We start from the raw sequence: 288358 nt of genomic DNA, 5'->3' as shown, positions 1-288358 counted from the left end.
CAAACAACATCAGCTCAAGATACTTTTCTCTCCACCGTGGGACGAGACAGGGATGTCCTATGTCCCCCCTGCTGTTTGCAGTTGCGATTGAGCCGTTGGCCATCGCATTAAGAAGTTCGGGAGCATGGAAAGGAATAGTGTGGGGAGGGATAGAGCATAGGGTGTCCTTATATGCCGATGACTTCCTGCTGTATGTGTCGGAACTGAGTGTGTCGATAGGGAGAATATTGGAGCTACTGCGAGTATTTGGGTCTTTCTCGGGGTACAAGCTGAACCTGGTCAAGAGTGAGTATTTTGTGGTGTCTCGGCCGGGGGTGGGGCAGGGGTGGGGGGCTGCCATTCCGTAGGGCAGGGACTCACTTTAGGTATCTGGAGGTGCAGGTTGCCCGGGAGTGCGGAAGGCTTCGCAGGTACAATATCACTAGTTTGGTGGGGAGTGAAAGCCGATCTGGCAAGGTGGGATGGTCTCCCTCTGTCACTGTCGGGTCGGGTACAGGCGGTTAAAATGAATGTGTTGCCGAGATTTCTGTTTATTTTTCAATGCCTACCGATTTTCCTGCCAAAGGCTTTTTTCAGGGAGATTGAGGGAAGGATTACCTCGTTCATATGGGGAGGGAAGGTGGCTAGACTGAGGAAGGTGCTGCTACAGAGGGGAAGGCAGGCAGGGGGTTTGGGTCTCCCGAACGTGATGTACTACTACTGGGTGGCGAATGTGGAGAAGGTGCAGGGCTGGGTCAGAGGGGTTGATTCCCAGTGGGTCAGAATGGAGGAGAGTTTGTGCAGGGGGTCGGGACTGAAAGCACTAGCAACAGCGCCGCTCCCGATAGCTCCGGGAAAATACTCAGGGATTCCGGTATTAATAGCTTCATTGAAAATCTGGAGGCAGTTTCGCCAACACTTCGGGTTGGGGGCAGGGTCAAGAGAAATGCCGATTTGGGGGATGCACAGATTTGAACCAGGCAGGTGGGATGGAAGTTTTCGGAAATGGGAAGAGAAGGGGATTAAGACGCTAAAAGATTTGTTTCTCAAGGGTCGGTTTGCAGGATTGAGGGAGCTGGAAGCGAAGTATGGGTTGGAGCAAGAAGAAATGTTTAGATACATACAGGTTCGGGATTTTGCCAGGAAGGAGGCACAGAGCTTCCCGGAGGAACTGGCCTCCACATTGCTGGAGGAGGTGCTGGCGGCAAGTGGACTGGAGAAGGGGACACTGTCAGCGGTGTACGGAGCTATTTTGGACCAGGATAAGGCACCACTGGAAGGGATCAAAGCAAAGTGGGAGGAAGAGTTGGGAGAGGTTATAGAGGAGGGGTCTGGTGTGAGGTGCTCCGGAGAGTAAATGCCTCTACCTCATGTGTGAGGTTGGGGCTGATACAGCTGAAGGTGGTATGCAGAGCACACCTCACAAGGGCGAGGATGAGCCGATTGTTTGAAGGAGTAGAAGATGTACGTGAGCGTTGCGGGGGAGGGGGGGGGGGGCGCTAATCACGTTCATATGTTTTGGTCCTGTCCAAAGCTTGGGGAGTACTGGAAGGAGGTTTTTCGAGTAATTTCCAAGGTGGTGCACATGAATCTGGACCCGGGTCTCCGGGAGGCCATATTCGGGGTGTCGGACCAGCCAGGGTTGGAAACAGGTGCGGAGGCAGATATCGTAGCATTCGCCTCGTTGATCGCCCGAAGGCGGATCCTGTTGGGAGGGAGAGCAGCCTCTCCACCCTGTGCCCTGGCATGGCAGGGGGACATGTTGGAATACTTGACCTTTGAGAAGGTTATGTTCGAACTGAGGGGAAGGATGGAAGGGTTCTACAAGTCATGGGCATTATTCATTATGCACTTTCAAGAACTGGATAACATCGAACATTAGTTGGGGGGCATGGGTGAGAGGGTTGGGGGGGAGGGGGGGTTGTGTGTATTGAGGGTGACTGTGAGTAATCCCTGATTCCTTTTTGTCATTTGTTTATGTAAACATGCGGGCTGATGTTTGGGGGTTTGTGGGAGGATGGGAACGTTGTTATTGTTATGGGGATTGACATATTTGTTGCTGATTATTGTTTAAGAAACTGTGAAAAGGGAGGAGAATAAAAATATATTTTTTTAAAAGATTGGCCAAGTGGTGGATAGTGTCTGCGTGGGTTTCCTCTGGGTGCTCTGGTTTCCTCCCACAAGTTATCTTCCCAGCATATTCCTAGCAAACATCCAAGCAAACGAAAACAAGCTGGATGAACTTAACGCCAGACTTACCTCTCAGAGGGAAGTAAGAGACTGCTGTGTGCTCAGTTTCACAGAGACATAGTCACCCCCGCCTCACCAGGCTGTGCTATACAACCTGAAGGCTTCTCAATTGACTGGGCGGACAGCACCGTGTCATCAGGCAAAGCGAAGGGTGGAGGGGTTTGTCTCCTCATCAACTCCTTCTGGTGCTTAGATGTGGCAACCGTGGCGAACTTCTGCTCCCCGGACCTGGAATACCTGACCCTGAAGTGCTGCCCATACTAACATCCACGTGAGTTCACTTCCGCCATTATCACAGTGGTGTACATCCCACCCCAGGCAGAAGTGAGGAAGGCGCTCAACGAACTGTACAGTTATAAACAACTATGAAACAGAACACCCGGAGGCCTTGCTCATCGTGGCCGGAGACTTCAACAAGGCCAACCTCAAAAGTGTACTGCCAAAGTTCCACCAGCACATCTCCTGTCCCACCAGGGGCGACAACACTCTTGACCACTGCTACTCAAAAATCAAGGGCGCCCACTGTTTCATCTCCCGATCGCACTTTGGGAAATCAGACCATAAGACAGAGCTCCTTCTCCCGGCATACGAGCAGAAACTAAAGCGGGAGAATCCAGTTAAGAAGGTCTTGCAGTGCTGGTCCGAGGAAACAGAAGAGCTCTTACGTGACTGCTTAGAGACAGTGGATTGGTCCATATTTAAGAACTCAGCGGCCAACTTAAATGAGTATGCCACCATCGTCACAGACTTCATCAGCAAATGTGTGGACAGCTGCGTGCCAAAGAAAGCAGTATGTATGTTCCCCAACCGGAAACCATGGCTCAATCGCGAGATTGACTCCCTACTGAAGGACAGGTCTGAGGCGTTCAAGTCAGATGTCCTTGATCTATACAAGAGCATACTTGTGAAACTAATATCACTTCATGGCTGATCCACCTCCACTCCATCTTCATGCACTATTCTGACTACCCCCACCACCCAAATACCGACCTGACTACCCCCCCCCAAGCTGATTTGCCGACCCCTCTGGACCATATCTGATTAGCCCCGATTCCTCCTCCACAACATGACCAGACCATCCCTCTTGACATAACCTGACTACCACCTACCCACTCTCCAACCTGCCGATCTATCCGCCCGACCCACCCCCGACTGCTCTACCCACCCCCGACGGCTCTACTCATCTCCAACCGCTCTACCCATTCATTCATTAATTCTCTCATCTATTCACCCACATTCAGACTGGACATTTAATCTCACCATAAGGCAGCTAGTGCCGTAGAAAAGGAAGCTTGTCCTGCCTCCCACCACCCGACTAGAGCACATTGAAGGAGCTCTCTGAGGGATGCTGCATTTCACACTTCTGGTAAAGCCGTGTTCAGAAGTCGTGGATAGAAGTGGGGAGTAGCATTGAGACGGGGGGAAATTCCATGCGGAGCAACAATCCAGTGATGATTGACGCTCTTTTGGAAGATTTGCGCCCATGTATTAATTCTATAAATGTTGTCCATTGCTTGTCTACCATTGTATTTTTAATGTACTTTCCCAATCTGCCTTGGCCAGCTTGCCCTCATATCTACATAGCTTGCTTTGATTAGTGATGAGGGTAGATAAACCTTTTGGTTCACAAAGTGGCAATTTACTGGGTAGCTGTCGAATATATATTTATAGGTGAATTAAATTTCAAGTTATTGATTGGAGTAGGGAGTTGTACGCAAGGGCCAAATAAGGAAGGATCATAACATTTCTCCATGTAAGACTTGGGGAAAGTGTATTCACTTTAGGACTTCATTACAGGATCTGGCAGTTGCAGTTTACCATTCCATCCAAGTAAATTATTTTGCGGCTGAAAACTGTTTATGATTATTGTCACTGTCCTGTCCATTAATAAATAATCCTTCTATTGCCTATTACATTTCTTGGCAGATGGTATCTATCCATAACACTAACATTACAGAGTTCCAGTCCATTTGTCAGGATAAGTTTAAATTTAAAAAAAAATTTAGAGTACCCAATTATTTTTTCCAATTAAGGGGCAATTTAGCGTGGCCAATCCACCTAGCCTGCACATCTTTTTTTGGGTTGTGGGGGTGAAATCCACGCAGACACGGGGAGAATGTGTAAACTCCTCACGGACAGTGACCCAGGGCCGGTATTCAAACCCGGGTCCTCAGCGCCATAGGCAGCAATGCTAACCACTGTGCCACCGTGCTGCCCAATAAGTTTCAATTTGACCATCCATATTAAGGGAATGCATAAAAAGAGAAATGTGTCTGAAAGTCTACAAGCAGGTGAAGAATCTGGGGCCTTTAGTAAGCCAGAAGTATTGGGAATGAAAAATTAACCGTTTGACAGCAATAAAAGCTCTCAAACCAAGTGGAATAGATGCTGACAGTGAATCTGAGAGGTGGGAAATAAAATAAAAGAGCCATCAAGTGGCCATCATGTGCAAATGCACTGTTGCAATAAAAGAGGAAGAGTAAGTGGGAAATGTAGTGGTAGGAATTTATACTGGCAAAAGTTGAAGAGAAAGTTTAGCAAAAAAAGTGGCAAGACAAGAGGAATTTAGGTGGTGCACTTCCAACTAGCGGCTGGTTTAGCACAGGGCTAAATAGCTGGCTTTTAAAGCAGGCCAGCAGCACGGGTTCAATTCCCGTACCAGCCTCCCCAAACAGGCGCCTGAATGTGGCGACTAAGGGCTTTTCACAGTAACTTCATTTGAAGCCTACTCTGTTTGGCTGATTATAATATGTGATTTTGTCACTTTCTGTAGAGCTCCAACAGGCTACAAGCAAACTTGAGACAAATTTAAAAACAAATTATTAGTTCCAGTAAACCTAAGACAGTTCAAACATTTCAAACACTGATTTTTGCAGTTAGTGTTATTTATGCCTTCTACCTAACAACAGCAACTTGCATTTATATCGCATCCTTAAAGTAGCAAAATATCCTTGGGTGCTTCACAGGAGTATGATCAAACTAAATTTGTCCCCAATCCACATTTGGAGATATTAGGGCAGCTTTGTTACTGAGGTAGTTGTTAAGCAGTATCTTAATGATGGAACGACTAGTGACGAGGCGTAAAGACATAGGGAGTGATTTTCCGGCCCTTGTCTCCAGCGGGATCTTCTGGTCAACCCCCCGTGGTGTGTTCCCCAGCAGTAGGGTGGGTAAGCCACATAAATGCCCATGGACTAGGGTGGGACCAGAAGATCCCACTGGCAGCCAATTGTTCGCTGCATCCGCCACCAGGGGAACCCGCCACAGGAGGGCCAGAAAGTCCCAGCGGTAGGGAAGGAATTCTAGAACACAAGCCCGAGGCAGCTGAAGGTGCAGCCACCTTTGGTGGAGTTTTTTAAATCAGGGATGCACAACAGGTCAGAATCAGAGCAGCACAGACATCTTGGAGGGTTTTCAGGCTTGAGGAGATTACACAGGTACGGAGGGGCAAGGTAACTGAAAACAAAGATAAGGGGCTGGATTCTCCCCTACCCGGCGGGGCGGGGGTTCCCGGCTGGATGGAGTGGCGTGAACCACTCCGGCGTCGGGCCGCCCCAAAGGTGCGGATCTCCGCACCTTTAGGGGCCATGCCCTCACCTTGAGGGGCTAGGCCCGCGCCGGAGTGGTTCCCGTCCCGCCGGCTGGCGTGGAAAGCCTTTGGCGCCATGCCAGCCTGGGCCGAAGGGACTTTGCCGGCCGGCGGGGGGTCGGAGAATCCAGTCCAAGAATTTTAAAATTGAGGGATTGCTTCAGTGAGAGTCAGTCCATTTGAAATGAAAATCGCTTATTGTCACGAGTAGGCTTCAATGAAGTTACTGTGAAAAGTCCCTAGTCGCCACATTCCGGCGCCTGTTCAGGGAGGCTGGTACGGGAATCGAACCGTGCTGCTGGCCTGCTTGGTCTGCTTTAAAAGCCAGCGATTTAGCTGAGTGAGCTAAACCAGCCCCTTTATGTCACTTTATTGAATGCACATTATCTTAAATAACCTATTTCAACATCTTCTGTTCCAAGAAAATACCAGTCCTGTTGTTCAAATAGACGCAGGGTTCCGATCTGCAGCCAGACCTCTAAATGGCTCAAGTACCCATTTAATATACACTGAGCACATACGTTCTATTTTATACAACATATAGATTTTTATTTGATATGTAAATAACATTTGATGATGCTGCCTGAACCAATATATAATCCTATACAAATTAACATGAAATCATAAATGAAAACCTATACATAAAGAATAAATAAAAAATATAAATAAATATGAGCTCCAAAATAGAAAAACAGATTTTCTGCCAGGTTGTTTTTTGAATAATAATACCATTGTAATAAAACAAACTTGAATAATTAAATTTGTGTTTAAAACCAAATTGAGTACAGGAGTTGGGATGTATTGTTGAAGTTGTACAAGACATTGACAAGACCACACATGGAATACTGTGTACAGTTCTGGTGATCCTATTATATGAAGGATATTGTTAAACTAGAAAGAGTGCAGAAGAGATTTCCAAGGTTGCTACTAGGACTTGATGGTTTGAGTTATAAGGAGAAGCTGGATAGGCTGGGACGTTTTTCCCTGGAGTGTAGGAGACTTAGATGTGATCTTATGCAGGTCTTTAAAATAATGAGGAACATAGATAAGGTAGATAAGATAAGGTAGATAGTCAACATCTTTTCTCAAAGGTAGAGGAGTCAAGAACTAGAGGGCATGGGTTTAAGGTAAGAGGAGAGAGGTACAAAAGAGACAAGTGGGAAATTTCTTCGCATAGAGGGTGGTAAGCATCTGGAACGGGCTGCCAGAGGCTGTGGTAGAGGCGGGTACAATTTTGTCCTTTAAAAAGCAGTTAGACAGTTACATGGGCAGGGTGGGTAAAGAGGGATATGGGCCAAATGCGGGCAAGTGGGACTAGCTTAGTGATAGAAGCTGGGCGGCAGGGACAAGCTGGGCCGAAAGGCCTGTTTCCATGCTGTAAACATCTATGACATAGAACAGTACAGCACAGAACAGGCCCTTCGGCCCTCGATGTTGTGCCGACTCTATGAAACCAAGATTCATAGGCAGCACGGTGGCACAGTGGTCAGCGTAGCTGTCTCAGGGCACGAAGGACCAGGTTTGATCCCAGCCCCGGATCACTGTCCATGTGGAGTTTGCATATTCTCCTCGTGTCTGCGTGGTCTCACTCCCACAACGCAAAGATGTGCAGGGTAAGTGGATTAGCCACGCTAAATTGCCCCTTAATTGGAAAAATAATAATTGGGTACTCTAAATTTATTTTTAAAAGACCAAGATTCACAGGGATTAAGGCCTGGATTTTCATGGAGTTAGGCTGACTCTTGACGAATTTCAAAACAATAACTAGGACCCGATTCAACCCTTCCCACTTTCAAGGGAGCAATAATTTACGTCAGCTCTGTGAGTTCACACCCTGAACTCCCAAGCTGGCAGGTTTCATTGTAAGGGCTGGCATCTCACGCAGATCCCACCACCAAATGTTCTTAGAGACAGGTCAAATTCTTCATAACCTGTGGCGCATGGGTCCTCTGAGGAGTTATGAGTCTGGATTCTGGAACCTTTTGGAAAGTAGGTTTAACGGATCTTACTCGTGTCCCTTCCATACCTGTCATGCCACCTTCTTCCTCCTTCCATGGCCTTTGTATTCCATCTCCATGTCCACCCACCCAGCCCTCATTGGTTTGGTGCATCATGCATACTGGATAAGTAGACGTGGAAGGGGCATGTAAGGGCTGTGAGAGGGGCATGAGAGAAATGAGGTGTGGGTGAGGGAGTGTTGGGTTGTGAGGGGTGGAATTTGGAGAACCTAACAGCTTTTAGAACAACTGGGTGATACCCCAAAAGACTGAGGCGAGCCTTGGCACTAGCCAACCCGTGGCTGTCTATGATGTGCTTCTGGCGTTGGTGGGGCTAACTCAACCCTGCCCCCACTTTCCTGGAGTGAAAATTGATGAAACTCTTTATATCACGGTGATTCTACTGAGTTGGCAAATCTGGTCCTAATTGTTTTAATTGTATGTGTAACATTTTCATTGCCAGATGAGCCTAATACGTGTATATCCGTACACTAAAAACAATAAGATTCAGTTTTGATTAAATTATCTTTTTATGGGTGGCATGGTAGCACAGTGGTTAGCACTGCTGCCTCATGCACTGAGGACCAGTGATCCCTGCCCCGGGTCGCTGTCTGTGTGGAGTTTGCACATTCTCCCCGTGTCTGCGTGGGTCTCACCCCCACAACGCAAAGATATGCAGGGTAAGTGGATTGACCACACTAAATTTCCGCTTAATTGGAAAAAGATAATTGGGTACTCTCAATTTATTTAGTTTTTAAATACCTTTTAATACAGTGGTCATGGTGCAAAATTATGGCTTGATAGTAAACCATTGCATAAAAAATGTGATTCACCAGTGGGCACTTAAGTAATTGATCTTAAGTCCTGTAAAATTGTGGAATAAATGTCCGATGACTATTGCCAGGTTTAACGGGATGAGAATTCCTAGCTCAGGCGATCATAGCCATTTATCTGACATTTTTAATTTTGCTATGTTTTCAAATTTCACAACACGTTCACGAAACAGTTCCCAGGACCTAATTTTAATTATATTCATATTTTTCAAAACACAGACATTTTGGTGGAGTTCTCCTGCTCTGTCCCCTTCAGCACAGATTCAGTAGAAAGCCCAGTTACACACGTCAATAGACTCTCTGTTGATCGTCTGCCAAAGTCGAGGCTGGAGAGAGAAGCACTGAGGAAATTCCTGGCAATTATTGGAACATAACAAATCATTGTACACTAATATACTTAATTGAAATGCTTTTTCATGATAAATATGTAATTTGAATACATTATGTATTCTTTTACATGATTTAATTCAGTGAAATAATGATTCTTCTGATTTAGGCAATTAACCTGATCACCAAGAGGGAGCTATTGACCATGGATCCTGACACTGAAGACAAGCAGCTGATTTATGAGATTACCACAGAACCAAAACATGGGCACCTGGAAACCAAACTGAGACCTGGAGTCCCCCTGAAGACTTTCACACAAGGTGAGCTCTTGAGCATTATCTTTGCTGATTCTCATATGCTGAGTTAGCTTTTGAAGATCAGAGTGGTACACTGTAGCACACAAAACAGGGCGGCACAAGTGACTCCGCTATTTACAGGAGGGTAGAGAATATGCATCATAGTCAATTGTGTATCATAGTCAATACCGGGTTGCTGCTGGAACGACTAGGAAGGAGCCGATGAGGGCCGGGGGGGAAGAGGAGAGGCGCTATCGCCATGGGGAACGAGTCGAGCGGGGTATGCTGGCCTGGGGCGAACATCTGCCAAGCTATGGCTAGTCGGCAGGGGAGGGGGGCGGGTTGCCCTCTGATCCGGCTGATTACCTGGAACGTGAGGGGGCTGAACGGGCCGGTTAAGAGAACCAGGGTGGTCTCCCATCTAAGGGGGTTGAAGGCGGACGTGGCTATGCTCCAGGAGACCCACCTGAAGGTGGCGGACCAGGTCCGTCTGAGGAAGGGGTGGGTGGGGCAGGTTTATCATTCAGGATTGGACGCAAAGAACCGGGGGGTGGCGATTCTAGTGGGGAAGAGGGTGGCGTTGAGGCGGCTGAGGTGGTGTCGGACAAGGAGGGCAGATATATCATGGTGAGGGGTAGGCTGCAGGGAGAGAAGGTGGTGCTGGTGAACGTATATGCCCCGAATTGGGATGATGCTGGCTTCATGAGGCGCTTGTTGGGCCGCATCCCGGACCTGGAGGCAGGGGGCCTGATCATGGGGGGAGACTTTAACACAGTGCTGGATCCCACACTGGACCGGTCCAGTTCAAGGACGGGTAGGAAACCGGCGGCGGCCAAAGTGCTGAGGGGATACATGGACCAGATGGGAGGGGTGGATCCCTGGAGGTTTGGGAGACCGAGAGCGCGGGAGTATTCCTTTTTCTCTCACGTCCATAGGGTTTATTCCCGGATAGACTTTTTTGTCCTGAGCAGGGGGTTGATCCCGAGGGTGCAGGATGCCGAGTATTCGGCCATAGCGATTTCGGACCATGCCTCGCACTGGATTGATCTGGAGATGGGGGAGGCACGGGACCAGCGCCCGCTCTGGCGCCTGGATGTGGGGATGCTGGCAGAGGAGGAGGTGTGTAAGAGGGTTCGGAGAAGCATTGAGGGGTATCTGGATACCAATGATACGGGGGAGGTCCAGGTGGGGATGGTCTGGGAGGCTCTGAAAGCAGTGATCCGGGGGGAGCTGATCTCCATCCGGGCCCACAGGGAAAGGAGGGAGAGGAAGGAGAGGGAGAGACTGGTGGGAGAGCTTCTGGCGGTGGACAGGAGATATGCGGAGGCACCGGAGGAAGGGTTGCTGGGAGAACGGCGCAGGTTGCAGGCCAATTTTGACTTGTTGACCACCAGAAAGGCGGAGACACAGTGGAGGAGGGCGCAGGGTGCGGTATATGAGTATGGAGAGAAGGCGAGCAGGATGTTGGCGCATCAGCTCCGTAGGCGAGATGCGGCTAGGGAAATTGGGGGAGTGAAGGATGGGGGTGGAAATGTAGTGCAGAAGGGGACAGAAGTAAACGGGGTCTTTAGGGACTTTTACGAGGGATTGTACCGGTCGGAACCTCCGAGGGGGAGAGAGGGGATGGAGAGCTTCATGAACAGGCTATGTTTCCCAAGGGTTCAAGAGAGGCTGGTTGAGGGGCTGGGGGCGCCGATAGAGTTGGAGGAGCTAGTCAGGGGGATCGGGCAAATGCAGTCAGGTAAGGCCCCGGGGCCGGACGGGTTCCCGGCAGAATTTTACAAAAAATATGCGGACCTGGTGGGTCCCCTGCTGGTGCGAACTTTCAATAAGGCGTGGGAGGGGGGTGCTTTGCCCCCTACGATGTCGCGGGCACTGATCTCTTTGATCCTAAAACGGGATAAGGACCCCTTGCAGTGCGGATCATATAGGCCTATTTCACTCCTTAACGTAGACGCTAAGTTGCTGGCGAAGATCCTGGCTACCAGGATAGAGGATTGTGTGCCAGAGGTAATTCATGAAGATCAGACAGGGTTTGTCAAGGGGCGGCAGCTCAACACGAATGTGCGGAGACTGCTCAGTGTTATCATGATGCCGGCAGTGGAGGGGGAGGCGGAGATAGTGGTGGCGCTGGATGCAGAGAAGGCGTTTGATAGAGTTGAGTGGGGGTACCTATGGGAGGTGCTGGAGAGGTTTGGATTTGGGGAGGGATTCATCAAATAGGTGAGGCTGCTTTACGCGGCGCCGATGGCGAGTGTAGTCACAAATGGAAGGAGATCGGAGTATTTTAGGCTTTATCGTGGGACCAGGCAGGGGTGTCCCCTGTCCCCCCTGCTCTTTGCACTGGCGATTGAACCGCTGGCCATGGCGTTGAGGGAGTCAGGGAAGTGGAGGGGTCTGGTGCGGGGGGGGGGGGGAGGAGCACCGGGTATCGCTGTATGCGGACGACCTGCTGTGTATCATAGTCAATGTACTTCTTTCTGTATTGTACTGTTATTCTAGGTGTTACTGAGTTAGCTTTGAAGATGTAACTAGTCAGGTAGATTGCACCTCCTCAAATACTGAAACAGTCCAGGTCCATGCTTGGGCTGATAAGTGGCAAGTAATATTTGTGCCACACAAGTGGCAGGCAATGACCATCTCAAACAAGCGAGAATCTAACAATCTCCCTGTGAAATTCAATGGCGTTACCATCTCTGAATCCTGCACTGTCAACATCCTGAATAGGGTTCTCCATTGAGCAGAAGCTGATCTGGACCGCACCCCTAGCCAAGCTGTTCCAGGACAGCTACATCATTGGCATTTACCCAGCAGTGTGGAAAATTGTCCAGGTATGTCCTGTACATGTAAAAGCAGAACAAATTCAACCTGGCCAATTACCACTTCATTAGTCTACACAGTCCAAATGCAGCAAGACCTGGACAATACCCAGGCTGAAAATTGACAAGTAACATTTGCATCAGACAAGTGCCAGACAATGAGCATCTCCAACAGGAGAGAATCTAACCATTGCCCCATGACATTCAATGACACTACCATTGTTGAATCTCCCACTATCAACATCCTGAGGTTTACCATTGACCAGAAAATTAACTGGACTAGCTATATAAATATTGTGGCTCAAGAGCAGGCCACAGGCTAGGAATCCGGCAGTGAGTAACTTACCTCGTGACTCCGCAAAGCCTGTCCACCACCGACAAGGCACAAGTCAGGAGTGTGATGGAATAATCCCTACTTGCCTGAATAAGTGCAACTCCATCAACAGTCAAGAAATTTGATGCCATCCAAGACAAAGCCACCCGCTTGATTGGCATCCCAGCCATAAACTTTCACTCCCTCCACCCCCGACGCACAGTAGCAGTAGTGTGTACCATCTATAAGATGCACTGCAGGAACTCGCTATGGTTCCTTAGACAGCATCTCCAAACCTATGACTGCTACCGTCTAGAAGGACAAGGAGAGAAGAGCACAGTGGTTGGCAATGTTGCTTCACAGCGGCAGGGTCCCAGGTTTGATTCCTGCTTGGGACACTGTCTCTGTGGAGCCTGCACGTTCTCCCTGTGTCTGTGTGGGTTTCCTGCGGGTGCTCCGGTTTCCTCCCACAAGTCCCAAAAGACGTGCTGTTAGGTCATTTGGACATTCTGAATTCTCCCTCTGTGCACCCGCACAGGTGCCGGAATGTGGTGACTAGGGACTTTTCAAAGTAACTTCATTGCAGTGTTAATGTAAACCTACTTGTAACAATAAAGATTATTTTTTTAAAAAGAAGACGTATGGGAACACATCACCTAGAGTTTTCCTTCCAAGCCACTCACCATACTGATTTTGAAATATATCACCATTCCTCCACTGTTGCTGGTTCAAAATCCTGGAACTCCCTTCCTAACAGCACTCTGGGTAAACATGCACCACATTTACTCCAGCAGTTCAAGAAGGCAGCTCACCACCACCACACCGAGCAATTAGAGATGGTTAATAAATGCTGGTCTAGCCAGCGAGGCCCACATACCATAAATTAATTTTAAAAGAGCCATGGGCGTGATCGAACAGCCTTGTCATGTCTGACCTTGTGACGCAACAAGGCTGTTGCGTCACAAAATTACACTATTGGATCCCACCCTCGCTGGGCAGGATCAAGATTTACATATTTAAGTGAGCAGTTATGCTCACTTAAATATGTCTGCACTGGATTCTCCCAAGGCCCAGGAACTAATGCCCATGCACGGAAGACCTGGGCATGGCGCTGTTTAGTACTGGACCACACAAACATGGACCAGGCTTAAAGACACCTTGCGGGGGGGGGGGGGCTCCAGGTCATCGGAGGTCCCAGGTGGTCAGGCTCTGGCTAGGGTGGTACCCAAGCACCTTGGCACTGCCACCTGGGTATCCTGACAGTGCCACCCTGGCTGGAAGGAGCATTGACAGGTTGGCCTTAAACATTTGCTTCCTCCACCACCAGCGTACGTACCAGCAGTCTATACTCTGCAGCATTATGCCACAGACAGCATCCTCCAAACCTGGGACCTCTGCCACCTAAAAAGCAAGTGCATCAAATGCATGGAATATCAACACTTGCAGGCTCCTGTCCAAATCTCACACCATCCTGACTTGAACTATATCACCACTCCTTCACTGCCAATGGATCAAAATCCTGGATCTTCCTCTCTCACATCACTGTGAGTGTACCTAAATCAGCTGGACTGCAGCATTTCAGAAAGGCATTTCACCACCAACTTCTTGATGGTAATTAGAAATGAACAACGAATGCTGCCCTTTTCATTGATATAGATTATAAATAGCTGAGGCCCAATTACTAATTTTTGTGTTATCCTGCTAGTTACAAAGCCTGTCAATCTAAAAATGGTCCATGTATTAGTGTTCCCTTGCTGTCCTTGTACATGAATCACCAAAAGGCGAGCGTGAAGGTACAACACGATACTCGGAAGGCAAATGATAGATTAGTTTTTGTTACAAAGGGAGTGGAGTATAAGAGGAAAGAATTCTTATTACAATTAACAAGAGCATTAGTGAAGCCACACCTGAACACCGTGTCAGTGTTGGTCTCCTCACCTGAGGAAGAATGTACTTGCCGCATGGGAGTACAACAAGGGTTCACCAGACTGGTTCCAGGGATGAAGGGATTGTCCTGCATCGAGAAGTTGAGTAGGCAATGCTGAAATTCCTGGAGTTTTGAAAAATGGGAAGCGATTGATTGGGTAAATGCTGAAAAAGTATTTCGCCTGGCTGGGGAATCTAGAACAGTCACACTCTCAGAATTAGGGGTTGACCATTTAGAATTGACACGAGGAGACATTTCTTTGTTCAAAGGGTTGGGAACCTTTGGAGAGCTACTGTATTAATCTTCAGGCATTGAGTATATTGAAGGCAGGTCAATTGATTGTTGGATGCTAAGTGAATTGAGGGATAATGGGGATACTTAGTAAAGAGCTCTTGAATCTGTGCACCCAATGGTCTTCAGCCACCTTTGGGAGACCTTTTTGATAACCTGCTGTTTGACTTAGCATTGTGCAAATCTGATGACTTTCAACAGTATTTCAGAAAACATTTTTGAGGATAAGACATTTAGAATTATGTATATTTTATGTGTAACATGCTTTTTAATTTTATTTTCTTGCAGAGGATATTAACTTGGGTTTGGTCTGCTACATTTTGAATGAAGATAAGATTCAAAAGACTATGGACACATTCAAGTTTTTGGTGAAAGACAGCAAGCCTAATATTGTTAGTGATAATGTGTTCCACATCCAATGGTCTCTAATCAGCTTTGAATACACCAGGTTGGCACCCTTTATATATTGTTTTATTGCTATTTTCTTCCAACATCACAAGAGTAACCACACTACAAAAGTGCCTCATTAGTTATGAAGTGCTTTGGGTTTTTCTGAAAGGCATTACATAAATGTAGCCAAATGCACAAACATTGAAATATGTTGAGGCTGCACCTGTTTTACAGAAATGTCCATGACTCACATTATCTTGATTAATTTCCTTGTGTCAAGGTATTCAGGGTCACAGCAAGTGAGACACCGTGAGGTGATATTGTAATTCAATCTGTATTGCAGCAAGTGAAGAGCCGGAAAGGAGTTAATGGGTGGGGAAACCCTGAAGACTTCCAGGGCCCTCAAAGATAATTGGTTAAGGTCTTTGTGGAGGGATAAAAGAACAAGTAGCCCACCTCTTTTCCCAGGGAAGAGGGGTCAATTACTAGGAGGCACAGGTTTAAGGTGCGAGTGGCAAAGTTTAGAGGAGATGTACGAGACAAGATTTTTGTACAGAGGGTAGTGAGTGCCTGCAACACGTTGCCGGAGGAGGCGGTGGAAGCAGGGACGATAGTGACGTTTAAGGGGCATACATGAATAGGATGGGAATAGAGGGATACGGACTCCGGAAGTGTAGAAGATTTTAGTTTAGATGGACGGCATGGTCGGCGCAGGCTTGGAGGGCCGAAGGGCCTGTTCCTGTGCTGTACTTCTCTTTGTTCTTTGTTCTCTCTCTATTCAATGACTTTGAGATTTTACCACCACTGGTGCAGGGACAAGCACCATCCTTGTACTGGAGAGACGGCAGTGATGAGAAGGAAAGTCTGATGGCTTCCCAAGACCTGCCTCTTAACCAGCATTTGCATGTGGCCAGTGATGAAGGGAAGGACATTATCTGTTCTGATGAATTGCAGTCGCTATCCTGCACATTTTTGCAAGGATGCAAAAAGCAAATCCAACTAAAAACCCCTTATAACAAGGTAGTTCTTCCAATGCAAGTGAATCTTCAAGAACCAAGATCCTTAACTGGATACCAAAGAAGCAGATGCAACTGGTTTCACCGCAATGCGGATGAGAAGCTGAGAAATAGCACATTTCAGAAGCTATTTACAGAGAGTTCAGCAGGTGAGGGAGTGAGTAACTCCAGGCAAAGTAAGAGGAACAAGCAGGCGCTGAAGGAATTCCCTGTGAGTGTGGTATTCACAAACCAGTATTCCATGTTTATTAACTGCGAGGACAATGATACCTTGTGGAAGTATGCTCAGAAGCAAATCTTATGTGGCTGTGAGAGGAGATATATAATCAATGTCAGGGACAGAATACAATAGAAAACTAATAAAAACTCAGAATTTGCCAATGGTAACTTAAAAGGAGTTCAAAGAGAGAATATGGGAAAAGATTAGCAGATAGCAGAAAAGGGGCCCCCAAAATCTTTTATCAACATATAAAAAGTGAAAGAACTGTTAATTGAATGTGAGGATTGATTAAGGACAAAGAAGGAAATCTTGTGGAGGCAGAGGGTATGGCTGAGGTGGAAAATGAATACTTTGCACATGTTTCATAAAAGAAGAAGAGCTGTGAAGTAAACCTAAATATAAATGGAGCAAGAAAAGAGCATGGGGCAGACCAAATTATGGAAGGATGTAAATTGACAGTAAACAAGTCATATTATAGAGCAAGAGGGTTAAAGATTATCAAAAATAAGGTGAGAGGGACTGCCCATAAAAATAAGTTAAACTGTCCATTCAGCAATACACACAGTGTATGTAATAAAAAAGGAAACGGGAGGCAATAAAATATTGCTGGACATCAGACCTAGTGGAAATTATTGTTATAGAAAAATTAGAACAGGGAATTAAATATATATAACCTTTCTGGAAAAGAATGGGAGGGAGAAAGTGGAGATGGAGTAGCTGTATTTATTATAGGAAATAGTAAGAAGTAACATAGCTATCATAAGACAGAAATGGAACCCTTGTAGATCGAGCTAAAATATAATAAAGGATCATTCGCACTAATAGAGGGTTTATAGACCTCCTTGTAGTGGAAAAGAGGTGGAGGAGGAAATCTGCAAAAAATGATAGAAAAATGAATTTAAAGTCAAAGAAACAATTAAGAAGGCAAAGAGAAACTATAAAATTAAATTATCAAGGAATATAAAGTGAAGAGTGAAATATTCTATAGCACATAAATTAAAAAAAAACGAAAATTGAGGTGTGAATAGGACGTTATGTCATCCTTGGATCGAATACTGCTTAGACCACACCTGGAATCCTGTCTACGTTTCTAGTTGCTTCTAGGCACTAGAGACGATGCAAAGGAGATTTTCAAGAATGATATCAGAAAAACAAGGTTATTTCTATCAGTAAAGAAAGCACAGCTTTCGACTCTTTTCCTTTGAAAAGAAAAACTGAGGGTTGACCTAATCGAGATCTTTAAAACGGAAAGTTTTGAAAGAGTAGACTCCGAGAGACTATCTCAAGAGCAAAAATAAGGGCCATCAATATAAGATAGTCACCAAGAAAGCCAAGAAGGATTTCTGAGGAAATATTTTTACCCAGACAGCGGTAAGAACATGGAACTTGCTACGGTGGTTAGCATTGCACTGTAACCTCTATGATAAAGCGCTAGGGACTCGGGTTCAATTCTGGCCTTGGGTAACTGTTGAGGCAAATGGCATGACTGCTTTTAAGGGGATGTTAGATAAGAGAGAAGAAAATAAAGGGTTATGTTAACAGATTTAGGTGAGGGATAAGAGAGTTGTTGATGGAGGCAAGGGTAAAAATAGCAGATGCTCCTCTCATAATATTTTAATTCTCTTTGGAAATGGGGGTATTGTCAAAGAACTGGAGGATTGCCAACATCCCAACACTATTCAGAAAAGGGCAGAGCAATAAAGCAATAAGGCCAGTCTTGACGACAGTGATAGGAAAACCACAAGTGTCCATTATCCAAAATAAAATTAATTCTCACTAGGAGAAGCTTGGGTTAATAAGGGGCAACTACCATGAATTTGAAGGCAAATCTAACAAATTTGGGGCGGGATTCTGTGACCCCCCGGGGGGTCGGAGAATCGCCCGGGGCCGACGTCAATCCCGCCACCGCCGTGTGCCGAATTCTCCGCTCCCCGAGATTCGGCGGGGGCAGGAATCGTGCCCCGCCAGTCGGCGGGCCCCCCGTGGCGATTCACCGGCCCGCGATGGGCCGAAGTCCCGCCGCTGACAGGCCTCTCCCGCCGGCGTGGATTAAACCACCTACTTGACCGGCGGGATTTGCGGTGTGGGTGGGCTCCGGGGTCCTTGGGGGGGGGGGCGATCTGACCCCGGGCGGCGCCCCCACGGTGGCCTGGCCCGCGATCGGGGCCCACCGATCAGCGGGCGGGCCTGTGCCGTGGGGGCCCTCTTTTTCTTCCGCCTTCGCCATGGTCTTCACCATGGCGGAGGCGGAAGAGACCCCCTCCCCTGCGCATGCGCCGGTATGACATCAGCTGACGCTCCGGCGCATGCGCGGACTTACGCCGGCCAGCGAAGTCCTTTCGGCCCTGGCTGGCGTGGTGCCAAAGGCCGTTCACGCCAGCCGGCGGAGTGTGAACCACTCCGGCACGGGCCTAGCCCCTCAATGTGAGGGCTTGGCCCCTAAAGGTGCGGAGACTTCCGCACCTATGGGGCGGCCCGACGCCGGAGTGGTTCACGCCACGCCGGGATCCCCCGCCCCGCCGGGTAGGGGAGAATCCTGACCCTGATTACGTTATTTAATGAAGGAACTGAGAAAAGCTGATGAATGTAATGTAATAAAGCACCATAGTAACATTCAGTATGTAATTACTAAAGTCTGCATATTACAGATAAATAAATAATTCATCACAGAAATATAAAAATCTGTTTTTAAACTACTTTGTAAAAATGTTTATGTACTCATGTAGGTGTCAGCCAAACTCTCCATAATTGCTGGTGACAGAAAATTCAGCATAGCCCCTCTCCCCTCCACACCGGCATTATATAAGCCCATAGCTAACTATAAGTAATTAATCCCTTCATTATTAGATGCCACATTATTATCTTTCTGACTATTTCTTGCACTATATTGTTGATTGTTCCTTTGAGTTCATTTAATGGCATAAGAACAATAAGTGTGTTGTCTTAAAATAAAATCTGATTTCTGCCATTTGTCCTGTTTGCAGCTACAATGTGAGTGAAAAGGCAGGCTCTGTGAGTGTTACAGTGAAGAGGACTGGGAACCTCAATCAGTATGCCATTGTACTGTGCCGTACTGAACAGGGGTCAGCAACTTCTACTTCTGGAGCTGGCTCAAAGCTGGGCCAACAAGATTACGTAGAGTATGCAGGGCAGGTATGTGTTAGATTGATATGTACAGTGTACTGGATATGTATTAGGTGTCAACAGAATAAGTAAGGGATGAAATAATATCTGACGATTACCGGTTTGAACTTGTTGCTTTAAATGTTTCAAAATGTGTATTTTGCATTGACAGCTAAGTCCTTCTTTCAAATGCAAAGCTGGATGGGTGCCAGGTATGCACTTAAGGTGGATTCAGAAAGATAAAAAAATTCAAAAGGAAGGTTTGCTGGGGATATCCTCCGAGCTGTTACTGAAACTTCACACTGAGTTTCAAACACATTTCTGACAAGTGGAGCAGGAGCAATCATTATATTTTCCTGCTTTAGGTTTTCACAAAAAAGTAAACCTGGGGAACAATACTTGATATTTTCATGTACCCTTTTACTAAAACTTTCAAATAGCAGAAATTATACATCTAAGAAAGAAATTCGACCAAGCAGCTGTAGGCTAATCTTGCAATCTAGCTTCTCCATTCCAGGTGTTGTTTAGACCTGAACGTTGGTGGCTTTTGCTCATTTTAACTACTGATGGTGGTTAAAGCAAACAATATTACATTGACTGTAATATTTTAACATAAAGGACAATTTGTCAGGACATACCTCAGACAGCCAATTTGATATCACCTGTTTTGGTCCACCACTACAAGTTTAAATTACCCTCAATCAAATTGAACATAAGAACTAGGAGTAGGCCATCTGGCCCTTCGAATCTGCTCTGCCATTCAATGAGATCATGGCCGATCTTTTGTGGACTCAGCTCCACTTTCAGGCCCGAACACCATAACCCTTTATTCTTCAAAAAAACTATCTATCTTTATCTTAGAAGGAGCCTCAACTGCTTCACTGGGCAGGGAATTCCATAGATTCACAAAGCTTTGGGTGAAGAAGTTCCTCCTAAGCTTAGTCCTAAATCTACTTCCCCTTATTTTGAGGCTATGCCCCCTAGTTCTGCTTTCACCCGCCAGTGGAAACACCCTGCCTGCATCTATCGTGCTATTGAAGTATGCTATTTGTACCCAATTTCCAATATCAGCCTAATTGCGTAGCTTCATGTGCAATTTTAGATGGGTGTAAGGAATACTGTAGCAGTGGGGGGAGAAATATTGTGCATAAAATTTTAAAAGAAGGACCAGAATGAGAAACTATCTCAATCTAGTATCAACCTTTACCAAGGCTGAAGTGGGAGGGGACTACAACGTGGCTGGTGAAAATGAAGGAAGAGGAAGCCACGATGCAATCATCAATTTGCAGGGGGAGTAACAGAGAAACTCAATACCCAACCAATTGTCTGATGGCTGCTGATATGAATGTGAAGCTGTTTGCGAGCGCAGGAAGTTGTAGTCCCATCACATCACAGTCTCCATTATTGCATTCCAGCATTGAGGTGGAACCATAGGGGCTGGTTTAGCACAGTGGGCTAAACAACTGGCTTGTAATGCAGAACAATGCCAGCAGCGCGGGTTCAATTCCCATACCGGCCTCCCCGAACAAGCGCCAGAACGTGGCGACAAGGGGCTTTTCACAGTAACTTAATTGAAGCCTACTTGTGACAATAAGCGATTATCATTTCCAGGCACAGCATTACTTTCGCCAAATATGCCAGCTTTATGCTGCATATTTGCTGACGACGTACTCGCAGCAGAGCGCAGAGCTCTGTATCTGGTTCTCTGCTGATCTTGACTTTTACCAAAGTTATTGGAGTTGGGTGTAATCACGCATGTAGCTATGTTAGGTGAAACCTTGGCACATGCAATCCATCAGGCTACCATTCCTCTTGATCATGCTTGCTATCTTCCGTGAAGTGTCACTGAAAACTTGACATACGATACATAGGGAGATTCTTATTTGAAACCGACTGGAGTCAATGATGATGCCATGATTGGCATCAAGGCTTATAAGAACCTAGTGTTCGTAAAGAAAAATCATGCGAATAAAGGTTAAGGCTGAAATGTACCTTCATTAATGTATTATGTCCTTGCTTTGAATTTCCATTTACTCACCGCTGCCTAGTAATCATTTCAAATTGGTGTAATTTACATGCTACATAGCAGAAAAATGGGAGCTGGCATTTAATCCAACTCTATCCCTAAATTAATCGTCAAATAAAACACCTTTCCATGCCAGTGGTTGCCAGCCTCAAATGCGACATCACAAAGTGGATGTAATTCCAGCAAAAAGGAACACTTAAAATTTTCCCCGTTGCCCAATTTATTCTTCCACAATTGGTAACCAGCAGCTTTAAATCCAGATTTATAAATAATTCTGAGATACAGCTTTGTCCGTAGTTTTGTTAATAGGATTATAAGATTCCGTAAACAATGAAGTTTCACTTTTTACAAGCTGTGATATGTTCACTTGTAAATGACTATGCATGTCTAGGTGGCACCTAATGCTACAATTGGAATGCTTAATCCTTGGATGATAACCAACATTGACATATCTATTATATACCCTTTTGCAACCTGGTAATTATGAGGTCTGTGAGCAGGGTGATTGATGACTGTCTTATCAGTTAGAGGTTCCAATGTGGCACTGATTGGTCACATGCTACAAAAAGGGTATTAAAATGTTACTTTCCTTTCCTGATAACATAGTTAGAAATGCATCATCAAATTTGTGACTGATACTTAGTGATCTCACGGGATCTAGTGTATAATGAATTCACCGATTTAAGCAGGGTTAGTAATTTTGTAATTAAGAATAACTATATGAAAATGTTCTGTGTCTATTATCTTTTAATTAACTTCTGCTGAAAAGGTATTTACATTGGGCGAGGAGAGGATCAGCCCTCACGTGATGTCTCATATAACTAAAAACCCTGTCAGCACTTGTTTAGGCTCTTTCATGAAGAATGGTCACTTGGGAAAGGTACAAGTGGACTGTATCTATGGGGCCTCCAGAACTACCAATTTGTGTCAACTCTTTCAACAGATGAAGAAAACTGGGGCTGGGGTAGAATATATTTGAAGAGAAAGTTAATATTCTTTGGTGGAGAAGTAACATTTTAAGAGTGCCATGAGAATTGACAAGAACCAATGAACTGGGTTTCCGTATTACAGTATTAAAGACATTAAGCAATCTTCATATGCTTGCTTCTTTAATAGGTTCAATTTGATGAGAGAGAGGATACCAAGGCTTGCACTATTGTTATAAATGATGACCAGGTGTTTGAAAACATTGAAAGCTTCAATGTGGAATTGAGCATGCCTGCGTATGCCTTGCTTGGGAAGATTACCAGAGCTGCAGTGAATATCAATGACACAGAAGATGAGCCCACGCTGCAGTTTGACAAGAAACTATATCGAGTTAATGAAAGTGCTGGATTCTTGTTTGCCCCGGTGGAAAGGAAGGGTCTGTATTTTTTTTTGGTCCTGTTTTAACTAAAGAGCAATGATGAAGTGCTTAATTTTTGAAGCACAATTTAAAGAAAAGGAAAATGCAAAATCTGGTTCTGTTTAGTAGTAAAACACTATCAACTTGCACCTTAAGCGTGCAGGCCAGATTTTCAGTTTGCTCCTAAATTCCAACCATCAATGTGAACTATAGTAAGTTGATTGTTGACTGGAGCTCTGAAACCAACACTAGGTTGGATAATCCAAGTCACTGCCACAGTCCATTGGTGGAGTTCACGCTCTTGGAATGATGAATAAATTTTGGATATTTCCTCCTCCACGTAAACTTTAATCCAGTTTGCACAAGTGTGCCCTACAGTGTGCTAGATTTTGTTTCTTTGGATAGTTTTAGGAAGATGAGAGAGGGAAACGAGGAAATTATAGACCAATTCACCTAAAATCTGTTGTCAGAAAATTACTAAATTCCATGATTGACGTAAGGATGATGGAATACCTTTTTGTCTGGTGCCCAGAGAGAGCAGCATGGATTTGTAAGATCTAGGTCGTGCCTGAAGGACCTGATTAAATATTTTAACGGTGACTAAAGTAGTGAACAGGGGGATCTCTATGGATGCTATATATAAGGGCTTCCAGGAGGCATTGACAAAGTCCATCATGAGAAACTGGCAGCTAAAATTGGAAGCTCATGGAATTGAAAGCAAATTATTGATTGTTTGGGGAATTGGCTGGGCAGCAAGAGACAGAGAGTAGGCACAATGGCGGAATACTATTGGATTGGATTGGATTTGTTTTGTTGTCACGTGCACCGAGATACAGGGAAAAGTAATCCAGAGAGATCATTCCATACATGAAAAAACAATCATACATAAATACGCAAGTACAACAGTCCAAAGATGTGCAGGTTGGGTGGATTGGTCATGCTAAATTGCCCTTAGTGTCAAAAAAGGTTAGGTGGGGTTACTGAGTTACGGGGATAGGGTGAGGTATGGGCTTAAGTAGAGTGCTTTTTCCAAGGGCCGCTGCAGACTCGATGGGCCGAATTGTCTTCTTCTGCACTGTAAATTCCATGATACTGGCATCCTACAAGTATCTATGTTGGTCGCAACTATTCACCGTATTTATTAATGACCTAGATGATAAGATAAAAAGCCATATATTCAAAATCTATCAATCTGAGTTTTGCATTTAACAATTGATCTAGCATCAATTACCATTTACCAAAAAAAGTTCCAAACCCTACCACCCCTGGAAGGCAGAGGTGTTTCCTAATTTGGCCCATCGAAGGACTGGCTCCAATATTTAGTCTATGTCACTAGTTTTAGACTCCCCAAGCAGCTTATAGGATTTCTCTCTATCTTCCTTATATCTGGAAAAATTCAATCAAAATTCCCGTAATCTTTTAAATTCCAGGGTTTAAATTCTAGTTTCTGTAATCACTCCTTGAAATTTAACCCTCAGAGTTCAGATACCACTTAAGTTTTGCTGAAAAAGAGATATTCTGTTGAAGCTCTTCATCTTGCAATCATCAGGACTGACAGAAGAATACCAAATTTCAAAGGGAACAACAATTTATACTGAATGAGAAAAGGGTGCTAATTGGTCAAGATGTTGCCATAAAAAATGCATCAGAGAACAATTATCTCCCAAGTCTTTGCTTAAATTCTAAAAAAGCGAGTTGACTCTGATAGGTTGAGTCATTGCCATGCACCAGGGTACAGCTGACCCCATACTTCTGTTTAAGTGAAAAATACATAACATCTGGGCATATTCTGCTTGTAGAGGACATGGCCCTGCAATCAGTTGAATCATACAAGATTCTGAATGGGCTTAAGGATAGGCACAGCGGTTGTTTCCCATAGCTGGGGAATCTAGACCACCGCAGGTTTAGGATTAAGGGCTGATCATTTAAAACTGAGATGAATGGAAACTCGTTTACTTAGAGAGCTGTGAATCTTTGGAATTCCCTACCCCAGGGGGCATGCTCTATTGTTGAACATATTAAAGGCTGATAAAGGGGCTTTTCACAGTAACTTCATTTGAAGCCTACTTGTGACAATAAGCGATTTTCATTTTTCATTGACAGATTTTTGTCCTCTAAGATAATTGAGAGAATTGGGGAGGGGGCGGAAAAGTGGAGTTGAAAATCAGCCATGATCATATTGGGTGAGAGTGTGGTCTCAACAGGCATATGGTCTATTCTTGCTCCTATTTCTTTTTTTTTTTTTAGAACAGTACAGCACAGAACAGGCCCTTCGGCCCTCGATGTTGTGCCGAGCAATGATCACCCTACTCAAACCCACGTATCCACCCTATACCGTAACCCAACAACTCCCCCCCTTAACCTTACTATTAGGACACTACGGGCAATTTAGCATGGCCAATCCACCTAACCCGCACATCTTTGGACTGTGGGAGGAAACCGGAGCACCCGGAGGAAACCCACGCACACACGGGGAGGACGTGCAGACTCCACACAGACAGTGACCCAGCCGGGAATCGAACCTGGGACCCTGGAGCTGTGAAGCATTTATGCTAACCACCATGCTACTGTGCTGCCCCTTATATTAGCTCTGAGGTTCTACTGTATTTGTCTTTTTGGGATGAAGGTAAGAGAAAGTAGGAAGATGTTCCTGCCTTCAAATCTGACTGCATTCTTGTAGATATTTGTATCAATACCAGATATCCTATTCTCTGGCTCATTAGCCTCAGCATGTCAATAAGTAGGATCTTTAGACTGGACTGCATCTTCCAAATCAGCTCTGTAAATTTACTCACTAGTACCACAGATTTCATTGTGAAAAAAGATGTAATACCCTAGTCTCAGCTTTAAAAGCATAGACAACTATACCCATTGACTGAGCATGGGTAGTTGTTCATATTTACCATCTGGGTGTTGAGCATTGCCTGGATAGACCGTATCGGGGTAGTTATACACACTTTCACAATCAGCCAGATTCAACACGAAATATTGGCAATCACAGCAGCTCTGACAGCATCTGTGGAGAGAGAAGAGAACTAAAGTTTCAAGTCTGGATAACTCTTTGTCAAAGCTTTGTCATAGAGCCATCGAGACTTGAAACGTTAATTCCCTTCTCGCCACAGATACTGTCAGACCTGCTGAGGTTGTCCGGTATTTTTTGTCTTTTTGTGCCAGATTTTCCATTCATTTCACCTTTTGCTGTCTGTCCTGAAATAAGCAAAATGAAGAGCTGGGCATGCAATCTTCTGGTCTTGAGACTTAGTACCAAACCATGAGGCTCATTTATTTACTGAGCCATCAGATTAGCTTTTGTTATTCTCCCTCAGGTAGTCCTGCCAAGGATCACTTGTGACAAATAGCGATCAGCCATTTTGATTTACAGACCACACTTAAAATTGTAATACAGCTTCACATGTTTAAATGAGTTTGCAATTTGTCTCTCTCTGACTGATTAGAACTCCTCTAGTTACATAGTGACATATTGCTTTATCTTAATTACTTTCTGAAAGATGACTCCTCTGACAATAATCAAATAGAATGTGGCGACGAGGGGCTTTTCACAGTAACTTCATTTGAAGCCTACTTGTGACAATAAGCGATTTTCATTAACCAAAGTTCAGGATGTCAGATGCTATCCCATGTGTTTATAGGTTGGTCTGTATTTTGCAACTAAGAACCTTCTGAATATGCCTATCTCAAACCATTTTTAGTATAAAATATGGCCACCAAGCAATGTTACGCATCACAATGTAATTTGTAGAAATACTTTAATAATGAACAACAATAAAGTCAGAAAAGAGAACACCAGAATAAGAATTGCATGCGTGTTTCCAATTCCTGGGTATGTTTTAATGCATTTGTGCCATTTTTTTCTTTTGTGCTATCTAAAAATTAATTGGGTTAATTTTGTTAAAATAACGTGCAGAAGGATTTGATGTGATTTTACACAAAATATTGGACTTAAATAGTGCACAGAAAACTTATGGAGAAAATATGAATCAGTAACCCTCCAAGTGCTGGGTTTAACACTCATCCCCTGCTGGCAGGATTGAAAGCAGGGGGCCACCTTCCTACTCGCCTCTTGCCCATCAGCATTCGACCAGTGATGGGGCTGGTGTCAGGCAGCCCACCTGCCAGTGGGCCAATTAAGACCCTTGAGTGGGCAATTGAAGGACCTCATCCCCCCCGTGCCTGTTAGGCCCACACCAAGCAGTCAGCCCGACAAGCTGATGTTGGATGGGAGGGTCCCACAGGCCCATCAGAGGGGCCTCACCAATTCACCCTTCCCCCATGGCCTTTCAAGCCCCTACCCTCACACACCCCCTCGCTGACCCCAAAACATTTACGCAGTTCCGATCTGCTGCAGCTCACCTCCTCGTTACCCGAGAGCAGTACCGTTGGTGGCCATCATACCCACTCGACCTACCAGTATGTTGAGAGCTGCTAGCCTCTGATGGCTGGAGATTCCTGTCGCTGAGGGGGCAGACATCTCTCCTCCAGTCTATTAACAACCAGTTGCCAGATAAATGACCACAGGTGTTGCTCCTCTGGATGGGTTCCCTGCCTGATCTTTTAGCTGGGAGGGGGGTGGGGGGGGGGGGGGGGGGGGGAGGGACCGGGACACCCTATGTAATCTAGCCCCAAGAGTTTTGCTACATTTTGGATGACACTCTTTACTATTGCTTCCACAGGCAAAAGTTACTTTCTCATGTATGACAGATGCTGTTTTCTTGTCCCTGCTTGACTGAATACTGGATGCAGCATGATACTGAGGTGTTATGAAGCGTAGAATTACAAAAAAAAATTAAAGCTAAACGACAATTGCTCCTAACTCTAACTCTGGTTATACATGACCCTGATGTGATTTGAAAAATACATATCCATCTATCTCTTTGGAACTTTTATCATTCCACAGGGGACACCAGTAGTACAGTTTCAGCCATCTGCTATACTGTACCAAAAACAGCCAAAGGCAGCAGCCTGTATGCATTGGAATCCGGCTCAGATTTCAAAACCAGAGGAATGACACATGAGAATCACGTGGTCTTTGGCCCTGGTGTAAGCATGTCAACATGCGATGTCAAGCTGATTGATGACAGTGAGTATGAGGAGGAGGAGGACTTTGAGATCGCCCTGGCTGATGCGTCTGACAATGCACGGATTGGGGAAGTTGCAGCTGCCAAAGTGATTATAAATGGTCCCAATGATGCCTCATTGGTGTTTCTTGCAAACTCTTCCTTCACTGTTAGTGAAGATGCAGGTATGTGCATGATTATTCCTGTTATCATGAATCAGCTGGTGTGTCTGATAGCAGCATCACAAACTGTAAAGTTATAGAAAGCGTGATGGATTTAAAATATATTCTGCATTATTTTTCTATTTATTTTGATAATACATAGACATTGGATACAATTTTGGTCAAGTAACTGCGACGACCCAAGTGTCTGCCTTAATGTAATGAAATATGTGATTGTAATTTAAAGATTTAAATTTATAAAATATAGTACTTCAGGAGTAGTACAAGAGCTGCAGTTTCTCACCAGACTGGCATTATAATGTCATCCTGAAATGTATTTATTTATAGGTTCCATTGAAATACCAGTTATCAGACATGGCAGTGATTTGTCCACCCCCACTTCAGTGTGGTGTGCAACACGCCCTTCAGACCCTCCTTCTGCAACTCCAGGCATTGACTATATCCCCAGTTCGAAGAAGATTCACTTTGCACCTGGTAAAACAGAAGAGGTAAATGCCCTTCATCTAAAATAGTATCACAATTTGCACAGAGCTGTGTTTAAACCAAGGCATTGATTCAGTGTACGGTGACAATATATACAAAATGAAAATTCATTTGCAAATGGTTTTACACCTCTGATTCTTCGCATATCGGCTGGATTCTCCATTTTGCGACGCCAGAAGTGAGAATCGTGATCGTGCAGAGAATCCCATAAAATCGAACAAATCTGTTTTGCGCCTGATTCCGACACCATGCTCTGGTCCCAAGCTGGCAACGATATCAATGTTTGCATCCCGCGCTGGCAGATCCATGCAAAGCTATCATTTGCATGTATCTTAATATCATTGAAGGCTTGGATACTTCATACTCCACCCCTCCATCTCTCTTAGGCTGAACCCACGTAGGCACAAATTAGTGCAAGCATTTACAAGCGGGGTCTGGGCGCCATGGTTGCCGAGGAGCAGCGGAAGGCTAAAAAGCTTCAAATTGTCGGGTTTGTTGGAGGGTGGCTGCCCAGTCGGGTTACGATAGTAGTGAACAACTTACTGCCAAGTCCGTGGACTCGGGGTGTCTCCTTCAGGATCGGGATGGACTGGCTTAGACCGCCATTGTTGCAGTATTACGTTTAAACACACCGCTTTGGTGCTACTTGCAGGCTCCTGGCTGCTCACACTGCTGACTGCTCCTGTGAATACATCGAGAACCTCTGGTCATCTGGGAGCCCACCCAGGCAGCCCCTCTGGACACCCTCATATCCCAGCTATATCATCAAGGGGATGGGCATGGTCAAGCGCAATAAGGACCAACAAGGCGTTGGCACTCCCCAGAAGCACTGTCCCACTTCGGAGGAAGCAGGGGATCAACAGAGAGCCAAAGGACACCTGCGCTGTAGCCTTGAAACCATCCTTGGTTCTCTATCCCTCTCAGGGCAGAGACCTCAAATCCTCAGGATCACTAGCTGCCTCCTCCTGGTGAGGCTGGCAGCGCTGATTGTGTTTGCCACCATCTCCCAGGCATTGTTCAGGAAGGCAGGCTCGAGCCTGTGGCCCACCCTGGGGAAGAGAGTGTCCGTCCTCACTGTCATGAAGCTGTGAGTGCACCTCGGACTCCTGACCTCGGGGGAGGGAGGGGAGTGGGGGGGCAGGGGTTTGCGGGGCAGGTCTTCTGTGTACCATCTTTGAGGCTGCAGTGAATGTGTGATACATGGAGTGCTTAAAAACAGCTCCAGTGTGCACCAGATGTTCGGGGAGTCCTGCGAACCACGCCCATATGTTCTGGGCATGCCCAGCACTGGAAGAATTCTGGAAGGGGGTGGCGGGGACGGTGTCGAGGGTGGTTGGATCCAGGGTCAAACCAGGGTGGGGACTCGCGATTTTTGGGGTTGGGGTGGAGCCGGGAGTGCAGGAGGCGAAAGAGGCCGGTGTCCTGGCCTTTGCGTCCCTAGTAGCCCGTCGAAGGATTCTGTTACAATGGAAGGATGCAAGGCCCCCAAGCGTGGAGACCTGGATCAGTGACATGGCGGGATTTATAAAATTGGAAAAGGTCAAATTTGCCCTGAGAGGATCAATACAAGGGTTCTATAAAAGATGGCAGCCTTTTCTGGACTTCCTGTCTCAGAGATAGGTGACTTGGTCAATAGCAGCAGCAACCCGGGGTGGGGGGGGCGCATTATTGTAGTGTTTATTCTGTAACTTTATCGTGTGTTAATTTGCGTTGTTGTTAAAATGCTGGATTGTTCATGGGGATGGGGCGAATGTATATGATTGTTAATATTATTGTTACTTTCGGTATTTTACTAAGGTGCGTCAATGTTGTATAAAATCAAAATTTTTCAATAAAATTGTTTTTAAAAAAAAAACAGCTCCAGCTGGCAGGGTCTTTGACACTAGTTCCGGTGCAGGTGGTTAAAAGGCCGCTGAGTCAGGAACTGCTCTCAATTTGTGCCGGCAGAGTGCTGGCCCATTTGCGTGTCCTGACTTGCTTACCGAATAGCGGCCCCAACTGAAGTGCGAATCGCACGCTATTGAGTTCCAGCAGCAACACTTAAGGCGCGATTTAACAGAAAAGTTTCTAAGTGTCATTTGCGGCAGGTTTTGCTGGGGGTTTCCCCAATGAGTTCCCCACCGCTATCTAAAAACACTTGGTCACTTTTTTGGGACCTTTGAGTTTCCCATCGGTTTAGCCCACACTTAGAATCATTTTCATCACTAAGGAGCTGAATGCGGGGATTGGGCTGCCATTTCGAAAGGGTGTCCCGATCTCTATATTTTTAATGTATTTTATTCCAAACTTATATAAAAGGTGACAAAACATAAACAATTTGGGAAGCGAACTCCCCAACGCACAATTATATAGTTTATACAAATTTTACTAGCAGTCTTTTCACTCAGTCTGTTTAACCCCTAAATTACCTGTTATATCTTGGACCCCATTTCTGGACCCAAGTTCCGAATATCTCCCTATCATGACACCGGACTCTTCAGATCCTTCCATCACTTGAACAGTTTCCAATTTCCTAGCTCGCCATCTCCTTTCACCATGGATGTCCAAGCCATTGACACCCCCATCACACACCAGGACATTTTGAGTGTTCTCTGCTTCCTCCTTGAACAGAGACGCAGCCAGTCCCCATCCACCACTACCATTCTCCACCTGGCTGAAGTTATTCTCACATTGAACAACTCCTGCTTCGTCTTCACACACTTGCTGCAAATAAAAAGTGCTTCTTTCCGTACTTGTTTGGGTCATGTCACATCTGCCTCTTCACAGGATATGTGGAACATTCTTTGTTCCAGTCCTACTCCCACCCTCACCTCTTCTCCAGTATTGTATTGTATTGATTGTATTGATGCTGTTTCCTGCTCTTAATTCTTTTACTTTGCTTTCAGATGACAGCTATTCGGGATCCTACCATTCGCACCTGTCCCATTACCACTCCCTTTAGCCTTACCCATGAAATCTTTTATGATTTTATGTCTCCTGCACTCTACCTTCTCATGGGCTTTCCCATCTCTTCTTCTTTCCACCCTCCCCAATTTACATGTTCAAAACGTATTACATTTCTAAAGCTTTCTGGTGAAAGGAGACAGACCTGAAATGTCAACGCTGGGTGGAATTTAATGCCTTCCCCATGGCAGGTTTGGCGGTGAGGTGCATTTAATCTGGTGGTTTGGAGGGGGGGTGGGGGGCTGCCTCCTTCCTATTTCTGTTCTGTTGATGTTTGTGGCAGGAAGATCCATGGACAGCCTTCAGCCCTGTCACCAATTGAAGCCCTTAACTGGACAATTAATACCCAATAGATGTCTTCATCCTGCCACCACTGGGTTTCATCCAACAGTGAGTGGGAGACTCACCATGCACGAAACCCTGGCCTGTTTGCTTGCCGGCTTTCAGGAGGGAAAGGTGGATGTCCCTCATTGGTGCCTGGTTGAGGGACCTAACATCAGGAAGGGGGCATGTGCTTGCTGAGAGCAATCCTCTACCCTTGTTGCTGACACCAATTCATGACCACCCTCCCACAATTACTCACTGGGTCTGCGTCTTTGGCAATCATCGGCCTCAGATGGGTGCATTACTAGCAGCAGCCACAACCTTCCCTGTGATGGTTGCTGAAGAGCTGCCAGCCTGTGATTGGCAGGCAGTGCTTGGCATGCAGTTCTTCTGCCCCCAAGGCCCTTGATCCTGGGAAGGCTCGCCGCTGCCCAGTTAAATGTCTGATTGGCACTTAATATGGTGCACCTTCATGAAAATAGGCGATGCGGGTATGTCACTGGCACTCCAGCCAGTGGGCAAGACCCCATCAACTTCATTGAATACCACCTTCTGTTTCTCTCTCCATAGACACTGGCAGATCTGCTGAGTCCAGCACTTCCAGCACTATCTGTTTTAATTCCTAGCAATAGAGCCATTTGTTGACTGAGGTTACTTAAAAATCCTCCTTTTATCCTTACAGACCTGCACTTTAACAATTCTGGATGATGTACAGAATCCAATCATTGAAGGGAATGAAACTTTCATTGTATTCCTGAGCTCAGCACAAGGAGCAGAGCTAACTAAACCCTACCAGGCTACCGTTTCTATCAATGACACCTATCAGGACGGTAGGTTGCTTGAGTAACAGTTTAAGCAGAAAGTCTGAAATGTATCTTTGTAAATTTAATATCCAAACCTGATACTCTTGCAGGAAAGTTAGTGAATTTGAATGGATGTCTGCTGTAAATTTGTTAATAATTTGCTAATAATTATTTTGCAATAATTATTAACATGGTAAATTGCTGCTAAATTATGCAGTTTTTCAATTCCTTAATCAGAAATGCTGTAACGGAAGTTAACTGCATACTAAGCTGTTTCTCACTAAGTGTTGAAAGGAAGATTGCATGGGAATTTCACCAGTGAATGTGACGTACTTTGTGTTCCTGTTACCCTTAAATAGTACATTATGATCAAATTCGTGATTTAGAATGGAAATAAACAGTAGATTTATTTACATGCTGGGTTGGGTTACTAACCTGTTTATGTTTAGATGTTTTCATGAAACCTGGTTTCATAATTCTCTGTTACGCAGCACCTTGATTTTCAACCTTTTAACCTTATTTGTGAATCACTCCATGCAACCCCCACCCCCCAGCTCTGTAATCTATTCCGAGTTTTCTGCGCTCCTCTCATTCTGGCGTTTTGAGCATCCCTGATGTTAATTGCTCCAACATTGGTAATGGACCTTCAGCTGCCAACACCCTGAGCTCTGATACCATCTGTGTGTTTGTGTTTTCTATGGGTGGAGGACACCTAAAATAGTTCAGGTGCCACACCCATAATACACTAGGTGGGCAGGTGCTGCAATCGGCAGCCCGCCCACCATATGTAAATAAATAATTAACAGTTATTTAGGCATGAGATGGTGAGCAGGAATGGAGGCATTTTTAAAGGCCTTCATGAGAAAGGACAGGAAGGGAGGCACAACATTCAGGGTTGTCCTACATGAATCTATGTACTGCCACCAGTCTGATAGAACCTGGCTCCCCACCACCGTCTGCCCAATCAGTGGGCTCTGGATTTCCTTCCTGCCCTAAAACCACAGGACTTACCTTCTCGGTGCAGCCATGATATTCTCCAGGCCTACTTCCTGGCAACACCCACTACTGAGCTTGAGTGCTCGCGGGACAGATGGAGCTGCCAGTCAATCAGATTGGCAAGCAGCTCCTAAGGACAGAGCTTCCATCCTGAGTGAGAATCATAGAATCCCTACAGTGCAGAAGGAGGCCATTCGGCCCATCGAGACTGCACCGACCCTCCGAAAGAGCATCCTACCCATGCCCAAACCCGACATTATCCCCATAAACCCACCCAGGGCCAATTTAGCATTGCCAATCCAGCTAATCGCATATCTTGGAGGGGCAGAAGTTTCCTTGCTCACCAATTTAGTCTACCTGCAACATGTTGTGGGCTACCACACAGTGTGTTGGCTTCTAATTTACTTTATTTCCCAGAGTTGAGCATACCTTCCCCTCCATGCAAAATGCAGCCCCTCCTGGTCGGCGCCTTCTCGTCCTCCTCCTCAGACGTGGCCACATGTTCCTCCTCCTCCTCCACCTTGTCGCATTGCTGCTGTGCCAGGTTGTGGAGGGCACAGCAGACCACAACTCAGGCAACCCTCCGGGGTATGTACTGTAGTTCATCATCAGGGTGTTGAGGCATCGCAACCGAATTTTCAGGAGTCTGATGCACAGCTCAGTGACAGCCCAGATGGCTGCATGGGCCTTGTTATATCAGGTCTCCACATTGGTCACCAGCCTCCATAATGGCATCATTAGCAAGGTCCTCAGCGGGTACCCCTTATCACCCAAGAGCTAACCGGCATTCCTGGGTTGGTCCTCGAAGAGGCCAGGGATGTCCGATTGCCCAGGTTGTAGCTGTCGTGCACACTCCTTGGGAGAGTGCACATGCAAGCATGATCCTCATGTGGTGGTCACACACGAGCTGGACGATCAGGAAGTGGAACCCTTTCCTGATGATGTAAGGCACTTCCAGGTGGCCCGGTGAGTGCAAGTCAACATGCGTGCTGTCTATATGGTGGAGAATCCTGCTGCCCGGGCATCTTATTGGGCTTGGTCCATGTCAAAGTTTATGTAGCTCACTGCGCAGGCAAAGAGGGCATCCGTGACCTCACGGATGCACTTGTGGGTTGCAGCTTGTGAGATGGCGCACAACTCTCCACTCGAGCCCCAGACTGATCCTGAGGTTCAGTGCTGCGGTGCCCTTGATGGCCACCGGGAGCAGGTATCCTCCTCCTCCACGTGGCACCAAGTCTGCGAGGACATGGCACAGGTGCCGTACTGTCCCCTTGTTGAGGCGGAGCCTCCTGCGGCACATGCTGTCCATCATCTGTTCAAAAGACCAACTACACCTGTACACCTTGGGCCATCGCATCGAGCCTCTATTGACGCTGCTGCCACCCCCTTCTCTGGCTTCTGGCCACCTGGCCTGCCAGCAGCAACACAAGGGCATCTTCTACGGGGACCAAGATATCATCCATTCCATGTAATATCTGTCAGGATTTGGTGAGGGTATGAGACTGACAACCAGTGGTGACTTCCATCCCGGCACCCTACATTCCCCATTGCTGCCTCCACCAACCACACACCCCCTGCCATCCGACATGCTCGGCCCACGTACTACAGCCACAGCCACAGCAGAGGCCCCTGACCTCTAGATCCCAAAGCCTGGACCTCCAGACACCTGCACGTATGGATGCTAGTCTCCTCCCCGGTGCACACACCCACCCTCTCGTCACTGAAATGTGCCCTGGATGTTCGGATGTTAGGTGTTACATCCCGTGCTATTGCCTCTCACACTGTTCAGGTACAGTGTTCAGGCATCACGGTCTGTTTGGGATGCTAGGCAATAACTCCCACATGCTATATGGCACACCTACCAACAGGAATCCACTTGGGAGCTGTGAAGTGGTCACTTAACTACGATTGCCTATTCCCAATTAACAATCGCCTTCAGCCGCATGGCCGGAGGCCTCCGCGGTCAGTGGGAGTTATGGGTGGTCGGTGAGGGGCTGGGGTTGCCCCCCGGAACAGGAACACATGATCCAGGGGTGGCATGGTGGACCCGCGCGTGCTGGGACACCCATCTCCCCGCCCCCCCCTCCAGGTCCGCACCCTCCCAACCACCGATGGTGGGCCACCTTAACTGAGACCGGCCCTCGGTGCTCCCCCACCTCACCCTCTGAGCACTGGGGCAGCAACCCGAGTGCCTCCGGGCTCATTGCCCGGAAGCAAAGATGGCCAATAATCTCCTTGGTTCCCCACAGCCGCACTTCCACTAGCTTCACAGTTTTGAAAAAGTGTACCAATTGATGCCCTCATGACCACTCGCTTGGGAGGCAGTTAGATCACGGGAGACCATTAGATAGGGGGTCGCTCCTTTGGCCGTACGTGGTTATTATTGTTGTCTCGCCACACCATGGCATGTTTCTGATTTCGCTAATGGGAGCGGGCCAGTTAGATCACAAATCGATCGGCGCCCGCGCGGTTCTCATTTTTGGCCTCTCCTGAGATCTAACGGCCTTGTTGCATTCTCGCTTAAGTGCAACGTGGCCATTAAATCGTGCCCTCTTTCTCTCTCTGTCTCTCTCTCTCCTCCCTCTCTTTCTCTGTCTCTGTGTCTCTCTCTTTCTCTCTCTCTCCTCTCCCCCCCCCCCCCCCCTCTCTCTGTGTCTCTGTCTCGTACATCTGCATTGGTCAGGGGCTGGAAATCAAAAGGCATTCTTCCTTCTACATCCTTCATGGATTGGAAGAGATTGGATTTGGTTTAGTAGGTGTTGGGGAGAACACAAACGTGACTATGTTGTCATGATAATCCAAGATAGGTGATCTCCTACTCCAAAGTGATATAAACTTGGTGTATGTGCTGCTATCAATTAGTATATCAAATCAAGGTTAAAAATGTATTAATAGAAAGCAAAAGAAGGGATTTCAGATGCTGGAAATGTTGATAACATTCAGGTTAGTCAGCATCTATGGAGTTCATATTTCTGGTGTGGACACATCATTAAAACAAAGGGCAGTATTAAAACTACAGTTACCATTCTCTTCACAAAATTAAGAGCACAGTTGCAATGTACAAAAATGTATTGTAACATGTAAATGAGGTTATGCTTGATAAACCTCAAATTAGACAGAATTACTTTATTGCTATTGTAATTAAAAGAGAATTGTAAGCCTTACTTGATATTTCAGTTCCTAGTATGCAGTTTGGTAAGGACATCTACAGAGTGAAGGAGAAGGAAGATGAATTACATGTTCCCATTATCCGAACTGGTGATCTGAGCTATGAGTCTTCTGTGAGATGCTATACTCGACAGCTGACTGCAGAGGTGATGGAAGATTTTGATGAAAGGAGGAATTCCGATGACTCGCGCCTTACATTCCAGAAGGGAGAAAAGGTAAACCTCTCTTGAACTTGTCCAGGCATATATTTGCTTACTCGTGATTTCCTTCGAATTGGAGAGGAATGTCAGCGTCATAGTAGTTATGCCATTCTGCACTTCATAGAGGCAGCTTGATGCCAATAAACATATCTTATATTCATCCACGGGTTAGGATCAGCATTGATTGGACATGCACCATGCCCTTGAGAAGATGGTGGTGAGCCATGTTCCCGCTAAGCTGTGCAGTCACATGGCAATGCAACAAACCGTAGGTTACCATGCAGACCAAGCACAAGACGTCTGCTTTAGATTGTTCCATACTTAAGAAAATTGACAACATGCTAAAAAGAAATACTGAGGAACATTGGTGAGCTGCCTTCTTGAGACATTGCAGTCCAGTTTGTGAAAGTACTCCCACAGTGCAGTTAGGGAGGGAGTTCTAGTGAGGAATGGCAATATATATCTAAGTCAATTTGGTACATGGCTTGGACAGAAACTTGCAGATGGTAGTGTTTTGCGTGCTCCTGCTGGCCTTGTCCTTCGAGGTGGTGAGACTATGAGTTTGAAAGATGCTGTCGAAGGAGCCTTGGTAAGTTGTTGCAGTGCATCTTGTAGAGGGAACACACAGCTGCCACATTGCACTGATAGTAAAGAAGTTTAAGTAATGGATAGGATGCCGTTCAATCTGGTTGCTTTGACCTGGATCCTGTCAAATTCCTCGATTGTTGTTTAGGTTGCCGTCATCTAGTCAAGTGGAGAGAATTCCATTAAACTCCTGACCTGTGCCTTGTAAATGGTGGACAAGCTTTGTGGAGTAAGGGGGTGGGTGACTTACCACACGATACCCAGCCTCAGACCTGTTCTTATAATTACAGAACTTATATGGCTGGTCCAGTTATGCCTGGCCTTGGCTGACCAACTCTCGGGGGGGGGGGGGATTAAGGGGTACTTTGGTGTGGGGGACCATACGAGTGAGCAGGGTTGCTGGCAAACCCGTCAGATTAGGAAGCTGGAAGTAGTGCAAATGTGCATACAGCAGTTAGGAGGGTAGGAAAGGTTGGCCATTGGAGCTTTGGGGAGATGGAGGGTGAAATTGACAAAGGGGAGGGATAAGACTTCTTTGAGGATCCAAGTGGGGCATTCTAGCTCCTCCTGGCCCATAACAATTTTGAAACAAGGACCTGCCTTGGGAAGCCCACAATCTTCATTTTCCTTTCTGCCAACAACTGTAAACTTTTAAATGGCACTCTCAATTGGAATGGGAGACTGACTTGAATGTTCCACCTTTCTGGAGCAGGAGAGTTGGATGCCAAGAAACCCACTGCTACAAAAATAACAATGGCATGTTCTCGGCGGATTGAAGTCCTGTTCACTGGCTTTGAATTTTTAATTCACCCCCACCGATCTTGGTGGGTTACGACTGAAGCCTGGGTCTCTGCCACCACTTTACCAAACGCTGCCATGAACCTCAAATTGTGGTCTTTCTATTGGCTGAGGCAATCAGTAAGACATTCTCTTCTATGATTTCTGGGATTGTTGGGAACTCAAATTCATATGGATATGACGGCTGTTTCTTATCATAAGACAATATATATTTTGAAATCACTAAACTACATCTAAACTATGCAGGATGTAAAGTCTCAACTTGGACAGAAACAATTTTCTTTTCTCCTATGAAACAAACAGGTGAAGAACTGCACGGTGTTGATAAATGACGATACAATCTTTGAGCCTGAGGAAAGGTTCCAGCTCCACCTGGGCAACCCCTTGGGCAATCATTGGAGTGGAGCCAAAGTTGGAAAAAATGATGTAGCCACTGTAACTATATCAAATGATGAAGATGGTAAGATACTTTATTCTTTCAGAACCTTTTAAATCACTATTGAAGGCTGTATATTATGCCGTATCATTATAGCTACCAGTAGTTTATAGTTTACATTATATATGGGAGCATTGGCTGGGATTCTCCCCTACCCGGCGGGGCGGGGGGTCCCGGCGTTACCGGAGTGGCGAGAACCACTCTGGCGTCGGGCCTCCCCAAAGGTGCAGAATTCTTCGCACCTTTAGGGGCTAGGCCTGCACCGGAGTGGTTGCCGCCCCGCCGACTGACGCAAATGGCCTTTGGCGCAATGCCAACTGCTGCCACGGCTGGCCGAAAGGCCTTCGCCGGTTGGCGAGAGTCTGCACATGTGCCGGAGCGTCAGCGGCCGCTGACGTCACCCCGGTGCATGCGCGGTGGAGGGATCTCTTCCGCCTCCGCCATGGTGGAGGCCGTGGCGACGGTGGAAGAAAAAGAGTGTCCCCACGGCACAGGCCCGCCCGCCGATCGGTGGGCCCCGATCGCGGGCCAGGCCACTGTGGGGGCACCCCCCGGGGCCCGCTCGCGCCGCCTGCTCCCGCCAGCACCAGAGGTCGGCGGGAGAGGCCTGACAGCGGCTGGACTTCGGCCCATTGCGGGCCGGAGAATCGCCGCGGGGGGGGGGGGGGGGGGGGGGTCGCCAACTGGCGCGGTGCGATTCCCGCCCCCGGGGGGGTCGGAGAATTCTGCCCAAGGTGCTATTTTGCTCTTTTCAAAGGAAAAAGTGGTCCAAGACAGACAGTAAGACCCAATATTTGAGGTCCAGAGGCATTAATTTAGTGAGCAGGATAGTGATTAATTGGTGAGTGTAACAAGTTATTTCCCCCTTTAAATTGGGCACTGAAGGGCTAGAAGCTTCAGGTATAGGTCCCAAAAGGTATACTCATTGTATTAAATTTATAGTTTACCTAGTTAATATAACTACATATAATTATTGAATCATATTTCAAAAAATTAAAAGCCTTATTAGTTAAACAGAATAAAAAGAGATGGCAGGGCAGGTGTTATATTGCAGCAGTAGAACGTGGGAGCTGGTGTACAACAATATGATCCACGGCAACCACATCCGTGTAAGTGTCTGCAGCTCAGAAAACATGGAGTCAGAGTTGATGACCTACATCCTGAAAGTCAACTCTGTGATGCATCACAGAGAAGAAAATATTTACCTGGACACTGAATTCCAGGAGGCAGTCACATCCATAAGATTCAAATTGGTCCATGGTCAGGAACAAAAGGGGTAGCACAGTGATTAGCACAGTTGCTTCACAGCTCCAGGGTCCCAGGTTCAATTCCCGGCTTGAGTCAATGTGTGTGCGGAGTCTGCATGTTCTCCCTATGTCTGCATGGTTTCCTCCCACAGTCCAAAGCTGTACAGGTTAGGTGGACTGGCCATGCTAAATTGCCCTTGGTGTCCAAAAAGTTTAGGTGGGGTTACTGAGGTAGGTTCGAAGTGTGGGCTTAAGTGGGGTGCTCTTTCCAAGGGCTGGTGCAGACTCGATGGGCCGAATGGCCTCCTTCTGCACTGTAAATTCTATGATCTATGAAAAGGCTTTAACGAGACTGAGGCAGGAATGGGGATCCAGAAGGTAGCACTGAGGGTACCTAAGCCCCTGCACTTGTGAAACAGGAACGAGGTTCTTGCAGACTGGGTGGACAATTGCATGGAAGATGGGCAAAATGATCTCAACACTTTGGTATAGAGCGCCATCCAAGTAGGGAAATAAAAAGGAGTTTAATAGTTGTAGGACACAGGATAGTTAGGGGGATAGATACTGTTCACTGCAGTCACGAACACGAGTCCTGAAGGCTGTGTTGTTTGCCTGGGTGACAGACATCTCCTCAGGCTGGAAAGGGAAATGGGAGGGGAAAGATCAGTTCCAATGGTCCACATAATGAACAGCTTAGGGTGGCATTAAAATGCAGAATCCCCAAGGTAATAAATAATCTCTGGAATACAAGCCGAGTGTCCAGCAAATAAGGATAAATAAGATTAGACAGTAAATGTGAGGCTTAAAGATTGGTATGGATGAAATAGGTTATATAGAGGGGTTGCAGCGAAGGTTTATCAGACTGATTCCTGGGATAGCAGAACTGACTTATGAGGAAAGGTTGAGTCAGTTAGGATTATGTTCGCTGAAGTTGAGAAGAATGAGGGATAAATCTCCTTGGGACCTATAAAATTCCAAAGGACTAGATTGGGTAGATGCAGGAAGGATGTTCAAGATGATGGGGGTGCCCAGTCCAGGGGTCATACTCTAAGGATATGTGGCAAATCATTTTGGACTGAGATGAGGAGAAATTGCTTCATGCAATGAGTGGTGAGCCTGTGGTTTTCACGACCACAAAAAATATTTACAGCCAAAAAATTATATGTTTTCAAGAAGGATTTAGATAGAGTTCTTGAGGCTTAAAGGATCAAAGGATATGAGGAGAAAGCAGGAACAGGTTATTGAGTTGGATGATAATGAATGGCAGAGCAGGCTCGAATTTTGGATATGGTCCCAGTAACTATCACTATCTTCGACTATTCCTGCTCCTGTTTTCTATGTTTCTATGTCTTGATTCATGGGACACTATCATCAGTCCTGAGAAAAGAGGGAGCTGTTCTGTTGGGACAGCTTCATCTGAACCAGGTTGAGATTAGTTTTCTGGCAAATCAAATAACTACAGCTGTAAAGAGGGTTTTAAACAAAATACTGTGGGGAAGGGGCCTAATTTATAAATTTAATAGGAAAAAACAAGGCAATAGTGCAAGGTATCACTGCACCAGATGATAACCAGAGTGTGACGGGAAGGGGCTGAAAATATAAACATAAGAGGGCACAACAAATAGGGTCGGAGTAGAAAAATAAGGAAAAAGACAGTATTAAACCCTCTTTATCTGTACACCTACACCATTTTTAACAAGATAAATAAATTGACAACATAACCACCAAGGGAACAGGCTATTTTAGCCTGGTAATCAGACATTATTAATTCATGACCTCAGTGAGAAATTAGGGTCTGAAACTAGTGTCTCAAACATAAACAAAGGTGTAAAGATAAAGTTGGTTGATGAAGACTGGAGAAAGAGCACAACTAAAGAAACAGTACTAGGAAAACTAATGGGATGAAAGGCTGATAAGTCCCCTGACGTGATAGCCTACATTCTAAGATGTTAAAAGAAGTGATTGCCACATCAATCGGTTCATTGGCTGTAATCTTCCAAAATTCCCTAAATTCTAGAAGGTCCCAGCTGGTTGGAAATCTAAATGTAGCACATCAATTCAAGAAAAGTAGCCACAATGTGGAGATATCGGCATTGGACTGGGGTGGGCACAGTGGGCACTCACCTGAGGAAGGAGCCGTGTTCCGAAAGCTAGTGATTCCAAACACATGTTGGAATTTAACCTGGTGTTGTAAGACTTCTTACTGTATTCAGGAAAAGAGGAAGACAGAAAATGGGGAACTATAGGCCACTCAGCCTAACACCCGTCATTGGGAAAAGGCTGGAATCCGTTTTAAGGAAACATAGCAGGATATTTAGAAATTCGTAATATAGTTAGGGAGTCAACATGATTTTATAAAAAGTAAATCACGTTTGACAAATCTATGGCCTGCTCCTGGTTTAATGAAATATTGTTTCTCTGTAAAACCTTCTTTTGTGTGCAATGAGGTAAACTGTGAGCAGATTTCAGGTCGGTGGGGGCAGGGTAAATGTCAGACCCTGCCCCAAAGGCATCATTTGAGGCCTGGCTTCAGTTAGAACATCTTTGCACTCTCTCCAGTGTATGTTTTGTGATGCACTAACAAGAAATAAATGCAGTGCTTCAAGTGTAATTTAGCTGGTGCTTGTAAAGGCTTTATATAATCACTGTGGCCCTACACTTTGGCCTTTATATACTTGAACTCTAATATGCAGAGCAATACCAAAGGCAGGGTCATTTACTGACTACTAGTTCTCTATTATATGGTGTAAATAAGATAGCAAAAAGACCACAAGTAATGCCTTCCCATTTTCACAGTGGGTCAATGTATGCAAACATTATATGTTGGTATAATTCTTTCAAAGAACAAAGAAATGTACAACCCAGGAACAGGCTCTTGGTCCTCCAAGCCTGCGCCGACCATGCTGTCTGTCTAAGCTAAAACCTTTTACACTTTTGGAGTCCGTATCCCTCTATTCCCATCCTATTCATGTATTTTTAAAGATGCTCCTCAAATGGCACTATCATCCCTGCTTCCACCACCCCCTCCGACAGCGAGTTCTAGGCACCCACTACCCTCTGTATAAAAAAACTACCTTGCACATCTCCTCTAAACTTTGCCACTCACACCTTAAACCTATGTCCCCTAGTAATAGACTCTTCCACTCTGGGAAAAACCTTCTGACTATCCACTCTGACCATGCCCCTCATAATAATTTAATTAATAATTTTGATGAATATTCAATAGGAAAACCAGCTTGCAAAATTCTAACAAACAGAAAGATTGATCAGTAAGGGATTAATCAGATATAAACTGGAAGGGTTCCTCAATATTACAAGTAGTAAGAAAATTATCACAACTTAATGTACGTGCTGTCTAAATCAGATGCTTTGTTCTAACTTGCAGTATATAGTTCACATTGATCTGTTATTTATTTTAATTCTGTTCTAATGCATTCTTTTTTTTGATGTTTCCTTTTCAAGCCCCAACAATTGAATTTGAGGAGTCAACATACCAGGTGCATGAGCCTCCAGGCCCTGATGGCATTGCTATACTGAATGTCAAAGTGATCAGGAAGGGAGACCAAGACAGGACTTCAAAGATTCGCTGCAGCACTCGGGATGGATCAGCCCAGTCAGGCATAGACTACAACCCCAAGAGCAGGGTCCTTAAATTTAGCCCCAGTGAGTAATGAACAACATTTTAAAAGATTTGTCCAGACTGTACTTTCTGTGTCGGATTAAATGGGTGAACTGGTTATTTGATTGCACTCTGCCAATTAATTTACCTGTTTGAGAAACAAATTGAAGTGCATGTGGTATCACATGGCTGAAGTCAGACCACTGCAACTATGTGATAACACTCAGATACTGCAAATATAGGCTGTTACCAGGTTCATATTCTTCCACAACACACTACACCAGCATGGTGGAGCAAATTAAGGGCATTAAATATCAGGTCCAAATAAAGCAAAATAAACTAAAGGGTGCTCAATCAGGACAGCAAGGAAACAGTGAGATGGTCCAAGTCATTTCAAGAGTGATATAAGAAAATGCAATTAAAGCAGAACATGCTGGAAAACCTCTGCAGCATCTGTAGGGGCACATATGGAGGGAGAAACAACATTAATGTTTCAAGTCCAATATGACTTCTTCAGAACCAAAAAAATGCAATTATACGTTATTAAGAATGAGAAATTCCACCATTTGGTTTGGTAGGTTTCCAACAATGGCATTTCAAGAATCTGCTATTTTGAATAAATGTTGGGACCCTCGCAGCTGATATGGAGCTTAAAATATCTGCTGTCAATCAGTGAAAGTGGGAAGGTCTACAGAGCTGTGATTGGAGGAGCACCTCTGTTTCTCCCACCCTCGCTGCTGCAGCTCCTCCCTCACAGGTTCCCTCCTCCCACTCTTGCTATTCTTCCAGAGGCAAAATCTATGATTGGAGAAGCAGCAAGGACAGGAGCAAGAGATCCTGTGATTGGAGGATCTGGAGCAGTTATTCTGGGGCTGATCCCATGACTGCCGTGCAAAGACACTTTCAGTTATGTCATCATCATTCATTTGGCAAAGAGTATGAGGAGAAGAATCAGAAAATGAGAAAGAGGAGGGAACATCCGCCAGTAACGATGTTGGAGCAGGTTTGGGGTAACAGCACTCAGCCTCACACTAGGCTAAGCCCAGCTTTCATCTGGTCTACAGCTTGGGAACTGGAGGGTATTAATTAGGTTCCTTTTGCTTCTAGTGATTCTGCATTAAACTACCAGTGAGTTATGTGTTTACCAGGTGTGAGGATGTTGAGTGAGGTGGGTGCTATATCAGTCAGCTCCGATACAGTGTAGGTCACACCAAATTTGCCAGTGGGGGAGGTGGTGTTGCAGGTGTGATTAGTGTGGGGGGGGAAGATAGAGAGAGAGTCCACTCTGTACACACTCCCAAAATCCCAAACTTGCCTTGTCCTCCCACATTGGACTGGAAACAACACTCACCTGGAGATGTGACATGGTGCTCACACTGCTTAATGCACAGAAACCACAGGAAACTCCCATGCTCATGCTTTCCTCTTTCCCCACCCCTAACATCCCAGGTGACTGTTAGATCTGGTTTAAGAATGAGCCCAACTGCATTCACCTCAAGGTACTTTTACACTTCCATCTATTTGAAATGGCCTGGATGCATTTGCATTTCACCACAAAAGATAACACTGGCTATAATTTTCTGGCTCACGCAAACTGCAGTGACTTTTCTGCCTTGTGCTATAATGTCCACAAGATCCCTCGTCACAAAAATATTTTAGACCATTTTGTCTTTGGCCACTCTGAGCTCTGTATTAGTTTTGAAGTTATATTGGAATAAACCTATAATAATGCTCTGGCTTTCAATGAGATTTAAGTATTTGACTTATCATCAGATGCTGTCCTTGCAGAACCTGTGCCCATATTGTGAAAGTATTCCGAGTTGCAGCTGCTCTTCTCCCGTGGGCTATGAGTTTTGTATTGCAGCTGAATCGTACTTTTTTTTACAATCCAATGAATATTCTGAACATTGCAGCCACCGGTGAGGTCAATGGAAGGAAAATCAAGCTGAGCATATTCTGCTACTATTCTGCCTCTCCCAAAAGTTGGAAATTATCCCCAGTGTGTTTTGTGAGGAAACTAATTGCAAAAACAATAATAAGGAGCTAGTAGAGCAACACTGCAAAAGTATGTTATGATATTAAGGAAGAGAGGGTGCTGCACTAGTCTTTACTCTGCATTACTGAAGCCTCCCCCACGCTCCCATAATCTTTGGTAACTGCATCACCTTTGTGTATGTGCTACTTTTGATTCAACAAGAAATAAACATTGTAGCTTCATGACTGTTATTGATTTCATTTTTTTTCTACAGGCATTGACCACATTCTATTTAAAGTGGAAATCCTGTCCAATGATGATAGAGAGTGGCATGAATCCTTTTCTCTGGTGCTGGGCCCAGATGACCCAGTTGAGGCGATTCTTGGTGACATCACCATGGCCACAGTGACCATTCTTGACCAGGAAGCAGCAGGAAGTCTTATTTTGCCAGCACCACCTATTGTAAGTGGGCATGTCACTTGCTGACACATACTGAATGCTATCGATTTAATCTGGGTTGTGTCAAATAATACACAAAATCAACATTTCTAATTCTTGGCCGAGCAACAGCTGAACATTTAAATGTGCTCGTGCGCGTCAAAGATTGGAGACTATTTTCTCATCAGGTTTGCTTTGACTTTTGTTTGGAAAACTGACTAATTTGGTCAATAAATGTGCCAAGTGTTCCACTCAGGCTTCGACAACAGGGCCCAGGGTGAGTGGTGATTCTTATAAGCAAGCGGGTTTGATTCCACGTAGAGACGGTGATGGCAAATTGGGGTGGGGGGGGGGGGAAATGTGATAGTGGTAGGAGTCTTGGAAGGGAAACCAGTGGTACTTGTGAACTATATGCCCCAAATTGGAACAATGTGGCATTCGTGAAACAGTTTGTAGGGGCGGTGCTGGATCCGGACACTCACCAGCTAATTATTGGGGGGGGGGGGGTGATACAAATCGTGTGCTGGACGTGAAGGCGGCGGATCGATCCAGACCGAGATTGCTGGCCCGGGTCGGGACGGCAAGAATATTGTCCACATTCATGGAAGAGGTGGGGGGGAGAACCCGTGGAGGCTCACCTACCCAGGGGAAAGTGAGTTCTTATTTTTCTCCATGATACACAAAGTCTACTCGCAGATTGATTACTTCCTTAAAAGTAGAAGTCTATTGGTAGGGATTAGGGTGGCCGAATATTTGGCAGTAGTGATTTCAAATCGCGCCCCACATTAGGTGGACCTGGCGATAGCAGTGGGTCAGGAGCGCTGCAGCGGTTGACAGATAGATGGTGGGTTGTTGTCAGATTTGGGGGTCTGTGGGAGGATATCATAGGCCATCTCGGAATACATTACATATAAAAACAATGGTCTCACCCTCGACTCTGTGGGAGACACTGAAAGTGATGATCAGAGGAGAAAGTCTAGCAATTCAGTCACATGCGGATGCTGAAGCTAGGGAGGAGCTACAGAAATTGGTGGATAAGATTTTAAATGTGGATGGTAGATATGCAAGGGATCCGACCCCTGAATTGTTGATGTGCATGAAAGAACTGCAAATGCAGTTCGACTTAATGTCAGTGGACAAAACGGTGCGGCAGTTGAGGTGAGCAAAAGGTGCAGTGTATGAGTATGGGGAGAAGGCAAGTCGGCTTTTGGCGGGAGGTGGATAGGGAGATTGTTCACGTTGGGGGAATATGAAGTTGATCTCTGATCCAGAGAAGGTGAATGGTATGTTTAAGGTTTTTTATGAGCAGTTATAATGGTTGGATCCACCAAAAGATGGATGCGGGATGGTGGAGTTTTTGGGGAGTCTGGAATGTCCCACTGTGGGGAAGGAGCTACGGGAGGAGTTGATGGCCTGCTTTGTTTGAAGGACATCCAGGGAGCATCGAAGCAGATGCAATCAGGCAAGGCACCTGATTAGAGGAAGGGATGTGGTGTGAGGCCGTACTAGAGGAAGGGATGTGGTGTGAGGCATTGAGGGGGGTGAATGCGATATGGTCTTGCCTCATTCAGTTAAAGGTAGTTTCAGTGTGCACCTCACTGGAGCGAGGATGAGCAGCTTTTTTGAAGGGACTGGAGATAGGTGCGAGCGTGTTCAAAGGAACCCACCTGCACATGTTTTGCTCATGCCCCAGGCTGGTGGAGTTTTGGGGGTTCTTTTTTGGCACCCATATTGGCGATCCTGAATGTGAGGGTACAGCCCTGCCTATTGGTTGCGATTTTTGGGGTCACCGATGTGCTGGAAATGCGGATGGGAGCAGGGGCCGATATGCTTGCCTTCCCTTTGGTGGTGGCATGGAGACGTATCCTATTGGGCTGCAGGATAGCGGCACCACCAAAGGCTCAGTGTGGATGAGTGAATTGATGGGTTGGTGTGCCTCGAGAAGGTCAACTATGCCTTGAGAGGTCGATTGAGGGGTTCTGTCAAAGATGGCAGACATTTATAGTGTATTTCAAAAAATTTGTCAGTGCTAGAGTGTAAAGTTGGGGAGGGGGTTTGTTTGTTTATAGGCGGGGTAGGTGGAGGGCGGATGGGTGCGAGTAGGGGTGAGAGTCTTTGTAAAAAGTGCTTATTTGTGGAATTTTGTTAAAAACGTTTGTTATGATACTCATCTTTAATATTCTTTTGTGTGAAATGTTAAAAATGTGATTAAAATAATTTCCAAAAAAAGAATTTGGTCAGTGAAGGGGGCAGAATGTTTTACTCCGAATCAACATCTATTTTACGTCACTCACAAATTTCCAGCTGCTGAAATCAGAAACAGCAGTAGGTGTCCACCTGAAACAGACAGGAATTTAATATATGTTCCATGTGTAACCCGCACAATTCATTGTTACAGCCCAGGGACGTTGGCATGCTGGGTTATCAACTATTACAATAATAATAATCTTTATCATCACAAGTAGGCTTACATTAACACTGCAATGAAGTTACTGTGAAAAGCCCCTAACTAATGAAAGTATATGGAAATTCATATACTTCAGAGACATTATTCTGCTGTTTAGCCACAAGTTCAGTTTTGCCACCAGTGTCATTGCTGCCATTTCTGATGGAATGGAAATCTCCCCAATTCAAATTTTTGGAGGATAAAGAGGTTCAATAGTGTACTACCAGAGCAATTAAGCTACAGCTAAGATATTCTGTGTTGTCCTCCTCCCTCCCCAGTCAGTAATCGTTTAGTGCGTCTTGTTTTGGCAGCTTCTGGGTGCCATTTGGACACAGCAACACCTAGGTTCAATGCCTGACCAGAGGTCCACAGAAATGTTCCACTCTGGTGTCGGGAATTTATGCTGCAGGGACATATCTGATTTCTGCCTGTAGATAACTTTCTCGCTCCACTATGGTTTCAGTGGAGCAGTGGCCCTCATTGAGTTTTTGGGGATTATTACATACAGTTGAAGTTCAATCACAAGATTGGTTTCCTATGCGTCAGGACAAAATCTGAATATCGAAATAATTAAGTTTTTAACCGTTCAGAAGGAAAGTCTCAACTACATGGGGGTAGAAATTGGAATGTGTTGTGCCTTTTTTTTCTGTGTAAGATATGTACAAAGTATGTCAGTTTACCTGTGATGCATCCCAGTACAAGTGTGTTGTAAAATGCAACTCTAATATAAGCACATTAGGTGCTTTAAACACTGAAATACATTTGGGTTCATCTCAAAATTTTATTGGTGTCTATATTGCTCCAGGTTGTCTCTTTGGTTGATTATGATCACGTTGAAGAAGTGACAAAGGAAGGAATAAAAAAGAACCCATCCCCTGGCTACCCGCTGGTATGTGTGACACCATGTGATGCACATTTTCCCAAGTATTCTGTTATGAAAGAACGCTGCGACGAAGCAGGAATTAACCAGTCTACTGTCCGCTTCAGCTGGGAAGTAGCCACACCCACAGATACAAGTGGAGCCAGATCTCCCTTTGAGACTGTAACAGATAACACCCCCTTCACCAGCATCAACCATATGGTAAGTGTAGAAAACAATGCACCTTTCGGGGAACTCACAACGGCCAAAAGGTCAGACAAAAGCAATGTTGGATTTTATTGGCCTTTCAGCAATACAAAACTGAAAGTGATTGTAATGGATGTTTTGGCAGTGGTAATTGTGTTAGTTTCCTGAGAAGGAATGAAATAGCCAGGTTGATGGGATTGAGGTTAACTACAACATGATAGGCTTGTTCAAACTGAAGCTCTGCTCCTGCTCTTAGATGTTGACATCAGTACTAAAGTGTCACCATCATTACTGATTTTTCTAAATAAAATTGAGGTTCATGAGCTGCTATTTCTCCTACCTCCATACTAACATCACAGTAATTTATTTTTTAAATATATATTAATTCTCTGGATGTGAATGTTGCTGGCAGACCAGCATTCATAGTCCATCCTTCGTTGCCCTGGGAATCTTGCGCTGAACCCCCTTTTTTGAAATGGTGTAGTCCATATGACGAATGTGCACGCTCAATATTGTACGGTAAAGAATTATATATATATCGATGAAAAATATATTCCCAAATCGGCCTGGGGTGTAATGTGGAAGAGAACATCAAGTGGTGATTTTCAGATACGCCTCTGCCTTTGTCCTTCTAGGTAGTGCAAATTTCAGGTTTGGTTTTCCCCACTTTTTTCTTCCCTCTTATCCTGAAGGCACTAATTCTTAATTGGGTAAAGAAACATGGTGCCCCTGCATTAATTAATTAATTGAATTAATCGAAAATTATCAATGACTTTTTTTGGAATAGACTTTGAATTCAAATTTAATGAAATTCAGCATTTCAATGGGAAGCAGCTTGAACTCGGAATTGTTAACTCTGTTATGCTCCTGGTCCTTTGAAATCATTAAATAACACTGTACTGTTGCATGCTGTCTCCATTTCTTCCAAAGGATGGCACTGTAACCTCTTAAAAACTAACCATTACAACAATTTGCATTTGTATTGCATCCATTATGTGGCGACATGCTTCAGTGAAGCACAATTAGACAATATCACCACTGAGGCAAAGCGAAGCTATTCAAAGGATGACTGAAAGCTTGGTCAAAGAGTTGCATTTAAATGAATGTTGTAAAGGAAAGAAGGTGGAGAGAGGGAAAATATTAGCGAGAGAAGATATTAAAGGTTGATTTTACATTTATACAGCATCTTTCATGACCTTACGATGACCCAAAGTGTTTCATAACCAGTGAAGTACTTATAAAGTGTAGTTGCTGTTGAGGACTGAAGGAGTCAGCTAGGGAATCCATTGTTGAAGATCCTCTGGCAATGGTTTGATAAATAAGAGTTGAACTGATCAATCCTACCAATCCAGATATGGTGGGGAGACATTTGTTGGAGGATAGTGTGATTTACCTTGTCACAGACTGCAAGGAGATTGAATAAAAGAAATAGGAAGTGTATCCAATGGTCACAATCACAGTAGACCTCACTTTGATGTTGCTTAGGACTGTTTCAGTGCGGTCGTGGAGTAGGAGATGGATCCAGGCTGAAGAGATTCAAACATGGAGTTATGGGAAAGATGGACTTAGATCTCGCAAGTGACATGTTTAATGCGGTCAGGAATTGTAGGGAAATGGTGATAAGAGAACAGGAACTTGGGCCAGACTTTTACAGTACACAAATCCCTCCCCCATCCCCCTGCCCACGCAGGTTCTTTTCCCTCTTGGCTGAATGGCCTCTTATTCCTTTTTTAAAAAAATGTATTTTATTACAAGCATACATCAAAACAGGTTACAGCGAATCAACACCCCGGGAAATATGTTTCCCAGCAATCAACTATACAGTCTGTACAGAATTTTCCCCTTTTTCACCTCCCACCCCTGTGATGAGCAGCCCCTCAAACACGGTCACAAACATCCATCACCTTTCCTCAAACCCCACTGAAGAGCCCCTTAGCTCATACTTTACCTTCTCTAATCTCAGCAAGTCGTACAGGTAATCCAACCAAGCCGCTAACCCTGGTGGCGATGTCGACCGCCACTCCAGCAAACTTTGCCGCCGTGCAATCAGAGAGGCAAAGGCCATGACATCGGCCTTCCTCCTCTCCCTGAGCTCCAGCTTCTCTGAAACCACAAATATTGCGACCAAAGTGTCCGCGTCCACCTTCTCCTCCACTATCCTGGCTAAGACCGCAAACACTCCTGCCCAGAACCTTCCCAATTGTCTGCAACCCCAAAATATGTGTGTGTGATTTGCAGGCCCCGCCCACACCTCATTCGCTTATCTGCTAGCCCCTGAAAGAACTCACTCATTCTCGCCCGAGTCATATGCACCCTGTGCACCACCTTAAACAGCATCAGGCTCATCCTTGCACAAGAGGGGGTCACGTTTACACTTCATACTTCCCAATTAATCTCCCCTCCCAACTCTGCTTCCCATTTCTCCTTGATCTTCACCACCAGCTTGCCTCCCTGCTCCCCCAGCCACTTGTATATATCCCCATTTCTTCCCTCCCCTTCATGACCTCTCATTCCTGATCTTCCTTATTCCTTTCCGAAAACAGCTTTTATAAAGCAAACTTTTTAGGAACTGAAAATAGCTTTAAAACATGTGAAACGGGTGGTCATGACAAAAGCAACCACATGTTGGTGTAAGGATTTTTTTAACTCCATTTGCACTGCATCACTTCCATTAATGGTCTTGCTTTAATATTTATGTAATATTTTCCAGTGAGCTAAACCGTGAGGGCAAACATTTCAAATAGCAATATATTAAGCTGTTATTACATTGTCAGACCCGGTTTTGCTCTGTCAAGTTTAATTAATTCCTCTGATTTACTTAAATCCATCAAAATCACCCTTCAGTCTCGGACATTCTTACTATAGTCCCACGGTAACAATTCTGCATTGTACACACACAATGGTCTTTGAAAAGTTTTCATCACAACACACGAATGTCATCAAACATAACAGCCATTCTGCAAAAAACAATCTGCCATTGGTTTTATGCATCGATCCTGACTATTTATTGAATTACCATTGAAATAGTAGGTGTGGAGAATCATCAAGAATACATTTAAATATTTAAATACCTGTACTTGGGAACTATTTCAAATCCTCTCACTTCAAATCAAAGTTACATATGCCAGTTTTTTGGAAGTAAGGTTTTCATGAACTGACGATCCATGAGAAAAACCTGGTCTGTTGCAGTCAAGTGGCAGATGGCCAAGGTTAAAAACTTGTAGTTCTGAATGGACCAAGGCTTCAAGTCACATTCATGACCGTGGAGGAGTGTGATGTTGGTTCTTATTATGTAAAATTGGTTTGATTAGAAAGTCACGGGTTTAGTTTCTGCTAATAGCCTAGTCTGGGTGCAGTCGGTTAAACTAGCACAAACGAACGGGGAATTTTATATGTGGGAAACACCTCAAACCACTTATTGGAAATTATCAAATACCTTTCAGAAGTCCAGATATACAACATATACAGGATCCCCATTATCCACTTTGCATGTTACGTCTTCGAAGAACTCTAGCAAATGAGTCAAACATGATTTGCCCTTCATAAAACCATGCTGACTCTGATGGATAGCGCTTTGGCTTTCCAAATGTCTAGATATCACTTCCTTGATAATTGATTCTAACAATTTCCCAACAACAGATGTTAGACTAACTGGTCTGTAATTTCCCCCATTCTGCCTCCCTCCCTTTTTGAATAAGGGCGTTACGTTCGCATTTTTCCAATCCAATGGAACCTTTCCTGAGTCCAGGGAATTTGGGAATATTGTAACCAATGGATCCACTATCTCTACCGCCACTTCCTTTAACACCCTAGGATGTAGGCCATCAGGCCCTGAGGACTTGTCTGCCTTCAATCCCAATAGTTTGTTGAGTACAGTTTCGTTATTGATGTTGATTGTTCCAAGTTCCTCCTTTTCTATTACCTCTGAATTGCCCGTTCCTGGAGGAATGGTAATAGTGTTCTCCACCGTGAAAACTGAGGCAAAGTATTGCTTTAGCATCTTTGTTATTTCTGTGTTCCCCACTATTAACTCTCTGGTTTCATCTTCGAAGGGACCAACATTCACTTTAGTGACTCTCTTCCCTTTAAGAAGCTTTATGATATTTTGCACTAGTTTTCTTTCATAATTTACCTTAGCTCTTTTTATTACTTTCTTAGTATCTCTTTGTTTATGTTTGAAAATTTCAAACTTTTATTTTATTTTTATTTTTATTTGCTTAATAATCTTTATTGTCACAGTAGGCTTACATTAACATTGCAATGAAGTAGGGAAGCACGGTGGCACAATGGTTAGCATTGCTGCCTACGGCGCTGAGGACCTGGGTTCGAATCCCGGCCCTGGGTCACTGTCTGTGAGGAGTTTGCACATTCTCCCCGTGTCTGCGTGGGTTTCGCCCCCACAACCCAAAGATGTGCAGGTTAGGTGGATTGGCCACATTAAATTGCCCCTTAATTGGAAAAAATAATTGGGTACTCTAAAATTTAAAAAAAAACATTGCAATGAAGTTACTGTGAAAAGCCCTAGTCGTCACATTCCGGCGCCTGTTCGGGTACACAGAGGGAGAATTCAGAATGTCCAAATTACCTAACAGCACGTCTTTCGGGACTTGTGGGAGGAATCCCGAGCGCTCGGAGGAAACCCACACAGACCCAGGGAGAATGTGCAGACTCAGCACAGACAGAGACCCAGCCGGGAATTGAACCTGGGACCCTGGCGCTGTGAAGCCACTGTGTTACAGTGCCTTACAGACTGCCACTGGCCGTTTTTGTCTTTATATTGTCCTTGACCTCCTTGTTTAGCCATGAATGTTTTTTTTACCCCTCTTGCCATCTTTCTTCCTCACTGGGATACATTTTATTTGGGAGAAATTAAGGGCGCGATTATCCGCTCCCGTGCGGCATCGGTAAGGCCGTTGTGAACTCGGCCGAATTTCACGACGGCGTCGGAGGCCGCTCCTCGCACCCTATTCACCCCCCCCCCCCCCAGGGGGCTAGGAGCGGCGTTGTGAGAAACACGGCCACCGGGCCTTGACGCTTGTGTCAAAGCGGTGCACCGAGAATTACGCGACGGCGCGCCTAAGTGACGTCAGCCGCGCGTGCGCAGGTTGGCCGGCTCCAACCCGCGCATGCGCGGTTGCCGTCTTCCCCTCGGCTGCCCCACAAGACGTGGCAGCTTGATCTTGCAGGGTGGTGGAGGGGAAAGAGTCCGTCTCTTGGTGGGCACCGATCGCAGGCCAGCCCCCTCCCGAGCACGGGCGTGGTGCTCAATCCCCTCTCCGCGCCCCACAGGCCCCAAACTTACCTTTCGCGCTATGTTCACGCTGGCTGCCGGCGTGAACAGGTCGGGAATGTCAGGCCGCTCGGCCCATCCGGGCTGGAGAATCACCGGTCGCCATGAAAAACGGTGAGCGGCGATTCTCCGAGCGGGGGGTGGGAGAATCGCGGGGGGTGCCAGGGCGGCGTGTCGTGATTCGTCCGGCCCTCCCGCGATTCTCCCACCCGGCGTGGGGAGCGGAGAATCGCGCCCTAAGTATCTGCTTAAACTACTGCCACTGCTCATCGATTGTCCTACCTTTTAGTCTTCCCGCCAACTGTACTCAGGCTAAATTTGTCCTCATGCGTACGTAATTTCCTTTGTTTAATTCCAGAACGCAAGTGTGGAACTCCACTTTCTCCCCACAAACTGAATTTTGAATTCAACAATACCATGGTCACGGCTCTCTAGAAGACTATTAACTATGAGGTCATTAATTAAACCCTCCTCACTACAATACCAAGTCCAGAATAACCTGCTCCTTTCTTCCCCAACATACTGTTCCAAGAAACAATCTCTCTACATTCAATGAACTCTCCCTCAAGGCTACCATTGCCAATTTGATTCTTCCAGTCTATGTGCATATTAAAATCACCCATGATTATTGTTGTACCTTTCTTACAAGCCCCCAGTATTTCCTGGTTAATACTGTACCCCACTGTGGAACTACTGTTTGAGGACCTAAAGATTACTCCTACCAAGCACTTATTCCCTTCGCTACTTCTTATTTTTACCCAGACTGATTCTTGATCTCCAGTGCTATGTCATTTCTCATTACAGTGTTTGATCCCTTGCTTCACCAGCAGGGATACACCACCTCCTTTTCCTTTCAGTCTATCTTTCCAAAATACTGTATACCCTAGGATATTCAATTCTCAGACCTGGGCCGGGATTCTCCCCTACCCGGTGGGGCGGGGTTCCCGGCGGGACGGAGTGGCGTGTACCACTCCGGCGTCAGGCCTCCCCAAAGGTGCGGAATTCTCCGCACCTTTAGGGGCTAGGCCCGCGCCGGAGTGGTTCCCGCTCCGCCGGCTGGCACGACCGGCCTTTGGTGCCCCGCCAGCCGGGGCCGAAAAGCCTCCGCCGACCGGCGGAAGTCCGCGCATGCGCCGGTGCGTCAGCGGCTGCTGACATCATACCAGCGCATGCACAGGGGAGGGGGTCTCTTCCGCCCCCGCCATGGTGAAGGCCATGTCGGGGGCAGAAGAAAAAGAGTGCCCCCCCACGGCACAGTCCCGCCCGCCGATCGGTGGGCCCCGATCGCGGGCCAGGCCTCCGTGGGGGCATCCCCCCGGGTCAGATCGCCCCCCAGGAGCCCGCCCACGCCGCCGGTACCAGAGGTGGTTTAAATCACGCCAGCGGGAAAGGCCTGTCAGCGGCAGGGCTTCGGCCCATCGCGGGCCGGAGAATCGCCGCGGGGGCCTGCTGACCGGCGTAGCGCAATTCCCGCCCCCGCCGAATTTCGGGGGGCGTAGAATTCGGAACACGGCGGGGGCGGGATTGACGCCGGCCCTGGGCGATTAGGGTTCCGCCCCTGGTCTCCCTGTAACCATGTTTCAGTAATTGGCACCAAATCATTCCCTTTTGTTTCTATTTGCAGTTTTAATTAAGTTCGTTACAAATGCTTTGTGTATTAAATACAAGCTTTTAATTTTGTCCAGTGTTAAACTTTCTTACCCATCCAGAACTCCTTGGTGCACAAAGACATTCAACCGGTCTGTCCATCGCCTTCATTTTCTGGTAACCATCCGCCACGTCGCTAACCTGTACTTTTACCTCCTCCTTTAATTTGGGTTTTCTAATTTCCCCTCCAACTGAACCCCCCCCCTCCATTTACTTTAAAGCGCTATCTACAGCCCTAGTTGCACGATTCACTTGGACTCTGGTCCCAGCATGATTCAGATGAAGACCGTCCCATCTGAACAGTTCCCTCCTTCCCCAGTACGGATGCCAATGTCCCATGAATTCAAACCCATTTCTCACACACCAATCTTTGAGCCAGGCATTTACCTCCTTAATCTTATTGACCCTGTGCCAATTAGCTTGTGGCTCAGGTAGTAATTCAGAGATTATTACCTTTTTGGTTCTGCTTTTTAATTTAGCTCCTAGCTGTTCATACTCCCTTAGCAGAACTTCTATCCTTGTTGTACCTTTGTCGTTGAAAAAAAATGCAGAAACTACCAAGCAACGTATAGGTCAAGTAAACAGAGTAAAGTGAATTATGCTGTTTCACCCAGACTGCATTATGTTCGCATAAGTGGATGTTTAAAATAATTCCTTACAAATGTATTCACATTTTTATTTAATTTTTATGGACCTCTAAAGTATAGAGAACACTTTAATACATTCCATTGTGTTACGTGAACAGCACCTTATCTCTTTACAGCCATCAATACTAACAGTTTTAAATATCTTCTGATTCATGAATAAACATTAAAAGCACAACTATCATCATTCCCAAATTCGGAATACCCTTTCCTCTCTGAAAACACGGAGAGAATGTGCAAACTTCACATGGATAGCGACCCAGAGCCGGGATCGAACCTGAGACCTCGGCACTGTGAGGCAGCAGTGTTATCCACTGCGCCACCGTGCTGCCCGCACTCTTTCAGTTCGCAGTATTTTAATGGTGGAAAACATGCCCCTCCTCAACCTTTTTAAAAAATGATTAACAGTAGTAACAGTGGGCACCAAAATTCACACTGCTGCAGCTGGGGTGGTTCTTTTCTGAATTTGGGATGAAGGCACATGTTTTGATCAGGGGTGGAGAGAGCTTTCGTATACTATATGCAATAGAGCAGTTGCGAGTTCCAATTCCTCATTGACGCCAACAACTGAGTACAAAAAAAAATCAATACCATTTAGTACAATGAAGTGGCTTTGATGTAGCTTGCGCTCTGCCTTCCTGGACTGGGGCTGATCAGAATACAAAGAGCTGCCACCTTAGAGGGAAGAAATTGAAAAAGGAAGCAAAGCACTGAAAGTTACAGATAATGTAGTTATAAGAAAGTCATTTAACTTTAAAACCTAGTCACAGATTAAAGGAAATGATTGTAAAATTAGCAAACGCAGACATTAGAAGACTGTTTCCCTCATTCTAGTGGATAGGTAGAATAGTCTATCATCAAAGATAATTAATGCAATGCTAATTAAAGCTTAAAATCAGCTTTAAAATTAAAGCTTGAACGGATGTCTGATTATGAAAAGGATTGAAGTCTAAAAGTACTGTATAGGGATAGATGATCAAATACTCTTTGAACAACTCTAGCTCCAGGCCTTTTGGCACCATCAGTACACCATCTATAGCATGTACTCATGCAGCTGAATGATACAGGCGAACACTTGATTGGCACTGTGGAGTTTTACTAATTTCTCTGGGGCTAGGGAAGGGAGGGAAAAGAAATTCTAGAATTTTGTTTCCTCGGATTTTGTGAGATGAAACAAATTCGAGAGACTTGTTCAAACAATAATTTATATTTATATGGCATCTTTAAGTACTGCAATAAAATGCCCAAGGTGCTTCACATGAGTATTCGGTAAAAAGATATGAAATCAAGCCACATAACATATTGCGGCAAAGGATTAGCCTAAGAGGTAGGTTTTAAGGAGCGTCTGAATGGCTCATTTAAATGTGCTGAACTGGATCACACCCAGCGAGGGCATGATCCAGATTGCGCCGGTGGAGCGAGTCATCTGACTCGTGATCGGTCCGGCACAGAGCCTGATTTGGGCTCTTGTGGGATTCATCCATTGCGCTTGCGGAGGTTGAACCGCGCCTTTGTGCTTTGAAATGATTTTGCTGAGGGGCAGCAGGTAGATAGCAAATAGTGCAGATCAAGCATAGCTCTTTGAGGGACAATACATTGTTTACATTGGTCACAGTCACATATGATGTAATTTGTGGCATTTTGTCTTGAACAAAATGTGATGGGGTTTTCCTATTGTATTAAAATTTATTTGATGTTACTAAAAACATTAAGTACCTTTCTAGAAAACTAACACCTCTTCCTATAATTCTGTCCTCTTCCCCAGGTCCTAGATAGTATCTACTTCAGCCGTCGATTCCATGTCCGTTGTGTTGCCAAAGCAGTTGACAAGTCTGGTCATGTTGGGACGCCATTGAGGAGCAATATAGTCACCATAGGAACAGATAGTTCTATATGTCATACACCTGTAGTGGCAGGGACAGCACGGGGATTCCAGGCCCAATCCTTCATTGCAACTCTGAAGTACTTGGATGTGAAACACAAGGAGCATCCCAACAGGTACTGTAAAGAAAGTAGATGATTGTAATGATATCAGGGTGTCCATAACAAAGAACATATTAATGTGAATACGTAAATATTATGACAAAATTCATTCATAAAATATTGTTAGCAGTATTTTCTGTTTCAACTGAGCAATTCGGTGCTGCATTTGTTTCATCGTCCAATCATTTACCTGAAACCATTTACAACTCCTCTGTGATTCCAATCTCCTTACACTCAACCTTACAGATCAAGAAATTTTCAACTTGGTCTTTGCTACAATAGCTGACCTCAACTGTATGGATGATACAGTGAGACTCAAGTCTCTAGTCTGGGAAACCCTCAGCAGTGATCCTTTTAGAGTGAGTGTGAATAGCTGCTGGCTAGGTTCTAGAGGTCTCCTATCCTGCTTGCTGAAACCTAATCTCAGCATGAGCTAGAAGATTGAGAAGAGAAAAATACAGAAAAAAATTAGGATAGGAGAAAAAAACAGTGTTGAATTGTGGAAGTACCCTTACTGGGGATTTCCAGTAATACTCATTTTGTGTTATTGAGTATCAGTACTATGCTACGAAGCTATAATATAATCAATGCATCCATGACAGTGAAATTTGAAATTACCTTACTCTTGGGGTTCATGTCCATAGATCTCTGAAGGTTGCCACTCAAGTGGAGAAGGCTTATAGTGTGTTAGCGTTTATTAACAGGGGGCTTGAGTTTAAGAGCCGCGGGGTTATGCTGCAACTATACATGACACTGGTGAGACCACATTTGGAGTATTCTGTGCAGTTCTGGTCACCTCATTATAGGAAGGATGTGGAAGCATTGTAAAGGGTGCAAAGGAGATTTACCAGGATGTTGCCTGGTTTGCATGATATGTCTTATGAGGAAAGGTTGAGGGAGCTAGGGCTTTTCTCTTTGGAGCGGAGGAGGATGAGAGGCGACTTAATAGAGGTTTATAAGACGATGAGGGGGATAGATAGAGTGGACGTTCAGAGACAATTTCCTCGGGTGGATGTAGCTGTTACAAGGGGGCATAACTATAAGATTCAGGGTGGGAGATATAGGAGGGATATCCGAGGTAGGTTCTTTACTCCGAGAGTGGTTAGGCTGTGGAATGGACTGCCTGCTGTGATAGTGGAGTCGGACACTTTAGGAACTTTCAAGCGGTTATTGGATAGGCACATGGAGCACAGTAGAATGACATGGAGTGGGATAGCTTGATCTTGGCTTCGGACAATGCTCGGCACAACGTTGAGGGCCGAAGGGCCTGTTCTGTGCTGTACTGTTCTATGTACTCCGGAAGATAGAGTTATTGGCTATAATCAGTAGGTTATTCAATAGGTTTTTTTGTTTTATTTAATGCAAGTGGATCTTCCATTGTATTGCTCATAGTTTTATCTGGACAAGACAGAGGTCTAACAGACTGGTTATTTGGTTATTACACTATAAGGGTGACTCCATTTCATAATACTCCCTGTTTGAAGTAACATTTTGCAGGGAATGCATTCTGATTATCCATTCATTGGGATTGAGTCCATGATATCTCAAGATGTATTTCCTTTGAGTACAACCCCTTCCTAGAAGTATAAGATCAATGATTAGACCTGTATACAAATTGGTAAAATGCAAGTTTCAACAATTTTACATTGTTTTTTCATTCCGAGTTTAATTATTAAATATATATTTTACAGATTCTTGCTCCTGGCGCAGAGCCTTGCACCCTGGCAATGTATATCGTTTCAGTTTTTAAGTTAAGCTAATCTTTGATGTTGGAGGAAAATGTGAAAGGGACTGAGGAAGGTAGTTGGAGGATGTAATTTAAAATGGAAAGAGGAGCCTGAGATTATATGTAATCTTCCAGATAATCTTGTAGTACTAGAGCGATTTGGACCTGGAGCATGAAACACAGTATTGTTTTGTGTGAGTGATCCAAATTCAGAGCTTTCCAGCAGGTGCACTAGGAATTAAGGGAAGAGAATTGGAAATTGCACCAGAAATGTGGGGGTGGGAGACTTCGTGAAAGCAGAAGTAGAGCTGCTTTTGAGCAGGGCAAGTTCAACACCTGTGCAGAGACAGTTGGGTGACTAAAGGAAAGAAATTTGAACAATTTGAGAAAGTATTGGAAAGGGGGTTGGAGCTAACATTTCCCAGGGATGCATGGATGATATCAGTGTGGATTTATATAGGAAGAATAATGGAATTGATTAGTAAAATCATTAACTGGTCAAGATAGAAACCTTGGATGTCGCAAGACTAGGATACTGCTGTGAGTGGAAGAATTCATTGGAGAATGTGATTCAGTGAGGAGAGAAATTAAAGCTGAGTAGGCTCTGAATTTTGGTGAAAACTACAATCACCAAGGATGAGGATTCATTCACTGAGGAAGGCGGAGATTGTAGCTAAGTCATCAGGCCACTTGGAATGACGATAGATGAGAAGATACACTTTGAAGGAAAAGTGGAGTAGTGGTAGAATATCAGGTGATCAAAGGAGGAGAAGATACAGAGGAGTAAGGAGATAAGTTGAGGGTATTAGTACAAGGCAAGTGTGCATAATATGGTGAAATGTGTTGTCAAGCTCAGAAGATCAAAGTCTTCTAAGAACAAGAAAAGGGGAAACCTATGGATCTAGGACAGCATCTAAAATTAGAGATGTAGGGTGGCACAGTGATTAGCACAGCAGCCTCACTGCCAAGGACCTAGTTTTGATCCCGATCCCGGGACATGTGTGGAGTTTGCACATTCTCCTCCTGTCTGCGTGGATCTCATCCCCACAACACAAAGATGTGCAGGGTAGGTGGAGTGGCTATGCTAAATAGCCCCTTAATTGAAATTTTTTAAAAAGTCTTCGAAGTCTGATATCATCCATGCATCCCTGGGAAATGTTAGCTCCAACCCCCTTTAAATTTAAAGAAATAAAAGAGAGAAGTGACTCCTCAAATGAGGAAGATCTTAGATTATAATAGTTGCAAACTTTATAGATAATTAAGCAATGGTGCCCACGCATCTGTCCTTCATCCTTCAAAGACATCAGAGCCTCTTTAGCGAAGCCATTCTTTAATTAGATCACTCACTGTCCTTTCCTTTTCATTACAGTGAATGTTTTTCAACTTTAATGTTAATTAGAGTGAAAAGGGAACCAAATGAGTCCACTCCCGAACCAGAATTTTTTTGTTCTGATGGTCATACCATATTTTTGTAGGAAGGAAAAGGAATCGCATTCTTGCAGGTATCTGGGTATAAATAGGTGTTTTCGGAAAACGTCCACATACTGTTTGACAATGTAGAGGTGCATCCAGAGGTGCAATGTAGAAATGCACCCAACCCCAAAAAGAGCTGAAGGAAGTGCTTAATATTGGAGATTAGCAATAATAGAGATGTATTGTAATTGAAACAACATCCTGGTTTCACTGGGACAGTCTCATTTTTCATTGGTCCTGGTATCCCAATAGTTTACTCCAAATTGCTCACACTTCTGAGTTTTCAGCTCTGTTAAGGATTCTCCCCTTTTCCCGCTCCTCATTTCATTTACTTACACAAGGTTTGCCTTTCAGTGCCCTGATTGACCAACCAGGAATTCCATGGAGATAACTCAGGTGGAGTAGCTTACGGGCAAGTGGGAAAACGAGCTAGGAGGAGAGATAGAGGCGGGTCTGTGGGCAGATGCCCTAAGCAGGGTCAATACATCTTCATCATGTGCCAGGCTTAGCCTGATACAATTTAAGGTAGTCCACTCATGGCGGTGGCCCGGATGAGCAAGTTTTTTGGGGTAGAGGACAGGTGTGTGAGGTGCGCGGGAAGCCCAGCAAATCATGTCTACATGTTTTGGGCATGCTCGAAGTTGGAGGGTTTTGGCAGGGTTTTGCTACGGCAATGTCCACGGTACTCAAATCACGGGTGGTGCCGAGTCCGGAGGTGTCGATCTTTGGAGATTCAGAAGAGCTGGGAATTCAGGGGGCGAAAGAGGCCGACATCTTGGCCTTTGCCTCCCTGGTAGCCCGGAGACGGATCTTATTGATCTGGAGGGACTCAAAGCCCCCGAGTGTAGAGAACTGGGTTAATGACATGGCTGGGTTTCTGAGTCTCGAGAAAATAAAGTTAGCCTTTAGAGGGTCAATGGTCGGGTTCACCCGGAGGTGACATCCGTTCGTCGACTTTCTCGGGGAAAATTAAAATGTCAGCAGAAGCAGAATTCCAAAGGGGCGGGTGGGGGGTGGGGGTCTGCGGACTGTTGTTTTGTGGTTGGGGTGTGTGAAGATTGTGATCGGGGTGGAAATTTTATTGTACCAGGAGGCAGGTGAGGGGAGGGCAGCAGAAGAGCAGCAGGCTGGGGGGTGGGGAGGAGGCCTGATTGGGGCTCGGGTAGAGAGACGGAGGCAGCAAGGGGAAAAGATGGCAGGGCTGCAGCGGCTGGGAGAAGGGGAGAGGGCAGCATGAGGATGAGAGGGTAGTGGGGTAAAAAGCGTGAGGGCAGCAGGGGGAGAGAGCAGAAGGGCAGTGTGTGTAAAGTAAGCTAATGTGAGTTCATGGCATAAAATTGCTCAAAAGGTGATGCTAATTGACTAACTTTTGAGGCCAATAGAATGGCTTGTGGGAAGTGAAAATGCTACATTGATGTCGCATAGGCTCCCTTCATAGACTGGAATAAATTGTTGGGTCATACAAGGCAACTTGTTCTTCATTTAACCTTGACCTTGACCTGAACCTTTGTGTACAGTTCAGTTAATGTACATCAGAAAGGCTTAGTATTGTCGCTGGTTTGAAGGCCGCAAGTGAGTGATGGAAGGCTGTGAGTTGAAGGCGGGTTAACAGGTGGGGGAGGGGATCAGCAGCAAGAGCAGGTGGTGGCTGTCAGCAGCAGACCCCCTCTTCTGATGGCAGTTCTCTCCATCAGGCACTGAGTGCATTTGAGTGAGCGCATCCATTTGATGTCCACAAGTGACACTGCACAGATTTGCCTGTTTTGCTCCCTCCATGATGAGACCTTTCCCAACGCGGTTATGGGACTAGGCACTTAAGGGCCTCAATTGGCAATGGGGCCGAACAGCTGTCCACAGGCTTAATAGGGGTGAAGGCAGTTGCATCCTTGTCTGCTATCTTATTAAATGCGCTATCCATCACCAAATGTGCCACAGGGCATGGGGCTTTATATCCTGCGCCTTGTCTTTTACGTATTGGAATAAACAGATAATATATCATGCACTTCGTATTTGCACTGTAGAAAACCTCAAGTTTGAAGAAGGAGGAAAGAAAGAGTAATCCAGAAACAGTGGTTATGTGAAGCCATGATTGACAGTCAGAATGGAAGAGCACCCTATTGCCTTAATTGAATAAAGCTCTTTTCATTATTATGAAATGTTTTTGTCAATCAGATCATAATTAGTGGAATTCACGTGTTTATAGATTTATTTTCCTTTTGTTTTGTTCAGAATCCACATTTCTGTACAGATCCCTCACCAAGATGGGATGCTGCCTCTAGTATCCACTATGCCGCTGCATAACCTACACTTCCTCTTGTCAGAATCCATTTACCGGCACCAGCACATCTGTTCCAACCTGGTTACACTCAAGGACCTCAGGAGTATCACAGGTAGAACCATGCATGAATTCAAAGCTCCAGCACCAGCAAACTTTCTGCTATCTACTTAAGACATACTTCAAAGACGAAAACTGCACACAACTTGAGGTTTTATTATGTTTAAAATTTGGGCCTAGATTTCACTCCTAGGTTAGGTGTGCAGTCAGGACATTTCCAACCTGTGAAAAGGAGGTCTGAAATTTGGGATTTTGATTCCAGGGACAGAATGTGGGGTGGGGGAGGGGGTGAGCTGGATAGATGTGGACCTACCACCTGCTGCTGGAATTAGTGCAGGAGCTATCGGGTGCAGAAGCGGCTGGGTAGAAGGCCCACCTTTGTGCTCCATCACTGTTTGAACGATAGAGGGGGAAAAAATCGAAAACATCCATCTATCCCTCACCTCCCCCACGCATTCCCCATCTATAATTACCCATGTGCCCCATCCACATCTATGACCTTTCATATCCACTATGCCAACCCATATCTCCCACTTATCCCCATGGCCCTTTCCAGCCCTATGGCGCCTTAGTGCCAATACATGCCAACCCACCAGCCACCTTACTCCCTTCATGGCAACTCACCTTGTATATACCTTGGGCAAACCTCAGGAACTACGCTGACAAAGGTATGTGCCTATTGATGATGTCACGATTAAAACAAAACATTCAATACATTGAAATTCATTCAACTGATCTCTTAAAACAATAAATGTTTCACTTAAGCACTTAATTTCTTATGAAAACAAATATCTCTATCCTATAATCATTTGGAGCTCTCAAACTGCTCACTTAACAGGCATCACGCTGTGATAGTACGACGTTGTAAAATTAGTCATACAGCACAAATCCTACAATGAAACCCCTCAGGCTTATGCCAACAGACAGAGTGAAAGCACTGTTTTTTAAACTCTGCATATTTTTTAAAGTTAATGCCCAGCAGAGTAAAATCCTTTGACCGTTTTGACACTTCCAATAGGATTTGACAGTTCTTTGACAGCGTGACAGTTGCAATAGGGTTACGCGCTTTTACGCACATTCTTCTCTCATTTACTAACCCCAGAAAGCTCCTGCCCTTTTCCATCAGAGGGCACCCGACCTTTACCAATGGTCTCCCAGGATCGTATCCAAAGTGTACTTACCTCTCCAAACGGTACCCGTTGAAACAAATGCACAAGGTTCAGATCTTCTCCACCAGGTCTAATCTACACATGAAAATCACATGATTGGTGGCAGTTCCTGACTCTGCTGAGGCAAAATATGCCCCCACTAACGCCGCCGCCCCCCCCCCCCCCCCCCCGTCCTCCCCACCATGAAAATTGTGCAGATGGGGTTTGAGGGTGGGACCTGTAAGAGTCATGCCTCCGCTAGCATTTTTCCTGCACAAAAATTCAGGCTTTGTTGTGTTGTATTTCCAGAGTCAATGGAAAATAAACATATCCACATGTCAATTCTGAGGAGTAAAATACTCCTCAGTAATTTCGAGAAAGCAGTCCGCATGAATCCAGAACAGGAATACTCATGCTAATTTTTTTCAGTAGAATTAGAATTATTATTCACAGGAGCAACTGCAGGCACACACATGATCAGACTACTGTATACAACTGACTGTCTCTATTTATCTTCTATCCTTCATTAAATTTTTAAAATCTAGTTTCAATCTACCTGTGGTAAAACAAAATTAAAAAAGAACAGGATTTTATTTGTGATAATTTTCTAATTAAACTTCCCCAAATGTTCAGATTTTCATTGTTTGGGCATGAGTACTATCTGGATTCTGTCCCATAACCGTTGGTGCAACGGCAACCACAGACTGCCACGGCTGGCTGTTTATAAGGTCATTTGATAACTTTTTGACCTGTTTATAATAAAAAAAAGTAAGGCTGTCTGGGACTCACCCCTCACATCTCACCCCTCCCCAAACACATCTTGCCCCATCCATGCCAAAGCATGCTCCTCACACACCACCAATGGCTCCTCATTATCCCTATGCCAACTTAGAGAAAACTCATGCCTAACCATACCACCACTCATGTCCTTATGCACTCCATAGCAACTGACTCAGTATCAACCATGGGCAGGGTCGAACCCAGGTCCTCGGCGCTGTGAGGCAGCAGTGCTAACCACTGTGCCACCGTGCTATCCCTTGAGCTTTTCTGTCTTTGCAAAAAATTCGACCCCCTGTTATTGACCAAAGACTACCACTTCCATTACAGGTTCCATCCACTGACTGTTCTAATTTGCTCATACCTAGTTACTTTTCCAGTGGCTGTCTCACACATGTGTTTAATGCCCCAGTTTTTATATCCTCATCCACTTATATACACACCCTGTACAGGGGAGAAATATCTAGAACTATCAATAGAAATGTTGTCATTCGTGAAGCTTTGTAATAGATGATTCTCAGCTAAGAGGTCAATACTTCTGGTCTCTTCCCTTTCTGACCTCTTTTTTTTGATCATTCTTACCTTCGTATATAAATAAGCTTTTCTATAAAATATAAGAGTTCTGTGAATGGGAGAAGTGCAATTTTAGAAAAATATGAAACATTTTACCTTCTGTGTCCTTTGAATTGTATCCATAATTTGTGCAGGGATTGCCTTAAATCATTCTCATTCTAAGACTAATCACACCTTAGAGGTCAGAGAATTAAAAAAACAGTCTCTTTTTTATGCTTTCTGTTTATTCATTTAAAATAAATATTCCTGCTATGTTAGCACAGAGATGGAATATTTATATTGTCAGTTTAGCAAGTTATTATAACCAAAGCATTAACAAAAGATGTGTCTGCAGATTCTGGATTTCTAGATGATGTGAACTATGATAGCATCACTCTTGGCCCTGGGTATGATCGGCCATTCCAGTTTGACCCAAATGTAAGAGAACCCAAGACCATCCAGCTGTATAAGCACCTCAACCTGAAGAGCTGTATCTGGACATTCGATGCTTACTATGATATGACAGAACTGATTGATGTCTGTGGTGGCTCAGTAACAGCTGACTTCCAGGTGATTATTTTCACAAACATTTGCATGCTCAGCCTTATGTAAACATAGTTTACAATTATTTGACTGACAATGGTCCAAATTATAAGTAACTTCACTTTGCATCTCTGCCAGTTAAATGAAAGACTGCTATCTCAGTTAAAGTAATGCTCTGCTTTGGTATTTTCTATTATTTTGACCGGAGAAAAAGTTGATATTCAGATTTTTAATTTTTAAAACTATCAAAAACAGAGGTTCAAACGACACTAAATGACATCTTGAAGCGCTTCATGATCAGTTGAGGCTGTTTAGCACAGGGCTAAATCGCTGGCTTTGAAAGCAGACCAAGACAGGCCAGCAGCACGGTTCAATTCCCGTACCAGCCTCCCCGAACAGGCACCGGAATGTGGCGACTAGGGGATTTTCACAGTAACTTCATTTGAAGCCTACTTGTGACAATAAGCGATTTTCATTTCATTTCATTCATTCAGTTGATTACTTTTGACATGCTGCCACGAAGGTTAACACAGAGGCCTCACAAACATCAAGTCACATGAATAGTATGTTTGATTTTGACGGTGATGGTTGAGGGAAGAATATTGGCCTGCATTGCCTGTGACATTTGCATCTCCATAAACAAGTTGATGAAACTTTAGTTGAATATCTTATGTGAAAGGTACAACTTCAACAATGAAACATACTCTTGTTACTGCCCTGAAGTATGTATCTAAATACTGTGCTCAAGACATGGCACAAGCATTGAACTCCTAGTGGGTTATTTTAATATTGGACAATGGTGTGATGGATGATATACGGTCAGTCACCTTTCACACCTCTCACAATGTTTGTTTCTATTAACTTTAAAGATTACTGAGCTGACCATCATTCATTTTACAGTCACCCAAAGTCATAATTGCTCCCACGGTCTTCTAACTCAGAATGGGAATGCTAACAAATGAGACAAACCTACATCAGGGTTAAAGTATTTCAAAAAGTGATTATTTAAGTTGAAGTATTGCTTATTATGTTTGGGCTATCTTCTCACATAAGGCCATTACTAATTAGACTAACTATTCAGTTTATATACACTCTCTTATCAATCAAGGTTTAGATTTTGTGTAGTGATTGTGTGCCATTAGTCAGAGTCTACATCTTGCGGGTGAGATCAGAGACTTTGCAGAACAATTCCTTGGCAGGCCAATGGATTGTGATGGGTTCATTGTGAACTGGATCATTTTCATAAACTGTGGAGCAAAGGGTTTAATGGGCCCTAAAGGTTTTCTCCCCTGTCACATTTTCTTATGTTCTGTTAATTGGCAGGTACGAGATTCTGCCCAGTCGTTCCTGACAGTGTCAGTGCCATTGTACGTCTCTTACATTTATGTAACAGCACCAAGAGGCTGGGCTTCACTCGAGCATCACACCGAGATGGAGTTCTCATTCTTTTATGACACAGTTCTTTGGAGAACAGGTAAAAAAGATGGTTGCAAATAGTTCTTTTTATTTACTTTTTTTTTCATTTATCTGATGTAACGTTTTTCATTTTGTCTTGTTACTTAATGCAGGCATACAAACTGACAGTGTATTGTCAGCACGACTTCAGATAATACGGATTTATATCAGGGACGATGGTCGTCTTGTCATTGAATTCAAGACCCATGCAAAATTTAGAGGCAAGTAATTTATTTATAGATTGATGGATGTTGAAAAAGAGAAAAGCGAGTGTTCACTGAAGGATTAGGTGTTGGTTAGAATTCATAATTTAGAAAAGAAAATCATGTGTTCTAAAAATCACTTTTATCAGAATAACATAATTCATATTCAACAATTTGTTGGTATAGTCTATTGAATGTAAAATGTAACATTACCTTTTGATATAGTGATAGAAAGAAATAATGAATACATAGAGAATTAATGTAACGAGATCTTCAAACACATCAGGACACAAATTCTAGCAAAGCTATTCCCAAACCATATTCCAGACCCAATTCCAGTGACTCTGGCCACACGACAGAAAATTTACAGTCAAAATATTGCTAACCAGAATTCTGTTCCAAGAGGAGCAGGATTTCTGAACTTTCCTAAACTATAAGAGCAACAGATATCACTATCTGTTTTTAATAACATATAACTATTTTTACCTCTGTAACTGGTTTCATTTAGTTATTGATTCATTTTGCACCAACAGCACTGCCAGTTTAGCCATGGTATTGCAATGTAATTATAGTTATACTGTAGGTCTAATGATGGGTTGATACTGCAAATTTGTGAAGAAATAATGTTCCCCTTTTATATGAGGTTCTGGGTGGAGTTATTTCAGGAAAGCCTTCAGTTTCTGGGCGGTCCAATGTCGGGGGTTGAGGGGTAGATTATTTTCCAGTAACTGCCCTTAAAAATGGCCACAATTTCTTTCTGCTCATTTTAGAGCATAAGACATAGGAGCAGAATTAGGCTACTTGGCCCATCGAGTCTGCTCCGCCATTCAATCATGGCTGATATTTATCTTCTCCCCATAACCCCTGATCCCCTAATTAATCAAGAACCTATCTATCTCTGTCTTAAAACCATTCAGTAATTTGGCCTCCACAGCCTTCTGCAGCAAAGAGTTCCACAGATCCACCACCCTCTGACTGAAGAAATTCTTCCTCATCTCTGTTTTAAAGGATCTTCCCTTTAGTCTGAGATTGTGTCCTCTGGTTCTAGTTTTTCCTACAACTGGAAACATCCTCTCCACGTCGACTCTATCCAGGCCTTGCAGTATTCTGTAAGTTTCAATAAGATCCCTCCCTCATCCTTCTAAACTTCAACGAGCACAGGCCCAAAGCCCTCCATCGTTCCTCATACGACAAGCTCATCATTCCAGGGATCATTCTTGTGAACCTCCTCTGGACCTTTCCAAGGCCAACACCTCCTTCCTTAGATATGGGGCCGAAAACTGCTCACAATACTCCAAATGGAGTCTGACCAGAGCCTTATACAGCCTCAAGAGTAGATCCCTGCTCTTGTATTCTAGCCCTCTCGACATGAGTGCAAACTTTGCATTTGCCTTCCAAACTGCCAACTGAACCTGCACATTAACCTTAACAGAATCATGGACAAGGGCTTCCAAGTCCTTTATGCTTCTGATTTTCTAAGCATTTCCCCATTTAGAAAATAGTCTATGCCTCCATTCCTCCTTCCAAAGTGCATAACCTCACAAATTTTCCACATTGTATTTCATCTGCCACTTTATTGCCCACTCTCCTAGCTTGTCCAAATCCTTCTGCAGCCCCCTTGCTTCCTCAATACTACCTGTCCCCCGACAGATCTTTGTATCATCCGCAAACTTAGCAACAGTGTCTTCAGTTCCTTGTTCCAAATCATTAATGTATATTGTGAAAAGTTGTGGTCCCAGAACAGACCCCTGAGGCACACCACTAGTCACCGGCTGCCATCCTGAAAAAGACCCTTTAGCTCTGCCATCTGCCAGTCAGCCAATCCTCTATCCATGCCAGGATCTTACCCTTAACACCATGGGCTCTTAACGCATTGAACAGTCTCCTATGCGGCACCTTGTCAAAAGCCTTCTGGAAATCTAAATAAATCATGTCCACTGGTTCTCCTTTGTCCAACTTCCTTGTTACCTCCTCAAAGAACTCTAATAGATTTGTCAGACATGACCTCCCTTTCACAAAGCCGTGCTGACTCAGTCCTATTTTATCATGCCCTTCCTTTTTAAAAATAAATTTAGAGTATCCAATTCATTTTTCCAATTAAGGGGCAATTTAGCGTGGCCAATCCACCTACCCTGCACACCTTTGAGTTGTGGGGGCGAAACCCACGCAAACATGGGGAGAATGTGTTTCTCACGTTTGTTTCCACAGACAGTGACCCAGATCCGGGATCGAACCTGGGACCTTAGCGCCATGAGGCTGCAGTGCTACCCACTGCTCCACCGTGCTGCCCTTGTCATGCACTTCCAAGTACTCCACAATCTCATCTTTAATAATGGACTCTAAAATCTTACCAATGACAGCGGTGTTACATTAGCCACTTTCCAGTCCTATGGGACCCTTCCTGCCTCCAGTGATTCCTGAAAGATCACCACCAATGCCTCCACAATCGCCTCAGCTACCTCTTTTATAACCCTGGGATGTAGTCCATCCAGTCCAGGTGAATTATCCACCTTCAGACCTTTTAGTTTCCCCAGAACTTTCTCCTTAGTAATGGCCACTGCACTCTCCTCTGCCTCCTGATTTCCTGGAGCTCTGGCATCCCACTGGCATCTTCCACCGTGAAGACTGATGCAAAGTAACTATTCAGTTCCTCTGCCATTTCTTTGTTTCCCGTTATTACTTCTCCAGCCACATTTTCTAGTGGTCCAATGTATATTTTTGCCTTTCTCTTACCTTTTATATATTGAAAAAACTCTTCTTATCCTCTTTTATATTACTAGCTAGCTTGCACTCATATTTCTTCTTCGCCCCCCTTATTGCTCTTTTAGTTGTCCTCTGCTCACTTTTAAAGAATTCCCAATCCTCTGGCTTCCCACTAATCCTAGCCATTTTGAAAGCTTTTTCTTTTGCTTTTATGCTGTCCTTGACTTCCCTCGTCAGCCATGGCTGCCTTGTCCTCCCCTTAGCATGTTTCCTCCTCCTTGGGATGAATTTATGTTGTGCCTCCTATTAACTTCCCAAAACCCCTGCCTTTGCTGTTCCACTGTCTTTACTGCTAGGCTCCTTTTCTAATCAAATCTGGCCAACTCCTCCCTCATGTCTTTGTAGTTACCCTTATTTAATTGGAATACCGTTACATCTGATTCCAGCTTCTCCCTCTCAAACTGCAGAATAAATTGTATCATATTGTGGTCACTGCTCCCTAAGGGTTCCTTCATCTTAAGTTCCCTAATCAAGTCTGCCTGATTACATATCACCAAATCCAAAATTGCCTGTTCCCTCTTAGTTTGGGTACATCACATCTGCTCACCACATCTAAATAATAGTAAGTAGGCATTGCTTATGTATCTGCTGTGATTTTCTTTTCTCCACTGCCTCCAATAATAATAATAATATTTGTTAGTGTCACAAGTCGACTTACATTAACACTGCTATGAAGTTACAGTGAAAAGCCCCTAGTTGCCATGCTCCGGCACCTGTTCGGGTACACAGGGAGAATTCAGAATGTCTAATTCACGTAACAGCACGTCTTTTCAAGATTTGTGGGAGGAAACCGGAGTACCCGGAGCAAACCCACGCAGGCACGGGGAGAACGTGCAGACTCAGCACAGACAGTGACCCAAGCCGGGAATGGAACCTGGGACCCTGGTGTTGTGAAGCAACGGTGCTAAACACTGTGCTACTGTGCTGCCCCAAAGCAGCTACTTCTCCAGTCCATGCATTGTCTTACTGTTCCTTTGTTTCTTCCCATAATTTTCTGTACTGACTTTGGACTATGTCTACTTCCCAACCCTCCACAGAACAGCTATTTACCAAGAACCCTACTCATTCATTTGTTTCTGTCATTGCCATGAATCTGCTGCAATTAGTGCACCACTAAACGAGCACAGAATATCCACTCCCATAGAGATTTTGTGTACTGCTGTCATTTATAATTCCAGTCACATAGAGTTGGACTCAGATTGAAAAGTAACATTAGCACTGGAAACCTGCCAATAAGTTAATCAGTTGATCCAAGTGCAGAAAAATAAGACTGAGTCACAGCAGGTTCAGACCAATGGGCAGATGTCTTGCTTCAACCAGTTCCAGCATCATCCTGCCATGAATAAAGTTCACCTTCCTATGTTATGTATAATAAAAGTAAGGATTGATTGTTTACAGTAAATAGTTCATTTGTGTCACATCAGCCTTCATTGCTAGAGGGATGGAGTTTAAGACTAAGGAGGTTATGCTCCAACTGTATACGGTGTTAGTGAGGCCACACCTGGAGTATTGTATTGTTTTAGTCTCCTTACCTGAGAAAGGACGTACTGGCGCTGAGGGTGTGCAGAGGAGATTCACTAGGTTAATCCCAGAGTTGAGGGGGTTGGATTACGAGGAGAGGTTGAGTAGACTGGGACTGTACTCATTGGAATTTAGAAGGATGCGGGGGGGGGGATCTTATGGAAACATATAAAATTATGAAGTGAATAGATAGGATAGATGCGGGGAGGTTGTTTCCACTGGTGGGTGAAAGCAGAACAAGGGGCATAGCCTCAAAATAAGGGGAAGTAGATTTAGGACTGACTTTAGGAGGAACCTTTTCACTCAAAGGGTTGTGAATCTGTGGAATTCCTTGCCCAGTGAAGCAGTTGAAGCTCCTTCATTAAATGTTTTCGAAATAAAGATAGTCTTTGGAAGAATAAAGGAATAAAAGGTTATGGTGTTCGGGGCGGGAAAGTGGAGCTGAGTCCACAAAAGATCAGCCATGATCTCATTGAATGGTGGAGCAGTCTCAAAGGGCCAGATGACCTTTTCCTGCTCCTAGTTTTTATGTTCCTATGTTTAAGTACTCTGAGAACTGCACCCACAGCATTTCCTCATTTGGATCGAGCAAACATTGAAATCATGTCAGTATTCTGAATCTTGACTTTCATCTTGACTTCAAAGCTGTCCCATTCTCATTATAATCAGTGACATCTCTTCTTAAAAGGAGGAGTTCCCGCCTCCAAAGTGTAAAGTAGGCAGCCAAACGGAGAAAGGCAAGTTGACTGTTGATTGCCACAGGTAGAGCAGGATTTTAATGATGGAAGAGTAAAGCTGAAGTTAAAATTGAAAATATACTCCCAGATGTTGTTGAGTTAGCAAATATCAGATAATCCCCATCACTATGTACTGACCGTATTAGAAATGTGCACGTGAGGATAGAGAACAAAATAAAGTGCATCCAAATACTGGCATAAAAGTGCTGTTGAGAGCAGAGAGAGACAAAGCCCTAACCTGGTACATGTGTTACTTTCCAGGTCACTTTGTGATGGATCACCACACGTTGCCAGGGCAGAAGTCTCAAATTGTAGCTCCTGATCATTTAGGGGGTATTGAATTTGACCTGCAGTTGCTCTGGAGTGCTCAGACATTTGATTCCCCATATCAGCTATGGCGAGCAACTAGTTCTTACAACAGGTAAAGTAAAAAGCCAGCTTCCTTGCTGGCCTGGCGCTTTTTAAGGTGTGGCGCAAATTAAAAGTAGATTTTAAACAAGCTAGTCTTTTACATATGAAAGCAGAATGGGGTTTTATTCTGAACTGTCAACTGCCATGTTTTGGAACAACGTAGATGCTAATCTAACTTTTTCACTTATGGTAATGAAATGCTTTGTTTCTTCATACTGTTTGTTCTGAGAAGGATGATAGTCGTGTTTCTTTTTCCTTGGATCAATTTCTGTAACTACAATGAGCTAAATGTAAAACTTCTCATTGAACTGCGATTCACACAAAAAATAAATACCCGTTTTGCTTCTGAGATTAAATCTTCCCCACCCCCCCCCACCCAAGTTAGTTCGTATAGCCACAGAGGTCACTTTATCTACCAAGAATACATGTACTAAGAATACATGTACAGAGGAAAGACAACCAACATTAATTTCCAGTCAGGTTCCCTCAATCATTCATTGTAACTTGAGAAGAGGATCAGCAGAAATCTGGTGGGGGGAAGCATTAAATCCATTTTTCCCCCCCGAAGCTTCCCCTGGATTCTCCCTCAAACTGACAGTGGGCAATACATAGAATCCCTGTGGAATTCAACCCTAATGTTGTCCCAGTTATGGTGTACAGTAGCCTTCATAAAAGCTGTAATTCTCTACCAAACAGCGGCATCAATATTCAACAATTATCATTTGTCATTTTACAAAAATAAAATAAAATTCTCTTTTGATAGTGTGTTCCTTGGGTTCATCAATTTACTTTGAAAATTAAATTATTCCTGGGGTATGGGGGTGAAGCATAGTATTTGTATTTTGAGACACATTCCAGGGAATAATTAACCCATGTGTCAAAACCAGAAATTGTAGGCAGAAATATTCTTCCAGTATCCTCCCAACATCTGGGAAGTGTTAAATGAGAGCATGGGCGTGATCTAATGGAAAAGTTTCTCAGCGTCATCTGTGATGGGTTTTGCTGGGTGTTGTCCGTCTCCCCCCCCCCCCCCCCCCCCCGGCGGCTCTGTGGACGAGTTCCCCACCGCTGTTAGTCATTTTATTGGGTCATAGGGAGTTTCTGCCCGGACAGGCCCACACTTCAAATTTTCTTCCATCACTGGGGAGCTGAACTTGCTGGCGAGACTGGCTCCTCAGAGATCAGGCTATCGTTTCACCAGGGTGCCCCGGTCTCTAAGTGAGCTTTAGGGACCCTCATATCCCCACCCATGGACAATTGCCAGGATTCTCCGAACTCCCTGCCAAGCGTTGACAGCGGTGTCAAAATCGGGGTGAGCGACACCGGCGTCAATGGACCTCCAGGCCCAGGCATTCACCCCTTCCTAAGGGGGCGAGAACGGCGCCAGAGTGCTGTGCGCTGCTCCGGCGCCGAAAGGCGGCCCGCCACGACTGGCGAGGGTCCGCGCATGCACTCGCCACGTCCGGCGCGGATCCGTGCCTGCACACCACGACCTTCTTCACACCGGCCCACGGGCAACATGTCGGAGCCATACAGAGGCCCGGCACGGAGGAACAGAGGCCCTCTCCAGAATGATTCCACCCGCCAATCGGTTGCTCCCAATCGAGGGCGGGCCTGGCCATTGTGGAGCCCCCCCCCAACGGAGTAGGCTCCCCCCCCCCCCCCCCCCACCAGGACGGTCCCCGCAGCCAGAACTCCGAGGTCCCGCTGGGTAGGACCATGCGTAAACGACGCCGGTGGGCACTCGGCCCGTTGAGCACAGAGAATCGCTAGGGGGCTGCTTTCAACGGCCTCCAACCGCCGATGGAACCGGCGGCATGGCGGGATTCGCACAGCCCCCCGGAGATTCTCCGACCTGGCGCGGGATCAGAGAATCCCGGCCAATGTCACCCCACACACATGGCCCACACCTTCCGCTCCAAATGATGACACCCTGGTGGGGGGTCACTGAGGGCTCCACTTTTAAGGCTCTCCCCTCTCCCTTTCCAGGACCCCTACCCTTCACCCCTCCCAAAAGAAAATTCCAGAGGCCCCTTCATACCTGCTCTTCACTACCCCATCCTGCATACCCCCTCCCCCTCCCCACTCTCAGTTCCTGGGCGTGACCTCCCCACAGGTCCTGACCCTTCGCAGTGTCACTTGGCACTTCACCCTGGCGTGCTCCTGCCAACCTGACTGTGCCACCTGGGCAGCTTGGCAGTTCCAGCCTGGCAGTGCCAAGGTGCCTGGGTGCAGAGTGAGAGCCAGGATGCCACCCTGCCCTTTCCATGACCACACAGGGGTCTCCAATGGCCTTGCCTGTGACACCTGGTCCACATTTGTGTGGACCAGTAACTAATCGACACTCGCGAGATCGATGGAGGGTCCTTCTCGTTAACGATATGGAGATTGGCCTTAATTGGTTTCTCATCACGTCGCAGTGGGATCTGGATCCCGCCAGCAGGAGTCGGCTGGTTAGATTTGAAACTGATTGGCACCTGACCCGATTTCAGACTCTCCCACGACTAACCGTCTGGCTCGGATTCATGGCCAGTGTGTGCGGCCGTTAGATTGCGCCCCATGTGATTAGCGAACACAAAATGTTTCCCTTAATCTTTGTTGATGTAGCTTAACTGTAGAATTTGGCAGATTCATTGATGGATTCTGATTTTTGAAACCATTTCTGATAAGGCAATCTATGAGATCAATGAGATAATAATACTTACATTCACATAAGAGCAACTAGGGATCGGCAATAAATGTTGGCCTATCCAGTGATGCCCACATCCTGTAAATGAATATTGAAAAAATTCAATTTTTCAAGCAGAGACATTTCTGTCAGCTGTACTAATGTACCAATGTTTAATGCGTTTATAATTGTTCATTAAATTGGGGAGGTGGCAACGTTATACAAATGCAACATTCTTCTGATAGTATCAGCACAAGTCATTTTAAAACTTATCCTAAATCACACTGGACAATCTCAAAATGCCCCACACAATGAAGTGTAGTGACTGGAATTCTGTTGGGAAAATTGAGTGGGTAGTAAAAACTAGGCAATATAATAGGCAATAAAAATTGGACAACTCATGCAATTTATGTTAAAGAAATTCAGCCAGACCAGCACCTCCAAGAATCTAGGACTAATAAGAGTATTCAGCTCTTCCAAGCAACAAGATCTTGTATGGTTAAGATTCCAAATTAATGTCCAAAAAATGAGTCTATTTTGTCTAGCTAAGTCCAGAATGTGAATGGCATTGAATTCTATGGAACACATTTCGAAAGCTAACAGCTTGGGATTTAGAGCTTTCCAAAAGAACAAACATGTTGAACTTTTCTGCCTTTCCTTTTGTAGAATCGTTAAAAATTATCTTTAATTGACATGGTTCTTTGTCATTACTTACTATTTCTATGTGATTTTTTAGCCTGTCAGAATTTGAAACTGAGTAAGTATACTTCTCAGCAAACTATCATTTGTGACATTCCATTTTTAAAATCTTTTGAATCCACAAAAATAGTTGCAGCTATTGGAATGGAGGTTTCATCAAGCAAATATTAATTCAATGCATTTTTGTTAATTGTACTAGATTAAATAGGATATCTGTCAGCTCGTCAATCAGCTCATTTTGAGATATATGATATGCCAGCAACCTTTTAAAGAATTTGCATGATGATTTTTTTTTCTTCTCTACAGAAAAGATTATTCGGGCGAGTACACAATCTTTCTGATCCCCTGCACTGTACAACCCACACAACCTTGGATCGACCCTGGAGATAAGCCACTGGCCTGTACAGCACATGCTTCTGAAAAGTACGGGCATATTACAATTCCGCTACTCAAATATTTCTTCAACTTCCGCACAAAATGTGTAAAATCCAGTCATTTCCCATTTTTTCTGTCAAGGGAAATTACTTTGTGCTGTTTTATCATTAAACCTACATAAAATTAGAGATGTAAGCTCTAATTTATCTGAAGAGTTCAGATTACTCAGTAGTTTACAGAAGTAAAACGGGAGATAAATTTACAACACACTGCACCTTTTCCAATCTCGTAATCACTGAACCACCTGTAATATACCAGTGATAATGAAAAGCTAAAATTACGGGATTTATGACTGAAAGAGACAATTATGTTGTCACCACTGTAAAATATTATGCTGTCCCATGTTTTACAGGAGAGAAAGAAAATCACATGTGTAACTTATTATCTGAAGGGTCCTCAAAATTCATGCGAAGGGGTACAACTTGGGGTCCTGCAATATCACCAGTTACATTTACCATATAAGTAGAGCCTTATTTAGTTAAGAAACCCAGATCTGAGTTTTGCAAAGCCAGCTTATGTGCAAAAAGGCATGGAATAAAACTAACCAAAGCAAGTTGCATTAATCAAATGGCCAGAAAAAATGAAGTAACTGGCTTTTTTTGACAACGCTATTATTCACATATTGTTAGGTGTCTTATACCTAATATGTCCTGAATTTACTGAGCTTTTCTGGCAAGATATGAGCTTGGAGCAGCCCACCAGCAATTTTATGGATGAATTCTGAGATGGGACCTGTTTCCACCATGTTTTAGTCCAGTAAAGGTAAGTTTCCCCTCCTAGTTTGGGTTTTCCATGTGTGTATTTGTCAATGCTACACAGAGTACGGAGTTGACATCATTCTGATTGGCAGTGAACAGAGTCAGAGTTGGGCAATTCTTCTGGACCTCAGCCCCTGGGGGACCAAACCTCTTTAGGCCCTGCTCTTCAAATTCCTACCTGGAATTAAAATTGACTTATCAAAAAATAATTGCAATATAATTTCCAGTAAATTTGTCTTTGTAGCTGTGGTTGCTGCTTATATTTTAGCAGAGAGTATACAATATGTGAACATACAAAACTTTGTTAAGTAACTGCCTTCTGGGATAGTGTCAGTACATTGACTTTGTTTTTTTTCCCTGTAAAGGTTCCTTGTCCCTATTGCGTTTCAACAGACAAATCGCCCAGTTCCAGTTGTCTACTCTCTCAATACAGAGTTTCATCTTTGCAATAACGAGAAGGTTTTTATGATGGATCCATCTGAAACGGAGATGTCCCTGGCTGAAATGGATTATAAAGGAGCTTTCTCAATGGGTATGCAGATTTTTAAACTCACTATGAAATACTGTCCAGCCTTTTAAAATAGGTTTGATTATTAAATATCTCTTATTTCTAATTGTTTATGTGGCCTGGCTGAAGCACCAATTGATTGTTCTACAAACCACATTTGTTGTCTAAAAAGTGCATCTAGTATTATTCACCCAAGACGTTTTGGCAGGGATGGTGGTGGGATTTTGGCTTTATGTGATGGTGTAAAACCTGCAAAAGCATATTGGTTGCCGGTTTTACATCTATCCTGATCTTTGTTTCCATTTGCTTCTACACCGATTTGCGAGCCACCTGCATTGGACAAATCAAAATCACCTTCCCCAACTCCCTGCGTGGAAAGCCCAGTGCAGTATGTCTCTTTCAATGCTTTATTTTGAATGGCATTGGCTACCTATGTCTGTCAATCAGTTACTCTGTCAATGCACTGTCATCATCTCACCATCCTGACAAACCTACAAATAACTCCTGCTGATCTTGTTTCTAACTTTATTAAACTTAATGTGCGTAACTTAATTTATTTGACATCGGAAAAGATGCATAATGAGTGGTAATGTCCAAATACTGCAGTGGGATATGTTTATAAAATTCTCAGTAATGTTCAAATAAAATCTGCCATAAACACAATAATATATCTTGAGCGCTGCCCTTCCCCTGTAAGCTTTCTTTCTTTCTAATTTTGGACTTTTATTATTCAAAAGTACTTGCATTTTGTGATCACAGGCGTGCCCAAAACACATTTTTGCCTGAAGCCACTGTTGCCATGTTCAAAACGCAGCAAGCCAATGACTGCACAGTAAGATTCCATAAACAGCAATGTGATAATGACAAGATAATCTGTTTTTAGTTGTTAGTTGAATAAATACTAGCGAGTGTGCCCTTCTGCTCGTTTTCAAAATAGTGTTTTGGAATCTTTTATGCCCAGTTGTGAGGGCAATAGGATTTCAGTTTAACATTTCATCTGAAAGACAGCACCACCAAAAATGCTGCGCTCTCTCAAAACTGCACTGGAGTATTAGTCTGGATTATGTGCTCAAGTGTCTGGAGCGGGACTCTTGACCTGAGTTTTTCAAATGGCGTGTCTCGCTTCCCGCCATCTGAAGAGATTCTGAGTGCCCTGCAACATTTCCAGGCTTGAATGACTTCCGCCCCTCACTCAGGACAAAGTCACGCCTTAAACAGCTGCCAGCCAATCTGAGAGGCCAAGGGGGGTTGTGAGCTCTGGAGACCACGGACCTTAAGGGCGGGTGCCCAACTTCAGGAGGGGGCTTCTGATGGAGGCCCTATTTGCACCCGAGAACTAACTTCTTTTTCAGACTTCCCCCATGGAAGTTCAGTACTCCTGCCAGAAGTGGGATGGGAAATGTCCCTGTAAGTGGGCCTCAGTTGGGGCAAGAGAAGACCTCCCAAGCAAGCCTTTGCCTGTCTCAGTGTAAAATTGCTGTGAGGTCATGGCAGGTGGAAAAGCCTAAAAACCAGCCAGTGGGGCAGTGTAAAATTCTGGCCCATGATCCTCTGGCTCAAAGGCATGAAGGCTACACACTGATATATAGCTGACAACAATCGTGCTTGCAGAGCTATCATTCCAGCAAAAAGGTCTCTACAGATCCATTCCAACAAGACATAATTCTCCAACATGGAGCTGCTGTAATATGCACTCGGCCCACGATAAATTCCAAAAAATAGAATGCATACAAAATAAACCTTTTTTTAAGAAAATTAAAGTTTTCTGATAACTTAGTAGAAGAACAGCCTTCCACCTCCAAAAGTAACTTTCCCAAAGAAGAACATTATGCCCGTTTGAATCTGAGTTGTGTGTCTGGAACATTTGGATCCAAAGCACTGTTGGAGATGATTCTGTGGAAACCAAAGGCCCTCCCAAGTGGGACCCACTGTGTCTCCTTCATGCCGGCCTGGCTGTAGTTATTCATGTTTGGTGACTCACCACATACAGTTCCAACTTTACACCAGCCTTCAAGGTATATGCAGTGTCTCAGTTGGTGGCTGCAAATGTCTGATCAAGTGATAGGACTTCTTCATTAGTGCTATGCTGTTGCTCTCTCTCCTCCTTTTGGGTGGGTTATGACTGTGCAGACAATCCTTGGGTATCTGAAAGTAAGAACTGAAAAGATACGGTTGGGGTCAGGGAAGTTAATTGTCTGGGTGGGAAACATGTGGCTCATGGTCACACTATCTGTAGCTTACCCACCATGCCAGATATTAGGACACGAATGAGCTGGGAGTTGACAAGGGCATAAGGCAAGAAAATACCCTTGTTTTCAGCAATACCAGATGTCACAGATTTTGTTGAGTCCCATGATGCAGACAACCATCTTCTCCATTGGGCTCAGGGGATGCTGACATACATGTAGTTCACCAGTTCTACTTTTCTCCTTTCAATTGTGTGCCACTTTGACCTGCAAGCAAGAGGACAAAAGGTCAATGATTGTGTTATACACTGTTTGAGTGATGTGCCTGCCATAGCTAAATATCTGGTGGTATATAAAATTGCAGGAGTGAGGTTGGAATCATTGGTACGTGTGTGAGGATGAGGTGAGGTATCTGGATGTTAAGCATGAGTGCTGGGCACCAGGGAGTGTTGATGGGCGAGGGATGGGAGTGTGGTGAGCATATTCAAGACCGAGGTCAATAGATTTTTGGGTACTAAGGGAAATGAGGGATATGGGACTATCTGGGAGAGTGGCATTGAGGTAGAAGATCAGCCATGATCTATTTGAATGGCAGAGCAGACACAAGGGGTCAATTGGCATAATCAAGTTCCTATTTCTTATGCTGTTTTGATACATTGGCGCAACATGAGAGGTTAGTGTTACAGTGGGTAGGAAATGTCATGAGATGATGCGTTCACTGACCTTGATCAAGCATCTAAGGTCATTCGACTTCTTGTGGCCACATTAGTCTCAATGAAACAATGGACATAGTTTGATGTCCTCTTCCTCAGAGGCAAGTTTGGAGATGGATTTAATTGGATGAAAGGGAGTTGGATCTTGCCACCTACCTGCCTCCATACGCTACCCCCCCGCCCCCCCCCCCCCCCCCCCCCCCCCCCCCCATGCAACCAAATCTTCCCACCGCTTTTTGTGCACACTCAACCTTTGTCCCTTTGGATCTTGGAGTTCTAGTGGATGCATTGCTGGCAGCTGCCACCACTTCCCAGAGGTATTGAAGGCAATGAAGAGCTGCCAGCCTCTGATTGGGCAACAGCTCTCGAGGGACATGGTCCTTAATCCTGGGGAAGACTTAACATTGGCCACAAAAGGGCCCTTCACACCGGCTACCCTTCTCCATTGGAGATGCAGGACTCCAGCCAGCAGGCAAGACCTGCGTCACAAACATTAATTCTGTCTGTTTTCAAAGCCAGGTCTCAGTAACATGGACAGTGGGCCATGAACAGCAATCCAGGAATTCATAACATTTCCCGACTCCACAAACCCAATCTGGGAGAAAGTAGTTCAGAAGGTCCAATTTTTATTCCAGGGTGACGGGGTTCCCTGGGAATTTGGTCGGGCAACACTGGAATGAATGTGGAGAATGCAAGATGCGGAGGCAGGCTAGGTGAAGGCCTGTATGAAGTTTGAAAAAATCACCAAAAAATGGAAAACGACCCTCACACCTACTCATCTCTCACAACCACCCTCTCACACACAGCGTCCATGCTCCATCTGTGCCAACCTATGTCATCTCATGCTCCCCACCCACCTGCATGACAGCCCATACCCTCTATGCCAATCTGTGACTCTACCCACCCCGTGGCCCTTTATAGCACCATGCTAACTTAGTGCTCCCACACACACCACCCTTTGCCCTTACACCTATCATGGCAATGCACCTTGTATCCACAATGGATAGACACCAGGATTGAAGCTGAGATAAAATAAATCCACATGCATCTATTGCAGATTTTTTTTAAACTCTCATTCAAAAAAACATTTACTACATTTACATTCCTTCAGCTACATCATCCTTTAAAAAAACAAGCCTTTCGTTCAATTACATATTCAATTACATATTACAGTTAGGGATCCTCTCGGAAGGAGCGATCACAATATGGTGGAATTTAAAATACAGATGGAGGGTGAGAAAGTAAAATCAAATACTAGTGTTTTGTGTTTAAACAAAGGAGATTACAAGGGGATGAGAGAAGAACTAGCTAAGGTAGACTGGGAGCTAAGACTTTATGGTGGAACAGTTGAGGAGCAGTGGAGAACGTTCCAAGTGATTTTTCACAGTGCTCAGCAAAGGCTTATACCAACAAAAAGGAAGGACGGTAGAAAGAGGGAAAATCGACCGTGGATATCTAAGGAAATAAGGGAGAGTATCAAATTGAAGGAAAAAGCATATAAAGTGGCAAAGATTGCTGGGAGATTAGAGGACTGGGAAATCTTTAGGGGACAACAGAAAGCTACTAAAAAAGCTATAAAGAAGAGTAAGATAGAGTATGAGAGTAAACTTGCTCAGAATATAAAAACAGACAGTAAAAGTTTTTACAAATATATAAAACAAAAAAGAGTGGCTAAGGTAAATATTGGTCCTTTAGAGGATGAGAAGGGAGTTTTAATAATGGGAAATGAGGAAATGGCTGAGGAACTGAACAGGTTTTTTGGGTCGGTATTCACAGTGGAAGACACAAATAACATGCCAGCGACTGATAGAAATGAGGCTATGACAGGTGGGGAGGCTATGACAGGTGAGGACCTCGAGAGGATTGTTATCACTAAGGAGGTAGTGATGGGCAAGCTAATGGGGCTAAAGGTAGACAAGTCTCCTGGCCCTGATGGAATGCATCCCAGAGTGCTAAAAGAGATGGCTAGGGAAATTGCAGATGCACTAGTGATAATTTACCGAAATTCACTAGACTCTGGGGTGGTCCCGGTGGATTGGAAATTAGCAAACGTGACACCACTGTTTTAAAAAGGAGGTAGGCAGAAAGCAGGAAATTATAGGCCAGTGAGCTTAACTTCGGTAGTAGGGAAGATGCTGGAATCTATCATCAAGGAAGAAATAGCGAGGCATCTGGATAGAAATTGTCCCATTGGGCAGACGCAGCATGGGTTCATAAAGGGCAGGTCATGCCTAACTAATTTAGTGGAATTTTTTGAGGACATTACCAGTGCAGTAGATAATGGGGAGCCGATGGATGTGGTATATCTGGATTTCCAGAAAGCCTTTGACAAGGTGCCACACAAAAGGTTGCTGCATAAGATAAAGATGCATGGCATTACGGGTAAAGTAGTAGCATGGATAGAGGATTGGTTAATTAATAGAAAGCAAAGAGTGGGGATTAATGGGTGTTTCTCTGGTTGGCAATCAGTAGCTAGTGGTGTCCCTCAGGGATCCGTGTTGGGCCCACAATTGTTCACAATTTACATAGATGATTTGGAGTTGGGGACCAAGGGCAATGTGTCCAAGTTTGCAGATGACACTAAGATGAGTGGTAAAGCGAAAAGTGCAGAGGATACTAGAAGTCTGCAAAGGGATTTGGAAAGGTTAAGTGAATGGGCTAGGGTCTGGCAGATGGAATACAATGTTGACAAATGTGAGGTTATCCATTTTGGTAGGAATAACAGCAAACGGGATTATTATTTAAACGATAAAATATTAAAGCATGCCGCTGTGCAGAGAGACTTGGGTGTGCTAGTGCATGAGTCACAGAAGGTTGGTTTACAGGTGCAACAGGTGATTAAGAAGGCAAATGGAATTTTGTCCTTCATTGCTAGAGGGATGGAGTTTAAGACTAGGGAGGTTATGTTGCAATTGTATAAGGTGTTAGTGAGGCCACACCTGGAGTATTGTGTTCAGTTTTGGTCTCCTTACTTGAGAAAGGACGTACTGGCACTGGAGGGTGTGCAGAGGAGATTCACTAGGTTAATCCCAGAGCTGAAGGGGTTGGATTATGAGGAGAGGTTGAGTAGACTGGGACTGTACTCATTGGAATTTAGAAGGATGAGGGGGGATCTTATAGAAACATTTAAAATTATGAAGGGAATAGATAGGATAGATGCGGGCAGGTTGTTTCCACTGGCGGGTGAAAGCAGAACTCGGGGACATAGCCTCAAAATAAGGGGAAGTAGATTTAGGACTGAGTTTAGGAGGAACTTCTTCACCCAAAGGGTTGTGAATCTATGGAATTCCTTGCCCAGTGAAGCAGTTGAGGCTCCTTCATTACATGTTTTTAAGGTAAAGGTAGATAGTTTTTTGAAGAATAAAGGGATTAAGGGTTATGGTGTTCGGGCCGGAAAGTGGATCTGAGTCCACAAAAGATCAGCCATGATCTCATTGAATGGCGGAGCAGGCTCGAGGGGCCAGATGGCCTACTCCTGCTCCTAGTTCTTATGATCTTATATTCCATTATAAAAACAAGCATTGATATCCATCGTACCACTTTATCAAGTCCATAATCACTTGAATCTGGTAATCAAACTGTGAAATGGCAGGTATCCTACCACAATGACGAGCAGTTGTGAAATCAGGCATGCAGCACAAATTCAGTAATAAAAACCTGAAGGTTTATGTCATTAGGCAGAGTGAAATAGCAAGCAGTCATTTGTTTTTAACATACCAGACAGTTTTTTCAAAGATTTAAAGGTCAAAAGTTTTTGATGCCTTGAGAACTTTGATTGCTCCTCTTGACTGTTCATCTTGACACTTTGGAACTGAGAAGCTCATTGGAACTGTCAATGAGTTATCCAAAAGGTGGCACAGTGGTTAGCACTGGTTCGATCCCGACCCTGGGTCACTGTCGATGTAGAGTTTGCACATTCTCCCCGTGTCTGTGTGGGTTTCACTCCCACAACCCAGTGATGTGCAGGTTAGGTGAATTGGCCATGCTAAATTTCCCCTTAATTTGAAACAAAAATAATTGGGTACTCCAAATTTATAAGAAAAAAAATGAGTTATCCAAAAGATTACCCTAGCTATCCACATGGCTCCACAAAGTTCAGATTTGTGCCTACCAGGTATAGCCTGCAATGTCAGGTTTCAGGCACCACTCACACCAAAATCACACAAGTGGAAGCAGCTGCAGATTTCTATGAGCAGTTACCTCCTCAAAATACACATGAGCGAATCCTGACCAGACCCATTCCCACTCCCGCAAAATTAGTAGGTGCTGTGTTCAGGGACAGGACTTCCAGATTCTGGCTTCTTGTGACATTTTTTGCACCAATGTCGTTGGGAAAATCCAGGCCACTGTTTTCTCGTTTTTTTTCTACATTTCACTTTTCCACATTTTCTCCCCCCACTGAAGCGGTTGGAGTCTCTGAACTGTTGGCTAATCCATTGTCCCTGACCACATTCAAGGCAGGGAATTCCGTTCTGACCAGCCAGCAGGACCCTTTAGCTTGAAAAGAATATTTTGTATCCAGCATGGTTATATCCAGTTGCCCAGCTGAAAACTCCACAACTTTTCTCAAGATTCCAAATGAAAGCATGCAGACTTTGAGATAAACCTTTGATTACATTTGAAAACAAATAAATCGCCACGGTTTTATTTTTAGAAGCCATTCAACTCACTGCAGTCTTTCATTATTTTTTTCTTCATCTGACTCCCAACATAGCAGAATTTGAGAAGCAGCTCTGAACATACTGTTTAAAAATTCTGTTTAAGATTACACAGCAGTGCCCATAATTACAGCTCTTTCCTTTCCACTGTCTTGGCACAAGGGTTAAAAAACACTAATTCCTGTTCAGCCCGTTTTCAGATTGTCCTCTTTTAACTTTGTGCTTGACATGTTTGTCAAAATGGTACAGAGGGAAGAATAATTAGAAATAATTGTTTTTCAGAGAGACCATAAGACGTTGGAGCAGAATTTGACCATTTGGCCCATTGAGTGTGCTTCACCATTCAATGAGATCATGACTGATTTTTTTTTTAGAATTAGAACAGTACAGCACAGAACAGGCCCTTCGGCCCTCGATGTTGTGCCGAGCAATGATCACCCTACTCTAGCCCACGTATCCACCCTATACCAGTAACCCAACAACCCCCATTAACCTTATTTTTTAGGACACTAAGGGCAATTTAGCCTGGCCAATCCACCTAACCCGCACATCTTTGGACTGTGGGAGGAAACCGGAGCACCCGGAGGAAACCCACGCACACACGGGGAGGACGTGCAGACTCCGCACAGACAGTGACCCAGCCGGGAATCGAACCTGGGACCCTGGAGCTGTGAAGCATTGATGCTAACCACCATGCTACCGTGCTGCCCTAGTGTGATAATCATGAGCTATGCATTATCAAATAATTTCTACCCTTGAAGAGATATGAACACATGGTGATCTTAGTGTGTGCTTGTAGATAGCAAGATGTGGACAATTATCATCGGACATGTGTCACAACCACATGATAAAACATTGCCCAGGAGATGATGACTCACATGCCTTCTTGTTTTAATAGGTCAGAGACTGTATGGACGTGTGCTTTGGAATCCTGAACAAAATCTCAACTCTGCCTACAGGCTGCAATTAGAGAAGGTGTATCTCTGCACCGGGAAAGATGGTTATGTCCCTTTTTTTGATCCCACTGGAACTATCTATAATGAGGGCCCACAGTATGGCTGCATCCAACCCAACAAACACTTGAAACATAGATTCCTCCTTTTGGTACGTTTAAAAAAAAATTACTTATCAAAATTGTATGGAGAAATTTCTTCCCTTTTGACGTTAGCTGTCAAGACATATATAAAATGATCAGCTTTTATCTGTGCCCTGGTTGGGTTAGGGTTAGGTTTTGGAGACAATAAACAGGCCAAAGTTAATTAGACTTAGCCTCCGAGGGGCTGTGATTACTGAGAATCTTGCCCGTCTCTTCTGGGCACCAGAACACGTGGGAGGAAATCCAAGGCCTGCAGTTGCACTCTTGGTTACTGCCATCTCTGACTTCAAAACCTCAAAACGTTTTGGTCATCTTGTGTGGGGACTATATAATCTTCAGTCTGTCTCTGGGGCCCCTTATTGATTTTCTATATACCTGGAATGCTGCTTGCGCAGGCGTATGAAAATGGAATATCTTCCCAGTAAGTCCATATTCTACTTTTTGGCCTTCCACTCAGTCTGCCGCATTTGTTCATTTCTAATTATGTTGTTCTATTATAGACTGGCTCCTGAAAATTATATTTGACTTAATAATGATTATACAGCTCTATTATGAGTTTGGAAAACCCCTATAATTCATGCAATCCTGTTATAAGATTCTTCCTGAATACTACCAATGATTTGCTAATGATTACACAGTCTGATTACAGACTGCAATTGCCTATTATAGATTGCCTCCTGAATTCTGGTTTTGTGAAATATTAATATTTTCTCTTTTTAAAGGATCGGAACCAACCAGAAGTAACTGACCAGTATTTTCATGATGTACCATTCGATGCTCAGTTTGCATCTGATGCACCGGAGTTTCACACAATGAGGGATGTACCAGGAGTGGATGGCTTCACAATGAAAGTTGATGCTCTTTATAAGGTTTGTTTGTTTAATTAATTTACATTTTTAGAATAATAGAAGAATTATAGAATTGCTACACTGCAGAAGGAAGCCATTCGGCCCATTAAATCTGCACTGACCCTCTGAAAGAGCACACTACCTAGGCCCACGCCCCACCCTATCCCTTGAACCCAGTAACCCCACCTAATCTTTTTCGACATCAAGAGGCAATTTAGCATGGCTAATCCACCTAACCTGCACATCTTTGGACTGTGGGAGAAAACAGGAGCAACCGGAGGAAATCCACACAGACACAGGGAGAAAGTGCAAACTCCACACAGTCTGTCACCCGAGGCCGGAATCGAACCTGGGTCAAAGGCGCTGTGAGGCAGCAGTGCTAACCACTGTGCCACCGTGCCACCCTTGTTAGGGGCATTACAATGGCAGTTTTCCTGTTGCATATACATGGGTGCATTTCCTGCCCAATTCCTCATCTATGGGACATCCCTGAAGTGGCTGTATGACCCATTCGTGCAGTAGTTACTGTAACAATAAGATTCAAACAAAAGCATTGAAGAATCTAATAATCACATTTTACATTTTGTGTCAAGTGCATTAATACCTTTAACAATATATATCGCTGATGTGGCACATAAGGCTTCCTGGTCCCCAAGAGGCGAACTTGAAAATGGGACCGGGAGGAGATTCTAAAATTAGTGTGTTCCTGTTTCCTTGTGATATTGCTGCCGGTGGGTCACCACTGGCAATGGCTACCCATTTGGCAGTGGCAGGTGGTCAGTTAGACCATGAGATATAGGATAGAATTAAGCCAATCTGCCCATCAAGTCTTCTCTGCCATTCAATCATGGCTGATATGTTGCAGTTGGAATAATTAAGCACCCAGTGTTGGGCAGATTACGGTTGCCTCCAGGACAGGGCTCCCAGCTGAGACCAAATCCCGGCAGTTGCCTGGAAGCAGCAGGCTGGGGGGCCTCCATGGCCTCGTGTGTGTGTACTCCCACAAGAGAGGCCCCGGCAACTATGGCCACATAGTGAGACCACTTCAGAACGTGCCTCAAGATGGTGTCCTACAATGTCAGCACCCCCCCCCCCCCCCCCAACTTTCTGCAAACGGCCCTGCAGCTTACAGCATTTAAGATGCAGATCCAGCTACTTTTTTAAAGTGTTTAGGGTCTTTGCCTGCACCACCAACTCAGGCAGTAAATTCCAGACACCCACCACCCTCTGTGTAAAAAGTTTTTCCTCATGTCCCCCCTAATCCTTCTGCCACTTAGCTTGAATCTATGGCCCCTAGCTAGTTTTTGAACTCTCTGCCAAGGGAAACGGGTTCCTCCTGTATCTGTACCTCTCACAATTTTGTATACCTCGATTATGTTACTCCTCAGCCTTCTGTGTTCCAAGGAAAGCAACCTCAACTTCTCCAGTCTCTCCTCGTAGATACAATTCTCCAGCCCTGGCAACAGTCTAGTAACTTCTCTGCACTCTCCATAGTGATCATGTCCTTCCTGCAATGTGGTGACCAGAACTGCGCACAATACTCCAGCTGTGGCCTCACCAGTGTCTTATATAGTTCCATCACTATATCCCTTCTTTTGTATTCCAAACCTCTGCCAATGAAGGAGTGAATTCCATTTGCCTTATTTACAACCTTATCTACCTGTACTGCTACCTTTACGGACCTGTACACTTGCACGTCAAGATATTTCACTTGATCTACTCCTCTCAGTATATTCCCATTTATTGCGTGTTCCCTTTTGCTCTTTGAACTACCTAAATGTATTACCTCGCGCTTATCCGAGCTGGACTCCATCCGCCACTTTCCTGCCCACTCCACCAACTCATCTTCATAATTTTGCAGTTTTCAGCTATCCTCTACACCAGTGCTTCTCAAAGTGTGGTACGCGTACCGGTGCCAGTACGCGAGCCATCGTCTGCCGGTACTTGGAGTGTTTCCAGAAAAGAAAGAAACAGTAATCCTGGATTGGCTTGTTTCGCTCACCGGTCCCTGGCACATTGAAAAAAAAAACTGCCAGTCCGCCGCATCAGATAGTTTGAGATGCACTGCTCTACACTATTCACTACATGGGCATTTCTTGTGTCGTCTGCAAATTTCCCAAACATGCCTCCCCCCCCCCCCCACCCCATTCAAATCCAAATTGTTACTTTATAAAACAAACTGCAGGGAGTCCTGTGGAACACCACTTGGGACAGCTTTCCATTCGCAAGGGCAACCATCAACCATTATCCTTTAGTTTCCTGTTACTGAGCCAACTTTGGGCCCAATTTACCACATTACCCTGTATCCCATGGGTTTTAACTTTTTTGACCAGTCTGCTACGTGGGACCTTGTTAAATGCCCTATTAAAATCCATGTAGACAACATCCACTGCATTACCCTCACCGATCCTCCTTGTCACTTCCTCAAATAATTCAATCAATTTTGTAAAAATGTGACCTCCGCTTAACAAAGCCATGCTACTATCCCTGACTAGTCCATGCCTTTCTAAGTAACAGTTTATCCAATCTTTCAGGATTGATGCTAACAATTTTTCCACTACTGAAGTAAGACTAATCGGCCAATAATTGTTTGGCCTTTGCTCTGTCCCCTTTTTAAACAACAAAACCACATTTGCATTTCTCCAGTCCTCAGGCACCTCCACTGTGTCAAGTAAAGATTGGAAAATAATCCTCAGAGCATCTGCTATTTCCTTCCTGAACTCCTTCAGCATCCGAGGAAGTAATCCATCGAGGCCTGGTGACTTATCCACTTTCAAGGATTCCAACTCCTCGAACACTTCCTCTCTCGTTATGATTAATTTATCCAATATCTCACACTGCTGCTCGTGGCCTATTATATCCACATCATGCTTTTCTTTTCTGAGTTTAAAACTCTTCCCATATACTCTGCATCTTCGTACAAGCTCCCTTCTTCATCTCAAAACTATCCTTTTGTTCTTTATATACTAGTTTCTTATTATAATAATAATCTTTATTAGTGTCACAAGTAGACTTACATTAACACTGCAATGAAGTTACTATGAAAATGCCCTAGTCACCACACTCTGGGACCTGTTCAGTTACACTGAGGGAGAATTCAGAATGTCTAATTAACCTAACAAGCGTGTTTTTATTATTATTACGTTGGCAGGGCATAGGGCACGGGCAGGCACAGGAGGTCGCACGACATGTGCCCTGGGCCGCTATGCACGGGTCAACCTATTCTTCTCCAGGTTTGTTGATTAGGTGGCCTGGCCACCGGCAGCTGAAGTGTCCTGACTCACTCCGACATACCACGCCCACCCCGCCATGGCTACTCACCCCATCTCCTGCCTCCCCTTCCTGCACACCATCCTCCCTCATCACCCCAGCACCTGTACCCCTCCCCAAAACTACCCACCAGCTTCACCACAGGGTGTTGGCCGCAGTATCCACATCTTTTGACAGAGTCTGACTCCTACCCTGATCTCTCATTCCACTGTCTGCCCCGGTGTTCCCTGCATACATGCTGGCCATTCCATTACACAGGCCTCCAAGCCTTCAGGGGAGGTGGGTATGGGGCCTGGGGGGGGGGGGGGGAGGGCTGCGGTGATTATGGGGTGGTGAGCAGTGACGCCCTACCACATGGCACCCACATGTCTCTGCCACAATCCTCTGGCGACTCCGGGAGGAATGTCGGACTGTCCTGGGGTCCCTTCCCCATGCATTTCTCCAACACCCACACCACCGACCCCCCGCCCCCCCACACACACACACACACCACTGCCCCCTCACCATGCCCCACCCACTGCACCCAGCCCAGCCCATCCCTCACACCCTTCGGACAGAGGACCGAGGCAGTTTAGAACATTGGTGAACAGGTGTTAATTGTGATACATACAAGTGTTGTGCCCTAGCTCCTAACACTAACCTGTGTGCCACACCCGTGCCAACTTAACTGGTGTCTATCTTTCTAATCTTATGTATCTTAATGCTTCCATCTAGGTGGGTCCCCAGGAGGTACATCAGATGTTGAGGTGGTCTGCTGTGTAACCTGCCCTGTGGCTGGGTCCCCTTTGGCGGCTGTCCTCTGGAGCGAGCAGGCCTGGATGGGCCTGATAGTCTTCCTGGTGGCACGGTGCCACCCGATTCTGCCAGCTGCCCATCCGACGTGCCGGGGCAAGTGGGGAAATTCAGAGGCACTGCAGTGTTCCAGCACCTCCCTGTGCGAGTTACCGGCATGAACCCCATCATCTCCTCCTCCATCGGGGTGCCTGATGACCCCCAGGCTGCTCCTTGTGATGGGGGTGTGGCCAGAAAGAGCTCCTAGGGCTCCGTCGTCACCTAGCGCTGCCAGTCCTGGAGGTCCACTCTCGCGTCGACCAGGATCTCCATGCTTGAGTCCACGGAGTACAGGGAATGTGCCACATTCCTCTGGGACTGTGTCACTTCCCTCTGGAACTGTGCAACATCTCTTTGGGACTGTGGCATGTCCCGCTGTGACTAGCTCATATCAGCCAGCGCCAGACCAGTGCTCTTGATGCCCACAGCCATGGCCTGTTGTGACTGACTCACGCTCTGGAGCGCTGTATCATTTTCCATGTGGCCCTAGTATATGGCTGCCTGTGACATGACTGCCCTGACCTGTGCCTCAGCCATCGCCCGCACAGAGTGCCCCAGGCCTTGGAAATCCTGATCCATAGCCGTGACCCTCGCACCCAAAGCTTCCACCGTGCGAGTCAACTGTGCAGCGTCGGCCTGGGTGACACACATTGTCAGCAGCACCTCCTGCTCCTACAGAAGGGCCCTCCTTCCGAAGGCCCTGTTCCTGTGCCCGAAGGGCCTGTTCCTGTGCTGTAATTTTCTTTGTTCTTTTAGAAGATTTTAGTTTTATTGGGCAGCATGGTCGGCACGGCCTTGGAGGGCCGAAAGGCCTGTTCCTGTACTGTACTTTTCTTTGTTCTTTGTACAGCTGGTTGGACTCCTCCAATTGCACCTGCAGGCACTGGATGGTTGCTGACACTCCCTTCTGTAGTCCCCCAGCACACCATCTGCATCTACAGCATTGATGGAATCGTCCTTTCCAGAAGCCTGGCCTCTGTCTGGATGGCAGCTAGTACCTGTGGTCGGGTTGCCCTTCAACTGCCGTCCCTTCAGGAATTTCCACCTCCACCTGATGTACTGCAGCATGTGTGTTGTGTGCACCAGTGTCCCAGGAACCTTTTCATTAAGGTGACCCACCGAGGTGAGAGTCTCTGGGATGGTGGGGGTGCTGGTGACAGCTGTGACAAAAAGTTGGTGTGGGCTCAAAAGTGACAGTTGCTCCGGGGTGTTGTGTGGTTGCGGCTGGGGGCGAGGGACCCTGGGTGTTCCCACCTCGTCGTAAGGTGACCTGCAAGACAGAAGACAAGGCGCATGGTGAGATCACGGGTAGGCGTGTTGTGGGAGGTGGTGACTCACGTGCCATAGGACATCGCAGTTCATTGGTGGCTCACTTGTTTGCCCTATGCCGACCTCTGCCTCAGCGACTGCCTGCTCTCCCACCCCACCAACCGGGTCCATCGCCCTCTGTTCCGCAGCGGTGAAGACCCACCGGTCTGGTGGGCCGCTCCAGTCTTCCCGCGTTCCAGATGGTTGTGGGCAGCCTTCTCCTGGTGGGACAGATAATGCACAAGTGTCAGATACTTGGATGCGGGCAGGACCGGAGTTAGTGGCCCAATGTGCATGCCACCCGACCATGGTGGACAGTATGGGTGTTGGCATCTGGTGCAGGGTGGGCTGCGGTGGGTGGGGTTCAATCGCCCCCGAGGGGTCGGGGGTGGTGGTGCCAGGAGCACAGAAGCGGAGAGCCACCCCGGCTGGCCTGGGGGGCGGACCTTCCTCAAGCAGCACTACTTACCTGTCTGCCTGGTTGGGGCCACATAGGGGTAGGGGTGTGTGGAACTAGGGTGGTGCCAGGAGCACGCTGCTGGTTACTCATTGGGCCATCCTGAGGAGGTTGTACAGCTTCTTCCGGCACTGTTGGTTGATCCTCATGATGCGACTCACGGTGCTCACCGCCTCTTCCACTCTGCCCATGCCCAGTTGACGCCGGCAAATGGCAGCCTCCTTCCCATCCCGGGGAAGAGGGTGTCCCGCCTCTCCTCCACAGCATCCAGCAGTATCTCCAGCTCCGCGTCTGTGAACCTCGGGGCCGATTTCCATAATGCCATTGTCTTGGCTGGAATGAGAGTTTGTCGGGAGTGGAGTGCTTATATGCAGCTCCAGCTTCCCAGGCTCTTCAGTGCCAATCCCGACCCCAGAAAATCCGATGCCGTCATTATTTGGAATTACACTAGTTTCACATGGATCGATTGCTGGCCCATTAGCATGTCCAGAATGGTTCCCTCACATCGGGAACACCCCCCCATTCAGTTTAGATGTCAGCACTTAGGGTGGGATTCTCCGCTCGATAGACAACGGGCGCGATTCTCCGCACTCACGCCGGTTCGGAGAATAGCGGGCCGTGCAAATTTTCACGGCGACGTAGGTCCAACGCCCTCCCGCTATTCTCCGAACCCCGCACAAACTACACGTTGGGATTCCCGGCAAAGGCCTCGAAAGCCCCCCCGACACGACCAGAATCGCTACTTATTGGCCCCCCGCTATTCTCCGGCCCAGATGGGCCGAAGTCCCGACGTCATCACGCACTGTTTTCACGGCGGCCAACACACCTGCTTTTCAAGTTCATCAACCAGTCGTGCTGGCTGATGAGAGCTTCAAGGAGGTGAGCGCACCGCTCAGCGCACTGCTGGAGTCTGGCCACAACGGGGAAGGCATCCCCAAGAACGGGAGGGGGGTCCAGAGCAGGGGGGAGTGGGGGAGACGGAGGGGGGAGTGTGGGAGACGGAGGGGGGAGTGGGGTAGATGGAGGGAGGAGTGTGGGAGACTGAGGGGGGAGTGGGGGAGATGGAGGGGGGAGTGGGGGAGATGGAGGGGGGAGTGGGGGACTGAGGGGGGGAGTGTGGGAGACGGAGGGGGGAGTGTGGGAGACGGAGGGGGGAGTGTGGGAGACGGAGGGGAGAGTGTGGGAGACGGAGGGGAGAGTGTGGGAGACGGAGGGGAGAGTGTGGGAGACGGAGGGGGGAGTGTGGGAGACGGAGGGGGGAGTGTGGGAGATGGAGGGGGGAGTGGGGGAGACTGAGGGGGGAGTGTGGGAGACGGAGGGGGGAGTGTGGGAGACGGAGGGGGGGAGTGGGGGAGAAGGAGGGGGGAGTGGGGGAGACAGGGGGGAGTGGGGGAGACGGAGGGGGGAGTGGGGGAGATGGAGGGGGGAGTGGGGGAGACGGAAGGGGGGGTGTGGGGGAGACTGAGGGGGGAGTGGGGGAGACTGAGGGGGGAGTGGGGGAGGACTGAGGGGGGAGTGGGGGAGATGGAGGGGGAGTGGGCGAGATGGAGGGGGGAGTGTGGGAGACGGGTGGGGGAGACTGAGGGGGGAGTGGGGGAGACGGAGGGGGGAGTGGGGGAGACTGAGGGGGGAGTGGGGGAGACGGAGGTGGGTAGGGAGAGAGTGAGCGAGTGACCCGTCCAACCCCGGTTACAAAATGTCTGCCACCATGCCATGGCGTGCCGGTCACAAGGACACGGCCGCTGGTTGCCCTGTGGCTTATGGCCACAGGCCACTGACGCACCGGTGAAGAGGACGTAGTTAACTGCCCATTGGATGCAGAAAGTGATCAGGTGTTAGGCTGCCCGTGTGTCAGCAGCGCGACCAGGCCACCGGAACACACAGGTATCCCGAGGCAGGCGGCTGCCGAGGTGTAGACTAACCTCCGTCTAACATGTCCCGTTTCTCTGCCCCCACCACCCTTCTGTAGGTTAGCACAATGTCTGTGAACAGAACGGCTATGTTCTGCGCAGTGGTTGGGGCCGCTGCACTGCATTTGGAGATGGAGCAGCATCCACAGCCACAACCCGCAGTGGATGCAGGGCCAGCTGCAGCAGCAGAGGGAAGGGCCGAGGAGTTGCCAGTCGTCGAGCAGCATGGGGGGGAGGAGGAGGAAGAGGAGAGAGTGAGGGTGCAGCCACGGCACCAGAGGCAACGACCAAGGCCGAGGGTGTACCGTGTCCGGATCTCTTCCCTAACAATGACGGACATCACCTGCAGGAGGAGACTCCGGCTGCGTAGGCGGACGGTGATACATATCTGTCACCTTGTGGCGCACCTCGCCCCACGTGGAACGGGGGGAGGACACGCGATCCCGGTTGCCATCAAGGTGACGGTCGCTCTTAACTTCTATGCGACCAGCTCCTTCCAGCCTCCGAGCGGGGACCTCTCCGGGATCTCCCAGTCATCGGTCCACAGGTGTATCCGGGATGTGACCGACGCCCTCTATGCCATCGCTGATCGCTACATCACCTTTCCCGAGGACCGAGCAACTCAAGACTCACGAGCTTGTGGATTTGCCAGCGTGGACGGGATACCGATGGTGCAGGGGGCAATCGATTGTGTTCACGTCCCCATGCGCCCACCTGCAGGGGACAGGGAGGTGTTCACAAACAGGAGGGGGACATACTCCATGAATATCCAGGTGGTATGCGACCCCCACATGAGGATCATGGACGTCTGTGCAAGGTTCCCAGGGAGTGTGCATGACTCCTACATACTGGCGCAGTCGTACATCCCTATGATGTTTGAGGGGCGTCCCCCCCGGCTGAGGGCTGGTTGCTAGGCGACAGGGGTTATCCGCTGAGGTCTTGGCTGATGACGCCTATACGGAGGCCTCAGACCAATGCGGAAACACGATACAACGAGGCCCATGCAGCAACCAGGGGTGTGGTGGAGCACTGCCTTGGCCTCCTGAAGATGAGATTCAGGTGCCTGGACCGCTTCGGAGGGGCCCTGCAGTGCCTGCCCGACAGAGTCGCTCGCATTGTTGTGGTCTGCTGTGCGCTGCACAACATCGCGATGCAGAGGGGAGATTACCTGCTGCAGGAGGCGGAGGGAGAAGCCAGTGGCAGTGGTGCCAGCACGGAGGAGGAGGAGAGGGAGGAGGAGGAGGAGGCTGGCGGAGTGGCGGGTGCAGCACGCAGACACGACCCAGGTGCTGGTGATGTCCAGGAGGCGGCACAACGGACCCGGCGAGGACGGCGGGCACGTGACGCCTTGGTGGCAGCACGGTTCACGCGTCGTATGCGACGTCCCTGCTGAACACCAAACCACCACCTGCATCGCTAGTCGTGCAGAGGGTCAACACACAACTGCCACCACCACAGCCCCCCACCCCCTCTCAGTGTACACTGCTCCACTTAGACAGCACCCTTATCACTGGGTCCAGACGGTATGGTACAACATCGATGGCTGTGTCAGCGGGTGTGATCAGTGCCATGTGGAATGATGACAGCCCGCTCTGCGAAGAGCTGTGAGCTCAGAATCGTTAGAGAGAGTCTGACCCATGGCAATAGCTGAACCATCCACCTGGTGGCCGCTGAGATCGTCACGGACACTCTATCATGTGCCCGCGTGGGCTAGCTGTGGGAGGGGGTAGGAGGGAAGGGACTGCACACCCGGCACCGAAGTTTCACCGCTCGTCAACCCCAGCGACACGATTCCTGTGGCTGTGGAACAATCACACGGTATTACAAGTAAGGTGGAACAGTGCGTTTAATGTGAACAAACATTTACAGGTGCCCTAGCCCCTACAACTAAACTGTGCCCTTCACCCGTGCCAACCTACTAAGTGTCTCTCTTTGTTGCCTTACGGGCCCTAACACTACGTCTAAGTGATTCCCCAGATGATACAGCAGGAGTGGAGGAGGACTGCTGCGAATCGCCTCCTTCGACTAGTTTCTCCTTCGGCAAGCGTTTCCTGGGGAGACTCGGCCTTGATGGGCCAGACTGCTCTGCGGGCGTCTCGGGTGACGTTGTGCCACCCTGCTCTGCCTGCTGCCCACCCGATGCACCAGGGATGGGACGGGGGGAGGCCGAGAATTCCGGGACATCCCGTGATGGAGTTGATGGGACGGGCCCCGAAACCTCCTCCTCCCTCTGGGAGCCCAGTGGCCCCCGGGCCTTACTTTGGGACAGAGGTGCGAGCGGGGAGGTTCCCCGTCGCACCACCGACACCTGGTGCTGCCAGTCCTGGAGGCCTGCAACGGTATCCACCAGGATTCAAAGGTTTTCAGAGACGGAGTCCAAGGAGTTAGACATTCCCGCCAGGGACTGTGCAAGCTCAACCTGTGAGTGCACGACACCATCCAGCACATGTGTCAGGCGGTTGATGTTCTCCGCGACTGACTGCTGGGACTGTGCCACGGCGTGCTGCGACTGGGCCATGACCTGCTGAGACTCGGCCAAGGCCCGCAGCCGCCGGCAATGTCGATTTGGCTCTGGCGCATTGCTGCCTGTGAGAGGGAAACCCTGTCCAGGGCCGAGGATGACGCGTGCACATTAAGCCCAACGCCTTGCATAACCTGACCCATTGCCTCCACCGCGGATGCCACCCGTGCGGTGTCGGCCTGGGTTGCTGCCATGAGCGGCACCACTCCCTGCTCGTGGACGCGGTTCGACTCCTCTAACAGCGTCTGCAGAGTCTGGAAGACAGCCCTCATCCCGTCATTGTGTCCCTGGGTTTCTTGATGCATCGGCTGTGCGGGTGGGTTGAAAAGTCCAGGAACTCGGAAAACGTCTGGGAGCCAGCTGCATGCTGGGCCTGGCCTGGCCTCCGCCAGTCCGGGCCCTCGGCTGCTCCGACCTCCACCTGCTGTACCTGCTCAGCTGTGATGTGCGACCCAGACTGTGACCCAGGAGCCTCATCACTAAATAGGCCAGCCGGGGTGAGTGTCTCTGGGATGGTGGATGGTGTGGGAGATAGCTGTGCCGCAAGCTCGAGGTCGTCTTGGTTTGACGCCTCCTCTATGTCATCTGCCCGCTGAGAGGCCGCAGGGCGTTCGCGGGTCATTTCTCTCTCTGGCTGTGTCGCCGCCCTCTGGGCGTCCTGCTCCACAGATTCGGTTGGAGAGGATGGGACTCCCCGCTGATCGGGCACCCTCTGTCGTGCGGCCCCGGGTGAGGTGGGGGCCTGTGTCCGCCTGGAGGCAGACGGCCCTGGTCGTTCGGCATCACGTCCTAGGGAAGAGAATGAAACGAGTTATTTAGATTCGCTCGGCCGGGCGCTGGACGGTCCCAGTGGGCAGGGTGTGTGAAGGGACAGAGGATGGGGGAGGTGTCCCAGTCGGCAGGGTGTGTGAAGGGACAGAGGATGGGGGAGGGGGGATGTTTGTCATGCAGGGTTGTCTCACTTGTTGCAGCTCCGCCAAACTCGCATTGCGCGATCTCCCGGGTGGCAGATCCCCCAACAAGGTCCAGTGCCCTCTGCTCAAACGTGGTGAGGGACCGCAGGATGGGCGAACCCCCTCCAGTCTTGTTCCGCTCACGGGTGTTGTGAGCGGTCTTGTCCTGTTGGGGGAGTGGGCATAGGTAGATCATTACAATACGGCAGGTATCAGCAGGTATCATCTCTCCACGGGGGCCAGAGCGCTGGGTCTGTGACAACTTTGTGAACCACCCTCAACTCACTCTGCCCCAATCCCCCTCCACCCCCCGTGCCAGGGAGGGAGGTGGGTGATTAAGTAAAGGGGGGGAGGTTTGGTTGTGACCCGGGGGCACCCTCTTGGCACTTACCCTGGCAGCCCTGGTGAGGTCATGCATCTTCTTCCGACATTGGTCAGCAGAGCGAGGGGTCTGCCCCACAGCACTGACGGCAGCAGCCACCTCACGCCAGGCCTGGCGCACCTTGCTGGCAGGGTGGCGATGCCCTCTACGCGGGCAGATGATGCCCCTCCTCTGCTCGATTGATTCGAGCAGCATCTCCACATCAGCCTCCACGAATCGAGGAGCTGCTCTCCTGGGCTCCGACATCCTGGCCTAGTTTCTGTGCTCGCCCGCGCCTTTTTACGGTGTCGGGCGGCGTCACATGGGCGTGTTCGTCTCGTCGCCGTGTTCCGGCGTCATCGCGCACGTGATTGACGCGGCCCCGTTCCTAGCCCATTTTCCGGACGTGAATACCTCGGGAAATGGGCCGTGTTGGGCCGTCGCAAAATTCGGCCGTTTTCACGGCCAACGTCGCGATTTTCCGCGAGTGCGGAGAATCGCGCCCAAAGTGTCTGATGTTCACATATTTCTTCTCCGAGGTTAATTGCAATAACTTCAAACTCTATATTCTGCCAAATCTGCTGAACCATGTATCTTGAGAAATACAGCTTGTACCATTACACCTGCCAAACAAGACAATCTCCCTTGATCCAGTATATTCCAGACTGTCTTTGTAAGTAAACTATTAAATTATCTCCTCATCAAGGTTGTGCTCTCCTTGGCACAGCTCTGGTTCATTTATTCTGTATTTCTGGAACCTTGGACTGGTGCAGTAGATCAGACTAAAGAACGCATGTTAAATCAGAGAGGGACCATTACCCTAATTTGACCTGCACAACACACTGCCTTTCCCAAATAAATAATGGCAACATGGAAAAGACTTGAACAATGATATTCTTGCGTGGCACGGTGGCACAGTCGTTAGCACTGCTGCCTCACGCCGCTGAGGACCCGGGTTCGATCCCGGCTCTGGGTCACTGTCCGTGTGGAGTTTGTACATTCTCCCCATATCTTCGTGGGTCTCACCCCTACAATCCAAACATGTGCAGGGTAGGTGGATTGGCCATGCTAAATTGCCCCTTAATTGGGGAAAAAAATAATTGGGTACTCTAAATTTATTATTAAAAAAGATCAATGATATTCTTTTTCAAATCATACTTGCTTCAGAGAGTGGGGAGGATAATTAATATACATATTTGTTCAAATATTCATGGTGATCAGAATATCACAGGCCAACCTCAAATTATGTGCACTCGATGAGGGAGCACTGGAGTTCAATGAGCAGCTGAACCAAACTAACAGGAAAAATACACATTGGATCTCTGTTAGGATAGCTACATTTTCCTCGCTATACCTCCATTGGGAGACAAAAACAGCCCATTCCTAATCCCAATTCATTGAAGAGGACAGCAGTGCATTTGGGTGCGATGCCTTTCAAAGTCAACTCATTTCCAAAGCTCACACATCAATAACGTAAACTTCTGTGAAGTACCAGAAGGTGGTCTGTGCTACAGAACTCTCCTCCTACATTGAATGGAAACAAAAGTCACAAATTATTTATCATTTGTAATATTTTTAACTACAAGTAGAATATTTCAAAGTGGATTCTGATCAAATTTAAACTTTTTTAAAAATCTATTCCTTCTTGGGATGTGAGCATCACTGTCAAGACCAGCATTTAATGTTCAGCCCAAATTTCCTTTGTGATGGTGAGTTGCCTTCATGAATTGCTGCAGTCTATGGTTCAGATGCACCCATAGTGCTGTTAGGAAGGGAATCCGAGGTTTTTGACACATCAATATTGAAGGAACAGCACTCCGGTTCCACGTAGGCATGGTGTGTGGTTTGGAGGAGAGCTTGCAAGTGCTGGTATTTCCATGTGTCTGCTGCCCTTGTCCTTCTAAGTGGTCGAGGTCACAGGATTGGAAGATGCTGTCGAATGAACAGTGCATCTTGCAGATGGTTTACGCCACTGCCATTGTGCAATGCTGGTGGAGGGAGGGAATGTTTAAGGTGATGGATAGGGTGTCAATCAAGCAGACTGCTTTGTTCTGGGTGGTGTCAAGTTTCTTGTGTTGTTGGAACTGCACTCATCTAGGCAACTGAAGAGTATTCCATCATACTCCTGACTGTACCTTTACATAGGTGGACAGGCTTCGGGAAGTCATGAGGTGAGTTACTTACTGCAGATTTCCGAGCCTCTGACCTGTTCTTGTCACCATTGTATTGATATGGCTTTTCCAGTTACATAACTCCCATTATTGATGGTGTGGGATTCAACGATGATAATGCCAGTGGAGATGGTTAGATTCTCTCTTGTTGAAGTGGCCATTGCCAGGCCTTACTTTGTCTTGCCTCTACATTTTAAAATGCCATTGACAAAACTCTATTGCTATAGCTTCATTATTTCTTAACAGGTGGAAGCTGGTCACCAATGGTACTTGCAAGTCATCTATATTATTGGTCCAGAATCCCTTTCTGGACCACGGGTTCAACGTTCGTTAAGCTATCGCCTCAGGCGTCAAAAGCGAGACCTGGTGGACAAGAATGGCAAGCTAACACTTGATGACTCTTTGATTTATGACAATGAGAATGATCAGGTCAAGAATGGCACCAACATGAAGAACTTAAGGCTGGAGTCTGAAGCTATGACATTGACCTCACACAAAGAGGCATCAATAGGCGGTGCTGTTGCTGCTATAATGCTGCTACTCCTGTTCCTCACTGCTGCTTGCTTTTTAGCAAGAAAATGTAAACATAAGAAGAAGTTGCCCAAGGAGATGCCAGAGGAATATCCATTGAACACAAAAGTTGAAATTCGCAACAAGGCATTGAATAGGCTGGAGAAGAATTTAAATAGCAAGTATTGCACAGAGAAGAACATCAATATATTAAATAAAAATGATGATATAATTCGGGTAAAAGGTGTCAAGGTTAAGCAGGTAAACCTCAACGTTAAGCTTCAAAATAACTTACAGGATGGTACAGAAGTTTGATGATTGACAAATCTTATTACAAAATATGTAATTTTTTTGTGGCAGGGTTTGGGGGGCAAGAGAACAGTCTTTTTAAAAATTGTAATAAAAGGGAAAATGGTTTGAGTGGTAGTTATTGTGCAGTGTGACCCATTTTGCAATTGAGCTACCTCATTCTATGCAAGCATGTACGGCATTAATACAGTACTTATTCAACCAGGTGCATATCTGTTCATAAGCTCTATTGAAAATGACATGCTTTTGGTGAAGTCTTTTCTGTCTGCCCATAATCTCTGTTAATATTTTTCTACTGGTAGCTCAATCATTGTGCATGCTTTTACATATTCAAGATTTTTCTTTTTATTTTATAGCTGGGTTGAATGATTATTTGAATTGTATAAAATACCTGCAAAAGATCAAACCACTAAAATTACACTCGAGTATTATTGCCTTGTTTCCAGCCATGAACTCATATGTGTTTCACGTAAAAGTTTGTTTATAACTGGATGATCTGTGTAAATATCCTTCTTTAAGTGCAATTCTGATTGAGGCAAAGTTCATCCAGGTTAACGTGTACAACGACAGCTTGTGTGTTTCTGAATGATTGTCGTTCTCATTGGCTTTATTTCAACTTGAAAAGTGTTTTTTTCAAATGATCATTTTTATACATGTGGTAAATAGAACTAAACAAACCAAAATAAGAAAGGTATTGTTAAATATTTGGACACCGTTAATAACCCCAGTCTAATCTCAGTTTGTATTTTATTTTAGACGAATACCAATTTGCTATGAATTATATTATATACTGTCACTTTTTTATATCCTGTGTAGTGGAGTAGGACAAGCACATTTCAGGGTCTATGTTAAACTGTTTCATGGAGCTGTGTGACAAATCATATTTGAATTGTTATATTACTGTATCTACAAGAGGACCCCAGCAGGCCCTGCTGGTGGGATCCAATAGCACAACATTGTCTTCAATTATTCTATTATATATCAGTGAGAAACAAAACACTGTTGACATTTACTTTTCAGTATGGATCAGCCCTTTGTGAGCACTTGTCTGTGTTGTTAACTGAGTGATCCAATTGTGGTGCTGTAGTTTTATCATTACATCAGTATATTGAGCTAATGACATGAATAAACCGACTACTACGTTATCTATCATGAGGTTTTTAACTAATAAAGGACATTCTATTTAATGTGAATGAATCCTGTCTGTATTTTATAGTTCTTTTACATATTTTCACTAACGCATTTTTCAACTAAAATTTATGTATGAACACAAAATATGAAATGTTATTTTGACACCGATGCTCATTGGGCCATCATTAAAGGGGCTGTATAAGCTCACTTCACTAGACAGCTGGTTAGTGATGGAGAGAAAAGCCAGCAGCGCACGTTCAGATCCCATACCGGCTGAGGTTATTCATGAATCACAGACTTTACAGTGCAGAAGGAGGCCATTTGGCCCTCAGAGTCTGCACCGGCCCTTGGAAAGAGCACCCTACCTAAGCCCATAACTCTACCCTAAATCCACACCACCCCCTTTCCCCGTAACCCCACCTAACCTTTTTTTGGATACGAAGGGCAATTTAGCATAGCCAATACACCTAACCTGCACATCTTTGGACCGTGGGAGGAAATCGGAGCACCCAGAGGAAACCTACTGCCGGGAATCGAACCTGGGACTCTGGAGCTGTGAAGCAACTGTGCTATCGTGCTGCCCTGCCTTTTCAACATTGTCCCTCAGCTGAGGTGTGATCTTCAAGTTAAATCACCACCAGTCAGCTCTCCTTGAAGGGGAAAGCAGCCTATGGTCATCTGGGACTGTGGTGACTTTACCTAATCAATATAGGTTTGTTCTTTTTGTGGCACAGAAAGAAGCTAATTAAAAGTTTTATAATGGATATAAAATCCATGCAGTAAGGAAAACTAGGGTGGATTTTAGCTTTCAGCATCAGACAATAACCTCAACGCAGTCTGCTTTTAATCACAGTTATGAATTTTCTTTTCTTTTAACCTAATTTGAAGTGGGAATTTTGTCGGACATGTAACGGGCAGTGCCCAGTGCTGAGTTTACATCAGATGGTGAAAGTTCACACCTACCTAAAATGTGAAGTCTGATCTGCTGTTCTCAAAATAAAACCTTTTTTTTTGTAATTTATATAAAAAAAGCAAAAAGTTAAATACCTTTTAAGGGACATTGGTAGATTAAATGAGTGGGAAAAACTAGCAGATGGAGTTTACATGGGGAAGTGTGAGGTTATCCACTTTGGATGCAAGAAAAGTAGAACAGTGATGGGCAACTGAAGATACCTTCATCTCGGTGGGCCACAAAATTGAAATTAAGCTTGTTCACGAACTGTTGCCCAATGAATAAGATTATATTCATTTAAGACACACTGAATATTTCATAAAATGCACATATATAAATAGAACTGTTGCCAACTTCAAATGGTAAAAGCAAAAGAAATGTTGATTGGATGCAGAGGGAACGCACTCCTCTCACAGTCAATGTTGTATGCAATCAGCATGCACCTCACTTTGTTTGCCCTTATTCTGCATATGTATCACTTCAGTCATACCGGTAGGAAAAAAAAACTATGTGGGTGGAAATGAGTGGAATGTGGAACCTCTGCGCATGGGCAACGGTCAACAAAATGTCTCATAGGCCCCACTCAGAATCCTGATGGCCCGCAGGTTGCTCAACACTGAATCAGAACATTGGAGGAGGTAAAGGGGCAGGTGTTACACCTGCGATTGCATGGAAAGAGGTGTTGGGGTTGATGGAGGAGTGGGCAAGATATCTCAGAAGAAACAGTCCCTGTGGAATGCTGTCAGGGGGGTGAGGGGAGGATTTGTTTGGTGGTGGAATCATGCTGAAGGATGACCCTTTGAATGCGGGGGCTAATGGGTGGGGGGGCCTATGCTGGTTCTGGGAGGGGGAGAATGAGAGGTGTGGGAGATGGGTCGAACACTGGAGAGCCCAGTCAATCACAGTGCGTGTGAAACCACGATCAAGAATGAAGACATGTTAGCAGCACCGTTTTGGAAAGTAGCATCATCGGAAGGGAGATGAAGGAACTGAGAGAATGGGATACAGACCTTGTAGGATGTGGAGTGTGAAGAGCTGTGGTCAATGTAGCTGTGGGAGTCGATGGGTTTGTAATGGATACTGGTGGACAGTCCCCAGAAATGGAGATAGAGAGCTCAATGAAGAAAGGTGTCAGAGATGGACCATGTGAGGTTGAGGGTTGGAAATTGGAAGCAAAATTGAGACTTTTTCCAGGTGCAGACGAGAACATGAACTGGCATCAAAACATTCACTGATGTATTGATAAAAGAATTGTTGGAAGGGGCCAGAGTAGGACTGGAACAGGAATATCCCAAATACCCCATAAAGAGACGGGCAAAATTGGGACCCATACTGGTACCCATAGCCACTCCTTTTGTTTGGAAAAGATGATTCGCCAAAGGGTGGCCTAGGTGGCACAATAACAAAGGCCACTAACTGAGGGGAAGGGACATGAAGAAAGTAACCAGGGCTGCCTTTATCACTGAAGAGCTTTGCCACATCAATGTGTGTTCAGAACATGCATCAATACCTCCAGATAAATGAGAGGAAATGCCAGAGATGGCTAAGGCTTTTCCGAAATGTGTCATTGACCGGTGAGCACTCATTCAAAATCACTTGCAGCCTCTTGGCCCTGGAAGGAACCCATACTGTTGCCCTCAAAGTCACTGTGGCTTCAAATTAGCAGCTTACTCCCCAATCAGGAGAGAAGTTGATAAACACGTCTTCACACTAAAGATGGTAGAAGGGTGGAATTCTCTCCCATGAAAACATAAGATGCTGGAGGGGCCCATGGGTGAACCAGTGGCATTTCCCAGACTGCAACACATAGATGCATGCAGGAGGTAACCGATGCCCTGCTCAGAAGGGCCAACAAATTCATTCAATTCAAACAGATGCTGATAGGATAGTTAGCTGAAGGGCCATCACACACTTCCCAGAATTACATGGTGTAATTGACAGCATTTTCAGAGCCAATTGAGTTCCCTGGAATTAGCTGATTTGTCAATGGGAAGCAGGTTTCACCCCCTTAACATTCAACGAGCTTGTAACCTCCAGAAAATAATTATGCTGGTTCGTGCTCATTTCCTAAGGAACACTCAAGATTTGTATGTTTTATGGAACTCTCAGCTGCCACAGTTATTCAAGACCCTTGCCTAAATTGGATCCTGGGCTATTCCCTGAAGACATGACTCATGACACCAGTATGTCATCCCCATGGTCTGATGGTGGAGCATTACAATACAGCACATGGACTGACCAGGGTAATCATAGAGCAAGCCAAACAATTGCTGAAAATGCACTTCTGCCACCTTGACCAGATTGGCACAGCATTGCTACACATGCCAAAGAGTGTCTCCAGGGTTTTCGTAGTCTGCACAATGCTGCATTGCAAAGGGGGAGAAATTGACATGCAAGGAAATGGAGGAGCTGCTAATCTTGTCAATGATGATGATGGAGGGGAATATGAAGAGGAGGACAGAGGTATTGTGGCACCTCTAAGCTGCCAAGGGCATGGAGAGGCGTACTGGAGCTGTGTAAGACAACCTCACCTTTTATTTAGTCCAGGTATCGAGTACAATAAACACTGGGCTGTATTCTCCGCACCCGACGCTGAAATCGTGACCGGCGCAGGGGCGGAGAATCTATTTTCCCGCAAGGAATCGGGTCCGGCACCGGTTTCCCGATTCTACGGACCCCGAAAAGCGGCATACTCGGGGAGTACGCCGCGCCACCTAGGACCTACCTGGGGCCATTGCCAGAGGCCCGCTCCGTCATTCTCCACTCCCGACCGGCATGGAACTAATGTTGTCCAGCCGGTCAGGATACTCGCGTAGCAGCTGCGGACTCAGTCTGCTGCCGCCCTGGTTGGGGCGGGCCGATCAAAGGGCAGGAGGGTGACCTTAAAGGTGGCCAGGCAGTGTCGGGAGCATGGGGTTTATTTCTCGGGTCCAGCTCCGTGGTCCGATTCCGCCATGGAGCATAGCGAGGCCATCGCCATGCGCATGCGCAGCCTCTGGCCCGGCAGTGCGGGTGCCCGTATCTGCAGCAAAAGCTGCTAGATCTACACCGGGACCCTGCTGGGATAGAGTAATCCTTTCATGCCAGATTTTCTGGCATGAAACTCCACCGTTTTGACGCCGGTGTGGAGACATAGTCCCAATAATGGAGAATCCAGTCCACTATTTTCTTTTCCTTTTAAAAATTTACAACGAAACCTGTTAGTGTCTCTTTTATAGTCACAACATGTAAACAATTAAATACTCACTGACTTGGCAATCATATCTGTGGTAGTGTGGACAAGGGACTCTGGCTGAGAAAGAAACTTGCCCAGCCTTTAAGGGGGTGAGCTCCACAGACCATGTGACTGGCTCAGAGCCAATCGCACAGGAGCATGTAAACCCCAGCCAGTGGGGAGTTTGTACAGGCCGCTGGGAGCAGAACCCTGAGTAGTGTAGATTAGGGAGCTGAAGTGTAAAGACCTGGGGTGGAATTCTCCATCGGCTGATGCCAGAATCAGGAAAGGCGATTGGGTGGCGTATTGGTCGTAAGGCCAAAATCATAGCCGGCACCCGCCAGAATGCCATGCTCCGGTGCCTCGATAGCAGTGTCAATGCATTCTACTCTGCAAGTACAGTAAACGGCATCTGCATATCATTAGTAGGCCTGACCTGGTTTTCTCCGGGGACTCCGCGATGCTCCGCTTCTGCCGGGAAGAATTACCGACAGTGTGTTTCACTTGTGGTTTGAAAGATTAGGAAACGTGCCGTGGCCGCTGAGGGAGAGAGAGAGAGAGAGAGGGGGGGGGGGGGGGGGGGGTTACGAAAGTGTCCAACATCACTATAGTGTGCCGACAGTTGTGCCGTTGGCCGGGGGGAGTAGCGGGAGGCGGCCAGGTGGTGGGCCATCGGGTGGGGTAAACTGATACGGAACAACATTGCTGCAGCCTGCAAGGCAGCCATACTGACTGCCCACTGTGAACTTAGTGCCACCGGTCGTATAGGTGAACCCCCCCCCAGGTATCCTCTAGCCCCAGCCGACCCATCAACGGGATGGACCTGCTCCAGTGTAACCAGTGCCATCTTGTTGGTTGGGATGAGTGTGTTTGGGGAGTGGAGTGCTAATATGTGTCTGCACCTTGTCAGCCTCTCGAGGAACCCCAGCGATTGCAACACCTGTTTTCATTGGAATTGATCATGTTCTATGTGGCGCCGGTGCTAGCCCATTAATGGTTGATTAATTGCTCCGGGAGCGGCGCCAATTTTCTGTTGTAGAAGTCCACCGATTCTGTCCCGGCGTCAACATTTAGGGCTGGTTTCCCCAGTTTGAGGCTACGTCCGGAGCATGTGTCTAGTCTTATGACCAAAAAGATGGCGGTGTCCCCGCACCGATGCTCCGCCCAGTGGGGGGCTAGCAGCCATGCCACATAAAGCCCCCGGCTTTACCTGCAGGTACGGAAGGGGAAACTGCGGGTCCATGGCTGCGCATGCGCACGGCAGCAACCTGCAGTGGTCACGCGGTACAACATGGCGCCGGCCGCATGCGGACCGACTGCGTGCGGACTGACTGCCAGATAGTGCCCCCCTGTAACCCCCCTCGCCACCCCCCACCAGTCCCCCCAACCCTCGGCCAGCTGAACGGCTCCCCCCCCGACGGTGCTGGCAGTCCATAGCCGCCATGCGAGGTCCCCGAAAACTGTGAGCACACACGCCCCACGCCGTCAGGAAGTCAGCCCATCGGGGGTGGAGCATCGGGGGAGGGCCTCAGGTGACGTCGGCAATCGGAGAATCCAGCCCTTAGTCTCTGAAACGGAGAATCCCGCCTCTGTTGTGTAGTGTTCTGTCCCTGTTATCTAACTGCCTTTGCCTTTCATAAATAAACCTATTTGTTTATTACTCAAAGCCTCCAAAATATATCTCAAGCCACCACAGTGTACTTTTGAAAAAATCCTGTTGTGGTCAGACATGGGGTGGCAAAGGAGGGGAACCAGCCTACCCCTCATGGTTTTAATAATTTGAAGATGTTATTCATATTCATGTTGGCCTTCATTGCGAGAGGTTTTGAGTATAGAAGCAGGGATGTGTTGCTGCAGTTGTACACGGCCTTGGTGAGGCCACACTTGGAGTATTGTGTGCAGTTTTGGTCTTCTCTGAGGAAGGATGTTCTTGCTCTCGAGGGAATGCAGCGAAGGTTTACCAGACTGATTCCAGGGATGGCGGGACTGTCATATGACGGGAGAATGACTAGGTTGGGATTGTTCCCGCTGGAGTTAAGAAGAATGAGGGGGGATCTCATAGAGACTTATAAAATTTTAACAGGTCTAGACAGGGTAGATGCAGGGAAGATGTTACCAATGATAGGTGTGTCCAGAACTAGGGGTCACAGTCTGAGGATTCAGGGAAAACCATTTTGGACAGCTACAAGGAGACATTTCTTCACACAAAGAGTGGTGAGCCTGTGTAATTCATTACCACAGGAAGTAGTTGATCCTAAAACTTTGAATATATTCAAGAGTCGGCTAGATATACCACTTGGGGAGAATGGGATCAAAGGCTATGGGGAGAAAGCAGGATTAGGCTATTGAGTTGGATGATCAGCCATGATCGTGATGAATGGCGAAGCAGGCTCAAAAGGCCTCCTCCTGCTCCTATCTTCTATGTATCTATTGTAATGGACAATTTTAATACTTAATATTGAATAACTGCTTAATAGTGTGATTAACTAAAGCTGCAGGCATTTGTGTGTGTGCAAGGTTACAGAGAGAGAGAGAGAGAGAGAAACTGATATGCCAGCTGTATGAAGGACGAGATAGTAAAGCCAGGAGAAAAACAACTCCTTATATGGAATGGAGAAATACTAGTAAGAAGAGAAAGCCAGCCATTGTCTACATGAATGCCTGTGTTTAACCTGCTTATCTTTTGAATGTATAAAGACTGAAGATTGCGGCGCTCGGCGCGCTTTCCTCTCTCTCTTGTGGTTAGAGGAACGTGTCCTCTGCAGAGTCAAGAAAGAAATAAACGGACTTGCTCTTATTCATGACTGATTGTTTCTGAGTTTTCCTTTTTCCCACCACACTATATAGTCTATTAACATACTTATGATGTGACTTTGCTGATGTGCTCCAAAGGATGCAAATTTAGTGGTTAGAATTTCACGTCATCTATTAATAATAATAAAAATTGGTATTCCAACACTGCTCAAAATACTGGCAACCAATATAAACATTTTATTAAGTATGACTATTGTTAAAAGGTGCCATTATGCACAAAGTCGTTCACCAAACAAGTTTGCATTAAAACTGAAAGTTTTTTTTTTTTTAAATTTAGATTAGCCAATTATTTTTTCCAATTAAGGGGCAATTTAGCGTGGCCAATCCACCTACTCTGCACATTTTTGGGTTGTGGGGGCGAAACCCACGCAGACACGGGGAGAACGTGCAAACTCCACACGGACAGTGACCCAGAGCCGGGATCGAACCTGGGACCTCAGCGCCGTGAGGCGGTTGTGCTAACCACTAGGCCACCGTGCTGCCCTTTAAAACTGAAAGTTAACCTGAACTGTTAGATAATGAAGTTGAGGTCGCATGACATCTGCCTGTGCCGTTGTATCCATTACTTTATTTGAATATGCAATAAATTACCACAAGCAGAATATTCTCATGTACCTGATATTGGAAACTATAACACAACAGACTGAGGTTGTTTCACTGCCAGTTCCATTCTCCATTTATGATAGTTTGAAAATTACAAGAAATTTGATATTTTTTTTTAGTGAAAATCATTGCCACATTGTTTTATTGCAAGGACTTGCATAACTGTTCTGTCTTTCTACAGTTTCACAGCAGTTCCTGTTAGTGAGCCTGGTTCTTAGTAACCTAGAAGCTGTCCTTTTTCTATATCCTGTTCCGGAAGAATGTATGACCTGTGGATTAACATCACTCTATTTGGGTTTGGGAGGAGGTCTTGCAGCACAATGGGTAGCGTCCCTATCCCTGAACGAAATTCTCCAAGTTCAATCCCACTCCAGCACTTGATGGCCATGGAAGGCCTGTTCATGACACCATCAAGCAGACTGAGTATCAACTTGTAAATCTTTCCAACATATAGAGCATAGAACATACAGTGCAGAAGGAGGCCCATCAAGTCTGCACCGACCCACTTAAGCCCTCACTTCCACCGTAGATCGGTAAGCCAATAACCCCTCCTAAACGTTTTGGACACGAAGGGCAATTTAGCATGGCCACTTTGGACTGTGGGAGGAAACTGGAGCACCCAGAGCAAACCCACGGAAACACAGGGAAAACATGCACACTCCGCACAGACAGATATTAATGAAAAGTGATGAGCTCGGTGTGGTCCCCGATACAGGGGAACCACCGGTTTGTCCCAGGGAGAATAGACGGTGGGTTCCTGAGTTGGCACAGGTCAGGTATTAGGAGGATGGGGGACCTGTTTGTGGATGGGAAGTTCACGAGCCTGAGTGAGCTGGAGGAGAAGTTTGGGCTTCCCCCGGGGAACACCTTCAGGTATATGTAGGTAAGGGCGTTTGGCAGGCGGCAAGTGGTGGAGTTCCCACTGTTGCCGCCACGCAGGGTCCAGGACAGGGTGCTCTCGGGGGTGTGGTTGGAGAGGGGAGGATCTCGGCAACGTACCAGGTGATGCAGGAGGAGGAGGCCTCGGTGGAGGAGCTGAAGGGTAAGTGGGAGGAGGAGCTGGGTGAGGAGATCAAGGAGGGGACGTGGGCGGATGCCCTAGGGAGGGTAAACACCTCTTCTTGCGCGAGACTCAGCCTCATACAATTTAAGGTGCTGCATAGGGCACACATGACTGGGACAAGAATGAGACGGTTTTTTGGGAGTGAGGACAGGTGTGTTAGATGCTCAGGAAGCCCAGCAAATCACACCCATATGTTCTGGGCATGCCCAGCGTTGGAGGACTTTTGGAAGAGGGTAGCGAGGACAGTGTCGAGGGTGGTGGGATCCAGGGTCAGGCTGGGCTGGGGCCTCGCAATATTTGGGGTTGCAGAGGAGCCGGGAGTGCAAGAGGCGCCTTTGCGTCCCTGGTAGCCCGGCGGAGGATTCTTCTTCAGTGGAAGGATGCGAGGCCCCCAAGCGTGGAGTCCTGGATCAACGATATGGCGGGGTTTATTAAATTGGAGAGGGTGAAATTTGCCCTAAGGGGATCGGTGCAGGGGTTCTTCAGGCGGTGGCAACCGTTCCTAGATTTCGTGGCAGAACGATAGAAAAGGGCCAGCAGCAGCATCAACGTTGGGGGGGGGGGGGGGGGTGGGGGGGGGGGGTTGGTTTGTCTCTTACTTTGAAGGGGCGTGTATTTGTTCAATGTTGATGATGGGTGTTAATTTATTTCTTTTTTGTATATATGGGGGGGAGGGGGGGTTGTTTCTCTTTTTGTATTTTGTTATTGATATTTTGTGAAAATTTGAATGAAAATTATTTTTTTTTAAATGAAAGGTGGTGAGAGCAGGTGAAACTTAAAGTCATCCATGATGATGCTTGATGCGCGATGACACTTCTTCAGCTATAGCCTGTGACTTCAGGCTAGCGACTGTTATATTACCTTGTGTAATATAGTACGTTACTCTTTTGAACCAGCTGAGTTGTTGAAATGAGCAGTAGTCTTCTTGTAAAGATAAACTAATTTATTGAGTAATATAAATAAATATTGTGAGTACTTTTTACTTAATACTCACCTAGTAAAACAAAGAAACAATTGTAAAGATAACTAACTAAATTATACAATACAATGCTTTCATAATTAATAACTTCTTCTCTCTCTAGCTTTCCTATGTCTGTTCTCTCTGCACTCCTGGTGCACACTCCTTCAGAAAGAGCAGGAAAACCATTAACATAGGTCCTGATACTGAGATCTCTAATGTTCAATATTATATTGATCATGTATATTGATATACAGAGATCACTGCAGTGGCCTGGTGCAGGTAAAACTAACTATGGAAAACAGACACATGCAGCTGGATTCTCCGTTCCTGAGACTACGGGTTGGATACTCCGATTTTGCGGCTATGTCCGGAGGGAGCGTCTGGTCTCATGACCAAAACATCAGCGCCGCCCCCGCACCAATGTTCCCGCCGAAGCCTCTCCTGCCAGCGGAATGCCCCCCCAATTGTGGCGGCGCCGGACACAGTCCGCAGCTGCCACGCGAGGTCCCCGAACATTGAGAGGACACGCGACCGACGCCGTCGGGAAGTCGACCTATCAGGGGCAGAACACCGGGGGAGGATCTCAAATGACGTCCTGAGGCCGTTCCAATGGCATGCGGCATACTCCTTGATTCAGCCGTTTTTGAGGGGGCGGAGCATCTGAAAAAGGCACCGGCCCTGATTTTGGCATCAAAACGAATTCTACGGCCAATCACCAAACACAATTTCGGCAATCGGAGAATCCCACCCTAGGTGTTGACGCTGGGGCAGGATTCATGGACTTTCATGACAGCAAAACTGGCGCCTCACCTGGATCGATTCAGCGACTCCTTTGGGGCTAGAACCGGCACCACGTGGAACACAATCGATATCAATCAGAAATAATGCACGATTCCCCGGTTTTGCAATTGACACTGAGGAGGCTGACAAGCTGCAGCCACATTTACACACTTCACTCCCCACACACACCAGCTCGGCCAACAAGATTGCAACAAGACGCACAGCGCCAAAGTTCACAGACGCCAAGCTTGAGACCCTCCTGGATGATGTGGAGGAGAGGTGGGCGACCCTGTGCCCCAACCCAGGAAGGAAGCTGCCTGCCTCCGCCATTCATCGTACCTGGGCGCAGGTGGCAGAGGTGATCAGCGTCACTAGCAACACGGCCCTAGGAAGAAAGTGCACGACCTCCTGAGTTAGCAGCACTGTGCCCCTACCATGCACCACTGTCCCACATACCTGTAACCTCCCACCAGGAGAGTGGCTGCATCACATGCCGGCACACATACCACCGCCATGATTGGGTGCCCTGGCCACTGAGGCCAACAGGTACACAGCACCTGGACTGCATGCGTCGGACTGTCGAACACTGTCATTTTCCGTCCGTTCATCCTCTTCTCCTCTCCACCACCGCCCCCCCCCCCCCCCCCCCCCCCCACCAACCACCCTCACCACCTTCCCCAGGAGAAGGACGGCGATAACCGCTGGGAGCAAAAGAAAACTGGAGGGGTTCTGACGGACCTGCGGCCCCCACACCATGGCTGAGCAGAAGGCCCTGGACATGGTCAGTGACCCAGAGGTAAATGAAATTGCCAGGCTGGAGATCGCAAGTGAGACCCCGCTTAGTTGTGGTTCCCTGTGCCACGTGTGCACGTCAACCCTTCCAACACAACCCCTACACCATTCCCATCCCCAAAACACCCTCACCCCCACAACACCCTCACACCACACTCGCTCCCACACCATCCTCTCCCTCCCCACCTCCCCGGTCTAATCATGCATCTTGTCTTGCAGGACCTGCTGGTGATGGGGCGGGTCCAGCTACCATCCCCTCCCCCAGCAAGTGCCACAGCCAGAACCCCCCCCCCCATGATCTGAGCAGCGATGAGGACAGCAGTGATGAGAGGAGCCCTCGACCCGAAACCCAGGACACCCTGCAACCTGAGTCCGGAGATGACACAGATTTGTCGTCATAGCTGTCTCCCACACCCTCCACCATCCCAGAGACACTTAACTCGGTTGAGCACTTTTGCTCCTGGAACACCCTTTGGTGCGCAGCACACAGCTGGTCTGGTACATCAGGTGGAGGTCTGAACACCCGAGGGGGTGGACTGTCGGAGGGGGCCGTCCCCAGGGACTAGCTGCCGTTCAGATGGGATTCAGGTTCCATGAACAGACAGTCCCATCAATTGTGGAGATGCAGTCTCAGAGCCAGGGACTACATGGTGGGTTGTCAGCGAGCATCCAGCACCTGCAGGTGCAGTTGGAGAAGTCCAACTGTTATGGGAAAGGTGTTTTCAGAACCCCAAAATGTATCATGGAATTCAACCAACCCCCACCTTTAATGGATTGTTGCTTTTGAAGCACACGGCTTGTTCCCCAGATGTAGTATTACAATTATGGATACATGGTTTTTGAAACAAAACAATGTTTATTCCATGGACTCAAATTAACCTTTTAAATAAACATTGGATGTCTTAACACCCTTACTTCAAAGATAACCCCGAAAATAATACAACACTACTCAATCCTGCACACTTTTCCTTTACACATCCAAAAGACTCAACAAATCCTTCAAACAGAAGCACATTAGATTTATATTCAATACTGAGACCTTTTTACAATTCCGATTTCACCAAAGGATTAAGGGATAGTCCTTCACGGCAGAGATCACCAGCAATGCAGCTCACAGCCACACCCAAGCTTTCTTCAAACTGAAACTAAAACTCCCAAAAAGCAGAAGTGAGCTCAGCCCCCCCCCACCCTGTGACATCACTTCAGTAAGCAGAAGGTGGTGCTGACAATGCGTGCCAGCCAGGCCAACACTGCACAGGTGGTGTCCGCAATAGAGGCATTGGGGGGGCGATAGCTTTGGCTATGGATCAGCTTGTCCAAGGCCTGGGGTATTCTGTGCAGACGATGCTGAGGACCAGGACAGGGCTGCCCTCTCACTGGCAGCCATGTTCCAGAGCCACATGAACATTGCAGTGGTGCTTCTGAGCATGGCCCAGTCACAGCAGGCCATGGCTGAGAACGTTGACGGCATTTCCCAGGTGCAGGCTGACGTTGTGCAGACACAGAGGGAGATGGTCCAGTCCCAGAAGGAGATGGCACAGCCACGGGCTGTTGTGACACAAACCCAGAAGGTGTTGGCACAGTCACAGTGTCATAAGTGGCGCAGTCCCAAATTGAGATAGACCACTCAGATGGATGGAGATAGAGCGGGCCTCCAGGTCTGTCAGCGCTAGGTGGTGAGGAAGCCTCACAGGTTAGCACCACTTGAACCCCCATCCTATGGAGTAGCCACGGGGCCATTGCGAACCGCAAGGAAGGAGGAGGTGATGGGGCCTGTGCCGGTGACTCCCGCAGGGGAGGTGCCGGAACACAGCAGCACCTAGGACACCCCCCTCTCTTGTCCCTCGTGCATCTGGTGTGCAGCAGGCAGAAAAGGGCGGCACCACGTCACCTGGGAATCCGAGCAGCAGCCGGGTCCATCCAGTCCCGGCCGCCCCAGAAGGCAGGGCGGGAACCGCAGATGGCCGCGCCTGCACTCCTGATGTACCATCTGGGGATCCATCTGGACGTAGCGTTATGGCTCGGAAGGCCAGAAAGTTAGACACCAGTTAATTTGGCATAGGTGCAGGTACAGTTTAGTTATAGGGGCTAGGGCACATTTATGTATACATTAAACATCTGTTCACACTTTTACCATCTGCCTCGGTGGCCTATCAGATGGGTGTGAGGGATGGGCTATTCTCAGCCAAAGACGGGCCCAGGGCAGGGGGCACAGGGTGGGGATGAGCGGACATGATGGATGGGCTGGGCTCCCCACATTCCACCCGTCCCCTGACCAACCCCACTGTTGCCGCCCCAGGCATCCGATGGCATGATGTAATGGAATGTCCAGTTTGCATGCAGGGATCACCCAAGTTGACAGTAGGAAGTGCTACCATGGTCAGGAGTCACACGTTGACCAGAGATGCGGATCACCACAGCTCATTGCAGAGCGGGTAGTCATTGGGGCAGCACGGTAGCATGGTGGTTAGCATAAATGCTTCACAGCTCCAGGGTCCCAGGTTCGATTCCCGGCTGGGTCACTGTCTGTGCGGAGTCTGCACGTCCTCCCCGTGTGTGTGTGGGTTTCCTCCGGGTGCTCCGGTTTCCCCTCACAGTCCAAAGATGTGCGGGTTAGATGGATTGGCCATGCTAAATTGCCCGCAGTGTCCTAAAAAATAAGGTTAAGGGGGGGTTGTTTGGGTTACGGGGGTAGGGTGGATACGTGGGTTTGAGTAGGGTGATCATTGCTCGGCACAACATCGAGGGCCGGAGGGCCTGTTCTGTGCTGTACTGTTCTATGTTCTATCCTCCATCCCATGGACCAGACTTGTTGTTACTGCTAATCCAGGGCCCACACCCCTGTAGTGTAGCATGTATCACAGAGGGGGTTGCAGGGGGGGGAGGGGGTTGCAGGGGGGGGGGGTTGAGATGCGGTCTCTGTGCCCCGACCAGTCCCCACCCTTCTGGTCGGTGAGCCTGGAGCCGATCAGAGCGTCCCATGCGCGTTGGCCCTGGTGCATACGTCATGCCTTCCGTGCCTGCCTGGGCCCTATGTTCTGCCCATCATCGCCCTCCCCCGCATCATCTTTGTCGGATGAGGACTGGCATTCATCCTCCTCCTCCAGCACGTCGCCTCTCTGCTGTGTGATGTTGTGGAGGACCCAGCTGGCCACCACAATGCAGGTAACCCTCTCAGCATCATACTGGAGGGCCCCTCCAGATTGGTCCAGGAACCTGAACCCCATCTTCTGGATGCCGAAGAACTGCTTGAGCACACCCAGATCGCTGTGTGGGTGTCATTTTAGCGGGTCTCTGCGTTGGCCTGTGGCCTCCGTATTGGCGTCATCAGCCACGACTGCAGAGGATAACCTCTGTCACCCAGGAACCAGTCTCCACATGGGGGGGGGGGGGGGGGGGGGAGGGGCGTGCATGACGCGCAACTGATGGTCACAGATCAGCTGCACGTTCGAGTGGAACCCCTTTCGGTTTGTGTAGAGTGGGTTGTGTTATGCTGCTCCGGATAACACTGGCTGCTATTTGATGCAGTCTTAACTAAAGGACGCTCCAGACTCTGAAATGAGTTCAACGTGTTTATTGAACTATCAACACAGTTCTCAAATGAGTTTGACTCTCTGCTAATTTAACCGTAGTAACTCAGTCTAACTGTACCAGCTTGCTCTAAGCCATGTGCTGGGGTGTGATGCTGCTGATCAACGCTGTCTAACTCTCTTGATGTCTGTCTGTGGAAAGAGACAGGGTGTGAGTGCCTCATCCCTTTTATTGTGTTTTGTCATGCCCCCTTGTGGTGATGACACCTCTGAGTGTCCTGACTGCCCATTGGTTGTGTCTTATTCTGAGTGTTCATTGGTTGCATAAATGCATACCATGACAGAGTGGCCTGTCATCTGCAGCTGCTCGTACAGCAACGTGCATCCCGTTGATCAGCCCCTGGACCAGGGGCATCTCGGCGATGCCGGTAAACCCTGCTGCCCGGGCATCCTGGTGGGCTCGGTCCATATTGAAATGGATGTATTGTATTGACCGGCCATATAGGGCTCTGTGAGATCCAGGACAGGTCTCCACTTGATGCCTGGAAGGAGCCCATGTCGTAAAAGTAAAGGGCGACCGTCACTTTGGCCGCCACCAGGGGCGGTGAACCCCCCCCATTCCCCCACTGTCGAGGTGCGCATGATCTGGCAGATATGTCGCACTGTCTCCCTGCTCAGCCGGAATCTTTGACGGCATGCCCAGCCCGGCAGGTCCTTGAATGACAGGCATGGCCGGTACACGCAAAGCCTCACGCGGCGCCTGCTTTGCACCTCCTCTTCCTCGGCCTATTGGGCGGCCGGTTCTCCATCCTGAGCGGCTGCCTCCTGATCCTATGGTGCAGGCTCTGCTGCCACACACTCCACTGCTTCATGCTCCGCTGCTGCAGCTTCCTCCTCCTATAGCTGCAGGGCATCCCCCAGGGCTGCGGTTGATATGTTGGGTATGCTGGGTCTGTGAGGACTGCATTTACCAGAGCAGTAAGATAGACAGGCTACCAACACTTGTAGAAGTACAACTCTATTTTGTTTAACTATGAGCTGTTAAACATACTTGCACTGTGGGTCGACACTATGTTAGGTTGACTGAAGACCTATGGCTAACCTGACCAGACTATACTGCTAGCACATGGTAGATGTTCGTGCTACTGACTGCGGGCTCTGTCTGTCTCAGAGGCTGCATCCCGAATGAGCGGTAAAACTGGTGCCCTCTGGCTTTTTAGTGACCGTGCCCTGTCTGGTGATTGGCTGTGTTCTGTGTGTTGATTGGTCTTTCAGTGTGTCAGTCAGTGTGTGTCTATGCACCATCATATACTTGTGTGTATATTATGACAGCGGTGACAAGGAGGAAGACCACCATTGCTGGTTGAATTACAATATCCATTGTCTGAAGCAGGCGAAAGGCCGACATGTTAGCATGGTGCATACCCCCATGCCCTACCGGTCCAACGGGCTACATGGTGGCACCAGTTAGCACGGCAGATCCTGCTCCCGCATGTTCCCCCCTCCCTTCCTTCTCCACACCCCTGACCCCACCGGCGCCTGGAACCGTGGGGCCTCTGGCCCTGGTGCCTGTCCCTTCTGCCAGAGGTACCAACGGCTGGCACTGCCCTTGCCAGTGGTACACTCTGCGGCACCCGCCTAGTGCCCCCATAGAGGCTACTGTAGGCGTTGCTCTTAGGTGTGCTGCATGATGGCCCCCCAGCGGGTGGTGGCCGGTGAGTGTGGTATGGCAGAGGGTGGGGTGGAGGATGGGGGCACCCATGCAGCTGGTGTCACTCTGCAGAACCAGGGGTCAAAGTATGTGGTTAGTGGGGTGTGCAGCAGGATGGTTGCCTTGCAGGCCACGGCAATGGCAGTCCATGCCTGGGTACCACCCCAGTCCCGTTGGGGGACACACACCAACTAACCAGCCAACCCCACGGTCCCATCACCAACCCCTTCCCTCCCCCCCCCCACCCACCTCCCACCCCAGCCAGCCCGTCCAGTATCCAGCCCAACAGCCCACAGTCTCCGTGTTCTTTCTCCTTTCTCTCCCTCGCCAGCCATAACGCAGATTTCATGACTTTTAAAAGCACAAGTGAACCTCGCCGTCGGGAATTCAGCCCATTGGAAGCGAAGAATCGCGGAGGCCCCGGAGAATACTAGCTTGAGCCCTCTAATGATATGCCAACAGTATTTACTGTACGTGTGTTCTGGAATGCATTGACGCTGTTGTCGAGACAACAGAGAATTGTGATTTGGCATGAAATCTGCGCCCGCCACGATTTCGGCATCAGAACCGATTCTGCGGCCAATCCCATTTCCCGACTCCGGTGTCAACCGATGGAGAATCCTGTCCAGGTTCTTCATGGGTCTGTCGATGTGGGAATTCTTCTATTATTCGGGGTAATCTGCTGGTTGAATTGAACATGAACTCAGATTATATTTCCACATTCGTGGGTGGCACGATGGCACAGTGGTTAGCACTGCTGTCTCACAGCACCAGGGACCCAGATGGTGATTTGGACATTCTGAATTCTCCCTCCATGTTCCTGAACAGGTGCCGGAGTGTGGCAACTGGGGGGGTTTTCACAGTAACTTCATTGACACCAATAAAGATTATATGTATTATAAATGTGCGGGTTAGGTGGATTGGCCATGCTAAATTGCCCTTGATGTGCATGATGGGCTATGGGGTTACGAAGATAGGCCAGGGTGGATGGGGGAGTGTAAATGTGTAGCTCATTCAATAGGGTCGGTGCAGACTCAATGGGTCGAATAGCCTCCTTCCGCACTATAGGGATTCTGTTTCAATTGGATTTGTTAACATCATACAAAGATCAGAGGATTTGCTTTGCAACCAAAGTACTATTCTATAAATAAAGAGAAATATTGGCAAATAGGAGGGAAATTACTAAAATGATAATACAAACCCCAGCTCATTGGGCTAGACGGCAAGAGGCTGCAGAGAGACGCCAAAGTGTGAGTTAATCTCTGTACTGGCTGTGGTTGTTCAGAGGCCTGCCTCCTTAACCTGTCTTGCAGAGTGGCTTCCCTCAAGCTATACGGTAGCACAAGTGGCTAGCACTGTGGCTTCACAGCACCAGGGTCCCAGTTTCGATTCCTCGCTGGGTCACTGTCTGTGCAGAGTCTGCACGTTCTCCCCGTGTCTGCCTGGGTTTCCTCCGGGAGCTCCGGTTTCCTCCCACAGTCCAAATACGTGCAGGTTAGGTGGATTGGCCATGATAAATTGCCCTTAGTGACCAAAAAGGTTAAGAGGGGTTATTGGGGTTACGGGGATAGGGTGGAAGTGAGGGCTTAAGTGTGTCGGTGCAGACTCGATGGGCCGAATGGCCTCCTTCTGCACTGTATGCTCTATTTTCTATATATAAGGGGCTGTTTAGCACACTGGGCTAAATCGCTGGCTTAGAAAGCAGACCAAGGCAGGCCAGCAGCATGGTTCGATTCCCGTAACAGCCTCCCCGAACAGGCGCCGGAATGTGGCGACTAGGGGCTTTTCACAGTAACTTCATTGAAGCCTACTCGTGCCAATAAGCCATTTTCATTTAGTATCTTTCTAATGGAGAGAGCTGGCTCTGGCAAATATGTTACTCATATGCAAAATACCATTAATTATGAATTACTATTCACAACAATCTCTTCAGATATACTGAACAAATAAATTTTCCGTTGAAATTGTGTATGAACATACTTGTCTTAAAGCATAGCATTCCATCTAATATATCACCAGACGTTTCAAGAACTGCTTAACTGAAACAAACTTTTATAACATGTATTTTATTTCTGAAGCTGGTTTTTAAACATATTTAGCAATAGTACATTGAAATATTACAACAGTTCCGTTTACCCACAAGACATGAATCAGAATATATTATGCAACTGTAGAACTCAATGGAAATCTCTCAGTTTAATCAGCCAGGGACTAATTTTTGTATCTTAAGATGCAAATTCCATTTACAAGTTTCCAGTTAAACAAGTCTGCCAGTTCAGAGAACGCACAATTCATTCATTCAGATTACAGGAACACCTGTTTTCAGTATTAATTTATATCAATTGAATAATTTTATCTAGATTCAAATGAGGAGACAAAATTTCAGACATATGATACATGTCACACGTTTATGCTATGGTAGTTATAGTTATATTGTACTACATCATGAGACCAGCCATCTACAACAATGTATCAGGTCAGGGCTCTGCAGTTCTGCGACATCCAATGGTGGTGGACAATTAAACTACTAACCTCAAATGATAGGAAGCCCAACACATCAGTGCAAAAGGCAAAGGGGACACATGTGCAACCATCTCAGTCAATGATCCATTTGAACCTCCTCCTGGGGTCTCCACCATGAGAGATGCCAGTCTTCAACCAATTTGATTCACTCCCGTGTGATATCAAGAATGGCTGAATGCACTGGTTATAGCAAAGATTATGCCCTTGACAATAATCAGGCAATAATGTTGAAGACTTGTGCTCCAGTGCAGGGTTTTTCAAAGTGAGGGCCGCGACATGCTGGTGGATCATGGGCGGCTATCCAGTGGTGATAGGAAGCCCAACACATCAGTGCAAAAGGCAAAGGGGACACATGTGCAACCATCTCAGTCAATGATCCATTTGAACCTCCTCCTGGGGTCTCCACCATGAGAGATGCCAGTCTTCAACCAATTTGATTCACTCCCGTGTGATATCAAGAATGGCTGAATGCACTGGTTATAGCAAAGATTATGCCCTTGACAATAATCAGGCAATAATGTTGAAGACTTGTGCTCCAGTGCAGGGTTTTTCAAAGTGAGGGCCGCGACATGCTGGTGGATCATGGGCGGCTATCCAGTGGTCACAGAGTAATTGGTTGAGGCGTTCCTATAGTGGTCCCGAATGCGGGAGAAGCACCAACAGCCACTATCAGCTTTTAACTTGAGAATGGTGACTGCTTCGGACTTTTAAATGTGAACACAATGCGATTGTATGTAGTCTTCCAACCATAAGCAGTTCCCGTGAGCAGGTCATGCACCCTGCACATACACTTGACATCAAGTGTCCTGAAGTATGTGCTTTTGGTGCCAAATTACAGAGTGGAGCTTCGTCCATTTTCTAGCTGTAAGCAAGCCAGGAAAGAGGACTGTGAGGATGAATCATTTTGTGACAGGAAAGAGATGGCCAGAGACACAAATAGGATCTCACATCTAAAGCTGCTGGAGAGAGCTACTCAGGAGAGTCCACAACACAACGGGACAGAGCAGTACTCCTGTTAGCTCTGTACAGAGCTCCAGGGCTTCTGGTGAACAGCCTCCCAACAAGAAAATTAACTCGGGAACAAAGCAGGAGAAAGATGATTTCTTGAGGTATGGTTTTGTCAATTGTGCCAATGCAAGTGGCAATAACCAAGTACCGATAACCACTCACCCATGTTCAGTTGGGATCTGCCAACAAGTGAGTGCCAGGCCTCATTAAAGCCTTGGTCCAAACGTGGATAAAATAGCTGAATTCCAGAAGTGAGGTGAGTGTGACTTGTCTTGACATCAAGGCAGGATTTGACCTAAAACTGGTGGACATTGGGTGGAAGGTGTTGCTGTTGGGTGGGTGGTGAGGAAAGAGTGAATCTCTCCATTGGCTTCAGTCCTAGCTAGCACAAGGCATGAAGGTTAGAGACCAATATCCTTCACTTAAGCACTTAGATTAATTAAGGAAAGCAGCATGAATTTATTAAAGGCAAATTGTGTTTAACCTAATTTGATTGTATTCGCATTTAACTGCTTTGAATGAGCTTTTGCCGAGCTGACAGGGAGGGTTGATATGGTGTGTATGGTCTTCAAATTGTATTTCATAAAAATACCCTTCCCTTTGAATAGAAGGGACAGTGGCAGCATAGGTACAAAGTTAGCTACGTGACAAAAAGCAGAGAGTACAGGTAAACAGTTGTTTTTTGAGCTGGAGGAAGGCATATAGTTGGTATTGGGACCACTTTTTAAAAAATGTATATTAATGGACCATACTTGGCTGCTGTTGTTGCTTCTCTTCCCACACCAAATAAGTCCTTGAAGGGAAAAAAACTTTGCATGACTATGGAGAAAGTGCATATTTGATAGGCCAAGTGGCTTGATTTTGTGATGTAACCATTCTATCCTCTATCTTGTCACCAGGGTATTGCTACAGAAGTTCCTCAGGGAATCTAGGTCCAACCATCTTCAGTTGCTTCATCAATGACCTTTCCTGCATTACAAAGTCAGAAGTAGAGATGTTTGCTGCCGATTGCATTGTGTTTAATTCTGTTTGCAATTCCTCAGTTAATTAAATAGTCCATACCTACATTAGCAAGACCTGGGAAACAATCCGATTTGGGATGATGGATGGCAAGTAATCTTTGTACCACATTAGTGCTACAGTGACCAGCAGTGACCATCTCTAACAAAAGAAAATCTAACCATTTCTCCTTGACATTACCATATTGAAAACCAGCATGTTGGGTGTCACCACTGACAGAGATTTAACTGGACCAGCCACATTAATACTGTGGTTACAAGAACTGGTCTGAGTATTCCACGATGAGCAACTCACTTCCTAACTCTCCAACGTTTGTCTACCACCTCAATACTCAAGTCAGGAGTGTGCTGGAGTATTCTCCGTTCATCTGGATGAGTTCAGTTTCAATAACACTCAAGAGGCTTGCCATCCTCCCCATGTCTGCGTCGATTTCACCTCCACAACCCAAAGTTGTGCTGGTTAGGTGGATTGGCCATGCTGAATTGCTCCTTAATTGGAAAAGAAAAATAATTGGCTACTCTAAATATATTTTTTAAAAAGCTTGCCATCCAAAGCGAAGGAACGCACTTGATTTGCACCCCATCCACATAAACATTCATTTCCTCCACCACTGGTGAACTGTGGCATCAGGGTGTATGACCAACATGATGCACTACAGCAACAACTACATCAACAACTGGCCAAAAGAAGTCAGCGAGTGATAGTGGATGGAAAGTATTCTGCCTGGAGGTCAGTGACCAGTGGTGTCCCGCAAGGATCTGTTCTGGGACCTCTGCTCTCTGTGGTTTTTATAAGTGACTTGGATGAGGAAGTGGAAGGGTGGGTTAGTAAGTTTGCTGATGACACAAAGGGTGGGAGAGCTGTAGATAGTGTTGAGGGTTGTTGCAGGTTACAACAGGACATTGACAGGATGCAGAGCTGGGCTGAGAAGTGGCAGATGAAGTTCAACCTTGATAAATGTGAAGTGATTTATTTTGGAAGGTCGAATTTGAATGCTGAATACAGAGTTAAAGGCAGGATTCTTGGAAGTGTGCAGGAACAGAGGGATCTTGGAGTCCATGTACATAGATCTCTCAAAATTACCACCCAGGTTGAGCGGATTGTTAAGAAGGCGTATGGTGTGTTGGCTTTCATTAACAGGGGGATTAGGTTTAAGGGCCGTGAGATTTTGCTGCAGCTTTATAAACCCTAGTTAGACCACACTTGGAACGTAGAAAATACAGCACAGAACAGGCCCTTTGGCCCATGATGTTGTGCAGAACTTTGGTCCCAGATCAAGAACAAATTAATCTGCACCCCATCATTCTACCATAATCCATGTACCTATCCAATAGCCGCTTGAAGGTCCCTAATGTTTCCGACTCAACTACTTCCATCGGCAGTGCATTCCATGCCCCCACTACTCTCTGGGTAAAGAACCTACCTCTGACATCCCCCCCTATATCTTCCAGGGGCTGGTTTAGCACACTGGGCTAAATTGCTGGCTATTAAAGCAGACCAAGGCAGGCCAGCAGCACGGTTCAATTCCCATACCAGCCTCCCCGAACAGGCGCCGGAATGTGGCGACCAGGGGCTTTTCACAGTAACTTCATTGAAGCCTACTTGTGACAATAAGCGATTTTCATTTCATTTCATTTTTCATTTCACCATTCACCTTAAATTTATGTCCCCTTGTAATGGTTTGTTCTACCCGGCGAAAACTCTATCTATTCCCCTGATCATCTTATAAACCCCTATCAATACTCCCCTCATCCTTCTCCGTTCTAATGAGAAAAGGCCTAGCACCTCAACCTTTCCTCGTAAGACCTACTCTCCATTCCAGGCAACATCCTGGTAAATCTCCTTTGCCTCTTTTCCAAAGCTTCCACATCCTTCCTAAAATGAGGCGACCAGAACTGCACACAGTACTCCAAATGTGGCCTTACCAAGGTTTTGTACCAGCTGCATCATCACCTCACGGCTCTTAAATTCAATCCCTCTGCTAATGAACGCTAGCACAGCATAGGCCTTCTTCACAGCTCCATCCACTTGAGTGGCAACTTTCAAAGAGCTATGAACATAGACCCCAAGCTCTCTCTGCTCCTCCACATTGCCAAGAACCCTACCGTTAACCCTGTATTCCGCATTCATATTTGTCCTTCCAAAATGGACAACCTCACACTTTTCAGGGTTAAACTCCATCTGCCACTTCCCAGCTCAGCTCTGCGTCCTATCTATGTCTCTTTGCAGCTGACAACAGCCCTCCTCACTATCCACAACTTCACCAATCTTCGTATTGTCTGCAAATTTATTGACTCACCCTTCAACTCCCTCATCCAAGTCATTAATGAAAATCACAAACAGCAGAGGACCCAGAACTGGAATATTGTGTCCAGTTCTGGTCACCTCATTTTGGAAGGATGTGGATGCTTTGGAGAGGATACAGAGGAGATTTACCAGGATGCTGTCTGGACTGGAGGGCATGTCTTCTGCAGAAAGGTTGAAGGAGCTATGGCTTTTCTCACCGGAGTGAAGAAGGAATAGAGATGACTTGATCGAGGTGTACAAGGTGATGAGAGGCATGGATAGAGTGGATAGCCAGATACCTTTCCCCAGGGTGGAAATGGCTGTCATGAGGGGACATAATTTTAAGGTGATTGGAGGAAGGTATAGGGGAGATGTCAGAGGTAAGTTCTTTACACAGGGAATGGTGGGTGTGTGGAATGCACTGCCAGCAGAGGTGGTGGATGGAATCTGAGTCATTAGGGACATTTAAGCGACTCTTAGACAGGCACATGGAGAGCAGTAAATTGAAGGGGTGTAGGTTAGGTTGATCTTAGATTAGGGTAAATGGTTGGCACAACATTGTGGGCTGAAGGGCCTGTACTGTGCTGCACAGCTCTATGTTCTATGTTCTAATTCGCAATGCTCCTTCAACGACACCTTCCAAACAATCTCCATCACCTGGAAGAACAAGAACAGTAAGGCGAATAGGTACATCAGCACCCCCATATTTCCCACCAAGTCACACACCATCTTGACTTGTAAAAATATTGCCATTTCATTGCTGCTGGGTTGAAATCCTAGAACTCCCTCTCTGACAGTAATGTGGGTATATTTACACCACATAAACTTTAGCCATTAAAACAAAGCCTTCTCAAGGGTAATTAGGGATGGGCAATAAATGCTGGCCACATTCAGTGAATAAATGAAAAAAAATATGGTGTTGTCACTGTTTGTTATTTATTTTGTATATATTTTGTTATTTTCATTTTCTTCTTGCTGTTGTTAGTAGCTATATGAAATGGAACAATCCTTTTAAAAACTCTCAAGTTTTCAGATGATTAGTTCTGTGTTCTTTTCCAGTGAAAAGCTTTAACATTTGTTTAGAGTCCTGTACAAGGTGTACCGCTGAATACTATTCATGACTAATGCAGTCTCACTCCTATGCATTTTGTGGGGGTGGGGAGCTCCTGTCAATTAATGAAACTCAAAAAAATTAATGATTGTAATTAGTTACATATTTTTAACTTCCTGTCTCCTCAGTTAACACCACCATTATATATTTTGTGGGTTAAATTGACCGCAATTGTGTGACACTGGTCCTTCTCAAAAGCTGATTTGATAACAAGGCAGGCTCAGTGGACTTAGTATCTCATATGTTCCTCCAGTTACTGTAACAACTTAAATCCATAAATACAGAAATGCCTAAACAGAAATGCATAACCTAATTTTTACAATTGATGTGGAGATGCCGATGTTGGACTGGGGTGGGCACAGTAAGAAGTCTGACAACACCAGGTTAAAGTCCAACAGGTTTATTTGGAATCACTAGCTTTCGGAGCGTAGCTCCTTCATCAGTTGACTCACCTGATGAAGGAGCTATGCTCCGAAAGCTAGTGACTCCAAATAAACCTTTGGACTTTAACCTGGTGTTGTAATTTTACAAGGATGTATATGAAGAACAGTGGGCGAGATTCTCCGGACTCACGACGGGTCGGAGAATAGCGGGCGTCGGAAATTTTTACGGCGACGCTGTTCCGACGCCCTCCCGCTATTCTCCGAACCCCGCAAATTGTCGGAGTCGCGTTTCCCGACAAACGCCTCCTTCCCGCCCCTGACACGACCAGAATCGCCACTGTGAGCCCCCCCGCTATTCACCGGCCCGGATGGGCCGAAGTCCCGACGTCATGGCGCCCTGTTTGGACGTCGTGAAACACACCTGCTTTTTAAATTCGTCAACCAGTCGGCCTGGCTGACGACTGCTTGGAGGAGGTCAGGGCACCACTCTGCGCACCGCTCAGCGCACCGCTCAGCGCACCGCTCGAGTCTGGCCACAACGGGGAAGGCATCCCTGGGAACGGGAGGGGGTCCAGAACGGGGGCGGTGGGGGGGACGGAGGGGGCAGTGGGGGAGACAGAGGGGGCAGTGGGGGAGACGGAGGGGGCAGTGGGGGAGACGGAGGGGGCAGTGGGGGAGACGGAGGGGGCAGTGGGGGAGACGGAGGGGCAGTGGGGGAGACGGAGGGGGCAGTGGGGGAGACGGAGGGGGCAGTGGGGGAGACGGAGGATGCAGTGGGGGAGATGGAGGGGGCAGTGGGGGAGACGGAGGAGGCAGTGGGGGAGACGGAGGGGGCAGTGGGGGAGACGGGGGAGGCAGTGGGGGGCGACGGAGGGGGGGGGTTTAGGTAGAGAGTGAGCCGTCCAACCCCGTAACAAAATGTCTGCCACCATGCCATGGTGTGCAGGTGACGGGGACACGGCCGCTGGTTCCCCTGTGGCTTCCGGCCACAGGCCACTGACGCACCCGTGAGGAGGACATAGTTTACTGGCCGTTGGATGCAGGAAGTGACCAGGGGTTAGGCTGACCGCGTGTCAGCAGCGCGACCAGGCCACCGGGACACACAGGTATCCCGTGGCAGGAGGCTGCCGAGGTGTCGACTAACGTCCGTCTAACATGTCCCGTTTCTCTGCCTCCCACCACCCTTCTGTAGGTTAGCACGATGTATGGGAACAGAACGGCGATGTTCTGCGCAGTGGTTGGGGCCGCTCTACTGGATTTGGAGATGCAGCAGCATCCACACCCACAACCCGCAGTGGCTGCAGGGCCAGCTGCAGCAGCAGAGGGAAGGGCCGAGGAGTTGCCAGTCGTCGAGCAGCATGGGGGGGGGGAGGAGGAGGAGGAGGAGGAAGAGGAAGAGGAGAGAGTGAGGGTGCAGCCACGGCGTCAGAGGCGACGACCAAAGCCGAGGGTGTACCGTGTCCGGGTCTCTTTCCTAACAATGCCGGACATCACCTGCAGGAGAAGACTCCGGCTGAGTAGGCAGACGGTGATACATATCTGCGAACTCCTGTCGCACCTCGCCCCACGTGGAACGGGGGGAGGACACGCGATCCCGGTAGCCATCAAGGTGACGGTCGCTCTGAACTTCTATGCTACCGGCTCCTTCCAGTCTCCGAGCGGGGACGTCTCTGGGATCTCCCAGTCATCGGTGCACAGGTGCATCCGGGATGTGACCGACGCCCTCTATGCCATCGCCGATCGCTACATCACCTTTCCCGAGGACCGAGCAAGTCAAGACTCACGAGCCCGTGGATTTGCCAGTGTGGCCGGGATACCGAGGGTTCAGGGGTCAATCGACTGTGTTCACGTCCCCATGCGCCCGCCTGCTGTGGACAGGGACGTGTTCACAAACAGGAGGGGGACATACTCCATTAATGTCCAGGTGGTATGCGACCCCCACATGAGGTTCATGAACGTCTGTGCAAGGTTCCCAGGGAGTGTGCATGACTCCTACATACTAGCGCAGTCGTTCATCCCTGCGATGTTTGAGGGACGTCCCCCCCGGCTGAGGGGCTGGTTGCTAGGTGACAGGGGTTATCCGCTGAGGTCTTGGCTGATGACGCCGATACGGAGGCCTCAGACCAATGCGGAAACACGATACAACGAGGCCCATGCAGCAACCAGGGGTGTGGTGGAGCGCTGCCTTGGCCTCCTGAAGATGAGATTCAGGTGCCTGGACCGCTCCGGAGGGGCCCTGCAGTACCAGGCCGACAGGGTCGCTCGCATTGTAGTGGTCTGCTGTGCGCTGCACAACATCGCGATGCAGAGGGGAGATGACCTGTTGCAGGAGGCGGAGGGAGAAGCTAGTGGCAGTGGTGCCAGCACAGAGGAGGAGGAGGAGGAGGAGGAGGAGGAGGAGGAGGAGGACGCTGGCGGAGTGGCGGGCGCAGCACGCAGACACGACCCAGGTGCTGGTGATGTCCAGGAGGCGGCACGACGGACCCGGCAAGGACGGCGGGCACGCGATGCCATGGTGGCAGCACGGTTCACGCATCGCATGTGACGTCCCCGATGAACACCAAACCACCACCTGCATCGCTAGTCATGCAGAGGGTCACCACACAACTGCCACCACCAAACCCCCCCACCCCCTCAGTGTACACTGCTCCACTTCGACATGACGCTTATCACTGGGTCCAGACGGAATGGCACAACATTGATGGCTGTGTCAGCGGGTGTGATCAGTGCCATGTGGAATGATGACAGCCCGCTCTGCGAAGAGCTGTGAGCTCAGAATCGTTAGAGAGAGTCTGACCCATGGCAATAGCTGAACCATCCACCTTGGTGGCCGCTGAGTTCGTCACTGACACTCCATCACGTGCCCGCGTGGGCTAGCTGTGGGAGGGGGGTAGGGGCAGGGACTGCACACCCGGCACCGAGGTTTCACCACCCGCCACCCCCAGCGACACTCGGTCACCATCACGATTCCTGTGGCTGTGGAACAATCACACGGTATTACAAGTAAGGTGGAACAGTGTGTTTAATATTAACAATTATTTACAGGTGCCCTACCCCTACAACTAAACTGGGCCCTTCACCCGTGCCAACTTACTCAGTGTCTATCTTAGTTGCCTTACGGGCCCTACCACTACGTCTAAGTGAATCCCCAGATGATACAGCAGGAGTGGAGGAGGATTGCTGCGAATCGCCCCCCTCGACTCGTTTCTCCTTGGCCAAGCGTTTCCTGGGGCGACCCGGCCTTGATGGGCCAGGCTGCTCTGCGGGCGTCTCGGGTGACATTGTGCCACCCTGCTCTGCCTGCTGCCCACCCGATGCACCAGGGATGGGACGGGGGGAGGCCGAGAATTCCGGGACGTCCCGTGATGGAGTTAATGGGACGGGCCCCGAAACCTCCTCCTCCCTCGGGGAGCCCGGTGGCCCCCGGGCCTCACTTTGGGACAGAGGTGCGAGCGGGGAGGTTCCCCGTCGCACCACCGACACCTGGCGCTGCCAGTCCTGGAGGCCTGCAACGGTATCCACCAGGATCCGAAGGTTTGCAGAGACGGAGTCCAGGGAGTTAGACATTCCCGCCAGGGACTGTGCGATCTCAACCTGATTGTGCACGACGCCATCCAGCACATGTGTCAGGCGGTTGATGCTCTCGGCGACTGACTGCTGCGACTGGCCAATGACCTGCTGAGACTCGGCCATGGCCCGCAGGGCGCCGGCAATGTCGGTTTGGCTCTGGCACATTGCTGCCTGTGAGAGGGCAACCCTGTCCAGGGCCGAGGATGACGCGTGCACATTAATCCCAACGTCTTGCATAACCTGACCCATTGCCTCCACCGCGGATGCCACCCGTGCGGTGTCGGACTGGGTCTCTGCCATGAGCGGCACCACTCCCTGCTCTTGGACGCGGATCGACTCCTCTAACAGCGTCTGCAGAGTCTGGAAGGAAGCCCTCATCCCGTCATTGTTTCCCTGGGTTTCCTGAGGCATCGGCTGTGCGGGTGGGTTGAGAAACTCCAGGAACTCCGAAAACGTCTGGGAGCCAGCTGCATCCTGGGCCTGGTCTGGCCTCCGCGAGTCCGGGCCCTCTGTTGCTCCGACCTCCACCTGCTGTACCTGCTCATCTGTGATGTGCCAACCAGACTGTGCCCCAGGAGACTCATCACTAAATAGGCCCGCCGGGGTGTGTATCTCTGGGATGATGGAAGTGGTGGGAGAAAGCAGTGCCGCAAGCCCGACGCTCTCAATGGTTAGGTCCTCGTCCAGGGTGTGGGGCCGCTCAGCGACAGGAGGGTTGTCCCTGGCCATTTCTGGTGGTGGTGGTGGACCTCGAACCCTCTGTGCGTCCTGGTCCGCAGATTGGGTTGGGGCAGATAGGGCTGCCCGCTGATCGGGCACCCTCTGTTGTGAGGCCCCGGGTGAGGTGGCGGCAGATTCGTGTCTCCGTCTGCAGCCAGACGGCCCTGGTCGTTCGGCATCACGTCCTAGGGAAGAGAATGAGACGGGTTATTTCGATTTGCTCGGCAGGCCGCTGGACGGTCCCAGTGGGCAGGGTGTGTGAAGGGACAGAGGATGGGGAGGTGTCCCAGTGGGCAGGGTGTGTGAAGGGACAGAGGATGGGGGGGGGGGGGGGGGAGGGTGTTTGTCAGGGAGGGTTGTCTCACTTGCTGCAGTTCCGCCAACCTCGCATTGCGCGATATCGCGGGTGGCAGACCCCCCAACAAGGTCCAGTGCCCTCTGTTCAAAGGTGCTGAGGGGGTGCATGTTGGGCGAACCCCCTCCAGTCTTGTGCCGCTCACGGTGGTTATGACCGGCCTTGGCCTGTTGGGGGAGGAAACATAGGTAGATCATTACAAAACGGTAGGTCTCAGAAGTCCGTTCTGATACTGGCACAGTTTGGGGGGGGGGCAAGTTGTCATCAGATGATTGCATCTCTCCTCGGGGCCAGAGCGCTGGGTCTGTGACAACTTTGTGAACCACCCTCAAATAACTCTGCCCCAATCCCTCTCCCCCCCCCCCCCCCCGGCAGTTAAGGGGGAGGGATGGTTGTGACTAGGGGGCACCCTCATGGCACTTACCCTGGCAGACCTGGTGAGGTCATGTAGCTTCTTTCGGCACTGCTCTGCTGAGCGAGGGGTCTGCCCCACAGCACTGACGGCAGCAGCCACGTCACGCCAGGCCTGGCGTACCGTGCTGGCAGGTTGGCGATGCCCTCTCCGCGGGCGGATGATGCCCCTCCTCTGCTCCACGGCATCGAGCAGCGCCTCGACGTCTGCATCAATAAAGCGAGGTGCAGCTCGCCTAGGCTCCGACATCCTGCCCGACAGATTCTGTGGTCGCCCGCGCCTTTTTACGGCGTCGGGCGGCGTCACATGGGCGGGTTCGTGTCGTCGTCGCGTTCCGTCGTCATCACGCACGTAATTGACGCGGCCGCGCTGCTAGCCCATTTCCAGGAAGTGAATCGGTCGGGAAATGAAGCCTTCGCGACCGTCGTAAAACGGTCCCGATTTTTACGACCGTTTGCCGACTTTCCGCGGGTGCGGAGAATTTCGCCCAGTATTCTTGTAAAGATAATCCAGTCCACTGATGTATGCAAAATTAGAGCATATTTTATGTTGGATTATCCTTTCTGATTTAGTTACCTTTAGCCAACCTCCCCATGTAGGGACATGTTTGAATGATTGGCAGACTGATGTGTGACCCTGAACAAGGTACTTCCAAAATTTTATATTTTCATTTTTCAGTTTTATGGTTATGCTTTATTACTGAGTGAATGCCTTTTATCTCCAGCATTTGTAATGAAGTTTTTGTTATGTCTGTGCCTCGCCTTCACACTTGCAATTTTCCTTTTCCATCAGGATATAATACTTGTTAATGGCTGGCTGTCAGCGTATATACTAATATCCTCTCGGTGGTACTTTTCATTCATTAACAAATCCCTTGTGTGCCTGACATAATGCACACAGAAGTGTAATATTCAAAGTTTAAAATCCTTATTAAGAGATAAAACTGCTAATATATCTGGGGCTGTTTAGCTCACAGGGCTAATCGCTGGCTTTGAAAGCAGACCAAGGCAAGCCAGCAGCACGGTTCAATTCCCGTAACAGCCTCCCCGAACAGGCGCCGGAATGTGGCGACTAGGGGCTTTTCACAGTAACTTCATTTGAAGCCTACTCGTGACAATAAGCAATTTTATTATTTATTATTTTATTTATTATATCTCCAATAAACAGAATAGATGTGTTAAGAATATGTGGCACGATCATAATACATACCAAGGGATTTAGATGATGTTATAAACTGCTTCCTAAATTTTAACATTCTTATCCTCCTTATCCTTGTCTTTCAATTTCCATCAGCCCTACAACACTTCAGTTTCGATATGCTCCTCCTGTACTAAGGACCTGGAAATCCCAGGTTTTAATCCACCAAAGCTGGCCATGTCTTCAGTCATCCAGACCCCCAAAATCCTGGATATCCCTCCTTAAAACTCCCTGCCTTTCTACCTCTTTCTCCATCTTTAAGGATCTCTTTCTAATTAGTGATCACAAAACTCAGTGTCATAATGTTGGTAGCTCTTGTTCCATCTTTGCTGGTTGTGGTGAAAATGGAAGGGGGAGGCAGGCACTCCTACCACTTTTGGAGTGGCCCATGCTAATGATCATGTTTGAGAGTGATAGTGCTGACATTACATGGATGTGTCAGAAGTAGGCAGATCATGGCGTCAGTTGGCATCTAAAGAAGATTCGATGCCCAACCTGCCATTTCAACATTGCTGCTCCAGTTAACCTGCTGTCTTAATTAGCACAGTTAAACATGCATCAGGTTGCACTAGGGACACCAGTGCTATTTAAAGGAATCTCTCCAATTTGCAGGTTAATTGCATTTACTGGCAGTTTCAGAGTTTGTAGGAGTAGTGTGTTCTTGAAAGAGTTCTCCAAAATTGGTAAAGTCTGCAGGAAGTGACGCTCGAAGTTACTGCAAAAACTTTGTGTACATCATTTACTCACAGTCAATGGAGTTTTAGCTGCAGTACTCGCTTAGGCTTCAGCACAAAAGGAGATGGAGAGGCAGAAAAGAAAACAAGATGCTTACAGAGGGAGAGGGGGCACTCTGAGCAAAAGGCTGTATCCATCCAGAGTCTTCAGGTAAGATTTTCCTCTGGTGGCTTCAACTCATAGAAAATAGAGAAACATACATAGAAAACGCAAGGCTCAGCCTGACGCAACTAAAAGTGGTACATAGAGCCCACTTAACAAGAAACCGTATGAGTAGGTTCTTCACGGAGGTGGAGGACAGATGTGAACGGTGCCAAAGAGGCCTGGCCAACCACGCCCACATGTTCTGGTCTTGCCCCAGACTTGTGGAGTACTGGACAGCCTTCTTCGAGGCTATGTCCAAAGTGGTGGGGGTGAGGGTGGAGCCATGCCCGATAGTGGCGGTCTTCGGGGTTTCAGACCAGCCAGATCTATTCCTGGGGAGGAGGGAGGACGCCCTTGCCTTTGCCTCCCTGATCGCCCGCCGTAGAATCCTGTTTGGCTGGCGGTCAGCAGCACCGCCCAGAGCTGCAGACTGGCTGTCCAACCTCTCGGAATCTCTCCAAATGAAGAAAATCAAATTCGCCATCCGAGGGTCAGATGACGGCTTCCACAGAACGTGGGAGCCATTCATGCAATTGTTCCGGGACACCTGTTTGTGGCCAACGTACAAGAGGAAGAATAGCCGGGTGGCCAAGAATCAGGGGAAAATGGACGGGAATCGGGGTAAGGTAGCCGGGGCGGGGGGGGGGGGGGGGGGGTACGAGTTAGTTATGGGGGGTTGATGGCTAGCTAAGGCCCAAAACCAAACTGTAAATAAATGCCTATAAACATGTGCCTCGGCCATATTGGGGAATGTAAAATATGTATGCCGGCTAAAGGGGGCGGCCACAGTTGTTACTATGAAGATGCTTACCTGTAAATATACATGTTAATTTTTGCGTATTTTATTTATTTATTTATTTTTTCTCTAATAATTTGTAATCTGTTGGATATAAAATATGAAAACTCAATAAAAAACATTTATAAAAAAAAAATACATAGAAAATAGAAACAGGAAGAGGCCATTCGGCCCTTCGAGCCTGCTCCGCCATTCATTATGATCATGACTGCTCATCAAGTTCAATACCCTGATCCAGCCTTTCCCCCATATCCCTTAATCCTATCGAAATTCAGCACAAGAGGTGGTCACGGAACTGTGTCACTGCTTGGAATCAGATCGGCAGCCTCAGAGCAGGGCGAGGATGGCACTGCCAGTGACCATCAAGGTGACTATTACCCTGAATTTCTTTGCCAGGGGATCTTTCCAGACTGGAACCAATGATATAACAAACATCTAACAATTTGCTGCCGAACATTGCATCATGGAGGTGACAGAGGTTCTGGGCACCAAGAGAGAGGACTTCACAGTCCTCTCTTTAAACAGATGGAAGTGGGAGGACCATGCATGTGGCTTTTCTATGCTAGTGGGCTTTCCCATGGTGCAGAGTGCTATTGAATTCACATATGTGGCTTTGAGGGCACTGTACCTCAATGGTGAGATCTTCAACTTGTCATGATATGACAAGACACACAGACAGGCAGCTAATGAAGAGAACAGGACATGACCAATGACAGGCAGGCCACTGAGGGGTGGTATCTCACGAAAAAAGGCACGAGGCACTCACACTCCGCCTCTTTCCACTGATGAACATCTACAGAGTGAGTCAGGGTGTATGTACAGTATCACACCTCCAGCACGTGGCTAAGAGCTCGTCTGCTTCAGTCAGACAGAGTAACCACATTTAGGTTAGCAGAGAGTCGAACTCATAGAGAACTGTGCTAACTGTGCTACTTGTTCAATAAATCAGATTGAACTAACTTCAAGGTCTGGAGTATCTTTTGATTAAAGCTGCATCCAGTTGCAGCCTGTGTTATCCCAGAGTACATAACACATCACAACTCATTCAATGTGCAGCAAGTGTGCAACCACAAGGCGTGCCCACTTTCTTGGCAGCAGTCACAACACATTAATCCTGTTGTAGTCCACCTTTCGGCCACCATATCAAACCTGAAGGGGGGGGTGCACAGCAACAGAAGCTATCCACTCTATGCCTGTCTGATGACCACACTCCACAACCCAACCACAGTGATCAACACTTAGCAAACGATTGGCATGCTGGAGCAACAGATCCATTTGCCTTGACCACTCTGAAGGAGTCATGCAATATCAATATTATTCCAAAGATCTGCTGCATCCTACATGATCTGGTAATAATGAGAATACAGCCCTTACAACCACCTAATCAGTGACCCCGCTGGAGGAGGAGGGAACGAGGTAGCCAGAACATTCATATTACAGATGGATGATCTGTGAATGCACCATTTGACCCTGGTTCCCATGAATGAAATCTAGATCTCCATTGTTCAACAGTTCTACCCTTTACCACCGCTCTGTTATAGACCATCTTGGTCACAATCCTGAAATAAACTCACCACAAAGCAACCATTTCATACAAACCTTGTGCACCAACACATCCATCACTCCACACAATGCTCAACTATTCAGTCTTCTGTACTTCCAAAATGCTCACCTTGTGGGGCTTTTGTCTGTCCTATTGCTCCAATGCAGCAATACCCTAGTAGCTGCAGCATGGCTGGTGGAGGAGACTGCAAATCGCCTTGCAGGTCGATCTCAAGCAGCTTTGGGACTTGTAGGCCCAGGTTTGGACTACACTGCCTTGGCCTGGGCTGCAGCAGCGTGCTTTGATAGGCAAGCGTGTTGGCCATTGCCAGCCTACCAGGGAGGACAGATTGCTGTGAGATGCGGCAAGGCCCTTTGAGCACTGGTAGACATAGCTACAATGGCAACAATCTGAACCTGCATGGTACCGGCAGAGATTTCATATCTTTAGCGGGAGATTCCACTACTGCACTCAGAGGTTGAATGGTTTCAGTTTGTGCTCGAATTGAAACTGAGATGTTAGTCACCAGACACTGCATCATGGCTGGGCCTACAACCACCACTTCTCACACTGAAAAGGATGGTCTCAAGCTGTAATGAACTCCAATTGGCTTTATTAGTTGGCCAATTGGAGTATGAGCTCCCTCAATGATAGCTCATTGAGGGGGCCCATATAATCACCTGTGTAGGCTTTGTGAGCAGTCTTAAGTTGACGGGACTGCTAGCAGCACTGTTTGTAGCTGCTCCTGTAATATCGTTATTGTAAATAAATATTGGTGTGGTGACGGAACTCCTGCCTCCCGTGGATTACTACACAAGCTCTGTGTGAAGACATGTGCCAAGTTAGAGCCCAGCTCTTCAATGCTTATTCACAGTGACAACAGCTTCCAGGCATCTGTGTCATTGTCCATCAATCTTACTGTGTACATCAATCATCCAAGACTTCATCCAAGTCTTCTGCAATAGAACTATGTGGAAACCCAACTTCCCAAAAGCTATACCGGCACTAACCTTGTCCTCTTCCCTGTCTTTAGCCCACTCCTTTCTGCTGACTCACCAAATGTAGATCCCACCTCCATACTCCCCTTTAAAGTATACGGCACACCAGTTTCAGAGCTTGTGGCTGTCGGTATCAGTTCAAATTGTGATCTTTCTCCCTCCTCACTCTGCTCTGCCACTGGACTTTCATCATCAGCCAACAGTTGACCAAGTGGCAGCTCTTAGATATCTTAAAGCATAAATGCACAAGGGGGTGGTTAAGGTTGTGGCGATATGCATCACTGTAAATACACAAGGGGTTAATGTAAATACACGTAGACTAGCTAGACACTAGAGGGAGCACCAGAGACATGACACACAGACATTCAACCAATAGGTCAGTAAGATAGGACACGACCAATGGGCATTCACGACACACACAGAGGTAACACTACCACAGGGGGGCATTACACCAACCCATATAAAAAGGACACAGCACACATGATCTTCCTCTTTCCAGTGGAGACACTCAGTGAGTACACAGGGTTGATTCAACACATCATACCCATCACCTGGATTGTAGCAGACTGGTTCGTCAGTCTGAGTGGCTATAGCAGGATAAACGGGAGAGTCGAATCCAAGTAGGAGAATTGTTAATAGTTTAAATAAACATGTTAAAGCGATCTCCAAGTCTGAACCTTCCTTTGTCAGAGTGTACATCAAGGAAGCAGCTTATGCTACGTCAAGAGCATAACAAAACATGGTACCTACGGAGTGACCTGTTAATCCATATAGTTATAACTCAGCAAACAGTGACAACCAGCAATGGCACCCAGGCAAGGTGATGTTCAAGATTCCGGTTCCACAGCAGCTCAGGTACCAAGGCAATCTCAGTGAAAACTGGCATTGGTTCAGCCACAAATTCGAGATCTACCTGGTAGCGTCCGACCTAGATGGCATGGCGGATGCAGAGAAAATAAAGCTTCTATTTACCATCGCTTGTCCAGAAGCAGCTGAAATCTTCCAGACCTTCAAATACTCAAAGGGGCAATTTCCCCTTTGAGCGATTTCCAGGCAGTCCTGGACAACTTCCAAGAATTCTGCAAGGAAAATACTGAAAAAAACAGTAAAGGAGGCACCAAAACTCACCACGAGGTAGGCTTCCAGCAGAAATCTGCAGTTTTGAATTGCAGCCATCTTGGTAAAGGTGCTGCACATGCACAGTGGAGAAAAAAGCCCCAAGTAAAGGAACATCGATCTGAGCATATCTAATCGCTTCCAACGTCCTATGTCACATGCTTCATGATGTCAGAGGCCCCAGACCACGCCAACTTAAAGGGGAAATGTCCCAAAACACACGAAAAAAATTTTAAAGCCAGAAAATATGATTCTTTCACCTGGAACGACAGCACAATGCCTGAAATTCGACCAGTAGCTGAAAGTAACCTCCACAGAACCCTGCAACAAGCAGTTAGCACCGCCCAAAGAGATGATACAGTCCTTGAAGACCATGACTCAGGCCTTAAATTCTTCTTTGGACATCGCGAGCCTAATGCCAGCTCCGACACAACAAGTGATGATATGGTCCTAGAAGAATACGACTCAGACAAAGGTTTAATCATTCGAGATGGCGACCCCAGTACCAAATCCGAATCGCAACGAGATGTGTTCTACAGTGAAGAATCCGACACAGACACAGATGTGTTCTTCGGATTTGAGGATCTCCAGCCGAGCATATATGACATCCCGACTCGTGAGTGCAGGATTATGCTACGGCCTGACACCAAGAGACAGAGAGCGGTACAGCCCACAGAGAGCGGCCTACTGCCACACAGAGAGTGGTCCACGCACCACAAAGGGTCCCAGCCTTTACACAGAAAGCGATGAAAGACTCCACAGCGAGACAACTGCACGTCTCCACACAAGAAGTGACTCCAGTGACACAAGCCTCCACAGCGAGCTCGCAAACAGACACCACGATAGAAGAAACGCAAGACTCCACACTCCAGTCCTTGCAGGAACAAGAAGTGACTCGAGTGACACAAGCCTCCACAGCGAGCTCATGGACAGCCTCCACGATAGAAGCAGCGCAAGACTCCAAAGCGCAGTCCTTGCATGAACAAGACCATGAGGGTCTAGCAATCTCCTCTGAGCAACCAGCAGCAGACTATGACAGTCTACCACGCTCCAATGAACAACAAAGTGACTATGACAGTCCACCCACATTGTTTGAGCCACCAGAAGAAGACTCTGACAGTCTACCCAGCTCAAGTGAACAACAAGAAGCTACTGAGGCTCTAGCACTGTATCCTGCTTCCCATACAAGATGTGGAATGTGACAGACCTGAGCTGGAATATACAGAGGCACTCGACGATCACAGTGAGACTACTGGTGACTCCGGTGACACCACATTACTTCAAACCTCATTTGCTCGAGCCTATCCACAAGCAAATACATTCCTGAATGTTTTGACTCCAGGCGTGGAGCATCAAGAAACCTCAGCTGACTCCAATGAACCTGCAATGACTCCAGATGGGGAGCGCCGCGAACTCAGTGACGGCACGCTCAAGAAAACAGCAGATGCCACAAAGGACGCTGACACGAGTAACTGTGTGAAGGACTCGTATTCTCCAGAGTGTGGTCCTTTAGCGCAGCAAACATGACAACAAAACCAACCAACACAACAACAATAACAAGAAGCGTACCAAAGGCAACAACGTCGACAACAAGCGTGACAAACACAACGCCACTGGAACTAAGACTGGTACGACATGGTACAACTCTGCCCATGAGGGACACTGTTACTGCTCAGCTCAGTACAATGACATACCATGGCAGGATGATGCACCTTCCCAATTCACGTTTGCTGCACTACCAACAGGCAATCTGGCTTTCAGGACAGATGCCATCCAACATCGCTACCGCAAGCATCGGAAGAAAAAGACTCCAAATCAGACAACAAAGTGATTTGACCACTTCTTGGTTCCTTACGCACAGGGACACTGACGGCGTTTACAAAGCAATGCCGCCATCAACATCACCACCTCACCAACCAAACAAGAAAGACACTCGACCATAATAATTAATGAATTTTGGACTCAGACATATGATTTGAACTTATTGTTTAATGATCACTGTTATCAAAACTTGTACATAGCATCACTTATCTACCTGTTTTTGTTCAATTTTCTTTAACACTACTGAAAATATGTAACACGGAAAAAAGGGGGATGTGGTGATATGCATCACTGTAAATACACAAGGGGTTAATGTAAATACACATGGACAAGTTAGACACTAGAGGGAGCATCAGAGACATGACACACAGACATTCAACCAATAGGTCAGTAAGATAGGACACGACCAATGGGCATTCACGATACACACAGAGGTGACACTACCACAGGGGGGCATTACACCAACCCATATAAAAGGACACAGCACACATGATCTTCCTCTTTCCAGTGGAGACACTCAGTGAATACACAGGGTTGATTCAACACATCATACCCATCACCTGGATTGTAGCAGACTGGTTCGTCAGTCTGAGTGGCTATAGCAGGATTAACAGGAGAGTCAAATCCAAGTAGGAGAATAAATAAACGTGTTAAAGCTATCTCCAAGTCTGAACCTTCCTTTGTCAGAGTGCACATCAAGGAAGCAGCTTATGCTACGCCAAGAACATAACAAAACAGAGGAAAGTGTCATATTCAATTGTTCTGTATTTGATTATGTATGTCTGTTTACTATTGATGCTCACCATGTTGATTGGTTAAGCCTGGGTGTGGATTCCAGCAACAAATTGTAGAAAGAGCTGGAAGACAGCTGTAGCATGGAGTATATATATTAAAGCCCTTGAATAAAACAATCATAGAATCTATACAGTGCAGGAGACCATTCAGCCCATCGGGTCTGAACCTGTGAAAGAGCACACTATCTCAGCCCACTCATCCGCCCATCCCCCTAACCCCACTCAATCTTTGGACACCAAGGGACAATTTAGCATGGCCCATTCACCTAAACTGCACATCTTGGACTGTGGGAGGAAACCGGAGCAGTCGGAGGAAATCCATGCAGACACGGAGAGAAAGTGCAAACTCCATACAGTCACCCAACGCTGGAATTGAACCCAGGTCGCTGGAGCTGTGAGGCAGCAGTGCTAACCACTGTGCCACCATGCCGAGTTGTGTAGCAGTGAGAATGTGTGAGGATGAAGTGAAGCATATGATATGAATACTAGGTATGAGTCATGGTTGTTATTAATCATTGGTAGGTGTGTGAAGTTAATGTGTGAGAAATGTGATACAGTTGGAAGGAGTTGGCATGTCAGGATGCATTCGCGGACCTTGACCATTCATGTAAGGTTAATGAACTGCTTGCAATATTACATTTAGTTCCTTCTACATCAGACTGGTGGCGCTGACTGTCAGAGATACTTGCTTCCATTGCCATCAGAGCACTTGTCTGGAGCACTTGAACACCCGAGAGAAGAGAACTTGTCTCTTCTGGCTGACCTCCTGCACCAACAAATCCAGCATGGCATCTAAATATCTGGGAGCACTCTCTCTTGTCATTTTTTTGAAACATTTTGGTACCTTTTGGAAAGACTTCAAATGTTGCATAAGCAGCTCCAGACCCTGCTGCAACCAGCATGCACATTGCCTTTAAGAAATGCAGGTTGGTTTTCAGTAGTGTAGGCTAGCTTTAAATCAGGCTGACCAACACAACGGTTGCATCACCTAAATCATAGAAATCGGCAGACAGCACAATATTTGCATTGCTGGCATCAAATGGAATTCTGTATCCAATTTTGGAAGCTCCCAATTTAGCTCATTGCCTCTTTGACCATACCTCAGGTCATCAGTTCTAATTTGTCCTTTTGTGGCCCAATCTCAAATTTTCTCTGATAATGCTGTGGGAGAGCACCTTGGAAAAGGTGCTATATAAATACAACTATTTATTGTTCAGTAGTTTTAAAGTTATGCATGCCCAAAGTGTATTATAACCTCTCCATGAAAAGACCTGTATAATAATGTGTAATGCTTTCACTGTATCAATCGGAAAGAACTGCAAACCGGAACCTGTATTGCAGTGTGCATCTTGCATCTATCTACGTCCTGAGGAAGCAGGGGCAATTTTGCAACTCCATTCTGTTAGTGGTCCATCTAGCCTCTGGAGGTTACATTTGAAAGCGATGTACACTTGTGCTGGGAGTTGGTTAGCTCAGTTGGCTGGTTAATGATGTGGAACGAGGCCTATAGCGCAGGTTCAATTACTAATACCAGCTGAGGTTATTCATTAAGGCTCTGCCTTCTCAATCTTGCCCCTCGCCTGAGGTGTGGTGACCCCCTGGTTAAATCACACCAGTCAGCTCTCTCTCTCGCTCTTTCTCACTCTCAAAAAGAGGCGAGTAGTCTACGGTCCGCAGGGACTGTGGCAACATTTGTATTATACTTGTGTCTGAGTTTGCAATATCAGGTGAAATGTTAACCCCCAGATGAGGGTGTGTGGCCAAATAATAGATTTTTTTGAACATAACCCACTTCCAGGTTTAACAGAGATGCATTTGGGTGACTGCGAGTAATTCACGTGCTACACTCTAATTAGTGCAGGCACATGGGTACGGATTACAATACTTAATGTCCTCATGAGGAGCTAATTAGATCTTTTCAAATTGAATTTTACTGATCTTCAAATGTATTGCACAGTTTTCCTGTGGATCAGGAAGCTAACCAGTGAAAGAAAGGCATGATTGTGCTGCGGTTCGTGTGAGTATTTAAAGTAGTAATTGCACAATCTGAATTAAAGCATAGTTCCCTCCGGCAGAGTTCTCATCTGAATACAGCTTTTTCCAAAACTTTGGACTCTTTCAAACTAGTAAGACCAGAATGGCCAATAGCATAGCAGAAGATGAAGACCATTCGCATCCACAGCAGCAATGACCTGCAATGGTGGGATCAGCTGGTGGGCAGGAAGGACGTGCATTGAACAGGAGCTGAGGTAGCAGAGGGCACTGTCTACGTCACAGGTTTTACAACCGGAGGCTCAGCTTCCTTGTTCTCTCAAAAGGGGAGTGCAGCCAAAGTCTGAGGTTGTCCGATCAGGTGGTTACAGACAACTGCAGCCTCCTTGAGATGCAAAAATAAAACAGGAAAGGTGACCAAACCATGGCATACAAGGAACATTAGAGTTGGTATGAGATCCGAGGAAAAAGCATACAAATTGTCCAGAAAAAACAGCAGGTCTGAGGATTGGGAGCAGTTTAGAATGCAGTAAATGAGGACAATGTGATTTGGATGTGTGAGTGGACCAGACCAATGCATGGCACATGCAGTATAATGTGGATAAATGTGATGTTATCCACTTTGGTAGCAAAAACAGGAAGGCAGATTTTTATATGAATGAAAAAAGGAAATCTGCAACGAGACCTGGATGTCCTTGTACACCAGTCGCTGAAAACAAGAATGAAGTGCAGCAGGCAGTAAAGGTGGCAAAAGGTTCCTGCCCTTCACAGCGAGAGGATTCAAGTACAGGGGCAGGGATATCTTGCTGCAATTATATGATGAGGCAACACCTGGAATATCGGGTGCAGTTTTTGTCTCCTTATTAGAAGATGTTCCTGCTATAGACTGAGTGCAGCAAAGGTTTACCAGACTGATTCCTGGGATGGCGGGACTGATGTATGAGGAGAGATGGAGTTGGTTAAGATTATATTCGCTTGAGTTTAGAAGAATGGGAGGTCTCATAGAAACCTATAAAATCCTGGCTGGACGTGATACAGAAGTTGGAGGAAGAATGTTCCCGGTGGCGGGGGTATCCAGAACCAGGGTTGGCAATCTAAGGATATGGGGTTGCCCATTTAAGACTGAGATAAGGAGAAATTTGTTCACCCAGAGTGGTGAATCTGTGGAATTCGTTACCACAGAAAGGAATTGAAGTTAAAACATTTTGGCGGGATTCTCCATTTCAGAGAACACGATCAATTCCAATGAAAACAGGTGTTGGATTTGCTGGGATCGGGATTGACAAGCTGCAGCCGCATATTAGCACTCCACTCCCCACACACATATCCCAGCTGACAATATGGCTCTAGTGGCGCTGGAGTGCGCCCATCCTGTTGATGGGCTGGCTGGGACCAGAGGGTGGCCTGTGGGACACGCATATGACCCGTGATGCTAGGTTCACAGTGGGCAGGCAGTGGTGTGTGCAGCCACATGGCTGTCTTGCAGGTTGTGTTAAAGGTGTTCAATGCCTGTCCACTCCAACCCACTGCCCACCTCTTGGCTGTGCCCCCGCTACTTCCCCCAGCCCTGGTAGAAACTTCCCAGCCAGCGGTACAACTGTCAGCTCATCATGGCGATGTTCGATACTTTCCGTGCCTTTTCTCTCTCTCGCTCGGCAGCCACGGTGCCTGTTTCCCAATTTTTGAAACCACAAGTGAACCTCACCGTTGGTAATTCCTCATGGCAGAAGCGAAGCATCACGGGAGCCCTGGAAATACCGGGCCAAGCCCACTAATAATATGCCAATGGCGTTTACTGTATGTGGGGAGTAGAATGCATTGAAGGTGCTGTGGAGGCACCAGAGAATGGTATTCTGTCAGGTGCCAGAGGCCGGCCACTTATAGAACAGTACATCACAGAACAGGCCCTTCGGCCCTCAATGTTGTGCCGAGCAATGATCACCCCACTCAAGCCAACGTATCCACCCTATACCAGTAACCCCCCCCCCCCTATTTTTTAGGACACTAAGGGCAATTTAGCATGGCCAATCCACCTAACCCGCACATCTTTGGACTGTGGGAGGAAACCGGAGCACCCAGAGGAAACCCACGCACACACGGGGAGGACGTGCAGACTCCACACAGACAGTGACCCAGCTGGGAATCGAACCTGGGACCCTGGAGCTGTGAAGCATTTATGCTAACCACCATGCTACCGTGCTGCCCCAACTGTTTTCCCCTCTTGCGCCATTCTCCACTCGCAATGGGCTTGCCTTCTTACTCTGGGAGAGCAGCAGCAGTGGGGCGAGAGGAGCAGTACAATCACGGGCAGAAGGAGCAGCAGTGGGGCGAGAGGAGCAGAACAATCATGGGCAAGAGGAGCAGCAGTGGGGCAAAAGGAGCAGTACAATCACGGGCAGAAGGAGCAGCAGTGGGGCGAGAGGAGCAGTGCAATCACGGGCAGGAGGAGCAGCAGTGGGGCGAGAGGAGCAGTGCAATCAGGGGCAGGAGGAGCAGCAGTGGGGCGAGAGGAGCAGTACAATCAGGGGCAGGAGGAGCAGCAGTGGGGCGAAGGGAGCAGTGCAATCAGGGGCAGGAGGAGCAGCAGTGGGGCGAGAGGAGCAGTGCAATCAGAGGCAGGAGGAGCAGCAGTGGGGCGAAAGGAGCAGTGCAATCACGGGCAGGAGGAGCAGCAGTGGGGCGAAAGGAGCAGTGCAATCAGGGGCAGGAGGAGCAGCAGTGGGGCGAGAGGAGCAGTGCAATCAGAGGCAGGAGGAGCAGCAGTGGGGCGAAAGGAGCAGTGCAATCAGGGGCCGGAGGAGCAGCAGTGGGGCGAAAGGAGCAGTGCAATCAGGGGCAGGAGGAGCAGCAGTGGGGCGAGAGGAGCAGTACAATCACGGGCAGAAGGAGCAGCAGTGGGGCGAGAGGAGCAGAACAATCATGGGCAAGAGGAGCAGCAGTGGGGCAAAAGGAGCAGTGCAATCAGGGACAGGAGGAGCAGCAGTGGGGCGAGAGGAGCAGTACAATCACGGGCAGGAGGAGCAGCAGTGGGGCAAAAGGAGCAGTGCAATCAGGAGCAGGAGGAGCAGCAGTGGGGCGAGAGGAGCAGTGCAATCAGGGACAGGAGGAGCAGCAGTGGGGCGAGAGGAGCAGTGCAATCAGGGGCAGGAGGAGCAGCAGTGGGGCAAAAGGAGCAGTGCAATCAGAGGCAGGAGGAGCAGCAGTGGGGCGAAAGGAGCAGTGCAATCAGGGGCAGGAGGAGCAGGAGGAGCAGCAGTGGGGCGAGAGGAGCAGTGCAATCAGAGGCAGGAGGAGCAGCAGTGGGGCGAAAGGAGCAGTGCAATCAGGGGCAGGAGGACCAGCAACGGGGCGAAAGGAGCAGTGCAATCAGGGGCAGGAGGAGCAGCAGTGGGGCGAGAGGAGCAGTGCAATCAGGGGCAGGAGGAGCAGCAGTGGGGCGAGAGGAGCAGTGCAATCAGGGACAGGAGGAGCAGCAGTGGGGCGAAAGGAGCAGTGCAATCCGGGGCAGGAGGACCAGCAACGGGGCGAAAGGAGCAGTGCAATCAGGGACAGGAGGACCAGCAACGGGGCGAAAGGAGCAGTACAATCACGGGCAGAAGGAGCAGCAGTGGGGCGAGAGGAGCAGAACAATCATGGGCAAGAGGAGCAGCAGTGGGGCAAAAGGAGCAGTGCAATCAGGGACAGGAGGAGCAGCAGTGGGGCGAAAGGAGCAGTGCAATCAGGGGCAGGAGGAGCAGCAGTGGGGCAAAAGGAGCAGTGCAATCAGAGGCAGGAGGAGCAGGAGTGGGGCGAAAGGAGCAGTGCAATCAGGGGCAGGAGGAGCAGCAGTGGGGCAAAAGGAGCAGTGCAATCAGAGGCAGGAGGAGCAGCAGTGGGGCGAAAGGAGCAGTGCAATCAGGGGCAGGAGGAGCAGGAGGAGCAGCAGTGGGGCGAGAGGAGCAGTGCAATCAGGGGCCGGAGGAGCAGCAGTGGGGCGAGAGGAGCAGTGCAATCAGGAGCAGGAGGAGCAGCAGCGGGGCGAAAGGAGCAGTGCAATCAGAGGCAGGAGGAGCAGCAGTGGGGCGAAAGGAGCAATGCAATCAGAGGCAGGAGGAGCAGCAGTGGGGCGAAAGGAGCAGTGCAATCACGGGCAGGAGGAGCAGCAGTGGGGCAAAAGGAGCAGTGCAATCAGGGGCAGGAGGAGCAGCAGTGGGGCGAAGGGAGCAGTGCAATCAGAGGCAGGAGGAGCAGCAGTGGGGCGAAAGGAGCAGTGCAATCAGGAGCAGGAGGAGCAGCAGTGGGGCGAAAGGAGCAGTGCAATCATGGGCAGGAGGAGCAGCAGTGGGGTGAGAGGAGCAGTACAATCAGGGGCAGGAGGAGCAGCAGTGGGGCGAGAGGAGCAGTACAATCATGGGCAGGAGGAGCAGCAGTGGGGCGAAAGGAGCAGTGCAATCAGGGGCAGGAGGAGCGGCAGTGGGGCAAAAGGAGCATTGCAATCAGGGGCAGGAGGAGCAGCAGTGGGGTGAGAGGAGCAGTACAATCATGGGCAGGAGGAGCAACAGTGGGGCGAAAGGAGCAGTGCAATCAGGGGCAGGAGGAGCAGCAGTGGGGCGAAAGGAGCAGTGCAATCACGGGCAGGAGGAGCAGCAATGGGGCGAAAGGAGCAGTGCAATCATGGGCAGGAGGAGCAGCAGTGGGGTGAGAGGAGCAGTACAATCATGGGCAGGAGGAGCAGCAGTGGGGCGAAAGGAGCAGTGCAATCAGGGGCAGGAGGAGCAGCAGTGGGGCGAAAGGAGCAGTGCAATCAGGGGCCGGAGGAGGAGCAGCAGTGGGGCAAAAGGAGCAGTGCAATCACGGGCAGAAGGAGCAGCAATGGGGCGAAAGGAGCAGTACAATCACGGGCAGGAGGAGCAGCAGTGGGGCGAGAGGAGCAGTGCAATCAGGGGCAGGAGGAGCAGCAATGGGGCGAAAGGAGCAGTGCAATCAGGGGCAGGAGGAGCAGCAGTGGGGCGAAAGGAGCAGTGCAATCAGAGGCAGGAGGAGCAGCAGTGGGGCGAAAGGAGCAGTGCAATCACGGGCAGGAGGAACAGCAATGGGGCGAAAGGAGCAGTGCAATCAGGGGCAGGAGGAGGAGCAGCAGTGGGGCAAAAGGAGCAGTGCAATCACGGGCAGAAGGAGCAGCAATGGGGCGAAAGGAGCAGTGCAATCACGGGCAGGAGGAGCAGCAGTGGGGCGAGAGGAGCAGTGCAATCAGGGGCAGGAGGAGCAGCAGTGGGGCGAAAGGAGCAGTGCAATCAGGGGCAGGAGGAGCAGCAGTGGGGCGAAAGGAGCAGTGCAATCAGGGGCAGGAGGAGCAGCAGTGGGGCGAGAGGAGCAGTGCAATCAGGGGCAGGAGGAGCAGCAGTGGGGCGAAAGGAGCAGTGCAATCAGAGGCAGGAGGAGCAGCAGTGGGGCAAAAGGAGCAGTGCAATCAGGGGCAGGAGGAGCAGCAGTGGGGCGAAAGGAGCAGTGCAATCAGGGGCAGGAGGAGCAGCAGTGGGGCGAAAGGAGCAGTGCAATCAGGGGCAGAAGGAGCAGCAGTGGGGCGAGAGGAGCAGTGCAATCAGGGGCAGGAGGAGCAGCAGTGGGGCGAGAGGAGCAGTGCAATCAGGGGCAGGAGGAGCAGCAGTGGGGCGAGAGGAGCAGTGCAATCAGGGGCAGGAGGAGCAGCAGTGGGGCGAAGGGAGCAGTGCAATCAGAGGCAGTAGGAGCAGCAGTGGGGCGAAAGGAGCAGTGCAATCAGGGGCAGGAGGACCAGCAACGGGGCGAAAGGAGCAGTGCAATCGGGCAGGAGGAGCAGCAGTGGGGCGAAAGGAGCAGTGCAATCAGGGGCAGGAGGAGCAGGAGGAGCAGCAATGGGGCGAAAGGAGCAGTGCAATCAGGGGCAGGAGGAGCAGCAGTGGGGCGAAAGGAGCAGTGCAATCAGGGGCAGGAGGAGCAGCAGTGGGGCGAAAGGAGCAGTGCAATCAGAGACAACGACACTAGAGTGCAGAGGAAATGCTCCAAGGACACTTTGAAAGCCTCCCTAAATAAATGCAATATCTTCATTGACAGGTGGGAATTGCTTGTACCCAGATCTATTTTGCATTACTGGTGTTGTATATACTCTCTTTGTTAAAAAAAAACAGATGAAAAGAAAGGGACGGTTTCCCCCCCCTCCACCCCCCCTCCCCCCAGACATGTATACAGCAATTGTCTCTCCAGTCTCTCGATGTATATGCACTTCCCCAGTTTTTACTTCCCCACCCCTTGGGTTTTTTAGTTTTTATTTACATGATTTTTCTAATTATATAGTGTTATTGTGTTTATCTTGTGTGTATTATCTTCTTTTTCCTTCTTCTTCTTTGTGCACACTTATAAATATACTATGTGCAAAAACCCAATAAAAAACATTTTATAGAAAAACACGTGTCGGGTTGCACAGAAAATCCAGCCCACGGAAGAAAATCAGCTTTTACCAAAAAGATAGAAAGCACTGATTTCAAAGGCCCCTAAATACTTTTCTCTCAACCAATATGTAGTGACATAGAAATAACTGGCTGCATTCTCACACTAATTAGCACAAAACTGTCAAACTGAGTTCATTGGTTTGCTCCTCACCTGCTGTACGTTTCTCACAGTTTCTGATTTTATTTCAGGTTTCCAACATGTGCAATGTTTTCGCTTGATCCTCACCTAAAATAAAGCTGCTTTAACATTCAATGACGTGAATTGCCAATTAATCCCTATAAATGCCGTAATTTTCATTCAGGCAACTGCACAGGAGACTAGTAAAGCTTTTCAATTACAAAGACAAAATTACAAGGCAAGATTCAAAGACCATGTTATAGATATTCTTGCCCTTTGATGCAAAGAAGGAACAAACTTTGGTATTGTAGGAAAGTCCACTGTTGTCACTCATTGACAAAAAAAACCTGGGAAGACATCCAAGGACAATGAACCTCGGGCCATAAACAATGAAATAATGCAGAAAGTCTGTAAAAAGAAGATAAACTACAAAGTTATCCGGGCAAATCATTTCGATATATAAATGTAGAATTGCCTTGTTCTTTCAGATTGTGATATATAAATTAATTCAAAGTTCATCCTGCCTTAATCCAGTGCCAGCAGCCACGGAAAATCACTGCAAATACAAATATATAGATCCAGACATGTACTGCACATAATGAAGCGTTGTGCATTATTTAGGAGGTAATGTTTTACTTTTAAGGCACTATATAAATGTAAGTTGTTTATATGGTTGATCAAACACTGAGTGAAACACAGAGGATATCGGTGATGAAATGACAGAACAAGCATGAAATGATTACAGACGAGTAGCTGCAGACCACGGGCCTTGTGGACTACATTCATTATCACAGGATGCAGGCCTTTACAGACATCAGAACTTGCTTCCATACAATTGGGTTCAAGCCAGGAGGATATTGTACTGATAGTTAACATCCAGTAATCCTGATTGAATTTGTGTGAAGAATGCACAGTAGCAACAATGAGGGTGGGGTTAAGACAGCGTGCAATTGGCAATATGATTATGGGCTTCATGTGGAGAGTTTACATGTGTGTAGAAACACAGGAGCAGGTATTTATCTCATGTAAATGTGGTGAAACTTGTGCCAGGGTGCAGCCATTCACAAGTGATTACAGGTACAGAACCCAAGACCAATTGACCTCTCAGCAATTCCATCAAGTGGTCTCGAGTAGGTACTTCAGAGGCAGTCACAGTTGGAGGTAGCATGACTGATATATCCCATGCAGCTGGTGAGTTACCTCAGAAGACACAAACTATTGCCGCTCTTATAGCTAAAGTAGGCTTTACAATTAGACTACATACAAGTCAACAAAATACATGTGTCAGAAATAGGAAATGTATTTTCAATCATCACACTTACACAACAGCAAATGAACTTTGATGTCACATTTACAGCACATACACTCCCAGTACCAAATATGCTGATGGACAATAAGTTCAGTTGCATTGAAAATATGTTGTAATTCCTGACATTCTTTCATTATCAGAAAACAATGATTTCCTTTTTTCACTATGCAATTAAAAAACATCTAAGGCTGGGTTCTCCGTGTCAGGATTCTCCGTGGTACCAGCAGCCCATTATCCCGGCCAAGTGTTGACGCCGGTGTCAACGCGCCTCCAGGCCCACTCATTCTCCCCTTCCTCGGGGGCTAGAATGGCGCCGGAGTGCTGTGCGCTGCTCTGGCGCCGAAAGCTGGCCCTATATGGCCGGCTCGGGTCCGCGCATGTGCGCCACAGCCGGCACCCCTGGAATGAGCATGCCCGCCGATCGGTAGCCCCCGATCGCTGGCCTGGCCACCGTGGTGACCCCCCCCCCAGAGTCAGATCCCCCTGCCCCCTCCCACCAGGACAGCCCCCGCAGCCAGAAAGCCGAAGTCCCGCCATGTGGGACCATATGTAAACCACATTGGCGGGACTCGGCGGGCACCTGGCCCATCAAGCACGGAGAATCTCCGTGCGGGCCGCTTTCAATGGCCCCCCAACCGGCGGTGTGGCGACCACGAGGGCGTGATTGCCGGTAATTCTCTGGCAGCCTGGTGGCGAAGCGGCGTGGCGGGATTCTCGCGCCCCCCACCAATTCTCCGACCCAACGGCGTGGAGCTGCCAACAATGGGAAACCCCATTGGCCGGCTGGCAAGACGGAAATTCTCGTGGGCACGCTGCACCAGAAATCTGGTGCAACGGGATGGAGAAACCCGCCCCCAGTTTTTACAATATTGTTACGCACAATACACAGAGGGAATTTTCGTACACAGAGTTCTTCTGCTCAACTGAAGCAAAATTATTTTTGTTCTGAAAAAGAACACAAGAGCATTTAAGCAGAAATTGCTGGCACTGAGAGACGGACACAAGTTAAATGTTCCACACGTTGTCTCAATCGTGCATTGCTTCAATTATATTTCCGAATTATATTTCAGTGATTGCATAGTGAAGGAGGGCTTAACTGTTCCTGTTTGTTTTCAAAAAATTTTTCATGAGAGTTAACCTTATGTTAAGATGTTGGGTGCAATTTTCCACTTCCGCCAATGGCAGGTATCATGGCAGATGGGGGCACTTAATTTGGGGATATGGAGAAATGTCAATTTCCTGCGGCAAGAAATTAGTTTGGAATTTTGTTCTCCCAATTTTGATGACAGATTAAAGGCGGGTCAAGTTTCCTGCTGATTTATGTTGGGAACCACATTTACATTCACTTGCATCTCATGAAACCTCATTTAAAGGACAACTGACTGGAATTACATTACCCGTCTAAATTAATAACCGCCAGTGGAAATTTAGAAAGGTTTGTTTAAATGTATATTAGTGACACATACCTAGCGAGTTTCATTTCATCATCAACTTCAAGGGCAGTTGACTCTGCTTTTGCCTATCTTTAAGAGTATTGCTCTGACATTTTGAGTGCTTGTATCACTGCCTGTGCCAAAGCTGGGCATGGATGACAAAACTAGTGGGGTTGGGAGAGACGGAGGCAGTACTGGGGGCAGGAGAGGAGTGTGCAACATGGGGGGGGCAGGGAGGAGACTAAGGCAGGACTGGAAACTGGTCAAAGAACAGAGTGGAGTAGAGAAAGACTGTCCCGGGCAAGAGTTGTAAGGAGGAGCCAAGACTGTCTTGGGGCTGAGGCCACGCTGTCAGGGGCATATTTTAGAAACTGTTCTGGGGCTAAGGCATACTGTTGGGGGCATATTAAAGAGACTGTCCTGGGTTTTAGGCATGCTGTTTGGTGCATATTGTAGAGACTGTCCTGGGGTGGTGTGGGCCATGTTAGTGTGCTCTACGGGCCCACATATCTTGGTCCTGACCTTGGGCTCCCTTTTTGGGAAGTTACAGTCATGCATAGTATGGTCATGATGGATATGTTCAATCACGTAAAGAATTTGATCCTGGGGGTCGAGTCATCATAGTGAGAGGCAAAGGGCACGGTACTGTTCCGGGATGGCACCTGTATACTGCAAGTTGGTAGCTAAATAGTTAAGGAGGGATATTGGATGCTGTCATGAGGGGGATGTCCCAAAAAGTCCTCTGGTCCTGCCCGCCGAAGTTGACCCCTGATGCAGGTTCCCCGGCAGTGGGACAGGTGAGCCATGCAAATTTACATTGGCTTTGGTGGGTTCAGAAGATCTCTCTGGTGGCTAATGATGTGCCATATGGCCTCGAGGAGGGGTGGGGTCAGGTCGACAAAGGGTATTGGGTCATCAACATTGAAGGGTTCAGTGGGGAGAACAGAAGTAACCACATGGATAATGATGGGGAGTGAGGGGTAACAGGGAGAGGCTGGATAATGGTGGGAGGAAGTAGGATTAGGAGGCGGAGAGGAGGGGGGAGGGGGCGAGGATGGAAGGGACTTGGTAGGCGAAAGATGAAAGTTGGAAACTGGTCTCCCAGTCAAAGGTCAGCAGTACCATTTTCGAGGCCCACATTACAAATACACAGTTGGAAAAACGAGCTAGACTCGGAGCATGAGAGGAGTTCAGCACTGTAACATTTGGCCGGTTGGAGGGGTACCCTATAAAATCCCTGCGCAGATCATGGAGAGTATGGCTCAGCTGAGTGCTGTACTCAAGGGTCTAAAGCATAACGAATTATCTTGGCTCTTTCGCATGGTGTGCGAAAATCCATTAAGTTTAGATGCTGCAGTGCATATGGTCTTAACTGGCATCTGATCCTTGCAAAGATATATCAGAATGTATGTAGAGCCAAACAATCAAGGACCACATATGATGCCCTGAAGCAGTGTGGACCCTGCAAGCCTCCATGTCCCAGTGTACTGGTCACAGCATTTAAGGCACCATGCTTACAGTCAGGACATAAGTACAAGGATTGGGAATCGATAGTTATTGTCAAGGCTACTGGAGGGCAACAGGCACAAGGTTAACTGTGATTCCTCGGACTGGATCCTTTGACCATAATTAAGACCCTCACTGTGAATGTGCAGTCACGTCTGAAGGGAAAGCGCAGCGATGCATTGTCCTCTAGGCTGACATCATCTTTTTTGGGTGGCCTTAGAATGCAATGGCAGTTTGAGGGTAAATCAAGGGCTAGAGACTGCATTCCTGCCTTGTATATGGAGTGAGACTCTTCCACGAGAACTATAATTGATTGCTCAACTGTATCTGTTTATAGATACAAGGGGGAGTGGTGAATGCAGGCTGCAGACAACATTGCTTTCTTGATCGTTTTGATTAGAATGAGAAAGGCTGTTGCTGATTGGCACAGCTTCAGGAAGACCATTGCCTTGAGGGATAAGAGCCAGCGGAGCCCCAGGAACTTCCAGATGCCGATGAGGAGGGGACAAATTCATTAAAATGTTTGGTGCGACTAAGGGCATACAGAAATCACAGCTTACAAATGGAGATGAGCATAAGTGAGTGGCGCAGGTGCCTTTGCTTGATCAGAGATTTGGTAGCTCATATTTGCCACATTCTCCGTCAGGAATTCAAGCGGACATGGAGGGCATCCGATGCCAGTTGCTCTGAAAGTTACCACTGCTGCACTGAAATTTTTGGCAAGTGGATCCTTCCAGGACTCCACTGGGGACCTTTGAGGAATCTCACAGTCAGTGACACACAAATGCACACAGGAGATGATCGATGCTCTTTCCAGTAAAGCTCACCATCACGTGTCATTCTGCGTGGATGAAGCAAACCACGCTGCCAGAGCTGTGGGATTCGCTGCATGTACAGGGCACCATCAACTACACACACGTGACAATGAGAGGCCCCTGACAGCAGCCTGTGAGATTCATGAACAGAAAAGGATTCAGCTGTCTGAACGTCTAGCTAATTTGTGACCTCGTAATGATGTATTTCAGATGTTTGGACTGATCAGCTACACTCTAAAATACTCACCACAGAGAGTGTCCCGCATCATCATTGTTCACTGTGACCTGCACAACCTCGCACTGCAAATTGGGTGGAGGGGGGGGGGGGGGGGGGGGGGGGGGGGGGGGGGGGGGGGCGGGGTTCATGAGGGAGACATTGAGAAGCTAGATGTCTCTTCAGATGAGGAGGATTTGGAAGGGAATTAATTTGACAAGGGCGAGGAATCAGACAAGCCATATGAAGATGATATTGCACGAGTGCTGACCTCCCTGGTGACATCACCCAAGGCCGACCTGGTCAGCTGGGAGGACTTCTGCTCCCATCCCTCGGATAGGGAACCTCCTGCCTTTCCTGGACAGCATGGATGAGAATCCTCAGGGAGGGCTTAATGAACCATGGAGTCGAGGGTTAGGTGGATTGGCCATGCTAAATTGCCCGTAGCGTCCTAATAAAAGTAAGGTTAAGGGGGGGGTTGTTGGGTTACGGGTATAGGGTGGATACGTGGGTTGAGTAGGGTGATCATGGCTCGGCACAACATTGAGGGCCGAAGGGCCTGTTCTGTGCTGTACTGTTCTATGTTCTATGTTCTATGTTCTATGTCTGTTTGCCACCTCATAAACCATCAACCGACCCCCAGACTTGGTTTTCATCAAGTAAGAATTCCATTAGGTCACCCAACCATACCAAGGCGTTGGAGTAGGAGACCTCCACCCCAACAGAACTCTCACCGGGCACTCAATGAGGCAAAGGTGAGGACGTTGCCTTCACTGCCATTTGCAACCCCAGTGAGTCCAACAACCCAAAAATGATGACTAAAGGACAAGGCTCCAGACCTATATTCGGAATAGCTGATATGTGCTGATCCGGTGCCGAAAGGCGGTCCTGCATGGCTGGCGCAGGTCCGCGCATGCGCCGACGGCCGTCTTCGCATCTGAGCATTCACACGACGGCTCTCTCTGACGGCTGGGCCCGCGCAGAAGCAGGTAGGCCTCTCCAGATCGCGGGCGCCCGCCGATCGGAAGCCCCTGCCTGGACCCTGTGGAGGACCCCCCAGAGTCAGATCGTGCACCCCCACCAGGACGTCCACCGCGGCTGCAAGACGCAGCTCTCGCCAGGTTGGAACCACGCTGACGGGACTCGGCGAACCCGGCGAGAGTACGGCTGGTTGACTGCGAAGAATCGGCATGTGGGCCTCTTTCAGCGGCCCCTGACGGACACCATGGCAACCGGGCACGATTGCCACAGATTCTCCGGTCGCCGGAGAATCGCGTGCCGGCGCAGGAGCGGCATGGCGCGAATTCCCCGCGTACCCGCGATTCTCCGACACAGCGCAGGCTCGGATAATTCCGCCCGTGGTGTTCAGTTTTGATGGCTCAGATAAATGATTAACACAAATAGGGGCAAACCTTAATATGGATCCAATCTTAAAGCGCTGCCTCAATTGTCTCTATATCCTACGAGGCGACACAACCATTGGGTTCGAAGAGTACCACGCCAGAGAAAACGGAAGCAGCGCCCCCAAACTAGATCTCCTACACCATCTCACCTCCACCTGTCCCCATACGGAACCCAGATGAAGGCACCACCCCTGCACCTTCTCAACATTGGCTGCCCAATAAATACAAAGCAAATTGGGAAACGCGAGGCCCCCAACTGGCTATCCCTTTGAAGAACTGCCCTGCGGATCCTCGGGGCTCTGCCCGCCCATATAAAGGGAAATATCAGCCTATCAACCTTGTGAAAAAATGTTATCGAGAAAAACAGGAAGACATTGAAAAACAAACAAAAACCTAGGGAGAATATTAATTTTAATAGACTGGACACTCCATGCTAAGGACTCCGGAAGCTTTTGCAAATTGTACTTAACCTTACTCACCAGACTCATGTAGTTCAATTTATGGAGTTGTGCCTAATCGTGGGCCACCCAGACACCTGAAGCAAGATCTGGCAAGCTGAAAAGGCAGCACCCCCAAGTTGGCTCCCCTCCCCAGTGGTTTAACCGGAAAATACTCGCTTTTTTGCAGATTCAACTTGAATCCCAAAAAGGAACCAAAGCTCCTCAGTATCTTTACTATTTCATCCACAGTGGGGACCGGATGCGTAACATAAAGCAGCAGATCATCAACATACAAGAACACCCTGTACTCCATCCCTTCCCGCTTTATCCCCTTCCACATACCCAAAACTCTCAAAGTAATGGCTAAGGGTTCAATTGCTAAAACAAATAGGAGAGGGACATCAGACACCCGTGTCTTGTCCCCCTATTCAATAAGAGGTACACCAAACTCAAGGCATTGGTACAAACAGTAGCTGTGGTGGTTGAATACAATAATCGTACCTATACTGCCTCACGGAGCCGAGGACCTGGGTTCAGCCCCGGGTCACTGTCCGTGTCCTATCCCCATATCTGTATGGGTCTCACCCCCACAGCCCAAAGATGTGCAGGATAGGCGAATTGGCCACGCTAAATTGCCCCTTAATTGCAAAAATTCAAAAAAAAAATAATCGTACCCATGAAATAAACTTTGGCCCCAGATGAACCTCTCAAGGATTTCAAAAAGGTACCTCCACTCCATCCTATCAAATGCTTTCTTGGCATCCAAACGCACAATCACCTCTGGCTCAGGCCCAGTAGAAGGGGAGAGGAAAATATTCAACAGCTGATGAACATCGGCTGACGGTTGCCGACGCTCAACAAAGCCTGATTGATCCTCTGCAATTACCCCAGGGAGACAGGGCTCCAGCCTCAACAACAGCACCTTGGGCAGTATTTTGGCATCAATATTCAATAGTGAGATAGACCTGTATGACCAATACTCCATGGGGTCCTTATCCTTCTTCAACAGAAGAGGAATAGAGACCTGCAAAAGTGTAGCGGGTAAAGAATCCCGGGACAAAGAATCATTTAACGTCCACCAGTAACAGGATCAATTGATCCACAAACATCTTGTAAAATTCGACAGGAAACCCATCATGGTCCAGGCGCTTTACCTGTCTGCATCTACCCAATACCCATCAAAATCTCCTCGGGCCTAATGGGGCCTCCAAGTCTTCCCGTCTCTCACCCCCCGTCACTGGAAAAGACAATCTATCTAAAAATGTTGACATGTCCAATCCGGCCCACCAGGGTTTTCCCCATTTACAGTTGTAGTAATCCAGGAAACAAGAAGAAGGCAGCTAAACAGGTTTATTTTAACTCAAAAGATAAAATCGCTGCCTCAGAGTACAACACAAATGTCCCAGCCCAGGATTATAGGAACTTCCGGTCTGGGCCTGAGAGCAGCTTTTAAAGGGCTCACTAACGAATCCCAGCTGGGCGGGTGGCTGCCCACTACTACTCTGGAACTCGTACTCTCTGAGCCCCACAGGGGAATCAGTTATTGACCGCCATGGTCCTCGTGAGTGTTATCACAACATGCTAAGGTGCCTCCCTTAACCATGACCATCCCATCTGCAGTCCAATACTGTACCAAGCCAGACACCCTGCACACCAAGCTGCACCTAATCCCCATTGAGTGCACATGCTTTGTCCCTCCCTTGAGCAAGGACATGACATGCATCCCACAGAGCTCCAGGACTGCCTTTAATCTCTCACCATAAACTATTGGCATCAGTCCAGGGACTATGATTGTCTTTCACTCAGCTTTCCGGCTCCTTAGTGAATGACCACAAACCGTTTCCCTTCCCCCACCCCCTCCATGGGTCTTGTGCAACCCTTCCCTCTTGTACGACACAAATCAGTTTCCCCTTTCATAATCTAGAGTCTGTATGCATTCCCTCCCCTTCAGGCAAATTGAATTCCATCAACCCCCGTCTGTGTTTTGCTGTACCATGCCGGGTTCCAACCTTCCCTCTTCGTGCCATCTTCCTCCCACCCCACTTTCAACTCTACCAAACCCCCTTCACCCTCATGTCTCCGCCATCTTCCCACCACCGACCCAGTCGCCATGTGAGTTTCTGCCCTGCTGCAGTCGCGTGGCAGCCACGGTGAGCAAACCAGGTCAACACTCGAGGCAGCCACGTGAGCAGACCAGCTCAACACTTGAGGCAACCGATGTGAGCAGCCCCAGCAGTGAAGGCTCACACTAGCATTGCTGAGAAACCTGGAGCAGTGCTGTAGCAGGTACGCGGTGAATGTTGCACTCACCTAAAAGTCACAAGTGAAGTGCGGGTAGACGACTACACGCCACTTATATCTGATCGTGATTGAGACGGGGTCTAATTTCCCGCTGGCATGGTACGTAATTGGTTGGGGGTATGTGATTCTGGCTAGTTGTGATGCTAATGTGTATTCATTATATGCTGATAGCATTCTCAACATGGATCAGCAGCAAAGCTGATCCACCATCACAGTGATGAGAGGAAAATTCTGATTGTTTGTCCCCCAGCGGGAATCTGACTTTTGGCCTCACTCCAAATTTTCCGCTCCTGCCCGCCATCAAACCCGCCGCTGGTGAGACTGTCCAAATCTTTAGGGATCAACCAGCCAATCTCAGGCTTCCTGTCAAAGCTGAGCATCATTCTGTATGTACTGGGTCTCCATCTTGCCCAAATAATTAACTCTGACACAGTGTATTCACTTCCTATAGGGTTCTTTATATTACAACTGGTGTGCCGTCAATCTCTGTACAACCTAGACCTATACAACCTAGACCTGCCCTCTTACTGCAGTTGCTGTTGCACCATGGTACAGCAAACAGAAATCACTTGACCCAAAATGTGCAGATGAAAACTTTAAGCCCAATTAATTTGTGCCAATCCAGTGCTGAACGATTTAATCCCCTTAAATCTTTTTTGGTGCTTTTTCCGAAACTAAATAGGGGCAAATAACTATTTTCTTTGATATACCTCAAAGAACAAAATTACACATCTTGCTTTATTTAAAAACTATTTTATTACACCCATGTCAGGATACAAGGAAATCTGGAGCTAATCATATAGGAGGAATTCTCTGCACCTTTTCAAATTATGTTCTACACGTATATCACCAAAGTCTGTATTTTAAAAAAATATTTTAATAAATGTGCAGTTTATTTGAGGAAATTCTCCACACTTGATACATACGTACTTGCAAGTGTTTATGGTGAACATTAAAAGCAAAAACAATGAAATATTCAGTGGTTGACAGGAAAAATCTGATGATGATCTTGAAACACTAGTGATGAGACAGGGATAATAATCATCCATTGTAGAACGCATTCTTAGAATATGGATTTAAGGTCATCACTACACCGACATGCATGTTTGACAAGCATGGATAAGGCGTATGCTGAATGTGGTTTTATTCCATTTTTAGTTTTATCGCAGTAGGGGGAATTTCACCAAAGGAGACCATTCCTACTTTACTTCGTGGCTGAGCCACAGTAAAGAGTGTGATTTTGTGCAAACCCTCGATTTGCAGCTAGTGGTGAATAGTCCTCCTCTTTGGTGTGGCTACGATATAAATCTGTAATTGAAGGCAAAAGCAGGCAGTTCTGTGGCTCTTAGTCGAAAACCACAAAAACGTACTGTAATGCCCAAACGGCATCACTTCCTCCCACTTATTGTGTATATAAAGAGAACACAGAGCAAACGGGTCGATTTGAGTTCCAGAACACTTCTGCTAGCTGTTGTGACTAAGGGTGAAGGGTCACACAAAGAGGAAGGTAAATCGTTGGGGTCTCTCGCTTTCTTTCCATATTTATATGTATTTGTAAAATGTACAAAATTGTTGCACTTTTTAATGTTTTTCTTTGTTGACACATGGAAAGAGAATATTGAAAACTCACATGTTATTAAATCATAATTTATTTACATTAAATAAGCCCTAGAATTTTGCTGTAAATACAAAAACGTTTGTCAGTGAAATTGTTACCAACAACTGCCATCCCTCTTCTGAATCTACAGCAAGTTCTGAAGTCCCCACATGTGTTGAGTAAACACAGAAATCATGAAGTTGCTGTCATTGATTCTAATTGCTCCAAAGAACATGGTAGTTAAGTCCGCCTAATTAATTAGAAAGCATTGAATTGGTGAGAATGTTACTCTAACGCGATCAGCCTTGCTGCAAAGACCATTGAGAAAGTTGCACCTTGTTGAATGAGATGTAGCTGGGTTTTTAACCATGCCCTCATTTCATTGTTACTACTAACCAGCCTCCTTGGCCTTTAAAGAGCAATTTTATAGTTGGTGAATGTTAGATTTCACCATTATGATAAGAAGAATTCTACAAATATTGAATTTTTAAAGAAAGTTTGTTTACAATATTTTAGCTTCTAACTTAATCCCACCTGTATGTCCAAATCACTTATTTCAGTATCTATAAAATTTAAGGTTACAAGTGAAGGAAGTCAGTGGTTTACATTCCCTGGTTTTCTGTCTGTGCAAATTCTTCAATATGATTAGCTGGTTATTCTGCTTGATGACATCACTGAAGACACCTGAAGATCCCCTTGACAGGAGTGAGGCAATTTGCACCATAGGCATCAATATATCTTTGTTGACAGCTTTCTTTTAAGGTCAGCAGCAAATATTATTCCTTCACCACTGACGGCAAAGTCTAGATCATTATATACTTTCCCAGTTCAGGACAACAGATTGGCTGACAGGGACAGATGTTTTTGAGCAAGTTTATAAATTGGTCATTATAATGATTTATGTTTAAATGCACTTTTATTAAATATTAATAATTAGACAAGCGTAAAAAAATATAACTTGTATGCTACAAATTATATACAATACTTTTTGAGACTATTTATTACTTTACTAAGTGCATTGCCTCAGTACTGTAAGCCATCCCCTGGAGGAGTGGAATCGTAGTGTTGTTAAAGATTTCTGTCTTTGCATTAGAAAGGAAGGATGCTCTAGGATGCTGTGTCAAGTCAAAATCCATATGATGAGCGAGAAATGCAAAAGGAAATGGTGCAACTCTCTGCATTACAGTCCACTGAGCAATTGGGTTAAACTTTCATGAAGTTTGGAGAGATTTGCAGAAACAAGGAGGAATAAAATTGGTTGATTACAACCTTTGCAAGACAAACTAGTGCTAATTTAATGCGTGTGATCATATTTTGTGGAATGTATTCATGACAGCTTCCTAACTCATGTTCATGTAGCAATGACAAAAGCAGAATTGCTTGATTTTACTTCTGTGAAATGAATTGAGCAAGCATTGATGTGAAGGCAGACGTAGAAGGCGAATGCAATATGTTCCACATGAGGATGGAAATGCATAATAACAGGACTAGGATTCGCATGATGGACTGGACAAAGGTAAACGTTTAAAGAGACAGAGAGGGATCTAGGTCAAATTGACTGGAGTGGCCAGGAAGGTTAAAAATTAGATGCATAGAAAGTAAATAGGGCAGCATGGTAGCACAGTTGCTTCACAGCTCCAGGGTCCCAGGTTTGATTCCCGGCTTGGGTCACTGTCTGCACATTCTCCCCGTGTCTGCGTGGGTTTCCTCCGGGTGCTCCGGTTTTCTCCCACAGTCCAAAGATGTGCAAGTTAGGTGGATTTGCCATGCTAAATTGCCCTTAGTGTCCAAAAAGGTTAAGTGGGGTTACTGGCTTACAGGGATAGGGTGAAGGTGTGGGCTTGAGTAGGTTATTCTTTCCAAGGGCCAGTGTAGACTTGATGGGCCGAACAGCCTCCTTCTGCACAGTAAATTCTATCATTCTATGAAATCCCTTCCAAAAGACTGAAATAGGGTGCACCAAAAAGCAAACGTTCTGTGGGTAGAAAATGAGATTCAAAAGAACCTGAAATTTTTAGAGGAAGATTTGCATTTATACAGCACTTCTCACTATCTCAGCACATCATAGATGTCGTGTCGTGTCAGAGCAGCCGCTCGGAGAATCCAGGCTGGAGAATCGCCACTCGCCGTTTGCAGCGATTCTCCAAGTGGCCCGCACGAATTGCGCCACGCCGCTTCGACCCCCGCACGCAATTCTCCCACCCCCCTGAAACCAGCGCCGGGCTACTTGGAGAATCGCTGCAAACGGCGAGTGGTGATTCTCCGGCCTGGATTCTCCGAGCAGCTGCTCCGACACGACAGGTTCCCGCCGGCGCTGTCCACCTCCGGTTGCTGCCGGGAATTGTGCGGCAACGCTGGGGGGTGGAGGGGGGCTTCTTCACTGGGGGGGCCTCCAATGGGGTCTGGCCCGGGATTGGGGCCCACCGATCGGTGGGCCAGCCTCCCTCCCGGGCCTACCTCCTTCCGCGGTCGGCCCCAGAACACCGGCGCCATGTTGGTGAGGGGCCGGCGCGCGTAAGAAGTTTCCCGCGCATACACAGGATGGCGTGGCCCAACTGCGCATGCGCGGGAATGAGCTGCCCCAACTGCGCATGCGCGGGTTGGCGCGGCGCCAGTGGTGTGAACCACTCCAGTGCCATGTTGGCCCCCTATTGCAGCCAGAACAGGTCGTGCCCGGGACCTGTTCACGCCGTCATGAAACGTAACGGCGTTCACGATGGCATGGGCACTTAGTCTCGGCAGCGGAGAATATCGCCCAGTAGATATAGTTTGTCTGGATTTTCAGAATGTGAATTTTAAGGCAGCTTGGATAGAAAGTTTATTGATCAGTAAGAAAGAACAAGTCAGGATATATGCTTTTTGGGTAAAGATGGGGGTTAAAATAAAAAAAAGTTTGGGAGCGGGTGTGGAGCCTACTCCCAGAGGCAGGTGCATGATTTAAATATTTTAATGATGTCATTCCAATCCCTATTCCCCGCCTCCTCGCCAGTATTTCCAACCCCTCCCAGACCTTTAACCTCTCTCCCCCCCCAACCGTTCTGAGCTGCTTTCCACCCTTTCCCCATTTTTATGGTCTATACAATCACCCCTCCACCACTCTGCTAGCCTTCATGATTGCCCCAAAGCCCAAACAGTCTTTACAATCTCTTTCCCAGCTTTACAAGCTCCATAACCAACCTCCCTTCCTGGTTTTATGATTTACCCCCAATCTTTATAATATCCGGCACTACCTAGCTTTGAAGATCTCTCAATCATTACTGGGTTACGCAGCCTTCACAGTCCCTCCACCCAGCCCCCACTCCCTCCCACTTTCCCATAAATATCGGACCAAGGATGGAATCCTTTATTCAATGGAACGACACTGACGGGTATTGATGAACAGAGTAATCTAAGAGTTCAAATTAATATTTCCCGCGACACAGGAAAAGATGGCGGAGGGTGTGAGGTGTCGTTACATACGAACATACGAATGGTGAAGCCATAAAATAACATTGAATTTCTTCACAACTGCCTATCGAATTAAATTATATTCTGGCGAATCCCAGTATAATTATTAAACTAAGTCCTTTGACTGTTAGATTGAAAATTGTAAAGCATTCTTATTTTATACATTGCAATTCTTTTGTGTACCAGGCTATATAATGTACTGAAATTATAACAGAAAATGGTGGAAGTACTCAGCTACTCAGCAGGTCAAGCTGCAACTGTGGAGAGCAAAACAAAGTTAAGAGATCTCTGACCTTTCATCAGAATATTGAATATTCTGTTTTTTTTGAGAAAGGAAGCGATATGAATAGTGTGGTATACATATAACTTAAGAACTATTAGTTATGGGAGATTGGGCTTCTATACTTATATTTGACATGTTTGAAATTGCTTATATGGTTGGACTTAATTGTGAGATACTGATAGCAAGAAATTTTCCACTCTGGAGTCTAAGTCAAGCAGCAGGTGGACAAGTTGGCCTAATTGCTATAGTGTGATGGGATGACTGAACACACACAACCTTCTGCTGGCATCTGTGAGGAGCTCAGTGAATCTTGTTGCGGGGTGGGTTGGAAATTGCCCGCCATGCCGTCACCACATGGGGCCGAAGGTCCTGCCGTCATATTTTAATATCTCAGATAAACATTCGTTCAACGCAGACCAGGCGCTGGATTCTCCATCCCGCCGGCTGGTCAATGGGTTTCCCATTGTGGGGCAGCCCCACGCCATCGGGAAACCCGCGGGCTGCCGACAAAATGGAGCATCCCGACGGCAGAGAATCCAGCCCCAAGAGTTTCATATTACTCCTCTAGCTCGTACTGAAGAAGCTTGTAGATGGGAGCAACCACATTCAAGGATGTACGAGAGCACCTCCAGCACTGCCTTTTGCTTATCCCTCAATACGAATGCCGGCGGCAATATATGCATGATTGGGCCAGTGCTCACCGTTGCAGTGGTACATGTTCACCGCCATCTTGATATTTCTGGAGGCCCTGGTGCCCCTTACTGCCCAGGCTCATGTTCTGCTGATACTGTGCCAATTGGTGATGGGTCCCCCTTCTCAGCTGGGTGAGAGACAGGAGCAAAGCAGGGCTGCCTGTGCCATGCATCACGATGCCTCAGTCAGTGTGTGAACAAATTGAAAGAGATATATTTAGTGAGCATGTTGTTTATAGGTTTTCCTCCATCTCAAAGCCAGCAGGCCAGTGCTAAGCCCTTCGCCTGGTCTCCATCTAGATATGGTAGTCCCACCCCTTCCAGATAAAGGACATCCTGGAGGTCCAGAGATGACTGTTCCTCCCATCATATATGACTGCACAGGGGAATCACTCTCTGACTAGTGTGTTGTCAGCTATGTGTGCAAGAAGTCTCCTTCTGCCACTATTTCACTTGTCGCCACTACCCTTAATACTCTATGGAGAGACCATTGCCTTTGCAGCAGCATACAAAGATTAACTGTATGATCCCTCGTGAGCCAAGACCATTCAGCCAAGAGAATGGAGATTTGGAGTTGTGAGTTGGCTGGCGTCCATTTTCTGACTGTGCCCCTTGGAGGAATCTGCATCCTTCTTATCTGCCTCAGCTGCATCAATTGGCATGTGGCACAGAATGAACGACAGCTACAAAACTTGCTGGGATTTCAATGTTATGAGATCCATGAGTCTAAAGCAAACCTGCTGCAATGCCGGCATCACCCGAGAGAGGAGAACACAACTGAGCACCTGTGACATCCAGTTGCCTCCTAATTATTAGGGTGTTCTTTTGGTTGGCGATTGTGCTGACTTTGAACTTCACCTAAAAAGACCATCCTCCCACTTCGAGGGCTGCGACACAGGAAAAGATGGCGGAGGGTGGTGAGGTGTCATTGCCCATTCAGTGGACTACTGAACAGTTTGTGGACTTTTTGAATGTAAAGTTCCAGCAACAGAGGCATGTGCCCTCAGAGGACCGGGCAAAGGCGGTAGAGCTGCTTAGGGCGGCTATTGAGAGAGTGGAGCAGAGGCTGGAGGTGCAGGGTCTTCCATTTCAGGAGGTGGAGGAATCGGTGGGGGGGCATGAGGGCCTGCTTGCCTCACTAGAAGCGGAGGTGGTGCTCATGGCGGACAGCCATAAGAAGTTGAGGGAGAAGGCGGAGGACCAGAAGAACGTTCCAGGAGACAGAATCTCTGGATCATGGGGTTGCCTGAGGGATTCGAGGGAACGCAGGCTGCAAAGTATGTGGCAGGTATGTGTTGGAGAAGTTGGTTGTGGAGGGGGTCTTTGCCTATCGCCCCGAGATCCCAGCACGTTTCCTTCTCATAGAAACTTACAAGATAGGGTAGATTCAGAAAGAGTGTTCCCGATGTTTTGGGGGGGGGGGGGGGGGGGGGGGGGGGAAAGAGTCCAGAACTAGTGGTGATTGTTTGAAGATAAGGGGTAAGCCTTTTAGGGCTGGGTGCGGAGAAATATCTTCACCAATAGAATGGTGAATCTGTAATTTGCTATCACAGAAAGTAGTTGAGGCCAAAACGTTGTGAAATTTCAAGAAAGAATGTGGGGGGGGGGGGGGGGTGAGGGCAGACTAGGCTGTGGAAAGACTGAGTGGGGCAGGTGTTCCACTTGCAGCTGGATATGAAGACAAGGTGGAGTGGCAGTGCTGGTCAACAGGAGGGTGGCCTTTGAGGTCGGTAGTATTGTAACTGATCCTGGGGGTAGGTTTGTGATGGTTAGCGGTAACCTAGAGGGGGCGCCTGTGGTCCTAGTGAATCTATATGCCCCAAATTGGGATGATATGGATTTTTTGACGCGGGTTCTAGCAAAGATTCCGGACCTGGAAACACATCAGCTGATTATGGGGAGAGATATTAACACAGTTCTGGATCCTAGGGTGTACCGCTTGTGTCCTCGGTCCCTGAAGGTTTTGGCTATGGCGAGGGAGTTGATGGGGTTTATGGAGCCTATGCGGGCGTGGGCGGACCCATGGCGGTTTGAGAGGCTGAGGGCGAAGGAGCTTTCGGACTTCTCACATATACACCGGGTGTACTCCCGGATTGATTTATTCGTGTTAGACAAACTGGTTTTGGCAGGGGTGGTTGAATTGGAGTATTCGGCGATTGTGGTCTCTGACCATGCGCCACACTGGGTGGAGTGCGGGTGGTACAGTGGGAGGCTCAGCAACTGAAGTGGAAGTTGAATGTGGGGTTGCAGGCAGACAAAGGGGCCTGTGAGAGAATGAGAGTGACCATTTGAAATTATGTGGAGCAGAATAATACAGGGGAGGTTTCTGCTGCCATGTTGTGGGAGGCGCTGAAAGCGGTGGTAAGGGGGAAATTTATATCGTTTCTGGTGCACTGAAAGAGTGGAATGGGCTGAGACGCTGAGGTTGGGGGAAGACATCTTGAGGATTGACCGGAGATATTTGGTGGCACCTGAGGTAGCGTTACTAAAGGAGAGGCAGAGACTCCAGATGGAGTTTGGGATGGTGTCCACTGGAAAAGCAGTGGGACAGTTGCATAGAGCCAGAGGGGGGTTTATGAGTATGGGGAGAAAGCAAATGGGATGCTTGCACATCATTTGAGGAAGCAGGTGGCCAGAGAGATTGGGGGTGGAGGTGAGGGCGTGGCAAGGTGGTATCGGAGCCGAAGGGGCGAATTGTGTTTTTGGGGCCTTCTATCGGAGGTTGTACGATTCAGAGCCTGTAGTGGGGGTTTAAGGGATGAGGCGGTTTTTGGATGGGTTGGAATTCCTGAGGGTTGAGGAGTTGAAGGTGCAGGGACTGGGGCCCCCGATTAGGCTGAGTGAGGTGATGAGTTGAATGGGATTGATGCAGGTGGGGAAGGCCCGGATGTTTGTTGGGATGTACAACGAGTCAAAGGTAAGGGGGGAGCTCCCTCTATATCGCTCATTTTAAAGAAGGACAAAGACACCAGAGCAGTGCAGATTGTCCTGATTTCGCTACTGAATGTTGTTGTCAAAGGTACTGGCGTCGTGGATAGAGGAGTTCATGCCGAGGTGATAGAAGATCAGACGGGGTTCATGAAGGGGTGGCAGCTATCGAAAAATGTACGGAAGCTGTTTAATGTTATTATGATGCCCTCGGAGGGACAAGAAGTGGAAGTGGTAGTCGGAATGGATGCGGAGAAGGCGTTCGATCGGGTTGAATGGGCGTATTTGATTGAGGCGTTGGGTTCATTTGGGTAGGGTTTTGTGGATTGGGCTTGGCTCCTCTACATGGCGCCTAAGGCACCAAAGCCCTAAGGGGGAGTGTTCAGACAAACAAGGTTAGTTTGGCTTTCTTTGGGCAGGGGTGCTCGTTCTCGCTGCTGTTCTTTGCCCTAGCGAAAGGACTGTTGGCAATGGAGCTTAGGGGGTCGAGGAGGTGGAGGGGAATTGAGCAAGGAAGGTTGTTGAGCACTGAGTTTCTTTGTACACAGATGACCTCGTGTTGTATATTTCAGATCCAGTTGGGAGCTTGATAGGATCATGGGGATTCTGGGTGAGTTTGGCCACTTTTCAGTTGAATATGGGGAAAAGCGAGGTGTTCCCAATTGATGCACAGGGATAGGATAGGAGGCTGGGGGAAATTGCCATTTTGGGTGGTGGGGGTTAGTTTTCAATATCACAGGTGGTGAGGAGTTAGGCTCAGCTGCACAAGCTACCTGGCGTGACTGGTGGAGGGGATGAAGGCAGACTTCAGGAGGTGGGATGTGCTACCATTGTCTTTGGTGGGGCACGTGCAGACGGTGAAGATGACGGTGCTGCCAAAGGTTTTGTTTGCATTTCAGAACCTCACGATTTTTGCTCCTTTAGGAAGGTGAATGGGTTGATTTTGAGGTATGTGTGGGCGGGGAAGGCTGCACTGGTGCGTGTGTCGGGGGTGGGGGGGGGGGGGGTGGCATTGCCGAGCTTGTTGAATAACTATTGGGAAGCAAACATTGCAATAGCTAGAAAATGTGCAGTGGAGGAGCGATCTGTTTGGGTGCGGATGGAGGGGATTCAGTTTGAGGGTACTGCTGTTGGTGCCCCTTCCAGTCTCAGTACTCCACGAGTCTGGTGGTGATATCAACATTGAGGGTTTGGACCCAATGTAGACAGCTCTTGGGGTTGGAAGGAATGTTGCTGTGGGTGCTGATTTGCGACAATCATAGGTTTGCACCGGCGGTATTGGATGCGAAGTTCCAAGGGTGGCGGTAGGTGGGAATAGAGTACTTCAGGGATTTGTTTGCAGACTTTAAGAACTCGAGGGTATGTACCAGTTAACCAAAGGTGAATAGGTTCAGGTATCTGCAGGTTAGGGACTTTGTTAGGAAGGAGGTGCCGTCCTTTCCGTTGCTGCTGCCCCCGGTGCTGCAGGATAAGCTCTTGTCCGAGGATGACGTGGGCGGGGGTGGGGGGTGGGGGGAGGTTGCGGACATGTATGAGGAACTGATGAAGAGGGAGTGTAAAGTGCCATCTCGCCAGATTTCAATTCATCCTCCGAATTAAATTAATCCCCAACAAGAATTTAAATTGTGAAGAGGGGATGTATTCCCATGGAGGAGGTCAAGTACAAGACGTTGGGGTTGGAGTGTGGAGGGAAGCTTTGCAGAGGGTGAAGGTGTCCTCATCATATGCTTGGTTGAATCTTATTAAATTTAAGGTAGTAAATAGAGCCCGATGATGGCGTCCAGGATGAGTCGGTTCTTTGTGGGGGTGGAAGGGGGGTGGAAGGGGGGTGGGGCATATGTTTTGGGCATGTCCGAGGTTCAGGGAGTTTTGGAAGGGATTTTCAGACGTTATGTCAAAGATATTGGGGGTGGAGGTTGCTCTGAGTTCCGCATTTGTCAAAAATGAAGTTCCCCATTCAAGAGGTGGAGGTGGGATTCACCTTCAGGTGGAAGCTGTTTATCGACTTCTTTAAGGAGTATTGATTCATCAACAAGGGAAGGGGGGCATGGGAGTTAACTTTCTGTTTGGAGAGGGGATAGGTTGAAAAAGGGAGGCACTACCAGGGTATCAGTGGCTGAGTTGGGGCTGTGGTTGGGGGTTTGGGGGGGGTGGGGGGGTGGAGGGAGGAGAGGTTTTGTTATCTGTTGCCATGGTTGGCTTTTGTATATATGTATGTATTATGGATACCTCAATAAAAAATGTTCCCAAAAAAGGTGCACATTCTAAATTCTTGTTGTAGGTGAATTTAATTCGGAGGATGAATTTCAATCCGGCAAGTTGGCCCTTTAATTAGCTTTATTGAGATGCCAAAGAATGTAAATGAGGTTCCTGAAATTGTGCTTCGGGAAACTCAGCCTGCCTTGAACCTGCCATCAATGTCGGGAGAACAAACTTCTATACTAATTTTCCACTGGCGGAAAACTGACTTATTCCAGTCATGCCAAAATAAGTGCCCCCCCCCCCCCCCCCCCCCCCCCCCCCCCCGCCACAATTCCTGCCATTGGCAAGAGCAGAAAACTCTGCCCGATATTAAATGCAGATCTTTAAATATACAGAAGATAATTTAGTAATTCACCAGTAATATCGGGCAAGATTCTCCGTTTGGGAGACTGTTCTCCCGCCAGAGCACAATTGCTACTGATTTACATTCCCCCTGGGAGGGAAAATCAGGAAGCAATTCAGTATTCCTTGCCATTCAAACTAATGCATGGCATGGAATACAAGGGTTTCCTGAGGGAATCCCACTATCGGGCCACCATTTTGAACAGGGAGCCTGATAGCGAAGTCCCGTGGCACCCCCGCCCCGCACTGCAAATCAGCCCGCCATCCACAGATTGCCTCGGTGCCCCCCCTTTCCGCCAAGTACTGGGGTGACTCATCCCACCCCCCCACCCCCAGGGACTCCCTAACTAGGGAGACATAGGGGCCCTGGAGGGAGTCTCCCTATTAAGGGGGTCCCGGGGGTCTCCCTATTAAGAGGGTCTCTTCCTTTGGAGGTCTCTGGGGGGGGCTTGTCGGTGGAGGGGGGAAGTCTGGTAGAGGAGGTGTGGGCAGGTAGTGCATTGTTGGGGGGGGGGGGAAGGTGGACTTTGGAGCAACTCCCTTAAGGGGTTACCCCCTTGGTCCACTGCGGGATTCACCACGTCAGGCTCACTTTTGGTGAGACCTGTAATAAACCCCACCCATATGATTCGCAGCCCAGAAGACCGGAGAATCACGGTGGGCCAGAGAATAGTGTGCCAGGCCTGCTAAATGGATACAAATGGGTCATTGAGACCCATTTGCAATCATTTACATTCTCTCGCTGGTGCGTGGGGGCGAACCTCAATCCTGCCGCCAGATTTGGGGGGGGGGGGGGGGGGGGGGGGGGCAGAGCATTGCGACCAGACCGGCGGCCACCACGCCCAATGCCAATCCCGGTTTTTCAATTCTCCGCCACATCGGGGACCCCGCTGCTGGGGACGGACAGCAGAGAATTCAGGCTATCATGTCAAATCACATTGAAAGCGTGTCAGATTTTTTTTGCTGTAAATATGCCTGATACTTCAAAGGCAAATTCATCAAATGTAAGTAAGTAAGATCATGGGATATTTTGTAGTAGACATTCTTCTAATTAAGCTTTATTTCTTTAAGTTTACTCCTACTGATGTTAACATGCTGGATGAAGTTAATGTGACTAAAAGGATATCATCACTGATAAAGTGTACTATTGTGCTATATTAAGAAGGATAGGATCTCATCTTTATATCTGTGTTTCTACATATGGTAATGTCTCCACTAGCTGATCAGAAAGAAAGTAGAATTCAAGATTAAATCAAGCATCATCATGCACATCATTTATGAACATTTAAAAAAATACAATTTTATCTACTCTCCGCTTTCTGAAAAATCCTTCCTCTAATGCTTTTAATTTAATATTTGCAAACTTATTGCTGCAATTTTCTTTAATTTAATTTGTAGAAATGTTGCGGTGAACTTTAACTTTATCGTTGACGGGCAGCACGGTGGCCTAGTGGTTAGCACAACCGCCTCACGGCGCTGAGGTCCCAGGTTCGATCCCAGCTCTGGGTCACTGTCAGTGTGGAGTTTGCACGTTCTCCCTGTGTCTGCGTGGGTTTCGCCCCCACAACCCAAAAATGTGCAGAGTAGGTGGATTGGCCACTCTAAATTGCCCCTTAATTGGAAAAAATAATTGGTAATCTAACATTTTTTTTAAAAACTTTATCGTTGACTGCAAATGGACGATGATGGGTCAAACTCCCATTTATAATAAAAAGCGGATAATCAATCAGCTGGAACTGGTTTCACTCCCAGCACTGCAAGTTGAAATGAACCTTTATTTTTTGTACTTTTCTACCCTACTCTTAGGCCCCTTCATAATACTTGGGTGAATGTCCACATTTGTCCAAAGATGCGCCGGTTAGGTGGATTGGCCATCTAAATTTCTCCTTTGTTTCCAAAGGTTAGGTGGGGTTATGGGCCTAGGGCAGGGGAGTGGGCCGAGTAGGGTGCTCTTTCGGAAGGTCAGTGCAGACTTGATGGGCTGAATGGCCTCCTTCTGCACTGTATGATTCTATAATTTTCTGCACTTCTTGCCCTCGAAGGGAGTTCTGCACTGTGATTTGCCATGCATTCCACATGAGTCCTTGCTATTTGTTCTTTCAGTTGGAAAGTGCCTCACATTTTTCCTGTGAATCTGAGAGTTGTGAACCTGTGACTTTCCTTGCTTCACATGGTGCAAGAAAATACCAACATGTTGTGCCCACGTGTTGCCTCTGAGAACTATATAATGATACACAGGACCACAATTGCAATTTTGAAGTACAAATCAGTGGACATACAGCCCATTTGTAGTGATGTTAAACAGCCTGAGCAATGGTCTTTAAAGGGGCTGCTCAAAGAAAAGAAAGACTTGCTTTTATATAACACTTTTCACAACTACTGGATGTCTCCAAGAGTTTTATAGCCAATGAAGGACGTTTGAAGTGTAATCACTGTTGTAATGTAGGAAGCGAGATAGCCAATTTGCTCACAGCAAACCTCAACCATATGACCAGGTAATGTTATTTGTGATATTGATTAAGGGATAAATAATTTCCAGGACACTATGGGTCCTCTTCGAAATTGTGTTATAGGATCTTTTACATCTATCCAAACAGGCAGATGGGGCTTTAGTTTCATGTCTCATCTGAAAGGTGGCATCTCTAACAGTGCAGAACTCCCTTCACACCTCACTATAGTGTTAGCCTTGATTTTTATCAAGCCTGGGGTGGGATTTGGAAACCCAAAATCTTATGACTGAGGGGCAAGAGTGCAACCAAATGTGTCATGTCTACAGAGGCTAAATTATTTTTTATCTTATATTTTTGTGAGGGCAGAATGTTTCTCCTGTGCGCAAAGCCACCCTCCTCCCGGTCACCTTAGACTGTTGGCTGGCTTCACATAGGTGATCCCCACCTGTCAAGCTGCATCATATTGCAAGCTTGGCCATCAGCACCAATAATTCTCGATAAGGTTTGGGAAGTTTGGAATCACTTCAAATGAGCATATGACAGTGTTCATGGCCTTCTAATCTCCCAATCATTACTGAGTGGCTGTGTGCAACAGTGAAAGGGTGAGGCAATCTCGGAGGTGCCACTCTTCAGACAAGGTGATACTATGATGTCTAATTTATCTTTTCTATGATTTAAAAATATGTTTTAAAAAACCCATGACATGAATTGAAGAACAGAAAGGCAGGTAACCTGGTCAATATTCTTTCCTCAATCAACAGCACCAAATAAAAAGGTGATTGCTGATTGATAACACCAGCAGCAACTGCACTTGAAAGCAATTCGTTCTCTGTGAAGTACTTTGGGATATTCTGTAATATGGTATTATATCAAGGCAAGCTCTTTATTTCCGAGGGTCAGAAATATGAAGCACTTTGAGTATGTTCACTCACTTTGTAACCATACTTACAGAAGACAAGATTTTTGTGTATTATTGTGACGTGCCGAATGGAATGAATGCATCAAAATATGAAGAATTCCACAACAAAGATCCAGTTGCCTCACACCGAGTGCATTATAATATACTTAAAATGTATGTTTCCACTGTTTTACGAGTCCTACTTTTGAAAATGAGAGATGGAGTTATTTTTTTAAAATTCAGGCAACCTTGTGTCTGGGCTGCAGTTAATTATACTGTTGGAGTTGTCCCTTCTGACTTGTTTGTCTGTGATTGACTGCATTATGTGCTCTGTTATAATTATATCAAGCGCAGGATGGTATCATGTCAAAACTTTGAGTAGTACTTTGGTTGAAAGAATGTCCTGACCATGGAATGACATGTCTCAGTAGTAACTAGAACATAATGATCCTTTGACTAAAGAAAAAGAAGCTAGTCTAACAACTAGCTGAAGAAATTTGTACTTTTATTCAAATGTTAGTCAGATACACTGTGCCATAAATCAGTCTAATTGTAAGAATGCTCCGGGTGTAACCCTCTTGCAAATACAGGCCTATATTTAAATGTTATTAAAATCCTCCAAGCTCTCTGGTGCAGTGGGTATACATAATTATAATCAAGTTCTGAGAGAAAAATGGTGCCAATGATAATCCTTGGCCTGTATTAAGTCAGATTGGAAGTAGAATTGCAATAGTTGGACATCAACATAAAGAAAGGAAGAAAATGCATGCTGTAGGAGAAGAGGGGAGTGGGACTAATTGGATCATTCCTTCAAAGAGACAGAATTGGTTCAATCAGTTGAATTACCTCTGTCTGTGCTGTATAATCTATGACTCTAGTTTAATCCTGTATCCTAAGCCTGGAGAAGGTAAGAGTTGCCCAGGTGTTCTTTCTGCTTTCTGCCTTTTTCCACCTCAATCTGTGACCACTGAGGTCACTTGTAGAACCCCCATTGCAAAGAGTCAACTCATTCTACATAGGCCTGTGATCTGCCTAATACTGTACGCATCATCTCAAAACTGGAACGCGCTTAAGCATACCTTTTTTAATTTCTCCAAAGTTGGAGAATAGACTGGCAGTTAAAAGCTCCAGCAATTATTCAGAAACACAACAATTGTAATTTAGGACTATTTTTGCAACAAACAAAAGCACCAAACGTGTATTTTTTTTGCTGCAAAAACCTCAAAACTATAGTCCTTCTAATGCACTCCCACCACATCTCTGGCAGGAGTGCAGCGAAGGGATTGGAAAACTGGCACTGAATCTTCCTGGTACCAGACTGCATTACCAGTATTAGTGAAGTGCAAGGAGCAGATTCACCTTTGTTCCTTAAAAAGATAGGAGAACAGGGATACTTTATGTGGGGAGTTCTTCTGTCTTCAACCTCTGAAGGAAAAAAAGGAAATGAACAAGCTGTTTCAGTGGAGCAAGGGAATCCAGGCCAGGAAGGTGTCCTCTACTGCAGAAATTCTATTGCTTGATAGATTATTTTACAAAGGGAGTTGTTTAGAATCAATTTTACATGTTTCTGGAGCAAAGGTCCAATAATCATCCAATGATACCGGGATCTCCCAACTGCGTTGGAAGATAGGACGTGCCCCAAGATACGCCCTCTGCTAAATTGGTACCTGCCAGTCCATTACCAGTTAGGTGCCCTCTCCCTGCACACTGCAGGGTCACTATTGGTTGGCATGATCGCAGTGAAAGTTACAGGATTGTAATCTGTAGGACTGTGAGCCTATAGTTATTGTATGCATTCATTACAGTTAATTTTAGATTATCTGCTGTAGCCTGTAACTCATTCATTTTACATTTCCTTTTTTCTTTTATAGAGCTCGCATCCATAACATTCTCAATTGAAGAAGAACATGTCATCAACATGGGTAAATTACAAGTAACATTCGATATGAAGTCTATCCAAAGAGAAAGAGCAAACAGTTTTAATTAGAGTTGAAAAAAGCCATGCCCCCAGGATGTAGGGGTGTGTCTAGTTGTCTAAAGAGAGATCTCTGAATTACAGCTGTATGATTTAAATGGGTATCTTTGTCACAGAAAATGCTTTGCACATTTTTTTTCTGAAGAAACAACATCTTTCTTAAAATGTAGCCTACCTCTAGAATTATTATGAAATACTTTAATAGAATTAGCATGAACTTGCAAAATCTGCATTATTGAAGTCCTTGCTGCAAACAATATTAAATTTCCTATTGTGATGATGTCTTTTGGCCAATACTGGTCCCAATAACAATTAATTTTTCATCTGCCTGTTCTTGACCTTTCCAGGATAAGAAGCAGCCTAAGTAGTCGATGATTCTTTAAAATTTGTTATTGATGCTGCTTCATATCAATTTGTTATTCCTGGCAGGATTAACCTTATGTATTCATTAGAGATGGAAGTCAAAGAGCGGGATTTGTTTAGAAAATTTGTGGAGACAACTTTTCAATTTACAAAAGCTGAGGTAACGCTAAACCTATACAATCATTGGTTCGAATATTGTGTCCAGGAAAATTGTTAAAGCCATGGAGAAGGTTGAAAGGATGATAAAAGGAAATAAAACATTTTAATTATGAGTAGAGACCAGGAAAAATTAGACTCCTTTCATAAGAAGTTAAGGAGTGATATCGAAATAGAGATTTTCAAAATTATAAGGTAAATTAGAGAAAAACTATTTTTATTGGTCAGCGACTAAAATACATCACCTAAAGATTGAAAGGAGGGACTAGAAGACTCTTTTTTACATCATGGTCTAAGGACCAAAGACTGTGGTAGAGGCAAAATAAAAGGTTGAAAAGGAAACTTGAAATTAAAAATAAGGAGGGTATAAGAAAAGGACATGGATTAGATTAAATACATTAGCTCTTTTCAAGAAAGCTGGCAAAAGGGTGACTGGGCGAATCCTTCTGTGCTGCAAAAATATTATGATTCAATTTAATCATAAATAAATAGCAATTATCTGGTTTTAAGTATTGGTTGAACTATATTTAGGAGAATTTTTTGACATCTCTGAAATTGTAGGAGTACAGATGTACTTAGGCGAAGTGGGTTATTATGTGGCATTCAAACACTCAATGTGGGAGAGCGCACTGCTCTCAGATCAGATACATCTAAGTATTTAATAGTATGGCTGTGTTTTGAAGGGCTCAGTCTTTTCTGAGAGAATATGGAACCAAATTTTCAGAACTCCCCATTTCTAACATTAAGAGAGAATCATTAATATAAATCATGAGTTACTTGTTCTTTACTAAGTAAAGAACTGTTTAAAGTAACGGACCATATATTTCACATTGTATGTTTCTTGTCTTTCTAGTTCAGGAGCGTTTTCTTGTTTTGTTCTCTCCATACAAATAATTATACCTGAATGTAATATTTGTACAAGCAGTTTGTCAGCGGTTTATTCTTTGTGCTATGCACTGTTTAGCATTGTAACAACATTCATATTGTAGCAATGCTACCAAAGTCAGGGGTGCAAGGCCAGCAGTGTAAAGTTATTGGCTGTTCGAAGTAGACTATACAGGAACAGAGGTATAGTGGTAAAGTTCCTCAAATAATAATCCAGAGGACTGGACCAATGCTCTGCCATTTAAATCCCACCGGGGAACTTAAAGTAAAATTCTCAATTAAATCTGTAACAACTGGATTGGAGGAAAATGCCCTTTATGGAAGAATAACTGCTATCCTGACACAGTCTGGTCCACATGGTATTCCAGACCCACAGCAATAAGATTGACCCTTAACTCAATTGTACCCAAACACCACAGAAAATTGATAAAAATAAAAGTCTCACTAAAGTAATATTCACTAACATCTGGGCAATTGAACTAGTCACACAATAGCTTGACAGAGTCAAACTTGCATAATCATAACTTATAGGCAATGTCCAAGACTCCTCCAACACCATCTTTGGATATGTCCTATCCCATTGGCAGGATACTTCCACGATAGGTGGTGGCACAGTGTTGTACACTGGGAACCTTCATTATAGAGGGCACAAAATGCATTCTGGGCAGGGGTCTTTAATGTCCATCACCAAGAATAGCTTTACAGCAACTGGTGGTTGGGCTGGCTGAGTCCTGAAGGTTGTATCTGCCAGAATGGGCCTGCAGCTAGTGGTGAAAGAACCAATCACAGAAAAACCTATGTGAGCTTGTTCTCACCAATCTACCGGTCACAGATGCATCTGTCCATGACAGTATTGGTAGGAGTACCCAATGTACAATCCTTGTAGAGACAAAGCACACGATTCACCAGAACCATGACTAAGCACTCCTGCCAATGGGAAAGTCAGAGTGATTCGTGCTGCTGTTTTGAATGACCATGGCACTTGGAATTTTTCTTTGCTGAGTCGGCTTAGGTACCATTCCTTGGCACACTGGGATCCATTCTGCAACTGAGGGAGGAAGGGTGAACCAATCTCAAGAAGCTGCTGCAGTACCCCCCCCCCCCCCCCCCACCCCCCCTTTCCTGGATCACTGGCAGTGCAACCCTCCCAATCCTCATTGCTGGCAAGATCCTCCAAATCCTCCTCAAACAAAGAGGCAGACTCATAAAAAGAACTATGGTTAAGAAAATACCTACTACCTTGAGTTAATGGACCCCTGCAGAGCTATAATCATAAACAATCTGAATCTCCCCTTTGAAACTGTCTCAACCTTTCAATCAGAAGGTTTATAGCAGGCAATGGGCGTGAAATTGAATGTAAACAATGTAGATCAAGCTTCCAGCCTTTAGGTATATGCACAGACTTCTATACTTTAAAGGGCAATGAAATTGAATGTGTGGAAACCACTTCAAAAGTTTCCACCACTTTAAAGGCATTACTTTCACCTTCATCTCACAGACCTTTCTTGTCATACTGACAGACATTTAAAGGATTTAGAGTTACAGAGGGGATCACTTTCACTTTATGATGAAGGGTCTGTATTTTTGAGGTACTGAGTGACTGTTTAAATGGTATAAAAGTGGTATGGAACACTTTCACTTTATTATGAGAAAACATAGATTTTTTTCAGCATGACTGACTGTGTAAAAGGTTTAAAGGGTGCATATGTGGAGGCAACCTACCGAGCCAGTAAAGACCTCTGACCTGAGCCCAGACCACCACAAGTACCCCTGACCCCACCTCCCTCCCATGAAGAACCCCCGGCATGGCACCCTGGAGGCAATTGCTAAGGAGGGTATGTACCCCTTGCCACCCCTCGGACTGCAAGCTGCCAGGTCCACGTTCCTCAATACTTGCATCAAATCATGCCCGCATGACTCCCAGCTGGGTGGGGGTGGAACATCAAAGGTGAATCGGGATTCCCATTAATCACATTCAAATTAATGCCTATTAGTGCTTTGCATGTTCCCGCTGGCGTGGGGAAGGAATCCCATTATGGCTGGTGAAGTGGGCCCATAGACTCACGATGAGTCTGACGCCCGGCGCAAATCCCAATTTTGGCCTGACGGGCTATTCTGCAGCCGATTACGAATTCTGCTTCTATTGGGCAGACCTTGAGAATCCCGGCCAAAGTCCCACTATCAAACTGGAGACACTCTCCATGTTGTTTAACACTCCCACTGTGCTGATTGGATAGATTCAGAACAGATCCAGCAGCTCAAAGCTGGGCATACATGAGGTTCTGTGGACCATCAGCAGCAGCAGAATTGAATTCAACCACAATCCTTGTACATCTTTTATTCAACAACTAACATAAAGTTGTGGGATCAAACCTGGTTCAATGGCGAGTGCAAGAGAGCATGCAAAGAGCAGCAGCAGGCATACCTAAAAATGAGGTGTCAGCCTGGTGAAACAACAACACAGAATTACATGTACACTAAACAGCAGAAGCAGCACATGTTAAACAGAACTAAGAGATCTCACAAATAATACATCATGTAAAAACTCTGCAGGCCTGCCACCCAATTGTAATGCCAGCGGACAATTGGCCAATAAATTGGAGGAGGAAGCTCCACAAACTTTCCCCTCTCAATAATGGGGGAAGCACAGCCCATCAGTGCCAAAGACAAATTTGAAGCATTTGTAAACATCTTCAACCAGAAGTGCTGAGTTGATGATCCACCGAGGCCTCCTCCTGAGGTCTTCAGCAACACAGATGTCAGTCATCAGACAACTTAATTCAATGTATGAGATAGCAAGAAATGGCTGAATACATTGGGTACATCAAATCCTCGGGGCTCTAACGACATCCTGGTTTTAGCTCTGAAGGCTTATGCTCCAGATATTGCAGCGTTCCTAGCCAAGATGCTCCAGTGCAGCCACAATGCTGTCCATAAAAAGCAAGACAAATCCAATCTCGCTAATTACCATCCCAACAGTGTACTCACAACCATCGGCAAAGTGATGGAAGTTGCCGACAACATTGTTTTCAAGCAGCACTTGTTCAGCAACAATCTGGTCACTGATGTAGTTTGGGTTCCACCGTGTTACTTAGTTTCAGACCTCTAAACAGGCTTGGTCCAGACATGGACAACAGAGTTGAACTCAAGAGGAGAGATGAGCATGACAGCCCTGACATCAAGATAACATTTGTTGCCAAGTGTGGCATCCAGGAGTCCTAAAAGAAATTAAAGCAATGGGAATCAGTGAAAAATTTGCCACTGGTTGGACTCATAGCTAGCACAGAGAAAGATAATTGTGATTGTTTGAGATTTATTTACTCAGCCCAGGACATCGTACAGTGTATGATGCTCAAACCTCTTTAGCTGCTTCATCAATAACCTTTCATCCATCATGAGGTCAGAAGTGGGGATGTTCACTGATGATTGCACAATGCTCAATTCAATTTGCAACCCCTCAAAGAATGTAGTTAATGCCCACATGCAGCGGGACCAAGACAATCTGCCTTGGGCTAATAACTGGCAAGTAACGTTCACACCACGCCCACATCTCCAAGCCACACACCATCTTGACTTGAAACTCCATCATTGTTTGTTTCTTCGCTGTTGCTGGATCAAAAGCCTTGAAATCCCTTCCAAACAGCACTGTTGGTGTACCTGCACTACATGGACTGCAGTCATTCAAGGAGGTGGCTCACCACCACCTTCCCAAGGGCAATCAAGGATGGGAAATAAATGTTGGCCTGGCCAATGATGCTCACATCCCATGAATAAATCATTAAAAAAACATTTTTTCCCATCCCATATGTTGAACAGCAGCCACCAGAAGTGCCCTCCTTGAGCCAGTGGCAAAGACATGCCACATTATTTTCTGAAGTCGGGTGTGGGCGTTGATTGGGGGCATGGAAGGAGGAATCTGCTGATCCTTCATCGGATGTATATTTTTGTTTAGTACTGAATCTGCAAATTATCCTTTATATTTCTTCTTACTTACAGTCTACTGGTGGGGCATGTGATTCCTGGTGGCCTAATGGTGGATACGCTCCTGTGGGCTGCGGTGGTGTTATGGAGCAACTTACCACAGGAGGAGACCTGACTCCAGTTCCCAATGGCACTTTTGTGAGTGTGATTCTCTTTTCCCTAGTGGTGTCATTTTGTAATGCTGAAATTGCACAGTAAGTTCACCAGCATATGAAAGAAAAATATGTTCCTGTTTCAGGAAAAGACCTTCCATCAAAACATACAAATGAACAAAGAAAAAAAAAATAAGAATACAACGCCATAATTATCCAAGCAAAACATAACTGATGGGCAGCACGGTGGCACAGTGGTTAGCACTGTTGCCTCACGGTGCCAAGGTCCCAGTTTTGATCCCGGCTCTGGGTCACTGCCCATGTGGAGTTTGCACATTCTCCCCGTGTTTGCGTGGGTTTCGCCCCCACAAACCAAAGGTGTGCAAGGTTTCCACTAGGTTGTGCCATTGAATTGGCCACGCTAAATTGCCCCTTAATTGGAAGAAATGAATTGGGTACTCTAATTTTTAAAAAAAAGTAAAACACAACATAAATAACAGCCGAAACACAACCTATTTCACTTCTCAGAAATGCTGTCTATTATATTGGTACAGCTCTGGCAGTAAGGTAAAGTCACCATAGTCCCAGATGACCAGAGGCTGCTTTCCCCTTTGAGGGGGAGAGCTGACTGGTGGTGATTTAACCTGAGGATCACCACATCTCAGGCGAGGGACAAGGTTGAAAAGGTGGGCCTTCATGAACTCTGACAGTGACATCTATTCAACAGTGCCCAGAAGGAAAATACAATTCAGGACAGTATTCTTATTTCCCTGTTTTACTGTTTCTTCCTTCAGGTGTGGAAGGTGGCACAATTATATGATGACAACAACAATATATATCTACATAGTTTATATTTATATAGCACTATTAGCATAATAGCCCAAATTATCCACACTTACCTTCCTCTATTTTTTCTGGGCAATATTCCGATAGAGAATCTTGTGGAACTCCCTCAGCGAGGGGAATCCATGCAGAAACCTCCACCCCATGCCCCCATTTTTTAACAGCACTACCCGAGGGCTTACAAATAGGTACAATTAGCAGAATCTCCCAGTGGCGATTGGTTTGATCTGGGGGCATGGCCAGTGTTGAGCCCGGGGGCAGCTTCTAGCAAAATGTTTTTAAAATAGTGTAAAGGGTTTCAGAAATTGATTTACGCAGGATATAATTTGCACTTGGAAATTCTGGAACCTTCTGCATTGGATTTACACCGCATTGTGCTGAGAAAAATGGCACAACCTAGTGCAAACCCCAAGCCATACTTTAGTTGGAATGCTTATTGCCTATATTACAAGTGAATAAAAGTGTAATGACCTCCATTCAACAGGCAATTTATGCAGTTTTCCTGTTTTGCATTGTAATTACAAACCTCTCCCCTACTCCTATTACACACAAGAAGAAGTCTTACACACCAGGTTAAAGTCCAACAGGTTTGTTTCGAATCACTAGCTTTCGGTTCACCTGAGGAAGGAGCAGTGATTCGAAACAAACCTGTTGGACTTTAACCTGGTGTTGTAAGACTTCTTCTTGTGCTCATCCCAGTCCAACGCCGGCATCTCCACATCATGGCTTCCATTACACACCATTATCTATAGAGTAGAATATTTCAACTTTGATCAATATCAAATCTGGGTTTATTGCAAAGTTTGTCATAGAATTATCAATAGTAATCACCTTTAATGAATGCCATTAAGGTAACTGAAAATGTTATTCAAATGTCATTTGTAATATACTCTTCTAATAATTTCATTTAAATAGATTGGGAGCCGTGGGTCCGTGAAAGATTGTACCTGTTTCAATGTCGGTAGGGATGTTGATAATCTTCGCAAGGCAATAGTAGGATTAGGTAGGAATATATTAAATCATTTTTGTACATAACTTCCAACTGTAATTATTTGCCACTATTATTTTGGAAGGGATCGTATTAAATATGCTTACTAATTTTTTTACTTTACAAAGCTTGCTTTGTTATAAACGTTTTGATATTAACAGTGAGGTATTTATTCAGTACCAATACAGAATCTTGTAAAATCACATTTGTTTCAATAAATCTTCATGAAAGGTGATCTTAAATCGTTACTTTCTTGTAGAGTGGTGACCATCTGGAATCCTGCGCTGCATGGCATGGTTAAGGTGAAAGCATAGCTGCATTAAAAGGAAAGCTAGAGACGCACATCAGAGAGAAAATAATGGAATGTTAATAGGGTGAGATGAAGTAAGGAGGAAAGAGGTTCAAGTGGGACATAAACACCAGCGTAGGCCTCTTGGAGCAGATCACCTGATTCTTTGCTACAATTATAGCCCATATGTCGATATAGTGGCAACGGGTGTTAATCCATGTCCTCCTACCCACCATCACAGTGCAGAAGGAGGCCATTTGGTCCATCAAGTCTGCACCGAACATTCAAAAGACCACCCTGCCTAGACCCAATTCCTCGCTCTATTCCTGCAACCCCACCCTCAGGGGCAATTTAACATGGCCAATCGACCCAACCTGCATATCTTTCGACTGTGGGAGTAAACTGGAGGACCCGGAGGAAACCGACGCAGACAAGGGCAGAATGTGCAAACTCCACACAGACAGTTTCCCGAGGTCGGAATTGAGCCTGGGTCCCTGGCACTATGAGGCAGCAGTGCTAAGCACTGTGCAACTGTGCCGCCCATTTTATGCAACTCAAAACTATTGCAGAAAAGACTGGAGTCATCATTTTTCTGCTTTCGTGACTCAGTAGAATATCAGCATAAGTACACAGCCTGCAGCAGATCTACAGAAACAGTAAAGGCATAGGACGAAATTCTCCAGCCCCCCCGCAGGGTCGGAGAATCGCCCGGGGCCGGCGAAAATCCCGCCCCCGCCATGGCAGAAATGATCCGCCACCCGGTAATTGGCGGGTGCAGGAATCACGCCCCGCCGACCGGCATGCCATCCGCGCCGTTCGGCGAGCCCCCTGCGGCGATTCTCCGGCCCGCGATGGGCCGAAGTCCCGCCGCTGAGAGGCCAATTTTGGCCAGAACCGGCGCCGGGTGGCGGGCGTCAAAGGCCATTGGCGCCGGTTTTGGCGCCAGTCAGCGTGGTGCCACCCACTCCGGCGTGGGCCTAGCCCCTCAATGTGAGGGCTTGGTCCCTAAAGGCGGGGAGAATTCCGCACCTTTGGGGAGGCCAGACATCGGAGCGGTTGTCGCCACTCCGCTACGCCGGGACCCCCCGCCCCGCCAGGTCGGGGAGAATCCCGCCCATAGTGAAGTTTTTGTGAACAGGAAGAGTCATTAGGCCCAACATATTATGGGCGCGATCTAGGGTACCATTAGCTGCAGGCACAAATTCCACAATGGCTGTTAAATCTTGTGAGCTGCCAAGAATGGGATTTACGCTGGTGAGATTTTTTTAAAAATAATATTTTATTAAGGTATCTGAAAATTTTTATAACAGTAACAAAAGCAATGACATCAACATCATAAAATAAACATTTCTCCCCCGCCCAGCCCAATCTTCACACACCTCAACCATACAACAACAAACTCCCCCCCCCTCCCCCCCCCCCCTTGGAATACTGTATCTGCTGACATTTTTAATTTTCCCCGAGAAAGTCGACGAACAGCTGCCACCTCCGGGAGAACCCTAACATTGACCCTCTTAAGGAAAACTTTATTTTCTCAAGACTGAGAAACCCAGCCATGTCACTAACCCAGATCTCTACACTCAGGAGCTTCGAATCCCGCCACATTAATAAGATCCGGCTCTGGGCTACCAGGGAGGCAAAGGCCAGGACGTCGGCCCTTTTCGCCCCCTGAACCCTCAGATCTTCCGACACTCCAAAGATCGTTACCTCCGGACTCAGCACCACCCGTGTTTTTAGCACCATGGACTTTGCCTTTACCAAATCCTGCCAAAACCCTCTAAGCTTCGGGCATGCCCAAAAGATGTGGACACGATTTGCTGGGCTTCCTGTGCACCTCGCACACCTATTCTCTACCCCGAAGAACTTACTCATCCTAGCCCCTGTCATGTGTGCCCGGTGGGCTACCTTAAATTGTATTTGGGGCCTCACGGTAGCATGGTGGTTAGCATCAATGCTTCACAGCTCCAGGGTCCCAGGTTCGATTCCCGGCTGGGTCACTGTCTGTGTGGAGTCTGCACGTCCTCCCCGTGTGTGCGTGGGTTTCCTCCGGGTGCTCCGGTTTCCTCCCACAGTCCAAAGATGTGCAGGTTAGGTGATTGGCCATGCTAAATTGCCCGTAGTGTAAGGTTAATGGGGGGATTGTTGGGTTACTGGTATACGGGTTACGTGGGTTTAAGTAGGGTGATCATTGCTCGGCACAACATCGAGGGCCGAAGGGCCTGTTCTGTGCTGTACTGTTCTATGTCTATGTATCAGGCTAAGCCTGGTGCACGATGAGGAGGTATTCACCCTGCTTAGGGCATCCGCCCATAACCCCGCCTCTATCTCTCCTAGCTCGTCCTCCCACTTACCCTTAAGCTCCTCCACTGGAGTTTCCTCCGCCTCCGAAAGCTCCTGGTAAATATCCGATACCTTCCCCTCTCCCATCCAGGTACTGGAGACAACTCTATCCTGTATCCCCCGTGGCAGCAGCAGCAGAAAGGCCGGCACCTGTTTTCTCAGGAAGTCTCGCACCTGCAATTACCTAAAACCATTCCCTGCTGGCAATTTAAATTTATCCTCCAAATCTTTCAAGCTGGGAAAGCTCCCATCTATAAATAGATCCCCCATCCTTCCAATTCCTGGCCTCTGCCAACTCCGGAACCCGGCATCTAGCCTACCCGGTACAAACCGATGATTATTATAAATCGGAGTCCAAATCGATGCTCCCTCCACTCTCTTATATCTCCTCCATTGCCCCAGATCCTCAGAGCCGCCACTACCACCGGACTTGTGGAGTATCGGGCCGGCGAGAACGGCAGAGGTGCCGTTACCAATGTTCCAAGACTGGTGTCTTTACATGACGCTGCCTCCATCCGCTCCCATGCCGACCCCTTCCCCACTAACCAATTCCTGATCATGGCTATATTAGCCACCCAGTAGTAATTGCAGAAATTCGGCAGCGCCAACCCACCCTCCCTCGACTGCCCTCCAGCAACGCTTTCTTCACTCACGGGGTTTTACTCGTCCACACGAAGCCCAAAATAATCTTATTCACCCGCTTGAAAAAGGCCTTAGGGATGAAGATGGGGAGGCTACCATTCTAAGCGGCAACTCTCCCAGTCTCTTCTCCTGTCCTCTTGCCTGGAACGCAAACATCTCGTTTTTCCCCATGTTCAATTTATACCTCGCAAAATTGCCAAATTCCCCCAAGATTCGCATTACTTTCCCCATCCCCTCCAATGGGCCTGAAATGTACAAGAGCAGGTCACCTGCGTTGAGCGAGACCGGGTGCTCCACCCCCCACCCCCCGAACCAGCCCTTTCCAGTTCCTAGAGGCTCCTAACGCCATGGCTAATGGCTCTATGGCCAGAGCAAAGAATAACAGGGAGAGGGGGCACTCTTGCCTCATCCCTCGGTGTAGTTCAAAATACTCCGACCTCAGCCAGTTCGTACGCACACTCGCTACTGGTGCCTGATAGAGCAACTGCACCCAGTCAATAAAGCCCTCACCAAACCCAAACCTTCCCAGCGCCTCCCACAGGTAATTCCACTCCACCCGATCAAAAGCCTTCTCCACATCCATCGCTACCACCACCTCCGCCTCCTCTCCTTCTGAGGGCATCATAACAACATTTAGAAGCCTTCGAACATTGACCCTGAGTTGCCTGCCCTTAACAAATCCCATCTGGTCTTCCCCTATCACCCCCGGGACACAATCCTCTATCCTTGTGGCCAGTATCTTAGCCAGCAGTTTGGCATCCACATTCAGTAGAGAAATCGGCCTGTATGACCCGCATTGCTCCGGATCCTTCTCCCGTTTCAAGATCAATGAAATCGAGGCCTGCGATATTGTTGGGGGCATGACTCCCTTCTCTCTTGCTTCATTAAATGTCCTCACCAGCAGTGGGCTCAGGCCCCGGGGCCTTGCCCGACTGCATGCCCTCCAGCCCCTTGATTATTTCCTCAATCTCAATTGGGGCTCCCAACCCCTTCATCAGGTCCTCCTCCAGCCTCAGGAACCTCAACTGATCCAGAAATTGCCTCATCCCCTCCACCCCAGAGCTGGGGGTTCTGACTCATATAATTTACTATAAAAGTCCTTAAACATCTCATTCACCCCCACTGGGTCCAGGACAGTATTACCGGCTCTACTCTTTACTTTACTTATTTCCCTGGCCGCCTCTCTTTCTTGAGCTGGTGCGCCAACATTCTGCTTGCCTTTTCCCCGTACTTATAGATCGCCTCCCCCCTTGCCTTCCTCAACTGTTCCACTGCTTTCCTTGTGGTCAACAGCCCAAACCCCAGCTGTAACCTCCGCCGCTCCCTCAGTAGCCCTGCGTCCAGGCCCTCGGAGTATCTCTTGTCCACCTGGAGTATCTCCTCCACTAATCTATCCCTCTCAGCCCGCTCTACCTTTTCTTTATGGGCCCGTATTGAGATTAATTCCCCTCTGACTATTGCCTTCAAAGCTTCCCAGACCGTCGCTGCAGAGACCTCCCATGTATCATTTGTTTCCAAGTAGTTCTGGATGGACTTGTTAACCCGCCCACAGACCGCCTCGTCCGCTAACAACCCAACATCCAGTCTCCACAGCGGGCGTTGCCCTCTCTCCACACTAACCCGTAGATCCACCCAGTGCGGGGCATGATCCGACAGTGTAACTGCCGAGTACTCAGTATCCACCACCTTCGGTATTAGTGCCCTGCTCAAAACAAAAAAGTCGATGCGAGAGTACACCTTGTGGACATGTGAAAAAAAGGAAAACTCCTTCGTCCTCAGCTGTGCAAACCTCCATGGGTCTACTCCCCCCATCTGTTCCATAAACCCCTTCAATTCCTTTGCCGCAGCCGGCCTCCTCCCTGTCCTGGATTTTGACCGGTCCAATTCCGGATCAATGACTGTGTTCAAGTCCCCTCCCATGATCAGGATGTGACTCTAAGTCTGGGATCATACCTAACACACATCTTATAAATTCGACATCATCCCAATTTGGAGCATAAATGTTCACAAGTGCCACTCACACCCCCTCCAACTTCCCACTCACCATTATGTACCTAACCCCCTTGTCTGACACGATTCTCCCTGCCTCGAATGCCACTCGTTTGCTGATCAAGATCGCTACCCCCTCTGGTCTTTGAGTCCAGTCCTGAGTGGAACACTTGGCTAACCCACCCCTTCCTCAATCTCGCCTGGTCTGTAACCTTTAGGTGTACCTCTTGTAGCATTGCCACGTCGCCTTCAGTTCCCTCAAATGCGAGCCCATGCGAGCCCTCTTGACCGGCCCATTCAGTCTCTCACGTTCCATGTGATCAGCCTGGACGGAAGGGCTTTCACACACCCCCCCCCCCCCCCCCCCGCGGACTAGTCATCACCCTTTTTAGGCCAGCCTCGAACTCGCGCCCTCCGCTTCCTTCAGTCCCCACTCGGGCTGTCGCCGTTCCCGACCTCCCATTTGTCCCCTAGTAACAGTTCCTCCCCTGTCAGCAACGCAGCTCCCCCTTCCCTCCCCCCCCCCCCCCCCCCCCCCCCCAGCAACAACACTAAAAAACCAATCCCCCAAGTCACGCTCCAGCTTAACAGCTGTCCACCACCCACTGCGCTTCCGAGAGTCAGTTGACCCATGCTGACTCGATAGCTCCCGCCCCTGGCACCAAGCAGTCTGTCTCCCTGTTGTACTCTCCTCTCTCCCCCCCCCCCCACATGAATAAACATTTTAAAAGCATCACATTTCCCAGTAAACAAACAATAGAAAAAAAAGTGAAGAAACAATCACTTTAGAAAAAATAGTCACCCAAAAAGCAGAACTAAATTCAAAGCCCATCTCCCCCTCTAACAAGGTCCCTGCAAGGCAGATCAACCTTTAACCATCTACACAGCCCATTATTTCACAAAGAGCTACTTAAATTTTTACAATCCAGCATCACAAATCGCTGCCGCAGTACTTCTCCAAGGTTTAAGTGTCTTTTAATTCGCTGGTGAGATCTTAATTTGAGATCTTCCCCGCCCCCTGCCTCCATGCGGCCCAACGAGGGTGTGAACCATAGATTGAAATATATTTTAACATAATTAATGGACTTATGCCATAGAATCTACCATGATTTATTCAAAATCCTCCCCCCACCCTACTCCAGAGTCAGGAGAGCAAAGTCTGTAAAATCCCAACTCATGGCCCCTCATAACCTCCATACCAACTTACGGCCTTCTACCCACCCACATGCCCCTTTATAGCCCATTTGTCGACATAGTGCCAACTCATGCCAACCCTTGCCCCCCACACTCGTCCTCTTGGCCCTTTAGAGCCAATATGCCAATTTAGCGGCAACTCATGCTAATCCATGTCCTCCTACCCATCACCCTTTACCCTCACATCCTTCATGTCACCTCACCCAATATCTAACATGGATGAACCTGAAGAGCCATGGTGAGAGGAAAAAAGAACATTTCTAACTGTCGATTACAGACTATAAAACTAAAGGCGCCATAATCCCAACTGAGAGTCACAGCAAGCTGATTTTAAAAAGTATCCTTATTGAAACATTTTTTCATTATGGCAAAATAATGTACTTGGCTGCTTTCCCCTTTGAGGGGGAAAACTGACTGGTGGTTAGTTAATCTGAGGATCACCACACCTCTGGCGAGGGCAAGTTTAAGAGGAAGGCCCTCTCAAGTTTAACCCTGATAAGTGCGAGGTGATTCATTTTGGTATAAAAAATTTGAATGTGGATTACAGGGTGAACGGCAGGGTTCTGAGGAATGTGAAGGAACAGAGAGATCTTGGGGTTCATGTCCACAGATCTCTGAACGTTGCCACTCAAGTGGATAGAGCCGTGAAGAAGGCTTATAGTGTGCTAGCGTTTATTAACAGGGGGCTTGAGTTGAAGAGCCGTGGGGTTATGCTGCAACTTTACATGACCCTGGTGAGACCACATTTGGAGTATTGTGTGCAGTTCTGGTCACCTTATTTTAGGAAGGATGTGGAAGCATTGGCAAGGGTGCAAAGGAGATTTACCAGGATGCTGCCTGGTTTGCAGGATAGGTCTTATGAGGAAAGGTTGAGGGAGCTAGGGCTTTTCTCTTTAGAGTAGAGGAGGATGAGAGGCAACTTAATAGAGGTTTATAAGATGATGAGGGGGATAGATTGAGTGGACATTCAGAGACTATTTCCTTGGATGGATGTAGCTGTTACAAGGGGGCATAACTATAAGGTTCAGGGTGGGAGATATAGGAGGGATGTCCGAGGTAGGTTCTTTACTCAGAGAGTGGTTAGGGTGTGGAATGGACTGCCTGCTGCAATAGTGGAGTCGGACACTTCAGGAATTTTCAAGCGGTTATTGGATAGGCACATGGAGCACACCAGAATGACAGGGAGTTGGATAGCTTGATCTTGGTTTCGGACAATGCTCGGCACAACATCGAGGGCCGAAGGGCCTGTTCTGTGCTGTACTGTTCTGTGTTCTATGTTAATAACCTCAGCCAGACTTTACTATATGAAGAAAACACTCATTGATATAAGTCCATTCAATACATTTATGTCCATTCAAGTACTTAATCCCATATAAAACAAACATTTGTATTCATAACCTGACAACAAAACCAGCTAATCTCTATAACTACTTGAAGCTGTCAATCAGACAGTGAATTTATAGCTTCTACAATCCCCCCCCCCCCCCAATTGTGATAATAATAGGTTGTGGAAGCAATCAAGCAACATTAATTTTGTAATAATTTCCAGGCTTATGCCAACAAATATTTCTTGAAATAGCAAGCATCAATTTTTTAAACTGAGTCACAGCAAGCTGATTTAAAAACAATATATTCTTATTGAAAACATTTTTCATTATGGCAAAATAATGTTCTATACCACCAGCACATAAAGGTAGCATGCAAAAATAGCACAATCAACAACCCCACTAAACCCAACCCTTCAAACATATAACTAAACCTCCCTCCCTACAGCTGATGGTGACTAACACTTTGAATAATAGCTGTCATCTTGAGTAGATTCCTTCTACCGACCCCTGAATGATGTACTTGACCTTCTCCAGATATAAGAATTCCATTAGGTTACCCAACCAGGCACTGGGTGGAGTAAGAGATCTCCACCCAAGCAGAACTCGCTTCCAGGCTATCAATCAGGCAAAGGCGAGGACATCCACCTTCACCCCTGTCTGCAGCACACCGGAGACCCGGGTTCGATTCTGACTTTGGGTAACTGTCTGTGTGGAGTCTGCACATCCTCCCCATGTCTGCTTGGGTTTCCTCTGGGTGCTCCGGTTTCCTCCCATACTCCAAAGATGTGCAAGTTAGGTGGATTAGCCAACAAGAGGAAATCTAGCATTTTGTATTATTTTACAATTTCTTCCTAAAACACAATTTTTTTTTTAAAACTGAGAATAATTGACTTAGCTGCTTGTTGACTGGGAATTTTATTTGGCTTTGTTACTGATTTTTAATGCAATATATAAATAAATGCTTTCAGAATATGTGTCTAAAATGTGTTCTTTATCTCTTGCCCAAACTGACAATGTTACAAGCACCCTTACTGAGAAACTGATTGCCATTTTTAAATCTAATTTTAGGAACTAATGAGCAAGCCATTATTGAAATTCTGACACACCGAAGCAACTGGCAACGTCAATTGATCTGTAAAGAATATAAGGCGACCTGTGGACGTGTGCGTACTAAGATTCAAGCTGTTAAGATGTTCAGTCAAGGAAGATAACTTTTGTCTTTACAGAATGAATTTTTGCCTTGAATTAAATGCACGTAGATAGAACTGTAGCTGTACTCATTGCTCAAATTATTTTATGTTACCCAAATAGACAAAGCTTCGTTTTGAGAAGCATTGCTCTCCCCCCCCGCCAACCCCACTTTACATATATCACCTATATCAATCCACTGTACCAATTAACATTAGGATTCCCCACCTTTTTCTCATATTATAATCAATAATGTTCTGACTACCACTCAATACTTGGTTATGAGGTATAGCTAAGAAAAAGAACTCACCATAATCGTGAATTGGGGATTTGAACCCAAATTCCATGCTGATTGCAAAATACTGTAACTTCATATTGATTTAACTATGCAACCCCCTTATGGATCTGGTTTATTCACTGAAGACGTAATTATATTGCTAACGAAAATACATACATTTTTCAAGTTCCTTCACATCATTTTCCATGCTTTACAGATACATTTTCTTCTAATTACCAACAATTTGGGCAGCGCGGTAGCATTGTGGATAGCACAATTGCTTCACAGCTCCAGGGTCCCAGGTTCGATTTCGGCTTGGGTCACTGTCTGTGTGGAGTCTGCACATCCTCCCCGTGTGTGCGTGGGTTTCCTCCGGGTGCTCCGGTTTTCTCCCACAGTCCAAAGATGTGTAGGTTGGGTGGATTGGCCATGATAAATTGCCCTTAGTGTCCAAAATTCTATGATCTATGATTAACCTAGGACAAAAGTTCAGCACAACATCGTGGGCCAAAGGGCCTGTTCTGTGCTGTATTTCTCTATCTATCTATATTATCATTCACATTAGCTAATGGAGGGAGACTTCTACACTTAACTTCAGTTCTCTGGGAAATTGCCAATTATAAGACGGTGACCTTTATTGTCAGGAAGCATGAAAATAATTAGTGGCATACATCTTACTGCCTACATACAGAACACAATTGCCTGGGTACACTTTTTCTGCCCAAAATCTCCTTCCAAAGAATCCCGGAAAATGTAAAAGTAGCAAAAAACACTAAATAATGGGACTTAAAGGAAATACAGTCCCATCAGAATGAACAGTGTGCAATTACTAGTTACCAAAGGACTTAGAAAGACAAGTATATGTTAGAATAGATTAGAATAGAATAGAATAGAATCACTATAGTGCAGAAGGAGGCCATTTGGCCCATTGAGTCTGCACCGACCTGCTGAAAGGAAATCCTAGCTAGGGTCAGGCCCCCACCCTATCCCCTTAACCCAGTAACCCAATGTAACCGAACCTCTAACTTTTTGGACACTAAGGGACAATTGATCAAGGCCAAACCACCTAACCTGCAGATCTTTGGACTGTGGGAGGAAACCAGAGCACCTGGAGGAAACAAACGCAGACACGGGGATAAAGTGCAAAGTTCACACCAACAGTCACCCGAGGCTGGAATTGAACTCAGGTCCCTGGAGCTGTGAGGTAGTAGTGCTAACCACAGTGCCACTATTCGGCTCTTATTTTTATCTTGCTATTCAACAATAGCTATACAAAAGAAAGAGTGTTATTGAGATTTTTGTTAAATAAGTCTTGTGTTAACAGGTGGAACCAATCAATTCTAACAAAATTCATAAATTGAACTTTTGATTCAAATTAGGGCGGCAAGGTGGTTCAGTGGTTAGAACTACTGCCTCACAGCTCCAGGGACCCGGATTTAATTCCGGACTCGGTTGACTGTGTGGAATTTGCACTTTCTCCAGGTTTCTGTGTGGGTTTCCTCCGGGTGCTCCAGTTTTCTCCCACAGTCCAAAGATGTGCAGGTTGGGTGGATTGGCCATGCTAAATTGCCCCTTAGTGTCTAACAGGCTAGGTGAGGTTATTGGGTTATGGGGATAGGGCGGAGGTGTTGGCGACAGGAGACTTGGCTCTTTCCAAGGGACAATACAGACTCAATGAGCCGAATGGCTCCTTCTGCACTGAATGGATTCTATGGGCGGGATTCTCCGGCCGCGCCCACCCGGTGACCGGGGAATCCCGCCTAAGGTCAATGGACTTTTTCATTGCCCGAGTCCCGCCCATGGCGATCTTGTGGCGGTCAGGGCAGAAGAATCCAGCCCTATTAATCTAAATCTAAATTTTCTGATTAGTCTCAAAAGCAGTAAATGCTCAAATGGCACTTCATAACTTCCTCGATTGCTATTCAATTGCACAAAGCCATCATGACTGATACAAACCTGTACCAACAGTGTGGTAGAGAATGAACCTGCCAGTAGTGACAGCCACAATATACTTACATTTTTTTTCGAAAAGATCAGGTAGTAATAGAGATTAAATTAAAATGAGCGTTTTTCTACCCTTATCATGTTATAACCAGACACTTTCGTAAAAAAGTTGTCAGAGGATTTTTTTTTTTTTATGAAGAGGCAAATTTCAAGATGATATGAATAACTAATATTCCAGTTATTTAAATACTTATGTCCGGTTAACACGTTGTAGTATAAGAGCAGGCAGCATAAGGTTTTTCTATCAGGCACAGAGAAAAGCTAACCTCATTAAAATGCCAGTTTGGTAAGTGATGGCACTTTTGCCTGAGAGCCAAAAGGGTATATTTTCAAGATCCTCTCTACAACTAGAGCTACCAAACATACTTTTAATGCATTCTCCATGAGTATTTTTGCCTCAATATAAAACCGGCAATGTGAATTGACAACATGTTATAGGAGTGGTCTGGTTTTCATTTCCATTAATTTGCCTTTCAGATTAACTTTTATCTGCGACACTGTCTGTCTGGCCAAGTAGATGTGAAAGGTCCCTGTAGAATAGGGGTGTCTTCCTGATGTTCTATCAAACCTTCCTTTCCCCAAACTACACCCACCACTAGAGCTTCTTAACTAGTTCTTATTTCATTACTGTCTACGGGGCCTTGTGTGAAAATTGGCTGTTGTAATTTCTGACATTGCAAGACTGGTTCCACAACAAACTTTAGGATATGTTGAAGATGTGACTAGTGCTCATATAAATGTCAGGTGGAGCATCAGACACTTCAGAGGTTATTGTGCAAGGAACCAGAATAAGTAAGCTGAATAATTTTGTGGAAAATGACCGAAGAATTTTGTTTACTTTGTTATTACATTTTAATCTGTTTCAGGAGCTAATCGATGATTTAAAAGGTGACCTTTCTGGTGACTTTAAAAAAGTGATAATTTCTCTGGTGTTGCCGCCAGCACTATTTGATGCAAAGGAGCTGGAAAGAGCAATGCGGGTGAGCTTGTTTTTCTGTTATTTTCGAGGGAATTCTTTTATACCAGTTGGGAAGTGGATTATCAGTTTGTTGAAAATAGTGAAAAACATTTTGAACTAAATTCTCTACATCACAAGAATATGGGTATACTGAAGTATAAAGTTCATAGTGTAGGCTTAAAAAAGCATGAAATGCAAAAATTCCTGAAATTTGCGAATATCTAGTTTGTGTGGTTCTCCCAGTATGAGTTTTTATTCATAGATGATAGGTGAAATAAGCAAAGATTTTGCTTGTAAGCAGCATATTGTTCTTTAAATGCTTAATTTCCTAGCATTCAATATATTAAAGCCATGAACCTTGGTTTGATATTTATGTGACTATGAGACTTCTAATAAGGGTTAATGTAGTTTGGAGGTCTGACGAGAGGAGACAGCACAAATTCCGAGATTGCCTCCCTGGTAGCCGATGATTAGCAAAGATAGAACTTTTTGAACATGGCTACTAACTAGCACTGTCTGTATGACCTCGGGTCGAGAAGGTCTGCTGAGCCCTGGTCTGATGGAGGCACACTTGTCCCCGCCCATAGTAATCTTTCTCATCTTCAAAACTCCTAAGGGCAAGAGAATCCCCAAAGGAATGTTTTGCAGTGAGGACTGTTTACATTCACAGACCAACTTGCCTGACTAACAGCAAAAAAAAGCTTTGAAAAGGCAACAAAAACTGGCTTAAAAGTTTGACAAATTAAACTTCAAATAATGTGCAATAACATGAGATATTACAGGTTAGGAACTTAAATTCTTGGACAGGATTCTCCGATAATCGGCGCGATGGCCGGGACCCGGCGCCAAAAACATGCGGATCACTCTGGCGTCGGGGCCCCCCCCAAACGGTGCAAATTCTCCAGGCCCGGAATGGGATAGTAACGGCATGACGCCATTTGCGACGGCACCATCCGCTGCGGACGCACGGCGCCATTGACGCCAGGCGGCATCACAGCACAAAAGACGCCCCCCCCCCGGACATCCAACAGGGGATGACGGCTGGCCTGTGGCGGCTGCAGACGCAGGTGGAGGAGTCCACCCGCATCCAGGAGCTGGGAGTGGTGCCGGTCATGCGTGCCACCCAGGCTGAAACTGTACGGGTGGCATCCGCGATGGGGGCAATGGGTGTGCTGGTGTCAGTCACGGGGAGCAGTATGCAAGGCCTGAGGCTTTCCGTGCAGGCACGTCTGTGGCCCAGGACATGGTTACCCTCTCACAGGAAGCCATGAGCCAGAGACAGCGGCAGATGCAGAGGCGCTGAATGCCATGGCCCTGTCTCAGCAGGCCATGGCCCAGTCTCAGCAGGCCATCACTGAGGGCATTGGCGCCATTGCCCAGGTGCTGTCCGGCATCATCCCGACACAGACAGGGATGGCCAACTCCTTGAGCTCCATGGCTGCAAACTAGCAGACCCATGTCGATACCAGGGTAGCCTCCAGGACTGGCAGCGCCAGATGTCGGGGGGGCATTGGATGGCCCCCCCCCCGACCCATGTAGAGGCCCGGGGGCCATCGGGCACCCCGAAGGAGGAGGAGATGCTGAGGCCAGGAACCTAAAATGCATTTTTAGCAGGCCAAAGCACACCCCTGGTCGCTGCATGGGCATCGTTGTAGCTGTTCTCCGCGTAAGTCTGTGGCCTCCGTATAGGCATCTTCAGCCACGACCGCAACGGGTAACCCCAGTGGCCCAGCAACCAGCCACTCAGCCAGGGTTGGCGTCCCTCGAACATGCCGGGGATGTAAGACTGCGCCAATACGTATGGGTCGTGTACACTTCCCGGGTACCGGCGCAGACGTGCAGGATCATCATGCGGTGGCCGCAGACCATCTGAATGTTCATGGAATAGGTCCCCCTCCTATCCACTGTTATCTGCAGGTTGCCGCATGGCGGCATGCATCCCATCGATCGCCCCCGAACCATGGGGTACCCGGTCACGGCAGCGAAGCTCGCTGCTCGGGCACCCTGGATGGCCCGGCCCGTAGGGAATTGGATGTAGTGGTCTGCAATGGCATATGGGGCGTCTGTCACTGCACGGATGCACTGGTGTACCGATGCCTGCGAGATGCCGGACATATCCCCACTCAGCGCCTGGAATGACCCAGTGGCATAAAAGTGCAAGGCCACCATAACCTTGATGGACACGGGGAGAGGTTGTCCTCCCCCAGTGCCCCACGGTGCCAATGTGCCATCAGGTGGCAGATGTGTGCCATGGTTCCCCGGCTCATCTGGAGTCGCCTCCTGCATGCCCGGTCCGTGAGGTCCTGGTATGACGAGCGGAGCCGGTATACACGGGGCCTCCTCGGGCGTTTCCGTCACCGTGGCGCAACCACCTCCTCCTCCTCCTGTCGGGTGGGCAGTCCTGCAGCATGGGCAGCTGCCACCTGCCCCTCTGAGGCACGCTCCTCTACGGCAGCCTGCGCCACCTCCCTGGCACGCTCCTCCTCGTCCTTCACCAGGGCAACATGTAGACGTGCAGCTGCCGCCATGGCGGCCAACATCGCTGGCTGATCAGCAAACATAACGGCCTGCAAAGGGGGGGGGGGGGGGACGACATGCCATCAGTGCCCATACCACCCCCCACCGCAGCCAGGTACCATGGGCTGCATGGGTGCGACTGTTGGAGGCTGGCACCTGGCCAGGCGGACAACCTCCCTCGTCCTCTTCCCCCCTCCCCGGCACTCACCCTCTCCCCTCACTCCGGCACTCGTCCCCCCTCCCCGGCACTCGCCCTCTCTACTCCCCCCCCCCATCCTCCCCCCTCTCCCCCCCTCCTCCCCCCTCTCCCCACACAGACCATCAGCACTGTTTGACGCCATTATATAAGGTGGTTTAATTTACGCCAGCGTGATCCGTGGTCGGAGAATCCCGCCCCTTAAAATCTGAGATCCTTTTCAAATTCTACATGTTTTATAAAATCATTTTTGCACAGGAGGAGCTGGTTCCCAAATCAATGGGAATACAGTCATGGGGAGGGCTATCCAAATTTGCTTAGTATCTTGGTCCTTTAACAAAGTGACTGCATTTAGCAGCCTCAGTTCTGTCAAAAAATATCAGCAGCACCATTCCAGCAAACAAATCCAGTGCTTAGTGTTCCATGCCCCTCTCATCCAGCCATTTGTGCAAGAGAATGTGAAAAATCTCCCAGTGCATCAGTCATCATGCGCTGACTTCTAAACTTTCCACCCTCGCACAGCGGGGCAGACTGATAGTGCTTTGTGAACACAGAGGTTTGTGCAACGGTTTTGGCATGAGCTCTTTAGCTCAGCCATCTCATTCGCACCTGGCTTCCGGGTTTCTCGATCAATTATAGTGGACGAGTGTGATGACGACCCACAACTGGCTGTTGCAGCTTCACTATTTAAAGAAACCCTGAGAGGGTCAGAATTGAAGCATTCAGAGCCAGACACTTGACCAATGGAGGGTCAACAAAGGAAGGTTGCACTACAGTTCTCAGACGCAAACCAACGCTGATTTTTTTTCATTCATCACTCTTGTGCTCATGTGGCTTCAGTTATGTCTTTCTTGTGCGTCAGTGGTAGAACTTCTGTCATTAGTCACATCCTTAGAAGTTGGCCTTGGTCTCCATGGAGTCATCCAGTGACTTTGCGGGGAGGTATGAGAAGACATGCTCCCGTAGGTTTAAGATTGCTTCATTGGCTACATGCTTTGAGCCAAGTCCATTGTGCACTATTTTAACTAGGAAAACCCCTGCTCTTAGAGAGATTCTCTGCACTAGGTCTTGATTGTCTATTCAAACCATCTAACCCTTACTCAGTAAGACTAGTCTTAAAGTGGCAATCACCACAAGGTGCAAGCAGAGACTTGACTGATCCAGGATTAAGACACCATGGCAACTTCCTGGGTATCTGGCATACATCAGCTGAACATCCATGGAATGGAATTCCTTTTGCTTGCTGAATCCTTTTGGTTGATTTGAAGGTGCCTTGATTCTCTGTACCTGCGGGAATCCAGTCAGATGAGAAAATCCAAGGCTCTCTTATTCTGATTGGCTTCATCAGTAGAAAAGTGGACATAATCCTGAATTAGAAATGGGGCTCTTGAGGGGAGCACTTACCTCATTCCCATTCAAAGCTGAAGGATGATGACCTGCCAGTGGAAAACTACCCCGCCTCCACCTCTGAACTCCTCTTGTCACCAATAATTGACCGCTTATGGGCCTCAAGGGCGGCAAAGATAGACCACCCTAGGTCTCACCTGTCCTGTAAAGTTGTGGGTGATAGGTGGGTGATGGGAAGGCTAGTCGGGGAATTTTACCCTCCGCATAATCAAATCTACCAGAGAGGAACCATAAATTTTAGCCCTATGTTGGGAGTATTAGCTCCTGCGAGCTAGAGCTTTGTGCTCATCCTCTCCATCCAGTGGAACGGATGGAGAAGTCAAATGTTATTCATGTTGCTCCTTTTGTCCTTCATTGCTCTAATGTAAGCTGCATAAGAGGATCTCATGCTGCTGAGAAAGTTGGGAAGTGCAGATCAAAGGCTTTCAACTCCAAGCTGCCAGAATTGACCTTCAAAATACAGAAACTCACCTCCAAAGCAGTGAAAGCACACCTTGGATCAAATCCTGCGAGCATATACATTTCAGGCAGACAAAGAAGCAGTTGTCAGTGTTTCATTAGTTTCCACAGTCCTCTATCCTAGTTTGACCCAGTGAGTTTCAGATACCCCAGTGAACTTATACACTGAGAGTTAAAGACAGAACCTAGAGTTAAAATTATTTTTCTTTCTTAAATTTAGAGTACCCAATTATTATTTTTGCCAATTTTAAGGGGCAATTTAGCATGCCCAATCCACTGACCCTGCACATCTTTTTGGGTTGTGGGGGTGAGACCCGCGAAGACACGGGGAGAATGTGCAAACTCCACATGGACAGTGACCCGGGGCCAGGATCGAACCCGGGTCCTCGGCGTTGTGAGACAGCAGTGCTAACCACTGTGCCACCGTGCTGCCCTTAGAGTTAAAATTCTAATCAATTGCCTTTTATCACATTTCAATGTCAGACCTGCCTGTCCCAGAGAGGTTTCCAACGCGCTAACAAAGTGCTTGAGTTAAATGTGTTATTCAGTGGGTTGCTGCTGGTTTCCTGAAACACAGGCATTTTTGCTCTTTTACCCTGCTTTATGTACAGCCATCCACCTGGCTAGCAAGGTTAAAATTTCCCCACTTGTGGAGAAATTATCTTACTTGCTCTCTCAAAACCCCTCAGAATTTTTCATGCTTTCAACAGGAGTTTCTCTTCTCCTTCTCTGCCCTAAGTAGAACAATCCCAGCTTTTCCAATCTCTCCAGACAACTCAACCCTGGTATTATTCTGATAAACTTCCTGTCCAAGGCCTTGACATCATCCCTAAAGTATAGTGTCCACAATTGTACATAATATTTCAATATGGCCATTGCGAGAAGAAACGTGTCAGTGAATACAACATTACTGTATTACATTGCTGATGTTGGAAATCTGAAACACAAACAGAAAATACTGCAAGGATTATAAGTAGGCCGGGCAGCATCCGTGGAGACATTTTAAAGATGTTTCTTCGACAGAATTTTGTCTTGTTTAACTTGTTTACCTGCTCGTTTTTGATTTGTTACCCACCAAAACCTGCCATCACAGGCACATCTCCTTCCTTGGCAACAGTCTCCAGCGTTGTTTTCACTCCTGCCTTCCACCTGTTCAAAGATCTTTACCTTTGTTATTCTCTCTTCTTCCTTTCCTTTGCTCTGTAGCTATGTAATTAATAACTATTATATCTGTAATAGTTCCAGTCCTTACAAAAGATCACCAGTGTTTATTAGCTCAGTTTCTCTCCCCACATACTGCCTGACTGTTGAGTATTTCCACTATTGTTTCTTGCAGATTTTTAGGTTATGCAGTAATTTGTTTTGATAATGTTTTGTTAGGTAAACATACGGGGCTGGTTTAGCACAGTGGCCTAAACAGATGGCTTGTAATGCAGAACAAGGCCAACAGCGTGTCATAATATCCACTCATGTATATAATGAGGTGCAGACAGGTAGTGATTGACACACAGGATGACCAGTGAGCACACAGCACAGTGCAGCCAATCACCAGACAGGACACTACCACTATAAAGCCAGAGGGCACTAGGTTTCCTGCTCTCTGGACCCAGCCACTGAGACAGTGAGAGTCCACGAGCTAGCAAGTGCAAACACCATGCAGTAGCTAGTAAATCTGGTCAGGCTACTACTAGGTCTCCAGTCAGTTCAGTATAGTGTCGACCCACAGCTGAATATTTATCAGTTCTATCGTTGAATAAAACAGTGTTGGATCTTCTCCAGTGTTAGACGTCTGTTACTAGCTTCCCTGCATCGAGTGCAGTCCACATCGAACCAACCTGCCGAACACATCACAGCGCAGGTTCAATTCCCGTACTGGCCTCCCCGAACAGACGCCGGAATGTGGCGACTAGGGGTATTTCACAGTAACTTCATTGAAGCCTACTTGTGACAATAAGCGATTATTATCAAGGAAAGTGACTGAAGGAAGATAAATTAAGTTAATCAGCCATCCTGTGATTGAATTTTACAACAGGTTTGAGAGGCTGAATACCCCATTTTCTCTCTATCTCCCTTTTTTAATAGCGAGGTTATATTAGTTACCCTCCAATCTGTTGGAACTGTTCTTACTGCATATTTTTGTAAAGTTTGGTGACATAGTGAAGTTTTGATTTCTAGCATTTTTGATTTAACTATGCAGCTTTGTTAAATTTGGTATCAACACATCAAATACATGTCTGAAGTCTTGCATCAGAAATGAAAGTACATCTTGATAACTTACTGAATCATCTCGCTGCACCCCCCTCCCCCACGCCCTGTTCCAATGCTTAATTTTAGTTCGATTATTTAAAATACCTGAATTTCATTGGTCATAAAAAAAAAATCACAATGGAACACTGTTCCTGAGGAGAAGAGTACAACAGTAGTCCAGTATTACTTCTTGGATTTCTGCCTGTTCCAGTCAGTTTTCCAGACAAGATTACATGGTAGTGGAAAAAAAATTTGCACACCCTTGTGAACTTTCGAATCTAGGGATTGGGGACAAATTGTATTCTAATTTCACTTTTGTTCTGAAATTTTCGTTAATTTGATTTCTTTAGGGACCTGGCACAAATGAAAGTACGCTCATTGAAATTCTTGCCACAAGAAGCAATCAACAACTAAAAGAAATAAAGGAAGCTTACCATTCAGGTACATGTATCTACACAGAGGGAGTCTTGCACAATGTTTAATGATCACAAATAAGCGGTGCCCTCTGAAACACTTGGCCAAATTTTGTGTTCGGAAATGAATTTTGAGTTGTTGGTTTAATTTACGCTAATTGGAAAATGTGCTGGAATAATTAGTGGCACATATATTTTTTAATATTGTTTGACAAAATTTTGGAAGTAATCAGTGCAGATGGCTTAAAAGGTCAACTGTGAACAGACTAATCAATCTGAAAATGGTATTAAAATGTGTATTAGTCATTTGTGGAGCTCCAACAGGATTTATTTACAGGTTAACAGATAAAATGCAGAGCTCTACCCTGCCCTAAACGTATGTAGGAACAGGAGCAAGCTATCTAGCCCCTTCCTCCTGTTCAGCGGCAATTATTAAATGAAGTCATGGCTGATCTGTGACCAAACTTCATTTATCTCCCTTTTCCCATATCCCTTGGGCAGGCGCAACGAGGGCACGCGCAGTTGCACCGCGCCAACGAGGACATGCGCAGTGGCACCGGCACCAACGCGCGCTCGTATGCACAGTGGCCTCCTTCAACGTGCCGGCCCCGACGCAACATGGCGCAGGACTACAGGGGCTGGCACGTAGGAAATAAGTCCCCCGGCCAGAGAGGCCGGCCCACTGATTAGTGGGCCCTGATCGTAGGCCAGGCCACATCAGAGCTCCCCCCCCCCTCCCCCCGGGGTCGGACCCGCTCTCCCCCCCCCTCTCCACGCTACCAGACCCTTATACGCCGAGGTCCCGCCGGCCCGGAGCAGGTTAGAACGGCGCTGGTGGGACTCGGCTATTTTCTTACGGCCGCTCGGCCCATCCGTGCCGGAGCATCAGCGAGCCGGCCACATAGAGCAGCGACCGACGTCGCACCAACCACGACGGCGCCAATGGCACCGATTCTCCGCTCTGCAGAGAATCGTGTGCCGACGTCAGGGCGGCGTGGCCCCTTTGCGGGGATTCTCCAGGCCGGCCCAGGGCTTGGAGAATTCCGCCCATGATTTCTGCTTATCTACTCTGTTGATTCCCCTTAATAGCTTATGAACTTCAATCTAATCACTCCTAGTTTTCAAATAATGGGGAATCCAACCCGTACTGGGTGAGTGGCGGGTCAGTGGCAAGGCACAGTGCAAGGGGCAATGCCAGGATAGTGCCGGGTTGTTCCAGGGTGAAATCCTTTGCTTTCTCTGCACTACCACAACCTTTAAAATTGGCAACACTATACTCGAGTGTCTAAGCTACTGGCAGGGTGGGCAAATCGGAGGCTGCCCTGCCAGAATGGTGACATTTCCTTGTTGTTTAATGGTTAGTGTGATATGTGGAATGTTACATAGTTGATTTTCAAATCTTTGTTACTGTTGACTGTTTATTAAACAAAATATTCTCAACTCACAAGTGCCTTCTTGAAGGCACAGGTGCCATGTCTCAGTGGACGATTCGTGCACTGCATGTCCAGCAACCTTGGATGCCTGAACAGTGAGTCTGAACTCTGAAAGCATCAGCACCATGGAGGCAGCTGCCAACAATCAAACACGAAAGAGCAGGGCTTCACCATTGAGGATCCTTTGCGGCCAAAGAATAAGTGTGTGGATGAGCGCAGCACAGGTGACCACAGCCTCCCTAATGTTACCGGCAGAGGTCTGGAGTCTCATGTTCCGGATGTGGCCGGGGAGAGTGTGTAGATTGAGGTTTGCTGGGTGGCACTCTGAGAGAAGATGGGACAGCTGCGGTAAGGGCGGGAGAGGTTTGAGGGATTTAAGGGTCCTGGGATGGAATCCCTAATGGATTGTCAATTTCTCCTTCGAGAATTCCTTCCAGATAAAACTATGTTTGCTGGTGTGAATCCTACGGAGGCTGTTCTTGCTGTGCTTGTTGCAGGCAAGGTGGGCAGACACTGTAGAAGCCAGAAGCGACAATGCAGGCTTGAGCCACCATCCCATGTGCAGGGGGCTACCGTGCACCCTGAAGACCTGCCTGTCCATCAGGCTGAGGAGGGAGCCAGAAGGGGAGGCCAGCGACAGCCCAAGGTGTACAGGCACCATTGCGCATTCCATGAGCTGACTCAGAAGTGTCACAGAATATGCCACAGAAGGGTGGCACGGTGGCACAATGGTTAGCACTGCTGCCTCACAGCGTCAGGGACCTGGGTTTAATTAGGGGCTGGTTTAGCACACTGGGCTAAATAGCTGGTTGGAAAAGCAGAACAATGCCAGCAGCGCAGGTTCAATTCCCGTACCAGCCTCCCCGAACAGGCGCTGGAATGTGGCGATTAGGGGCTTTCCACAGTAACTTCATTGAAGCCTACTTGTGACAACAAGCGATTAATATTATTATTACTTCCAGCCTCGGGTGACCGTCTGCGTGGAGTTTGCACGTTCTCCCCTTGTCTGTGTGGGTTTCCTCCGGGTTATCCGGTTTCCTCCCACAGTCCAAAGCTGTGCAGGTTAGCTGGGTTAGCCATGCTAAATTACCCCATTTTGTCCAAAAAATGTTAGGTGGGGCTACTAGGTCAGGGTATGGGCAGGGTAGGGACGGGCGTAGGTAGGTTACACTTTCCAAGGGTCGGTGCAGACTCGATGGGCCAAACGGCCTCCTTCTGCAGTGTAGAGATTCTAAGACTCTGTCTGAACAGAGACAGTACGGCACCTGAACCACAATCCTGCAGACATGGCAACCCATTGCAAAGGAGTACACCCACTCCCATGGCCGTAAAGATTTCCGCAGCCCTCAACCTCTATGCCATTGTGTAATTCCAGGACTTGAGTGGGGGCCTGTGTAGCATGGTGAGACAGTGGTTAGCATTGCTGCCTCACAGCACCACAAACCGGTGTTCAATTCCGGCCTTGGGTGACTATCTGTATGGTGTTTGCACTTTCTTCCCCGTGTCTGTATGGGTTTCCTCCGGGTGCTCCGGTTCCTCCCACAGTCCAAAGATGTGCGGGTTAGGTAGATTGGCCATGCTAAATTGCTCCTTACTGTCCAATACGTTAAGTGGGGATATTGAGTTATTGGGATATGGGTCCAGGTAGAGTGCTCTTTGCAAGGGTCGGTACAGACTTAATGGGTCGAATGGCCTTCTTCTGCACTGTAGGGATCTATGATATCCCAATCTTCCTTCCACAGGTGCATCCGGGAGGTGACCCAAATTATATCACCTTTAACCAGGACCAGGCCCACCAAGATGCCCGGTTTGCAGGATTTCCCACCATCGCCGGGATGCCCCAGGTCCAGGGGGTGATCGATAGCATGCATGTCCAGTCCAGGAGGGGCTGGACGACGAGCCTCCAGAGGAGGCAGAGGATGGAGGACAGGCCACAGTCAGGGTCTGACATGCGAGGAGGACCAGGGAGGCGTTCATCAGCTCACCACCCCCCCCTTAATACCACCCCTTCCCCAACTACCCTCTTGTTCCGTGCCCCCCCCCCCCCCATCCAAAATTCTGTGTAACATCACCCCAGGGTGATGGGCCTGTGTCAGCACTGTCAGGGGAGAGTGATGATAACTCGCTGTGAGGTAAGCTCTGGGGATCCTCAGTTTCTGCTAAAGTCTGACTCCCATCCTCTGAACTGAGTGTCCCGGCCAACTTACCAATGTCACTGGCATCACCATGCCACCCTATTCTGCTGCTGCCCTTGAGATGCGCTGGTGTCAGGAGGGGGTGATTCAGAAGAGCTGGAGATTGCCACAGTCTACTTGGTGGCAAAGGCAGGGTTGGCTTGCAATGCTTCCTCCACTCTGACGATGCCCGTAGGGCCCTGGAGGACTCCATGGAGCGGAAAGGCAGCTAGAGTGAGCTCCAGAACTTCGTGGAGGTTCCCCATTACCTGCACTATGGTATCGACAACCTCAATGTATGGGGCATCATCTGTAGTGCCTCGGCATGTCCACCTGCATCTGGGACACATCGATCAAGACTGGGACATGATGTTGAGGCTGTAAACCATGGTTGTCACAGACTGAGCCATACCTTGGACACCATCTCTCAAGACACTGGCGTCATGCTCCAGATTTTCCACTACCATCAGTGTTGGCCTCAGTGCCACACATTGTTGCCACCATCTCCTGCGCTCGAAGCCTTTGGGACACCTCTAATTGGCCTTGCAGTCAGTGGAATGTTGCTGAAACCACCTCCTGAATCTCATGACTGTGTTCTATCATCTGTATCAGCTCTGGGAGAGCCTTGTCCAGAGGCTTGGCATCTGACTGGGACTCAGCTGTGTTCTGAGATCCAGCAGACCTCTGACTGCTGACCCCCTTGGATGTTGTTGCCTCCATCGGATGTGTATCAGCAACTGTGCAGTGCTCACCAGATTGTGTCCCAAAACCCTGTCCACTGATGTCACCCACCGAGCTGTGTGTCTGCACAGAAGGGACGGGTGATAGTTGTGGCGCCTTGTTGGTGCTTTCCTCTGAGATGTTATTTTGAATGGTGGTGGTGGGGGTACGACTCCGGATGGCCTGGCCTCACCAGATGGTGGTTCTGCGAGACCATGGCCAAGTGGTCAGTGAGAGGGAAGTATAATTCTATCTGACATGAACAACTCACTTCAGACAGGTCATCTGGGTGAAGGGGCAGTGGGTCCTCACCTCTCTAGTGTAGGCTACCCTTGCTGTCGGTGTCTGCTTTCTCCTCGGGCAACCCCACGATTTCCAGCACCCGTTCCTCATACGGGATGAGGACTCTAATCTCTGGGATTCCTCCCCTCATCTTTCTGGCCCTTTCCCGTCTTTTCTGGGCTACCTTATCCTGTGGGGACAAAGAGAGGGCATATGCTTGATCATAGAATTTCATAGGATTTACAGTGCAGAAGGAGGCCATTCAACCCATTGAGTCTGCACCGGCCCCTGGAAAGAGCACCCTCCACCCTATCCCCGTAACCCCACCCAACCTTTTTTGGACATTAAGGACAATTTAGCCAATCCACCTTACCTGCACATCTTTGGACTGTGGGAGGAAACCAGAGCACCCGGAAGAAACCCACGCACACACAGGGAGAACGTGCAGACTCCACACAGACAGTGACCCAAGCCAGGAATGGAACCTGGGTGTTTGGATCTGTGAAGCAACTGTGCTAACCACTGTGTTATCGTGCTGCCCAAATGGGTTAGAGGAGTCTATAGCAGGAGACGTGTGTGGGAACAGCACCTGGACATGAAGGGTTGTGCTGGTAGGTGTCAGGGGGTTATGAGATACATATTTGAAGACTGGATGTGGGAGGGTGTGAGGTGTCAGGCAGTGGCCTGGGGGGAGGGCGGGGCGGTTTGGGAATTTGAGGGGTGGCAGGTGGAACTGATGCCAGGAGAGAGGTTGTATTTTACCCTTGCTGCTCTTTGGAGATTGTTGATCTTCTTTCGACATTGGACGGCAGTCCTCCTTGTCATGCTGCCTGCACTGACAGCCGCTGCCACTGCCTCCCAGGCGCTATTGCTCAGCTGCTGCTAGTCCTCCAACTCTCTCGGGAGGAACAGGGTGGACCGCCTCTTATCCACAGCGTCGAGAAAGCTTGTGAGGTCGCCATCCCAAAACGCCATCCCGCTCTTCCTGCTTGTGTGTTGGCTGGGAATGAATGTTGCGGGAGCTTTTAAAAGCAGCTCCACCTTGTTAATGGCAAGCACCTGAGGCACGAGTCATGCAAAGCAGACGGCCAGGCAGCCAGTAATGTCGAGAATCAGATGGGGGCTCATTGCCATTGAATACGGGCAATGATCTTGCCAAAGCGGCAGTCGTGAAACGCCCCGCCAAATGCACTCAAAACTGAACTTTAACTTTGGTCCACTGAATCGTGCTGGTTATGTGCACAATTAGTGGTTTGGGTCTGGAATGCTCTGCTTAGCAGTGAGGTGGAGGCAGGTTCAATCAAGACATTCAAGAGGGCATTGGATGATTATTTGAATAGAAACAATGTGCAAGGATCTGGGGAAAAGGCCAGGGAGTGGCATTAAGCCATGATGCTTGCTTGAAGAACCAGTGCACACACACTTGGCCAGAGGCCTCATTCTGCACCATAACAATTCTGAGAGTGTTAAAAACACCATCAGGCTACACTTTACTCAAATAGGCAACAAAGCTGAATTTCTGCCCTAGATATGTCTACGTTGATATATTGTATGTTCACATTTGGATGTGACTTAGAGTTATACTGTTATTTGCACATTGCTACCCAGCTATATCTGTGGAACAAAAATAACTCAATAACTGTTTTCTTCATCCTCCCTCGATCTACAGTCTTGGCTGGCCTATCTCCTCTGATCTACAATAAATCTTCCACATCTAGAAGAATCTCAATTTCTGTCTCTGTCCTAAATGTCTTATTCCTTTTAGCAACTTTTTAACAGCCCAAATCCATCCAAACTTTGCAGATTTGCTGTTCTCATTCCTAAGCAGATACATTATACATGACCGGATAGGATATAAGAAGCCTGTTATCTGATCATTTATCTTTCCCCTACTCAAAGGGCAGCAGAAGTCTCAAATTCTCTGCTCCCAAAAGGCTGGAAATGCCAAGATAACTGAAATCAATACATTTTTGTTTGGTAAGGGCATGGTGCCGAGGGAGACAAGTGGATTTGAGGTGCAAATCAGGTATCCATTACAATGGCGGAAAAGGCTTGAGAGGCTACTGTTTTGATATTTCTACTTCCAGGCCTTAATTATGATGTGGAGATGCCGGCGTTGGACTGGGGTGAGCACAGTAAGAAGTCTTACAACACCAGGTTAAAGTCCAACAGGTTTGATGGTGGGGGGTGAATGTCCAACCAGGCCAGATGATGGGGGGTGAAAGTAATGCAACATCAGATTCACCCCCCCCCCCTCCCCACCCCACCATCTGGCCTTGGCTTGCGAAATCCAACCAACTGTCCTGGCGTGAGACAATTCACACCTCTTTAACCTGGGGTTACCCCTCTCTCTGGCTCTGTAAAGACTTAATTACCTGCAAATGCTCGCATTCAAAGTATTGTCTTGCATCTTTGACTTTATCTATATAATGTTTTCTGGAACCCACCTCTCCATTCACCTGAGGGAGGAGCAGTGCTCTGAAAGCTACTGTTTGAAACAAACCTGTTGGACTTTAACCTGATGTTGTAAGACTTCTTACAGTCCTTAATTATTCATCTTTTAACTGAGACTCCTTTTAGCTTTTTTCTTCTGTTCCTATTAAACTTAAAATATGTCAACCTTCTCTTTCCCCTTTTATTTTCTGTATTAAAGCCATGAGAATCTCCATTCTAACTTCTTTCTGAGTACCTCTAACTGTGGACCGTATTACCTCTCTCGGTCTCTGCACACTGTAATCTCCAAATTTTTAACTCCAAAGATGGCATCACTTGTCACTATTTTATGATATACTTAGTCCTGTACTTTTTTCAACCTTGGTGGTGTCTTACACTTGATGCTTTCACTTGGGTGAGCACAAAAATCAAGCAGGAGAAAGATATTCAATAAGATAATTATTAGAGGAGGCAGTGGCATAGCGTCATTTTTGCTGGACTATTAACTAGAGATCCAGAGTCTTGCTCTGGGGACCAAGGTTCGAATCCCACCATAGCAGATGGTGAAATTTGAATTGAGTGAAACAATCTGGAATTAAAAGTCCAAAGATGACCATGAAACCATTGTCGATTGTCATAAAAACCCATCTGGTTCATTAATGTCCTTTAGGGAAGGAAATTTGTCGTCCTTACCTGGTCTGGCCTATATGTGACTCCAGACCCAGAGCAATGTGGTTGACTCTTAAATGCCCTCAGGGATGGACAATAAATGCTGGCCCAGCCAACGACACTCACATTCCATGAACGAATGAAAAAAAAAGATCATGGGCAGAATTATATGCTCATCACGATCGGTTCCGAGGCAGGGGGGAGGGTAAAACTGAATGGATGGGATTCCCCCTGGTACTCGCCCACCCAAACCCAGATGCAATTTCATAGTTGAGCAGGCAGGGCCTAGTGGCCTTTTAGTGGCCATTTCCCCCCCCCAGGACATTGGAGCTCTGGGACCCACTCCACCCCCTCCCCGGTATACCCCCAGCACCACAATTGTCCCCCCTCCAGATCACCCTGGGTACCCCTTATCCTCTTGCCCCCACAACCCCGGGATTTATCTTTTCAAAGGTTCCAGGACTTAGTCCCAGGCAGTGCTGCAGTGCCACTTCTGGCCACCGCAACACTGTTCCAGGTTTGGTTGAAGAGCTGCAACCAATCTGACAGGCCGACAGCTCTCACAGGCTGGGACAAGTCCTGTCCACTGCCACTCAAAACGAAAGTGAGCATTAAATAGCTATGGGAGTTTGAGAGTCGGAGGCCGTGCATCAGGTGCCGATTGCTCGCCATCCTTAAAATTCTACCCCATGAGTGATTTGATTGTCACCTCAATCCCACTTTCCTGTCTGCTCCCCCAATATCCCTCCATCCCCTTGTTGATCAAAAAGCTATCTAACATAGCCTTGAATCTTTTCCATGACTGCTGTTCGCTGAGGAAGAAAGTTCCACAGGCTAATGACCCTCTGCGAGAAATATTTTCTCCTCACCTCAGTCTTAAATGGGAGAGCCTTAATTTTCAAACTGTGTTCCTTAGTTTTAGAAGCAACAGGAAACATTGGATGCAATTTTCTGGAAAAAGTTTGTGTGTGGTAGCGAGTGGGAATTGCCACGAGCTTCCCGGCACTCAGCCTAGTGAGGTTGACAATGTAATTCAACATTAATTGGTCCACTTAATGAGGCCTCAGGGGCTTCTTGCCACAAATGAAGGCTCGCCAACTAATTCGCTGGGACTGCGCTCACCAGCCCCACACCACCCCACCCCTTCCCCCTCGCTAACAAGCATCACTTAAGCTGCACTTGTTCAGCCAACACCAGCCAGCTCACAACAATGGTGCCCAGGAGACCAACACAATGGGGACACTGACCTGGGGAGGGTCCTAGACGCGGTGGAGGCCAGAGGGATATCCTGTTCCCCCGAGGGTCAGCGAGCTTGAGGTACAAGACAGCCAGTACTGCCTGAGATGAGGTGGCGGCAGCTGTCAGCTCGAGGAGTATGACCAGGAGGACTGGCCAGCAGTGCAGGAAGAAGGTCAACAACCTACACCAGGCGGCACGAGTGAGTAGACACGAACGACTCTTCCCTCGACCCCCCTCCCCCTCAACCCCAGCTTCACACCTCCTTGCCCACCACTGATTTTTTAAAAAATAAATTTAGATTACCCAATTATTTTTTCCAATTAAGGGGAAATTTAGCGTGGCCAATCCACCTACTCTGCACATTTTTGGGTTGTGGGGGCGAAACCCACGCAGACACGGGGAGAATATGCAAACTCCACATGGACAGTGACCCAGAGCCAGGATCGAACCTGGGACCTCAGCGCCGTGAGGCGGTTGTGCTAACCACTAGGCCACCGTGCTGCCCTGCCCACCACTGATAACCACGCGTGTGGCTAATGATGCCCCTTCTGTGTCTCTTCAGGAAAAGCTCTCCCATAATCATCAGGAGAGGGCCCAGACCAGTGACCAGATATAAGAATCCACACCTCCTTCGAGGAGCGGGCCCTGGCATTGACCGGTCGAGGATAGAATGGTCAGCCAGGCGGAGGCTGGCGGACGCCGCAGAGGTGAGGAACCAGTGGGCTCCACCTGGAAAACCTGTCAAATGTGAGTTGTTACTGCCTTACTGACTGGCCCACCCCTCCCACTGACCACATGTCCATTCTCCCGCAGGTCCTCCTGTCGATGGAGCCAGCCCTTCCTGGGCGGCACTCTCTTCTGACTTTGAGGATGCAACCATGGTCGCCGCACAGCTGTCAGCCCCACCCCACACCAGTGCAGATACACACATCTCATGATAATGGACAGGCTTCGGGTGCACAATTTGGTGAACACTACACCGCTGATGGAGGTGGAGACAGGAACCCCCAGGCGAGACAGCAGTCGGAGGTCTGCTGGATCCCAGGACCCAGCTGGGTCCCAGGCTGATGCTGAGCCTGTGGAATTGATGGAGCTGATAAGGATCAACCGGGGCGTTCAGAGGGCGATGTCAGTGTCACTCCAGCAGATCCATAGCTGATTGGAGGAGTCCCAGAGGCTAGGGGCGCAGAAGATGTAACCGGCAATGTGTGGCACCGAGGCCAAATCTGCTCAGCTGGCGACCACAGTGGAGAGCCTGGGCACGACGACGGCACCATTAGTGAAGGTGTCCAAGGCGTAGCGCAGTTGGTGATAGCTATGACTGAGGGTCTCAGCAGAATGTCCGACTCGCTGGGGGCTGTCACCCAGTATCAGGCCGACCTTGGTGAGGTTCTGTGGGACATGTCCCGCTTGAGATGAGAATGGCCGAGGTGCTGCAGAGCTTGTCCCAGGCGCAGGTGGGCATGACTGAGGCACTGAAGAGCCTGGCCCAGTCACTGAGGAGCATCGCTGAGGGCGTCAACATGGTGCGAACCATGGGAAACTGCCAGCACTGGCAGAACCAGATGATGCAGGGGCAGTTGGGGCTCGAACCAGCTGCCCCTTCATCCCAAGGTGAACCCCAGGGCCCTATGGGCAGGAGGAGGGGGGCACTGGGTGCCAAGCCAGACCCATCCCATGGAGTGGCGAAGGTATCCACCAGCTCGCCAGAGTTCCACCCTCTAATGAGGCCGTGTCTTGCAGTCAGCACACGGGACAGGCCGGCATGGCTGCGCATGTGCCGCCAACAAGTGAGCCGGGGCATCGAAGGCCACGGGACAAGGTAAGCAGCTGGCTGCCTCCATCCCTGATGTGCATCCTAGGAAAATGTAATGGTAGAGCTCGGAGGACCAAGTATGTCGAGGATCTCTGAGGTCACTGGGAGAGGGGGGGATGGGGTAGGGGGGTAGTTAGGGGGTGCGAGTGGGAGTTGGGGGCTGGGGAGACAACACGATTGGGAGTGGGATTTGTACTGCACGTTAAACACCTTTTCGCAAAACCATTATGATGCCTCTGTCACTTCCTTCTGCAATGCGGGATGACCCCAGGACCCCTTGCCCATTTCCCCAGCGCACCCCCCCCCCCCCCCCCCGGCATGGCGGCCAACCCCTGCGGAGGGTTCCCCTTAAACACTGGGGTATCAAGCCCAGCTCCTCAGCCTCTTTGCCTGTGATTAAGATAGCCACTCACCTCCTCGGCTCCCCACAGAAGCCCTTCCGCCAGTTTCATGTTTTTCAAAAGGAATACGAATCGGTGCCAGCGTGAGCTCTTGCTGGGGAGACTGCTGAATGACAGGAGGCCGTTGGATATGGGGTCATTCTCGTTAATTGTATAAAATGGGGCTTAAGTGGTGGTAATTAATATCTCATCACGCGACGGCGCAATCTCGATTTCGCCTGCGGGAGCGGGCCAATTGGTTCGCAAATTAGTTGGCGTCTGGTATACATGTCGCTTTTGGCTTCTCCCGCTATTCACCGGCCTTGTTACACTTGAGCGAGAGCGTAATGAGGCCGGAGAACCGCCCATTGTCTCAGCATCCACCCTTAAGTCCGCTCAGGATCAAATTAGCTTCAATACGTCATCCCTCATTCTTCTAAACTCCAGTAGGTACAGGTTACATCTGCTCAGACTTGCCCTATCAGGTGACCCCTTCACCCAGGAAACAGTTGAAAGAACCTTCTCTGAACTGCTTCTAAAGCAATTATATCCTTTTTTAACTAAGGAGACGGAAACAGTGCGCAGTACGTTAGATGCAGTTTAATTACAGCTGTTGCAACATTTCTATTCTTTTATATTCCATTCCCCTTACAATAAACTTCAGCATTCCATTTGCTTTACTAATCACTTGTTGTACCTGCATATTATCTTTTTGTGATTCATGTTCCTGGACACTTAGATCCCTCTGTACCATAGAGTTTTATAGTCTTTCTCTAGTCCAATAATAAGCTGCTTTTCGATTCTTCCTGCCAAAGTACATTAGTTCATCTGTCAAATTTCTGACCATTCACTTACCCTATCTAAATCCCTTTGTACGCTCTTTAAGTCCTCTTGACAACTTGCTTTTTTACCTATCTTTGTGTCATCAGTAAATTTAGCTAGAGTACATTCAGTGCTTTCACCCCAGTCATTTATATAGATTGTAAATAGTTTAGGCGCCATCACTATTCCCTACGGCACTACACTAGATGCAACTTGTCAACCTGAAACTGACCCATTTATCCCTTATCTCTGCTTTCTGTGAGCTAGCCAGTTCTTTTTTAGTATTAATATATTACCTCCAACACCAAAAGCTCTTATTTAGTGACTTAACTTTCAAAAGGTACCATCACATGCAATTCCCTCTTCTTAAAAGGAGTGCATATTGTTTAGGAGACCCATCTAGTTGTGTTAATTATTAATGTTTAAAAGGTAAGCATTTTGATATCTAAATCTATTAGATATATCACTTTAATTTATTGTTCGCCTTGATCCAGTGATCTCATAATTTCTAGATGTACTGGCTCCTTCATTAGTACCAAAGTTCAATTTAAAATATTTTTCTGTATTTCTTGGGAGCAAAATATTCACATTTTTCTTCATAATTATTTTCTTTTAGAATTTAAGAAGGACTTGCCAAAGGATATTGCTGCAGAAACATCGGGGGATTTTAAAAGGGCTTTACTCATCTTGCTGGAGGTATCTCATCAAATAATTCTTTCTTTATATTTCAATTCATCTTGCCCCATTATCCCCAGTATGGAATGTATTTTTACTTTTAAGTATGTCATGTGCATTTTATTGAAAATGGACAATCTACAAGTACAATGTGGATGACTTTGAAACAAATTAATTATAGTTATGCAGCACTTTAGCTTATCCTCAGGATGCTCAAAGTACTTTACAAATGTGGATTACTTTGAAGTGCAGTCACTGTTATGCTACCTTTGGGGCATCACACAGCCATGCTTTGTTATCTTAAAGGCTAACCCAGTTTTTAATAGCGTGATATTGTACTGTGCCATGGGCTAGGAAACCTATGGGGCTGGATTCTCCAAAAATGGGGCTACATTCCCACACCGGCGTAAAAACACTGGTGTTCAACTCCAGAGTTTCCTGAAAAAATAAAGAGCAATTCACTTACCTTCAGGGGGCTGGCAGGGACCCAGAGTGATTCACGCAGCTTTGGCTGCGGATACAGGCCCCCTCACTTCTGTTTCCAAGTCCGCTCATGTGCATGGTGGCGGCCTCTAGCGGGCGCGCCGAACGCGATGGCGGACCTGGACCAACAAACAAGGTCCCACCGATCTGCCCCGCGCCGCTCCATCTGACCCACCCAATCGCCGCCCTGTCAGCCATAAGGCCCCCCCTGTGCTTGATCCCCCACCTCTCACCAGGGCGGCCACAAATTCAGTCCGCAGCCGCCGCGCGAGAGTCCTGACTGGCCAGACGTGGTTAGATGGTTAGAACCACACCGTCAGGAACTCAGCCGGTCGGGAGCAGTGTATCGCTGGGAGGGCCTCTGCCAATGCCCCCCCCCCCCCCCCCCCCCCCCCCCCGTCCCCCAGCCATGCCGTGTATTTTGCGCACGAGCGATTCTCTGGGAACTGGAGAATTGTGGGAACGGCGCCAGGCCTGATTCGGGCATAAACGTCGGTTCTCCGCCCCCCCCCGCCAAACGCGATTTCGGCATGGGGCTACAGAGAATCCTGCCCATGGTCACAACCCAGGCTTGTTCTAGCACTTTGAATTTTCTAGATAATTAATTCCTCAAGCAAAAATATATAAATCCTAGAAAAAATACAGGCAGTGCATCAGCATCTCAAAACAATGCAGCATTTTTTTTGGGGGGGTTAGTACCTTGATCAGAATTGAAAGGGAACCATTTTATAGGACTGAGCTACAGAATAAAAGAGTTAATACAGTACTTGCATTAAGATGGCATAATGAGGAAATCGGTATGAGTCTAATCAGCATTGATATGTGACCAGTCGTAAGTATTCTGTTAACTTTTAATTATTTTGTTTACTACTAGGCTAGGAGGGATGAAAACTGTCAGATTGTGGATGAAAGACTTTTTAAGAGTGATGCCCAGGTATGTGTTTTTTTACTGATTTGGTGATGGGTAATTATTATGATGCAGCTGGAATGCTCCCTGGAGCCATAATTACACAAGTTGCATCAGTACATTCTCCAAAATGAACGCACAGGCAATGGAGCTTCACAGGAGTCAGTTTTGAAATGTGGTTAGAGCCTCTACAGCACACAAACTGACCTTTTTTTGCAGATGTTTTTGCTGTATATGATATTGCAAACAAGAGATCAAACCATGGAAAAATAGCACTCAAAGTTAACAGCGAAACAAAAGGAAATGTTACTTTTTTTCATTTAATAGAATTGGGAACTTACGTGATTCTACCAATAAATAATAAGATATAGATGCAACATTCCCCCAGCAGTGTGGTTCATACAGGCCCATATCTCTCCTCAACTTGGATGCTAAGGTGCTGGCAAAAATCCTGGCCACCAGGATAGAGGACTGTGTGCCAGGGGTTGTACACGAGGACCAGACAGGTTTTGTGAAGGGAAGGCAGCTGAACACGAATGTGCGGAGATTGTTGAATGTCATCATGATGCCGGCGATTGAGGGAGAGGCAAAGATAGTGGTGGCGCTGGATGCGGAGAAGGCCTTCGATAGAGTGGAATGGGGGTACCTATGGGAGGTGTTGGGGAGGTTTGGATTTGGTGAAGGGTTCATTAGATGGGCAAGGCTGCGTGGCCACGAATAGGAGGAGGTCGGAGTACTTCCGGCTTTACCGAGGGACCAGGCAGGGTTGCCCCCTGTCCCCCTTGTTGTTTGCACTGGCAATCGAGCCGCTGGCGATGGCGTTGAGAGATTCAGAGAGGTGGAGAGGCCGGGTGCGAGGTGGAGAGGAACATAGGGTGTCGTTGTATGCCGACGACCTGTTACTGTATGTGGCGGACCCGGTGGGAGGGATGCCAGGAGTGATGGAGTTGCTAGCCGAGTTTGGGACCTTTTCAGGTTATAAATTAAACTTAGGCAAGAGCGAGGTGTTTGTGGTGCACCCTGGAGACCAGGAGGAAGGAATTGGTAGGCTCCCGCTTAGGCGGCCAGGGGAGAGCTTTAGGTACCTGGGGGTGCAGGTGGCCAGGGACTGGGGGACTCTTCACAAGCATAACTTCACCAGACTGGTAGATCAGATGGAGGAGGAGTTCAGGAGGTGGGACATGCTGCCATTGTCGTTGGCGGGGAGGGTACAGTCCGTCAAAATGACGGTGCTTCCGAGGTTCTTGTTCCTTTTTCAGTGCCTGCCCATATTTATCCCCAGGGCCTTCTTTAGGAGAGTGACCAGCAGTATTCTGAGCTTTGTGTGGGCACACGGGACTCCGAGAGTGAGGAGGGTGTTCCTGGAGTGAGGAAGGGATAGAGGCAGGCTGGCACTGCCCAACCTTCTGGGGTACTACTGGGCAGCCAATGTGTCAATGGTGCGTAAATGGGTGATGGAGGGGGGAGGAGCGGCGTGGAAAAGAATGGAGATGGCGTCATGTAGAGGTACGAGCCTGGGTGCCATGGTAACGGCACCGTTGCCGCTCTCCCCTAAGAGGTTTACCACGAGCCCGGTGGTGGCGGCGACCCTAAGAATCTGGGGACAGTGGAGACGGCATCGGGGGGAAACAGAGGGCTTGATGGAGGCTCCACTGAGTGGCAATCATCGGTTCATCCCGGATCCCGGGGAACACGGATGGGGGATTCAGGGGGTGGCAAAGGGCGGGCATCAGCAAATTGAGGGACCTGTTTATTGGCGGGAGGTTTGCGGGCCTTGGGGAACTGGAAGATAAATTTGGCCTTCCCCACGGGAACATGTTCAGATACCTGCAGGTAAAGGCGTTTGCTAGGCGACAGGTAGAGGGATTCCCTTTGCTGCCCTCGCAGGGGACGATGGACTGACTGCTTTCGGGGGTGTGGATAGGAGAGGGGAAGGTGTCTGACATCTATGAGGTAATGCAGGAGGTGGAGGATTCGTCAGTGGAGGAGCTGAAGGCTAAATGGGAGGAGGAACTCGGGGAGCAGATAGAGGACGGGACTTGGGCGGAGGCCTTGGAGAGAGTCAACTCTTCCTCCTCATGTGCGAGGCTTAGTCTCATCCAATTTAAGGTGCTGCACCGGGCCCACATGTCCGGGACTAGGATGAGTAGGTTCTTTCGGGGTGAGGACAGGTGCACCAGATGTTCGGGGAGTCCAGCAAACCACGCCCATATGTTCTGGGCATGCCCAGCACTGGAAGAATTCTGGAAGGGGGTGGCGGGGACGGTGTCCAGGGTGGTTGGATCCAGGGTCAAACCAGGGTGGGGACTCGCGATTTTTGGAGTTGCGGTAGAGCCGGGAGTGCAGGAGGTGAAGAGGCCGGTGTCCTGGCCTTTGCGTCCCTAGTAGCCCGTCGAAGGATTCTGTTACAATGGAAGGATGCAAGGCCCCCAAGCGTGGAGACCTGGATCAGTGACATGGCGGGATTTATAAAATTGGAAAAGGTCAAATTTGCCCTGAGAGGATCAATACAAGGGTTCTATAAACGATGGCAGCCTTTTCTGGACTTCCTGGCTCAGAGATAGGTAACTGGGTCAATAGCAGCAGCAACCCGGGGGGGGGGGGGGGGGTGCATTATTGTAGTGTTTATTCTGTAACTTTATAGTGTGTTTATTTGCGTTGTTATTAAAATGCTGGGTTGTTCATGGGGATGGGGCGAATGTATATGATTTGTTAATATTATTGTTATTTTCGGTATTTTACTAAGGTGCGTCAATGTTATATAAAATCAAAATTTTCCAATAAAAATTATTTTTTAAAAAATGATATAGATGCAACATTTATCAAATCCTGATTTCTAATTTGGTCATAAACTGGGTCATAAACCATTGGCCACAGTCTTCAAAGAAATTGCAATGAACATGAAACCAATTTCTATAAAAACACCAATATCTCAGACCAAGAACATTTACCTAGGGTCATTTATTATTGAAAGCAGACCATCAGATTGACTCTTAAAATTTAGTTTCAACTTTAGCTCTTTAAATTCAGTTAATATTGAAATTTAAAAATTCAAAAAAAGTGTATTTTTCAAAAATCCCAACAGTTGATTTTGAAATCTCCCTTTAAATATGTCCTTCTAATACAAAACTTATTTAACAACAATCTCAATAACTGTCCTGCTTTTGTATTGCTATTGTTGAATATCTCAAAGAAGAATAAGATAAGAGCAGAATGGCGGCACAGTGGTTAGCACTGCTGCCTCACAGCTCCAGGGACCCGGGTTCAATTCTAACCTCGGGTGACTGTCTGTGCGGAGTCTGCACGTTCCCCTGTGTTTGCGTGGGTTTCCTCTGGGTTCTCCGGTTTCCTCCCAGGGAGCACCCACAGTCCAAAGATGCACAGGTTAGTTGGATTGGCTATGCTAAATTGCCCTTAGTGTCCAAAAAAGGTGAGGTGGAGTTACGGGGATATGGTGAGGTATGGGCTGAGGTAGGGTACTCTTTCCGAGGGCCGTGCAGTCTCTATGGGCCGAAGGCCTCCTTCTACACAGTAAATTCTATTATTCTATACACCAGTTGCTAAGTTCCATAATATATGTAACCTGTTTAGATACATGTTGGCAATAAATAAATAAAATAAAAAAATAAATAAATAACAAAATACATTTTTTTTTAAATTTCCGTAATATGTGAATACACCTGCTGTTGCACTTATTGCATGCTACCATGGTCAGAATGATAGCACAGTGGGTAGCACTGTTGCTTCACCGTGCCAGGGTCCCAGGTTTGATTCCCGGCTTGGGTCACTCACATTTTCCCTATGTCTGCGTGGGTTTCCTCCGGGTGCTCCGGTTTCCACCCACAAGTCCCGAAAAACGTGCTGTCAGGTGAATTGGACATTCGGAATTCGCCCTCTGTGCCCCCGAACAGGCTCCGGAATGTGGCGACTAGGGGCTTTTCACCGTAACTCCTTTGCAGTGTTAATGTAAGCCTATTTGTGACAATAAAGATTACTTTACTTTGCTTTATTGATCTTCCAGGAAACCATAAATTTTCTCACTTCAGATGTATAGGGCGGGATTCTCCCAGCCCTGTGCTGGGCTGGAGAATCCCCGCGAACAGGCCACACGGCCCGGATGCCGGCACGTGATTTCCGCAGTGCAGAGAATCGGCGCCATTGGTGCCGGCGTGGAAGGCCGAGTGGCCGTAGGAAAAGAGCAGAATCCAGCCGGCGCCGTTCCTACCTGGTCCGGGCCGGCAGGACTTCAGTGTGTGAGGGTCGGGTGCCGGTCTGTGTGTGTGTGTGTGGGGGGGGAGGGGGGTGGGGGGGGGGGGGGGGGGGGCGGTGGGGGGGTCCGACCCCGGGGTGGGCCTCAGATTTGGCCTGGTCCGCGATCGGGACCCACCGCGGGCCGGCCTCTGTGGCTGGGGGCCTCCTTTCCTACTACCCTGTAGTCATGCGCCATGTTGCGTCGGGGCCGGCATGTTGAAGGAGGCCACTGCACATGTCCTCGTTGGCGCCGGCGCAACTACACATGCGCGGATCCCATGGCGCACAGTTCACGCCGGGATCTGCAGCTGGAGCGGCGAAAACTGCTCCAGCGCCATTCTGGCCTCCTGTAATTAGACGTGGGAGCAGCCCGTTCACGCCATCGTAAAACGCGATGGCGTTTACGACGGCATGGACACTCTGCCGCGGGATTGGAGAATCCCGCCCATAATCTTTGCACCTGGTATGGAATTAAGAAACAGAAGGAGTGTGCTTTGTACGTTTCTGTAATGATAACGATGCTGTCAACTGCAGGGAATGCCATGTCAATTAAATCATCCTTGATTCATCAAAGGTCATATGTACTCCTTTTTTACAAGTAAGAGAAGGAGCATGTCAATACAATACATAAACTGAATTACTGTGGATGACATCTTCAGCTAGCGCTCAAAAATATTGGAAAAGCAATCACACAAAATCTCATATGTAGGTTTGCCTCATCCTTGCTTTCCTGTTCAATTTTACATCACTGCAACCATCTCAATTTGCTTGCCTTATATCTTGCCCACAAAATGTTATTGGTATACATAGATACTCAATACATTTTTCTCTCTGTAATTAATAACAATGCAAGTTCATCTTTCAAACCCATTTCTTCCCATAATTTCATTAACATTCGTTATATAAATAAAGTATGCAGTGTCAATTTTCATCAGATGACAAATTTACCCTTGGTGCTCAATCCAACAAAGTACATTTGCTGTTCCCTTGATGATAAACATGAAATTGCAAAAGCCATGCATTTCATGAAGGCTGCTCCTTCCAATGTATACACTTTGCAACAACTGCAATTGAGATTGTTTATGTAACTGTTCTATTGTATCTTATAGGCGCTTTACAAGGCTGGTGAGAAGAGACTGGGCACGGATGAAGCTAAATTCATAGAAGTCTTGTGCTTAAGGAGCCCTGTTCAGTTACAAATAAGTAAGATAACCGTTTGAAACTGTTTTTGTTTATTTCCCTCCAAAATCTGAACAGAAAGAATTAATGTATTTGAAATTCTTTTGTTAGCATTTGACGAGTACAAAGCAGTTACTAACAAAACCATAGAAGACAGCATTAAGAGCGAAATGTCTGGGGATCTGAAGAGTTTGATGTTGACAATGGGTAAGTGGAATGCCACATTCAATCTTTTGAACGTTCGCCGGTAGTGTTACAGTTCACTCCGGGAGTCCCCGTTGCTGCAACAAAGTGCACTTTTAACATGCATGTTGTAGTCTGGAGTTATGGATAGTGACGGTAGCAGCTCCAATGTTCTCTCCATCACATGGCTGATCAGGAAATTCTTCAGCTCTTACTACCTGCCATTGGTGTGAGTGGGAAATGCTCAGCAGCTCTGGCAGCACCAGTGGAGAGAATCAGTTAACAGGTGCAACTAAGTGTCATTTTGGGCGAGTTAGGCAGGGTGTTTCCCGTCAACTTTTAAGGTGAGATCCAGACCTGTATTCACCCATCCTTAGTCAATTCATTGGAGCTTGGGGAGTTTCCCACCGTTCAATCCCACATTTGGAGGAGGGCCAGCCAGAAAAAAAAATGAAAATCGCTTATTGTCACAAGTAGGCTTCAAATGAAGTTACTGTGAAAAGCCCCTAGTCGCCACATTCCGGCGCCTGTTCAGGGAGGCTGAGACGGGAATTGAACCGTGCTGCTGGCCTGCGTTGGTCTGCTTTAAAAGCCAGCTTTTTAGCCCTGTGCTAAACCTGTCCCGGCTCCTCTGAGATCAAAGTGTTCTTTTGAAAGGGTGCTCGAATCGTAAAGTGAGGTTGAGGGTCCGCCCCCACCCCACCCATGGACAATGTGACAACCCCAGCCCCATAGACATGGGCAATACCCTTGACCCCCGAGGAGCAATCTCCCCTACACTGAAAATTATAGTGAGACCCCACCACTCAGGCATGAGTGTTACCCTGCTGCATACCCATCCATCCTTCCGGGCATCATCCCCTCTCTCCAAGTGTGCATACCCCACTATGGGATCGCTGAGGACTTCCCACCTTTAGGCCCTCCCATTGCAGGACGCCACCCCTCATGTCCACACCTTTCATGGACATCGCTTCCCCCCTCTGGCTCCAACCCTTGGCACTGTTAACCTGGTACATGGGCACTTCCCCTGACACCCTGGCACATGGGCATGGCCTTGGCAGCCTGGCAATGCCACCCTGGCACGTGGGCACTACCCTGGCAGTGCCAACCTGGCACTGCTATGGTGCAAGGTTGGCACTGCCAGGGTACCAAGATCGCACTCCTCTGCTCTGTCTAATGGCCTCCGAGCCCCACAGAGTGGCCATCATGCCAGGACTGTCTTGTGGAGACCAATACTAATCAATGCCCAGGTAAGGCCTCGCCGGTGCTGCCGGTGATTCCCGGGCGCTGAGCGAATGCAGTTTCAAACAGGCCGTACATATTTCAATTAGCCTAATATCTCATTTAAATATTCTCTGGATCCACCTATAGTCAGTGTGATCCAGATCGCGCCAGGCTCTGCTGGTCGGGTGACTTGTGCCCGGTGCAAAGTCTGTTTTCGGTCTCTCCCGCGATGCTCCCGGTGTAACAGAATCGGTCCCAAGCCCAACGGGGTGGGAGAACTACGCCCAACATCTTGAGTCAAATATGACTCTTCTTCAGAAATGAAGGAGGGCAGAAATATAATTAGTTTTATGCCATTTGAATGGAGGAAAGAAAACTGGGATAGGATAGAGGGCGTGCAAAATTAACTGGCAGAGATATCATGGAACAAAAGGAAAAGGGAGTGGCAACAGTTATAATGAAGAGATAAAGCATTTATGAGTGTAAAGAATAATGAACAGCTAATTTGATTAGTTGTGGAACAGTAACTAATGTTTTTGTATGAAAATAAATCTATCTGATGAGCTTAAAAGCTGCAATATAGGTTTTGCTTTAAGTATTCATGGTACATTTTTTAAGGGACAAAGGAAAAAAAAGGGCCCAAAAACAAAGGGAAAAAAAGGGCCCAAAATTGAGATATGTGTACTTGGGGTACTTGAATAGGGGTACTTGATGGCAGTTCTAGAGCGGTTAGATTTGGACCCAGATTTATGGACTGGGTAAAGCTATTATATAAGGACCGGAAGGCCAGTGTCCTCACAAATAACATCATCTCAGAATACTTCCCTCTCCACGGTGGGTCGAGTACAGTACTCACTCCGTAGGTACAACATTTCTAGTTTGGTGGGAGGGTGAAAGCTGATCTCGCAAGGTGGGATGGTCTCCCTGTGTCAATGGTGGGTCAGGTACAGGCGGTTGAAATACATGTGCTGCTGTGAATCTTGTTTATTTTTCAATGTTTGCCGATTTCCTGCCAAAGGCATTTTTTAGACAGATTGAAGGGGTAATTACCTCGTTCATATGGAGAGGGAAGGTGGTCAGAGTTTAAAAGGTGCTACTGCAGAGAGGAAGGCAGGCAGGGGGTTTGGGTCTTCCGAACCTGATGTATTATTACTGGGCGGCGAATGTGGAGTAGGTATGGAGCTGGGTCAGAGGGGTCGAATCCCAATGGGTCAGAATGGAGGAGAGTTTGGGTAGGGGGTCAAGATTGAAGGCGCTAGCGACAGCACCACTCCTGATGGCCCCGGGGAGATACTCAGGGAGTCCGGTAGTAATAGCATTGTTGAGAATTTGGAGGCAGTTTCGACAGCACTTTGGGTTGGGGGCAGGATCAAGGGAAATGCCGATTCGGGGGAACCATAGATTTGAGCCAGGGAAGTGGGATGGAAATTTTCGGAAATGAGAGGAGAAAGGAATTAGAATACTAAAAGATTTGTTTCTTGGGGGTTGTTTTGCGGGTTTGAAGGAGCTGGGAGCAAAGTATGAGCGGGTTGGAGCAGGGGGAAATATTTAAATACATGCTGGTTCGAGACTTTGCCAGAAAGGAGATACAGAGCTTCCCAGTAGAGCTGGCTTCCACGTTGCTGGAGGAGGTGTTGACGATAGGGGGACTGGAGAAAGGGGTAGTATCGGCGGTTTACGGGGCTATTTTGGAGGAGGAGAAGGCGCCGCTAGTGTTAAGTAATGGGTTAAGAGACATTACAATTAGTTGTCTCATTTATGTTAAGCATCCAATAATTGACACTGATATGTAAAGAGGCTTCAGGTGACCCTTGTGTCAGGTGATGTGATGTTAGAGTTTTGTGCAAAGTCTGTTGAAAGAAATTACAGGTGTTTTGTGGAAAAGCAGCAGAACCTTTGACTCTTTATACTACAGCAGCTAAATGTCGAACAGCTGGAAGGGATCAAGGTAAAGTGGGAGGAAGAGTTGGGAGAGGGTATGGAGGAGGGGTTCTGGTGAGAGGTGCTCTGGAGGGTGAACTCCTCTACCTCGTGTGCGAGGTTAGGACTGATACAGCTGAAGGTGGTGTATAGAGGATGAGTCTGCTCTTTGAGGGGGGTAGAGGATGTGTATGAACATTGCGGGGGGACCCTGCAAACCACATTCATATGTTTTGGTCCTGTCCAAAGCTGGAGGATTACTGGAAGGAGGTGTTTAGGGTAATCTCTATAGAGGTGCACGTGAAACTGGAGAAGGGCCCTCAGGAGGCCATAGTCAGGGTGTAGGATTGGCCAGGGTTGGAAACGGGTGCGGAGGCAGATGTTGTAGCCTTCGCCTCATTGATCACCCAAAGCTGGATCCTGTTGGAGTGGAGATCAACCTCTCTACCTGTTGCTGGGCAGATTACATTCGCCTGTTGCTGGGCAGATTACATTCCATGATGCCTTGTTACATTTGTGTTACTGCTGTTACTCGGCAGATTACTATCTAATGCTGGGCTGATCCATGACATGAAAAGTACCTTACTCAACTTCTTGTTCTTTGTTTACCTGTCTTCCTGAGACATTCTTTTTGTCCTAACTCCCTGGTTTCTGGATTTCTTTGGGGAAGTCTGCTTTCTGCAGCATGCTGGTCCTGTCCAGTTTCTCCTGGTTCCAGTTTAAAACTAATTCAAAAATAATTTATATCCTTGGATGGTCCCTGACTGCTGAGCAACAACCTAATTTTCCTTTAAGTCCTGTTTGCTTTCATGTCGTAAACCATCCTTACCATACAGGTTTTTGAACCAAACTGATGTCATTAACCTATTCAAATACAGAACCACAAAATTAAACTTACTTATTTCTAATATCCACAAATACTAATATAGATTACTTAAAATGACCCTGTTTCCTAATAATACCTTCTTTAGTTTACCACTCAGTTTTTTCTTTTATAAAGAAAAGAGTCCCATCCTGTTCAATCATTCCTAAAGGTTATAACCTATTTTATTTTATAAATTCTTTTATTTTGCCTTTCTTCTGAGTGGTATGAAACCACTCGGTACATTTCATAAACTGTTGTTAAAGTGGTCATCTCTTGTGCCTTCTTACAAGTACACGCAATGCTCTTCGACTATGATAAGAATTTCACTCCAAGGATTTGGGTCAGGTTTGCATTTTAGGGGGCAGCACGGTGGCGCAGTGGGTTAGCACTGCGGCCTCACGGCGCTGAGGTCCCAGTTTCGATCCTGGCTCTGGGTCACTGTCCGTGTGGAGTTTTCACATTCTCTCGTGTTTGTGTGGGTTTTGCAGTCACAACCCAAAAATGTGCAAGCTAGGTGGATTGGCCACACTAAATTGCCCCTTAATTGTAAAAAATGAATTGGGTACTCTAAATTTATAAAAAAAAGAGAAAAGGTTTGCATCTTAAAGTTGTGTATCAGCAGAGGTGGGAACCTGGGATAGATTTACTTTCTAAAAAAGGCAAAAGATTTATACGATCTGAGGAAAAACCAAAGTATTAGATTTGCTTTCTAGTCGTGCAGGAGCACATGCAAAAGGAAGTTTAACTCCCCACCAGGAGAATCCGGCTGTATGTTCTTGTATTTCCCACCATAAGAACTTGCATGCTTCATTGCTTTATTAATTTTGGCTGTGCAGTTAGTTGGAGCAGGGCAAGGAGGAAAAAATATATCATTAACAGGGTTTTGGTATTCTCTTAAATGATTGTTTTTGTTTACTTTTTTTTTAGCTAATTGTTCAAAGTCTGTGCCTGCCTACTTTGCAGAAAGAATCCACCAAAGTGTAAAGGTATGTTGGAATTGTTATACCCTCCGCAACCTTAAGATTCTCAAAACCTCTTCTGCTCGTATTCGAACATGCACCAGTTCATCCATCTCCCCATGCCTGCTGACCCACATCGGCACTTGATTAGCAAATTTGATTTTGAAATTTAAAAATCTGTCTATTGTTTCATCCCTTCCTTTCTCCATAATCTCCTACAGCCAGACAAACCTCCAGATTGTCTCCACCTTTCTAAATTATTTTCTTCCTTTAAGACATGACTTAAAACCAACCTTCTTGTCTCAACCGAAAATCTCCTGTGTGACTTAGTGTCAATTTTTATTTTATAAATCGCATGTGAAACCCCTGGAGTTGTTTTTGGTAGGTTAATAGAGCAATAAATGCAAATTGTTATTTGAATTGTAAAATCGACTGAAGAAAACTTTTGTTTGGTTAATTTACTCATCACTACTGCATTGTTTTTTTCTTTTGGTTTATTTTAAGTAACCAAAAACAATACTTGACTAGGGGCCTTGACAGAATGTCCATCTTGTCATAAAATGCACTCATGCACATCATGATGTAAAGACAGGCAGTGACAGGCACCCAGGTGAGCCAATCAACACACAGGACAGAACACAACCAATCACCAGACAGAACACTAGAGGGGGCTTCCTACTATAAAACACACGAGGCATCAGCACTCTGCCTCTTTCCACTGGTGACAACTGTAGTGACAGTCAGGGTGTATATATCAGTTAGCGCCTTCTACATGTGGCTCAGAGCTAGTCTGGTCTAGTTAGTTAGAGTTAGCACACTTAGAGTAGTAGAGTGTCAACCCACAGCAAGCTGTGTGCATTGTTACAGAAGTTCAATAAATTCTATTGAACCAACATCTAAGTTTGGTGTCTGCTTTCCAGTACAACTGCATCCAGTTGCAGTCCGTGTTACCCCAGGATGAATAACACGACACACCTCACGGGGGGATGTCACTCGGTACCAGGCAGATTTTGATGAGGTTCTGCGGGACATCTCCCGCTCTCAGATTGGCATCGCCGAGGTGCTGCGGAACTTGTCCCAGTTGCAGGTGGGCATTTGTCAAGGCACTGCAGAGCATGCCCAGTCACTGAGGAGCATCATTGAGGGCATTGGTGTGGACCATGGGAAACTGCCAGGGCTGGCCGAGCCACATGATGCCATAAAGTTTACAGTTTAAATAAAACAACAAATTACTACACAAAAATCAAAGAACACGAGTTCTACTTACTACACTTTATCTTAAATAGTCAATGAATATATCTGCAGTAAAATACATCAGAAGTACAAATAAATCAGTTACTTATAACCTAAACGGAACTCCTTGAATCTGCTTTTGTTCTACACCTCCAAGTCAAATATCTGTCAAAATTGGAAGATTTTTAAAAACAATTTTATTGAGGTATTTTAGGCATATAGAAAAAGTGACATTGTACAGGAGAAAAAAAGTCAAGGCACAAATTAAACATAGTGCAAACCACGGCTCTGTTCCTGCAAGGACCTGCCTCAATATCCCCCTACTCTACCCTAGCTCCCCCCACCCCCCCCCCCCCCCACACCCCGCTGACGCTTACTCCTTTGCGAAGAAGTCAATAAATGGCTGCCACCTTCAGTCGAACCCGAATAGCGAACCTCTCAAGGCAAACTTAACTTTCTCGAGACCAAGAAAGCTCACCATGTCCGATAGCCATACCTCAGCCATCAGGGGCTTTGAGTCCCTCCATGCTAACAATATTCGGCACCGGGCTACCAGGGAAGTAAAGGCCAGAACATCGGCCTCTCACTCTTCCCGAACTCCCGGGTCCTCCGAAACCCCAAAGATTGCCACCTCCGGGCTCATTACCACCCCAGTTTTCAATACCTGGGACATGACATCTGCGAATCCCTGCCAATACCCCTGAGTTTAGGGCATGACCAGAACATGTGTGCATGGATAGCCGCCCCTCCGGCACATCTAGCACACTTATCCTCCAGCCCGAAGAATTCGCTCATCCGGGCCACTGTCATGTGGGCCCGGTGCACGGCCTTAAACTGGATCAGGATGAGCCTGGCGCATGTTGTGGTCATGTTTACTCTGCTCAGGGCTTCGGCTGAGATACCGTCCTCAATCTCCCCCACCTCCCCCTCCCCCCCGAGCTCCTCTTCCCACTTAAGCTTCAGGTCCTCGGTCTGCGTATCCTCAGCTCCCATTAGTTCCTTGTAGACGTCTGAGACTCTACCCTCTCTCCCACCTCTCCCCTAGAAACTACCCTGTCCTGCCTCCCCTTCGATGGGAGACGTCGGAAGGAAGGCTCCAGTCTGCGCACAAAATCCTGTACCTGCAAGTATCTAAAGTCGTTCCCTCTCGCCAGTCCAAACTTCTCCTCCAATGCCTTCATGCTCGGAAAGTTCCCTTCCAGGAACAGATCCTCCATCCTCACAATCCCCGCCCTCCTCCACAGTCGATACCCCCGTCCATGTTCCCCGGGGCAAATCGGTGGTTGCCGCAGATAGGGGTCCACACCGATGCTCTTACCTCCCTGCCATGCCTTCTCCACTGGCCCCAGATACAAAGAGCTGCCACCACTAGCGAAGTGAGAAATAAGGAGAGAGAGGAGTTGAACACGTGGCTGCAGGGATGGTGCAGGAGGGAGGGTTTTGGTTTCCTGGATAATTGGGGCTCATTCTGGGGTAGGTGGGACCTCTACAAATAGGTTGGTCTTCACCTGAACCAGAGGGGAACCAATATCCTGGGGGGGGGGAGGTTTGCTAATGCTCTTCGGGAGGGTTTAAACTAGTTCAGCAGGGGATTGGGAACCTGAATTGTAGCTCCAGTACACAAGAAGCTGAGAGTAGTGAGGTCATGAGAAAGGTTTCAAAGTTGCAGGAATGTACCGGCAGGAAGGAAGGTGGTCTAAAGTGCGTCTACTTCAATGCCAGGAGCATCCGGAATAAGGTGGGTGAGCTTGCAGCATGGGTTGGTACCTGGGATCTCGATGTTGTGGCGATTTCGGAGACATGGGTAGAGCAGGGACAGGAATGGTTGTTGCAGGTTCCAGGATTTAGATGTTTCTGTAAGAACAGAGAAGATGGTAAAAGAGGGGGGGGGGGGGGGGGGGGTGGCATTGTTAATCAAGGAAAGTATTACGGCGGTAGAAAGGACGTTTGAGGACTCATCTACTGAGGTAGTATGGGCCGAGGTTAGGAACAGGAGAGGAGAGGTCACCCTGTTGGGAGTTGTCTATAGACCTCCGAATAGTTCCAGAGATGTAGAGGAAAGGATAGCAAAGATGATTCTCGACAGGAGCGAGAGTAACAGGGTAGTTGTTATGGGGGACTTTAACTTTCCAAATATTGACTGGAAGTACTATAGTTCGAGTACTATAGATGGGTCAGTTTTTGTGCAGTGTGTGCAGGAGGGTTTTCTGACACAGTATGTAGACAGGCCAACAAGGGGCGATGCCACATTGGATTTGGTACTGGGTAATGAACCCGGCCAGGTGTTAGATTTAGATGTAGGTGAGCACTTTGGTGATAGTGATCACAATTCGGTTATGTTTACTTTAGCGATGGGCAGGGATAGGTATATACCGCAAGGCAAGAATTATAGCTGGGGGAAAGGCAATTATGATGCTATTCGGCAAGATTTAGGATGTATAGGATGGGGAAGGAAACTGCAGGGGATGGGTACAATCGAAATGTGGAGCTTTTTCTTTTTTTTTTTTTTAAATAATTTTTATTGAATTTTTCAAAATACAAACATTTTAACCCCCCCTACATTTACATTTAAATTATAACAAAACAAAGTCAAACCCCCCTACTTAACAAGAAAAAGAAAAAGAATCCCCCCCCGCCGGCGAACCGACAGTCAGACCAACTTATCATTTCTAGCAGCGTCCTCGGGCAGGCCTTGCCCGTGCCACCGCCGCTACCGTACTTCCTTCGTCGTTGTCCCCCCTCCCCCCCCCCCCCCCCCCCCCCCCCCCTCCCGCCCTCCCCTCCCCTCCCGGGTTGCTGCTGTCATGGCCTCAGTTTCTATCTCTGATCCAAGAGGTCTAGGAAGGGTTGCCATCGCCTGGAAAACCCCTGCACCGACCCTCTCAGGGCGAATTTGATCCTTTCCAATTGGATGAAGTTTGCCATGTCGTTTAACCAGGTGTTAACACTCGGAGGCCTTTCGTCCCTCCACTGAATCAGGATCCTCCTCCGAGCCACCAAGGACGCAAAGGCTAATATTCCAGCCTCCCTCGCCTCCTGTACCCCCGGTTCCACCCCAACCCCGAAGATCGCAAGTCCCCATCCTGGCTTGACCCTGGACCCCACCACTCTCGACACCGTCCCTGCCACCCCCTTCCAGAACTCCTCCAGTGCCGGACATGCCCAAAACATATGTGCATGATTCGCAGGGCTTCCCGAACATCTAATACACCTGTCTTCACCCCCGAAAAACCGACTCATCCTTGTCCCCGTCATGTGGGCTCTATGCAGTACCTTAAATTGAATGAGACTTAGTCTCGCACATGACGACGACGAGTTAACCCTCTCCAGGGCGTCTGCCCATGTCCCGTCCTCTATCTGTTCCCCCAGCTCTAACTCCCACTTATCTTTCAGCTCCTCTACTGGTACCTCCTCCACCTCCTGCATAATCTTATAGATGTCCGAGATCTTCCCCTCCCCGACCCAGACCCCTGATAGCACCCTATCACTCACCCCCCTGTCGGGGAGCGCGGGGAACCCCGCTACCTGTCGTCTGGCAAATGCCTTCACTTGGAGGTACCTGAACGTGTTCCCCGGGGGGAGCCCAAATTTCTCCTCCAGCTCTCCCAGGCTCGCAAACCTCCCCTCTATAAACAAGTCCCTCAGTTGTCTAATACCCGCCCTCTGCCAGCTCTGGAATCCCCCTCCTGTGTTTCCCGGCGCAAATCTGTGGTTCCCTCTTAGTGGTGCCCCTATCAGACCTCCCACTTCCCCCCTGTGTCGCCTCCACTGCCCCCAGATCTTGAGGGTGGCCGCCACCACCGGGCTCGTGGTATACCTCGTGGGAGGGAGCGGCCATGGTGCCGTTACCAGTGCCCCTAAGCTTATGTTGCCGCAGGACGCCCTCTCCATGCGCTTCCAGGCTGCCCCCTCCCCTTCCATCATCCACTTTCGTACCATCGATGTATTTGCCGCCCAGTAATATCCTGAAAGGTTGGGTAACGCCAGCCCTCCACTATCCCTACTCCGCTCCAAAAAGACCCTTCTAACTCTCGGGGTGCCATGTGCCCACACATACCCCATGATACTACTCGTTACCTTCTTGAAAAAGGCCCTGGGGAGGAAGATGGGCAGACACTGGAACAAAAACAAGAACCTCGGGAGGACCGTCATTTTAACTGACTGCACCCTCCCTGCTAGCGACAGCGGCACCATGTCCCACCTCTTAAACTCCTCCTCCATCTGCTCCACCAGTCTGGAAAAGTTCAACTTGTGTAGGGTCCCCCAGTTCTTTGCCAACTGCACCCCCAAATACCTAAAACTTTTAACTGCTCTTTTGAAGGGGAGCCTCCCAATTCCCTCCCCTTGGTCTCCCGGGTGTATTACAAAGACCTCACTTTTCCCCAGATTTAATTTATATCCCGAAAAGTCCCCGAACTCCGCTAGTATCCCCATTACCTCCGGCATTCCCCCCTCCGGGTCTGCCACATACAACAACAAATCATCCGCATAGAGCGAGACCCGATGTTCCTCCCCTCCCCTTGTCAGTCCTCTCCACCCCCCTGAACCCCTCAGTGCCATCGCCAACGGCTCAATCGCTAATGCAAAGAGTAAGGGAGATAGGGGACATCCCTGCCTAGTACCTCGATGGAGCCCAAAATATTCTGACCTCCTCCCGTTTGTTACCACACTTGCCATCGGAGCTGAATAGAGCAGTTTTACCCACTTGATAAATCCCTCCCCAAACCCAAACCTTTCCAACGTCTCCCACAAGTATTCCCACTCCACCCTGTCAAATGCCTTCTCCGCGTCCAGCGCTACCACTATCTCCGCCTCCCCTTCCACTGCTGGCATCATAATCACATTTAACAATCTCCGGACATTTGTGTTAAGTTGGCGTCCCTTCACGAACCCCGTCTGGTCTTCATGGACTACCCCTGGCACACAGTCCTCTATCCTGGTTGCCAGGACCTTTGCTAACAGCTTGGCATCTACATTTAAGAGGGAGATAGGCCTGTAGGACCCGCACTGGACCGGGTCCTTGTCCCGCTTCAAAATCAAGGAGATCAGGGCCTGCGACATTGTTGGAGGCAGAACCCCCCCCTCGCGCGCCTCATTGAAGGCTCGCACCAGCACTGGGCCCACCAAGTCCACAAATTTCCTGTAAAACTCCACCGGGAACCCATCCGGCCCCGGCGCCTTCCCCGCCTGCATCTGGCCTATCCCTTTAATTAGCTCCTGCAGCTCTATCGGCGCCCCCAACCCTTCCACCAGCTCCTCCTGTACCTTTGGGAACCCCAATTTGTCGAGAAAGTTCTTCATTCCCCCTCTCCTCTTCGGCGGTTCAGACCTATACAATTCCCTATAGAAGTCCCTAAAGACCCTATTCACCTCTTGCCCCTTCTGCACTACATCCCCACCCCTCTCTCTCACTCCCCCAATCTCTCTGGCTGCATCTCGCTTACGAAGCTGGTGTGCCAGCATCCTGCTCGCCTTTTCCCCGTACTCATACGCCGCACCCTGCGCCCTTCTCCACTGCATTTCCGCCTTCCTAGTGGTCAGTAGGTCGAACCTGGCCTGCAAGCTACGCCGCTCCCTTAATAGCCCCTCCTCTGGCGCCGCCGCATATTTCCTATCTACTTCTAGGAGCTCCCCCACCAGCCTCTCCCTTTCCTGCCTCTCCTTCCTCTCTCTGTGTGCCCTTATGGAGATCAGCTCTCCTCTAATCACTGCTTTCAAGGCCTCCCAGACCGTCCCCACCTGCACCTCACCTGTGTCATTCGTACCCAGATAGTTCTCAATGCCCGTTCTCACCCTTCTGCACACCTCTTCGTCCGCCAACAGCCCTACATCCAGGCGCCACAACGGGCGTTGGTCCCGCGCCTCCCCCATGTCCACGTCCACCCAATGTGGTGCATGGTCCGATATCGCAATGGCCGAGTACTCCGTGTCCTGCACTCTCGGTATCAGCCCCCTGTTCAATACGAAAAAATCGATCCTAGAGTACACTCTGTGGACGTGGGAGAAAAAAGAATACTCCCTCGCCCTAGGCCTACCAAATCTCCATGGGTCTACCCCTCCCATCTGCTCCATGAACCCCCTTAACACCTCTGCCGCTGCCGGCCTCCTATTCGTCCTGGAACTCGATCTATCCAGCCCAGGGTCTAACACCGTATTAAAGTCCCCTCCCATGATCAGGCCCCCTGCCTCCAGTCCCGGGATGAGGCCCAGCAGGCGCCTCATAAAACCCGCGTCGTCCCAGTTCGGGGCATACACATTTACCAGTACCACACTCTCTCCCTGCAGCCTACCCCTCACCATCACGTACCTGCCCTCCTTGTCTGCCACCACCTCTGCCGCCACAAACGACACTCTCTTTCCCACCAAAATCGCCACCCCCCCGGTTCTTGATATCCAAGCCTGAGTGGAACACCTGTCCCACCCACCCCCTTCTCAGGCGGACCTGATCTGCTACCCTCAAATGAGTCTCCTGCAGCATTGCTACATCAGCCTTCAGTCCCTTCAGGTGTGAGAAGACCCTTGATCTTTTGACCGGCCCATTCAGCCCCCTTACGTTCCACGTGATCAATCGGGTCGCAGAGCGACCCGTCCCTACTCCCTGTCGATTAGCCATGTCTTGTCCCTTGCTCGCCCCGGGTCATCCCTTCTTTTCTGACCCGCTTCCCATAGCGATGGCCCCCCCCCCCCCCCACCCCCCCCGGCTCTCCCCTTCTCGTCCCTGGTCTTTCTAGCAGCAACCCGGTGTCCCCCCCCAGTCCCCCCCCCTCCCCCCCCGGCTAGGACCCCTCCTAGTCGCGATGTACCCCACATCGTACTCCCGAGAGTCAGCTGGTCTCCGCTGACCCGGCTGCTCCTGCCACATTCCGACTCCTCCCGGTTCACCCCATCTGCGCCCGTGAAAGATCCCCTTGACACCCCCGAGAAAGACCCGCATAATCAACCCGCTCCCCCCCGTCCCGTCTCCCCAACTTAACGATATAAATACAAATACCCAATGGCAACTAAATACATAAATACTTAACTACATACTTAAATAACAAAATAATTAACTAACTATCAACTAACAGTGTGCCCAACCATCACCCTCCATCAAACAGTATAAATAACCGCAGATAACCATAACCCGAAAAGAAAAAAAAAAAGAACCAAAAAACCCCCCCAAGCACCCAAAGAAAAAGGGTAAGAGGGGTAAATAACTAAGGGAAATTGGAAACGGGAAAAAACACCCCATAAGAAGCCAACGACCCACAATAGAGATTTCAACAGTACAAATATACAGAAACACCCAACAACTCGAAACCTTCAAAATATTCAGAAAAGTCAACCGTTCGAGAAAAAACACCCCAAACACTCCACGAAACTGTTACCCAGTTCCGACCTGGCCTGAAAAAGAAAAGGGCCACTTGCACAATCAAGAGTCCCCCGGCGGCTACGACCGCCGGTGCTCCCAGGTTTTAGTTCGTGTCCAACTTTTCCTCTTGTACAAAGGTCCAGGCCTCCTCTGGGGACTCGAAATAATGATGTTGGTCCTTGTAGGTGACCCACAAGCGCGCCGGTTGCAACATTCCAAATTTGATCTTTTTCGCGTGTAGCACCGCCTTTGTCCGGTTGTACCGGGCCCGCCGCTTTGCCACCTCCGCACTCCAGTCCTGGTACACCCTTACCGTCGAGTTCTGCCACTTGCTGCTTTTCTCCCTTTTAGCCCACCTCAGGACTTTCTCTCGATCACTTAGCCGCTGGAACCGCACCAGCACCGCCCTCGGGGGCTCGTTTGCCCTAGGCCTCCTGGCCATGACCCGGTATGCCTCTTCCAATTCCAGGGGCGCCGGACCGGCCCCTTCCCCCATCAGGGAGCTCAACATCTCCGCCACATATCCCGGGAGATCCGACCCCTCCAGGCCTTCTTCCAGGCCCAGGATCCTCAAATTTTTCCTCCTCATCCGAGTGTCCAGCTCCTCGAAGCGGCTCTGCCACTTCATGTGGAGTGCCTCGTGCACCTCCACCTTTGCCCCGATGACTGTGGCCTCCTCCTCCCTCGCGGCCATCTCCTGCTGCAGATCTTTAATCGACGCCTCTTGGATCGCCTGGGCTCCCACCAACCTGGTGGCCGTCGCGTTCATGGACTCTAAGAGTTCCACTTTCATCTCCGTGAAAAAACGGAGGAGAGCGGCCTGCTGCTCCTCCGCCCATTTCTTCCACTCCTCCGGTGCACCGCCGGCCGCCATTTTGATTTTCTTCCCCCGCTTTTTTTGGGGAGCTGCTGCCGTTTTTCTTGCCGCTCCATTCCGGGTACCGACCATAAAATCAGTCTAGTTCTCCTCAGGGGACCTTCCCCCACCGGGATTCGTTTTTTCAGCGCCGTTGGGGCCCTCCAATTGGCCCAAAAACACCTTTGTTGCAGGAGCTTCCAAATGTGCGGCTTAGCTAGTCATAGCCGCAACCGGAAGTCCGGAGCTTTTTCAAGGAACAGCTACTGCGTGTCCTTGATAAGTATGTACCTGTCAGGCAGGGAGGAAGTTGTCGAGCAAGGGAACCGTGGTTTACTAAGGAAGTTGAAGCACTTGTCAAGAGGAAGAAGAAGGCTTATGTTAGGATGATACATGAAGGCTCAGTTAGGGCACTTGAGAGTTACAAGTTAGCCAGCAAAGACCTAAAGGGAGAGTTAAGAAGAGCGAGGAGAGGACACGAAAAGTCGTTGGCGGATAGGATCAAGGAAAACCCTAAGGCTTTCTATTGGTATATCAGGAACAAAAGAATGACTAGAGTAAGATTAGGGCCAATCAAGGATAGTAGTGGAAAGTTGTGTGTGGAATCAGAGGAGATAGGGGAAGCATTAAATGGATATTTTTCGTCAGTGTTTACACTGGAGAAAGACAATGTTGTCGAGGAGAACACTTGGGTTCAGTCGACCAGGCTAGATGGAATTGAGGTTCAAAAGGAGGGGGTGTTAGCAATTTTAGAAAATGTCAAAATAGATCAGTCCCCTGGGCCAGATGGGATTTATCCTAGGATTCCCTGGGAAGCCAGGGAGGAGATCGCAGAGCCTTTGTCCTTGATCTTTATGTCGTCTTTGTCGACAGGAATAGTGCCGGAAGACTGGAGAATAGCAAATGTTGTCCCCTTGTTCAAGATGGGAAGTAGAGACAACCCTGGTAATTATAGACCTGTGAGCCTTACTTCGGTGTGGGTAAAATGTTGGAAAAGGTTATAAGAGATAGGGTTTATAATCATCTTGAAAATAACAAGTTGATTAGCGATAGTCAACACGGTTTTGTGAAGGGTAGGCCATGCCTCACAAACCTTATTGAGTTTTTTGAGAAGGTGACCAAACAGGTGGATGAGGGTAAAGCGGTTGATGTGGTGTATATGGATTTCAGTAAGGCGTTTGATAAGGTTTCCCACGGTAGGCTATTGCAGAAAATACGGAAGTATGGGATTGAAGGTGATTTAGCGGTTTGGATCAGTAATTGGTTGGCTGAAAGAAGACAGAGGGTGATGGTTGATGGCAAATGTTCATCCTGGAGTTCAGTTACTAGTGGTGTACCGCAAGGATCTGTTTTAGGGCCACTGCTGTTTGTCATTTTTATAAATGGAAGAGGGTGTAGAAGGATGGGTTAGTAAATTTGCAGATGACACGAAGGTCGGTGGAGTTGTGGATAGTGCTGAAGGATGTTATAGGTTACAGAGGGACATAGATAAGCTGCAGAGCTGGGCTGAGAGGTGGCAGATGGAGTTTAATGCGGAAAAGTGTGAGGTGGTTCACTTTGGAAGGAGTAACAGGAATGCAGAGTACTGGGCTAATGGCAAGATTCTTGGTAGTGTAGATGAACAGAGAGATCTCGGCATCCAGGTACATAAATCCCTGAAAGTTGCCACCCAGGTTAATAGAGCTGTTAAGAAGGCATATGGTGTGCTAGCCTTTATCAGTAGGGGGATTGAGTTTCGGAGCCACGAGGTCATGCTGCAGCTGTACAAAACTCTGGTGCGGCCGCACCTGGAGTACTGCGTGCAGTTCTGGTCACCACATTATAGGAAGGATGTGGAAGCTTTGGAAAGGGTTCAGAGGAGATTTACTAGGATGTTGCCTGGTATGGAGGGAAGGTCTTACAAGGAAAGGCTTAGGGACTTGAGGTTGTTTTCGTTAGAGAGGAGAAGGCTGAGAGGTGACTTAATAGAGACATATAAGATAGTCAGAGGGTTAGATAGGGTGGACAGTGAGAGTCTTTTTCCTCGGATGGTGATGACCAACACGAGGGGACATAGCTTTAAATTGAGGGGTGGTTGATATAGGACAGATGTCAGAGGCAGTTTCTTTACTCAGAGAGTAGTAGGGGTGTGGAACGCCCTGCTTGCAACAGTAGTAGACTCGCCAACGTTAAGGGCATTTAAGTGGTCACTGGATAGACATATGGATGAAAATGGAATAGTGTAGGTCAGATAGGCTTCAGATGGTTTCACAGGTCGGCGCAACATCGAGGGCCGAAGGGCCCGTACTGCGCTGTAATGTTCTATGTTCTACTAGCCTGAACGGCAACCCCTTCAGCCTACTCTCCTGCCCCCTGGCCTGAATTACAAACAACTCGCTCTTAGCCATGTTCAGTTTGTATCCAGAGAACCGGCCAAATTCCCTCAGGGTTGCCATAATACCGTCCATCCCCACCATTGGGTCCGATACATATAACAGCAGATCGTCTGTGTATAACAAGACTCTATGTTCCACCCCCCCGGACCAGCTCTTTCCAGCCCCTAGAAGCTCTCAGTGCAATTGCCAATGGCTCTATGGCCAGCGCGAACAGCAGTGGAGAGAGAGGGCAACCCTGCCTTGCTCCACGGGCAGTCTAAAGTAGTCCGATGTCGTCCTGTTCGTCCTTACACTCGCATCCGGGGCCTGGTATAATAGCCTAACCCAGTCGATGAACCCCGCCCCCAACCCGAACCTTCCTAGTACCTCCCACAGATAATCCCACTCAACCCGGTCAAAAGCCTTTTCACCATCCATGGCTACCACTATCTCTACCTCCCTACTCTCCGGGGGCATCATAATCACATTGAGCAGCCTTCTTAGGTTGGCCACCAGCTGCCTCCCCTTTACAAACCCGGTTTGGTCCTCCACAATTACATCCGGTACACAGTCCTCAATTCTAGTCGCCAAGATCTTGGCCAGTAACTTGACGTCTACGTTGATCAAAGAGATCGGCCTGTATGCCCCACAAGCCTCCGGGTCCTTATCCCATTTCAGAATAAGCGAGATGGTGGCCTGCGACATCGTCGGGGGTAAACACCTTCTGTCTCTTGCCTCATTAAAGACCCTGACCAGCACTGGCCCCACTATCCTGGCAAATATTTTGTAAAACTCCACCGGACACCTGCCCGGCCCCGGGGTTTCCCCCAACTGCATGACCTTCAGGCCCCCCAATACCTCTTTGGTCCTGACCAGGGCCTCCAGTCCGTCCACCAACCCCCTCCCCACTCTTGGGAAGGTCAATCCGTCCAGGAATCGCCTCATCCACCCCCCCCCCCTCTCCCACCACCCCCGTCCCCCGGGTGGTTCCGAAGTGTACAGCTTCCTATAAAAGTCCCGAAAGGCCTTGTTCAGCCCTGCCGGGTCACCCACTAGATTACCCTCCCCATCTACTACCCTCTCTATTTCCCTAGCCGCTTCCCTCTTCCTTAGTTGTTGCGCAAGCAATCTACTGGGCTTCTCCCCTTGCTCATAAATCACACCTTTTACCTTTCTAAGCTGCTCTACAGCCTTGTCTATAGTCAGCACCCCAAATTCGGCCTGCAGCCTCTGTCGTTTCCTGAGTAACTCTGGCCTCGGGGATTCCGCTTAACTCCTGTCCGTCCGTAGAATTTCCTTAATGAGTCGGTCCGTCTCTGCCCTGTCTGTCCTGTCCCTGTACGTCCAGATTGAAATCAGCTCCCCTCTCACCAGTGCCTCCCAGAGCACCGCTGCCGAGACTTCTCCAGTATCGTTCACCTGCAGGTAATTCTGCATGCATTTCCTCAGCCTCTCACACACCGCCTCGTCCACGAATAATCCAACTTCCTGCCTCCATGGTGGGCGCTGAAAGCTGTCCTTACAAAACTGCAGGTCTACCCAGTGCAGAGCATGGTCCGATATGGCAATTGCTGAATATTCTGCCCCCACCATTCCTGCCAGCAGGTCCCTACTCACAACAAAGTAGTCAATTCAAGAATACACCTTATGGACATGGGAGTAGTATGAGAACTCCCTCGCTGTCGGCCGGCTAAATCTCCACGGATCTGCTCCCCCCCGTTTGCTCCATCAACCCTCTCAGTTCCTTTGCTATAGCTGGCAACCTGCCCGTTCTTGAACGTGACTGGTCCAGGCTCAGGTCCAGGACTGTATTAAAGTCCCCACCCATGATCAGCTTACGCGAGTCCAAGTCGGGGATCTTCCCTAGCATCCTCCTAATAAAATCCACATCGTCACAATTAGGGGCATACACACACTGACCAGGACTATTCTCACCCCTTCGTGCTTACCCCAACCATAACGAACCTGCCACCCCCATCCACGACTGTGCCCTCCGCCTCAAATTGTACCCTTTTATTAATGAGGATCGCAACCCCCCTCGTCTTAGAATCAAGCCCCGAATGAAAGACCTGACTGACCCAGCCCTACCTTAACCTAACCTGGTCTGCTACTTTCAGGTGCATCTGCTGCAGCATGACTACGTCCGCCTTCAGAACCTGCAGATGCGCAAACACACGTGCCCTCTTCACTGACCCGTTTAACCCTCTAACATTCCAGGTGATCAGCCTGGTTGGGGGGCACTTCGCCGCCCCCCCCCCTTTGCCGTTAAGCCATCCCCTTTCCTTGGCCAGCCCCCCAGCCATGCATCACGCTTCATCTGGCTCCACCCATGACCTCCTGACTGTTGCCATGCCCAGTTTCCATCCCCGTCAGCAGAACCCCCCCCCCCCCCCCCCCCCCCCGGCAACACCACCCTATCACCTAACTCATGCTCTAACTAACTATATGCACATCCCCCACACCTCGGCTCCCGTTGACGAGCCCCACTCAGCTAGCCTGGGGCTCCCAGCCTCGGCGCCATCGCGTCTCCCACCCACTGTTCCCAGTCACCCCTTCCCCGACCCATCCATACCACTTCCCCAGATCAGTCCTATTGAAGCAAACACTCCATACAAGTCATAAACAACTCCCATAATAGCACAATTCAAGTTAAACAAGAAAAAAAAAGCGAGATAAGAAATAACAGGCCCTCTCAGTCCTTCCCATACAGACACAGAAAAAGATTGCACAAAGTTCCCCTGAATCATCCATCTTAACCCAACCATTTTAACTGTTTTCTTTATTATTTTCCCCTCAGCCAAACTCTAACTAATCAAAGAGCCCAAAAAGGAAACATTCAGGTAAACCACACAAAAAGCACGCAAGAGAACACATCCCTGCCACCTTCCAACACCCTAAAAATGTCGAAAAAAGAAACGACAAAAACGGACCCAAACATGCAGGCAATTTTCAAAACGGTAGAGACACCACGTATACTTAAAAGTTCTAACATGAGTCCAAACGCCCTCAGCTCAGGGCCAGCCCTTGCTTCTTAATGAGGTCCATCGCCTCTTCGGGTTCCTCAAAATAGTGGTGCTGACCCTCATACGTAACCCACAGTTGCGCCGGAAAAAGCAGCCCGAATTTCACCTTGTTTTTACACAGTATCTCCTTCACCTTCCTGTAGCCTCCCTTCCTCCTGGCCACCTCAGCGCTCAAATCTTGGTAAACACGCAGAGTGCAGCTTTGTGTGCTCTTTGCCCATTGCAGCACCTGTTCCTTGTCCAGGTACCTGTGAAAGAGTACCACTATCGCTCGTGCGGGACCCCTTCGTCGCGGCTGCCTCACCTGCACTCTGTGTGCCCTGTCCACCACCGGCGGGCGCGGGACCACCTCATTCCCCAGCAACTTCTGAAACATACCCTCCACATACGCGGCAGCGTCCAGCGCCTCTGCCCCCTCCGGGAGTTCCACGATTCTCACGTTCTGCCAGCAAGATCTGTTGTCCAGGTCCTACAGCATTTCCAGAAGCACTTTTTGCTGGTCCCACAAATTCCGAATCTCTACATCCGTCACCGTTTGAAAGTCAGCCTGCTCCTGCACTGACTTCTCCAACTTCTGGACCTTCTCAGCCTGATCATCCAGCCTTTTTTCCAATTAGGTCAATCAACTTCTGTAGCGGCTCCAAGTTGTCATGCTTCAGAGCCAAAAAGCCCTCCTGCAGAGTGTGGTAGTCACCACTGTTGTGTATATATATCTTATATGATGTGTAATACGGTAAGGCTATGGTAGGTGGAGTATAAATGTGTGGGCTCACCGAGCTACAGCCATTTTGGCAGCAGCTGCGGGAGGCTACACATCTCTGCTTAATAAAGCCTCAATTACACTCTACTCTCGTCTCGTCGTAATTCTTAGTGCATCAATTTATGAAGCAGAGATTTTACAACGATGGATTTCCGCATCAAGCTGGATTGCCTGCAGCTGCACCCTCAAGCAGACAATGCCAAGTCGACCTTCGAACATTGGCTAGCTTGCTTTGAAGCCTACATCAGATCTGCAACAGAACCACCCTCAGAGGCACTGAAGCTCCAGATCCTGTATATGCGGTTGAGCTCTGATATTTTTCCACTCACCTGGGACGTGACTAACCACGCATGAGGCCATGGCGCTACTGAAGGGAACGACACTCAACAGACCAACAAAATCTATGCCAGGCACCTCCCGTCCACGCGGCATCAACTCCCTGGTGAGTCTGTGGCAGATTTCTGGCGTGCCCTGTACGCCCTGGCGAGGGACTGCGATTGCCAGGCCGTTTCGGCTTTTGAACATTCCGAACTCCTAATTAGGGATGCTTTCGTTACCGGCATAGGATTGGCGTACATCAGCCAGCGCCTCTTAGAACGGGCTATCCTCGACCTCGTGGCGATCTCACTAACGGTCGCCTCCCATAATGTACATGCGTACGCCCCCCAAGCCCCCTCCTGGACATCATGGAACCCACCAGCGAACACCCCATCGTGGACCCCACCAGCGACTGCCCCAAGCCTGCGCTGAGTGGCAGCCAACGAACCCCGGGGGACCCAAGTGCTACTTCTGCAGATAGACAAAGCACCCCCGGCAGTGCTGCCCGGCGCGGAGCGTGCTCTGCAAGACCTGCGGGAAGAAAGGACATTTCGCTGCTGTGTGCCTGGCCCACTCGATCACCGCTGTAACCAGGTCCATTGTCCCTGCACCCCCCTCAAGCGACCCATGGGCACCGCCATTTTCATCCCCGCAACCCACGTGCGGCCCGTGGGCGCCGCCATCTTCCTCGCCTCAGACCACAGGCGGCCCATGGGCGCCGCCATCTTCCTCGCCTCAGACCACATGCGGCCCATGGGCGCCGCCATCTTCCTCGCCTCTGACCACGTGTGGCCTGTGGGCGCCGCCATCTTGCTTGCCTCAGGACATGTGCGGTCCATGGGCGCCGCCATCTTCTCCCCATCAGGCCTCGTGCGGCCCGTTGGCGCCGCTATTTTAACACTGCCCGCCACGTGCGCCCCGTGGGCGCCACCATCTTCCCCGCCTCATGACCCCTGTTTGTCGGGCACCTCATTGGGCCGCTCATTGCCTGCAACTGCCGCCAACTAGCCAGGGGCTTTCCAATACCAGCCACGCCTCGATCACGATCGACCAGTCCCGAGTGCACAACCTTGCGACCACGACGACGACAGTAAAGGTCGATGGGCACAAGACATCATGCCTTCTTGACTCCAGGAGCACCGAGTGCTTCATCCGCCCCGATACGGTAAGGCGCTGCTCCCTCACGGTACACCCCATTAACCAGAGAATCTCCCTGGCCTCCGGATCCCACTCCATTGCAATCCGGGGGTACTGCACCACCACCCTCACCATCCAGGGCGTAGAGTTCAGCGACTTCCAGCTCTACGTTCTCCCCAACCTCTGCGCTACCTTGCTACTCGGCCTGGACTTCCAGTGCAACCTCCAAAGTCTAACCCTGAAATTCAGCGGGCCCCTACCACCCCTTACTGTCTGCGATATCATGACCCTTAGGTCCCTCCTTCTGTGTTTGCAAACCTCACCCCAGATTTCAAACCCGTCGCCACCAGGAGCAGACGGTACAGTGCCCAGGACAGGACCTTCATCAGGTCTGAGGTCCAGCGGCTGCTACGGGAAGGCATTATCGAGGCCAGCAACAGCCCCTGGAGAGCCCAAGTGGTAGTGGTGAAAACTGGGGAGAATCACAGGATTGTCGTTGACGACAGTCAGACCATCAATCGGTACACGCAGCTCGACACGTACCCCCTCCCACGCATATCTGATATGGTCAATCAGATTGCACAGTACCGGGTCTTCTCGACAGTGGACCTGAAATCTGCCTATCACCAGCTCCCCATTCGCAAGGCGGACCGCCCGTACACCGCGTTTGAAGCGGACGGCCGCCTTTACCACTTCCTTCGGGTTCCCATCGGCATCACTTAGTGCCTGCAACGGGGTCTCGGTCTTCCAACGGGAGATGGACCAAATGGTTGACCGGTATGGACTGCAGTCCACCTTCCCGTACCTGGATAAATTCAGCATCTGCGGCCATGACCAGCAGGACCACAATGCTAACCTTTCCAAATTCCTCCACACCGCCAAATTCCTCAACCTAACATACAAGGAGAAGTGCGCGTTCAGCACCAACCGCTTAGCCATCCTCGGCTAGGTGATGCAAAATGGAGTTCTAGGGCCTGACCCCGATAGTATGCGCCCCCTCATGGAACTCCCTCACCCCCACTGCCCCAAGGCCCTCAAACGATGCCTGGGGTTCTTTTCGTACTACGCCCAGTGGATCCCTAACTATGTGGACAAGGCCCTCCCACTCATTCACTCCACTGTTTTCCCACTGATGGCTGAGGCTCATTAGGCCTTCAACCGTATCAAGGCCAACATCGCAAGGCCGCGATGCACGCAGTCGACGAGATGCTCTCCTTCCAAATCGAGAGTGATGCATCAGACGTCGCTCTGGTCGCCACCCTCAACCAGGCAGGCAGGCCCGTGGCATTCTTTTCATGCACCCTCCATGCCTCCGAAATTCGGCACTCCTCCATCAAGAAGGAGGCTCAAGCCATCGTAGAAGGTGTGCAACATTGGAGGCATTACCTTGCCGGCAGGAGATTCACTCTCTTCACTGACCAACGGTCGGTTGTCTTCATGTTCAACAACACAGAGCGGGGCAAGATCAAAAATGATAAAATGTTGAGGTGGAGGATTGAGCTCTCCACCTCCAATTATGAGATTTTGTATCGCCCCGGTAAGCACAACGAGCCCCCCGATGCCCTATCCCGAGGTACATGTGCCAGCGCACAAGTGGACCGACTCCAGACCCTACACGACGCTCTCTATCACCAAGGGGTCACCCGGTTCTTTCACTTCATAAAGGCCCACAATCTGCCCTACTCCATTGAGGTCAGGGCTATAACCAGAGACTGCCAAGTTGCACGGAGTGCAATCCGCACTTCTACCAGCCAGACCGAGCGCACCTAGTGAAGGCCTCCCGTCCCTTTGAACGCCTCAGCGTGGATTTCAAAGGGTCCCTCCCCTCCAATGACCGAAACACGTACTTCCTGAACGTGGTCGGCGAATACTACAGATTCCCCTTCGCCGTCCCATGCCCCCGATATGACGTCTGCCACCGTCATCATAGCACTCAACACCATCTTCGCTCTGTTCGGTTTCCCCGCCTACATGCACAGCGACCGGGAATCCTCATTTATGAGCGATGAGCTGCGCCAGTACCAGCTCAGCAAGGGCATCACCTCGAGCAGGACCCCGGGGAAACGGGCAGGTGGAGCGGGAGAACCAGACCGTCCAGCTGGCCCTGCGGTCCAAGAATCTCCTGATCTCCCGCTGGCAGGAGGTCCTCCCCAACGCCCTTCACTGCATTCAGTCGCTACTTTGCACTGCGACTAATGCAACCCCCCATGAACGTCTCCTTGCCTTCTCCAGGAAGTCCACCTTCGGGGTTTCACTCCCAACGTGGCTGGCAGCTCCAGGGCCTGTTCTCCTCCACAAGCACGTGCGGCTCCACAAGACGGACCCATTGGTCGAGAGGGTACAGCTACTCCATGCAAACCTGCAGTACGCCCACCCTGTCAGCCTCCAAGACACAGTCTTCCTCAGGGACCTGGCACCAGCTGGGTCCCCACCCACCCCCTCTGCCCCGGTACCACCTTTCCTCCCCCCAGTGCACCCCACCACAGCCCCTGCTCCAGGACGATCCATCCTCCCCTTGGTCCCACCCGGGGATGAAGATGAGGTCTACACGCTCCCGGAGTCACCGGCGACCGAATCGCCGCCTGCATCGCCACCGGGACTGCGGCGCTCACAACGGAGGATCAAGGCACCCGATCGTCTTAATTTGTGAACTTTCCCTAAAATGTTAACCTGTGCTTGTAAATAGTCTTCCACCACCCCGCTGTACTTTCTTTTTAACAGGGTGTGAATGTGGTAGTCACCAATATTGTGTATATAGATCACATATGAGGTGTAATAAGGTAAGGCTCCTGTACTACAGGTTCGGGAGTAGTTCCCTGCCTGCTGGCTCCACCCAGTAGGCGGAATATAAATGTGTGGGCTCACTGAGCTGCAGCCATTTCAGCAGCAGCTGCGGGAGGCTACACATCTCTGCTTAAAAAAGCCTCGATTACTCTCTACTCTTGTCTTGTCGTAATTCATAGTGCATCACATAGTCTGCAGCAGCTGCTCCATTGTGGGCTGGGCTGTCGGCGCCTTGCTCTGAACATCAGCCATGCTGCTCCCTCTCACAGCCTCCACTGTGCCCTTACTCGACTACTTCTCCTGCTGTTTATGGTCCCTCTGGCTTCTTAGGTCCATACGATTCTGTACCTGAGTACTATTGCACAAAAAAGTCAGGGGAAAAGGTCCAAAAGTCCGACCAAAACGGGAGCCACCAAACGTGCGACCTCCTCCCTCATAGCCACCACCGGCAGTCCGTCAAAATTGGAAGATTAACGGTTTGGTCTCAGTACTACTTTGAAGATTTGTATAAAGTTTGAGATTTTTTGGGTCTTCTTCTTACTTCCAGCAAGGTTGTCACTTCAAATCTCCTCAAACCATCTTATTGTCACAAACTCCTCATTCAACACAAATGTCTCTCACATCTTAAGTGTCACCACCTTGGGTTAGAACCCTTACGGTACAATATTATTATTTTTAAAAAATCTGTTTTATGATTAAAGAATGCGAACAGCAACCAATAATCAGCAAACTTTTGTTAATTAAGGGGAAATTAGTGTGGCCAGTCCACCTATCCTGCACATCTTACGGTTATGGGGGTGAGACCCACACAGACATGTGGAGAATGTACAAACTCCACACGGACAGTGACCCAGGGTTGGAATCAAACCCAGGTCCTCGGTGCTGTGAGGCAGCTGTGCTAACCTCTGCGCCACTGGTTCTAATATTCTTTAACTCTGGAGTTTTGCAGCTCAAGCTTTCTATTTCTCTCTGCTTGACTATATCAGAAGTCGAACTCACTATTAGGTGTTCATGAGTTAACAAGAAATTTTAACCTTTTCAGCTTATGCACTAGGTTTCAACTGAACTCTGAGGGAAGTGTTTTCTCTTCTGCAGACAGCTTATTTTAAAAATATACTTACTTGAATACAGAAATAATTCCAATAATTCATTTATGGTGCCCCCTCCCCTCTATTGTTTATCACCAAGGCAACCTGGTCGCATTATCATTTACTAGAAGTCAGGTGTTTTACCATAAATCAGATCCTACAGAAATCTAGTTCATATAAAGGTGTCATCGCCTTAGCCATGTCCATCACAATTTGTCAAAATTTAGAGTACCCAATTCTTTTTTTTCCAAAGTAAGGGGCAATTTAGCGTGGCCAATCCACCTACCCTGTTCATCTTTAGGTTGTTGGATGAGACCCATACAGACACGGGGAGAATGTGCAAATTCCACAAGGACATAATTTCTATGTTCTCTCTGTCTGATCATACTATGATTTTTAAAGTGGATTGTTAAAACATCTTTAATAATTGATTCCAGAATGCTCCTGACTTCTGATGTCATGTCTTATTTCCCTATTTTATCTCTCCCTCCTTCCTGGAATATAGTATTACATTTGCTGCCATCCAATCTGCAGGAACTGTTCCAGAATCTAAGGAATTTGGAAGAATCATAACTAATGCTCCATTATCTCAGCAGTTACCTCATTTAGAAACATAGGTTGTTGTAACCCATTAGATCCTGGGGATGTTTCAGCTTTTAGTCTCAAGTTTATTCAATTCTTTCTGCTGATATTGATTCCCTTAAATGTCACACTTTTATTAGTTTCTTGGTTACCTTCTATTGTTGGTGTGTAATGCGTGTCTTTAGCTGTAAAAGCAGCCACAAATATTTGTTTAATATTTTTATTATTTCCTGGGTTCCTATAATATCATATTTCTGCTTCTATGGGATCAGTGTTTACTTTAGCGACATTCCCTTTATACCCTTATGAAAGCTCTTACAATCTGTTTTTATATTTTTGGATAATTTGCTTTCATATTCTATTCTTTTCGATTATATATCCATGTTTGGTCACCCATTGCTGGTTTCTAAAACATCCCTACATTTTTGTCTCTTTTTAAAAAAAAAATTGGAGTACCCAATTATTTTTTTTCCAATTAAGGGGCAATTTAGTGTGGCCAATCCACCTAACCAGCATATCTTTGGGCTGTGGGGTGAAACCCACGCAGACATGGGAGAACGTGCAAACTCCTCTCGAACAGTGATCCAGGGCCGGGATTCGAACCCGGGTCCTCAGCGCCGTAGTCCCAGTGCTAACCACTGCTCCACCGTGCTGCCTCTCATTTTTGTCTCTTTTAATCAGTTCTGGTCACCCTATTATAGGAAGGATATTGTTAAACTGGAAAGAGTGCAGAAGAGATTTGCAAGGATGCTACCAGGACTTGATGGTCTGAGTTATAAGGAGAGGCTGGGACTTTTTTCATTGGAGTGTAGGAGGCTTTGGGTGATCTTATAGAGGTCAATAAAATAATGAGGAGCATAGATAAGGTAGATAGTCAACATCTTTTCTCAAAGGTAGAGGAGTCTAGAACTAGAGGTTTAAGGTGAGAGAGGAGAGATACAAAAGAGACCAGATGGGAATTCTTTTCACACAGAGCATCTGGAACGGGCTGCCAGAGATAGTGGTAGAGGCGGATACAATTGTTTCCCTTAAAAAGCAGTTAGACAGTTACATGGTCAGGGTGGGTATAGAGGGATATGGGCCAAATGCGGGCAAGTGGGACTAGTTTAGTGATAGAAACTGGGCGGCATGGACAAGCTGGGCCGAAGGGCCTGTTTCCATGCTGTAAACATCTATGACTCTCTGACTCTAATACTACTTAGCTTCCTGAGTAACCCACAGATGGATATCTCACGCTAAGTTTTGTTTTTAATGGAAAGTATATTTCATTAACATTTTTGAATTGTATCTTTCAATGTTTACTGTTAGCTTTTTTAACTGCTATACCTTATAGTTTCATTACCCCAATCAACGTTAGCCAGCTCTCCTCTCATATCTACATAATTGGCTTGGTTTCTTGTTTGGCATTGAAGTATGTTGCTTTCAAACTTATATGGAATGCAATCATATTATGATCACTTTTTTCCCCAGAGGATCTTTAACTATGAAATTATAAATTAATTCTGCCTCATTACATAATACTAGATCTAAAATAGCTCGTCTTTAGTTGGCTCCACAAGTACTGTTCCAGGAAACTGCCATGAAATATTCTACTAACTCTTCAAGACAACTTTTGTCAACTTGATTTGTCCAATTTATATGACTATTAAATTCCCCCACTGCTATTACATTGCATTTCTTACAAGCTCCAATTATTTTTTGCTTGATGCTCTGTCCAACAATATATCTACTGCTAGGGTCCAATAATCGACTCCCTCCAGAATTCTGACCATTATTGTTCATAATCTCTACTCAAACAGATTCTATTTTGTGATCTTTAGAGCCAAGGTCTTTTCTCACTATTATCCTTATTTCATCTTTTGACTCTCAGGATTACATTTTGACTCTCAGGATTACTCCTCTTCCTTTTCCATTGTCTTTTCAAAATGTTATGTTTATTTTCCAAACTTAGTCACCTTGTAGTCATGTCTCTGAACAACGTTACTTAGATCTAAATCATTTATCTCTATTTGTGCCATAGTTCATTCATCTTATTTTGAATGCTTCACGCATTCTTGTACCTGTCCCAATCACTCGTCCAAGTGCATTTGACTCTTTTCTTTCTTCCTGTGCAATGTTCATTCTCTGTCCCAAATTATTGTTTCATGTTGTTTTGAAGTGATCTTTCTCTTGTGTAAATTGCATGGCTTGCTGTTCTGGCCCACCCTCGGAATGCAAATCTGTATCAGTGCTTCTAAGATTTGAGTGTTTATTCCTTGTTCACATTCTTAAGTCAATGCGATGCATTTTGTCTTTGATTAAAGTATTTTTGATATTACTGTTGATTGATTTAATCATATTTCAAGCATTTGGCTGTTAGACACACAGAATTAAGCCGGTTACTATTGCATTACTTCCATTTTGCTATATATATGAGCTGAGAAATTGCTGTTGGCAATGTTATCTTATGAATTTTAACATGCACACATGAAATTCATCTCTCCACAATTGAACAGAGATGTATTTAAAATAGATTATTGACTCCATTTAGTTGAGGAGAGGGGAATTTGACAGCAGCCCACCAAATGTCTGTTTGGAAACAGGTCGACAGAAATGTTCAGTACATAAGTGCCCATTTGAAAATAGTGCAATATGCGAGGGCATTGCTACCACTGCTATAGTGTCATTTTAATCCTTTCATAATTCAGTTAAAAAATGTTTTTATTTGTGCTTATTATGCTGAAGCATTGTAATTGTTAAAATTCGAAAAATAAAGGGAATAACATTGGTCTTGAGGCAACAGCACAGAATGGACAAACACAAATCAGCAGCCAGTATTAAATCCACTGGATTTTCTTTCCTATTTTTTTCAATAAAAGAAAGGAACAAATATCTGTCGGGGTGTAAAGTACATGTCCGATTTTCAAGTGTCCATTTTTCACTGAAGCCTGCTATCAATTTGAACTCTGTCAAAGATGCAGGCAGGCATTCATTAATGCTGGAGATTAAAGATGCTTTAATCTTAAAAGTTTAAAAAACTGGCTTCATATTATTTGAAACAGGAGACCTGAAGTGGTGCAAGACTACTTTCTCCACAAAATGTTTAACGAATGTAAATTCATCTACAATTCTGCTGTTTATCTTGAGACACTGCAACATGAAAACTGCTTTGCCATAATAAAGGCCATGTGGATAGATAACTGTATCCTGATAAGACGCCCAGTCCACTTTGAGGATGGGTCTTATTTCCATTCGGTTCGTGAGTTGGACATTCAAACATCAGCTGGCCTGCAAGCTGAATCATAGAATTATAGAATTTACAGTGCAGAAGGAGGCCACTCGGCCGATCGAGTCTGCACCAGCCTTTGGAAAGAGCACCCGTCACAAGCCATCCCTGTAACCCCACCCAGCCTTTTTGGACACCAAGGGCAATTTAGCATGGCCAATCCACCTAACCTGCACAACTTTGGACTGTGGGAGGAAACCGGAGCACCCGGAGGAAACCCACGCAGACACAGGGAGAACATGCAGACTCCGCACAGACACTGACCCAAGCCCGGAATGGAACCTGGGACCCTGGAGCTGTGAAGCAACTGTGCTAATGTGCTGCCCTCGAATCAAAAAGAAGTAGATTAGGTAAGAGAGATAGGAGTGGAGCCCAATATTTGGAAAGGGTGAACCTATTGTGACATTGGCTAGGATTCTTTTTGTGGAACCAGGAGAACCTTGTTCCTCCAGCTCCAGCAAAATAAATAAGGACTTATCTTCTGGACTCACCTTCAGCTGGGCTATCAATTGATACTGGATGGTGGGTGCACAGTACACATTGAATTAAACTAGCATCAAAACTCCTGGTGTCATAAGACACCAATTTGAACATTGAAATGGCTTAGTCACATAGATGCTCTGGCCACCAGGGGTGGACCCCAGGGGAGAAACACATGCCTGGGCAATCAGTGGGAATGGAGCAGTAAGTCAATCCCCACTATTTTCTAGCATCACATCCTTATTTATACCATACTGAATGACTCAAAATCCACACATGACTGAATAATAAACATAATAAATAATACAATGATGTTGAACTGAAAGCCACCATGATTTTAATTTGGTGAATTTACAATTCCAGCATTTAGACGAGATCAGTGGTGATCAACGTAGGACGCATAATGTGCTCATGTACAAAAGCTGTGCATGCAGATATCCTACATATCTAAGTAACTAACATTCACAATATAATGCAATTAGTGTCGCTGATGAAGTAAGAGCATGGGATTCTTTTACAGGGACTTGGCACTGATGAGAATACTCTCTCAAGAATCATGGTCAGCAGATCAGAAATTGACCTCCTGGATATTCAAGACGAGTATATGAAACTGTATGGTGGATCCTTGTATGCTACTATCAAGGTAGGTCTGTAATCTTTGATGGTAAATACAGCTTTTTCTCAACTGTTTTCCTCCTCAATCTCTGTCATCGAAGCCTCTTGGTTAATTTCCATGTACTTCAGTTGACACAATGGGGCCTTTGAATGCTTGAAGATCAGCAACAAATGAACCAGATAAAACTACACAATGAATTCATTATGACATTCAATGATTCTGGTACATGAATGTAAATATGTTACAATATTGATCCTTTCTGTTTGAATTGTCAATAAGCATCAAGTCTTTCATAGCTCACAATGAGTGCTTTAGATAGCCAACATCAAACTGCCAGGAATAATTTACTTCAGAGTTAAATGCTGTTTATTGTTTTACTGAGAATTCCAGTTCCCAATGTAATTTAATTGAGTTCAGAGTTTGAAGATGGATTTGAATATGGCTTAAAGTATGATTTCTTTTTACATGCACATGTGTTTAATGGATTTTTAAAAACTTTCCAGTTATACAGATACATTCATATTGAGGCCAATAATATGATCCCATCAGTGAGATTTAATGCATTTCGCAAACAGCACACAAGCCAGGTGAAAGCTGACATAAACATGCTCTTGTGCAAGTTGATCATTGTAGAGGAAATATTGCAGGTGTAAAATGATTGCAGGGGTAAAATGATTGAACAAGGGGTGTATTGAGTGTGTGAACATATTTGGCAAGTTGGCAGCTTTCAAAGCGTTGCTATTCACAATTAATGCCAAGCTGCACATTCCGAATTTAAAACATTTGCTAATAGGAGGTCAGGATGGCAGCAAGATTGAAAAAAAAAAGAGCAGGACAGATCCTTTTGGGAACACAGCTCTAGTTATGCAAATCGTGGATTGCTGCAAAGGAGGGTTGCCTTTTGTACAAGTAAGAGCATTCATCATTCAATAACACAGTTTATAATGCTGCCAGATTTCTTCCTTTCACTGAGAAATGCTGGTTAGGTGGAAGACATGTGTTGTAGACTTTCACAGTGGGGAAGTACAGAGGTAAAACATCAAGGAGACAGTTTAATCTTTACTGATAGGTTTTATAAATGGAATGCAACTCTAAACGAGTTCCAGGAAAAAAATCTATCTCAATAAGTACCCACGTACCTCACAGTATTGGAGGAAATAAAAAATAGTTGATGTGGGACAATGGTGCGATGGGTACTGTCTTATCTCCCTTAATAGGTGCATGTGAAAAGGGCATTTGTACAATGAGCAGACAGCTACCTAAATAATAGTCAGCTATTAGGCCCTACCTTAAAACTCTTCCTGTCCGAGCTGGAATTCAGTCTTCTGACGTCATCTTCCACTTATTCCACAGGAATGCATGAAATAGGTAAAAGTCCATTTCTTAAAACAGCACCTGGCTGCAGGATGGAACTCCTTTTCCGAAAATTTGCTTTGTACCAGATACTAAATCCTATTATTTAGTATTAGCGTGATTCTATTTATGATTCAAATAGATTGTGTTATTTTGGTCCTTTTCTTTAATTGTTTTCTTTTCTTTCACCTTTATTAAACCTATTGCATCATTTTTTCTATTCTTCACCCCCTTACCTGATTCTTTCAAGTCAAGCTTTCCTCTGTTTTTAGTTAATCTCTTAGAAGATAAGGACATTGGGTGCGATTCTCCGGAAAGAAAGTATGGTAGCAAGCGGGAACTGCCGCGGGCTTCCCGGTGCTCGGCCCAGCGATGCCGGCACCACTATTAAATGTTCATTGGTCCACTTAACAAGGCCTCACGGGCTTCTCGCTGCAAATGAAGGCTCACCAGCCGATTCACCGAGTCCCTGCTCGCCAGCCGCCCCCAGCAACAACGTCGAGCAGCACTTACACAGCACTTGCTCAGCCATCCCAGCCAGCTGGCAACAATGGTGCCAAAAAGACTGGCCCCAAGATTCGACGATGCGGACCTGGCCAGGCTCCTAGAAGTAGTGGAGACCATGAGGGATGCCCTGTTCCCCCGAGGGTCCCAGAGGGTGAGCCACAGGGCAGCCAGTGCTGCCTGGGACGAGGTAGCGGCAGTAAGCTCTGGGAGTGTTACCAGGAGGGCTGGCCTCCATTGCCATAAAAAGGTCAAAGACCTACACAGGGCAGTGCAGGTGAGTAGACACCAATGCCCCCTTCAACTCAACCCCCCTCCTTCCTCCCCACACCACCACTGTGAACTATGGATGTGGCTAATGATGCTCTTGCACAACCGTCAGGAGAGGGCCCAGACTGGCGGTGGGGTGCCGGACTTAAGAATCCTCACCACCTTCAAGGAACAGGCCCTGGAGGTGACAGAGGTGGCCGAGGACAAAGTGGTCACAAACACGGAAGGTGGCGGATGTCGCAGAGGTGAAGAACCACCGGGCCCCACCCGGATGACATGTCAAACGTGAGTTGTTATTGCCTTACAGACTGACCCATCCCTCCCACTGTCTATTCTCCCGCAGATCCTCCAGCCGATGGCGCCAGCCCATCCAGGTGGCCCCCTCTCCAGCCTCCCATAAGAACTCCTCGGAGTAGAGCTCCGACGAAGACCTTATCGAAGCATCACAGCTGTCATCCCCACCCTCCATCAGCACTGATACACATGCCTCGGTGGGAAACGTTAGTGATCAGGCTTCAGGGACACAATCTGGTGAACACCACACAGATGTTGATGCACATCAGGTGGAGGCAGGAACTCCCAGGTGAGACAGCAGTCGGAGGTCTGCTGGATTCCAAGCCTAGCTGGGTCCCAGCCTGAGGCTGAGCCTCTGGTAAGGCATTACCCAGAGCTGATGGGAGACATTAGGGTGCGGTCAGGACATTCATGGGAGATATCAGTGACACTCCAGCAGGTCCATAGCCGATAAGAGGCTACTGGCGGAGGAGATGTTGCTGGCAATTCGTGGCACCTAGGCCAACACTGCTGGGGTGATGACCGCAGTGGAGAGCTACCTGCACGACGCTGGCACCATGAGTGAAGGTATCCAAAGTGTCTTGCAGTCGGTGACGACCATGGCTGAGGATCTCGGCAGAATGTCCGACTCGCTGGGGATGCCACCCAGTACCAGGCTGATATTGATGAGGTTCTGTGGGATATGTCCCACTCTCGAATGGGAATGGCTAAGGCGCTGCAGAGCTTGTCCCAGTTGCAGATGGGCATTGTCGAGTCACTGCAGAACATGGCCCAATCACTGAGGAGCATCACCGAGGGCATTGACATCTTGGTGCAGACATTCGGGTACCACCAGGGCTGGCAGAGCCAGATGATGCCGGGGCTCGAACCAACTGCCCCTCTGTCACAAGGTGAACCCCAGGGCCCGAGGGGCACTGACCGGGAGTAGCGTGAACTTGATGCCAACACGGACCCGTCCCATAGAGTGGCGCCGGTGGCACTCTGCTCCTCAGAGTTCCACCCCTCTGATGAGGCTGCGTCTCAAGGTCATCACATGGGACACGGTGACATGGCTGTGCATATGCCATTGACAAGTGCGCCGGGGCCCTCTGGCCACAGAGGAAGTCCACCAGGAGCATCAAAGGCCATGGGACAAGGTAAGCAGCTACCTGCCTTCACCTCAGATGCACATCCTGGGGCGAAACCTAGGCATAGCTGTAGAGTTAGGTAGGCCGAGCACATCAAGGATCACTGAGGGTAGCGGGGGAGGGGGGAACGAGGGTGGGGGTGATGGAGAGAATGGGGAAGCACAATCTGAAGAGTGAGGAATTGTATTACACTTTAAAAACCCTTGAGCACAACCAGTATGATGTCTCTGTCACTTTCTTCCGCAATGTGGGCCAACCTCCAAACCCTTGACCCATCTCTCTAGTCATCCCTCCCTCCCCCCAGGCACACCTCATGCAGGTGATGGATGTGAGCGAGCACTCAGCAGACAGGCAGGGGTCAGACTATAGCATAGATTGAGGAGCACCAACGCTCAGCTCTCTGTCGGTCATCATCACCCCCTGCCCTTGAGAGTGACCCGCTGACGGTATTGACACAATCCCAGCACCCTGGAGTGATGTAACACATACCCTGGGAGGGTGGGAGGTGTGGGTGGGAGTTGAGTAAGTTATTGACAATGGACCAGGCCATGTCCTATGTGAATCGGGTGAATATGAGGGCCTCCCTGCTCCTCTGGCCTTGCCGGACCCTCACTGCTGCCACCTGTCCTGCAGACTCCGGCTGCTCCTCTGATTCCTCCCTGGGGTCATTCTCCAGCCCCTGCTTGTCCGGCGCCGCCTCATCATCCTCCTCCTTGGAGGTGGCCTATGTTCCGTATTATCAATCTCCAGCATGTCACCCCACTGCTGAGCGAGGTTGTGGAGGATACAGCAGACCACCAGAAAGTGGGTGAACCCTCCAGAGTTGTAGTGCAGAATACAACTGGAGCAGTTGAGGCATCGGAACCGCATATTGAGGAGTCCATGCACCGCTCAATGACAGCCCGGGTGGCCACATGGGCCTCCTTGAACCAGGTCACCACTTCGATCTCCGGCCTCCATACTGGTGTCATTAGTAGGGGCTGGTTTAGCACAGTGGGCTAAACAGCTGGCTTGTAATGCAGAACAAGGTCAGCAGCGCGGGTTCAATGCCCGTACCGTCTCCCCGAACAAGGGCCGGAATGCGGCGACTAGGGGCTTTACACAGTAACTTAATTGAAGCCTACTTGTGACAATAAGCCATTATTATTATTATTAGCCAGGTCCTCAACGGGTACCCCTTATCCCCCAAGAGCCAGCCATCCTTCCTGGAGTGGTCCTCAAAGAGGCCATGGATGACTGACTGCCCCAGGATGTAGCTGTCGTGCACACTCCATGGAAAGCGTACACACACGAGCTGTATGTTCAGGGAGTGGAACACTCTGCTAATGTAGCACACTCCAGATGGCCTACTGGAGAGCTCAGGGCAACATGCGTGTCATCCACTACCCCCGTACATAAGTCATCCTGCTGTTGGCGGAGAATCCTGCTGCCCGGGCATCCTTTTGGGCTTGGTCCATGTCAAAGTGGATGTAGTTTTCCGCCCTGCTGCACCTGTGAGCTGTGGCTTGCGAGATGCCACACAGGTCCCTGCCTAATCCCTGGAATGATCCCCAAGGCTGTAAAGGTTCAGAGCTGCAGTGACCTTGACGGCCACCGGGAGCGGGTGTCCTCCTCCTCCTCCATGTGGTGCCTTGTTGAACCGGAGCCTGTTGCAGCATGCGCTGTCCATCATCTGTTTGAATGCCCAGCACGCACGTACACCCAGGGCTGTCACGGGACCCCCTCTGGGTCCCTCACTGGCCTGATGGCCAGCCAGGTCCTCAGGGATTGGGGCGGGGTCCAGCACATGGGCGCCATCTTGAGCATCTGCAGTTGCTGCTGCAGTCCCCTTCTCTGGCGTCTGGCCGAGCAGCAGCAGCACCACTAGGACAAGTTCTGCTAGGTCCAAAATCCCTTCCATAGTATTCAATATCTGTTGCACTCTCCCACCCTCCGGCTGTGGATGTGTCCACGGTGCTGGTGCCCATTCACTGGGTGTTCAGATCTTGACTGCTGTGTGTGTGATGTTGCCTCCTGCAGTGTTCAGACACAGTGTCCACATATCACGGTCTGATTGGGATGCTTGGCAATGAGTCCCAAATGCTATCTGGCCAGCCCACCCACGGGAATCCACCTGGGTTGTGCAAAGTGCTCACTTAACCACAATTGCCAATTCCCTATTAGCAATAGGCTTCAGCCGCATAGCCAAGGGCCTCGGCAATCAGTGGGGGTCCTGGGTGATTGGTGGGGCAGACGGGCATAGACAGGGGTTGCTCCTGGAACAGAAACCCCATGGATCCTGTAGAACTGTTCATTGTGGAGCCTTTATTGGGGTTACTAAGCCACTTCATGCAGAAAGTGGAAATGGTCAGGGGTTGACATGGTGGTCCCATGCGCAGTTGCCTCGCCCCCGTGCCTCCCTCCCCATCCTCCCATGGCGGCCTACCCCTGCGGAGGGCCCCTACCCCAGCTGGGCTCTTTGCCTATGAGCAAAGGTGGCTACTCACCTCCTCGGCTCCCCACAGGAGCCCTTCCACCAGGTTCACGTTTTTCAAAAGGAGTACTAATCAGCGCCGGCATGAGCACTTGCTGGGGAAGCTGTTGAATAATGGGAGGCCGTTTGATACGGGCTGGCTCCCATTTATTGTATGGAAATAGGGCTTAAGTGGTGATAATTGACTTCTCGCCACGCTACAGCGAGATCCCGATTTCACCTACGGGAGCGGGCCGGTTGCATCGCAAACTGTTTGGCGCCTGGCGCGGTTCTTGTTTTCGTCCTCTTGCACTATTAACCGGCCTTGTTTCACTTGAGTGAGAATGCAACGAAGTTGGAGAATCACGCCCATTGTTTGTGTTAGTACAGGAATTTACTTTCAGTATGAAAATCTTCCCTCATTTAAACACTGTGGTGAAGAAAATTTTGATAAGTATTCATCATTTTTCCACGCTCTCTTCCCACCTCTTGAGACCCTGCTACTTTAATGTTCACCCTTTTACAGGAAGTTACTGGATTTAAAAAATAATATTGAAGCTGATCAATCTGTAATTCTACAGGAAACCCCATAGATCCTGTAGAACTGTTCATTGCGGAGCCTTTATTGGGATTAATAAGCCACTTCATATAGAAAGTGGAAATAGTGGCCGAACTCTGAAAAAAGTGTTTTCTTCTTAGAATTTTCACACCACATGAATAAGGGGAATGCTTCTGATTAAAAGTTCAGTACAACAAGTAACTAAAATACATTAACTAAAATACCTCTGTTAGACTTATTGATCAGTTGCCCATATTCAATGGAAGAATATGATGTCCAAAGATGTGCAGGTTAGGTGGATTGGCCATGATAAATTGCCCTTAGTGTCCAAAATTACCCTTAGTGTTGGGTGGGGTTACTGGGTTATGGGGATAGGGCGGAGGTGTTGACCTCAGGTAGGGTGCTCTTTCCAAGAGCCGGTGCAGACTCGATGGGCCGAATGGCCTCCTTCTGCACTGTAAATTCTATGATAATGATCTGTTGTTGCTAATATTAATTTTCACATCTCTGCTCCCTCATGAGTGACATGTTTTTTTTTAATGATCATGTAAAAAATTCAAACCATTTTCAAAAATTTGGGATAGAACTCAGGATAGAAAGTATTTTTAAAAATTTACAAATTGACATGCAATATACTTGCCATTGATTTTTTGGTAATCATCAGTACATTGCTCCATAATGAATATGGACAATAGTGCTTTAATTGTTAAATTCTCAATGTAGACATCATCATACTCAGATATAAGCCTAAACCTTCTGAAGTACACATCAGTGTTGGCTTGTTGTTGGAGCTTACTCAGGAAATTTATCTCGTACGTTTTGCATAGTAATGACAATGACCAATGACTGCACTCAGATGGGCCAAAAATAACTCAATCACTAAAATTTGTTGAATAGAATTATTCAGTGATCCTGTTTTCCCAGTGGAGCAGTTCACTCGACTGGAGTCCAGATCAGAGAATTGGGCCACAGTGTTTTGTGACCCAATTGCTGATCTCCACTCATTAGGCTGAATTTCATAGAGGGGTGTATTGTTCACCCTCCCCACTCTTGTCAGAAAAGTTGGCAGCAAACTGACCAACTTTTGAAAAAGGCTTTCCTGCGGCAATATTACGCTGAAATTAATCTGGTTGGCTGTCAGTTCTTATTGTCCGGGCAGTGTCATAACTCAGTTGTGGGCTGGGACTCTAAATGCCACACAAAGATTGAAGGTGGACATCAGATCCAGGTAGGTCTCGGGCTTTTTGGGCAGGGAGGGATAAAACACTCAGGGAGGGATACGAAAAGGGTGGAAAGGTTGTGTTTTGGAGGCCAGGTGGAGAGCTACAAAGGCGGGTTAGAATGCCTCCAATGCGCACAGGGCACTCCTTAAAAGAATGTAAGAACGAGCCTCCTCCCCTGCACTCTGTTCCAATGTGCCCTTTCACCAATGTTGGTGAAAAGAAGGTTCTCCCACTCTTAACCATCCTTCTACTGCTCTGCATATTATGGAAATGGAGGTAGATTGAGGTACTTGTGTGGCCAATCAGCTGAACGGCAAACAGCCCAGTGGTCATCTTACCCATCCCCCATTTAATGGGGACTGAGTTGGGCATGGGTAGGAAGGGGGTAAGTTACCGACCCATCGGGTTTTATGTGTCCCCACCACATGCCAATAAATATGCCTGATAGGGGGTCTGTAAGATCCAGCTTGAGTGAGCCTGTGTGTTAAGACTGCAAGAGATCTGAATTTATCCTTATGTCTTCACAGTGAAAAATATTTTACCTGGCATGTAGATTGGATCTGGAATCTGTGTTGTGACCATTGAGCCTTCAATCAGTTTTATTCTTCATTAATTAAAAAAGCACAGAAACATAATCAATGAATAAGGAATAGGAGAAAATAGGCAATCATATTATGCAAACCTGTCCTTTATATTTCAATCACATTGCAGATATTTATTTAATCAAACTTCATGCAGCTTAATAAACTTTCTTTGAGACGCTGCTAATAGAGCTTAAATTGACAAGAAATTCATTAATAAGTATCATTTGGGTTTGATTTAATGGGGAAAAAAAGGTCCTATTTTGGGTGCTTTTAGCGGGGTGGAAACTAGAATGACCCGGCTATCAAACGGGACCTTTTTTTGGCCTCGGCCGCACTTATCTATTTCCTATACTGAGGAGCTCAGCTCATTAGTGCTGAAAAAGATTGGGGCGCCATTTTTAAATGCCGCCTCAATCTCTCGACCCCCCCTCAGACTCTCCACCCTGGCCTCCGGACTCCCCCAACTTTAAAAATGGCGTCTCGATCTCTACCAGCACTGAAGAGCTCTGCTCGGTGATCATCAGTATAGGAAATGCGGCGAAGCGCAGCCTCGACGGGGCGTTTCCCGCCGGGGCACGAAAACAAGACAGAGAGTCGTGATTGGTAGCGGGGTTGTTCCCGCCGCTTGCTCATTCTGCCCACAACAACACTGTTTGATTTTGGTTAGATTGCACCCTACATTTTCCTCTCTAGCCTGAATTTACTCTCGCTTGACTCAGAAAGGCAATTCTTTGAACAATACAAGTTGGATTGAGATTTAGGAGAGTAATACACTCTTGCAAAATAAAAACAGCAGGAAGGGAAAGGTTTTCATGTGTATTAACATTGTGATTTTAAGTTTCTATCCAAATTGAATTTTACTGTCTATTTCTGACTTTAGGATGAAACTTCTGGAGATTACAAGACTGCTTTGCTTAAACTCTGTGGAACAGGAAATTAGACAGCCATTAAACAGATGAACAAATGGTGCCGCTTAGATTTGAATGTAGAGAATAGATACATGTGTGTATTGTTTAATTAGAATGAAAGAAATACCAAGTAATTGTCTGGCAATAATCCACAAAACGGCACCTAAATTGCGCTGTTTTAAAAGTGTGAAAACAGATTGCTTCCTGCCTCTGAAATGTGTTAAATTAGATCACAGAAAGAAGGACAGAGTTTGATGTTATTTCCAGCTGCAATTCTACAACCACACAATAAATTAATAATCCTGGATTTACTCCAATCTGACTCTGAGAGGTCCACTGTAAAGAGTTCCTGTTTTAGGATTGATCTAAATAGGGGTGTGCAGAAATTGTTGCCTGGAATTAAATACAAACCACAAGTCACTGTGTATGCTGGTTGTTCTTTGTAGATTAACACAATTTGTCAGTTACATTACCTGTCATTTAATTGTTTGATTTGATTTTGCTCTCTTATTTTCATTTCCACCATTTGTATACAATGATTATCTGAATACTCAAATACCTTACCTCTAAATTTACATTCAATCTTTAAAGGCTAATTATTGCCATTGTAGAATCCAATGCCTTTATCCAATTTATCTTTAGCCTCATACTTTGAGTCCCCTGATGATTATTTTATGGTTTTATGGGAACATTGAGCTCTGTACTGACAGCCAACAGATTATGTAAAAAGTCAGTAAACTTGGAAAAAATGTATCTGACAGAGTGAGTAGATTGTTATTCCACAGTGTAAAAGTTGTTTGTGTTAAATTGTTGTCCTAAGACCTGTGTTGCATACAGTCTTTGGATAGAGCAGAAGAACTAAATCCATATTAATGGGTTTCCGGACCAGGTGAGAGCTGAGGAACGCAATAAATTATAATAGATAGTATTGTAGATACTATGCAAATAAAACTTTGCAAGAATATTTTTCCATCTGTCAGGAGTATACTTACCAACTGGTGTTGACCATTTTGATTATAATAATTCATAGATATTCTCTCACTCATTTTGAAATTAAAACCTCAAAAAATTAGTCTGCAGCAGCATATCTTCAATAAGCTACTAAACTAATTGTAACCAGTTTGCTTATTCAGAATCATTGGTATTAACTATTAATGATCTGCTTTGTTTGGAAATATTTTCATTTTCAATGGCACTTTTAATATTATGCTTTGTAACATCTGTTCAATCTTAATAAAGAATCGTCATATAAAAAATACATTTCAAACCAAAGCTCCGTGTGTTATTTTATTATTGAATCTACCTTTAATTGGAACTGTTCAGCTTATATACCAGATAACGTTTACTTTGCGAACAACATTGGCACATGAGGTGTGTGGCAAAAAGAAATGTGCAGGTGTCATTGTTTATCTTAATACCCAAAGGCACATTTTTCAACCATTAAAGAAAGTTAAATTGAGGTCAAACGAACATGTTAAAAGAAAAAGCACAACAGACAATAATGCTGAAGTTGAAATTGTGATCTACAATTTTTGATTGGAAATGTGAAAACTATTCTCCATGGGGCTCCGCAGACTGAAATTAAAGTCTGCTGATTGGCATGGTTAGCTAATTCACGGCGGCTACAACTCCGAGAAATATCCCGCATTCCAACGCCACTTTGCCTTACTTTTGGCCTCTGAGAGATTCTCCCCGCTGAGGCCGCACTTAGAGGATTTTCCTACTGGTGAGCGGGGTGCCATTTTGTCCGACAGCCCCAATATTCCTCCCCCCCGCTTTTTTCAACACCTTATGGTGGTCCCTGGGAAACCCCCCCCCCCCCCCCCCCCCCCTCACCCTCTCTCTACTTGGCAAGGCCCCCTTGGGCCCATGCCTGACCCCTGGCAATGCCAACCTGGCACCTGTGCACCCTGGCACTGCCAGCCTAGCACTCTAGCTCATTTAAATATTCAGATGTCACCCAGCAAGGAAGAGATCCAGATTACACCAGGTGGAGTAAATTGGGTGACTCACGTTGGGCCCGATACCCAGCGCTGAGTCTGATTTGAATCACGTGCGATTCACCCATTGCACATGGATCTGCGTTGGGCGCAATAGGGTTGCTGAATTGTGCCCCATGTTATATTTGGTGTCGATATTGGATATTACCACGCCAAAAATGGTGCATATTGGCCACATTGATAATAATTCATAGATATTCTGAATACGGTGCAAAACATTAGCAGAGGAGCTTTAATATAACACTATTTGTTTCTATTTGTACATTTACTCATTGTCCATAGAGGTACTGAGGGCACAATGTTTGGCCGCGTTGTGCTCAGGCCTCGCGGGATTCACCAAAGTCAGTGTGGACTAAATGGTGAGAAATTCCCGAGGGCGCAAAAATTGACTAGTGGTGTGATTCTCCAGAAAGGTTTTGAAGCGTGGTAGCGAGCGGGAACTACCATGAGCTTCCCGGCGCTCAGCCCGGCAAGGCCGGCAACGCTTTCAATATTAATTGGTCCACTTAACGAGACCTCACGGGCTTCACACCTCAAATGAAGGCTGGCCAGCCGATTCGCCGGGAACGCGCTCGCCAGCCCCTTGCTAACAAGGTATTGCTAAACAGCACTTGTACAACAAACCCCACTCGGCTTGCAGCCATGGCACTGAGACGACTGGCCCCAAGGTTTTGAGACATGGACCGGGGAGGCCACTAGATGCGGTGGAGGAGAGGAAGGTTATCCTGCTCCCTCGAGGGTCCCAGAGGGCGAGCCACAGGGAAGCCAGTGCCGCCTGGGACAAAGTGGCAGCAGCCGTCAGCTAGGAAAGCATAACCAGGAGGACCGATCTCCAGTGCCTCAAGATGGTCAATGATCTACACCGGACAGCACGGGTAGGTTTCCACTGCCCCCTCCCACCCGAGACCTTCCCATCCCCAACGCGACCAGTCCTCCAACCGTTTATCTGCCCCCCCACCCACCTTCACCCCCCCATTCACCCTAACCCTCCCATTATCCCAATCTTTTCTCTTCCCCCCCCAACCAATGTGAACTGCACGTGTGGCTAACAAAACCCTCTGTATCTTCGCACGAGCTCTCCCACAAAAGCCGGGAAAGTCCCAGGCGAGCGGAAGGGTCCTGTACATAAGAATGCTCATGGCCTTCAAGGAACTGGCCCTGAGGTGACGGGGGTGGCCGAGGACAGAGCAGTCATCAATGCGGAGGTTGGCGCACGCCACAGAGGTGAGCAACCACCGGGTCCCACCTTGATGACCTATCAAACGTGAGTAGTTAATGCTTTACAGACTGACCCATACCTCCCACTGACCAAATGTTCATTCCCCTCATGTCCTCCAGCCAATGACGGGGGCCCATCCCGGGTAGCCAGGGTGGCGACCGCAGTGGAGAGCCTGGTGCAGAACGTCGAAAGCATGAGTGAAAGTGTCCAAGGTGTCAGGCAGTTGGTGACAGCGATGGCTGAGGGCCTCAGCAGAATCCCCAACTCGCTGGGGGACATGACGCAGTACTAGGCTGACCTTGATAAGGTGCTGCGGGACATGTCCCGGTCTCAGATGGGAATGGCCGAAAAACTGCAGAGCTTGTCCCAGTCGCAGGTGGACATTGCTGCGTTATTGCAGAGCATGGCTGAGGGCGTTGACACCATGGTGCAGACATTGGGGAGCCACCAGGGCTGGCAGAGCCAGGTGACGCAGAGGAGCCGGGTCGCGAACCAGCTGCCCCTCCATTCCGAGGTGAACCTGGGGTCCTATGGCCACCGACTAAGAGGGGGGGGCTCTGAGTACCAACCTGGACCCATCCTAAGGACTGGTGACAATGGCCACCAGTTCCCCCGAGTTCCACCCCTCTGATGAGGCCACGTCTCACAGGCAGCACACGGAACAGGGTGGCATTGCTGTACGTGTGCCACCGATAGGTGCGCTGGGGCCTTCTGGCCCTTAAGCCCCCAGAAGACACCCATCCAGGGGCATCAAAGGCCACAGAACGTGGTAAGCAGCTATCTGCTTCTACCTCTAATGTGCATCCTGGGGATACACCTAGATGTAGCGGTAGAGCAAGGACGGCCAAGCACATTGAGGATCACAAAGGGCACTGGGAGGGGGTGTGGGGGGAGTAGGGGGCATTTTGGGGATTTGGTGATGTGAGTGAAGGATGGGGGGTGATATTGGTGCAGCACTATCGGGATAGTGGGGCAGTGGTCGACAAGTGTACGAGGAACATTAAAGTACCCTCAACACAACCAGTATTGGAGCAGCACGGTGGCACAGTGGGTTAACCCTGTTGCCTCACGGCGCCGAGGTCCCAGGTTCGATCCTGGCTCTGGGTCGCTGTCCGTGTGGAGTTTGCACATTCTCCCCGTGTTTGCTTGGGTTTCGCCCCCACAACCCAAAGATGTGCAAGGTAGGTGGATTGAACACGTTAAATTGCCCCTTAATTGGAAAAACATGAATTGGGTACTCTAAATTTTAAAAAACCACAACCGTATGACGCCTCTGGCTCTTTGTTCTACGAAGCGGGCCGGCCACCAATCCCATGCCCCATTCCCCCAGACATGGCCACCCCCACCGACATGCTCTCCCCAGACATGTGCCCGGGAGTGGGTCTCATCCCCTGGGTAATCGAAGGTTGGCCACTGCGTCTGTGGTACGGCCTCCCACAGTGGTCAAGCCTAGTGTCCATACATCAAGGTGTGACTGGGAAGCAATGTGCCCAACATGCTACATGGCCCACCCACCCACAGGAATCCACTTGGGATGGGGCATGGGATGGGACACCAACTTTACTGGTGTCTACCTTTCTGGCCTAACCCTAAATCTAGGTGGACCCCCAGGCAGTACATCAAGAGTGGAGGTTGACTACTGCGAATCCCACCCAGTGACATGGGTCCCCTTTCGCGGCAGTCCTCTGGAGCGACCTGTCCCAGGTGGTGATGGGCGCGGGAGATGGCACCGGCAATGATTGGCACGGCGGCCAATGCTGCTGGGGTGGCGACTGCAGCACCATGAGTGAAGGTGTCCAAGGCACCACTCATTCGGTCACGGCCATGGCCGAGGGCCTCGGCAGAATGATCACCTCACTGGGAGATGTCACACAGTACCAGGCTAACCTTGATGAGGTTCGGCGGGACACATCATGTTTTCAGATGGGAATGGTTGTTCCAGTTGTAAGTGGGCACGACTGAGGTACTGCAGAGCATGTCCCAGTCACTCAGGAGCATTGTTGAGTGCATCGACACCATGGTACCGGACCATGGGGAACCACCATGGGTGGCAGAGCCAGACTTTGCAGGGGCAGCCAAAACTCGAACCAGCTGCCCCTCCGTCCCAAGGTGAACCCCAGGGCCCTCTGGACGCTGATCGGAAGGAGGGAGCAATGGGTGCCAGGCCAGACCCATCCCATGGAGTGGGGATGGTGGCCACTAGCTCCCGGGTTCCACACCCCTGATGAGGCCCTATCTCGCAGGCAGCACCCAGAACAGGGTGGCACAGCTGTGCATGTGCCGCCAACGAGTGAACCTGGACCTCCAGGCCCAGATGACGCCTGCCAGGGTCATCGAGGGCCACGAGACGAGTAAGCAGCTGGCTGCCTCCACCTCAGATGTGCATCCTGGGGAAACACCAAGTCGTAATGATAGAGCTAGGAGGGCCAGAAATGTTGAGTGTCACTGAGGGCACTATCGGGAATGGGGTATTGTACAGCACATTAAACAACATTTTGCACAACCATTATGATGCCTCTGTCACTTTCTTTCGCAATGTGGGCTAACCCCCGGATCCTTTGCCCTTCTATCTCGGCAACCCCCCCCCTACTCCCAATCTCCCTCAATAGTGCTCACCAACCCTCTGGTCGTGGACATGTCCCCGGTGCTGTGTTCCATCCCCTGGCTGTTCAGATGCTGCGTTTTGGTGTTGCCTCCCTTAGTGTTCAGGCACAGTATCCAGGCATCAAGGTGTAATTAGAATGCTAGGCAATGGCTCCCACATGCTACATGGCCTGCCCACCCACAGGATTCCACTTGGCATGTGTCAAGTGCTCACTTACACACTATTTCCAATTATCGATAGCCTTCAGCTGCGCAGCCAGAATCCTCAGCAGTCGGTGGGAGTTTTGGGCGATTGGTGGGGCAGGCGGGCAGGGGCAAGGGTTGCCCTAGGAATGGGGTTGGGATCTAGGGGTTGGCACAGTGGTGGCACAAGCGATTGCACCCCCCCCCCCAGTTTCCCCCCCCCCCCCCCCCCCCGAGCATCACCCCCCACCCTCCTATGGCGGCTACCCCTGCGGAGGGTCTCCCAAGCCCACATTGACAACTGGGGTGGCAAGCCCAGCACACCCGGGCTCTTTGCCTGTGAACAAAGATGGCTACTTGCCTCCTCACAGAAGCTCTTTCGGGAGGTTCACATTTTTCAAAAGGAGAACTAATCGGTGCCAGTGTGACCACTGGGGAGGCCGCTGAATGATGGGAGGCCGTTGGATATGGGGTGGCTCTCGTTGATTGTATGCAAGTGGGGCTGAAATGGTGATGATTGGTGTCTCGCCACGCCACGGCGAGATCCTGATTTCGCCTATGGGAGCGGGCCAGTTGCATCACAAACTGTTTGGTGTCTGGCGCACATCTCATTTTTGTCCTCTCCCGCTATTCACCAGCCTCGTTACGCTTGAGCTTGAGTGTAACGAGGCTGGACGATTGTGCCCTACATTTACTAATACTGTGTAATACGGTTGAAGCAGGCAATATGACAAATTTGCTGCGTTAGTATACAATATGGACTTAAAAAGGTAGTATGGCTGCAAATGGCAGGATGTAGGTTACGAGGAAGGAGAGCTGTTGTTTATATAACAATAAGGAACAAAAATATTAATGGGGGGGGGGGCCGCGAGTTTGAAAATGAATTGTTTACAGATCTGTGCCTGATTAAACCGCGTTTATGCTTTGTTAACAGTCAATGGAAAAATGGTGTCAATTGGCAATAAAGGTCGAAAAGCTCTGCAATTTTCGGGTACTTTTTGAGTTTACTGTGTTTTTAATGTTTCTCTTAAATTTTGAATATTTTACACAAAACTACAAAACATACAAATACCTTTAACAAAACTCCAACCCCATACAAATCCTCCCCCCTGCCACAACCTTCCAAAACAACAACAAAAAAGACAAGACAAGAAACCTCCCAACTACTCAAACAGTGACCAATTCTCTGAAATACAGTATAAACGGCCACCGTCTTTGGTAGAACCCTCCAATTGACCCCCTCATGGTGTATTTGACCTTCTCGAGGTGTAAAACCGCCATGCCAAGGCACTCGGCAGTGCCCCCAACCTCCAACCCAGCAGGATACATATCCATGCCACCAAGGAGACCAAGGCAAGGACATTCATCCCCACACTTGTCCGGCACATCCAAAACAGCAGAAATAGCTATCAGGGAGCAGAGCTCAAACACGATATTTAGGATCGCTGACATGACGTCAAAAAAGGACCTCCAGAAACCCACCAGCTTAGGACAGGACAAAAACATGTGCGTGGTGTGCAGGCCCACTCAAGCAGCGCTCGCACCTATCCTCCACCCCCTCAGAAAACAAACTCACCACCTTACTGAGGTGTGCTCAAAACGCTACTTTTAACTGATTAAAGCTCAGTCTCGCACATGGCGACGCACCATTCACCCTCCGCAGCACCTCACTCCACATCCCCTCCACCCATTTCACTTTCACCCCTTCTACCGAGCTCAACTCTTCCCCTGTGATCCATGCATACATGAGGGACGACCTTGCCCTCCTCCAATCCTGAACAGGAGAGAATCCGCTCCAATAAGGAAGATGGCGGCACCACCGGGAAATCCGAAAAAATAAACCTTTCAACAAAGCTTCGCACCTGGAGGTACCTAAACATTCCTGAGCCTCAACAGCCCAAATTTCTCCTTCAGCTCCTCCAGGCTGGCAAACCACACCTCCAAAAATAAATCCCCCACTCTCTCCAGCCCTCTCTCCCTCCATGCACAAAATTTGCCGGCTCAAATAGGTGGTCAGCATAAATAGGGGCCAGCCTTGAATCTGCCACCAACGTTTAATGCTGGCGGAGTTGGGGGCGTCACGGTGGCGCAGTGGTTAGTACTGCTGCCTACGTCGCTGAAGACCTGGGTTCAATCCCGGCCAGGTCACTGTCCATGTAGAGTTTGCACATTCTCCCCTGTGTCTACGTGGACTTTACCCCCACAAACCAAAGATGTGCAGGTTAGGTTGATTCGTCACACTAAATTGCCCCTTAATTGGAAAAAAATAATAATTGGGTACTGTAAAAAAAAAATTTAAATGCTGGCGGAGTTGCTTCCACATTTTTAGCGTGGCCACCACCACTGGGTTCGTTGAGTACTTAGCTGGCGTCAACGCCTCATGCACCCCCAAGAGTTTGCGGTCGCAGCGACCAGCAGAGTAGGACAGTGTCCCGTTTGGGAGCTGGAACTAAGGAAGTAGCTCAAAGGGAAATGATGGCCCCTTTGGAGTGAGTTTTGGTAGAATGAGGAGACAGGTCCTGGGAGTATAGGGCATACTTGGTGGGAGAACCTGTCTGAAATCCATAATAAAGGTTTGAGTAAAGCACGTAAACCGATGGCAATTGTGTACTGCTTGGCACAATTGCGAGGCACAGAGGAGGTCGTCAGGACGCTCCGAGCAGATTTGAATGAGAGAAATAGAATGAACAAAGTGGATGTCAGGGACATCGAAAGAGAGAATTTAGAATTAAGGCAAAATTTGGCAGATAAGGATAGAGAGGTGGATGATGCCAAGAGGGCCCACCAGTCTTGTCTAGCCCATCTGAGCAGCTCCCAGGTACAATACAAAAAAGCCTATCAAGATGTGCAGCGTGCAGTCTTGATAAGACAAGAATCAGAGAAGCAGGTAGAGGCACTGAAAAAGCAGTGTAGCGACCTAAAGGCAGCTTTAAGGGCACTCCATGCTGCCACCACTGAGCAAAGGCAAAACACCGTTGACCACGCTAAATGTAGGAAGCAGATTGCGGAGCTGCAATCTCTGCTTTCTATGCAGAATGTCTTCCAAGAAACCTTTGGAACGCAATTAGAGGAAGAGAATGCACCAGATTGGCAGGAGTTAAGCGAGACAGCGCAGCGATATGTTCAGGGAACATGTGCGCTAGAAATGCAGCAGAAAAGGAAAGCGCCCCAATCCCCCACAGATCAGATAGCACCCGCACCAATGAACCCAGTCACCACCCAACGAAAAGCAACCGCAGACGGCGCACCCGAGATCACCTACACCACCCCCTTAACCGTGACTCAACTAAGGGACGCGTGTGAGAAAATCACCCCATTCCTCCCCACTTCAGACCCCCACCAATTCTTTGCAAAAGTTAAACAGCAGGCGACCATGTACGGCCTTGATGCGCGAGAGCAGGTTAAGCTCACAGTTTTGAGTTTAGACTCGTCAGTAGTAGCAGCCCTCCCCGACCCACAGAACGTTGGAGGAGGCACCCTCGAAGAAATGCATACAGCTATTTTGGATGCGATAGGGTACAACAGAGGAGACCCAGTTGAAGGCCTAAACAAGTGTAGGCAGAAAAAGCCCGAGCAACCCACAGCATTTGCAGGAAGACTCTGGATTCACTTCACTGCAGTTTTTGGTGAATTAGACCGCGCACATTTGACCCAAGATAACATGATTAAATGGACCTGCACTATTATCTCCCATGCCACAGAGGCAGGACAGAAAGCCTGCTCTAATTACGACCCCTCAGAAGAAGCCCATAATGAAAAATGGGTCTTGAAAAGATTGTCCCGCGCTTGGGAGCAATCTATTCATGGTAAGACAGCATTTAAGAAGCCCGAGGATGCGCAAACCGAGGTAGACATCCAAGCAGTAAGAGTGCACCAAAACCCCCGCATGGGTAAATGAGGGACAGAACCGCCCCCCACAGAAGTCACAGGAATGTTTTAAGTGCAGACAGTTTGGGCATTTTGCTAGGGAATGCAATGCACCACAAAAACCTCAGAGAGGCCAGCAGACATGCACTCTGAACAGGAACAGAGCAAATCCTATTCACAGCATAGGGACGCAGTCAGGACAGACCAATGTGGACGGAACGGACTGACGGTGTTCGGGCTCCCCCACTTGGGTCTGTGACACCCTCTGGGACAGATCCGGACGACCGGTAGTCACAGCGAAAATTCGGGGACAGCCCATAGAATTACTCTGGGACACAGGAGGGTCCCACACGACCATTAATTCCTTCACTACACCACAGGCAAACACGTGGCCCACTACAGCCACAATAACACTCAGCGGCTTTACAGGACACTCACAGCAAGGAACCATTACAGCCCCTTTACCAATTCAGCTAGGGAATATCTCCACCAGACACCCCGTTGTTTTAGTTGATCTGCCCCACACCGCAGAACACATACTTGGCATTGATTTTATGAATGCACACAGCCTGTCGTTCGACCCAGTCAATCAGTGTGTCTGGCGAATGGCAAAATCAGACAGAGCACCCGCAACGCTCACAGTAGGTGAGTATGAAAATAGGATTTGCGCAGTAGGCGACTATTATTTTGACCCGATCACGCTCAGCACGGACAAACAGGTTAGGGCAGTTTTAAACAAACACAGGACAGCATTTGCCAGTCACCGGCACGACTGCGGCAGGATGACTGGACCAGTTCAGATTACAGGACCTGACCTGAGACCACAAAGACAGTATAGATTTCCCCTGGAAGCGGAGGGAGAAATCGGAAAGGTAATAGAGAGCTTATTAGAGCAGGGCGTACAGTAGCCCCCATTAATAATGCCCCCATCCATTTGGCCAGTGAGGAAGCCCGACGGATCATAGCGCCTGACCATTGATTATCGGGAACTCAACAAAGTTACCCCAGCAGTAGCCCCCACAATAGCAACGAGTCCCGAGACCATGCTCAAGCAGGGACTCAACTCCAAGTATTCTATGGTTTTGGACATTAGCAACGGCTTCTGGTCAATCCCATTGGCAAAGGCGTGCCAGTACAAATTCGCATTCACTTTTAAAGGTCAGCGGTACACGTGGACATGCCTCCCACAAGGATTCCACAACTCCCCCTCCATTTTCCACCGACAGCTGGCAAATGGACTAGCAAAATTTTCCCGACCCGAATGTCTGGTACAGTATGTAGACGACCTATTACTGCAGACAGACACCAAGGCAGAGCACATCACACTTCTGTCTGAACTCTTACAACTCTTACAGTAAATCAGATGTAAAGTAAACCCCAGAAAGGCCCAACTATTGGAGAATAAAGTAATGTATTTGGGTACAGTCATCACGCACGGCAAACGCGAGATCGAGTACAAACGAATTGACTCAATCGTCAAATTGCCCCTTCCACAGAACGTTTCAGCCCTCCGGTCATTTTTAGGACTAGTTGGTTACTGTCGGAACCATATCGATGGTTTTGCGACATTAGCAGCCCCACTTTCAGACCTCCTTAAGAAAGGAGCCCCTTGGGAATGGCTTCCGCAGCATACAGAGGCTGTGCACGATTTAACGAAAGCCCTTAGCGTAGCCCCTATACTACAAGTTCCAGATCGCTTTCCCCCTATGCGATTGAGGTAGCAAGCACAGATCTGACCCTCTCGGCCGTGCTCCTTCAGGAACGGTACGAGCAGCTACGACCAGTGGCTTATGCCTCCCGACTTTTAGACCCAGTAGAGCAAGGATTTTCAGCCTGCGAAGGGCACCTACTCGCAGTATTCTGGGCAGTACAGTACTTTTCGTACATTACCAGACTAAACCCCATAACGATTCTGACCGAACACACCCCCACATAGCTTCTATTGGACGGACGACTGAAGGGCGGTTCAGTTAGCCAAATTAGAGCAGCTAGGTGGACCCTTCTTTTACAGGGACGGGACATCACAGTTAAATGGACTAAGACACATACCTTCTTAGCAGACAACCTCCAATACCCAGGACAACCCCATGATTGCGAGATAGTAGCCCCCCTCCACAACACAGGACCCCCCCAGGAAGATAGGAAGTTCAACTCAAAGCCCCCAGCACACAGACACGTGTGCCCCCTTGAAGATTTATGTGATGGTTCATCCACTGTTTTAAATGGTGAGCGCATTACAGGATGCGGCATCTATGTAGAGGATGCGCAGGGACGCGCATTAGAAGAGATATCTTTAAAGTTACCCAGTCACTTAGGCGAGCAGTCAGCAGAGCTCGCGGCCATAGCTTACATAGTGGACCACCCAGATTTGTTCCCCAGTCCAGCAGATATATATACTGATAGTCTATATGTCTGCAACAGTTTGACGGATTTTCTACCCCTGTGGAAGACAAGAGGTTTTGTTTCCGCAGATGGAAAGCCCCTTCCATCAGCTCCATTGCTCCGCCATATCCTAGAAAAGGCAAAGGATAGGATTTACGGAATAATTAAAGTAAGGAGTCACCATCGGTCATCCCCTCCTGGAAATGTGAAAGCTGACGCACTGGCAAAAGCAGGTTCCAGGCACGGACATTTTTGGACACCCCCAGCTAGCGCCCGTGAGTTCAGTTCAGGTCTCACAGACAAACATTGAGGATCTAGTATAGGCACAAAGACAAGGCAGCAATCTCAGGGAGATTAGAAGAGGAAAGTTTTTGGCCCCGTATGACAAGTTTAAACACGCTCTGACCACACATGATGGTGTGGTTCTCAAAGATAAACTGTATGTGGTTCCTGAGAAATGATTTGCCTATTCCATGATGGTCATGGACACCAAAGGATAGACCCCACCATAGCCCACCTGAGACTGCTCTGTTGGTGGCCAGATTTGAGAGAGGATGTAACACATTACATCGAAAATTGTTTGATTTGTGCTCAGAATAACCCGGAGAGGTATTCTAAGAAGGCACAGCTCAGTCACACTCGCCCCATTAATGGCCCCTGGACAAACCTCCAGGTCGATTTTATAGGTCCATTGCCCCCTTGCAGGAATGGCTATAAATACGTTTTGGTGGTCATTGATATATTTACGAAATGGGTAGAGGCTTTCCCATCTCGAACTAACACAGCCAAAACAACCGCAAAGATCCTGACCCACCACATCTTTACTAGATGGGGACTCCCCAGTAGTATTGAGTCGGACCAGGGATCTCATTTTACAGGACGGGTCATGAAGAACGTCCTGACCATATTCGGCATTAAACAAAATTTCCACATTGTGTACCACCCCCAGTCCAGCGGTATAGTGGAACGCATGAATCGGACTCTAAAACCGACCCTTAGAAAGATGGTCCAGGAAAATAATACCACTTGGGATTCGGTGCTCCCATTCACACTTATGTTTTTAAGGAATACTGTTTCAGCTTCAACAGGTTTCACCCCACACACACATGACCGGACGCCCCATGAAAGGTTCTGAATTCCTTTTAGGACTCGACATGACCACCCCAGAAGTGATGGCCCTCACAAACGAGACAGCAGTAAAGCAATTAGTGGAAAATGTAAGATCGGCTCAGTTAACAGCCGCAGTTAAATTGGGAAAGAAAAAGAAACAGAGCAAGGCTTATTTCGACAGAACAGTACATTCCACAGAATTTCAGGTTGGACAACAGGTAATGTTGTCTGTTTATAATCCCAGCACGTTTTTGGCCCCAACATTTTCAGCTCCGTACTCAATTGCGGACAAAGTCAGCCCTTCAGTATATAAAATAAAGTACCCTGACGGGAAGACTGCCTGGTTCCATATCAACCAGTTAAAGGCATATGGAACACAGTCCAACCACACACACCATGTCCTGCTAGACGTAGCAGAACACCACGCCCCGCCCACAAGAGACGCATTTCCACCCTTCCCCTCACAAACAAGCATCTCATCGAACTCGACCTCGACTTCGCCCACTGACTTCAGATCACGCCCCGAAACGCCCACAAGCTGCCACAGCAGAGACAGCAACTGTGACGACAGCCACAGCACGCCTCTCTACTGCCCTGATACAACAGACCCCACACACACCAACTACGACCCCGACTCCAGTGATTTGATGATCACTTACATTAAAACACCAGACCCACACCCAAACCCACCGCCCAACTATGACGACCCCGACAACGTTCACACAAATTTGAACACGGCCATTTGGCACCGAGACAACTCTTACAGGCTCGTCCGGAATGACGAGAGAGACCCTCGGTCACACAACTCACTCATAGCATGCCTGATCCATACAAGGGTATGAGATCCGGGAGAAGAGGATGACTTTAAGTCTGACTCCCGACACGGCAACCCCTTTGCGACCCTGTTCGTAGAAGATAATTATTGAAGTGTCCAGATGATGTAATAAGAGGAACCGCTTGAGAGATAAACGGTGTCCTTTTCTGATGGAACCTGCAGTATGTTTCTTTCATGTTTGTTTATTTCATGTTTGGTTTTGGATCAGTTCAGAATGACTAGGAGGATTGGCCACAAAACTTTTCAGCTGAAAAGTTTGTGACCATCTCACATCTCATCACTGTTCTTCCGTAGTGAAGATGTTTTGTTCCCGAGACTTGCTCATAGCTGCTCTTCTGTTTGGAGGACAGAAGAGGCAACCCCCATGATGACTACATTCTTGCCTGTTCATTTCAGGTCGCTCAGGCAGTGGAGAAACGGCATTGAGGACCCGCCCTGTCTGCGGACCACCCCCTGGTCAGCTAAGCTTGGGTACAGCACAGTACGCCCTACCCGGGGACTCCATCCAAATCTTACCCGTTGCGGCACATACGCAACTCATTCGAAAGTCTTATTTCTAAAAAGTTTAGTTTTGTTTCCTTTGTTTTAGGTAGCCCTTTGGTTGCCATTGCACATGCTATTTACATCCAGGAACATTGGGATGGTAAATTGCAAAGCCTGCGAGACGGTTCGCAGTGGTACAGTATTTGAGTATATGCCTGGTCCTAAATTTGTTTTGAAAAAAAAAATGAGGGGACTCACAGGGAGTGACTTGACCATTCATAAAGGGAAAATTGGCACAAGAGGACAGATATACTATCATTCGAGGTATTAAGCAGAACACTAACAGACACTATGCTTGATCCCCTAGCTTTCGGACGTTCGAAGGAGGGACCAAAGCAGGATCAGAGCAAGATCGAAGCACAAAAAGAGAACAGGAAAAGAGAAAAGAAAGATGAAGACCCCAGCTGTTGTTGGACTCTTCATTATGGGATCCATGTGGTTGCATGCGGACACGAATCCCCTTACCCCCACTCCACCGGCCGTAAATGCTTCCTTTCAACAGTTTACCCAGAGTCCAGTAACAAGCAGCAGTACCCCGACCTGGTGTACCAGATTTCTAACTTGGTACTCCTCGTCATATGTCGTAGAATCGCTTTTGGCACTGGCGATTGTCTGCATCATAGTACAGGCTTTTAGGATGAGGAAATGGCGAAGGGGAGCATACCGCTCTCGTACCTCGACGGTATATAGGATGAGATAAGACCATAAGACATAGGAGCGGAAGTAAGGCCATTCGGCCCATCGAGTCCACTCCACCATTCAATCATGGTTGATTTCAACTCCATTTACCCGCTCTCTCCCCATAGCCCTTAATTCCTCGAGAAATCAAGAATTTATCAATTTCTGTCTTAAAGACACCCAACGTCCCAGCCTCCACCGCCCTCTGTGGCAATGAATTCCACAGACCTACCACTCTCTGGCTGAAGAAATTTCTCCTCATCTCTGTTCTAAAGTGACTCCCTTTTATTCTAAGGCTGTGCCCCCGCGTCCTAGTCTCTCCTGCTAATGGAAACAACTTCCCTACGTCCATCCTATCCAAGCCATTCATTATCTTGTAAGTTTCTATTAGATCTCCCCTCAACCTCCTAAACTCCAATGAATATAATCCCACGATCCTCAGACGTTCATCGTATGTTAGGCCTACCATTCCTGGGATCATCCGTGTGAATCTCCGCTGGACCCGCTCCAGTGCCAGTATGTCCTTCCTGAGGTGTGGGGCCCAAAATTGCTCACAGTATTCTAAATGGGGCCTAACTAGTGCTTTATAAAGCCTTTAGGGCCTCACGGTAGCATGGTGGTTAGCATCAATGCTTCACAGCTCCAGGGTCCCAGGTTCGATTCCCGGCTGGGTCACTGTCTGTGTGGAGTCTGCACGTCCTCCCCGTGTGCGCGTGGGTTTCCTCCGGGTGCTCCGGTTTCCTCCCACAGTCCAAAGATGTGCGGGTTAGGTGGATTGGCCATGCTAAATTGCCCGTAGTGTAAGGTTAATGGGGGGATTGTTTGGTTACGGGTATACGGGTTACGTGGGTTTAAGTGGGGTGATCATTGTTCGGCACAACATCGAGGGCCGAAGGGCCTGTTCTGTGCTGTACTGTTCTATGTTCTAGAAGTACATCCCTGCTTTTATATTCCAAGCCTCTTGAGATAAATGACAACATTACATTTGCTTTCTTAATTACGGACTCAACCTGCAAGTTTACCTTTAGAGAATCCTGGACTAGGACTCCCAAGTCCCTTTGCACTTTAGCATTATGAATTTTGTCACCGTTTAGAAAATAGTCCATGCCTCTATTCTTTTTTCCAAAGTGCAAGACCTCGCACTTGCCCACGTTGAATTTCATCAGCCACTTCTTGGACCATTCTCCTAAACTGTCTAAATCTTTCTGCAGCCTCCCCACCTCCTCAATACTACCTGCCCTTCCACCTATCTTTGTATCATCGGCAAACTTGGCCAGAATGCCCCCAGTCCCGTCATCTAGATCGTTAATATATAAAGAGAACAGCTGTGGCCCCAACACTGAACCCTGCGGGACACCACTTGTCACCGGTTGCCATTCCGAAAAAGAACCTTTTATCCCAACTCTCTGCCTTCTGTCTGATAGCCAATCGTCAATCCATGTTAGTACCTTCCCTCGAATACCATGGGCCCTTATTTTACTCAGCAGTCTCCCGTGAGGCACCTTGTCAAAGGCCTTTTGGAAGTCAAGATAGATAACATCCATTGGCTCTCCTTGGTCTAACCTATTTGTTATCTCTTCAAAGAACTCTAACAGGTTTGTCAGGCACGACCTCCCCTTACTAAATCCATGCTGATTTGTCCTAATCCGACCCTGCACTTCCAAGAATTTAGAAATCTCATCCTTAACGATGGATTCTAGAATTTTGCCAACAACCGAGGTTAGGCTAATTGGCCTATAATTTTCCATCTTTTTTCTTGTTCCCTTCTTGAACAGGGGGGTTACAACAGCGATTTTCCAATCCTCTGGGACTTTCCCTGATTCCAGTGACTTTTGAAAGATCATAACTAACGCCTCCACTATTTCTTCAGCTATCTCCTTTAGAACTCTAGGATGTAGCCCATCTGGGCCCGGAGATTTATCAATTTTCAGACCTTTTAGTTTCTCTAACACTTTCTCCTTTGTGATGGCAACCATATTCAACTCTGCCCCCTGACTTTCCTGAATTGTTGGGATATTACTCATGTCTTCTACTGTGAAGACTGACGCAAAGTACTTATTAAGTTCCTCAGCTATTTCCTTGTCTCCCATCACTAGATTACCAGCGTCATTTTGGAGCGGCCCAATGTCTACTTTTGCCTCCCGTTTGTTTTTAATGTATTTAAAGAAACTTTTACTATCATTCCTAATGTTACTGGCTAGCCTACCTTCATATTTGATCCTCTCCTTCCTTATTTCTCTCTTTGTTATCCTCTGTTTGTTTTTGTAGCCTTCCCAATCTTCTGACTTCTCACTACTCTTTGCCACATTATAGGCTCTCTCTTTTGCCTTGATGCATTCCCTGACTTCCTTTGTCAGCAATGGCTGCCTAATCCTCCCTCTGATAACCTTTCTTTTCTTTGGGATGAACCTCTGCACTGTGTCCTCAATTACTCCCAGAAACTCCTGCCATTGCTGTTCTACTCTTTCCCACTAGGCTCTGCTTCCAGTCGATTTTTGTCAGTTCCTCCCTCATGCACCTGTAATTACCTTTATTTAACTGTAAAACCTTTACATCTGATTCTATCTTCCTTCTTTCAAATTGCAGACTGAATTCTACCATATTATGATCACTGCTTCCTAAGTGTTCCCTTACTTTAAGATCTTTTATCAATTCTGGCTCATTACATAACACTAAGTCCAGAATAGCCTGTTCCCTCGTGGGCTCCATCACAAGCTGTTCCAAAAAGCCATCCTGTAAACATTCAATGAATTCCCTTTCTTTGGGTCCACTGGCAACATTATTTACCCAGTCCACCTGCATATTGAAGTCCCCCATGATCACTGTGACCTTGCCTTTCTGACATGCCCTTACTATTTTGTGGTGCATTTTGTGCCCCTGGTCCTGACCACTGTCAGGAGGCCTGTACATAACTCCCATTATGGTTTTTTTGCCTTTGTGGTTCCTCAACTCTACCCACACAGACTCCACATCGTCTGACCCTATGTTGTTTAGTGCTATTGATTTAATTTCATTTCTAATTAACAAGGCAACCCCGCCCCCTCTACCCACCTCTCTGTCTTTTCGATAGGTTGTAAATCCCTGGATGTTTAACTGCCAGTCCTGAACCCCCTGCAACCACGTCTCTGTGATGCCTACCACATCATACCTGCCAGTTACAATCTGGGCCACAATCTCATCTACCTTGTTCCGTCTCCCCTATCTTCGGTTTCCATCAGTCCCCCGAACCCCTTGAAATGTAAATAAAGGATTTTCTTTTTGTTGTTGCCACGCCATGTAAATAAAGGAATGTGTTTTGAATGATTATGTATCTGAGCTCGACTGCCGAGTCAGAGAAGTATATAATGAATATTGTTCTAATCTGTACTGATTGGAAGATAGAATGATGAAATGTTTGAGTGAGTATAGTTTATTTAAGGTGAGTTAGAGGTTCCCGTTGTGATTTTGATAATGCATGTCTACTATGACATAGCGCCAAATAGAGATTGTAGGTAAGAATTTTCTGCATAGTTGAGGAAAGTGCAGAGGCCATGGAACTCGCTGAGGACAGGGAATGAAGACACCGTACGTGGGTGATCCTTCACGCTTTTGCGTTAGGATCACAAGGAGGGAGTGTAGCCACCTGGGTTGGCCACTTCCTCACACAAAATGGAAGAACGCAAAGGTTACAGGGAAAAATGGACAGTTGCAAAGAGACAAGCAGTTTGCAGAATCCCCGTGTATTCTAGCTGCCACAGAAACCCGACAGAATTGTAACTAACGAGCTGCGCATATTAAGTGAGCGATTCCCGGTGATTCCCAGGCACAATGGACACAACAATTAGAAGAGATTGAAACATTCCATAGAAGGTCAGACATCCCGGCGCCAGTGGAGTCTGAAACAAAGGACACAAATAAGGTGGGAAGAACCGCCCAGTGATCGAGGAACAGCCCCGTTATTGGGGAAATTCAAATCAATCGATTGGGAAGAGACACAATCGATTGCAAGTTTATAGAGGGTCCGCCCAGAAGGATGCAAAGCCCCCAGACCTATAAAGGTCAGGTCCCAGGACTGATTCTTTCTTCTTGACCCGCCAGCCCTCCCAGCAGAACACCTTTGCAGCAGAAGACCTTGAGAAGGAGAGGCCTGGTCAGCAGCCGCCATCAAGTAAGTGTCATACAACGCACGCTACGAGAGTAGACACTCCTGACCCCTTTAGTCCACACCAACTGGAAGCCTGCAGATCCAGGACAAAGCAAGAGGCCATTGTTCCCTGATCCGGCAGTTCCCTTATTCCAGATAAGTATTGGCCTGTTAGTGGTAGGAATAGCCTAGTCTTTTAGTGTTATATGCATGAGTAGTAAATAACTGTGTTATAATAAACGTGTCTTGTTTTGAACTTACTAACTGGTGTATTGAGTCATTGGTCTGAACTTGAACTTGAATCTTGTGGCGGTATCATAACGATACCTGGCGACTCTAGAGCTAAGTAATAAACAGAGCCCATTGAGTGTACAGCACACTCACCCAGAATGAGCAACAGAGTGGCCTGGTCCGCGATCGGAGCCCACCGATCCGCGGGCGGGCCTGTGCCGTGGGGGCACTCTATTCCTCCGCGCCGGCCACTGTAACAGTCTATGTTGACCGGCGCGGAGATTAACACCCCCTGCGCATGCGCTGGGATGACGCCAGGCACATGCTGCCGCTCCCGCACATGCGCCAACTAGGCACTTCGGCGCCGGTTGGTGTGGCGCCAAGCCCTTCCGCACTGGCCGGCGTGGTGCAAACCACTCCGCCGCCGGCCTAGCCCCTGAAGGTGCGGAAGATTCCGCATCTTTGGGGCGGCTCGACGCCAGAGTGGATCACGCCACTGCTTCGCACCGGAGTTGCCCGCCCGCCGGTTTCTGAAGAAGCCCGCCCCACATCTTCAACAGCAAGGCACCTCACAAAGAAAAAAGCTGATGTTTATTTCAGAATATGATTTGTAGCCTGACTGCTACACAGACAGGGTTGTGGATGGCAAGACTTGGCACAAAAATACTACCAATACAAATAAAAAAACTTTAAGAGCCTATCAGATTAGTTCATCACCTGCTGGGGTGAGACTTTGCAGCATCATCGTTCCTTTTCTGTGCCTGTAAACTGAGTTTAATGTCAGAACTACAAATCAACTGATGAGTAGGGTCCGCACAATTATTTCAGTGGGGAGGCTCATGCGAGGTTGTAGATTTTCTGTCCTGTTGAAGCTAATGGTGGAGCAAAGCAAAATCATCCAGCAATCAAACTCATATATATTTTCCTCGCCACGGATTGCTGCAATTTTTCAAACCTGATGTATGGGGCTTTTCACAGTAACTTCATTGAAGCCTACTCGTGACAATAAGCGATTTTCATTTTTTCATGTGGGGTATGGAACTTGTTCCATGTCTAAATGAGATAATAATCCGGCTTGCAGCACTTTCCCATGAGGCATAGTGATGAAAATTCAGTTCAAACAATGAAGTGTTCTTATTTAGTGCCAGTGAATGCTGGTTGCCGCCATGGATATTCATGTCTGATAACTGACACACTTTAACGTAATCTTGCTCAGTACATGACTTCACTGCTAAAAATTAGTCACTAACTTTATTAAGAATCTGTGTTTGCAATCAAAAAGTTAGAGAATATAAATCCTTTCCCAAATCAGATCCAATAGAGAGAAAGCAAAAGAAAGGGAAAATTGGAGATAGGTCCAGGACAGCTATTGGAAATTTAAAAGAAAAATTCAGCTGGCAAGCCGCACCACAGGAGATCAACTAACAAGATAACAGTTGTTCAGTCGTATATTACAGCTGGTTCCGTTCAGATAAATTCAAATTAAAGCAAATGAAACCACAAATGCCAAGAATGTTTGTGATGAAAAGTTGTGTGAAATCCTCAACAAAGGCCCATTAGCTGGCTGCATATGTTCCACTGTGAGTGAACGCTGGGCAAGTGCAACCCAGTTTCTAGTGGGCATTGACCCAAAATTGGCACAGTTGACAATCTCATTCAGACAGCACAGTAAGGCTTTTGAAGGAAATGAGAAATACCACATTGCTGCACTAGATTTTTGAAAGGTTGCAACACAGGGACACATCTGGTCTATTAAGTCTGTGCCAATGCTTTCCACTACAAGCCACTTAGTCTGATCTCCTTTTCCAGTCCGTTATTCAAGCCTTTGATGTTCCTTTCTAAACCAACGATCTTTTTTTTTATAAAGGATTTATGGACTTGCTGTGGGAGTACACAAGGTAGCTCCTGCCAGGGTATTGTATTTTTAGCCTTTTCCACCTAGTTGCTGGGGTATTTTTGTTTAAATTCCCACTGGAGTGATGGTATAAAGTGTCCACATGAGGGAAATGTCCAGAGGACAAGGGCAAAGAAAACTGAAGGCAGAAATTTGTCAACGGAGTCTTCTCAGGGCTCTCCAGTGGAGAAACTAGGTGGGGTTACTGGGGTACGGGGATAGGGTGGAGGTGTGAGTTTAAGTAGGGTGCTCTTTCCTGGGGCCAATACAGGTGCGATGGGCCAAATGACCTCCTTCTGCACTGTAAATTCTATGATTCTATGTTTGGGTGGGGGGCTTAAGGTTATAGAGGGGGGTTGTTATTTGTGCTTTGGCTGTTATGGGAAATATATAGCTCCCTGTTGGAGTACAATGTTTTAAAGGTTTTTTAAAAAATGTGTCCTTTTTTTGTGTTAGTATTTTTCTTCACTCTGGGCAGGATAGTTTGCTGACAATGACTAAAGTTTTTTTTTGTTTTGTCTTGATGGTGGGTTTGGTGGCCACCTTGGGTGGGCCTGGTACCTATATTGTCTAAGTAGTTGTTGGATGACCCCCTCTTGATGGAAACGGCTGAGTCCGGATCAAGATGGAGGGTGGAGGAGGCCACCCGGCTATTCTTCCTCTTGTTCGTTGGCCACAAACAGGTCCCAGAACAGTTGCATGAATGGCTCCCATGTTCTGTGGAATCCATCGTCTGACCCTCGGATGGCGAATTTGATTTTCTCCATTTGGAGAGATTCCAAGAGATCGGACAGCCAGTTTGCAGCTCTGGGTGGTGCTGCTGATCGCCAGCCAAACAGGATTCTACGGCGGGCGATCAGGGAGGCAAAGACAAGGGCGTCCGCCCTCCTCCCCAGGAATAGATCTGGCTGGTCTGAAACCCCGAAGACCGCCACTATCGGGCATGGCTCCACCCTCACCCCCAGCACTTTGGACATAGCCTCGAAGAAGGCTGTCCAGTACTCCACAAGTCTGGGGCAAGACCAGAACATGTGGGTGTGGTTGGCCGGGCCTCTTTGGCACCGTTCACATTTGTCCTCCACCTCCAGGAAGAACCTACTCATACGGGTTCTTGTTAAGTGGGCTCTATGTACCACTTTTAGTTGCGTCAGGCTGAGCCTTGTGCACGTGGCGGTGGAGTTGACCCTACGCAGTGCCTCACTCCAGAGTCCCCACCCTATCTCAATCCCTAGGTCCTCCTCCCATTTCTTTCTTGTTGCGTCCAGTACGGGGTCGGCCCTTTCTACCAGTCGATCATACATGACGCTACAGTTCCCTTTATCTAGGATACTTGCGTCCAG

General features: G+C 47.6%; 2 protein-coding genes and 2 long non-coding RNA genes across 5 annotated transcripts in view; 2 read left to right on the top strand and 2 right to left on the bottom strand.

Moving 5' to 3' along the window:
* Window positions 1–105096, top strand: part of fras1 (Fraser extracellular matrix complex subunit 1) — a 601677-nt gene extending 496581 nt beyond the window's left edge. The window contains exons 52-74 of the mRNA XM_038791813.1: window positions 9145–9295; window positions 14910–15069; window positions 19232–19400; window positions 22513–22759; window positions 27657–28001; window positions 28326–28486; window positions 32431–32578; window positions 36725–36930; window positions 38602–38758; window positions 43444–43644; window positions 45850–46037; window positions 49265–49540; window positions 58872–59104; window positions 64518–64678; window positions 67456–67670; window positions 68967–69117; window positions 69212–69319; window positions 74584–74743; window positions 78407–78523; window positions 79659–79825; window positions 88257–88462; window positions 89177–89323; window positions 103331–105096. Coding sequence (XP_038647741.1) covers window positions 9145–9295; window positions 14910–15069; window positions 19232–19400; window positions 22513–22759; window positions 27657–28001; window positions 28326–28486; window positions 32431–32578; window positions 36725–36930; window positions 38602–38758; window positions 43444–43644; window positions 45850–46037; window positions 49265–49540; window positions 58872–59104; window positions 64518–64678; window positions 67456–67670; window positions 68967–69117; window positions 69212–69319; window positions 74584–74743; window positions 78407–78523; window positions 79659–79825; window positions 88257–88462; window positions 89177–89323; window positions 103331–103909 — 4653 coding nt within the window. The 3' untranslated portion in view covers window positions 103910–105096. The remainder of the gene's footprint in view (window positions 1–9144; window positions 9296–14909; window positions 15070–19231; window positions 19401–22512; window positions 22760–27656; window positions 28002–28325; window positions 28487–32430; window positions 32579–36724; window positions 36931–38601; window positions 38759–43443; window positions 43645–45849; window positions 46038–49264; window positions 49541–58871; window positions 59105–64517; window positions 64679–67455; window positions 67671–68966; window positions 69118–69211; window positions 69320–74583; window positions 74744–78406; window positions 78524–79658; window positions 79826–88256; window positions 88463–89176; window positions 89324–103330) is intronic.
* LOC119963147 lies at window positions 58979–86605 on the bottom strand. Its single transcript, XR_005460038.1, has 5 exons — window positions 86418–86605; window positions 82047–82254; window positions 81783–81959; window positions 77439–77500; window positions 58979–59107 (listed from the first exon to the last, which is right to left on the bottom strand). It is a non-coding gene; the product is annotated as an uncharacterized LOC119963147 (long non-coding RNA).
* Window positions 105097–163390: 58294 nt separating the features above from the next.
* Window positions 163391–266621, top strand: LOC119963145 (annexin A3-like). 2 transcript variants are annotated; one of them, XM_038791810.1, is made up of 15 exons: window positions 163428–163491; window positions 178755–178805; window positions 179288–179381; window positions 184259–184381; window positions 186094–186181; window positions 195017–195111; window positions 198284–198397; window positions 205552–205642; window positions 218199–218278; window positions 219615–219674; window positions 225008–225101; window positions 225189–225284; window positions 230197–230255; window positions 255980–256102; window positions 265322–266621. In XM_038791810.1, exons 3-15 carry the CDS (start codon window positions 179298–179300, stop codon window positions 265379–265381), a joined length of 1167 nt encoding a protein of 388 aa, XP_038647738.1. In that variant the 5' UTR covers window positions 163428–163491; window positions 178755–178805; window positions 179288–179297; the 3' UTR covers window positions 265382–266621. The 2 variants fall into 2 exon arrangements, with proteins under 2 accessions (XP_038647739.1, XP_038647738.1); XM_038791811.1 differs by lacking the exon at window positions 179288–179381 and having other exon boundaries at window positions 163391–163491.
* On the bottom strand, window positions 255774–264456 carry LOC119963148. Its single transcript, XR_005460039.1, has 2 exons — window positions 264400–264456; window positions 255774–256227 (listed from the first exon to the last, which is right to left on the bottom strand). It is a non-coding gene; the product is annotated as an uncharacterized LOC119963148 (long non-coding RNA).
* Window positions 266622–288358: the final 21737 nt, after the last annotated feature.

The sequence above is a fragment of the Scyliorhinus canicula genome, chromosome 3 (genome assembly GCF_902713615.1).
Source record: "Scyliorhinus canicula chromosome 3, sScyCan1.1, whole genome shotgun sequence".
NCBI classification, from domain to species: Eukaryota; Metazoa; Chordata; class Chondrichthyes; order Carcharhiniformes; family Scyliorhinidae; genus Scyliorhinus; species Scyliorhinus canicula.
This window is presented reverse-complemented; position numbering and strand designations above follow the sequence as displayed.

What these genes read in the sequence shown, in the direction of transcription:
- LOC119963145 (XM_038791810.1), top strand. Translation starts at nt 179,298, where the DNA reads ATGTATTCATTAGAGATGGAAGTCAAAGAGCGGGATTTGTTTAGAAAA. An exon ending in CCCTGTTCAGTTACAAATAA is followed by an intron (nt 225,102 to 225,188) that starts GTAAGATAACCG and finishes TTCTTTTGTTAG; the next exon opens with CATTTGACGAGTACAAAGCA. An exon ending in CCTTGTATGCTACTATCAAG is followed by an intron (nt 256,103 to 265,321) that starts GTAGGTCTGTAA and finishes TTCTGACTTTAG; the next exon opens with GATGAAACTTCTGGAGATTA.